The sequence below is a fragment of the Rana temporaria genome, chromosome 1 (assembly GCF_905171775.1).
Source record: "Rana temporaria chromosome 1, aRanTem1.1, whole genome shotgun sequence".
NCBI classification, from domain to species: domain Eukaryota; kingdom Metazoa; phylum Chordata; class Amphibia; order Anura; family Ranidae; genus Rana; species Rana temporaria.
The window spans coordinates 48,734,066-49,022,423 of NC_053489.1; the positions used below are offsets into that span (position 1 = coordinate 48,734,066).

Consider the following 288,358-nt stretch of genomic DNA (forward strand, 5'->3'; position numbering starts at 1 on the left):
GAGAAATTCAAATAAAGAAAAAAAACATTTAGAAGGGAAATGGAAGGAAAAGGTAAGTGAACCAACAATGCACTAGCTTAAAGGAATCAATTTAGAAAATAAAAGATGAACCTTTACAACCCCTTTAAATTATTAACCATTATTATAGTTTCTTTTTTTTTATAGAATTTTTTTTTAATTAATAATAAATAATATTAAAAAATATAATAATAGTTATAAACTATTAAATTATAGGTATTGGAATTTCCTTTCAAATGTGTCTGTCGATACCGAGTATTTGCGGGAGTACTTGTACTCCCGCAAATGCCCCCGATGCCTAAATAGAATACTTAGCCCCCCCCACCCCCCCCGCCGCCACTGACGCTTAGTTAATATGGGCGGGGAACATTACAGCTTTCATTTGAATAGCTGTAGTGTTTCCCGCTGCGCCGCGTATAGACACTCCCCCTTGCTCGGAATTGTCCAATCCCGAGCAAGGGGGAGTGTCTATACGCGGTGCGGCACACTACAGCTATTCAAATGAAAGCTGTAATGTTCCCCGCCCGTATTAACTAAGCGTCAGCGGCGGCAGCAGCGTTGCGGCGGCATCTAGGTATGGGGGACATGGCTGCATCTATGGGGGGGACATGGCTGCATATATGGGGGATATGGGGGACATGGCTGCATATATGGGGGGGACATGGCTGCATCTATGGGGGGGACTTGGCTGCATATATGGGGAATATGGGGGACATGGCTGCATATATGGGGGGGACATGGCTGCATATATGGGGGGGACATGGCTGCAGATATGGGGGACATGGCTGCATATATGGGGGATATGGGGGACATGGCTGCATATATGGGGGGACATGGCTGCATATGTGGGGGGACATGGCTGCAGATATGGGGGGACATGGCTGCATATATGGGGGGGACATGGCTGCAGATATGGGGGACATGGCTGCATATATGGGGGATATGGGGGACATGGCTGCATATATGGGGGGACATGGCTGCATATGTGGGGGGACATGGCTGCATATGTGGGGGACATGGCTGCATATGTGGGGGACATGGCTGCATATGTGGGGGGACATGGCTGCATATGTAGGGGGACAGAGCTGCATATGTGGGGGGACATGGCTGCATATGTGTGGGGACATGGCTGCATATGTGGGTGGACATGGCTGCATATGTGTGGGGACATGGCTGCATATGTGGGGGGACATGGCTGCATATGTGGGGGACATGGCTGCATATGTGGGGGGACATGGCTGCATATGTGGGGGGACATGGCTGCATATGTAGGGGGACAGAGCTGCATATGTGTGGGGACATGGCTGCATATGTGGGGGGACATGGCTGCATATGTGTGGGGACATGGCTGCATATGTGTGGGGACATGGCTGCATTTGTGGGGGGACATGGCTGCATATGTGGGGGACATGGCTGCATTTGGGGACACATTTAAAAAAAAGTATCGGTATTCGGTATCGGCGAGTACTTGAAAAAAAGTATCGGTACTTGTACTCGGTCCTAAAAAAGTGGTATCGGGACAACCCTACTAATTACCTGGACAACAGTTTCCAAGGACACCCTGCAGTAGGCCGCCCAGGAGGTCGCCATTGCCCTTGTGGAATGTGCCTTCAAGCCCTCAGGTATTTGTGTTTGACTCAGTGAGTAAGCCTTTTTGATAGTCTTCACCAACCATGCTGCGATGGTGCGAGAGGTTGCCGCTTGCCCTCTCCTAAAGCCGTGTGGGATAACCAGGAGGTTTTCAGACTTCCTAAGGTCATTGGTTGCCGAGAGGTATGCCAGGATGTTGGTTCTCAAATCCAGCGGATATGGTTTCTCTTGTTCTGTGGAGAGAGCAGGAACGTTAATCTCCTGATTGAAGTGGAAGGAGAATGAAACCTTAGGAATGAAGCGATCAGATGGTCTTAAGACTACTTTGTCTGTGTAGACGATAAGGTTTGGCTCCTTCGCCAATAGAGCTTGCATCTCTGATATTCCCTTGGCCGATGTTATCGCTATTAAGCCTAACGCTCAAGGTGACCTTGAGCGTTAGGTCCCACAATGAGATGTTTTCCAACGGATGGTTCATGGGATAGAACTTCTAGTACAACCAAAAGATCCCAGGTCGGGAAGGAAGGCTTGCTGGGGGCCTTATCTTTAGACAGGCCCTCTGGAACTGAATGACCTGAGGCTCTTGCGCCCATTTGACTCTTGTCATGGCAGATAAGGCCAATGCGTGGACTTTCAGGGTACTTGACCCAAGGCCTTTATCTAAGCCTAACTGGAGAAAATCAAGGATTTGAGCAACTGTTGGAGATGACGGGTTCCAGGCTTGTTGCTGTGCGACTGAGAGAGAATCTTCTCCCAGATTCTCTTGTAGGTACTGTTGGTGGTGTACCTTCTGGCTTGAAGAAGAGTCTCTACCACTTTTTGAGAGCAACCTTGGTCTAGGAACCTAGTCCTTTCAATCTCCAGGCTGTCGGGTGCATTCTTTCCAGGGATGGATGAAGAAGTTGCCCCTGAGTGAGTAGATCCGCTGCTGGTGGAAGCGGTAATGGCATTGCTGTGTTCAGCTGAAGGAGAGCTGTGAATCATGGCCGCCTCGGCCAAAAAGGAAGGACTGCTATAATTGTAGATGCTGACCTCTTGAGCCTGAGCATGATCAGATCACCATGCTGGAAAGCTCTAGCCAGGAAACACAGAGGCCGCATCACTTCCTGCCTCTCAAGCTCAGTGTACTTGCACTGCTGCAGCCATCTTGGTAATGGCAAACGCCCATAACACAGAGAAAGGAAGTAAAAGCATATGGAAAGCAAAAGAAAAGGCTGTCACTTACGTCAAAGCTTGTTTAAAGCTTTCTTTGAAAAGCCTGTACCACCAGAATAGGACTCCAATCATGTAGCTCATTCAGAGGCTGTACAGGAAGGACTTCCACCCAGAGAGGTTGAACCTGGCTGGGGCGACAAACGGTAAGGGATACCTCGCGATTCCAGTCCTGATTAGGTGAAGAAAAAAAGGAGAATACATGGGAGGGGGCCCTCTCTGGGTTTACTAGCTATGCGGTCCTATCAGGTTGTGGAGGCGGAGCCACAACCCAAAGGTGTATGCTGCCATGATGCGACAGGAAAGCTTTTTCATCCAAGACCTTGTGCAGATCATGAGAGATGAACATCACATAAAAAAAATTCCTAGGGCCAGATTCTCAGAAGCGATACGACGGTGTATCTCCAGATACACCGTCGTATCTCTGTTTCTGAGCCCGGGTATCTATGCGAGTGATTCTTAGAATCATTTACGCATAGATACGGCGTAGATCCGACTGGCATAAGTCACTTACACCGTCGGATCTTAGATGTAATTCCCTGCTGGCCGCTAGATGGCGTTTACGTCAATTTCTCATTTGTCTATGCAAATGAGCCTGATACGCCGATTCCCGAACGATTTTGCACCGCCTCGTCGTCGTTTACGTCGTTTCCATAAGCGTAAGGTTACCCCTGCTATATGAGGGGTAACCTTACGTCGGTCCGCCGTATGCCATGTTAAGTATGGCCGTCGGGACAGCGTCTGGTTTTTCCGTTGTTTACGTCGTTTACGTAACTCGCCGTGAATAGGGCTGTGCGTTAATTACGTTCACGTCGCAACCAATGTATTTGTGGCGTACTAAGGAGCATGCGCAGTGGCCTACGTTTAAGGCCGGCGCATGCGCAGTTCGTTTGGCACGGGGGTGCGCTTAATTTAAATACAAGCCGCCCCCATTGATTTACGCGGAGATACGCCGGGCCATTTAGACTACGCCGCCGCAAATTACGGAGCAAGTGCTTGGGGAATACGGCACTTACTCCAGTAAGTTGCGGTGGCGTAGTGTTAATGGCATACGCTCGTAGATACGTGGATCTACAAGAATCTGGCCCCTACTGTTTCTAGCTCCAGAAGAATACAGTGCATATGATGAATGGAGGCTAAAGCATGAAGAAGGAGGGTGGGAATAAATCACAGAGCACCCCCTAGCTACAGAGTGAGTTAGGGGCAAACAAACAACGATGCATGTGTGACATGATAGGTGTCATCATCCAATGTTCCCAGAATTTTGTGTGGACCTTCAAATACAAATCTAACTGTTTGGCCATCTTTACACTTGTTCCTCAATTTGAAGGGTGGTATGTCTAACCATTGGAGTGGAAGGCATGCAGCTTAACAGCCCCGGGGCTGGCCTGAGGCCGATCCTCATTGCAAGCTGTCATTTACATCCATGCGGTGGAGGCTTTACAGGTTCCTCCACAGAGAAAATTCAGTAATAAGTATGTACCGGTAACTAAGGACACAGTATACTAAGTGCTGGGTGCTCTACAGGTAACTGACAACCTGACTAATCCTCTATAATTGTCATACAATTGACACACTTTGATTTGTAGCTTCACAACAGATTGGAAGTCATAGGCTGAATATCCTTTTTCAGAAAAAAAAGAAAAGAAAAATGCCACCATGATAATTTATAAATTAATGTTACCGTATTTATCAGGGTATTGCGCGCTCCGGCGTATAGCACGCACCCCTAAAGTGGACCCGCATTCCTGTGGAAAAAAGATTTTTTGTACTTACAGTTTTGGTGTCTTGTGCGGCGTCCATCGGCGGCCTCGTCGGGTCCGGCGTCCGTCTGCGGCTTCGGGTGTCCTCTTCGTCGGCGTCCTCCCTGCTCGTTTCCCGCGCCGAGTTTGAATATTGCGCCGGAATATACCGAGCGCAGTACACTCGTGTATAGTCGGGCAGGCTCGGCTACTCTCGCGCTCACGTCCTGTACGTCCAGGACGTGAGCGCGAGAGGAGTCGAGACTGCCCGACGATACACGAGTGTACTGCGCTCGGTATATGCCGGCGCAGTATTCAAACTCGGCGCGGGTATCTGCGTATACCGCGCACCCACGATTTTGCCCTGATTTTCAGGGCAAAAAAGTGCACGGTATACGCCGATAAATACGGTAAGTTGGTCTCTCAGGTCGTCACTAATCGGGAGTTATCCTCTTTTTCTTTACTTACCTCAACCTTTAATCTACCCAGCCCCCAATTGTTTAGATATTACCAGCTTTCACATGCCTTCCATGTTCAGTTCCCAAAAGCTAATCTAATGATTAAACAGTCTATTTTGGAAATTATACTTCGGTCTGATTGCTCAGAGAACCCAATTTCCAGATTGTATTCCCATTTTATCACAGTTTCTCTCCCAGTGTTAGAGGGCCTTAGGGCTTGGTAATTGCGGGATATTCCCAATCTAGACAATGGTGACTGGGATGATGTGTGGGACTTTCCCTTTCGATCCTTGCAGTGGTGTCTCCAGCTTTCGTATTTAGGGGGGGGGCACATGGGGGGGCAGGGACAAAAGTAGGGGGGCCAACTATAAAATGCAATTATATATATATATCCTGGGGCCAGTGCCGATCCTGACCTCCCTGGGGCCCTAAGCTAAATGACATGTCACATTAAAGTTGAGAAGCGGGGGGGGGCTACCAAAAATGACATGTCACATTAAAGTTAAAGCGGGGGGGGGGGGGGGGTGTTCTAATGTCATTAAATCTTACATTAAAGTGAGAAGCGGGGGGTTCAGACTTCTTATCTCTTCTCCCATGCAGCCAGCGAGTTGAGAAGGTGGGTGAGGGCGGCCAAAAATTACTTCTCACCAAGCAGGGCCTCTAGTAATTTGGGGGGCCCTCCGCAGCTTTGCGGGGCCCTAAGCGGCTTGCATAGTGAGCCTATAGGGCGGATCGGCCCAGACTGGGGCACTTTACTACGATCCCACAACGGGCCCTTTCGCATGTTCTGCAGTGAGCTCCCTTCCTACTATACTGGGGCCCCCCAGGGTGGCAGAAAACAAGAGATATATGTCACCAGCACACCAAGAAAATATAAGGGTCCAAAGCAGTGGGAGAACTATCAGGGCTGCAAAGTTTGTCTTGCCACCGGGTTCTGGTGTTTTGCCACTGTGGTGTTCCCCAGCTGTCCTGTCCCTGCTATTGACAGCGCTGGTCTGGCATCTGTCTCCTTGGCAGTGGCGGCAGTCTATTAGGACCTAGTGCTGGTGACATTATGGGTGCATGCAGGGCTGGACTGGGACAAAAATTTGGCCCTGGACTTCATCCAGACCGGCCCACTTTAATTCAATAAAATGCTGCCCCCACCCCCCTGAAAAATCACGCCCACCAAAAGGCCCCTACATCCATTATTGTATATCATGAGAGGGTGAGAGAGAGGGAGGGTTGAGGGAAAGGGGGTGAGAGGGGGTGGGTGAGTGTAAGAAAAAGAGAGTGAGTGTAAAAGAGAGGGGGTGAGTGTAGGACCCCTTTTTACACTGAGGCGTTTTTTAGGCGCTTTTGGGCTAAAAATAGCGCCTGTAAAGCGACTGAAAAACGTTTCCGCTGCAGTCCCAGTGTGAAAGTCTGAGTGTTTTCACAATGGGGCGCTGCCAGGGCATTAGAAAAAGTCCTCAAAGCAGCATTTCTGTTTTAAAAAACGGCCCACTGAGCCATCGGCCCACCGGGAAACTCCCTGTAGTCCCTATGGCCAGTCCATCCCTGGGTGCATGCAGGGGAAGGCTGGCACTATTGGTTATAGAGAGCTGAGCCCCCAGCTGGTCACCTAGCAGCAGTAATGCTGTATAACCTTCTCTGTTGACATGCTGATCGGGATGTGATCCAGGTGATGCTCCCAGTCAGATCTAATAAACACAGTGGGGCAGATTCACGTAGAGCCGCGTAAAATTGTCCGGGCGTAATGTATCTGATTTACGTTACGCCTCCGCAACTTACACGGGCAAGTGCTGTATTCTCAAAGCACTTGCTCCGTAAGTTGCGGCGACGTAGCGTAAATCGGCCGGCGTAAGCGCGCCTAATTCAAATTTGGATCAGGGGGGCGTGTTTTATGGAAAACTACTGTGACCCGACGTGATTGACGTTTTTTCGGAACGGCGCATGCGCCGTCGAATTTCCCAGTGTGCATTGCTCCAAAGTACGCCGCAAGGACGTCATTGGTTTCGACGTGAACGTAAATGACATCCAGCCACTTTCACGGACGACTTATGCAAACAACGTAACTTTTTCAAATTCCGACGTGGGAACGACGGCCATACTTAACATTGGCTGCGCCTCATATAGCAGGGGCGAAAAAAAAGCCTAACGTAAATGTCGTAACTTTACTGCGTCGGCCGCGCGTACGTTTGGGAATTCGCGTATCTAGCTAATTTGCATACTCGCCGCGGAATTCGAAGGAAGTGCCACCAAGCGGTCAAAAAAAAAATGCAGTTAAGATCCGACGGCGTAAGAGACTTACACCTGTCGGATCTAATGGATATCTATGCGTAACTGATTCTAAGAATCAGGCGCATAGATACGACGACGCAACTCAGAGATACGATGGCGTATCTGGAGATACGCCGTCGTATCTCGGTTGTGAATCTGGGCCAGTATTTATTAGCATCAAGAGTACAACCACATATATATAATATACCTAGGGTGACCACGTGTCCCGCCCACTGCTTGTGATTGGAGAAATCATAAATCCCGCCTCTTGTGTCCAATCACTGTGCTGTGATTCGTTACAGCACAAGCTGATTTTTGGGGTGTCCCTGAATTGTAGTTTGGAAATGTGGTCACCCTAAATCAACCATATGTTCAGCAGTCATGTGGGCTCTATTAGGTAGATTCAGGTAGGGGCGCGCTAATTTGCGGCGGCGTAGCCTAGCGTGTTTACACTACGCCGCCTTAAGTAAGAGAGGCAAGTACATGATTCTCAAAGCACTTACCTCCTTACTTAGGGCGGCGTAGTGTAAACGCGGCGGGCATAAGGGCGCCTAATTCAAATGGGTTGGAGGGGGGCGTGTTTAACGGTAATGAGGCTTGACCTCACGTTTTTGAAGTTTTTTGGCTACTGCGCATGCGCCGGGCGCCTACATTTCCCAGTGCGCATTGCGGCTAAGTACGCCGTACGGGCCTATTGAGTTCGACGTGGACGTAAACGACGTAAATCCGGATTCGCGGATGACTTACGCAAACGACGTAAAAATTTCGAATTTTGCGGCGGGAACGGCGGCCATACTTCACATTACTATTCCACTAGGGCCTAGCTCTAACTTTACGCGGCCTATCTCTTACGTAAACGGCGTAAAAGTACTGCGTCGGCCTGGCGTACGTTCATGAATCGGCGTATCCCCTCATTTACATATTCTACGCCGACTGCAATGGAAGCGCCACCTAGCGGCCATCCAAAATATTGCAATCTAAGATAGGACGGCGCAAGCCGTCGTATCTTAGATATGTTTAAGCGTATCTCTGTTTGAGCATACGCTTAAACAGAGGTCGGCTTAGATTCTGAGTTAGGTCGGCTTATCTACTGATAAGCCGGGCCTAACTCTTTGTGAATCTACCTATTTGCCTGTAAAGTGTGGGCTTTGATCAATAAAATCTCTGATATTTATGACTAGGATTTGACTAAGAGCATCACCTGGATTGCATCCCGATCAGCATGTCAGAGAAGGCGCCACTGCTGCTAAGCAACCTGCAGGGAGCTCAACTGTCTACAACCAATAGAGATTGGCTCTGGTGTGTTTAACCACTTACCCCCCGGAGCATATTGCTGCCCAAAGACCAGAGTACTTTTTGCGATTCGGGACTGCGTCGTTTTAACAGACAATTGCGCGGTCGTGCGACGTGGCTCCCAAACAAAATTGGCGTCCTTTTTTTCCCACAAATAGAGCTTTCTTTTGGTGGTATTTGATCACCTCTGCGGTTTTTAGTTTTTGCGCTATAAACAAAAATAGAGCGACAATTTTGAAAAAAATGAATATTTTTTACATTTTGCTATAATAAATATCCCCCAAAAATATATAAAAAAACTTTTTTTTTCCTCAGTTTAGGCCGATACGTTTTCTTCTACATATTTTTCGTAAAAAAAAATCGCAATAAGCGTTTATTGATTGGTTTGCGCAAAAGTTATAGCGTTTACAAAATAGGGGGTATTTTTATGTCATTTTTATTATATTTTTTTTACTAGTAATGGCGGCGATCAGCGATTTTTTTTTCGCTACTGCGACATTATGGCGGACACTTCGGACACTTTTGACACATTTTTGGGACCATTGGCATTTTTATAGCGATCAGTGCTATAAAAATGCATTGGATTACTATAAAAATGCCACTCGCAGTGAAGGGGTTAACACTAGGGGGCGGGGAAGGGGTTAAGTATGTCCCTGGGTGTTCTTACTGTGGGGGGGGGGTGGCCTCACTAGGGGAAACACTGATCTTCTGTTCATACATTGTATGAACAGAAGATCAGCATTTCCCCCCCTGACAGGACCGGGAGCTGTGTGTTTACACACACAGCTCCCGGTCCCGCTCTGTACCGAGCGATCGCGTGTGCCCGGCGGCGATCGCGCCCGCCGGGCACACACACGGGAGTCGGGGGCGAGCGGGGGGCGCGCGCGCGCCGCCGGACGTATAACAGCGGTCGGCAAGTGGTTAAAATCCCACATGCCCGATCCCGCCAGGAAGCCGACTTTGTTTGTATTTGCGTTAGTTTTGTTGATTTAAAAATAATAAAAAGATTTCTACGTGAAATAAACCATTTGCATGCACATGTTGAGAAAAACTGAGATAACAAAAAATGTTTAAAAACAGGATTATTCCCAACCTAGACAATGATGACTGGGATGATGGGTCCCTGGCTATCAACATAGGCTGGAGCGAGGCTGCCTTCTCAGGGGGGGCTGGGAACCCAAGCACTGTAACAGAAGAGGGGGCAGGAAAGAGAGCGACGCTGTTTCCTAGCATAGGCCAACAAGGCCCAGGCCTAGGGCAGCACGGAAAGAGTCCCCGTGGGCTTGCACCACTCTTATGGGGCGGACTGGGCTGAGAGGCAAATTAGTCTAGCGCTGCTTCTAATTTTGACTGTCCTATCATCCTGGACCACAAACCTTCCTCACTGTGCTATACGTTTTCTGCTGTACCATTGGCATGGTTATATCTTCTAATTCCTCTCCATAAAATTATCAGAAATTTGTGCTTAAAGTAGAACTATAGGCAACACTTTTTTTTTTCATTTTGGATAGACTAAGGGAGGGTTATAGCCCCTGTCAGTTTATTTTTTACTATCTCTGTCCCATTGCAGAGATTTTCCTTCACTTCCTGCCTATAGCCAAACAGGAAGTGAGTGTAAATCTATGCAAATTAAGGGAATCCATTGCTCCCCTCCCCCAGAACTTAAACAGAAAGGGTGTGACCTTGACAGGAAAGGGTGGGTCATATTTAAATTAGGGGGTGTACAAGTTTAGTCAGGCCAAGGGCAGCACACAACCTAAATACACTACTGGCCAGCAGCACATCTTATTAACCACTTGAGACCCGCGCTATTGACAAAAGACGTCAACAGCGCGGCTCTCAAGTGCCGGGTGGACGTCTTTGGACGTCTTTTTAAAAGCATTACCCGCGCGCGCCACTGGGTGGCGCGCAGCGGGTAAACACTGTCCCGGCGCATCGCTGGGAAGCCGATGCGTGTACCTGGCGGCCGCGATGTCCGCCGGGTACACGTGATCGTCGGGAACACAGCAGGGACGTGGAGCTCTGTGTGTAAACACAGAGCTCCACGTGCTGTCAGGGAGAGAGGAGACCGATCTGTGTCCCTTGTACATAGGGACACAGCATCGGTCACCTCCCCCAGTCACCCCCCTCCCCCCACACAGTTAGAACACACCCAGGATACACATTTAACCCCTTCCTCACCCCGTAGTGTTAACCCCTTCCCTGCCAGTCACATTTATACAGTAATTAGTGCATTTTTATAGCACTGATCGCTGTATAAATGTGAATGGTCCCAAATTTGTGTCAAAAGTGTTCGATACGTCCGCCGCAATATCGCAGTCCCAATAAAAATTGCAGATCGCCACCATTACTAGTAAAAAAATAATAATAAAAAAAAATCATAATTCTGTTCCCCATTTTGTAGGCGCTATAACTTTTGCGCAAACCAGTCACTTATTGCAATTTTTTTTACAAAATTACGTCGAAAAATACGTATCGGCCTTAACTTAGAAAAAAAATAGTTTTAAAAAAAAAAAATAATTGAAATATTTATTATAGCAACAAGTAAAAAATATATATATTTTTTTTAAATTGTCGCTCTTTTTTTGTTTATAGCGCAAAAAATAAAAACTGCAGAGGTGATCAAATACCACCAAAATAAAGCTCTATTTGTGGGGAAAAAAGGACGTCAATTTTGTTTGGGAGCCACGTCGCACGACCGCGCAATTGTCAGTTAAAGTGCCGGAAGCTGAAATTCTGCCAGGGCACGTAGGGGGTTTATGTGCCCAGTAAGCAAGTGGTTAAAAAGAACATTAATACACACAAAAAAATGCACTCACAAACATCCGAGGTGACAGGCATGTGATAGATTGAAGTAGGACCACCAAGGGAGAGTCCAGTCCAGGCTGGTGCAGCTGTATGTAGCCAATGGGACTCTGTAGCCAATGGGGATGCGTTTCGAAGGCCAAAACACATCTCCTTCCTCAGCCATTGAGGAAATGAAATGTGTCCCCATTGGTTACAGATTCCCAGGGTTTGACAGGTCATTTGACAGCTCTTGACCTCTTCCTGTGACTCGTGGCGACTCCTAGGTGATCTGTTCAGAATCCTGTGTCGCTTCCCACAGTGGCTTTGACATCCAGTGTGGACTTGACTCTATAGTATGGTCTCATGTAAATGTATTTTATTTTTCACACACACATATAGTGTATACATATATATATATACACACAAAGTAAAACCTTGGATTGTGAGCATAATTTGTTCCAGAAACATGCTTGTAATCCAAAGCACTTGTATATCAAAGCAAATTTCCCCATAAGAAATAATGGAAACTCAAATGATTCGTTCCACAACCATTTATTCATAGGTCCTTCAGTTTATAGTCCATATAAAAAGATTATAGCAATGTGATCGGTTGTGTAATCATAAAATGTCCAAATGGAAGCCTTCACAAGGGGATTAGAAGCAAAATCCATCAGGAGCTCCAGAGTATAAAAGAGAAGAGAGGCGCCTCTAAGTGTAGCAATATGTTACGGTAATCTATGAAGTTTTAGATATGAATGGCACATGATCGTATGGCGGATTTGGAGTTCCTGTATTATTCTGGGATAGGCAGTGGGGACTTTATCAATGTGATAAGACTTTGGCTCAATAATTAGCCATGAACTGGGAGAGGTTTACCTTCAGGGTAGGGCTTTCAGGGCTATCTGTAAGACTGCAATTGCAAGAATAAAATCTCATGTGAAAATGTATGCAGATGTCGCTGGGACAGATATTTATTAGCAATGAAGGCGATATATTCATTTAAGAAGTTCACTGACTCCAGCTCAGCCACTTATATAACACAGGGATCTCCTCCAGTGGATACTTAGGAAATAATTCAATGCAGATATATATTATATATTTTTTTTAAAACTTAATTTTATATAAAGTTTATTTTTTAGTGTACAATTATTTGTACTTTATTTTTTTTTATCTCTGATGAAGGAGGAGTTTGTGGCCCCCGAAACATGTTGGCTGCCTTTGTGATGCTGCTAAAGAATCATTTAAGCATTCTGGAATCTTGATGGTACCAAGAACTAAGGGCCAGATTCACGTAGAATCACGGCGGCGTAACGTATCGTAGATACGTTACACCGCCGCAAGTTTTCATCGCAAGTGCCTGATTCACAAAGCACTTGCGATGAAAACTACGCCCGCGGCCTCCGGAGCAAGGCGGGCCAATTCAAATGGGCGTGTGCCATTTAAATTAGGCGCGCTCCCGCGCCGGACCTACTGCGCATGCTCCGTTTCCTAACTCCCGCCGTGCTTTGCACGCCGTGACGTCATTTTTTCGAACGGCGACGCGCGTAGCGTACTTCCTTATTCCCGGACGTGTTACGCAAATGACGTTAAATTTTAAATTTTGACGTGGGAACGACGGCCATACTTTAGACAGCAATACGTTTGCTGACTAAAGTTAGGGCACCTAAAACGACGACTAACTTTGCGACGGGAAACTAGACTAGCGGCGACGTAGCGAACGAGAAAATCCGTTGGGGATCCGCCGTAACTACTAATTTGCATACCCGACGCTGGTTTACGTCGCAAACTCCCCCCAGCGGCGGCCGCGGTATTGCATCCTAAGATCCGACAGTGTAAAACAATTACACCTGTCGGATCTTAGGGATATCTATGCGTAACTGATTCTATAAATCAGTCGCATAGATACTCTGAGAGATACGACGGCGTATCAGGAGATACTCCGTCGTATCTCCGCTGTGAATCTGGCCCTAACTTACCAAGAATTAGTGCCTATGATCGCCTCTGCTTTTTTTTTTTTTTTTAAACTCCAATGATCTTCTCTTATTTGCTCCCTTTTTGTCACTTTAAGCACTTAAGCATCGGACCATTTTGCTGGTCAAAGACCAGGTCACTTTTTGCGATTCGGCACTGCGTCGCTTTTACTGACAGTTGCCTCCTTTTTTTCCCCACAAATAGAGCTTTCTTTTGGTGGTATTTGATCTCCTCTGCGTTTTTTAATTTTTTGTGCTATAAACAAAAATAGAGCGACAATTTTGAAAAAAAAAACAATATTTTTTACTTTTTGCTATAATAAATATCCCCCAAAAATATATCTAAAAAAAAATTTCCTCAGTTTAGGCCAATACGTATTCTACTACATATTCTTTGGTAAAAAATCGCAATAAGCGTTCATTGATCGGTTTGCGCAAAAGTTTTGGCGTCTACAAAATAGGAAATAGTTTTATGGCATTTTTATTAATAACTTTTTTTTTACTAGTAATGGCGGTGATCAGATTTTTATTGTGATTGCAACATTATGGCGGACACATCGGACACTTTTGATACATTTTTGGGACCATTGGCATTTTTACAGCGATCAGTGCTATAAAAATGCACTGTTTACTGTGAAAATGACACTTGCAGTGAAGGGGTTAACCACTAGGTGGCGCTGTAGGGACTAAAGGGTCACTAAAGGAAAACATTTTTTTAGCTAAATAGCTTCCTTTACCTTACTGCAGTCCTGGCTTCATGTCCTCATTGTTAGTTTTTGCTTTGATGTTGCTGTAATTCCTCTCTGTTCTGGACACTTCCTGGTTGTCTGTTTCCTGATAACCACAGTACTGGGAGATTTCTCACTGTGGTGACTAATCAAGGAGGTGTGTCTAAAACCCCTCAGCACCAATCCAGTTTTGTTTTGCAAAACCTTCACTGCCCTCTATTGACTCTCTGGCTCTGTACATCAGAGAACCAGGAAACAACAGCAAAAACGAAACTAAACTGCAGGTACATTATATGATTGGTTTTTATCTATTTTTAATCATTTTTAAAAGGAATCAGTTAACTATTATGTCTCTATACCCTGTAAACAGTAATTTCAGCTAAACAATTTTTTCCCTTTAGTGACCCTTTAAGTGTGCCCTAGGGAGTGCTTCTAACTGTAGGGGGATGGGCTGTGTGTGACAGGACAGTGATCACTGCTTCCGATTACAGGAAGCTGTGGTCACTGTCCTGTCACTAGGAAGACTGGGGAAATGCTTGTTTACTTAAGCATTTCCCCCTTCTTCCTCACTTTGACAGTATCGCAGGTATGCCCGCGGACATCGAGTCCGTGGGACCCATAGTAGGAGCCACGGAGCTTGTGGCGCGCGCGCTTGTCTACAATGCCGCTTCTTAAAGGGGACGTATATATATATACACGTCCTTTTGCCTGCCCTTGCCATTCTGCTGACGTATATCTGCGTGTGGTGGTCGGCATGTGGTTAATATGTCATTGGAAGCATTTTGCTATTTCCACAAAGCGCAAAAAAAACACTCTGCTGATCCTATCAGATTCAGAGCTGTCCTGTGTCCTCTGCAGATTTCCTGTGGTATCTTGAAGAACCCTCCTAGTTCTTGTATCTACAAAATAATTAGCTTTTACATTATAGAGATCTAAAAGTTGTGGTTTTGCAAAAGACACTGGGCGGGGCTGACACCACTAAGGCCACACAAATGCAATGTGTGGTCAGCCCACAACAGAAAAAACACTTAAGGAGGATCTTTAGCAGTTTTATTTATTTTCTCTTAACCACTTAACCCCCGGACCATATTGCTGGTCAAAGACCAGAGTACTTTTTGCGATTCGGCACTGCGTCGCTTTAACTGACAATTGCGCGGTCGTGCGACGTGGCTCCCAAACTAAATTGGCGTCCTTTTTTCCCCACAAATAGAGCTTTCTTTTGGTGGTATTTGTTCACCTCTGCGGTTTTTAGTTTTTGCGCTATAAACAAAAATAGAGCGACAATTTTGAAAAAAAATAATATTTTTTTACTTTTTGCTGTAATAAATATCCCCCAAAAATATATAAAAAAACATTTTTTTTCCTCAGTTTAGGCCGATACGTATTCTTCTACATATTTTTCATAAACAAAATCGCAATAAGCGTTTATTGATTGGTTTGCGCAAAAGTTATAGCGTTTACAAATAGGGGGTATTTTTATGGCATTTTTATTAATATTTTTTTTTACTAGTAATGACCACGATTTTTTTCGGTACTGCGACATTATGGCGGACACTTTTGACACATTTTTGGGACCATTGGCATTTTAATAGCGATCAGTGCTATAAAAATGTATTGGATTACTATAAAAATGCCACTGGCAGTGAAGGGGTTAACACTAGGGGGCGGGGAAGGGGTTAAGTATGTCCCTGGGTGTGTTCTTACTGTGGGGGGGGGGGGGGTGGCCTCACTAGGGGAAATCACTGATCTTCTGTTCATACAGCATTTCCCCCCCTGACAGGACCGGGAGCTGTGTGTTTACACACACAGCTCCCGGTCCCCGCTCTGTAACGAGCGATCGCGTGTGCCCGGCGGCGATCACGCCCGCCGGGCACACGCACGGGAGCCGGGGGCACGTGGCGGCGCGCGCGCACCTGGTAGCCTGCGAGAGAGCCGACGTAGTATGGCGGGCTCTCGCACATGAGAGCCGACCTGCCGCCATAGAATGACAGCGGCAGGTCGGCAAGCAGTTAAAGAGGAAGTAAATCCTGATGGGTTTTACTTCCTATTTTTTCGCCTGCAAAGTAAAAGCATAATGGGCTAGTTTGCATCGCATACCAACCCATTATGATGCACTTACCTTCAATCGAAGACCACGATGTCCCCGCTGGTGGCTGCGTCCATGTTTACTTTTCTTCCTTCCGGGACCAGGGCCATCTTAATGCAAGGGCACTCCTGGGCACTGCCAGGTACATGGGGGGCCCCCCCCACAATAATCTTGCATTACATCATACTTGCCAAATGTCCCGGATTTGCTTGGACAGTCATGCTTTTTACTAAACTGTTCCGATATGGTCGTGTCCCATGAAACATCCCAGAAACTATACTATACCCTCCTGACCCCCCCCCCCCTCTGTACTGTGCCCTTTGTCTTGACTAGTCTTTGATTTATGGAATGTTTTCCTTTTGTAAAGACGATTTTATTGCAAGTACTAATGAATATATGTTTAATTCTATTAAACTGGTTATACTTTATTTCTTGAAAGTAGGTGTGTAAATTGGGGCAAGCTGGTGGGGTCCCAGTGCATTACTTTGCCCAGGGGCCCATATTGCTATTAAGATGGCCCTGCCTACAGGTAAGTCTTTATTATAGGCTTACCTTCGGATATTCCATCCGTGTGTATGCCCCATCTTAATTTTTCCAACGGACTAAAATCCATGCATGCTCAGAATCAAGTCGACGCATGCTCAGAAGCATTGAACTTAATTTTTCTCGTAGTGTTGTACGTCACCGTGTCGGAATTTGGTGTGTTTAAGCAAGACAGCTTGAGCAGAATTCCGTCAGAACTGGAGCAGATTCAGGTACCTGCACGCCTAGTTACGGCGGCACAGCGTATTGTATTTACGCTACGCCGACGCAACTTACAGGAGCAAGTGCAGTATTCACAAAGCACTTGCTCCGTAAGTTGCGGCGGCGTAGCGTAAATGGGGCCGACGTGTTTTATGCTAATGTGTGATGACCTGACGTGTTTTACGAACGGCGCATGCGCCGTCCGTGTACATATCACAGTGTGCATTGCTCTCAAGTATGCCGCAACGACGTATTGGTTTTAACGTGAACGTAAATTACGTCCAGCCCTATTCGCGAACGACTTACGCAAACGACGTAAAAAAATAAAATTTCGAAGCGGGAATGACGTCCATACTTAACATTGGCTGCGCCTCCTAATAGCATGAGCAACGTTACGCCGAAAAAAAAGCCTTACGCAAACGACGTAAAAAACTACCGCCGGGCGCACGTATGTTCGTGAATAGACGTAACTTGGTAATTTGCACATTCTACGCCGAAAACAACGGAAGCGCCCCTAGCGGTCAACGTAATATTGCACACAATTATACGCCGCCGCATTCAAGTTATGTTGGCGGAGGAAGCCTATTTTTTAAGCGCATCTGCCTTTGAGAATCGGTGTAACGATACTCCGGCGCAGATTTCAAATTACGGCGGCGTATCTGGAGATACGCCGCCATAAAAGCTACCTGAATCTGCCCCACTGTCGGAACAAAAAGTCTGAGTTTATTCCGACAGGAAAACCGGTCGTGTGTACAAGGCATAAGGGTTTAAAACCACTTTAAGTCAGCAGCTATAAACACTTTTAAAAAAAATCAGGAACTTACCAGTATTTTTAAAGGTGGCGGGAACAGCTATCGGGGAAATTCTAATGTAAATGGCAGATTTTCTTTTTACCTTTAATATTTCTCTGGTATCTGCTTCTCTGAGCTCATGTGCACACATTACAGGGCCCTGACGAAGGGAAGTGTGCTTTGCCTCTAAGGCCTCGTACACACGGACGGACTGTCCAATGAAAACGGTCCGCCGGACCGTTTTCATCGGACATGTCCACTGTCCGGATTTTGGTCTGATGGTTGTACACACCATCAAACCAAAATCCCCGCGTACAGGATACGCGGTGACGTGGCCGCACCGTCGCCGCGGCGACGTGCGCGACCCTGGAAGGTCAATGCTTCCACGCATGCGTCGAATCACTTTGACGCATTCGAGGGCTCTCGGCCGAGCGGACATGTCCGGTAAGTCGTAAAGACGACCGAACATGTCCGACGGACAGGCTTCCAGCGGACATGTTTCTTAGCATGCTAAGAAACATTTGTCAGCTGGAAACCTGTCCGATCCGCCGGAAAATTGTCCGGTCAGACATACAGACGACCGAACATGTCCGCTGAAACTGGTCTGCGAACCAGTTTCAGCAGACATGTTTGGTCGTGTGTACGAGGCCTAAAGCGTGTAGGCTATTTTGTGACCCATCATTACGGTTTTGGGTTTGTTTTATTAATTTAGCGCTCCTTCTGTTGGTTTGCGTTTCTTTTAAAATTGGCTGATTTTGACATCAGTACCTCTCAATCACTGAACCAAGATAAGCATGCAGCAAGTGAAATCAGAACTCTGTATCTGCATATGTGTTCCAAGTCTCTAACATATAGTATTGATCAGCTTTATAGGTGAAACTCAAAAAAAAAAAATTATAGTGCAAAAGTTTATTTATTTTGCTAATGCAACTTAAAAGATGAAACTAATATATGAGACTCATTACATGCAAAAGCAAGATAGGTCAAGCCGCGATTTGTCATAATTGTGATGATTATGGCTTACAGCTCATGAAAACCCCAAATCCACAATCTCAGAAAATTAGAATATTGTAAACAGGTGCAATATTCTAGACTCAAAGTGTCCCACTCTAATCAGCTAACTAAGCCATGACACCTGCAAAGGGTTCCCGAGCCTTTAAATGGTCTCTCAGTCTGGTTCAGTAGGAATCACAATCATGGGAAAGACTGCTGACCTGACAGTTGTGCAGAAAACCATCATTGACACCCTCCATAAGGAGGAAAAGCCTCAAAAGGTAATTGGAAAAGAAGTTGGATGTTCCCAAAGTGCTGTATCAAAGCACATCAATAGAAAGGTATGTGGAAGGGAAAAGTGTGGAAGAAAAAGGTGCACAAGCAGCAGGGATGACCGCAGCCTGGAGAGGATTGTCAGGAAAAGGCCATTCAAAAGTGTTGGGGACTTTCACAAGGAGTGGACTGAGGCTGAAGTCAGTGCATCAAGAGCACCACACACAAGACTGGACATGGGCTTCAAATGTTGTATTCCTCTTGTCAAGCCTCCTGACCAACAAATAACGTCAGAAGCGTCTTACCTGGGCTATAGAAAAACACACCTGGTCTGTTGCTCAGTGGTCCAAAGTCCTCTTTTCTGATGAGGGCATATTTTATATCTCATTTGGAAACCAAGGACCCAGAGTATGGAGGAAGAATGGAGAGGTGCAAGATGCTTGAAGTCCAGTGTTGATTTGGGGAGCCGTGTCATCTGCTGGTGTTGGTCCACTGCGCTTCATTAAGTCCAGGGGCACCGTAGCCGTCTACCAGGAGATTTTGGAGCATATCATGCTTCCTTCTGCAGATAAGCTCTATGGGGATGCTGACTTCATTTTCCAGCAGGACTTGGCACCTGCCCACACTGCCAAAAGCACCAAAACCTGGTTCTATGACCGTGGGATCACTGTGCTTGATTGGCCAGCAAACTCGCCTGACCTGAACCCCATATAGAATCTATGGGGCACTGCCAAGAGAAAGATGAGAGACATGAGACCGAACAATGCAGAAGAGCTGAAGGTCGCCATTGAAGCATCCTGGTCTTCCATAACACCTCAGCAGTGCCACAGGCTGATGGCTTCCATGCCACACCACATTGGGGCAGTAATTGCTGCAAAAGGTGCCCAAACTAAGGCCCAGATTCACATAGAATCGCGGCAACGTAACGTATCGTAGATACGATACACCGCCGCAAGTTTTCATCGCAAGTGCCTGATTTATTCACAAAGCACTTGCGAGAAAACTTCCTCCGGCGTAAGCCTGCGTAATTCAAAGGGGCGTGTGCCATTTCAATTAGGCGCGCTCCCGCGCCGGACCTACTGCGCATGCTCCCTTTTGAATTTCCCGCTGTGTTTTGCGTGAAGTGACGTAATTTTTTCGAACGGCGACGTGCGTTGCGTACTTCCGTATTCCCGGACGTCTTACGCAAGAAGGAAAAAATTTCAAATTTCGACGCGGGAATGACGGCCATACTTTATACAGTACATACGTGTGCTGTGTAAAGTTAGGGCACCAAAAACGACGACTAACTTTGCGACGGGAAACTAGACTAGCAGCGGCGTAGCGAATGTGAAAAACCGTTGTGGATCGCCGTAACTACTAATTTGCATACCCGACTCTGGTTTACGAAGCGAACTCCCCCCAGCGACGGCCGCGGTACTGCATCCTAAGATCCGACAGTGTAAAACAATTACACCTGTCGGATCTTAGGGATATCTATGCGTAACTGATTCTATGAATCAGTGGCATAGATACTCTGAGAGATACTCCGTCGTATCTCGGCTGTGAATCTGGGCCTAAGTACTGAGTACATAAGCATGTTATACTTTCAGAGGTCTGATATTGTTCTATGTATAATCCTTGTTTTATTGATTGCATGTAATATTTTAATTTTCTGAGATTGTGGATTTGGGGTTTTCATGAGCTGTAAGCCATAATCATCACAATTATGACAAATCACGGCTTGGACTATCTTGCTTTGCATGTAATGAGTCTCTCTCATATATTAGTTTCACCTTTTATGTTGCATTAGTGAAATAAATGAACTTTTGCACGATATTCTAATTCTCGAGTTTCACCTGTATAGCCAGGTAGCCGGTATTTCCAGAATAGTTCTATAATGGTAGCTGCCAGTATAGTAGAGGTGTCTTTTGAAGCCAGTGCACTCTGCACACACCCAGCAAAAGACAACGGAGCTGCATTTTTCAGCTTTACTATCATGGGCATGTATGCAGCTGAAAGTCCTGTATTGTAACAAGTCCCTGTCGTCATAGCTCAACTCCTAACAGTACTGGAAAAAATCTCGTCCAACAAGCTTTCAGCCAAGATGTTAAAAGTGGCATAAAATGTTGAAAAATTTAGTTAGCAGAAGAGACAAATGATTTGTTTATTAGCTGTCTCAGAGGAGTTGCTAGGGGGGTGCGGTCTGCACCGGGTGACACCCGCTAGAGGGGTGACACCATCCCGTTTTTTTTTTTTTAGCCGACATGCCCAGCCTGCCCTGTGCAATCCCAGCCTGCCCTGTACCACCCCCCAGCCTGCTCTGTGCCACCCCAGCCTGCCCTGTACCACCCCAAACAGCCCTATACCACCCCAGCCTGCCCTGTACCCCCCCCCCCAGCCTGCTCTGTACCACTCAACCTGCCCTGTGCCACCACAGCCTGCCCTGTACCACCCCAAACTTTCCCATGCCACCCCAACTTGCCCTGTGCCACCCCAACTTGCCATGTGCCACCCTAACTTGCCCTGTACCACCCCAATCTGCCCTATGCCACCATGACTTGCCCCATACCACCCCAACCTGCCCAATGCCACCCTAACTTGCCCTGTACCACCCCAACCTTTCCCATGCCATCCAAACTTGCCCTATGCCACCCTAACTTGCACTATACCACCCCAACCTGCCCTGTACCACCCTAACTTGCCCTATACCACCCCAACCTGCCCTATGCAACCCTAACTTGCCCTATACCACCCCAAACTACCCCATATCACCCCAACATGCCCTATACCACCTTAACCTGTCCTATAACACCCCACTGCACCAACCTGCCACTATACCACTCTATACTACCCTAACCTGCCACTATACTGCCCTATACTATCATTTACAGGGGCTGGTTTGGGGTGCGCCCCGTGCCCGTGCGCTGCCTGCTTGGTGCTGGGCAGCCTAGACAGAGGGGGGGGGGGGGGGGGACACCATGTTTTACTGCACCGGGTGACACCAACCCTAGTGAGCTGTCTACATGACCCAACTTCAGGAAACTTAAAGCTGAACTCTAGGCAAATTAAACACGGTCTAAAGACAAGAGACTTGTACTCAGCTGATCTTTGAATCTTCTAAAATTTTCATTGAACAAATGTCCCACATTCATAAATATTTTGCCTGTACTAAAATCTCTGTGGTTTTCTAAAGTAAATGAACGGAGAGATATGGAGGACCTCACCGCTACCTTACACAAACCGGAGGAGACCTTGGCACCATTTTGGGTGCACTGATGCCCACCTTCGGGAGGTGGCACAATCAGGCTGAGCTCCCACTCTCTGGGCGGAAGGCCCTACCTGTATACTCCCTTTCTATCTCGATCCTGCTTCTTTCACGCTCTGGGGATGCCTGATCCCCCAAACCCTTTCCTCCTTTGACAGTCCCCCCTTCCCGGTATCCCCGGCTCAGTAATAGGCTGTATTATTCAAATATGGTCCATGTCCTTGTTTGCATCTCTCGCCTCATTGGGCCATCGGCAGGGCTCAAGTCCTGCGGGAACGCGTGGGAACGGAGTTCCTGCACTTTTTTCACAGCAGGAACGCAGTTCCCTTTGCAGGACTAGAGCAGCCGAGCCGCCCGAGCCAATCCTTCACTAAGCGGCGATGCCCAGCTCGAGTCACTGTCAGGCGAACCTTAGTAATCCTTTATGTTACTGGCCGCTTCCTGTATATGGATTCATCGGGTAGTGTGTGGGTATTCCGTCACTTCCTCGATGCCGCAATGTCTCCTGGGAGCTTTTGTCATTGTTCTCAGGAGACATTGCGGAGGTCTGCCGTGAGTTATCGCGGGATTTAGAAAGAGCTTGCTTACAGTGGTACAGTGGATCGGAAAAAAAAACATGCGGTTTAGTAATTATGCATATGAGCGTATCATTTTTTTTTTTTTGGTGGGGGAGTGGATCTTGAGTGGGAGTTCCCACACTTTTTTTCCCCAGGACTTGACCCCTGGCCATCGGGATGCAGCGTCTCCCGATATACTGTAAAAGTATTATTTTATTATACAGTTTTACATTTATTAATCTATGTTTTGGGTCTTCCCTGTAACTGCTCGTCTGTCTCCCCAGCTCTACACGCCAAAAACTATCTTCAAAACCGCAATTTTTTTTCATGACCACCCATACTGTGAAGCGCTGGGCTTGTTGTTTTATAAAACTCTGACTGTGTGACCCTTTTTTTGCTGCGTGATTAGGTTATTTGTTACTATTGCATACTTTGGCTGTTAAACGCAAATTTCTTTGGAAAATAAAGGAATAAAAAAATAAAATAAAAATGTTGCCTGTACTTTTTTGTAATAGATTAATTCCTGGGTTGTAATCTCCATCTAGTGGCCAAAATGTGGAATATTTTTCTCATTAAGGGGATGAGTTCGCCATGTTCCGCACGCTATAGACCTGATTCACACCCATGCATTTTTAGTTTTTTTTGCATTTTGCACTACAGAACGTGTTCCATAGGAAACCATTTTAAATGCACTGTATTGCAAATCTGAAAAATGCAAAGAGCACTAAAAATGCATAGGTGCGAATCCAGCCGCGTACACACGGTTGTTTTTTGTGCTGGAAAAAAAAAAAAACATTTTTAAAAACGTCATTTAAAATGACCGTGTGTGGGCAAAACATCGTTTTAGGTCTTTTGAAAAACGACAAAAAAAAAATTGGAACATGCTTCAATTTTTTATGTCGTTTTTCAAAACGTTTTTTTGTCATAAAAAATGATCGTGTGTGGGCTAAAACGACCTTTAAAACAATGTTTTTAAACCCGCGCATGCTCAGGAGCAAGTTATGACGCGAGCTTGAATGGAACAGAGTTCCGTCGTACGTGTTGTACGTAACCGCGTTTTGCTAGAGCATTTTGAAAAAACTATGGTGTGTAGGCAACGTCGTTTTTTAAAATGAAGTTTGAAAAACGTTTTTTTTCATGAGAAAAAACAACGTTTTTTTTACAAGACAAAAAACTACCGTGCGTACGCGGCATAAGGCTGCATTCACACTGTAACGCGGCGTACGTGGCGTATTTTGCCGCGATTTGTTAACTTTTTTTTTTTTTTTACAAATAACTTTCATTGATGTCTATGCCGAACGCCGAAAGCCGCCTGAAAAAAAGGGTCCGGGACTTGTTTTCAGGCGGCAGGCGTACGGCATTTCGGCGTTCGGCATGAGATGTGAACCATCTCATAGACATCAATGGAAATTCTCCTCTCCAGCGGCACGAGCGTCGCGCTTCAGGCGTATATACGCCAAGGTGTGAATGCAGCCTTAGGTTGGAACATATAATAGGTTTCCACTCCTGCAGTCGCTCCCTGCCCCCCAACCCAATGACAGCGAGGCAAGGATCTTCTCCACAAACTCGCTAACACACAAAAAAAAGTGGCCGCGCAGGGCTCCACCCACCTGACCGCATCATTCATTCACAGAGTTGTGTTAAATGGAGAATTACAAGTATCAACAGCCTTTGCGGCTGCCGGCTTGTGGTTCTCAATGAACTACCAGGGCGCTGTTCGACTGCTCTAGGTAGTTCATGGTTTCTTCCTGTTATTTCGTAACCGCCTGTCCATACGAGTTATGGGCAGACAGCTAAACCGACAGTCTGCAGGAGCCCTACATTGCACCCACATATTTCTGAACGTGGGTGCAATGCTTTGCAGGCTCCAAGTAAACAAATAAAAAATGCAATTTTTTTTACCTGGAAAAGGATGTGCATTTACTATTATTTATTTTTTTACAAAGCTGAATGTATCCTTTAAAGCAGGGGTCCCCAACCCCCAGGCCGTGGACAGTACACCGGTCTGTGGCATGTTGACTGCGCAGTGGGAGGTGAGTGGCAACCACGGCCTCAACAGGATTATCAAGAAACACAGTTGCTACTTACCTCATGCTGCAAGGCCATGCCACATAACCTGTGTGTCCGCTCCCGGGTCTCCTACCCCCCCCGACAAGGTCATCCAATCAGCAGGGCCGGAGGCAGGAGTAGCTGGAAATCTGGACAGAGAGTGGTTGTCTTTTCATTTTAACAAGCGTCCAGATCTGCAGCTCCTCCTGCCCCCTGCCCTGCTGATTGGATGACATTGTCAGTGTCGTATGAGACCCTGCAATGACACACAGGCTGATAACTGCTGTGTAGGGGAGGTAGTGATTGGAAGGGGGGTGGGGAGGTTAGAGAGGAAAGGGGGGCCATGACTGCAAGGAGCATTATGATGGGGGGCTGTGATTGCTAGGGGCACTGTGATATAAAGGGAACTGAACTGTAAAGAGAGAATTGCAAACATTACAGTGCCCCTTTAGTAAAGGGGACTGTACTGTAATGGGGCACTATTATGTAAAGGGGGGCTGTCATCTCTGATGTGAAGGTGCTTTAAAGGGGAAACTGTGGAGAAGGAGGGACCGCGCTGTATGACAAATTGGCAGTCACTGTCCCTGGTGCCTTAAAAGTTGGGGACCACCGCTTTAAGGCATTTCAGAAAACGATCCCACATTTTGGCCACTGAATGGAGCCGACGATCATAGGAATTATTCCATTATGGAAATTACAGTCAGAATTCGTGCAACCTGTATGAACATGTGCGATGTTCAATGAATGTTTTAAAATAAGGCCCTTGGTGTTTTTGGTATTCCTTCCAAATTTATGTAGTATTCCAATTTGAAATTTTTTATTTAAACTGTGTTTATTATGCTTCAGTTTGTGAATGAACAGGAAGCCGCTCAGCACAGAGTACTTCCCATTCATTCACTGTGCAGTGCAGAGAAAGAGACTGGGGAATGTCTGTCCTCAGTTCACTTCTCTGTCCCAAATGCGAGACATCAAGGGTCTTTCACCAAAGCCCAGAAAAAAAAGAGAAAAATAGAAAATGGACTTTTATGGTTGACACTATAATCCCACAATTTTTTCTGTGCATATATAACGGATGTGGCGCCACGCTCTGCAGTATATGTCTCAAAACTTTTTTCATTTCACGAAAAGCCCCCCAACTAGGCTCCCAAAGACAAAAAAAAAAAAAAAAAAAATTGATTATATATATATATATATATATATATATATATATATATATATATATATACATACATATACACACACACACACACACACACATAATATATACACACACAAAAAAATTATATTTATATATTTATTTATTATATATATATAAACCCACTTTTTTCACTTTTACCTACAGGTAAGCCTATAATAAGGCTTACCTGTAGGTATAAAGAATATCTCCTAAACCTGTACGGTTTAGGAGATATTCCCCTCGCAATGCGCCGCTGATTGCAGCGGCGCATGCGCAGGGGGTAATCCATGGCGAAAGGACTGGCAGCCGCCGGACCTTGCCGAATTTAAATCTCGCGCGCGCGGGAGTGACGTCATCGCCGCTCTAGCCAATCACAGCGATGGAGCGGCGATACCCGGAAGACAGGCCGGAGCAAGATGACATCTCGCTCGGCGTGGACCAGGTAAGTGTTCTTCACCTCGTTCCGAGGTAAGTATTTCATAATCAGCCAGTATGCGGTGCATACTAGCCGATTATGCCTTTTGCCTTTCAGGTTTGAAAAAAAAAAAAAAAAATGTTTATGCTTTAACCACTTAAAGGGGTTGTAAAGGTAAATGTTTTTTCACCTTAATGCATCCTATGCATTAAGGTGAAAAAACATTTACCTTTACAACCCCTTTAAGTGGTTGTAAAGCTGGTCCACGCTGGCGCTGCTGTCAATCACAGCGGATGACGCGGCGCGCCGGGGGGCAGGGCCGAGTGATACAGTCGGCGGCTATGCCCGCCACTGTATCACGGGAGCACGCTCGCAAAAGCTTTCCACCATGCTCGCTCGCATGAAGGTGGAAAGCTTTTGCGAGGAGGAGCCGAGACAGCCGCCGAGGGACCCCAGAAGACCGGATTCAGGGACACTCTGTGCAAAACGAGCTGCACAGTGGAGGCAAGTATAACATGTTTGTTATTTAAAAAAAAAAAATTCTGCCTTTAGTGTTCCTTTAAGGACCGAACCTCTTTTTGAGATTTGTTGTTCACAAGTTAAAATAATTTTTTGCAAGGAAATTAATTAGAACCCCCAATTATATATATATATTTATTTATTTTAATTTTTTTTTCAGACACCCTAGAGAATAAAATTCCTTGCAATACTTTATGTCACACCATATTAGCGCAGCGGTCTTACAAGCACATTTTTAGGGAAAATCTGCTTGTTTTGAATAAAAATAAATAAAGACACCAGTAAGGTTAGCCCAATTTTTTTTATATTATGAAAGATAATGTTACACCGAGTAAATGTACACCCAACATGTCACGCTTCAAAATTGCGCCCGCTCGTGGAATGGCGACAAACTTTGACTCTTAAAAATCTCCATAGGCGATGTTTAAAAATGTCTACAGGTTACCATTTTAAAGCGGGAGTTCACCCGAAATTTTTTTAACCTTAGATTGAGGCTCATTTTGTCAAGGGGAATCGGGTAGTTTTTCTAAAATCGAAGCAGTACTTACCGTTTTAGAGAGCGATCTTCTCCGCCGCTTCCGGGTATGGGCTGCGGGAGTGGGCGTTCTTATTTGATTGACAGGCTTCCGACGGTCCGACGGTCGCATACATCGAGTAGCCGAAAGAAGCCGAACGTCGGTGCGGCTCTATACGGCGCCTGCGCACCGACGTTCGGCTACTTTTGGAAAATCGTGACGCGATGTATGCGACCGTCGGAAGCCTGTCAATCAAATAGGAACGCTCCCAGTGACGCAGCCCATACCCGGACGCGGCGGAGAAGATCGCTCTCTAAACCGGTAATTACTGCTTCGATTTAAAAAAAAAAACACCCGATTCCCCTTGACAAAATGAGCCTCAATCTAATGTTAAAAATTAACTTTTCGGGTGAACCTCCACTTTGGCTGCATTCACACCTAGGCGTACAAAATCCCGGCGTTTTGTCCCGCGAATTGCGGTGACAAATTGCGGCGTTTTGTACCGCGATTTGCGGCGACAAAACGCCGCGATTGTGAATGCAGCCTCACCCCCTCTATGGAGATGGTTCACATCTCCTATGCCGAACGCCGAAAGCCGCCTGAAAAAAAGGTCCGGGACTTTTTTTCAGGCGGCAGGCGTACGGCGTTCGGCGTGGAGATGTGAACCATCTCCATAGAGGGCAATGTGTTTTCATCCCTCTAGCGTCTCGGGGCTGCTGCGGCGTCACACTACAGGCGGCAAAACGCCTAGGTGTGAATGGGGGCTTAAAGTTGCAGAGGATGTCGTTTTCTAGAATTATTGCTACCGGTTCTGCTGATCTCTGCTGTAATAAATAACATCTGAAGAATCGGACATGTCTGGAAATTTCAGGCCATGTGCGGCTAGAACCACCGGCCCCGGACACAAACTGTCTGCATCCCCGGCTAGGGAGCTTTAAAACCTTTTGATTTAAAATAAAAAAAATAAAAATCGAGCTCAAACATTTACTACAGTTTATTAGCATTAAATAAAGACAATAAGCTAAAAATGTAAACAATTTCACAGATTGCTGTGATCAAAATAAAAGTTCCACAAAAAAAAAAAAACGACAAGTCTGCACTGTACACCTTACTACACAGCCACCAATGTCTTCATAGGATCAAAGTCATTACTAAAGTGTCACTTTCACGTATGATTGGCGCTCCCTACTGGCCACAGAAAAAGATGCAGGCTTAGTTTTCTTTAAAAAAAAAAAAATACAGTCTTGTGTACATGGTCTCCAGAAATCTGCCAGTAGCGTAGAATGTAAGAATAGGATTATCTCTGTATAAAAAAAGCCCTGAGAAGGGGAAGCATTTAAAAAAATAGAATTGTAACTTTCATGTGCATGTATTTGCTTTAAAAAGGCAACGGGACGAACGTCTCTAAATCAGGAAGTTCCTGCCGCGTGGATCATTTCAGCTGCGTTACCGCCTAGCACGGCGTCGAGTGGAGCCCGTTTTTTGGCGCCAATGTTGCGTCCGGTGGAGATGAGGTCAGCGTATCCTCTCTGGTGGGAGAAGGCGTAGGCGGAACGGCGGCCAACGGCACCACGTCTGATTGTACTGGCCCGCGGCCTCCACAGGGCCTCTGCCTTCAGCTTCTTTCTGTTCTTTTGAATCTGGAAAAACAGGAAAATACAACCACTGTGAGAACAGGATATCAAAGATTAACATCTTCCTCAATCCTGAACGAGCTGAATATACATTATGTAACCAAAAGTATTGGGACACCTGCCTTTACACGCACATGAACTTTAATGGCATCCCAGTCTTAGTCTGTACGGTTCAGTATTGAGTTGGCCCACCCTTTGCAGCTGCAACAGCTTCAACTTTTCTGGGAAGGCTGTACACAAGGTTTAGGAGTGTGTCTATGGGAATGTTTGATTTTTCTTCCAGAAGCGCATTTGTGAGGTCAGACACCGATGTTGGATGAGAAGGCCTGGCTCGCAGTCTCCGCTCATCCCAAAGGTGTTTTATTGAGTCAAGGTCAGGCCAGTCAAGTTCCTCCACCCCAAACTCGCTCATTTATGTCCTGCTTTGTGCGCTGGTCCAAATCATTTGGTGGCGGGGGGATTATGATGTGGGGTTGTTTTTCAGGGGGTGGGCTTAGCCCCTTAGTTCCAGTGAAGGGAACTCTTAAAAGGTGTTGTAAGGGTTAACATTTAAAAAAACAACATCCCATACTTTCCTCCATTGTGCAGTTCGTTTTGCACAGAGTGGCCCCCGATCCTTGTCTTCTGGGGTCCCCCGATAGCGGTGTTGGCTCCTCCCCGCAAGAGCTAACCCCCTTCTGGGAAGCGCTTTCCCAAGGGGGTCAGCTTGCAGGTGCGCTCCCGTGTGATACAGAGGCGGACATAGCCACCAAGTGTATCACACGGTCCCGCCCCGGGACCGGGATGTGGGACTTTTGAATTTAGTTCTGAACGTATTCAGTTACATCCATTGTTTAATGTGTTTATTTCATATCACATTAGGGTTAGCGCTACATTTTACTCACCTTACTTTAGAAAATTTGTCACTTTTTTTGTAGCAGCTTTTCACATCTTTTATTACGCATTGTATTTTTTCCGCCCCTTTTTCATTGTTTGCGCAGTCTTTTTCCACCTACTTATCAATCGCCAATAAAGAGCTGCGTCAAGCTGGGAGAAAGCATCGCGGGATCGTGCCCACGGAGTTTCGTGGCTCAGGTAATTAAAAAAGGGGGGCTGGGGGTCCCAAGAGTGCAAGGGGTTTTGTCACCTTAATGCATAGGATGCATTAAGGTGAAAAACCACAAAGCTTTACAACCCCTTTAACCACTTAACCCCCGGACCATATTGCTGGTCAAAGACCAGAGCACTTTTTGCGATTCGGCACTGCGTCGCTTTAACTGACAATGGTCGTGGGACGTGGCTCCCAAACAAAATTGGCGTCCTTTTTTCCCCACATATAGAGCTTTCTTTTGGTGGTTTTTAGTTTTTGCGCTATAAACAAAAATAGAGCGACAATTTTGAAGAAAAAAAATATTTTTAACTTTTTGCTAAAATAAATATCCCCCAAAAATATATATAAAATGTTTTTTTCCTCAGTTTAGGCCGATACGTAAAAAAAAAAAAAAATCGCAATAAGCTATTGATTGGTTTGTGCAAAAGTTATAGCGTTTACAAAATAGGGGGTATTTTTATGGCATTTTTATTAATATTTTTTCTAGTAATGGCGGCGATCAGCGTTTTTTTTTTTTCGGTACTGCGACATTATGGTGGACACTTTTGACACATTTTTGGGACCATTGGCATTTTTATAGCGATCAGTGCTATAAAAATGCATTGGACTACTATAAAAATGCCACTGGCAGTGAAGGGGTTAACACTAGGGGGCGGGGAAGGGGTTCAGTATGTTCCCTGGGTGTGTTCTAACTGTAGGGGGGGGTGGACTGACTAGGAGAAATGACTGATCTTCTGTTCATACATTGTATGAACAGAAGATCCGCATTTCTCTCCCTGACAGGACCAGGAGCTGTGTGTTTACACACACAGCTCCCGGTCCTCGCTCTGTAAGGAGCGATCGCGTGTGCCCAGCGGTGATCCCGCCCGCCGGGCACTTGCGCAAGAGCCGACGTATAGCTACGGGCTCTCGCGCAGGGGAACCGACCTGCCACCGTAAAACGACGGCGGCTGGTCGGCAAGTAGTCAAGGTGTCAGCATACCAAGACATTTTGGACAATTTCATGCTCTCATCTTTGTGGGAACAGTTTGGGGATGGCCCCTTCCTCTTCCAACATGACTGCACACCAGTGCACAAAGCAAGGTCCATAAAGACATGGATGAGTGAGTTTCGGGTGGATGGACTTGACTGGCCTGCACAGAGTCCTGACCTCAACCCCAAAGAGCACCTTTGGGATCAATAAGAGCGGAGACTGCAAACTAGGCCTCAAACCTCAATGCCCGACCTCACAAATGCGTTTCTGGAAGAATGGTCAAACATTTCCATAGACACTCCTAAACCTTGTGGACAGCCTTCCTAGAGGAGCTGAAGCTGTTAAAGCTGCAAAGGGTGGGCAACGCAATATTGAACCCTACGGACTAAGACTGGGATGCGTGTAAAGGCAGGTGTCCCAATACTTTTGGTAATATAATTTATATGAAATGTGAGCTTGCACTATTGAAACGCTGTAAAAAAAAAAAAAAAACAGGCATTTTTAGCAAAGCATTTGAGATTAGTTTGATAAATACGTGAAAACCTGGACTCCTAAAGATAAAATACTCATCTTCACAAATCGGATTTACCTTCAGAAAACAAATATTTTTTGGAAAACATAGTCAAGGGTAGACATGTGCACTGCCAAAAAAATCGTTTATTTCGTTTATGTTGTTATTTTCGTTTTTTTTATTTTTTCGTAAATTCGTAAATTTCGAAAAAAAAAATTGTTTTGCTTTTTTCGTAAATTCGGGAAATTTTCGGATTTCCGAAAAAGCAAAAAACTGAAAAAATGAAAAAAAAACGAATGAAACAAAAAAAAAAAAGAATTTTCGGAAATTTGGAAATTTCAGAATTTTCGAAATTTCGAATTTTTCAATTTTCGAAATTTCGAATTTTTCAATTTTCGAATTTTTCAATTTTCGAAATTTCGAATTTTTCAATTTTCGAAATTTCGAATTTTTCAATTTTCGAAATTTCGAATTTTTCAATTTTCGAAATTTCGAATTTTTCAATTTTCGAAATTTCGAATTTTTCAATTTTCGAATTTTTCAATTTTTGAATTTTTCAAATTGAAAAATTCAAAATTTCGAAAATTGAAAAATTCGAAGTTCGAAAATTTTCGAACTTTCCCCATTTCGAATTTTCGAAATTCGTAAATACGAAAATTCGTAAATACGAAAATTCGTAAATACGAAAATTCGTAAATACGAAAATTCGTAAATACGAAAATTCGTAAATACGAAAATTCGTAAATTCAAAATTCGGAAATTGAAAAATTCGAAATTTGAAACATTTTTCAAAAATTCCAAATTTGAAAAATTCCAAATTTGAAAAATTCGAAACATTCGAAAATGGAAAAAATTCGAAAATGGAAAAATTTGAAATTTCGAAAATTCTAAAATATGAAATTTTTTCGTAAATACAAATTTTCGAAAATACGAAAATTCGTGAATTCGTAAATTCGAATTTTCAGAAATACGAAAATTCGTAAATTCAAATTTTTCGGAAGTCCGAAAATTCGTAAATACAAAAATTTGTAATTAACGAATTTCCGAATTTTCCTAAAAAAACGAATTAGAAACAAAACGGATTGCACATGTCTAGTCAAGGGGTTTTCTCTGTGCAATCCACTTGCTGCATACAAGATCATGTGCATTTCAACACCCTAGAAAATGTCAGATAGAAAAAGTGTTGTGCAAAACAATAATAATTCAAATATTTGAATCATTATTGTGTTGCGACACTTTTTCTATCTGACGTTCAGGGTGTTGAAAAACTGTATCGGTTTAGCTGTGAACATACAACACTGGCCAACAATACAGGAAAAGGGCCGCTTTACCTTGTCGCTCTCTGAGGGCCGCATCGTTTTGGACAGGAATCTCAGGGCCACAACTGGAAGCAGACACACCGCCACCGTCAGGGCTATAGTCAGCCAGAGGTACGGTTGGCGTAAAGCATTTGGCGCCGCTCCTGGAGACAAGAAAATCGCATATTATATAACAGATTTAATATCATAATATTAAAAATAATGATAATAACTAATCGATTATGTAAATTGTTTAACTTTAACCACTTAAAGCGGAGGTTCACCCACAATACACAAATTAGCTTAACCACTTCCCGACGGCCGTACGACTTTGTACGGCCGCAGGGTGGCTCCAAATCTCTGAATGGCCGTCTTTTTACGGCCTCCGCTCCTCCTGGCCAATGGGGTGCGCACGAGCGCGCCGCGTGCCCGCCGCATCACTGAGATGCCGATGTGCGTGCCTGGCGGCCGCGATGTCCACCAGGCACCCGCAATCGGCGGTTTCAGAGACATGGACGTGGATCTGTGTGTGTGAACACACAAATCCACGTCCTGTCAGGGAGAGAGGAGACCGATCTGTGTCTCTTGTACATAGGGACACAGATCGGTCACCTCCCCCAGTCAGTCCCCTTCCCCCACAGTTAGAACACAATTCAGGGTACACATTTAACCCCTTCCTCACCCCCTAGTGTTAACCCCTTCAATGCCAGTCACATTTATACAGTAATTAGTGCATATTTATAGCACTGATCGCAGTATAAATGTGAATGGTGTCAAAAGTGTCCGATGTGTCCGCCATAATGTCGCAGTCCCAATAAAAATCGCAGATCGCCGCCATTACTAGTAAAAAAAATAATAATAAAAAAAAATAATTCTGTCCCCTATTTTGTAGGCGCTATAACTTTTGCGCAAACCAGTCGCTTATTTTGATTTTTTTTTACCAAAAATATGTAGAATACGTATCTGTCTAGACTGAGAAAAAAAAATGTTTTAAAAAATTGGGCTATTTATTATAGCAACAAGTAAAAAATATCATTTTTTTTTTCAAAATGGTCGCTCTTTTTTTGTTTATAGCGCAAAAAATAAAAACCGCAGAGGCGATCAAATACCACCAAAAGAAAACTCTATTTGTGGGAAAAAAAGGACGTCAATTTTGTTTGGGAGCCACGACCGCGCAATTGTCAGTTAAAGCGACGCAGTGCCGGAAACTGACATTTCACCTGGGCAGGAGGGGGGTATATGTGCCCAGTAAGCAAGTGGTTAACAAGATCTTTGGAGCAGATACTTATACATATGGCTGTTTATTTTTTTCGTTTGTATGCAATTACCGTGAATCAGACATTTTAATTGTGAGTTCTGGGTATTCCCCCCGCGGGAGTGGGTGCATCTCTCCCTTTCCCCAGCGCCCCAGTGTGTGCTGGGAGGTATCCGCAATGTCTCCTGGGAGCTCAGTGTAATGATTGACAGGAGACAATGCGGAACACCAACCATCGTAATCTAGCGCTTAATTTCCCCATTGCGCGACTCGTCAAGCCGGTCACATGACGAGGGGGGATCCAATTCCGCCATTTTAAATAAGGGCATCTGAGCCGTCGCTGATGTTTGCATTGTGTCGAAGCCGCTTACAACGGGGCGTGTACTTTGAATGACGACACCCGTTGTGATGGCAACCGGGAAGTGTTGACGGCGCTGCTCGCAGTCAACACAGCTCATGCGCGAGATACAGCAGTGAATGCTGGGAGACTAGCATTCACCGCTTCCCAGAAGTCTGTGCTTGTGGCCTTTACAAACCCAAATAAAACTGATGTCCTTTTTTCCCCACAAATACAGATTTCGTTTGGTGGCATTTGAACACCTCTGCGGTTTTTATTTTTTGCGCTATGAATAAAAAAACACTGACAATTTTGAAAAAAATACATTTTATATAATAATAATATTATTATATAAAAAAATATATATAAAATTTTTTTTTTTTCTTTTTCTTTTTTTTACTACCAGTTTTATTTCTTTTTTGTCTTTAGGAGCCTTGTTGGGGGGCTTTTGGTGAAATGAAAAAAGTTTTGAGATATATATAATTTTTTTTTTTTTTTTTTTTACTTTCTGCTATAGAACACGTCAAATAAAAAAAATTAAATAATAATAATGTATTTCTTCATAAATTTAGGCAAATATGTATTCCGCTACATATTTTTGGTAAACAAAAACCCACAATAATCGTATATTGGTTGGTTTGCGCAAAAGTTATAGCTTCTACAAAACTATGGGATATTTTTATAGAACTTTTATTTATTTTTACTAGTAATGGTGGCAATCAGCCATTTTAGGCGGGACAAAATTGGACACCTAACTGACACTAGACACTTTTTGGGGACCAGTGACACTAACAGACATGTGCAATTAGTTTAGTTCCGAACTTGTTTATGAAATTTTGAAAAAATTCAAAAAGAGCAAAAATCCAAAAAAATAACTAACAAAATAATAACTTGACTATTACTAACTATTAAATTATAGGTATTGGAAATTCCTTTCAAATTTAGAGAACGTAACAAATACGAATTATCCAAAATAATGAATTCCGTATCTAAACGAATAGAACGTAAAGAATAATAAATAACAATAATAATAAAACATATTATTAATTCATTCTGTTCCATTTGTTTAGATGCGGCATTCATTATTTCGGATTATTCGTAACTTCTAATAAATTTGTTACAAATTTGAAAAGAAAATTCCAATACCTAGAATTTAACAGTTATTTAGACATTTTAGAGTTTCATTCTTATTTTCGGATTTTCAAATTTCAGAATTTTCAAATTTTGATCATAACAAATAACCCGAAAACGGAAACCCCCCTCCCCCCCCAAAAAATGAAAACCAACACATTTTTCATCAGTGCACATGTCTACACATTAATACAGTGATCAGTGCTAGATAATATGCACTGTTACTGTACCAAGGACACCGTCAGAGAAGGGATTAACATCAGGGGCGAGCAAAGGGTTAAGTGTGTTCCTAGGGAGTGCTTTCTAACCGTCAGGGGAATGCTGTGACTGGAGGATACACAAGATCTCCATCTTCCTCCTTCACAGAATCGCGGTCTGCCTTGTTTACATAGGCATACCACCGTTCTGCCTTTCATGTCAACGATTGGTGGGTCCTGGTGGCAGCCGGACCCGCCGATTTGATCCCGCTGTGATTGGCTGGGGGCGTATGCGAGTGACCCAGACCCACTGCATGAAATCATGTACCTGTACGTGATTTTACGCAGGCAGCCCGCCCTGCTGTGGTATATCTGCACGGGGCCTTAAGTGGTTAAAGAGGGGCAATTAAACATTAGGAAATCTTTTAAAATGCAAAGTTCCTGTAACCGCTAAATACAATATTTAGAGCCCTTTCACACTGAGCCGGGGGCAGCATTAGCTGTTTTAACGGTGCTTTTCGGACGCTTTTAACCCCCGCTAGAGGCCGAAGGAAGGGTTAAATGCGCCCATGTAGCGCCGCTGCCAAAGCGCTTTGCAGGCGCTTCGGCAGCGGTGCCCATTCATTTCAATGGGCAGGGGCAGTTTAGGAGCGGTGTGTGTAGCGGAGTGTTTTTTTTTTTTAATGTCCTGCCAGCGCAGCGTCCCAGTGTGAAAGCACATTGGAGTGGCAGGGGAGGCGTTTTTCAGGTGCTTTACAGGCGCTATTTTTAACCCGTGTGAAAGGTGTCGAAACAAATCAACCAAATAATTATTTTCTGATATTTGACACCAGCACAGGCTGTTAATCAGGGTGGCAAAGCTTATGCATCAGTAGTGAGAAAATCTCCCATAGAACTGAGGTGGCTGAAGATAAAAGATAATTGCTAAAACAAATGAAAAACCCACACAGAAAGCCACTGCCGACCCAGGTCATTCAAGGGTGTGACGTCAGCACAGAGTCTCCACCCCGACTTGTTTCGTCCAATTGGACGTTCCCAAGTGGACCCCTAATCTGTACTGGTACTGTATTGATGCAGATTATTTTAATAAAAATACTGCACCATTACTGACATCGATTTGGCTCCTGGGTGAGCTTTATTTACTGCAGTTGGGAACGGAACCTGGTGCCATTAAAAAGGAGACGACCTTGAATTTCATGCTGTGGCTGCTGTATTCATTACAGCATATCATTTTGGTGAGTTTTCACTTTATAAGATTGTGGTGCTCTGTGATTTCTTCACACAGGAGGATGAAATCACTTTTGTGCTAGCAGCTACATTTCTATTACAGCGCGGACTCATGAATATTGTGTAATAACACTTGGTGAAGTGAAAATCCCAGCTTGCCCCGGTAGAATCATCTACCTGTGAATATGAATTTGGAAGGAAAGAGGACATGGATCCCAGCACTCTGCAGGTCAAACGTGATTCCAAAGTAGATGGCAATGCTTCCAAATACAGAGAACGCATTCACAAACGTCCAATAGGATGTGTCCAGTCCAATCTGGTATAGCACAGAGAAAGAAAGGTTAATTAAAGAAATACAATTATTTTTCAATTCTGCTGCATTAACTTCCAAAAACAAAATGTCACCAACTTTTTGTAATTTACAATGCAAATATATATATTCCTCCAAAAATGATGGACGTACAAGTACTATTTTTAAAGCACTGCTGTTTTTAAGGCTTTTATTTATTTATAAAAAAAAAAAAAAAAAAAAAAAAAAAATCGGTCTTTCTGCAAGTTCCTAATACTTTTGTACGCTTTTAATAGTGTTATATAGTGTGGACATTGTGTTTATAATATAACTTATAATTAGCTGGATAGAGTGGAAAAAGGTAAGAAGGTCTACCAGGTCCTTGATGTTGTCCCCTTAGGGGAGGTTTCCTCTCACTTCAACCAGGAGGGGCAGCTGGCATGGGCACTGCGGTATCATGTGATGTGAGGTGGGAGGGCTTTGAGGAGATTGGGAGGGAGGGGATTTGTGTTGGAGGGGAGAATATGGGGGGGGGGGGGTGCCAGGGAGTGAGAACTCAGGGAAAATTTTGTGGGTGTGCTAGGAGTGGTGGATTTAGGGGGATCTGTGTTGGAGGGGGGGGGGGGGGTTGTGCTAGAAGAGGTGTTATGGTGGGGGCAATGGCATTGTGCAAGGAAGGGAATTTATTTATTTTGGGGGGAGGGCATTTATGCCAGTAGGGAGGATTAGGGGGTATTTATGCAAGGAGGGGAAATTTGGGAGGTGGAAGGGGTGATTTGTGCTTGAAGAGGGGGGGTGATGTGCGCTGGGAGAGGAGATTTGGAGTGGGGGAAGAGGTGTACTTATACTTAGAGGAAATTTTAGGGGTAGAGGATTTGTGCTAGGAGGGCACAGTATACAAACACATAGTGGGGTTTTAAACACCCCTATAGTGGACAGAAATACAAAGGATAATGTTAAAAATTGGGGATCCGTTTTGAATTAGCATGTATTGATATATCTTGATTGTAGTGCTGGGAAACCATCCTCCACACGTGTTTGGAGTTACGTTCAATGAGTCTGACCATTTAAAAATACCTATTCCCATACCTCCCAACTTTGAGGTGGGAATGATGGACACCTATCAGCAGAAGTATGCAGGATAGGACACACCCCTTGCCACACCCCTTAAAGGAGAATTGTACAAAAAAACAAAGATTTGTGGGTTTAACCAGTGCTTTTTTTACTTTTGCTTTTTTTTTTTTTATACCTACTATTGCTTTATATTGACTTTTAGAAATTACCAATGCAGCTTTTTAGAAATCAGAAGAAAGGTTTGGTGGTGGAAATCACTTTTTGATAGATACAAAGTGCATTTTATATTCAACTCTATAGATCAGAATAAAATGAGGGACAAATGAGGAGAATGAGGGACATTGCTCCGAATCAGGGACAGTCCCTCGAAATCAGGGACAGTTGGGAGCTATGCCTATTCCATATGTGGTGATTTTTGAACCTCTACTTTTTTAGGTAAGCCCCATGCTTCTGGGAAACGGTTCAATTTACGGTTTATCTTACTATAATCCATTGATCATCAAAGAGCTTATTTTTAGCCAGAATTTAACAACCATATTGCAAATACTATTTTCTTTCTATGTCCCCTCCAGTATTGCATCTCATGGTTTGGAAACTCTCCCACGGGCCGGCGAGACTTTATCTACACCGGTCCTATATTCTTGCCAACACTTATTGCTCATGCACCTTGAGAGGGGGGGGGGGGGTAGTTTGGCATGTTCACCCCGGGCTCTAGATTAGGGTGACCAGACATCCCCGGTTTTCAGGGACAGTCCCTGAATTGAGGACACTGTCCCCAGACCAAGTCTGTCCCCAGTTTTGTCCCCAGATTGGATTTGAAAAGGGGCTGGGGCAAATTCAAGGACAGTCAGTGCAGGATTAATTTAAAAAAATCTGAATTACACCCGACCCCCCGCTCCTACTAGCTTAGGGGGGGGGGGCTAATGTTTTCCATTATCTGTGCGCCTTTCATGATGATCATGTGCTGGTCGGAGCGGAGGAAATATTTCTTCAGTTTCGGGTGCATGCCCATTCAGCGTCGCTCGCATGTTCTTCTGCCTTGGCTCAAGTCCCGACCAGCCGCCTGCCTGCTTATCTCCTCACCTTCCCTGGTGGAGTGATCTTCCCCCGCTCCCCACCCAGTAGTAGCCAATACCTGGAGAGTAAGGCTTGACAGGCTGTGAGGCGGGGGGCGGTGGCGACGGGTAGAGAGTCTGATTGCTGCCATTACTAGTAAAAAAAAAATATGTCCCCAGATTTAATTTAAAAAATCTGGTCACCTTACTCTAGATGACCTTGTCCCGGCACTGGTGGTGACATTGTTACAACATTGACAGAAGTAAGGGTGAGCGGCTGATTTAAAAACCCCCAAGAGACATAAGCTCTCCAGTTTTCCGCCATAAAAATTACAATGTCGCAATTATAAAAGAAAGTGCGTTTATATGAGCTCAGCTTGCCTGGAAGTTGACGGTAAAGATGAGTGCGGTGGCCGTAGTCACAGCAAATGACTGGTAATCGGAAGGGGCCTCTCCATCCTGCCCCATGGTTAACAAGAACGCTCCGTAGGGTATGAAAAAGATGATCAAGGAAGTCACCAATCCATGGAACAAACTCAAGAAGAATTTCTTGTAGTTAAACAGCAGATCCTTCTGGCCCGGTATATACAAGCGAGGAAAGCGAAGGCTCAGTTTGTCACTGACATCCTGCAACAAAAATATTTGAAATCAGGGAAAAAAAAATAATAAAAAACACAAATCTGAGCTGTAATGCTGAAACACCAATGTCTTGAATTGATATGTTCTATAAAGACACTGACCTGATCCATAAGGCCAACGAGAAGGACAGGCAAGCTGGAGTACAGGACATTGTACAAGGCAATAAACCAATCTTCATACACCGTCTGAAATGTCAGGATTTTTTTTTAATATTTGGGTTTAATTTTCAGCATGGAAATCAGATTCAGTGAGTAAAACAGTAATTATTGAATAGTCACAGGAACAGGAATAGAGGGGAAATCTTCCAACGGGAAATCCAACAACTAAGAAAATTCCCTCACTTAGACGACATCTCCCCCTACTTCCTGCTATCTGTGTGGCAAGCTGTAAAGAGAAATCTCCCCAATGAGACAGACCGCCAAAACCCCCCCCCCAAAAAAAAACAGGGGTCTTAAAGAATATGGAATCCAGAGATCTCCAAACTTTCTAAACAAATGGCCAGTTTACAGTCCTTCAAAGTTTAGGGGGGCCCGAATAGGACCATCTTTAAGGCAGGGAAAAAGGGGAAGCTGCCCTGGGCCCTGGGCCAAAGCAGCTGCCTCATACTTGACAACTATCCTAGTTTAAATTCCCTTGTCCCTTGAAGTTTTAGTCCTGTGCTGTGTCCTGATATCTCATATCCCCAAGATTTTTTTTGCCCAGGGTCCAATCAACATAAAAGATTTGGAGTAGAAATTGTCCTGTCATCAGTAGGGGTAAACAGTGCATCTTTGGCATTATGGGGAGGAATAGTGCCCCATTATTGGTTTCAGTGGGAGGAATAGTGCCCCATTATTGGTGTCAATGGGAAAAAATGACCCCCCCCATTGTTGATGTCAGTAATAGGAGTAATGCCTCTTTTCTGGTGTCAGTGGCAGGTATAGTGCCCCATCATTGGTGTCAATGGGAGATATAGTTCACCGTTGTTGATGTCAGTAACAGGAATCATGCCCCATTTATGCATCAGTGAGAAGATAAGTGCACAAAGGGCCAGATTGAAGCAAAGGACCACATCTGGCCCCGGGCGACAGTTTGGAGACCACGGATGTAAACCCTCACCTTGTAAAACAACCCATTCAGTTTAAAGTAGAAATGAAAGGCAAAACATTTGTTTATCAAAAAAATAAAAAGAACATTTCAAAATAACTTTTTATAAGTGGTCACATATCCTCTATTCTCATCTGTATAAGGCGCTCAGGAAAGGGAAACAGCAGTACACTGAACTTCCCAGTGAATGGCTGTGCAGGAGTGTCAGCAAAAGTCTGTTCTTTGGAAGAGAGCAGGCTGAGTTCCCAGCACTGCTGGAACACTGCCCACGCTGTGCTCTTTTGCCTAGTGTGGTCAGTTTTAATAGGAAAGCAGAGGAACTGGCAGGAACACCAGCGATTTCACACAAAGGAAGCAATACAAAGAGAACAGGATATATTTTCATATCAGTAAATGGTACAGCAAGCACATCAGGAATGTGACATTAGTGTTGACATATTCTTTAACCATTTCCTAAACTAAAGAAAAAAAAAAACACATCAATACATGTTAAGTAACATTTAAGATTGCTGAATAATGTAGATAGCATGTGGCAAGCATACAGAAATTAATTCAAGCCCACATAAAAAAAAAAAAGATCAATGGTTTCCACTAGGGTTGTCCCGATACCAGTATCGGGACCGATACAGAGTATTTGCGGGAGTACTTGTACTCCCGCAAATGCCCCCGATGCCTCATCCGATACTCGCCCCCACGCTGCGGCTGCCGCAACGAATGCCGCCGCCGTTGCATACCGCAACAACGCCGCCGCCTGGTTAAGCAGCGTGCGGGGAACATTACAGCTTTCATTTGAATAGCTGTAGTGTTTCCCGCCGCGCCGCGTATAGACACTCCCCCTTGCTCGGGATTGGACGGGTGATCTGTCCAATCCCGAGCAAGGGGGAGCGTCTATACGCGGCGCAGCAGGGAACACTACAGCTATTCAAATGAAAGCTGTAATGTTCCCCGCACGCTGATTAACCAGGCGGGGGCGGCGGCATCTAGGTATGGGGGGACATGGCTGGATATATGGGGGGGACATGGCTGGATATATGGGGGGGACATGGCTGGATATATGGGGGACATGGCTGGATATATGGGGGGACATGGCTGGATATATGGGGGGACATGGCTGGATATATGGGGGGACATGGCTGGATATATGGGGGGACATGGCTGGATATATGGGGGGACATGGCTGGATATATGGGGGGACATGGCTGCATATGTGGGGGACATGGCTGCATATGTGGGGGACATGGCTGCATATGTGGGGGACATGGCTGGATATGTGGGGGACATGGCTGGATTTATGGGGGACATGGCTGGATTTATGGGGGACATGGCTGGATTTATGGGGGACATGGCTGGATTTATGGGGGACATGGCTGCATATGTGGGGGGACATTGCTGCATATGTGGGGGGACATGGTTGCATAAGTGGGGGACATAGCTGCATATGTGGGGGGACATGGCTGCATTTGGGGACACATTTAAAAAAAAAAGTATCGGTATTCGGTATCGGCGAGTACTTGGGGAAAAACTATCGGTACTTGTACTCGGTCCTAAAAAAGTGGTATCGGGACAACCCTAGTTTCCACGCAGCTGTAGAAACCAGTAATGGTCCTTTTTAATTTGGTGAAATAGTTCCTAGATCTTCTAGCCATCCTGTTCAATACTGTTAAGGTATTGGTAGCCATTCTAAACCATTAACACAGCTCAACTAAATTGACCATGATGGTATTCCAAGTGTGGTCAACTCCTTCTAGAGCTGCTGCCCAACAAAATAATTATTCAGCCCTGTGTGACCCGGCCCATCAACACTTATACAGGCTGCTCCGCTTACCTGAGCAGAAAATCCATTGAAGAACGAATACCAGAAGTGAACCAACGTGAATGCAAAGTTTTTGTAGAAGAAAAACCCAAGGAACTTGCACATACGGATGTAGGACCAGCGGCCGTGGACCAGGATCAACCTCTGTAGGTATCGGAACTGAGCGAAAGAGTAGTCACTGGACATCACCGCTTGCATACCTTCCTGTCCACTGATGCCAACACCTATATGGGCAGCTGAGAAAGAGATAGAGAACTGTAAGGCGAAAGACCAAACCATCTCCAGAGTTTTCTAAATTCCATATTTCTAGTCCTGACAATTGTCTTTTTGGAGGCAATTTACGAGTTCCAAGACAATATAGCTATGAATAAGCACTAAAGTTTGGTGTGAAGCGCGTCAACTTTTTACCCCGTCTGCTGTGGCATGCTTTTTTGATTTTACAATTGTCCAGAACGTTTATCCTTCATTTTGCATCATTCCAAGACAATATACTCATATTTTATATATATTTACTATCAGGGCCTATCCACCCTATAGGCTCACTATGCAAGCCGCTTAGGGCCCCGCAAAGCTGCAGGGGGCCCCCCAAATTACTAGAGGCCCCGCCTGGTGAGAAGTCATTTTCGGCCCCTCACCCTGCTTCTCAACTCGCTGGCTGCATGGGAAGAAGTCAGCACCCCCGGCTTCTCACTTTAATGTAAGATGTCAGTTCCGATAGCAGAACACCCCCTCCCCCCGCTTTTCAACTGTAATATTTAATGTGACATGTCACTGTCGGCAGCCCCCCACTTCTCAACTTTAATGTGACATGTCATTTTGCTTAGGGACCCAGGAAAGGTCAGGATCGACACTGTTTACTATTGCCGGGACTAAAGTAGATTACCATATATACTCGAGTACAAGCCGACCCGAATATAAGCCGAGGCACCTAATTTTACCACAAAAAACTTGGAAAACGTATAAGCCTAGGGTGGGAACTGCAGCAGCTACTGTAAGTGTAAAAGAGGGTCAACAATGCCCATCTGCTGCCTCACTGTACCCATTCTCAAGCCTCACTGTGTCCATTTGCATACCTGATCTCCCGCTGTAACATGCAGTCAGCCGGCAGCCCTCCAGTATAACAAAGCCCCGCCTCCGCCTCGTCCATGATAGGCGGAACACTCAGTTTCCCAGCAGTGAGCCAGTGTTCCACCTATCACGGACGAGGAGGAGGTGGGGCTTTGTTAAACTGGATGGGCACCGGCTGACTGCGTGAAACAGCGGGAGATCAGGTATGCAGATCGGAGAGACTCGAGTATAAGCCGAGGGGAGCTTTTTCCGCACAAAAACCTCTGCTTATACTCAAGTATATACGGTATTAAAAAAAAATTCTATTGTGCGCAAATACGAAATACTGCAGCTGCTGTTTTATTGCAAGAACATTGGGTGGAACAAACAGGAACAGCCACGAAACGTTCAGAAAATCTCTAAAAGCAATAATGAAAAGTGATGAGAAGGTAAAATTGGTTGCGCCATTTGCAAGTACTGGGTCATGTATGACTGGTTTTAGGTGGAAGTTAATAATTCTTGAATATGGTTGACTGTTGCAAACACAGATCTATATTCAGCTCCAAATTCCATTTCCTTCTTACTTTTAATCATGTTGACATCATTGGCACCGTCTCCAATGGCCAAGGTGATGGCCTTCTTGTACTTCTTCACCAACTCTACCACCATGGCCTTCTGTTTGGGGGTCACTCTGCAGCAGATGACGGAATTGCACTCACACGCCAGGTCCACAAAGTTTTTCTGCCGTTGCTCTTTAAGGGCATATGCTTTCTGTTTATCCACCAGGTCCATCTGCTTCTCTTCAGCGGTTCTGGGAAATTTGAGCTTCAGGCGTTTCTTTTTCTTTTTTTTCTTTTCCAGAAGGATTTCATTCTGTTAAAAGAAAGGCAGACAAAATTAAAGAGAATTGATTTTGATATAGCAGAGTGCAGGGTATTATGTGATAATATTAGGGGGTGTGAAATCCAGTTCAAGAGTAGTCATGTGACCGCTGGGGGACCAACAGCTGCAGCAAACTTCTACTCCATTCCAGAGCTGCCGTCAACCAGGCAAAAGGCGACAATGGCTGGGCAGAGACACATGACATAGCAACGTTGTGCTTTGCCATGTCAGCCTCAGGAAGCGCTCATGCAAGGGTGGCAACACTACTATTACATAGCAAGTAGGGCAGTAACTAGCGTAAGCCTTGTAGTAGAGCTGCATGATTAATCATCGAGAATCGTTATCGCAATTTTTTCCCGTTGTGATCTTGACAGAGTAATTCCCGATCTTTTGTATGAAGAAAATTACCTCTGCTCTCAGCCATCAAAAGAAAGGAAGAAAAAAATCTGGGCAGTCTACCAAGTAGCAGAACATCCTTTATCAGTGGAACATTAAGTCTAAACATTGTAACATCAAAGGAATAGACTTCTGTATGTAAATTAGGAAAGTTTAACCACTTAAACACTAAACCTTTTTTTGACATTTGTTGTTTTCAAGTTAGAATATAATTTTTTTTACTAGAAAATGACTTGGAACCCCCAAACATTATATTATAATTATATATATATATATATATATATATATATATATATATATATATATATATATATATATATATATATATATATATATATATATATATATATATATATATTTTTTGTAGAGACCCTAGAGAATAAAATGGTGATTGTTGCAATATTTTATGTCACGCTGTATTTGCGCAGCGGTCTTTCAAATGCAATTTCTTTTGGAAAAAATAACTTTAATGAATAAAAAAATAAAAATAACCAGTAAAGTTAGCCCAATTTTTTTTATAGAATGCGAAAGGTTTTACGCCACGAGAATCGTGATCTTTATTCTAAGCAAGAAAATCGTGATTCTCATTTTGGCCAGAATCTACCTTGTAGTAATGGACTTGAAGGCTTAAAGCGGGGGTTCACCCTAAAAAAAAAAAAAAAAAAAATTCTCTACCATGCCATCCAGCATACTAGCGTTAGCAACAGTATGCCTTTATTTTTATTTGTATCGCTGTACTCACAGTTTAATCCATTCAGACTCCCGCATGGAGTAGGCGTTCCTATGCAGAGGGGAACATGATTGACGGCCGGCTATGGCGCGTCACGCTTCCCGAAAATAGCCAAAATAGGACTTGGCTCTTCACGGCGCCTGCGCAGTCAGCTCCTAGTCTGTGCGCAGGCGCCGTATAGCGCCGTGAAGAGCCGAGTCCTACTCCGGCTATTTTCCGGAAGCGTGACGCGCCATAGCCGGCCGTCAATCATTTTTCCCTCTGCATAGGAACGCCTACTCCCCGCGGGAGTCAGAAACTAAAGTAAAGGATTAAACGGAGTACAGCACAAAAAAATAAAAAATAAAGGCATACTTTAGTTGACGCTAGTATGCTGGATGGCATGGTAGAAAGTTGATTTTTAGGGTGAACCTCCGCTTTAAAGAGGAAGGAAGATTACTATTCCATCAAGACCTCCTCGGGGACAAGAAAGTATAGGATCTTACAGTTGTGAGACCTACATACCAGCCATGATCCAGTAATGATCAGGGAACATTTTTGGTTAGTCTGGAAGTAGGGTTCCGAGTTATACTGAGCTGCTCCAGGATTGCCTGCTGTTCGGTTTTTCTGATTTTCCATTCTTGTCTGGAGGAGGGCACTAAAGATAAATGAAACCGTAATTTAGAGTGATTTCAGTATGCATGAGATGAAGTTTTGTCCCGACTCCCCACCTCCCTCTGTCAACCACAATTGTGGGAAGTAGAAGCAAGGATACATTTATAAGGATGTCTTAGCAGCTGAAAGTGGGGACCCTTATGCCGCGTACACACGATCATTTTTCAGTATGGAAAAAAAACGTTGTTTTTCCAGCATGTCCAAAAAACGAAGTTTTCCCAACTTCATCATTAAAACGATGTTGCCTACACACCATAGTTTTTAAAAAATGATCTAGCAAAGCACGGAGTTTTTTTGAACGCCCGAAAATCGCATTCAAAGTGCATTTTTTTACGCCAAAAAACGATAAAGGCTCAAAAACGTGGCTCACCAAACTTTTTTGGGGAGTTTTTGATCCATTGAAATGTTTTCTTTAAAGAAAAACACCAAAAAAAGCTAAAAAACGCTATTGCAAAAACATTAAAAAACTTTGAAAGACTCCCTGCAAAGCTACTGGCATTTTTATAACATTATTTTAGCGTCCAGTGTGCATGGAGCCTTATGCCGTGTACACACGATCATTTTTCAGCATAAAAAAAACCCGTTGTTTTTCAGCATGTCGAAAAAACAAAGTTTTCCAAACTTCATCATTAAAATGATGTTGCCTACACACCATCGTTTTAAAAAAATTATCTAGCAAAGCGTGGTGACGTACAACACGTACGACGGCACTTTAAAGGGGAAGTTCCATTCGCCTTTGGGCGGCTTTAGCTGATTCCTTGTTAGTAAAAGACGATTCGCGCTTTTCTGTCTGTTACAGCGAGATGAATGTGCTTACTCCATTATGAATGGTAGTTTTACCAGAACGAGCGCTCCCATCTCATAACTTGCTTCTGAGCATGCGCAGGGTTTTTACGTCGTTTTAGCCCACACACGATCATTTTTTACAACCCGAAAAATGACATTGTTTAAAACGATGTTAAAAAATGCAGCATGTTTCGAAAAAAATAAATTGACGTTTTTCAGAACCTGAAAAATGATGTGTAGCCCACACACCATCATTTTAAATGACGTATTTGAAAAACTATGTTTTTTTCATGCCGAAAAATGATCGTGTGTACGCAGCATTAGTCTGGAAAGATCAATACATTTTAGAATGTAATTATTTTCATGGTTAAGTATGATGTCATAAAGCGAGGGATCAAACAAAACACATCTTATTAAAATCTGATGCATCGTTTTTGCTTACTTGATGTCCTCCCCATAGCAAATCTTGGTGTCATCTGTTAGGAGTTCACAAGCAAAGCCAATGTTCTCTGCAGTTTCTGAGAAAAAAAAAGGAATAAGATATTTCTGTGTGACTACATAGAACCTGGAAATGAAACCTGGTATATACAGTACATGCATTAATCATTTCTGCAAAACGCCACCAATGTAAAAGATTTTTTTCACTCTCACCATTCGCTTGTTTTGTGTTTTTACCCAAGTGTGGTAGCAGCCTCCTCGAGTTTCTAGTGGTTTATTCAGAGATAATGGACTGATAGGGTGAGGGATGCATAGGATGCTAATGGAATTCACATGGAATTTATACATGAGAGATGAATAGGATGCACATATGAGCGAGAAACATGATTTGGCAACGGAGTGTGAATGGGAAGCACACATGAGAGACCCATGGGGATGGCAATGGAGTGCGCATGGGATGCACAAACACGAGACCCATGATTTGGCAATGGAGTAAGCATGGGAAACACACATGAGACCCATGGGATGGCAATGGAGTGTGCATGGGAAGCACACATGAGAGACCCATGGGGATGGCAATGGAGTGTGCATGGGAAGCACACATGAGAGACCCATGGGGATGGCAATGGAGTGTGCATGGGAAGCACACATGAGAGACCCATGGGGATGGCAATGAAGTGTGCATGGGAAGCACACATGAGAGACCCATGGGGATGGCAATGGAGTGCGCATGGGATGCACACACACGAGACCCATGATTTGGCAATGGAGTAAGCATGGGAAACACACATGAGACCCATGGGATGGCAATGGAGTGTGCATGGGAAGCACACGAGAGATCCATGGGATGCCAATAGAATGCACACGGGATGCATACATGAGAGATGCGCAACATGCATGCGTGAAAGATGCATGGAAGGCCAGTGGAATGCACATGGGATGCATACGTGAGCGATACATAAGATACGAATGGACCGCACACATGATGCATACAAGAAATGCATGGGATGTGCAAAAGGTGCACATGTGAGATGCAAGGGGTGAACACAGATTTCCACTTTCTAGCTTTGTAAACAAAGTCAATGCACGGCATGCGCATCCAGCACCAGAGCGGCAGAGGGTGAGCAAATGAAATGAACAGGGACTGCGGCATCCGTAAAACCCAATGACGCATAATTTTTTTTACATAAAACGTGGACTGTAAGTGCTGTTCTTTCTAAAAAAAATAAAAAAAAATTGCCTGACTGATACACCGACGTGTTTCAGGCCATTGCATCAATGTACTGAAGCAACAGGGCTGAAATGACAGCCAGGCAACCATCATTATCCGGTCAGCAATGGCAACTCCATGTTTTTCTCATAATAGAGGTCCTAAAAAGCTATGATATGCAAAGCAAAGCCAAAGGTTTTTCAAGTGCTTGCATGTACTAGGTCTGAGGCACAAAAAAAAAAAAAAGTATTTTACATTGAGGGGTTAAAAATAAAAATGGATAACTGTTCATCCGTCGAAACTGTATGTAAATTTTTTTTTTAGAGAATAGGGCAAAATGTATTATTTTCTGGGTGATATTCTCAGCAAATTGAGATATTCTTGGCAGATGTGAAAATACTGCAATATGGCCACTGGCTGGAATCGATTCAAAATAATGTATTAATCCCAAATGGAAACTATGAGAATCTACTAATTAATGCTGCTCAGCTATATCCAGTAACTACACTTTTTTCTACAATCGAATTGCAGAGAACATAATGCCGCGTACACACGATCATTTTTCGGCATGAAAAAAACGTAGTTTTAAAAAAATGTCATTTAAAATGATCGTGTGTGGGCTTCACATCATTTTTCGGGTTCTGAAAAACGAAATTTTTTTTCCCCCGAACATGCTGCATTTTTTAACGTTGTTTTAAACAATGTCGTTTTTCAGGTTGTAAAAAATGATCGTGTGTGGGCTAAAACTACGTTAAAAACCCACGTATGCTCAGAAGCAAGTTATGAGACGGGAGCGCTCATTCTGGTAAAACTACCGTTCATAATGGAGTAAGCACATTCATCTCGCTGTAACAGACAGAAAAGCACAAATCGTCTTTTACTAACACGGAATCAGCTAAAGCAGCCCAAAGGCGAATGGACCTTCCCCTTTATAGTGCCGTCGTACGTGTTGTACGTCACCGCGCTTTGCTAGATCATTTTTAAAAAACAATGGTGTGTGGGCAACATCGTTTTAACCGCTTAAGGACCCATTCACGCCGATATACGTCGGCAGAATGGCACGGCTGGGCACATCCACGTACATGTAAGTAGCTCTTTAAGCCCTGCCGTGGGGTCGTGCACGCGACCCGGTCCGAAGCTCCGTGACCGCGGGACTCGCGGACCCGATCGCCACTGGAGTCCCACGATCGGTCCCCGGAGCTGAAGAACGGGGAGAGCTGTGTGTAAACAGGGAACCAGGTTATAGGGAACCACAATCGATGACGTCACACCTACAGCCACATTCCCTACAGTTAAAAACACAAATGACACATAACCCCTTCAGCGCCCCCTGTGGTTAACTCCCAAACTGCAACTGTCATTTTCACAGTAAACAATGCATTTTAAATGGATTTTTTGCTGTGAAAATGAAAATGTTGCCAAAAATGTGTCAAAATTGTCCGAAGTATCCGCCATAATGTCGCAGTCACGTAAAAAAAAATCGCTGATCGCTGCCATTAGTAGTAAAAAAAAATTTTTTTATAAAAATGCTATAGAACTATCCCCTTTTTTTGTAAACGCTATGTTTTGCGCAAACCAATCGATAAACGCTTATTGCGATTTTTTTTTTACCAAAAATAGGTAGAAGAATACGTATCGGCCTAAACTGAGGAAAAAAAATAATGTTTTATATATTTTTGGGGGATGTTTATTATAAAAAAAAAAAGTAAAAAATATTGCATTTTTTTCAAAATTGTCGCTCTATTTTTGTTTATAGCGCAAAAAATAAAAACTGCAGAGGTGATCAAATACCACCAAAAGAAAGCTCTATTTGTGGGAAAAAAAGGACGCAATTTTGTTTGGGAGCCATGTCGCACAACCGCGCAATTGTCAGTTAAAGCGACGCAGTGCCGAATCGCAAAAACTGGCCGGGTCCTTTAGCTGCCTAAAGGTCCGGGTCTTAAGTGGTTAATGATGAAGTAAAAATTAAAAAACTAAGTTTTTTTTCCATGGTGAAAAATGATTGTGCGTACGCGGCATAACTGTTGCAGCAGGTCTGCAGTCCTAGGAAGCTAAGCGAGATACCATCACCAGAAGAAGCCACTGGGGGAAGAGTGATTCAACACCTATCAAACTGGGCTATTACTTTTACGTGGTTCCATCTCTCTTCATTAGAAAGCACAGGACCTTCACTTCTTGTACATACCTTTTTTATCCCCAGTCAGCACCCAGATCTTTATATCTGCTTTGGCAAGTTTAGAGATCGTGTAGGGTACGCCATCTTGAAGTTTGTCTTCAATAGCTGTGGCTCCCAGCAGCTAGAGAGAAATAATGGATGTAATTATGTCGATGTAACATGCAGTGATATCAAGGTACCTGTGATTTAACGTGCACACATCCATAGACACATCCATAGACACATCCATAGACACATCCATAGACACATCCAGAGACACATCCAGAGACACATCCAGAGACACATCCAGAGACACATCCAGAGACACATCCAGAGACACATCCAGAGACACATCCAGAGACACATCCAGAGACACATCCAGAGACACATCCAGAGACACATCCAGAGACACATCCAGAGACACATCCAGAGACACATCCATAGACACATCCATAGACACATCCATAGACACATCCATAGACACATCCATAGACACATCCATAGACACATCCATAGACACATCCATAGACACACACACAACAAAGTAGTAGCAATCTTGAGAGCTTGACCAGAAGATACAGACTTTCAATTGCCTAGGTGCAAGCGATACTGTAACAGCAAGACACATTAGTGTCACCCCAAGATCGTAAATTGATATTGGTCCAGTCCAACAAGGCAATGTTGTCATGGCACATAAGGCAAGTTGAGAATGTTGTCCAATGCTACATGACTATCTAAAACAAAATGTCTTGCATTGTCTCAAAGAACCAGCAATGGCTCCAGCCCAGAAAATGGCTTCCTCCACTCAGAAAGGCACTTTCCATTATCTGACCACACACACTCACCACTAGGTTGGTTTCAATCTCTTCATAGACTTTATCCAGAGCTTCATCCCGGTCAACCATGGACACACTGGCAGCCATATACCTCTTACTCCACTTCTCAAATTCTTCTTCACTGATGTCCTTGTAGCAGAGACATAAGGTCCTAAGAGTCTCATTGGCAAACATCTAATGGAGGTAAACCATGAACAATTACAGTATATAATAATAATAATAATAATAATAATAATAATAAAAGAGGACCTCTTAGTTACTTTAAAAGTTGGCATGAATTCCTGACATGGCACAGTATACTTTGCCAAAAACGTTACCCTTCATCAACAAAAAAGCAGTCCTTGAGCTCCAGTCAAGTGACTGACTATGCCTGAGGGAAGCCTCTAGGAAGGATTGGCCACAAGTCAGCTGCAGGCAGATTGAAACATTTGCTTAGTCTCCTCTCTGCCCAGTGATCACCTATGAGAATTTACGCTGAGCAGTGATTTGAAAAACATTTGGGGCCAGATTCACGTAGAATCGCGGCGGCGTAACTTATCCTAGATAAGTTACACCGCCGCAATTTTTCATCGCAAGTGCCTGATTCACCAAGCACTTGCGATGAAAACTACGCCCGCAGCCTCCGGCGCAAGGCGGGCCAATTCAAATGGGCGTGTGCCATTTAAATTAGGCGCGCTTCCGCGCCGGACCTACTGCGCATGCTCCGTTTCCTAACTCCCGCCGTGCTTTGCGCGCCGTGACATCATGTTTTTGAATGGCGACGCGCGTAGCGTACTTCCGTATTCCCGGACGGCTTACGCAAACGACGTTCAATTTTGAATTTCGACGCGGGAACGACGGCCATACTTTAGACAGCAATACACTTGCTGACTAAAGTTAAGGCACCAAAAAAAAAGTGTAACTTTGCGACGGGAAACTAGACTAGCGGCGACGTAGCGAACGCGAAAAACCATTGTGGATCCGCCGTAACTCCTAATTTGCATACCCGACGCTGGTTTACGACGCAAACTCCCCCCAGCGGCGGCCGCGGTACTGCATCCTAAGATCCGACAGTGTAAAACTATTACACCTGTCGGATCTTAGGGATATCTATGCGTAACTGATTCTATGAATTAGTCGCATAGATAGAAACAGGGATACGACGGCGTATCAGGAGAAACGCCGTCGTATCCCTTTTGTGAATCTGGCCCTTAGGGTCCAACTTATATATGGAGAGCAGATATCACCAACTCCTCTCTGTTAAACTCCAAATGGGTTACGCACAGTGCGGCACGGATTTTGCATCCCATTTACAACAGCCTGCGGTGCCCCACTATTCCTCCGATTAGAAAAGAGCTAGCTTTTTTTCATGTAGAAAGAAATTAGAAATTACTTTCAAGGGGAGGAAGACGGAGACAAATCTACAATGTAGTATATTATTATTAGGCACAGAGCTGAATGCACAGAGCTAAAGTATATGGTATGTGCTGAATGGTGCACACCGGGGGCCAGAGACTGGGGGCACAGTCCACAGGTATAGTGCATGGCAGGTTATCTGAACCATATTAGGTGTGTAAAGCCAAGTCTATATAGTACCTCCTGGCATGCTGGTACATTCTATACTCAAGGGTTGAATGGATGGAACACTGCATACAGCCAAGTAATGTAGGTTTTATCATTTACTAGCTGAATACCCGGCGTTGCCCGGTCTTCCTATCTTAACCTTTTGGGGAGGAAAATCATAGTAATATAAATATACCCATCTTTTATATAAGGGTGTAGGTAAGGGTTAATTTAACTGTCATATATTTTTATTTGGCATATAAGTAATATGTGTACCAGGTATTATTGAAATATCTCCAGGCGTACAGAAGTTATGTGGGAACATACATTTCCCATTGATTTGCATGGGACTTTAAACAAAAACCCCGACCCTCACAAATGGGGGTAGTTAAGGGATAAATTAACTATCCTATAGTTTAAGTGGACATATAAGTAACATGTGACCAAGTGTTATCGAAATATGTACAGCCGTTTGGAAGTTATGAAGTAACATGTATTTCCCATAGAGTTGAATGAGACTTTAAAGAAAAACCCCAACCATGGCAAATGGGGGTGGGTAAGGGTTAAACCACCTATCCTATGTTTGTTGCTGACATATAAGCAACATGTGTGTCAAGTTTCATGTTAATATCTTTAGCCGTTTGGACGTGATGCTGGAACATACATACACACATTGAGTTTTATATATATATATAGATAAGAACAGCGCAGTGTATACAACCTGAGTGGAGTATATCATTTACAGCTCATTGAATTTCTGGTAGGAACAGGCATTTTAATGCGTTTGCAGTTTTCATTTTAAAGAAACAAAACATGGATAAATGTATGCATGCAATGCAGAAATGCACTCATTTTATTTTAGTTTTTTAAATCTTGCCCAGACACTATTTAAAAGGGATATTAAAAAGAGAAGTATTTTCTTTTGTAGATTCGTACTTGCCAAGGTGGATGCAGCATTGGTCCGATGCTGCATCTGTCCCCCGTCGCCTCTGGACTGAGAACCGAGCCAAGAACACCGCCGATTTCTCGGTTCTCACCTCCCTGAGCGGAGAGCTGCTGACTGTCAATCAGCATCTCTCCTGCTCTGCTCCTCCACACTCATTGGAGTGCCGAGCTGTGGAGGGGCGGGGAGCGGCTGTCTCAGCGTCTCACTAAGAGGCGGAGACTGCCATCAGTCAAGGCAGCTGGTGGATCCAGACTTCCCAAGTCGTGACGACGCGCTGCCTGAACCGATTCCCTGTGATGTCCGCAGAGAGCGGTCTGAAGTCTGCTCTCTGCTAAAAACTACTTGCACTCCTGTGACCCTTAGGAGAAGCCCAACCAAACAAGCTCAAGCTGGACTTCTCCTTTAAAAGGAAAGTTTTTTTTAAAGAAAACAAAATATTCTATACTTCCCTGCTCTGTGTAATGGTTTTGCACAGAGCAGGCCAGATCCTCTTCTCGGCCCCCCCATTGACACTCCTGACCCCTCCCTCCTGCCGCCAGAGCTTGCTATGGGGGCTCCCGAACCACTGCTCTGCATCTCCATTGAGACACAGAACTGTGGCTCAACTCCACCCCCTCCCTCTGCTCATTAGCTTCTGCTGCTGTCTCAGCCAATGAGGGAGAGTCCCAGGCAAGCCGAGGCTCTTGTGCACATCACTGGATCAGGATAGAGCGCATGTAATTATGGGGGGGGGGGGGCACTGCACACTGAAGGTCATTTACGTGAAGGTAAAAATCCTTTAGCCTTTAGAACCAGCCACTTTAACCACTTCCTGGACGGCCGTATGACTTTATACGGCCGCAGTGTGGATCTTAATTTCTGGGAGGCCGTCTATATACGGCCTCCAGCCACTGGGGGGCGGCGCAGCGTGCCCGTTGCATCACTGAGATGCCGATGCGCGTGCCTGGCAGCCACGATGTCCGCCAGGCACCCGCGATCGGCGGTTACACAGACAAGGACGTCCTGTCAGGGAGAGAGGAGAACGATCTGTGTCCCTTGTACATAGCAGGGCTCAAGTCCTGCGGGAACGCGTGGGAACGGAGTTCCTGCACTTTTCTCACAGCAGGAACGCAGTTCCCTTTGCAGGACTAAAGCAGCCGAGCCAATCCTTTCTGGGATTGGCTCGGCTGCTTTAGAATACGTATTGGCCTTTTTTTTTAAATTGGGCTATTTATTATAGCAACAAGTAAAAAAATATTGCATTTTTTTTCAAAATTTACGCTTTTTTTTGTTTATAGTGCAACAAAAACCGCAGAGGTGATAAAATACCACCAAAAGAAAGCTCTACTTGTAGGGAAAAAAGGACGTCAATTTTGTTTGGGAGCCACGTCGCACGACTGCGCAATTGTCAGTTAAAGCGACGCAGTGCCGGAAGCTGAAATTTCACCTGGGCAGGAGGGGGGTATATGTGCCCAGTAAGCAAGTGGTTAAGCCTCCAAACAAAAAACAAAAGCAGTTTTGGATGTAGGTGCCCTTTAAAAACCAAATCGTGCCACTTTGACACCCACCCATACTCACATCTAGTGCCTCCTGAGTTTCTTCTTTAATGGGGTTGTTTGGATGAAGACGTTCATATATAACGGTGTCTGCCCCCTTGCAATACAGCCTAATGTTACCATTGGGATCACGCACTAAGGAAGCAAAAAAATAAATAAAATTATGGATGGATAGAGATTAATTACATAAATATGTAGTCTGCAAAGTAAATTAACATTGTACGTCTAAATGCACTCACTCCAGCACTAGCTGCACAGCATTGTGGACTAGGTCTGCTCAATGTGTGTTAAAACGACACTTGTAGTCTCTAATAGAGGGTCTGTGTGACAACGTAGGAGCACAACTGACAGACAGGGACAACCTGTTGTCACTTTATAACAGGAAGGATCTTAGCAAGGACATGTGTTGCAGGATCACCAGATATTTTATTAAAGTTACAAATAAAAAAAAGTTATAACAACCTTAATGAAAGCTTATATGGGATTATAGTGATTGGGTTTATGTCTACATACTTTAAATATTGTTTAGTGTATGTGACAATTTATTTGAGCCTGAAAATTAACAATATGTATTTTTTCCTTTTATATTTCAGGAAGACAACCAAGCTGATTTCAGGCACTAATGGTGTGTGGGCACTAAAGTTCAACAAGCCTTGGTAAGCAATGTGTTCCCATAGGATTAAAGCTGCATATCATTAGATAGTTAATATTGCAGTATTTACCTTAATTTTTTATATGACTTGCTGCAGCTCCAGGTCCCCTCCTTAACATAAGCCCAGCCCAGTGGTGCAAGTCACTAATACTGCCCAGCCCTGGGGGGTGTGCAAGGGGGGGTTGGGGTGCAAAGATGAGCAGAGGCATGTGGAGTTAAAAAGAGGAGCTCCAGGCTCCCCCTCAAAAATTTGAAATCAGCATCCACAAATACTGTAGCTGCTGACTTTTAATATTAGGGCATGTACCTGTCCAGGAATCCAGCAGCGTCCTCGCTCGAGCCAGTTCTTCAATCGGCTATCAGGTGCTGGTGCCACCATACTGACTAAGGGAAACCGGCAGTGAAGTCTTGCAGCGTCACAGCTGCTTTCCTACTGTGCATGTGTGAAGCGGGCTGGATCTCAGTATTCTGGGACCTGTGAAACCGCCCCCTCCCTCCTTTGCCACATTTGGCACTTTTTGCAGGGGAGGGGCCAACTGTCGAACTGAGCCAAACGTGGGAGTGGGTATCTGTCAAAACCAGGTACCAACTCCCCCCTCCCCTGCAAAAAGTGCCAAATATGGCGAAGGAGGCAGATAAGCGGAGCTTCTCCTTTTGGATGGAGCTCCGATTCAAGCAGAGATGATGGGGTTTGGGGTTCAGAGGTTAGTAGGGGGATTTAGAATGCACAAATGTACTGAACGGAGGTGGATAAAGATGAAAAGATTAGCAGAGAGGCAGAGAAGGGTCTGTCATAGTAAATACCTGTGTTACATGGTTGGTAAGTGTAAGGCTCCATTCACATCATGCATATGTGACAGATATGAGAGTGCGCACGTTCCATTGCATCGCATGAAGGGCAGCACCTGCCACTCTTACCGTAATGTGGCTCAACCCACAGTTCCTTGTGGATTGCTACGAGCACCACATCACTACCCTACTAAAACTACCCAAAGGCACTCCCTGTCTGTCTCACCCCCAATTTCTCTCCCACCCATTTCTCTCTCACCCCCTCTCTTTCACCTTCTCTCACACCCCATCTCCCTCTCTCACCCCCCTTTCTATGTCATTTTAATTGTTTAAATATTTAATTTGTTTTAACAAAAATGTTTGCATTTTCTTTTTATTTCCATAAAAAAGCCCACTAAAATCCTCAGCACCAGGCCCATTTTGCTCTTAATCCAACCCCGTTTATATATATATATATATATATATATATATATATATATATATATATATATATATATATATTTATTTATTTAATTTATTAACTATAAAGATTTGCAGATCAGCCACTAGATGGAGCCATCAGTATTTTGGTGCATGCACTCTGTGGGGCAGATTCAGATAGATTAGCGGATCTTTAGATCCGCGTAATCTATCTGATTTTCGATCCGCCGGTCCAATTTTGCGAGGCAAGTGCAAGATTCACCAAGCACATACCTCGAAAATTCTCCTCATTTGCATATCCGACGCGTAAAAAACTGCGACGACACCTAGCGGCCGGCGGTAGATTGCAGCCTAAGATACGACTGGTGTAAGGCACTTACACCAGTCGGATCTAAGGGAGATCTATGCGGAACTGATTCTTATGAATCAGCCGCATAGATACGACCGTGGGATCTCAGAGATACGACGGCGGATCAGGAGATCCGCCGTCGTATCCCCTTGATGAATCTGCCCCTGTCTGTTTAAAACTGCTCACATATCAGCCACAAAAAGTGCATTGTTTTCAGGTCGGCCAACTCAAACTAACACTGTGGGTAGGAGGCACACATGTCTGTTTATAGAACATTCCTTGGATGAGTGTCGCAAGCATTAGTCCAGGCTGCACACATTTTCCTATATTTTCTCTAATAATTTGTCTCTTACGATCATTAGCTCCATCCAGCGGCCAAAATCCTGTATATTTTTTTCTCTGAAATACCTCAATAAGAAAATGTACCGCATTTTGTCCACAAGATGGCACTGACAATCATAGGAAGTCATAGTATTAGAGATAATTCTGTGTAAATTTACCTAGCCTTGAGAAAATTGTCCTACAAATGCTTTATATAGACCTCATGGGATTTAAAAGGTCATTAGGGATTATAAAGAAAAGGGTTGTGCTGCGCTGTAAATAGTGAATGGGGTACAAGTGTAGAGGAAGTGTAGCAAATTCTTATATCTAAAAAAGATACAGTCTGACTAATGATCAAAATGACAATGTGAAAAAATATTGACATCAAAATTAACGTGCTACAGTGCAGCTAATCCAGCTGGCAAAAGTAGGATAATAAAACGTGACAGTGCTAGTATCATACAGTGTAATACAATAATAATTGGTGTACTGTTAACCAATGGGGTGTACAGCGTGCATAACACAACACACAACAGGGATTGATAAGATTACAAGCTACTGTAGTCTCTTTTGCATCTAAAAACCCTCCAAACACACAATAATTGGGTAATCTAGTTCTGTTAGAAATGCTCAGAGTGTTTTTAAATGTTGTCTACACAATCCTATAAAGGAGATGTATAGTTTGCACGTAAAAAAATAAAATAATTTTCTTCGTAGTCTAATATTAAAATTCATATTGTGCAATCTTCTACCCAGCCAGTGGATGGAGCTCTAGTATCCTTTTCTCTTATTCAGCCTTTTAGCTAAATATGTTTTTTGAGCAATACCTTATAAAACAGCTTAGTCAGATGTTTCTATCAGCAAGAGAAAGTCTCAAAAGCAAGCTTGGCCTGCTTTGTATACTGTTTAGCTAGACCACAGTGCTTTGAGATTCCATTTTAAATAAATAAATAACAATCATACACAGTATAGTTTCTTTTTATGGTAAAATCTAGGGAAAAGGGAATCCTACAATTTAGGAAGAGCACCTCACCTATTATAGACATACGCTTGCGGTCACTGTTGAAGTCGAGGAGTGCGAGCACTTCGTATGTGGCTTCTTTCTCCAGCTCGCTTATGGTGATGGTGCTCTGAGTTCTTGTTAGAAATACAAAGCCAAAATTCCTTGCCGCTGTCACCAGAGCCCCTTCATCCGGCGATGCCGCTTGGTAGATTAGTTCACAGTCTGTAATGAAATGTAAACTTTAAATCATTTAAGCAGGGACGTATAAAGTTCTCAGTACAAAAGAAGGTTGGTGAATGGGAAATTTCAGCAGCATTAGAATTCTTCTTTCATTAGTTTGCCCATTCTTATCTGCATTGTGATTAGTTAGATTACAGCCCACTACGTGATATAAACTGGCAATCAAATAATATCTATTACCCCATGCTATGCTAAATGGATAGGTGCAAATTTTGACTTTATTCAGGAACGATGGCCCCATCCTTTCCTCCTTTCTTTTGGACATTGAGACTGCCCATTAAATTGCTGGACTAATAGAAAGTTGCAGACAGAGATGAGGAGAAAATGTCTGTCAGTAGCAGGAATTGTGCCCCATCACCAGGGCTGGACTGGGACAAAAATTTGGCCCTGGACTTCATCCAGACTGGCCCACTTTGACAGGTCTCTCCCATGGCGGCCGGACAACTCTCACAACTAACCCCCCACCCCCACCCCCCCGGCCACCGCTCCCCCTTCACTAGCCACTAGCCGTTCTACATTATTAGAGTAGAACGGCTGGTACTGGTAATTTTATAGGCAGTACCAGTGGGGAAGCTAGACATTATTTCACCGGGGGAAAATAATCAGTTTAGTGCCGATTAGGCAGAAGTGAGAAACTCCCAGGCCATAGCTGTTGAGTCAGCTGTCTGTCCCCTTCCCCATGCTCCTCTGTCGTCCCTCCTGCTCCTCTGGTCCTCCCCCTGCTTCTCTATTCCCCCCAGGTGAGCGTTGCGGGGAGAGAGAGGAGGAGAGTGCTGCGAGAAGGGAGAGACAGAGGAGTGGAGGGGGGCGGCGGTCCGCTGTCACTGAAGCCGGCCCACTGAGCTATCGGCCCACCGGGAAACTCCCTGTAGTCCCAATGGCCAGTCCATCCCTGCCCCATCACTGGCGTCAGTGGCAGGAATTGTGCCCCATCACTGGTGTCAGTGGCAGGAATTGTGCCCCATCACTGGCGTCAGTGGCAGGAATTGTGCCCCATCACTGGCGTCAGTGGCAGGAATTGTGCCCCATCACTGGCGTCAGTGGCAGGAATTGTGCCCCATCACTGGCGTCAGTGGCAGGAATTGTGCCCCATCACTGGCGTCAGTGGCAGGACTTGTGCCCCATCACTGGCGTCAGTGGCAGGACTTGTGCCCCATCACTGGCGTCAGTGGCAGGACTTGTGCCCCATCACTGGCGTCAGTGGCAGGACTTGTGCCCCATCACTGGCGTCAGTGGCAGGACTTGTGCCCCATCACTGGCGTCAGTGGCAGGACTTGTGCCCCATCACTGGCGTCAGTGGCAGGACTTGTGCCCCATCACTGGCGTCAGTGGCAGGACTTGTGCCCCATCACTGGCGTCAGTGGCAGGACTTGTGCCCCATCACTGGCGTCAGTGGCAGGAATTATGCCCCAAGTACCAGATAAAGGCAAGTAAAGGGCTTCATCTGGCTTTCGGGCTGCAGTTTGGGGACTATTGACCTAGAAAAACAAACAACCAATACAGAAGGAGCTCATTCATAAAGCAGAGGTACTCCTTGATTCGGCTCCTTCAGGATGTATCGCTGTGCGCCTTAAAAGAAGTACTTTGCTTGTATTGGGACGCTAAACCATGCCAAACCCCACCGATTTGAATGCATGAGATAAAAGGGCACTCCTCTTATCCATTAGCATTCTCTGCAGCCAAATGCACAGGACATCCCAAGGCTTCACACTACGCTCTAAATGTTATAAATGAAAAATGTAGGCACAGTGTGGAACTGAGTGTAAACTGTGCTCTGGTATAAACGAGCCACCAAGTTTTATACCAGTACAAGTACACGTTGAAGAAAAATCTGCACCTTAGATCAGATTGGATACAATTCTAAATTTCTAGGGTACCCCCAAAGCCAACAAAACCAGACTGGTATCATGACAGACCAAGCTGTGCCAAGCCCTGCAAATCTTTGACGAATATTTGCACATACCGAAGTGGTGGTGGGGTGGCAGAACTGCCACTTCCATACTGAAAAGCCAGCCTTTGCATTAAAGGAGTCATATGGCCAAAACTCTTTTGGCCCTTGCACTCTTATGATCCCCAGGAGAAGTAATTCGTTCTGCACTCCTCTTACTTGTTTTAAGCGGACAGTGTGTTAAAACCTGCGGTTGGCCAACATTACTCCTCCAGTCCAGGCTCTGGAGAGAACCTGGACTTTGTCGGGATCCACCCAGATGTCTGACCGGCAGCTGGCTCAGCCTCTCAGTGAGCCCCTGAGAGCCAGAGTGAGCAACTTCCACCCCCACCATAGCCCAGCACTCCAGTGAGTGAGCTTGGAGGGTCAGTGTAGAGAGCCGGTGACTGAAGTTTCCAACTCTGTTCACTGCAAACCGAGAGCTGAGTGATATGTGGTCCTTGATCGCTCAGTTCTCGGTTTTAGAAGTAGGAAGGGACAGATGCAGTATCCATCTAGACCAATATAATATATTATATATATTATATAATATATTTTTTATATATATATATATATATACACATTATATATATATATATATATATATTTTAAGAAACCTCATACTTTTCTTTCAATTTGCACACATCACTATGTAGGTGTAATCTGTTATGGTCTACTGCAGGGGTCTCCATACTGTTAAAGCAAAGGGCCAGTTTACGGTCTTTCCGACTTCAGGGGGGCCGGATTCTGACCAGTTGGGGTAGAAAATGCCCCAGGGCCGAGCATCAGTGAGAATAAACATGGCCCCAGTGTTGGTGGGCAGTAGGAGGAGGAATAGTGCTCCATCATTGCTGATAGTCTAAGAAATTGTGCCCCATTGTTGGTGCCATTGGGAGGAATAGTGCCTCATGTCATTGGGAGCAATACTGCCCCAAGGGCCGGATGAAGGCTAGCAAAGGGCCACATCCGGCCCTTGGGCCGCAGTTTGGAGACCCCTGGTCTACTGTCAGCTGGACAACTATATGTATAGGTCAGGTGTAAATACCAGGGTGTTTCCAATGGGTACTTTTATTTTTATTTATTTTTTGGTTGCCTTTAATTATACATTTCAACTGAACAACTTAATATAGGTTTCCCATGTCCTATATTTGATCATCAATATCACACATTTTAAAAGTACCCCAACAATTGCAGCATAGTGAAGTTAAGCACTTACCATCTGTCTTCTCCACCATGACAGTGTGGCACAGAGCGAGCAGCTTGAAGAAGAGACGGACATCAGGATCTTTTCCTGATCGGATCTGTTCTATTAAGTAATGGTCACCAAATGTAAACTTGGAGTCTGCTAGTGGATTCCAGCCAAAGTCTACCGGCTGCAAATGGAGAGATCAGATAAATACTAAATCCTTGCATTTCCTATAAAGCATCTATATATAGATAGATATATAATGGTGTGTGTGTCTCTATCTATCCATCTATATATACACACACACACACACACACACACACACACACAATTATATATATATATATAAATAAATAAATACACAAATTTTATATACACAAATTTTATATATATATATATATATATATATATATATATATATATATATATATATATATATATATATATATATATATATATATATATATATATATATATATATATTTTACACACTCACACACACATTTTATATTATATATAACACACTCACACACTTTATATATATAATACACACTCACACACATATACATACACACAGACTGGTGACACTCTTTAACCCTGTGGAAACACCTTTGAAACATTTTGGAAGATAACCTTCATATAGACTTTCTCCATTATAATTTGGATGGGACTTTGCACCAGTTTTTCTCCTGTTTTGATTACACATATTTATTTTTTCTTGGGATGAATTTTTCATTTTTTTATTCACTGTTTACTCTATTAACTTATTATCACATGAGTTCAATATTGTAGCGCTGCACCTTATTGAATTATACACACACACACGTCCAAATTTTTCAAAAACAGAATTTGTAACAGAAATCAGCCTTTGGTGACCTTTTTGAAATAACTCAAAATTTAAAATATTTGGCCCATATTGGTGGGGTGGCGGAACTGCAACTCCCAAACTGAAAAGCCAGCCTTTGCTCCAATTTGTACGCACACATCACTATTGAGGTGTTATTAGCTTCTACTGTCAGCTGGATAACTATATCTAATCCTTCTAGGCTGTAAGCTCCAACGGAGCAGGGCCCTCTGATCCCTCCTGTATTGAATTGTATTGTATTGTATTGTATTGTATTGTAAGACTGTACTGTCTTCCTTGATGTAAAGCGCTGCGCAAACTGTTGGCACTATATAAATCCTGTATAATAATAATAATAATAATAATAATACCCAACATTCTCTTATCTGTAGTACTTTACAAGGACTTGGTCTGACTGCAGTTTTATATTTCACCAGCAGGTGGCACAGGCCTCTACAGAGAACCATGGTGGTTATACCATCTCACAGTACCCATGCATAGTGGCTGTTGTAGCTTTGTTGCTCCTCTTTTCATTTCACAGCTCTCTAGCGAAATGTGAGGTTGTGATTTTTGCTTGGATTTCCACTTTTTATATGCATAGGCCATTTTATTTTATAATTTTTTTTAGCTTTATCAGAGAACAACATTACAAAAATCAGACTCACAATCGTATTTTTTTTAACCTTTAGGACAGCTCTCCAAACTATGGCATAGCTCCTAACAGTCCCTGATTTCGAGTGACTGTCCCCGATTTGGAACAAAGTCCCTCTGTCCCTCTTTCCTCCTAGTTTGTCCCTCATTTTTGTCTGATCTATTTAGTTGTGTGTAATGTAATGCACTTTATCTTTCAAAAGGTGTTTCCCAGTCACTTTTGGGCACAGCCAGGAAATAAGGGACATATGTTGGATTGTTTTAGCATGGGACAGTAATCCACAATATATTCCTAAATGTCTAAAATAACTAATTACAACAGGTCAATAGGAGAGTGTCTCCTTCAATGTGGTACATAGACTGTTGAGGTGTTAATTGAGTCTGGCTCCTAAGATATTTCATTGTCTATTGTGCTAATTAAGTCTGCCTCTCAAGAACCTTTCATTATGAATGCTAATGACACTGTACAGTGTGAAAGTTCTATTGATGATAGATATGTGTTGGCAGTCTGAAAGGTCAGATGTCTGACCTTTCAGGTGTAGTGGATTAGCATGTCAATTATGTTAACTAAAGGAATGTGTATTGAGCACCCATTGTGTCATGTTGTGGGTGGAGTTGAGTCATTGTCTATATTTGGCTTCTAACTGTATAAAAACCTGAGAGTTTACCATTAAAGTATTAATTCGTTTGGAACCAGAGAACAGAGCTTGTGTCTCGTTATTCTGGGGAATGGAATGGGTCGTGTCTGCTGGATTGTTGGAGTGTTGGATAAGCTGTCGTGGGTTGGTGGAATGGAATATCGTAAACGGTGTTAACCCCCTGACCGTTACAGTAGTTAAAAAAAAACAAAAAAAACTAATATTTTTTTTTTACTCTCCTTTAAGGTGGTGTGTCCTATGCCTACATCATTTTGCCAATAGGTGTCCCTCTGTCCCATCTCAGAAAGTTGGGAGGTATGCTATGTACCTCCAGTTATTCAGGAACTACAATTCCCGTCATGCCTGGGAATGTCAGAGTTTTACATTACCTCATGGGATGTGTAGTTCCAGCTGGAGGGCCATAGTTTGAAAATCCCTGCTTTAGGAAATCGCTTGTCTAATTGAACGTTTGTCCATAACTGCACAAAAACGGCACATAAATACACACAGGAAAAAGCTACTTACCTCACTATAACCAGACTTCTCCGCAGCATCCTGCCTCTGCTCGCCTGAAAAAAATAGGAATTCATTATTACAGAAATGCCAAGTAGGAAAATCTCTCCAAAAATACAAAATTTAGCAGGTACTACTGAAAATCATCCGGGGGCTAAAAGGTGCAACATCATTTCCAGGCCCCTTCACACCTTTGTAGTGCAATGTGTTGGGGGGAGTGCAAGTGTTTAGCACATGTTATGGGAATTCGCTTGTTGTTACGATATTCTTTGTCAAAGGCACCAGAATGAATTAACCCAACGCACTTTTGATGCACATGTGTTGCAGCACGGCACAACACACAGAAATTAACTGCCATGCATTGCGCGTCAAAAATAGCGGTCTTTTTTTTTTGTTTACTCCATTCTGCTGTGTTGAAAATTAATTGGCGGTCTTAAAAAGCATATGTGAACCCTCAGCTTGTAAAACAAACAGTTTAAAATAGAAATTAAAGAATGAAAGGGGCACAACCTTCTGTGTGTGTGTGTGTGTGTGTGTGTGTGTGTGATTATATATATATATATTTATTTATCACACACACACACACACACACACACACATACATACATATATATACACACACACACACAAAAAAAAGATGATGATATAATAACCACCACCCCCCCTTTTATATTTTTTATAAGTGACCCCATATCCTTTGTTCTCAGCTTCTTTAGGAGCTCAGAGAGCAAGGGGAGGAGAAACAGCAGCACACCAATCCTCCCAGTGAATGCCTGTATGTCGGGTGTCAGGACAAGTTCACTGACCATGCTGTGCGCTCCTGCTTAGTGTGGCCAGTTTTTGATAGGAAAGCAGAGGGACTGATAGGATCACCAGATATTTCAGCCAAAGGAAGCAATACAAAAGAGAAAAAGGATACATATTCATACAAGTACATAGTACTTTAATGCAATGCACATTAATTAAAAACATTTTTTTTTTCTTATTTATTTTTATTTATTTTATTATTTTTTACACTGGAAAAAAAAAATTATCACTTTTATTCCTATTATAAGGAATGTAAACATCCCTTGTAATATAAAAAAGCATGACAGGTCCTCTTAAATATGAGATCTGGGGTCAAAAAGACGTCACATCTCATATTTAGACTAAAATGACAAAAAAAAAAATGTTTCTTTAAGAGGCTGGGCGGGACTGACGTTTTGACGTCACTTCCGCCCAGCAGAGCTATGGGGACGGGTGAAGGAGATTTTTCCTTCAGTCTCGTCCCCAGTCAGGGGGGCCCTCTCCCGCCGCCGATAACGGCGATCTCGCGGCGGAGACCGCCGTTATCGTTAACAGAACCGCTGACACTAAAGATGGATACCTCGGTTGTGGCAGCAGCTGCTGCCGTTACCGAGATATCCATCTTTAAAGTTAGGCCGTATAAAGACGTACGGCGGTTTGGAAGTGGTTAAAGCTTTTTTTTTTTTTTTTAAAGTGTTTTATAAGTGTATAATAATCTTTTTACAGCTTCAGGCATTTTTGTTTAGCCAATATAAAGCACAAGGGGGAGAAGAGGGACAGGAAATTAGAGGTGGAGAGCTGCTATTTGAGCAATTTATGAGCATTTTTCTGCTCAAGTCCGGCGTTTCTATTGAAATCTTTGGAACCAAAAACGCTTGTAATCTGCCAAATAAAAAGCTCATGTACTTTTTTGAGCTTCAGGCGTTTTGCTTCAGTCGACAGAACACTTGGATGTGAACAGGGGCCATTCAAATGATAAAATGAATGGGATTTTGCTTGTTGGGTGTTTTGGAGCTGCGTATTTTACAAGCTAAAAAACGCTCAGGTGTGAACAGAACCTGAGAGATAAGAAACATCGTATCATTTGGTTCTTTTAGATCAAAAGGGAATTATGTCGGTCTGGAAATTAGGGCAGTTTACCCTCTTAAAGTGGAACTTCAGTAATTTTTTTAACTTTCCATCTATTTAATCTTCTGCCCTTGTTGTTTTTACTTTGGATAGTAAAACATGTTTTTTTATGCCAGTAAATACCTTATACAGCCCACTTCCTGTTTGGTAAAAAGGCCTAGGCTTACGACATCATGCACAGCCCTCTCACTTACATGAGAGTTTGCCAGGAAGGGAGGGAGTGAGTCATAAGAGGGCCAAAGAGAGCTTCAGAGCTGGAGGTGTGTGTCTGTGTGAATCCAGAAGTTAACAGGAAGCAGCTTCAGCTGCCCACAGTTAAAATGGCTGCAGGGAGGGTGATTTCTGCAGCATATTCGGCAAGTACAGAATGACAATATATATAAAATAATATGCAAAGTGGTTGGAGGGAAGCTTCAGAATGGCAAAGATGTTTTTATTACAAATTATGTGAGCAGACTGCAGTTCCTATTTAAAGACTTAGTTTTTTTCTGACACTTGTTGTTTACAAGTTAAAATCAGTATATTTTGGTAAAAAATTACTTAGAACCCCCACACACACACACACATATAAAAACATTTATAGGCTCCATTCACATCTATGCGACAACGGCGTACGGCGTATTTTGCCGCGATTGTGAAACTTTTTTTTTTTTTTTCTTGACAAAGCATTCCCATTGCTGTCAATGGGCGAACGCCAATGTCACCTGAAAAAAAGGGTCCGGGACTTTTTTTCAGGCGACAGGCGTTCGGCGTCTATGAGATGTGAACCATCTCCATAGACAGCAATGGGAATTCTCCCCTCTAGCGGCAGAAGCGTCCGGCGTTGGGCGTTTAGTCGCATAGATGTGAATGGAGCCTTAACCACTTGGGACCCGCGCTGTAGACGAAAGACGTCCACAACGCGGCTCTCAAGTGCCGGGTGGACGTCCCTGGACGTCCTGTTTACATTCCCCGTGCGCGCCGCTGGGAAACACTGTGCCCGGTGCATCGCTGAGATGCCGATGCGTGTGCCTGACGGCCGCGATGTCTGCCAGGTACCCGCGATCGGCGGTGACAGCAGGGACATGGAGCTCTGTGTGTAAACACAGAGCTCCACATCCTGTCAGGGAGAGAGGAGACCAATCTGTGTCTCTTGTACATAGGGACACAGCATCGGCCACCTCCCCCAGTCAGTCCCCTCCCCCCACACAGTTAGAACACACCCAGGGAATACATTTAACCCCTTCCTCACCCCCTAGTGTTAACCCCTTCCCTGCCAGTCACATTTATACAGTAATTAGTGCATTTTTATAGCACTGATCGCTGTATAAATGTGAATGGTCCCAAAATTGTGTCAAAAGTGTCCAATATGTCCGTCGCAATATCGCAGGCCTGACAAAAAAAAAAAATCGCAGATCGCCGCCACTACTAGTAAAAAATAAAAAATAAATCATAAATCTATCCCCTATTTTGTAGGCGCTATAACTTTTGCGCAAACCAATCAATATACGCTTATTGCGATTTTTTTTTAAACAAATATGTAAAAGAATACGTATCGGCCTAAACCGAGGAAAAAAAAAATGGGATATTATTATAACAAAAAGTTAAAAATTGTGTTTTTTTTCCAAATTTTCTGTATTTTTTTGTATATATCGCAAAAAATAAAAACCGCAGAGGTGATCAAATACCACCAAAAGAAAGCACTATTTGTGTGAAAAAAACTATAAAAATATAATTTGGGTACAGTGTTGTATGACCATGCAATTGTCATTCCAACAGCGTCAGGGCTGAAAGCTGAAAATTGGTCTGGGCACGAAGGGGGTTTAAGTGCCCAGTAATGAAGTGGTTAAGCAGAGACCCTAGAGAATAAAATGGCGGTTGTTGCAGTATTTTATGTCACACAGCATCTGTACAGCGGTCTTTCAAATGCAATTTATTTTTGAAAAAAATACACTTCAATTAATTCGAAAAACCACTAAAAATAGTAAAGCAATCCAAATTTTTTGGTATAATGTGAAAGATGTTACACCACGAGAATCATGGGGCCAGATTCACAAAGCATGTACGCCGGCGTATCTACTGATACGCCGGTGTACTTTCAAATTTGCCGCGTCGTATCTTTAGTTTGAATCCTCAAACCAAGATACGACGGCTTCTGGCTTCGACCCGACAGGCGTACGGCTTCGTACGCCTTCGGATCGTAGGTGCAATACTTTGGCGCCCGCTAGGTGGAGTTCGCGTCGTTTTCCGCGTCGGGTAAGCTAATTAGCTTTTTCCGTCGATCCACGAACGTACGCGTGCCCGTCGCATTCTCTTACGTCGTCGCTAGTCGGCTTTTCCCGGCGTATAGTTAAAGCTGCTATTTTGTGGCGTATAGATAGACTTGCCATGTTAAAGTATGGCCGTTGTTCCCGCGTCAAATTCTAATTATTTTTTTTTTTTTGCGCAAATCGTCCGTGAATAGGAAAGGACGTAACTCAATAAAGTTGGGCTGTGCCCTAACAAAAAGAAGCTGCACAATAAAGTCCTTTGATACGAATGTGGTTGATGTCAAAGGTTAGGAACTCAGCAAGTAGATTTCATCCAGTACATGAACGGGACGATGGTATATTATGAGCGATGGCACAATCTCTGAACTCACCATAGGTCTCCCCGTTAATGGTGCACTTTTTGAAGGTCATTACGTTCTGTGTCAGAGTGCCGGTCTTGTCCGAGAAGATGTACTGGATTTGTCCCAGTTGCTCATTGAGGGTTGTGGTTCTGGCTTTGGCTGGTGTGTCCTTCTCGGCGTGGTACATCTGCAGATCCCAATTAATAAAGTAGCTCTGACCCAGACGAATCACTTCAACACTAGAAGAGAAGAAATGATCCTGGTAAATCAGTTTCTAATTCTATGGGCACATTCCTGCAATATCAAAGAGCCCGATATTCTGCGGGACATAGAACTATGTGGTGGACATCAATCTACGACTCTTAACAGTAAAAACCCTTTAATAAAAACAACATTTGAAGTGAAATATGTGGAACTGTCCCACTATGTTACATATGTCAGACATAAGGCCAGTGGGCTGAATTCGGCCCGCCAGGCCTTTTTGTGTGGTCCTCACACCCAGTTTTGCAGCTGGAACTCAATTTTGCCACCTTCGACTTTCACCCTTCGCTCCCGCTCCCCACTGTCACTTGTAAACACAAAAGCCTTCTGGGTTTACAAAAGGGACAGCTTTGTTCTCAGCAGTTCCTGGATCTAATAGACACCTGCATGCACTCATGGCAAGGCACAGCAGGGATGGATCCCCAGAATGAAAGAGAGAACGATTTCCCTGCAAGGCGTGGCAGAGTCGCCTACAGGAGGGAGGTACTAGAGCCAGGCCAGGTTAGAGGGAGATGCTAGAAAACTGTACACAGGATACCCCTGAACTCTGCACCTCTGTATGCAACACACGCCTGAACCCTGCACTCTACACACAGCGCACCCCTGAACCCTGCACTCTACACACAGCGCACCCCTGAACCCTGCACTCTGCACACAGTGCACCCCTGAACTCTGCACTTCTGTATGTAACATATGCCTGAACCCTGCACTCTGCACACAGCTCACCCTGCACACAGCTCACCCTGCACACAGCGCACCCCTGAACCCTGCAAATCCTGAATAATAATAATAATAATAATAATAATAATAATAATTAGGGTTGTCCCGATACCGATACTAGTATCGGTATCGGGACCAATTCCGAGTATTTGCGGGAGTACTCGTACTCCCGCAAATACCCCCGATACCAGAATAGAATACTCCCCCCCCCCCCCCGCCGCCGCCAATGCCGTTACGCCGCATCCCCGCTACCGCCGACTGACTGTGTAATACACGTGCCGTTCCATTACAGCTTTAAATAGCTGTAATGATTGGCGCCGCGTATAGACACTCCCCCTTGCTCGGGTGAACTGTCCAATCCCGAGCGAAGGGGAGTGTCTATACGCAGCGCCAATCATTACAGCTATTCAAAGCTGTAATGGAACGGCGCGCGTATTACACTGACTGTCGGCGGTAGCGGGGATGCAGGACAGGTAAGCGGGACATGGCTGGCTACATGGGGGGAGACATGGCTGGCTACATGGGGGGAGACATGGCTACATGGGGGGAGACATGGCTACATGGGGGGGAGACATGGCTACATGGGGGGGAGACATGGCTACATGGGGGGGGGGAGACATGGCTACATGGGGGGGGGGAGACATGGCTACATGGGGGGGGGGGGGAGACATGGCTACATGGGGGGGGGGGAGACATGGCTACATGGGGGGGGAGACATGGCTGCATGGGGGGGAGACATGGCTACATGGGGGGGGGGAGACATGGCTACATGGGGGGAGACATGGCTACATGGGGGAGACATGCTGCATGGGGGGGGGGGGGGGAGACATGGCTACATGGGGGGAGACATGCTGCATGGGGGGGGAGACATGGCTGCATGGGGGGGGAGACATGGCTGCATGGGGGGGGAGACATGGCTGCATGGGGGGGGAGACATGGCTGCATGGGGGGGAGACATGGCTGCATGGGGGGGAGACATGGCTGCATGGGGGGGAGACATGGCTACATGGGGGGAGACATGGCTGCATGGGGGGGAGACATGGCTGCATGGGGGGGGAGACATGCTACATGGGGGGGAGACATGGCTACATGGGGGGGAGACATGGCTACATGGGGGGGAGACATGGCTACATGGGGGGGAGACATGGCTACATGGGGGGGAGACATGGCTACATGGGGGGGAGACATGGCTACATGGGGGGGGAGACATGGCTACATGGGGGGGAGACATGGCTACATGGGGGGAGACATGGCTACATGGGGGGAGACATGGCTACATGGGGGGAGACATGGCTGCATATGGGGGGGACATGGCTGCATATGGGGGGGACATGGCTGCATATGGGGGGGGACATGGCTGCATATGGGGGGGGACATGGCTGCATATGGGGGGGACATGGCTGCATATGGGGGGGACATGGCTGCATATGGGGGGGACATGGCTGCATATGGGGGGGACATGGCTGCATATGGGGGGACATGGCTGCATATGGGGGGGACATGGCTGCATATGGGGGGACATGGCTGCATATGGGGGGGACATGGCTGGATTTGTGGGGAGACATGGCTGCATTTGTGGGGAGACATGGCTGCATTTGTGGGGAGACATGGCTGCATTTGGGGACACATTTAAAAAAAAGTATTGGTATTCGGTATCGACGACTACTTGAAAAAAAGTATCGGTACTCGTACTCAGTCCTAAAAAAGTGGTATCGGGACAACCCTAATAATAATAATACCACGGAAACTTGTTTTCTCCTTCTTAAAGCGGAGCTCCACCCTAAAGTGGAACTTCCGCTCATCAGAATCCTCCCCCCCCTCCGGTGTCACATTTGACACCTTTCAGGGGGGAGGGGGTGCAGATACCTGTCTAAAGACAGGTATTTGCACCCACTTCGGGAGTCCTCACTGCAGGGATTCTGCGGGTATTGCGTCACTTCCCACCCCCGCCCGCTGTGTTCTGGGAAACACTCGGCTCCCAGAACACAACGGGGACCAGTGAGGACGGTGCTGCGTGACTCGCACATGCGCCGTAGGGAACCGGGCAGTGAAGCCGGAGCGCTTCACTTCCCGATTCCCTCACCGAGGATGGCGGGGGGGGCAGCAGATAGACGAGCGATCGCTCATCCTCTGCTGCCGACGTCGCTGGACAGGTAAGTGTCCTAATATTAAAAGTCAGCAGCTGCAGTATTTGTAGCTGCTGGCTTTTAATATTTTTTTTTCCGGCGGAGATCCGCTTTAAAGCATAGCGCAAATAAAAACTGGTTAAAGCGGAGTTCCGGCCACAATTTCACTTTTTAAATATAAATACCCCTGTAATACACAAGCATAATGTATTCTAGTAAAGTTAGTCTGTAAACTAAGGTCCGTTTTGTTAGGTTGTTACAGCATTTAGACACTTTATAAAATAGAAATTGACTGGGGCCATCTTAAGTGTGGGCATCATGAAGCCAGACTGTATGACTTCCTGGATTTCAGCCTTGCAAATCTCGCACATGCTCAGTGCTGCACAAGCAGTGTCAGATCAGGTTTCAGCACCTGTGCTGTCCAAGTCACATGATTCTTTGAGACTGGGGAAGTGCACAGACTCCTGGAAAGTTACACCCACTACATTCCCAGGAGTCTGTGCGGTGTAGGTTAGGAAGCATTAAGCACCTAGGTGCAGGAAGTGGGAAGATTAACTATTCTGCCTAGCAACAACACTTTGAAGGCATCTAAAAAAAAAAATGTTTTCGTAAAGGACTAATGACATTTTTTTAAAACTACTGATGTAATGTTATATTTATGGGTGGAACTCCACTTTAATACTACCAAAAGTCCAGTGAGCACCCAATTTCTTGTAGTGCGCCAACAATGCTTCCTCTTTTGCACTGAAATCCCAGGTAATGTTATAAGTCCTTCCCAGTTCTATTCTGCTGGACTATAACCCCTCATGTTATAGAGATGAGGAGAGGGGGGTGTTCTGTAGTCCAGTAGAGAAATGAGCAGAACTGATAACACTGCTTTGAATTTCAGTACAGAAGAAACCAAGTAGCTCACTTAAGGAAGTTTGGAGCTTTTTTTGGGGGGGGGGGGGGGGGGGTTTTGTTTTAATTTGCCTTGACAAGCACTTAAAAAAAAATGAAATGATAATAAAAAATTAAGAACGCAAATGATTAAAACCTTTACCCAGTATATACATTCTTTAGGTGTCACTCACCTCACATATAGAGAAATGGGCACCATGGTGTTTAGGACAATAATGTACCCCCAAAAAGCTAAAAATCCACGATAAGTAGGAGGATATTCATTCCCATCGTACAGATACCAGGATACATTGGCTTGTCCTAAATTGGCTTCCCAGAACGTCTGACCAATAGCAAGGCCCGCTGATGCCAGGATGAGAAGTACAAATATCTAGGAAGGAAAAAAAAAAGATGTAAACTAAAATAAACCATTGTTTCCAGAGAATGCATAGGGGCTCATACATTTGATTTGTTTTCCAGGCGTGGGGCAACAGGGCAATTTCCCCCCTTCCCCCTTCCTCTCACATTTAGAATCAGCAGCAGGCCAGCAGCGGCACTACCGAGAGGTACCCTCTTGTTGTTGCAGCGCCACCCTCTACTGCCTGCTGCATTAGTTGCCATCGCCTGCCCCCTGGCATCTAGCAACCTAGTGGCATCATGTCCGAGCTGGGGAGGAGGAGAGCGAGGCCTAGGGTGACCACATTTCCAAACTACCATTCAGGGAAACCCTTTCTTCCCAAAAATCAGCTTGTGCTGTAACGAATCACAGCACAGTGATTGGACGCAAGAGGCGGGATTTATGATTTCTCCAATCACAAGCAAGGGGCGGGGATTGTGCTCCTTCAGGCATTCCCGGCCTGGACAAGTACTGTCAGTGAGTAAAGCGGTGATGTGGCGGCCTTTTTTGGGGGCATTAGTTTGGCTTGGGGGGTGGCTGTGCCAGTTTCATTCCAGGACACTGTATTGTCCTGGAATGAATGTGCCCGGGACAGACCTGCAAAATGCGGGACTGTCCCAGGGAATCCAGGACACGTGGTCACCCTAGCGAGGCCCCGGCATTCAAAATTGAGCCTTCTTCCTCCTCCTGGCCTAGTGTGAATGTTGGCTACACCCACCTCCTCCCTCCATCTTCTCCAGGCTCCAGCGTGAAGACAGAATGAAGCTTCTGGCTGGTGTGATGCTGCAATCCTGCTCATCCCTATTGCTCCTCCAGATAGGAGCCCCTCGTATGTATGGCTTAATTCGCATCGCATGCGATCTGCGCATTTTTTTGGCAGTGCCCCTCCCAAGACTAGACTCTGCATCCGCCCCTGGTACCACGTAGCCAAGTATGATTTTTAACCACTTCCAGACCGCCGCACGTCGATATACGTTGGCTGTTTGAAGAGGGATATCTTTGTCATGGCAGCAGCTAGCTACCATAACCCTGGTATGCTCCTCTTCAGCCAGCGGTACGGTTTCCAATAATAGTGGTCTCTGTGGCGGATTCACCACAAGATCACTTTTAACGGCGGAAGGAGAGGCCCCCCCCTCCCTCTGCTCTTCCGTGCCCTCCGCCGCGGCGGAGGCGATCAGATCCTCTTGCAGGCTGGGTATGGTGACGAGGGCAGGGCATAGCTCATAGCTCTTAAAGGGCTATTTTTTTTTTTTGTTTAAATTACAATTTTTTTTCCTATTGCATTTTAGTGTAAATATGAGATCTGAGTTTTTTTTGACCCCCACATCTCATATTTAAAGCGGATGTTCCGCCCAAAAAAAATATTAAAAGCCAGCAGCTACAAATACACTAACCTGTCCTGGAGTCCAGCGGCGTCCGCAGCAGAGGACGAGCGATCGCTCGTCACCCTGCTGCTCCCCCCTCCATCCACACTGAGGGAACCAGGAAGTGAAGCGCTCCGGCTTCACTGCCCGGTTCCCTACGGCGCATGCGCGAGTCGCGCTGTGCCCGCCGATTGGCTCCCGCTGTGTGCTGGGAGCCGAGTGTTCCCAGCACACAACGGGGGGGAGGGGGGGGCGACGGGATGTGACGGAATGCCCGTCTTTTGCCCGTGAATGCCGGGCCGGAAGTGGGTGCAAATACCTGTCTTTAGACAGGCATCTGCACCCCCCTCCCCCTGAAAGGTGTCAAATGTGACACCGGAGGGGGGGAGGGTTCCGATCAGCGCGACTTCACTTTAGGGTGGACAACCGCTTTAAGAGGCCCTGTCATGCTTTTTTTCTATCACAAGGGATGTTTACATTCCTTGTAATAGGAATAAAAGTGACAGAATTTTTTTTTTTATTGAAAGAACAGTGTAAAAAATAAAAAGGTAAAATAAATATAAGCGTGACATGTTGGGTATCAATTTACTCGGTGTAACATTATCTTTCACAATATAAAAAAATTGGGCCAACTTTAAGGTTTTCTAAAAAAATTAACTCAAAATTGTATATTTTGTTCCCAAAAAAGTGCGCTTGTAGGACCGCTGTGCAAATACAGTGTGACAAAGTACTGCAATGACCGTTATTTTATGCTCTAGGGTGTTAGAAAAAAATTAAGGCTGTTACTGATTACAATTTTCGTGTTCGATTAATCGATTTTTTTTTTAATCGACTAATTTCGATTAATTATAATGCACAGTTTTTAAAAAATTGTATTATTAAACTCTCCCCCCCATACTGTAATGTCCACATCTCCCTGCATGCGCCGCTACTAGGCCACCGCCGGGTGTACCAAGATGGCCACGGCTCCGGAGCTAGGCCAAAGCCGCGGCCTTTCCTATGGGCGAAACCGCGGAGCTCAATAATGGCTTTTTATAATGTTAATATAACGTCCAGTGTGCATGAGGCCTTAGAAAAGATGACAGCAGATGATAAAAAGCAGTAATGAAAAGCATTTTTAAGTGTATTCTTTATTACTAGAAGAAATTATTTTACCGTGTACACCATGTAGTTCATCAAGTAATCTATTTTGGTTCTTTTTAATCTGGTTTTCCCACTGTTCCTCATAATTTTAGTGTCAGCACCTGAAATATATAAAAAAAAAAAAAATAAAGGAAGTAAATTTTAGTACACAGAACTATTATCTGCATTGGGGTTTGTGTATCCTCCCTATGTTTGTATGAACTTAGTCCAATATTTGCGCCGCTTGATCGTTCTTATAGGGGGCGGGAGGGGACACCCCCCCTCCCGCTGCCATCCGGTGCTTCTCCGGGCTCTCCCGTGCCATCGGGAGCCCGGAGAAGGAATCGTCTCCATAAAGAGGACCTGTCAGTCACATTTCCTATTACAAGGGATGTTTACATTTCTTGTAATAGGAATAAAAGTGATAAAAAAAAAAAAAATAAAGTGTTAAAACATAAATAAATAAGTAAAAAAAAAAAAAAAAATTAAAACGCCCCTGTCCCCAGTAGCTCGCGCGCAGAAGCGAACGCACACACAAGTCCCGCCGACATATGTAAACGCCGTTTAAACCACATATGTGAGGTATCGCCGCGTGCGTTAGAGTGCCAGCAACAATTCTAGCACTAGATCTCCTCTGTAAATCTAAACTGGTAACCTGTAAAAAATTTCAAAGCGTTGCCTATGGAAATTTTTAAGTACCGAAGTTTGGCGCCATTCCATGAGTGTGCGCAATTTTAAAGCGTGACATGTTAGGTATCCATTTACTCGGTGTAACATAATATTTCATATTTTACAAAAAAATTGGGTTAACTTTACTGTTTTGTTATTTTTTTAATTCATGAAACTATTTTTTTCCCCAAAAAAAGGCGTTTGAAAAATTATTGCGCAAATACCGTGCAAGATAAAACGTTGCAATGACCGTCGTTTTATTCCCTAGGGTGTCTGCTAAAAAAAAAATATATAATGTTTGGGAGTTCTGCGTAATTTTCTAGCAAAAGAATGATGATTTGTACATGTAGGAGAGAAATGCCAGAATAGGCCCGGTATTGAGGTGTGTATAAAAGCCCGGTATTGAAGTGGTTAAGGCCCGGGTTTGCGGGCGCGCGAGTCTGATCGCGGTCCCGATGTCCGCCGGGAGTCCCGCGATCGTCTCACGGAGAGGAAGAACAATGAAATGCCAATATAAACAAGCATTTCCCCGTTCTGCCTAGTGACAGGACACTGATCACAGCTTGGGAGCTGTGATCAGTGTCATGTCACACGTAGCCATCCCCTCTACAGTTAGAAAACATCCCTTGGAAATACTTAACCCATTCCTCGCCCCCTACTGGTTAACCCCTTTACTGCCAGTCACACTTGCACAGTAATCAGTGCATTTTTATAGCACTGATCGCTGTATAAATGCGAATGGTCCCAAAATAACGCCAGAAGTGTCTGATATGTCAGCCATAATGTCGCAGTCACAATAAATATCACTGATAGTCGCCATTACTAGTAAAAAAAAAATGAATAAAAATCTCCCCTATTTTGTAGACGCTATAACGTTTGCGCAAACCAATTGATAAACGATTATTGCGATTTTTTTAACCAAAAATATGTAGAAGAAGAATACGTTTCGGTCTAAACCAAGGGAAAAAAAAATCATTTTTTTTATATATTTTTGGGGAATATCTATTATAGCAAAAAATAAAAAAGCTTTTTTTCAAAATTGTCGATTTATTTTTGTTTATAGCGCAAAAACTAAAAAAGACGCAGAGGTCATCAAATACCACAAAAAGAAAGCTCTATTTGTGGGGAAAAAAAGGACGTAAATTTTATTTGGGAGTCACGTCGCACGACCGCGCAATTGTCAGTTAAAGCGACGCAGTGCCAAATCGCAAAAAGTGCTCTGGTCTTTGGGCAGCCAGTTGGTCCGGGGCTGAAGCGGTTAAATGAACCCCAAAATGTCATCTCTATCTAAATGAATGAGGAATGGGCCCCCACCTTCCCCAGGATTCCGAGACTGTAAAAACAGTCAGGATTTTGCTATAGGGCCCAGAAGAGCCAAGTCAAACCTCAAAGTTCCACCATGGACCAGATACAAGATCTTCCAAGGGCAGACGACGCATCCTACCTGCAAAAAGGACCAGCCCATGGCAGTAGGACGTATTGCGGATGGTACAGCCGCGTAGTAAGATTTTATCGGCATCCAGCGCGTAGCTCATCCCTCTCCAATGCAGCGTCCCAACAAACTTATCCAAGCGATTGTTGGGCTCTTCACATATTACCATTCCTGGAAAGAGAAAAGCATCATTTCACTTTGTTCCTAGCTTGTTAAATACAAACACTTCATCACAATTTTCACAATACTGGAAAAATAAAACCAAATCCCCACTGGCCCATTACCAGTGGCGGCTGGTGCTCAAAATTTTTGGGGGGGCGCAAAAGAAAAAAAAATTGCAGCCTCACTGTGCCCATCAAACGCAGCCACTGTGCCATCAATTGTCACCACTGTGCCATGCCATCAGTACCCAGCTCAGGTTCCTACTATTTTTAAAGGCAAGAGGAACCATTGACTTTTTGGCAGGCTCTCGGTTCTTGTTTTCGGGTTTGCCTCAATAATTATGGGATATGTATGGGGACAAAAGAAGGTTTGCATAGGACAGCACAAGTTCTATTACTGGCCATAAAAAAGGGACGGGTAGAGGAAATTTGCCAGTAGGAACTATAGGAGACTATAAATGTATTTTATTGGTGGCCATTCATAGCGCTGACAATTTTACACAATGGTGTACAGAGGGAGGAGGAGGAAGAAAATTCAAATCAATATTTGGTGTGACCACCCTTTGCCCTCAAACCAGCATCAATTCTTCTAGGTACAGTTTTTGAAGGAACCTAGCAGGTAGGTTGTTCCAAACATCTTGGAGAGCCAAGCACAGAACTTCTGTGGATATCAGCTGCCCTAAATCCTTCATGTAATCCCAGACTCCATGATGTTGAGATCAGGGCTCTGCGGGGGCCAAACGATCACCTCCAGGACTCCTTGTTCTTCATAGTAAGAGTACCGAAGATAGTTCTTAATGACATTGGCTGTATGGTTGGGGTACATGTCCTGCTGCAGAATAAATTTGAGGTCAATCACACTGCTCCCTGATGGTATTATAGGAGGCATAACTATCTGCCTGTATTTCTCAGAATTGAGGACACCATTGATCCTGACCAAATCTCCAACTCCATTTGCGGAAATTAAGCCACAAGCTTACAAATAACCTCCACCATGCTTCACAGTTGCCTGCAGACACTCATTGTACCGCTCTCCAGCCCATCACCAAACAAACTGCCTCCTGCTACAGTTTAAGACATACGGTAGTCACACAAAACATTGATTTGGATTTCTCTTCTGTTCTTTACTTTTTTATATATAAGCCTCGTTCCTGCTCTGCTTTCCTGATTCGACGAGACGTCCCGACCAGGAAGTTGCCGGCGCACACGTGAGTGGAGTTAAACTACACAGCGGAGATACCACAGTCACACCGCCGAGCCCTCCACAGCTTCGGTTCCCCCTTCCCACCGTTACTGCTTGGCCATCCGTCTCCCGTGGACCGGGTAAGACGGTCATAGCAGAGACGTGCTGCCTCTGGGCTCCATACGCCCCCTCCCTCTGCCAGTGGAACCGTGCCTGTGAGTGAGAGGTGCTGTACACTGCAAGGTAGACTGACTGATTGACTGTGTAAATTCCATCACTACACTGATCCTGCTTGTCCGTTACATTATTTACAACACGGAGGATTGCTGGAATTTTTAAGTGTTCATGGCAATAAATATTACTTTGTTTTCACTATTGCATGGACAAAAATGGTATATTGATTTAGCGCTTGATACATGTTTTTTTGTTCTGCTCACCATTTTCACATCACTCCTGATGTGCCACACCATTTAGCTGCTGATCAATGCCTGGCAGAATCTTCTAATTATTGCAGTCAACCATCGATTTATTTTCTCGATTTTTTATTGTATAATTACTTTTCCAGTCTTTGGCGCCAAACTTGTTTTGTTGTTTATACCGTAAATAAATAAGCCCTACCCTGAAAATAAGCCCTAGTGTGTTTTTTGTGACTAAAATATATATAAGACCCGGTCTTATTTTCGGGGAAACACGGTATATACACACACACACACACACACACACACACACTTACATACAGTATTCATTATGCTCATGGCATTTTTCATATAACTATAATATATTGTATATGACTATTCCATATAGTCACAACTTTTCACATCCACACGTTTACCAGGCTAACTTGAATTGCATTGCTGAAGAAGCCTGGTTACAGAGCTGAATAGCTGAAGCTAAATGGGTGAAAGGATTTGCTGCCCCAATCCCCATTATTGCCCTCTGTATAGAGACTTCCAGTTGGAGAGAGACCATTGCCAAGGGCCCCATGCCCCTAGGGGGCCCCATCAGGGTTGCCAGGCTCAGTAAAACCAGAGACAGTATGTAAAAATCTGTGTTTTTTTTACATCTGTCCCTGATATGTCCAAAACAGACATGCTTTTGATGTGAAAATCACAAGATTTTAGCTGCCCCGCCTCTGTACTGCCTCCTGGCTTGGTGGCCATCTGTGAGCCCAGGGGCCCCATAATCTTCTATTGCCCGGGGGCCCCATGAGTTGTCAGTCCGCCCGTGTGTTCCAACTATAGAAACAAAGCATAGGTCACAGGTGCATTCTGTATAAAATGAATGTCAAATAATTATTTTACATTAATTAAAATATAAGGAGATTATCGAAAGTTTAGGCTCCATTTCCAGTGCCACTTCGGAGCATGACCGATGTAAATTCAGATCAAAAATCGCATTCTATGGACCAAATTTGCATCATAAAAAGTAGCACCAAAAGTAGCGCAGGCACCATTTTGAAGTCGTTGCAACTTTAGGTTGCACTGAAATCTAAAAAAAAGGGGTGCATTTTGTCATGTGACTTTGACGTCCAAAGTCACATGACAAATTACACAAGTGTGACTGGAGCCTACGGGTAAGGTTGATTATAGTACAATTTTTCTATTAAAATTTTTTAAATATGAAGTCGTGTCCTGCTGACGTGTTCAAGCTGTACGAGGGGATTAAAATTGGGGGCCCTCAGAGATGCTATATTAAGGGGTAAAAATCATCCAGGCAGGATGGGGTACCTTTTACTTTTCAGCCAACTATAATAGAATCTCTGCCTACAAGGCTTGAAAAACAACCCCACACAGTCACACTGTATTTAAGTCTTTATTTGAATTCCTCCTTCTAAGTGTTTCAGGAACATTTGTCTCGCCTCAATGCTTATCCAGCAGCACAAAGGTAAATGACCGGGACTGGATGATTTACAGGTTACCTTCCAAGCTTTCCTAATGAAGGGGAAAAAACAACTAGATTCCTTTCACCTATACACCGAGCTAAAAGGTTCAACTCGCCAAACTAGAACGTGAGCATTATTTCCAGACACAAGGACCCTAAATTATTCATTTCTATCGTTTTATTTGTCCAGGTTGGGAAAATATCACAAGCAAGCTTTATAGAGCCTACATGAAAATATATAGCCAGATTAATAGAGAATTACGCCGGCGTATCAGTAGATACGCCGACGTAACTCGGAATCTGCGCCGTCGTAAGTTTAAGTGTATGCTCAAACTGAGATACACTTAAACCTATCTAAGATACGACAGCCTGCGCCGTCGTATCTTAGGGTGCAATATTTACACTGGCCGCTAGGTGGTGCTTCTGTTGAGTTTGGCGTAGAATATATAAATGACTAGATACGCCGATTCACGAACGTACGTGCGCCCGGCGCAGTAAAGATACGCCATTTCCCTAAGAGTTACGCCGCGTAAAGATAAAGCTGCCCCCTAGCTGGCCTAGTCAATGTTAAGTATGGCCGTCGTTCCCGTGTCGAAATTTGAAAAACAGCCTGCGCCGTCGTATCTTAGGGTGCAATTTTTACACTGGCCGCTAGGTGGCGCTTCTGTTGAGTTTGGCGTAGAATATATAAAGGACTAGATACGCCGATTCACGAACGTACGTGCGCCCGGCGCAGTAAAGATACGCCATTTCCCTAAGAGTTACGCCGCGTAAAGATAAAGCTTCCCCCTAGCTGGCCTAGTCAATGTTAAGTATGGCCGTCGTTCCCGTGTCGAAATTTGAAAAATGTACGTTGTTTGCGCAAGTCGTCCGTGAATGGGGCTGGACGTCATTTACGTTCACGTCGAAACCAATACGTCCTTGCAGCGTACTTTGGAGCAATGCACACTGGGATATGTACACGGACGGCGCATGCGCCCTTCGTAAAAAAACGTCAATCACGTTGGGTCAATCATTTACATAAAACACGCCCCCCCCATCCTCATTTGAATTAGGCGAGGCTACGCCGCCTTAAGTTAGGAGGCAAGTGCTTTGTGAATACAGTACTTGCCTCTCTGACTTAAGGCGGCATAGCGTAAATACGATACGCAACGCCGCCTTAAAGATGCGGCGTCCTACCTGAATCTGGCTATTACTCTATATTGAATTAGTCTAGAACACGTGTCAAACACTAGGTTGAATCCGGCCAGCTAGGCCATTTCATGTGGCCCTTGCACTTCATCCGCAGCTGCGGCGCCCCTCTCGTCTCCACACCCCCCTTGTCTCAGCAGCCAGGTGCAGAAAGGACGACACAACTCCTTAGTCGGATCCTGCGCTCCTCTGAAGAAGAGGCTCGTCTCTGCACCCCTCCGCCCAGTCAGCATCAGAGAAGATGACAACTCCTCCACCAGATCTTGTGCTTCTCCGTGCAGGCGTGGAAATGCTCGTCTCTGCAACCCTTCCTCCTGCCTCAACAGTAGGCAGCAGAGAGGCGGAACTCCTCCTACAGATCCTGTGCAGATGCAGCATCCCATTGTCTCCGCCTCCCCTGGTCTCAGTATTCAGCAGACTGCGGAAGCCGACTTCAGCCCTCCTCTGGTCCTCCTCCAGAACCTGCACTTGTTGCTTCCCACCTCCGTTCCCAGCTTCTTACCCTGCAGCACAGGGTAAGGGCCCCATGCACTGTGATGTAAGGGAGGGTGAGGGACTCTTGCCTTCTGATGGTGGGCGTATTTTGACATCTGATGTAAGGAGCGGGGGGGGGGGGGGGTGGAGTGCTCTGCACATCTGCTTATAAGCTTATAATTATTAGTAATAATACCATTCTATGCCTATTGAAAAAAAAAGGGGCACACAGCTGGAATTATCCAGAAGAAACATAATAATGATACATTTTATTTATAGGCGCCTTTTAGAACACCAAGGTCACCTTACAAGTGTAGCAACAAAAAAAAATAAACATTATAAATATACATTACATAAACATTAAATGATAAAAACAAGTCAGACCGAATATGCTTGTTTTAAAAAGATATATGTTTTGACATGCGATATGAAGACAGGTAAAAAAAAAAAAATATATTGTGGATGTCAGGAGGCAGGGCATGCCGAAGTCAGGAGGCAGGGCATGCCAAATTCGGGGGGGCAGAGCCGCTAAAGCAGGGGCGTCAAACTCAATTTCATCATGGGCCGCAACAGCATTATGACCAGTTGTATTTGTAAGATTAGATGTCCAGCGCATCCCCCTCCCCTTACATTAGATGTCAAGAGCCACCCCACCATCAGAGGTTGAGTCCCCCACTCTCCCTTACATCAGTGCACCCCCCTTTCATTATGTTGCTGCTGGGAAGAAGCTGGATGCATTGCTTGAAAGCAGAAAGTAAGGGTCTGGAGGACTAGAGGAGGGCTGGAGCTCTCCTGCAGCTGCAGGAGAGGTGCAAGGGCCACATGAAATGGCCTGAAGGGCCGGATTCGGGGGGAAAGATGCACTTCAAAAGAAAAAAAAAAAAGAAACCGTAAAGTTTGCCCATTTTTTTTTTTTTTTGGTTTTAATGTGAAAGATGTTACGCCGCGAGAATCGTGATCCATCTTCCAAGCATAAAAAAATAAAAATCGCAATTCTCATTTTAGCTCATTTGATGAGAAAAGCTTCCCACCGGCGCATGCGGCTGCGTCACGAGTTGCCGAAAGAAGCCGGACTGCCAGTCGGCGCTATACGGCGCCTGCACACCGACGTTCGGCTTCTTTCGGCAACTTGTGACGCGGCTGAATGCGGCGGTGGGAAGCTTTTCTCATCACGTCAATCACTTAGCCTGTGAATAGGAACGCCCACTCCCGCGGGATTAACTACCCGGAAGCAGGGGTGAAAAATATCGGTAAAACGGTATGTACGAAAAAAAAAAAATGATAAGCATACTGTCAGTGTCAGAAGTCAGCTCAATGTAATGTTTAGAATTTTTTTTAGGGTGAACCCCCCGCTTTAAGCCCAGGTTCAGACTGGGCTGCGGGAATGAAGCGAGCGAGTTCAGCTGAACTCGCACAATTTCGTTCCCGCTTGTCAGTCCCGATTTCGGCCGCGATTACAGAGACGGGTTTCTGCACAGATGTCAATGTAAATCACGGGCCAAAAATTGCAAAAAAGTAGTACAGAAACTACTTTTTGAAATCGGTGCGACGCTGCATCTGATTAGGACGGTGCCTTTGCTTGCAAATGTCGCAGATTGCACATCTCAAATCGTGTCAATGTAAACCAGGGCTAAGGGACGGTTCACACTGCAGCGATGCGAGAACCATGCAAGTCCACTGCGGGTTCCCGCATCGCATGTCTCCCGGCGGCAGTTCACACTGCTCTGCTCTATGCGATCTGATGGGAGTGGCATGCGATCCGATTCTGCTGTAGAATTAAAAAAAATAAAAAAAGAAGGAGGTCCTGCGCGTGTTTGGTCCGAATGCGATGCAAAGCAAATTCAGCCATAGAATCTTCTGCAATCACATGCGATTTGCACTGCAGTGTGCTGTGCGAATCACATGCAATCTCGCACCACGCAGCAGTGCGAACCGGCCCTTAGTCTAAAGTTATTACTAAAGCCAATAATAATTGAATGCAGAGGCAATTTAAGATAAAAAGAGTAGATCCTTTTTTTTACTGTATGTTATACAGGATTTATATAACACCAGCGCTTTACAATATTAATATTTCCTAATACATGAATAGAAGAAAGACCATTACATCATTCATAACTATATTAGCATATGAAATATTAGTTTAGTCAAATGATACTAGAGAGTGTATCAAGCTTATAGTTTCACTGTAGAAGGGTGGAACACGAATGACTTTCCCCCTTTGTATTATATTGTTTGTAATCATTTGCTATTGTGTTCTTAAAACACTGGTTCTGTTTTTATACAAGGAAGTTCTAATTTTTTGAGTGCGTCAAGATATGTAAACTCAACATTTGATACTCCTTGTATGTGCCTGCTGCACAATGTACTTGCATGAGAGTCTCCTGTTCTCTTTGTATTACTTCCTTTATGTGAAATCCCTGGTGATCCTGCCAGTCCCTCTGCTCTCCTATTAACAACTGACGGCCTTCCCAGAAGAGTTGAAGCCGTTATAGCTGCAAAGGGTGGGCCAACTCAATATTGAAGCCTACGGACTAATACAGTAGCTGGATTCAAATAGACCGCCGCATCTTTGCGGCGGCATAGCGCATCGTATTTACACTACGCCCGCCGTAAGTTAGCTAGGCAAGTATTGTATTCACAAAGTACTTGCCTGCTAAGTTACGGCGGCGTAGCGTGAATAGGTCGGCGTAAGCGCGCCAAATTCAAATGAGGATGTGGGGGGCGCGTTTTATGTAGATTAACTGTGACCCAACATGATTGACGTTTTTTACGAACGGCGCATGCGCCGTCCATGTACATATCCCAGTGTGCATTGCGGCAAAGTACGCCGCAAGGACGTATTGGTTTCGACGTGGACGTAAATTACGTCCAGCCCTATTCACGGACGACTTATGCAAACAATGTAAAATTTTGAAATTTCGACGCGGGAACGACGGCCATACTTAACATTGACTACGCCTCCTAGGGGGCATCTTTATCTTTAGGCGGCGTATCTTTTACGGAAACGGCGTAGCTTTACTACGTTCATGAATAGGCGTATCTAGCGATTTACATATTCTACGCCGAACGGAATGGAAGCGCCACCTAGCGGCCAGCCTAAATATTGCACCCTAAGATAGGACGGCGCAAGCTGTCGTATCTTAGATAGGTTTAAGTGTATCTCAGTTTGAGAATACACTTAAACTTAGGTCGGCGCAGATTCCGAGTTAGGTCGGCGTATCTACTGATACGCCGGCCTAAATCTTTATGAATCTAGCTCCAAGTCTGGGATGTGATTAAAGTTCAATACTTTGAGAACATAGTGCGTAATGTTATAGAAAAAAATATAATATATCTATAGATATACACACACGCAAAATCTCACGAGTACACCCCTCACATTTTTTTATCATATCTTGCGACCACACTGAAGAAATTACAGTTTGCTACAATGTAAAGTAGTGAGTGTACAGCTTGTAAGTTTGTAAATGTTGCTGCCCCTCAAAATAACTCAACACACAGCCATTAATGTCTAAACCGATGGCAACAAGAGCAAGTACACCCCTAAGTGAAAATTTTCTAATTAAGCCCAACTAGCCATTTTCCCTCCCCGGAGTCATGTGATTAGTTAGTGTTACAAGGTCTCAGGTGTGAATGGGGAGCAGGTGTGTTAAATTTCGCTCTCACTCTCTCATACTGGTCAGTGGAAGTTCAACATGGCACCTCATGGCAAAGAACTCTGAGGATCTGAACAAAAAAAAGAATTGTTGCTCTACATAAAAAAGGTATAAGCTATAAGAAGATTGCCAAGACCCTGAAACTGAGCTGCAGCACGGTGGCCAAGACCATACAGCGGTTTAACAGGACAGGTTCCACTCAGAACAGATCTTGCCATGGTCGACCAAAGAAGTGCACATGCTCAGCATCATATCCAGAGGTTGTCTTTGGGAAATAGCCCTATCAGTGCTGCCAGCATTGCTGAAGAGGTTGAAGGGGTGGGGGGGGGGGGTCAGCCTGTCAGTGCTCAGACCATACACCGCACACTGCATCAAATTGGTCTGCATGGCTGTCATCCCAGAAGGAAGCCTTTTCTAGAGATGAAGCACAAAAAAGCCCACAAACAGTTTGCTGAAGACAAGCAGACTAAGGACATGGATTACTGGAACCATGTCCTGTGGTCTGATGAGACCAAGAAACTTATTTGGTTCAGATGGTGTCAAGCGTGTGTGGGGGCAACCAGGTGAGGAGTACAAAGACAAGTGTGTCTTGCCTACAGTCAAGCATGGTGGTGGGAGTGTCATGGTCTGGGGCTGCACGAGTGCTGTCGGCACTGGGGAACTACAGTTCATTGCGGGAACCATGAATACCAACATGTACTGTGACATACTGAAGCAGGAGCATGATCCCCTCCCTTCGGAGACTGGGCCGCAGGGTAATATTTCAACATGATAACGATCCCAAACACACCTCCAATACGACCACTGCCTTGATGAAGAAGCTGAGGGTAAAGGTGATGGACTGGCCAAGCATGTCTTTAGACCTAAACCCTATTGAGCATCTGTGGGACATCCTCAAACAGAAGGTGGAGGAGTGCAAGGTCTCCAACATCCACCAGCTCTGTGATGTCATCATGGAGGAGTGGAAGAGGACTCCAGTGACAACCTGTGAAGCTCTGTTGAACTCTATGCCCAAGAGGGTTAGGGCAGTGCTGGAAAATAATGGTGGCCACACAAAATATTGAAACGTTGGGCCCAATTTGGACATTTTCACTTAGGGGTGTACTCACTTTTGTTGCCAGCGGTTTAGACATTAATGGCTGTGTGTTGAGTTATTTTGAGAGGACAGCAAATTTACACTGTTATACAAGCTGTACACTCACTACTTTACATTGTAGCAAAGTGTCATTTCTTTAGAGTTGTCACATGAAAAAATAATAAAATAGTTACAAAAATGTATTGTAAGAGCGATTATATATATATAAAATTATTACACACACACACACACACACACACACACACACACACACACACACACACACACACACAGTAGAAATATATTGGGCCAGATTCAAGAAGCAATTGCGCCTGTGTAACCATAGGTTACACAGCGCAATTGCTTACTTGCTCCGGCGTAGCGAATGCTCCTGATTCAGGAACATCGATACGCCGACTGCAGCCTAAAATCTGCAGATTTTAGGCTGCATTCTTGCGTTGGCCGCTAGGGGGCGCTCCCATTGTGATCTGTGTATAGTATGCAAATTGCATACTAACACCGATTCACAACGTTGCGCGAGCCCTACGTACGCAAATTACGTAGTTTGCGTACGTCGGGTTTCGCGTAAGGTTACACATCCTAATAGCAGGCGCAGCCAATGCTATAGGATACCCACGTTCCAGCGTCGCGATATTTAAAATCTACGTCGTTTGCGTAAGTGAATCGTGAATGACGCTGGACGCCATTCACGTTCACTTTGAAGCAAATGACGTCCTTGCGACGTCATTTGCCGCAATGCACGTCGGAAAGTTTCCCGACGGAGCATGCGCTCTAGGCTCGGCGCGGGAGCGCGCCTAATTTAAATGATTCCCCCCCGGGCGGGATCATTTACATTGCGCGCGCTTACGCCGGGCAATTTTGCCGGCGCGCCCTCGCAATTTACGGAGCTACTGCTCCGTGAATCGAGGGCAGCGCAAAATATTTGCGGGGGCGCAGGGCAAAATCGTTGCCCTGTGCCTCCGCAAATAAATCGCAAATGTACCTGAATCTGGGCCAGTTGTTTTTTGTGTCCAGATATCAGCTTTATCTGTTTCAAATGGTATAACACGTTGTGGCAATGTGCTTAGACTGATTAAAACAAGGCATTTCATAAGAGAAAGGTCATGTTTTAGCTGTTCATAGACAGCTGAACTCTCATCTAGGACAAGAGGCAGTGACAGATCTCTGCTGTCATTCTGCTCTCTTTCTGGGGTGACTTTCCTCCCTGACTCAGACTACATTTGGCTGTGGCTCAGCGCTCAGTATTCCTACACGTTATGACCTGGTCAGCAGTCACACTGTTCATACCTCTGCATTCCTTCACACTCAACGGATTAACACATTGTTTCCATGAATACTTATTTCATTTTTAAAGGGAACGCAGGCAAAAAAACAAAACAAAAAATATATATATATTTTTTTTTTACAGTATATTTTATACACCCATTTAGGATTTTTTAACTCGTAAGTTACATAAGTGTCTGCAGTAAAGCCCAATTGACGTCTTACACCCTCTTTCGTCTTATCCCAGTAACCCCATATTGTAGTTTGGGACAGATTTGCACATGTAAAAAAAGGTCTTAAAGTCATGCGAAAGCCTGATTTTTTTTCCTTGCACAGTGCAGCAATCAATTTCTTTATAAAAAAAAAAAAAAAAAGGATATTTTTTCTACTCACCGTAAAATTATTTTCTCTGAGTTCATTGACGGACACAGCCCTCATTATTGACCTTAGGTTATATGGCCACCTTTAGGAGTAGGACTAGGCAGAAAAAACACAGCACAGCAACGCCCAGGGGCGGTCCTTACTGCCAGCAACCCTCCACTCTGCTCCAGGCAGCTCAGATCGTTATAAAGCCGTACAAAAACAGGAGGGGTGGGTGCTGTGTCTGTCAATGAACTCAGAGAAAAAGGATTTTTCTTTTTACTCGCCGCAAAATCTTTTTCTCCGAGTTCATTGACGGGCACAGCCCTCATTCTTGACCTTAGAGACGTCCCACAGCAGTGCCAGAACGGGGGTGGAACACAGAAAAAACAAAATAACCTCCACCCATGATAAAAACCCCCCGTACAGGGACCCAAAACCTCAGACGGCCGCCTGCAAAAAACTTTGCAGCTGAAAGATACCAAAACACCCACCTTGTAAAACTTGGTAAAAGTGTGTATGGACGACCAGGTAGCCGCCCTACACACCTGAGAAACAGATGCTTGATGTCGGAAAGCCCAGGAAGCACTAACCGCCCTGGTAGAATGCGCCGTGACGGGAAATGGGGGCACCTGCCCCCTTATGGCGTAGGCCTGAACAATAGTCTGTCTGATCCAATGAGAAATGGTGGCGAAAGAGGCCGCCAGGCCCTTCCTCATTCACAAACAAGGAATCCGCCTTCCAAAAGGAAGTCGTAACCGACATTTACACATGGAGAGCACGAACCACATCCAAAGAATGCAAGGTGACCTCCTTGGGATGAGACGGTGGAGGACACAAGGAGGTAAGGACAATGTCCTTGTTTAGATGAAAGTCAGATACCATCTTGGGTAGAAGCGTGGCCTGCGTCTGCAGCACCACCTTATCCCTGTGGAGATCAAAATAACGGGACTTGCACGACAAGGCCGCCAGCTCAGAAAATCGACAAGCGGAAGTAATAGCTACGAGAAAGACAACCTTCTGACAATGAGTGAGCAAAGGGATCTCCCCAATGTTCTCGAACGGCGGCTTCTGAAGTACTGAGAGACCTACAGTGCCGCTGCGGAGCTCCTTGCCCCCCCCTCCTGGTGGTTTACATAGGCACGACCACTTCCGGGACAGCAGCAACCGCACTGCGGAGTGAAGGGTCTGAAGTAGGGATGAGCTTCGAGTTCGAGTCGAACTCATGTTCGACTCGAACATTGCCTGTTCGGCGAACAACGAACAATTAGGGGTGTTCGCGGCAAATTCGAAAAGCCGCGGAACACCCTGTTAAAGTCTATGGGAGAAATCTAAAGTGCTAATTTTTAAGGCTAAAATGCAATTTATTGTCCTAAAAAGTGTTTGGGGACCTGGGTCCTGTCCCAGGGGACATGTATCAATGCAAAAACAAGTTTTAAAAACGACCGTTTTTTCGGGAGCAGTGAATTTAATAATGCTAAAAGTGAAATATTACTTTAAATTTCGTACCTGGGGGGGGGGGGTGTAAAGTTAGCATGTGAAATAGCGCTCGTTTCCAGTACATAGAATTGTCCCTGCACAAAGTGTCATTTCTAAAAGGAAAAAAAGTAGAGAGAGAATTCATTAAAAAAAAAAAAAATAGCGTGGGGTCCCCCCAAATTCCATTACCAGGCCCTTCAGGTCTGGTGTGGATTTTAAGGGGAACTCCACCCCAATTTAAAAAAAAAATGGCGTGGAGTTCCCCCAAAAATTCACACCAGACCCCTTATTCCGAGCACATTAACCTGGCCGGCCGCAGAAAAGACGGGGGGACAGAGTGCGCCCCCCCCTCTCCTGAACCGTACCAGGTCACATGCCCTCAACATGGGGAGGATGTCCCCATGTTGATGGGGACAGGGGCCTCATCCCCACAACCCTTGCCCGGTGGTTGTGGGGGTCTGCGGGCGGGGGGCTTATCAGAATCTGGAAGACCCCTTTAACAAAGGGGACCCCCAGATCCTGCCCCCCCCCCCTATGTGAATTGGTAATTAGGTACATTGTACCCCTACCATTTCACGAAGGAAGTGTAAATGGTTGGAAAACACACACACACACACACACACACACACACACACACAGTAGAAAAAAGTCCTTTATTAATAAAAAAAAAAAAAATCCAGTTTCACTGGTCTGTATTGTCGCAAATCGTTTGGAACGCATCGCGCATGCGCAGTGTGAAATTTCTCGCCGCAACATCACTTCCAGAGCATTCTGTGATGTGATGTGGAGCATGTGACGAGACACCATATCCAGAAAAAAAAAAAAGACCCCAAGGCAAAATAGCCGCCGCAGCTACAAGAAAATAGCCGTCGGCCGCAGATAGAGCCAAAAGCCAGGAAAAGACCCCAGACCACGAGACAATGGCTGCGGCGCCCAGCTACAATGCACATGGTGGAGGACGCCAGCCACACACCCCACGCCGGAACAGCCCATAGACCACCCTGATGTTACCCCACAAAGGACAGGTAGGAACCCCATGCAGCGACGCCAGGCTGCACAATGGGGGGGGGCAGGGGAGGGGGAATACCCCAGAACCGCCCACCCCAGGGAGTACCCAGCTGCTCCGAAACAGTGTCCGGACTGGACCAGTGGAGTCAGTACTTACCCGTTCAGCAGGGCCCACGGGTCAAACTCCCAAGACAGAACCATCTCCCACCGAAGCGGCGTGGCTGTAGGCCAGGGTGACACAGACTCAGATGGCAGTAGCCTGGTCACATGTGCCCCTGCAAGGCGTATAAGCCTGCAGGCCGCCCCGGTCCAGCATTGGGCTTTTTGCAGCCGACTCAGCGCGGAGCTCAGGTCTGCACATGCTCGGTGGCCAGGCTGGGGAGACTACCTGGATCTATAGTACCCAGCCTGTCACCCAGCCCAGCAGTTGATTGCAGATCGTAAAAAAACAAAAAGGAACTACAGATCCCAGTAGGGAGCCAGGTCCTTCTCCTAGACTAGGCAAAAAAAAAAAAACTGAGCTCAGGGTGACCACATTTCCAAACTACCATTCAGGAAAAACCTGTATAAACTGGTGCAAAATGAAACTTAATAAAAGAACTAGTGCAAGTCTTAACATCTGCTGAATAAATTGCTAAAAATAAAATAATAAAATGCGGTTTGCAGAGAAATGGTGTGTCTGACCAGGTCCATTACTGAGAGCAGATTACCATAAGCACTGGGTCAAGGTCTGCAATCTATTGCACAGTCATATTTAGACTCCAAGCACAACTGCTGTAACAGGGAAGTGGTGGTAAAACTATGAAAACGGAGGCACATAGTAAAAAGGTCTCTCAGAAAGCATTTCTATTGTATTGGCTGCAGGAAGTTACGGAATCATGCAGGTCATCATTGCCTTGTCTAAGCTCAGAAGACTTACCATCAAAATCCGCCAGCGACTTCTCATCCTGCAGCAGCTTGTCAGTCGCTTCAATAGACATTCTGAACTTCAGATTTGTTTCTCTAAAACACATTAAATGAGAGTTGCCTTATATTACATTGTGATAAATTTATTTACAATCATAAAAAGTGTAAGTGCAAACAGGTTTTTGAAGACACAGTCTAAGGCTGATGCACATGGGCAATAAAGATGGTCAACTGGTTGGTCTGAAGAGAAGACTGGGTGAGGATCATGCCAAAGAGGGCTCCGTATTGGTCACTAAGAAGGGTATTTAACTGTCCAGTCAGAGGCATTCATCTCCACATACTGAGACCAGTCTGAAGGCCTACAGACAACAGGAACATCTCTTATTTCATTGAGAAAAGAAGGGAACCTTTAAAGGGTCACTAAAGGAAATTTTTTTTTTTGCTGAAATGATTGTTTACAGGGTATAGAGACATAAAAGTTAACTGATTCCTTTTAAAAATGGATTACAAATTGAATTCAATCTATCATATAATGTGCCTCTAGTTTCACGTTCAGTTTTAAAGGTACATACATGAAGTTCCGGGTGAGAGGTGAGTCGGGAAGACTCACAGAACAAAAACAACAAATCCAGGGCAGTGTTTTGTTTTTAAAATGAATCTGATTGGTTCTGAGGAGTTTTAGACACACAGTAATGACAGCTTAGACCACCGTGAAAATCTCCCAGTATGATGGTTATAAGGAAACAGGCAACCAGGAAGTGTGGAGATCACAGCAGAATTACAGCTACTTCAAAGCAAAAACGAACAATGAGGACATGAAACCAGTACTGCAATAAGGTAAAGGAAGCTATTTAGCTAAAAAAAAAAATTCCTTTAGTGACCCCCTTTAACTACATGTGTAGGCTACTTTGACCAAGTAACAAGCTACAAAGTGCTGGGTCCTGGTGGATTTGGGAATGAGCAGATGGCTCATCACCCATCAATCTGTAGCAGACCACTGCCAATCTATAACAAAAACTTCCGACACATTGCTTCCAAAGTGCTAAAATGGCTTCCACACTTGAGGTTGCACTAGAATAAAAAAACTATCTCAGGAACTGAATCGGACTTCAGGCCCACCCCCTCTGTCTCCTTATTGGTCCATTACTAGAACCGACAGACTAACAGACCAATGAAAAAAAAAATCAGTTCCTTAAACTGGTAGGTATTTCCATAGTGGGCCACCTTGGCTTAGATGTCACCTAGGGTTCTCTGCAAAGTGTGCTAGGATATGCTGCTGACTATACTTCGTTGACCTCCCTGGCGGTATGATGCCTTCTGGTTTTAGGTGCTGAAAGCGGTACAATTATTTTGCATGGAAATTTGGAGTTTTATATTGCAGGCCTGTAATTCTTAGGAATAACTCACTTAAATCTGTCCAAACAAGAGTCTAGTAGACATCCCGAGTATGATAAAGTTTGAAACACAAAATCATAAATTATAATATAATAAATAACTATAATAACAAATAATAATGTAATTATAATAAAAATTATTCAATAATGTATTCAAATCAAAAACACAGAAATTTGATGACGAATTTCCCCACAAATCACCATCGCTCAATTCTGCAAGCGATTCTACTTTATTATCTCCGTTTTCTAGCTGATCTAAGAGCACTTTTGATGTAAAAGGGACACTTTTTGGTTGCTATGGACAATCTCCAGTTTCCAGGCAGAAAGAACAGTTTTTAGAATATAAAACTGCATGCAGGACACTGGGCAGACCACTAGGGACAAAGGGGGTGTGTCATTATTTGTATTGTGCGTTTCAATTTTCGAATTTGGCGCCGAACTCTGTCCCCGTGCGTCGCAACGTCGCAGGGAATGGACCTCGGCACTGCGAATTGAGTGAGGAGACACAGCGGAGGAGCTCACACATACAGCGGAGACACATTGTAGGATCCAGGGACAAGGTAAGTAACTTCCCCTGTATCCTGCAATGCGATCCAGAGTCTGGCTCGGGGATACCGCTTTCGGTATGAAAAATTCACCCCGACCCTGACTCGGGAATATGGCTAAGGAGGTTAAAAGCCGCACTCCAAAAATGTTCTTTTAATTAAAGTCGATTACAAAATGAACATGCCACAGCAAAAAAGATTGGAACAAAAGCGAACGTTTCGCACTGTAGCTTCAGTGCTTAGTCATAGCTAGTACCTATGTACCCAAGTACTAGCTATGACTAAGCTACAGTGCGAAACGTTAGCTTTTGTTCCAATCTTTTTTGCTGTGGCATGTTCATTTTGTGATCGACTTTAATTAAAAGAACATTTTTGGAGTGCGGCTGTCCAAGTTTCCTTCGTATCTTTGCATCACTATTGCATTGCCGGGACCCATGGTTTGGTTCCAGCGAGGAGGTTCTCTGAAGACTGCTGAGCGGTTATTTCCTCTTTCTAATGAGGTTAAAGGGGTTGTAAAGGTGCAATTTTTTTTTCCAAAATAGCTGCCTTTACCTTAGTGCAGTCCTCCTCCACTTACCTCATCCTTCCATTTTGCTTTTAAATGTCCTTATTTCTTCTGAGAAATCCTCACTTCCTGTTCTGTCTGTAACTACACGCAGTAGTTCGCGCTGGTGTGGAGTGTCCTGCTCGCCCCTGCCCTTGGACTACAGGAGAGTCAGGACGCTCTCTACGTTGCAGATAGAGAAAGGAGCCGTGTGTTAGTGGGCGTCCTGACTCTCCTGTAGTCCAAGGGAGGGGGCGAGCACGACACTCCACACCAGGGAGAAAGCCTTACATTACGGTGTGTAGTTACAGACAGAAGAACAGGAAGTGAGGATTTCTCAGAAGAAATAAGGACATTTAAAAGCGAAATGGAAGGATGAGGTAAGTGAAGGAGGACTGCACTAAGGTAAAGGAAGCTATTTAGGGGGAAAAAATAATAAAATTGTACCTGTACAACCCCTTTAATTAGAAATTTTGACTTTCATAGAATCTGGAAATATGATAGCTGCCAATGTTGACAACCTATTGAAGATGAAATCTCCGGAACGATCATCCAGATCCTTTCTCCGCCACTTGGTAAGCCGCTGACTTGGAAGAAGCATGTGCATAACCATACATTGGCACTTGCACCTTAAAAAAAAACAATTCAGCAGCGGTGGCTTTCATATTTTTATCTTAAGGTTTCTTTTATTGCTGAGATATTATAAGAATGACACCCGACAGAGTAGGTGGGGGGCGCACAGGCAGCGCTGTATCCTGGCCTAGGGTCAAGGGGCGTGACCTTGCCAGGAAGGGGTGTGTCATATTTAAATTAGGGGGTGCGCAAGTTTAGTCAGGCCTCGGGCAGCACAAAACCTAAATACACCTCTGCGCACAGGGAGGAGAGACAAACTATTCACATATCTTCCTATGGAGACATAACATTTGATGGCTCAGATAAAACATTCGTACCCATCCAGTTCTGCCGTCTCTACATAACACAAGCTGTTTGGCTCGGAGCTGGACAGAAGCAGCACATCCGCCTAGGAAGAAGAAAACAAACAGATGGATATTTCATGTTGTTTATCAAGTGATGGTTCAATGCTTAAAAGCGCGTACATTAATCATCTGGGATCACCTTGTGACACCTCTAAACCCATTAAAAGGAACACGACACTGGTCAGACAGGAAGAACAGCCTACCTGCTAAGTGTCTCCAATTACCTTCTACCATTCACATGCTCTGCTCAAGCCCATAGTCTCTAGTTCCGTCTTCTGAACAAATCTGAAACCAGCAGAATTGCTGCGCTCATTCTAAAAACGGATTTTAGCATATTTGAGGCCCTGACCTGACACATGCATGCAGAAGGACCATCTCTCTATGCTTGATCCAGGTCAGTGATAAAAAAGAGAACTGGAGTGATGAGATTATCATGACAGGAATGCAATTCGCGTTTTTAAAATGTGAAATCAGCAATGGCAGCCTCCTGTTCAGCTTAGGACAAGCCTCCTTTAATCACTTAACCCCCGGACCATATTGCTGGTCAAAGACCAGAGCACTTTTTCCGATTCGGCACTGCGTCGTTTTAACTGACAATTGCGCGGAAAAATGGCTCTCAAACTAAATTGGCGTCCTTTTTTTCCCCACAAATAGAGCTTTCTTTTGGTGGTATTTGATCACCTCTGCGGTTTTTAGTTTTTGCGCTATAAACAAAAATAATGAATATTTTTCACTTTTTGCTATAATAAATATCCCCCAAAAAAAAAAAAAAAAATATATATATATATATATATATATACAGGCATAGCCCACTCTTAAGTACACAATGGGGTTTATTTACTAAAGCTGGAAAGAGCAAAATCAGGCTCACTTCTGTATAGAAACCAATGAGCTTCTAACCTCAGCCTGTTCAATTAAGCTTTGGTAATAAAACCTGAAAGCTCATTGGTTTTTATGCAGTTTTATGTGAGCCTGATTTTGCGCTTTCCAGCTTTAGTAAATAAACCCCATTGTGTACTTAAAAGTGGGATATATATATATATATATATATATATATATATATATATATATATATATATATATATATATATATATATATATATATATATAATTTTTTTTCCTCAGTTTAGGCCGATACGTATTCTTCTACATATTTTTCATAAAAATCGCAATAAGCGTTTATTGATTGGTTTGCGCAAAAGTTATAGCGTTTACAAAAAAAGGGGGTATTTTTATGACATTTTTATTAATATTTTTTTTTTACTAGTAATGGCGGCGATCAGCAATTTTTTTTTCGGTACTGCGACATTATGGCGGACACTTTTGACACATTTTTGGGACCATTGGCATTTTTATAGCGATCAGTGCTATAAAAAAGCATTGAATTACTATAAAAATGCCACTGGCAGTGAAGGGGTTAACACTAGGGGGCGGGGTAGGGGTTAAGTATGTTCCCTGGGTGTGTTCTAACTGTAAGGGGGGTGGCCTCACTAGGGGAAATTACTGATCTTCTGTTCATACATTGTATGAACAGAAGATCAGCATTTCTCTCCCTGACGGGACCTGTGTGTTTACAGACACCGCTCCCGGTCCCCGCTCTGTAACGAGCGATCGCGTGTGCCCGGCGGCGATCCCGCCGGGCCTGCGCGAGAGCCGATGTATAGCTACGGGCTCTCGCGCAGGGGAGCCGACCTGCTGCCGTAAAACGACGGCAGCTGGTCGGCAAGTTGTTAAAGCACAAGGCCAAGTGTTCTCTCATCTCCAGTGTCGCTTGCTTACTGCCAGAACTGTACCTTCTTAAGGCCTGTACACAGGGCTTTTTTCTCAAACAATAGGTTCTGGAACTGAAAGGGTCACTAAAGGAAAAAAAATTTTTTAGCTGAAATTACTGTTTACAGGGTATAGAGACATAATAGTTAACCGATTCCTTTTAAAAACTATTAAAAATAGATAAAAACCAATCATATAATGTACCTCCTAGTTTCAGTTTCGTTTTTGCATCTAGCTTAGTTTTTGTATGTTATTTGATGCCTCTGTGCTGGACAGACCCATGGAGCAGTATTGGTTTGGAAAACTAAACTAGAATCTCCCAGTACTGTGGTGATCAGGAAACAGACAACCAGGAAGTGTCAAGAACAGAGCAGAATTACAACAACATCAGAGCAAAAAACGAACAATGAGGACATGAAACCAGCACTGCAGTAAGGTAAAGGAAGCTATTTAGTTAAAAAAAATAAAAAATTCCTTTAGTGACCCAAGGCACCACAAAACCCCTCCCCCACACACACCCTCCAAATCACATTACATCAAATAGTGGGTGTGGTCAGTCAAATTTCACGAAAATAGTAAGAGGGCCTTAAAGGGGCATTAAATACCAGGATTGCATTACATACAGAGTGCAGAGCTGTCTCTTGTAAACGCAGAAACCAGACTTCTGTGTTTACAAGTGATTGTGGTGATCAGGCACCAAAGAGTCTGTGTCAGAGGTGGTGGGACTGAGTTCCACCAAGTTCCCCCTGAAAAAAAGCCCTGCCCGTACATACGATCTGACTTTTTGACCACAACGGACGCGTTTGATCGGAAAATCCGACCGTGTTTGTATGCTCCTTCAGACAATTGTTTTCGTTTTTTCATCGGACAAACGTTCGCTGTGAAAGCTCTCAAACTTTCCGGCAACAAAATGTCCAATGGAGGATAATCCGATCATGTGTATACTAGTCCATCGGACCAAAGTACAAACACACATTCTCAGAACCAATGCTAAAGATCAGCCAACAATAGTAAAAGTTGCCCAAAGGGCGGCGGTAAAGAGCTGAAAAACCATGTGATTTGGTGAAAGTTGGCAGAAAATGTTCATAAGTTCACGGCCAGCGCCCATTCAGACCAAAATCCAAGGAAAAGTCAGATGGAAGACCGATCGTGTGTATGAGGCTTTACACCGACATGATACAAACTTGTTATACATCATGGAACTTTTGACTTCCATGATGTAGTCTGTATGTCGTTGGTTAGCTGGGAAAGGAACATCCATGACATGACACATACCTTTGGCAATCCAAAGATTACCGTATTTATCGGCGTATACCGCGCACTTTTTTGCCCTGAAAATCAGGGCAAAATCGTGGGTGCGCGGTATACGCCGATACCCGCTTTCCCACACAGAGTTTGAATACTGCGCCGACATATACAGAGCGCAGTACACTCTGGTATAGTCGGGCAGTCTCGGCTCCTTCCGTGCTCACGTCCTGGACGAACAGGACGTCAGCGCAAGAGCTGCCGAGTCTGCCCGACAATACACAAGTGTACTGCGCTCTGTATATGTCGGCGCAGTATTCAAACTCTGCGCGGGAAACGAGCGGGGAGGACGCGAGGACGCCGCAGAAGGACGCCGGACCCGACGAAGAGGACACCCGAAGCCGCAGACGGACGCCGGACCCGACGAAGAGGACACCCGAAGCTGCAGACGGACGCCGGACCCGACGAAGAGGACACCCGAAGCCGCAGAAGGACGCCGGACACGACAAAGAGGACACCCGAAGCCGCAGAAGGACGCCGGACACGACAAAGAGGACACCCGAAGCCGCAGACAGACGCCGGACCCGACGAGGACGCCGCGCATGACACCAAAACTAAGTACAAAAAAAAAAATTCCCACAGGATTCGGGGCAACTTTAGGGGTGCGCGGTATACGCCGGAGCGCGTTATACCGCGATAAATACGGTACTCTAAAAATGTACATGTGTTCCATATTTACATTCACTGAGCAACTTAATAGGAACACTACACTAGTACTGGTTGAGAACTCCCTTTTCTGTCAAAACCGGCTTAGTTTGCATGGATCCTACATTCCACAAACATTCCTCTCAGATTTTGTTACATGTTGACATGATTGTATCATGCAAGCTTTGCAGACTGGTCATCTGCACATTCCTATTGTTCCACCACATCTCAAAGGTGTTCTCCTGGATTTAGATCTGATGACTGGCCTACATAGGAGTGCGCAGCCTGTTGCATTAGGGCAGGGATCCTCAAACTACGGCCCTCCAGCTGTTGCGGAACTACAAATCCCATGAGGCATTGCAAAACTCAGACATTCACAGACATGACTAGGCATGATGGGAATTGTAGTTCCTGAACACCTGGAGGGCTGTAGTTTGAAGACCCATGCATTAGGGTGTGCACCTGAAAGCTCAAAAACACGGTACCGATCTCTCATTGTGTTCATTCAGAAAGGGACAGGGCTGGTAAGACATTACCCTTCCCCCCACTCATCCTGAAATATCATCTGTGTGCCCACTGCAGTAGCCAATGGGAGAGGAGGGAAGCCAGCCATTTTGTGGGAGGGGGCAGCAGGGGGAATCTGTGCTGCAGGGAGTGATTAGGGTTTTCCTGGGCACACGCCTATGCTGGCCTACCATCTGTGTACTTCATCAGAAATCCAGATTCACCAGACCAGACCATTCTAGTTTTCTGTCTTCAACTGGCCAAGTGAAGGGAAATCTCTCCAATGGAGCAGAGTAAAAAAAAAAAAAAAATAATAATAATAATAAAATTAATATTATTATTAACCACTTAAGGACCGGACCAATATGCTGCTAAATGACCCAAGGGGTTTTAACAATTCGGCACTGCGTCGTCGCTTTAACAGACAATTGCACGGTCGTGCGACGTGGCTCCAAACAAAATTGGCGTCCTTTTTTCCCACAAATAGAGCTTTCTTTTGGTGGTATTTGATCACCTCTGCGGTTTTTATTTTTTGCGCTATAAACAAAAATAGAGCGACAATTTTGAAAAAAATGCAATATTTTTTACTGTTTGCTATAATAAATATCCCCCAAAAACATATATAAAACATTTTATTTTTTCCTCAGTTTAGGCCGATACGTATTCTTCTACCTATTTTTGGTAAAAAAAAAACGCAATAAGCGTTTATCGATTGGTTTGCGCAGAATTTATAGCGTTTACAAAATAGGGGATAGTTTTATTTATTTTTTATTTTTTACTACCAATGGCGGCAATCAGATTTTTTTCGTGACTGCGACATTATGGCGGACACTTCGGACAATTTTGACACATTTTTGGGACCATTGTCATTTTCACAGCAAAAAATGCATTTAAATTGCATTGTTTATTGTGAAAATGACAGTTGCAGTTTGGGAGTTAACCACAGGGGGCGCTGTAGGAGTTAGGGTTCACCTAGTGTGTGTTTACAACTGTAGGGGGGGTGTGGCTGTAGGTCTTACGTCATCGATCGAGTCTCCCTTATAAAAAGGATCACTCAGCCGCCACAGTGAAGCACGGGGAAGCCGTGTTTACATACGGCTCTCCCCGTTCTTCAGCTCCGGGGAGCGATCGCGAGGGGGCGGCGCCCTCATCCCGGATCGCTCCTGAAGCCACGGGATGAGGGGGGGGGGGGTCCCGATCGGACCCATGTCTAGGCAGGGACGTACAGGTACGCCAATGTGCCTGTCCGTGCCATTCTGCCGACGTATATGTACATGCGGCGGTCCAGAAGTGGTTAATACGCGCTTTGCAACCCTTCCTTTATCAAAAAGTTAAAAAAATTGCTTTAGATATAGGCTATACAGTGGATATAAAAAGTCTACACACCCGTTAAAGTGTCAGGTTTCTGTCATGTAAAAAAATGAGCCAAAGCTACATAATTTCAGAACTTTTTGCACCTTTACTGTGACCTATAAGCTGTACAACTCAATTGAAAAAACAAACTAAAATCTTTAAGGGGGGGGGGGGGGGGGTAGCAAAAATAAAAAATTTAAATAACGTGGTTGCAGAAGTGTGCACACCCTCTTCTAACTGGGGATGAAGAGGGTGTACCCGTGAAGTGAGGTGGTGGCAGCATTAGGTTTTGGGACTGTTTTTCTTCAGCTGGAACAGGGGCCTTAGTCAAGGTAGAGAGAATTATGAACAGTTCCAAATACCAGTCACTATTGGCAAAAAACCTTCAAGGCTTCTGCTAGAAAGCTGAACCTTTAAGAGGAACTTCATCTTTCAGCATGAAAACGACCCAAAGCGAACAGTCAAATCAACAAAGGAATGGCTTCACCAGAAGAAGATTAAAGTTTTGGAATAGCCCAGCCAGAGCCCAGACCTGAATTCCATTGAAAATCTGTGGGGTGATCTGAAGAGGGCTGTGCACAGGAGATGCCCTCGCAAACTGACATATTTGGAGTGTTTTTGCAAAGAGTGGGCAAATATTGCCAAGTCAAGATGTGCCAACTCATTCTCAAAAAGACCGAGTGCTGTAATAAAATCAGAAGGTGCTTCAACAAAGTATTAGTTTAGGGTGTGCACACGTTATTTTAGTTTTTAATTTTTACTTCCCTCCACCTAAAATATTTCAGCTTGTTGTTCAACCGAGTTGTACAATTTATAAGTCACATTAAAAAGGTGGAACAAGTTCTGAAATTACTTATCTTTGTCTCATTTTATTACATCACAGAAACCTGACATTTTAACCACTTCAATACCCGCCCATAGTCATTTGACGTCCACAGATGGGATCTCCCATCCTGGGTGGACGTCATATGACGTCCTGGGCTTTGTGGGGGGAGATCTGAATAATGCCTGCAGCTAGAGGCATCATTCAGATATCATTCGTTAGTGCCGGCGATTCTGTGCAACATAAGAACGATCATAGCGGCAGTGCTTCTCCGGGCTCTCCCGTACCATCGGGGGCCCGGAGAAAGAATCGTCAGGTGCAGGCAGGAAGCAGACCAGTCATCTCTATGACCGTCGGAGGCCCGGGCGCGATGTGATGATGTCACGCCCGGGTACCCATAAGTAAACAAAGCCGCGATTGCGGCTAGTAAGCAACACTAATCATGAGATCGGTGACATTTTTTTCACCGATCTCATGCTTTCCAGCCTGGAGGATAGATGCGGGGTCTTATTGACCCCGCATCTCTCCATAAAGAGGACCTGTCACACACATTTCCTATTACAAGGGATGTTTACATTACTTGTAATAGTAAAAAAAAAAAGAAGAAGAGAAGAATCAAAAAAAATGTAAACGCCCCTGTCCCCGGTAGCTCGCGCGCAGAAGCGAACGCACACGCAAGTCCTGTTTAAACCACATATGTGAGGTATCGCCGCGTGCGTAATGCTGCGTACACACGATCGGTCCATCCGATCGTGTCAGAACGCGGTGACGTAAAACACAACGACGTGCTGAAAAAAAAATGAAGTTCAATGCTTCCAAGCATGCGTCGACTTGATTCTGAGAATGCGTGGATTTTTAACCAATGGTCGTGCCTACTAACAATTGTTTTTTTTCTATCGGTTAGGTATCCATCGGTTAAAACAAGATTGCTTTTTTTTTACCTATGGATAAATAACCGATAGGGCCCACACACGATCGGTTTGGTCCGATGAAAACGGTCCATCAGACCGTTCTCATTGGTTTATCCGATCGTGTGTACGTGGCATTTAAGTGCCAGCAACAATTCTAGCACTAGATCTCCTCTGTAAATCTAAACTGGTAACCTGTAAAAAAAATTCAAAGCGTTGCCTATGGAGATTTTTAAGTACCAAAGTTTGGCGCCATTCCATGAGTGTGCGCAATTTTAAAGTGTGACATGTTAGGTATCCATTTACTCAGTGTAACATAATCTTTCATATTTTACAAAAAAATTGGGCTAACTTTACCGTTTTGTTATTTGTTTAATTCATGAAATAATTTTTTTCCAAAAAAAGGCATTTGAAAAATTATTGCGCAAATACCGTGCAAGGTAAAACGTTGCAATGACCGTCGTTTTATTCCCTATGGTGACTGCTAAAAAAACATACAGGGCCAGATTCACAGACTAAGTACACCGGAGTATCTGCTGATACTCCGGCGTACTTTCAAATTTGCCGCGTCGTATCTTAATTTGTAATTCACAAACAAGATACAACGGCATTTGGCTAAGATCCGACAGGCGTACGCCTTCGGATCTTATGATGCAATACTTCGGCCGCCGCTGGGTGGAGTTTGCGTCGTTTTCCAGCGTCGGGTATGCAAATTAGCTTTTACAGCGATCCACGAAGGTACGCACGTTCGTTACGTCGTCGCTAGTTGGTTTTTCCCGTCGCAAACATAAGCCTGCTTTTTCTTGGCTTACATTTAGACCAGCCATGTTAAAGTATGGCCGTCGTTCCCGCGTCGAATTTCAATTTTTTTTTTTGCGCAAGACGTCTGGGAATACAAAAGTACGTTACGCACGTCGCCGTTCAAAAAACACGTCGAGCGCCGTAATTTCGCGCAAAGCACGGCGGGAAATTTCCTAACGGAGCATGCGCAGATTGTTCGGCGCGGGAACACGCCTAATTTAAATGGTACACGCCCCATTTGAATTAGGCGGGCTTGCGCCGGACGGCTTTACGTTACACCGCCGTAAGTTTACACGCAAGTGCTTGGTGAATCAGGCACTTGCGCTGAAAACTTGCGGCGGTGTAACGTAAAGACGATATGTTACGCCACCGCGGATCTCTATGAATCTGGCCCATAATGTTTGGGGGTTCTGCGTAATTTTCTAGCAAAAGAATGATGATTTGTAGGAGAGAAGTGCCAGAATAGGCCCGGTATTGAGGTGGGTATAAAAGCCTGGTATTGAAGTGGTTTAACGGGTTTGTAGACTTTTTATAGCCACTGTATATTAAGGTCTATTTAAAGCCCAAGGGCTCGTTTTGTCTACGGGTTCAGAGAAAGCTTACTCGGCCAATCCTTCATTCCTTTGGAAAACGGCGCTCCTCCATGGTCCAGCTGTGGACTGTTAATGATCTATAGAGCCTGCTCTAGGCTTGATGACGTCATGAACAGTCCACACTTTAAGACTGCTGGAGCACAGGGGTGCCAGTCTGGGGGGATCAGAGAATTAGGTAAAGATATCTCCTTTCGCCTCTCAACAAAAACTAGCAGTTAACCCGTGCAGCACGGTAACAGCCCCGCTGCTTGGGTAAAAAAAAATTTGCCCAGGTGATGAGCTTTAAACAGCACCTGTATGCAGTGCCGATCCTGACCTCCCTGGGGCCCCAAGCAAAATGACATGGCACATTAAAAATGAGAAGCGGGGGGGGGGGGGGGGGCCCTGACGACAGTGACATGTCACATTAAAGAAAGTTGAGAAGCGGGGGGGGGGGGGGTGTTCTGCTGTCGGAAATGACTCAGCCAGTGAGTTTAGAAGCGGGGTGAGGGGGTGAAAATTACTTCTCACCAGGCGGGCCTCTAGTAATTTGGGGAGCCCTTCGCAGCTTTGCGGGGCCCTAGGCCGCTTGCATAGTGAGCCTATAGCGAGGATCGTCCCTGCCTGTATGGCTTGAACACAGCCATAACACTGCTCTAAAAAGAATACAATCAAGAGAATTCTAACAGGAAACCAAGATCTGGCACATATTTATTAAATGGACTTAAAAAAAAAAAAAAACAGGCTGAATACAGTAAAATTGTAGCATATAGTGCCATCGGTTCTCGGTTATTAAATTACCCCTAAACTAAAAAGTTTTTCTTTAAACACTTCCACAGCCTTGCAGGAACAAAGATCGTCTCTGGACAGCCGCACACGGAACAAAATTGTAGCCTTTATTGAAATAAAATAAAACTCCTGACGCGTTTTGCACTAACACTAGTGCTGTCATAGCTTGACTAAGCACTAGTGTTAGTGCGAAACGTGTCAGTGGTTGGGTTTTATTTTATTTCATATCGCTGTGACTTGTAGTGCTGTCCTTTTTTCAATAAAGGCTACAATGTGTTCAGTGTGCGGCTGTCCAGAGACAATCTTTGTTCCTGCTTTGCTAAGTGCATTGCCTGCACCTGAGTTGTCTGCAACGGTGGATGTTCGTCTGGGTTCCCACCTGGAGCGGCTATTCCCCTTTCCCCTTACTACCACAGCCTTAATACCATAATGGTAACAATAAATACCAACCGGAATAAACTCATTCTTGTTGATTCTTATGATGTCCCCAACTTGTATGCACTTCCACTTTGTTTTCTTAAACCTAAATTAAGACAGCAATAAGATCTTGATCAACTATCAATCACTCAAACAAAACAATCACACAGATTAAGGCATTTCTAAAATGAAGGCCGTCGATTTCGCTAGTCTTCAGGAGGCATGCTACATCTAAAGCAAAACTCCAGACTTAACAGGAACTTTTCTATAGTTTGTATTGGTTGATGTGTTTAAATTCCTAATTATAACACAAGGAGGCCCAATTTCATTTTTTGTGCCACCCTACTTTAAAAACATTGCGGTCGTGTCTGTCCCTGCCATCAACCCTGACAGTAGGGACATAGCACGGCGGAAAGACCAAACAGGTCCTATGCTTTTCATTTCTCCTTTGTTTCTGACCGCTCAAGCTATGGGAACATCCAAAGCAGTTACTGTCTTTTACACATAGGGCCGCCATCAGGAATTATGGGGCCCCTTACACAGGTTCAGGCATGGGCCCCCTGGAGAAGAGAACCGGGGGGGGGGGGCCTGAATTGAGAAGCGGGGAGGCTGCCACGAATTGAGAAGCGGGGGAGGGGGCCTTTACAAAAAATACGAAATAAAGAAGAATATATATATATAAAAGGAAAAAAGGGGGGTAGCCATCTGGGGCCCTGGGGACCTCTGGCTGGCCCTTTAATAAAAAAGAAAAAAATATATACATTTAAATGTATTTATTTTTAAAAAGGAGGGTTGCCATCCGTGACCTCTGGGCCCTTTAATAAAAAATAAATAAATAAAAAAAATATAAAAAAAATAAAAATAAATATTTATAAAAAAAAGGGGGGGTTACCATTCAGGGCCCTGGGGACCTCTGGGCCCTTTAATAATAATAAAAAGTTTATATATATATATATATATATATATATATATATATATATATATATATATATATATATATATATATATATATATATATATATATATATATATATATATATATATATATATATATATATATATATATATATATATATATATATATAGATAGATAGATAGAAAGAAATAAATAAAAAAAAATATAAAAAATAAATTAAAAAAAATTATAAAAAAAGGGGGGTTGCCTGGGCCCTTTATTAATAATATATATATATATATATATATATATATATATATTAAAAAACATATATATTTTTTATAAAAATAGGGGGGTTGTCATACAGGGACCTCCGGACCCCTAAAAAAAAAAAAAAATTGGCCCTTTAATAAAAAATATAAATAAAAAAAACATATTAAATTTTTTTTTTTATAAAAAAATATAAGGGGGGGGGGGGGTTGCCATCTGGGGCCCTGTGGGCCCCCGGGCCCTAGGAACCTCTGGACCCCTAAAAAAAAAAAGGGGGGGGGGTTGCCATCCGGGGACCTCCTGGCCCCTTACAGGTGTACTGCCTGTACCCCCCTGATGGCGGCCCTGTTTACACATAAGATGTTTTTGTTTTACTGAAATTACATTGGGGTTACATAATGGAGAGTTTAGATGCAGAAAGTGATTAGGGGAACTTTAGGTCCAGGGCACAAACAGGGAGATTAACTCTCAGGGGTTCCTTGACCCACCATCTGCTCCAAGCACTATATATGTAGCCCAAAATAATAAAAATGGAACCACTGAAATTCCCCTCACACCTATGTCAGTTGGATCAACATGTAAATAGACTGGGGCAAGACGGACAGGATCAGCTTGTCAGGCTCTAAAAAGTGAATGAGATGGTTAAAGATGGCTTCAGCTCCTGTTCTCTAGCTGTAGAGAGATCTACAGACGCATTTCGCCCTTTTCATGGATTAAGCATAGAGGACTCTACGATCAACCTCCAAAAAGGGCGAAATGCATCTGAGGAATTCTCTACAGCTGGAAAACAGAAGCCATCTTTTAACCATCTCACTCCTATTAATGCAACAGGGAGCCGGTGTTTGTGTGCAGACTGCCATCATTTTGATGAATTCCTCGATCCAATTTTCTTTCTTGGCTTCAGCCAATTCAACTTTCCATTCCTACGATGAAACCGGGTACCAGATTCCTGTCTCCACTTGGCAATGGCATAAGCAAACAAATGCCTTTGAAGCAGGTCAATGTTTAAGCTATAGATTGGCAAGTAGTTCACTAAACAGCTGAAATACTCAATGAGAGATCAAACACACATTGTCAAATATTCACCACAAATTTTCTTAAAATTTCTTATCTGGACTTTTAAAACTGCATTACCTTCCATCCTCTATAACTTCTGAAGGTCGATTATTAATCTCATTATCCATTTTATGACGCGCCTTTGAAAATAAAAACAAATAGGCAATTAAATGCAGAATGAAATGTTTTAAACTATTTACGGCTCATAATAAAAGTCAAAACACTTGTCAAACTAGCAGGCTTGGAAATCCCCAAAGCAATGAGTGCAGTGACATGGTGGAACATTAAAAAGAGGTCCTGTCATAAAGCAGATTAAAGCAGTCAAACCCTTAAGCATATAAATTGTTGCTGCTCTAGAGCTAATAAAGTGGCACACGAGTGAGGGAATGCCTCTTTCCAACAACTCAGTGTTCCGGTTTTATCAGCTCCGAGAGGTCTAATCAATCAGAAAATATAAACAACGTGTTTTTGCTTTAGTTTTTGTGTTGACATTTCAAAAACGTTAAGAGTCGGTTCACACAGCAGTGGCACGACATCGGGGGCGACTCTGCAAGTCGTCCTGAGGACGACTTCAGAGGCGATTTGCAAAACGACTTCTGTATAGAAGTCAATGCAGGTCGCCCCGAGCCGCCCCCAAAGTCGTACAGGAACCTTTTTCTAAGTCGGAGCGACTTGCGTCGCTCCTATTAGAACGGTTCCATTGCATTCAATGGGACGCGACTCGTCAGGCAGCTAATTTCTTGGGGGCTACCCTCGATAGCCTTCTGCTGAAAATGGTGCTGAGCAACTAGCAATTTTAGAAGAAGGCACCAGTAATGAAAGCCCCATTATATATATATATATATATATATATATATATATATATATATATATATATATATATATATATATATATATATATATATATATATATATATATATATATATATATATATATATATATCTCTAGATATAGATCTAAATATTTTTTTATAAACTTTGATTAGTAATGGAAACACAATATATATATATATATATATATATATATATATATATATATATATATATATTTATTGTGACATGAAGTCAGGTAAATCTGTGGGTGTTGTCACAGACGGAACATACCTTTTTGCCTTGTTTAGACAATACAACAATCGTTATTAGGCGTTGCCAGGAAGGCTAAGGGCCGTTGGAAGACTCCAACTATTCTTATAGAGGCCTTAATTGCCTCGCTCTGAAGTCCAAAGGATTACCACTAATGGGCTGCATCACTCCTAAGGCTGTGTGAGTAGGAGAGCAGTGCCAGAAGGTCTTCTGTGGAGGTGAGGAGAGGATTGATTTTTTCTGTGTGAAACAAAAATCAAAAGACCATTGTTTTGTGCTGTATGACCAGCACTGTCTACCCAGCAGTAGGCTGTGTTAGACTTCATAGATAGGTTTGTGTTTGGAAGGTAGACGCCAAAAGTGGCTAGGAGTTATTTTAGGTTTGATTTTGTTTATGCTGTTTGGATGCTTGCAATTGTTTTCCAGCAAGATGGAAAAATAAACCAAAAACTTTGTCTTCAACCGTCTTCGACTGCCAGTCTGTATAAATTCAGTGTGTGGTGAACCCATCCAAGGGGTCACACACCCCGCTACCGAGCTAACCCCTCACAATAAATAAATAAAATTATATATATATATTTTTTTTTTATTTATTTTTTTCTTACTAAACCTTTAAACAGTTTTACCTTTTTTTGGTTACCTTAAAGTAGAACTAAAGACAAAAAACTTTTCCTCATTTTGGATGGAGTAAGGAAGGGTTAGAACCACCTGTTAGTTTTGAGAGAGGAAGTCCCTCTAAAGTGGTGGAATCCCAGGGTGTCAGCAGAACTAGTATAAGGAAAGGGATGGTTGGCACTCAGGGTGACATCCAAAAAAATTGGAAATTCTTTCTCGACATGCACAACACTTTAAAAACAGCCCACACGTTTGGGACATTAGTTCTTAGCCATGGCTCATTAGGGAAGGCTGTAGCGCCTACACACCTGTTCTCCAGAACTAGCGTACCCTTTGGAAGATTTCCATTCTATTACTTTTTGGATTTCAACCCAAAATTTGGGATTTTTTTTTACCATCACTTTTGATAACCGGACAAAAAACAAAAAAAATACATGATCCAAAACATAAATAACGTTTTTGCCTTTAAACTCTAAACTCTTTAGCAAACATCTGACAGCAAAAGATGTTAGCAAAATCCTTTTATTTCTAACTGTGCCCCTCTAGCACCACTCTAAACCCAAGAATAACCCATGCAAATACTGACTTTAAAAGTCAGTCCTTGTATTAACATGTCACTTTCCCAACAAACATGGCAATGCCTTGAGATAGGTCACCATTACTGGACACTGCACTGTGGGATGCAGGTGGAGCCCATCACCTACTATGGGAAAAATAAAGACACTTAGGGGGAAAGGGGTTCAGGCTACACTGGAGGGAGAATATCACAAATAAAAAATGTATATGTGTCAAATTATCACTAATTGATACAGCCTTTAGTGTGTATTAAACTTTAATTACCATCTAAACTGCTCCATAGCACCTTATCAGAATTGAGCTTTCAAGTTTTAATGTTTAAAAGGAAACCTGCAACGAAAGCTTTCTGACCTCCTCTTCTGAAAATGTAATTTCTATGGCTGTCATATTAAGTATGAAACAAACAGTAATATTAAAAAACTCTAAAACGTCCCAGAGTCCAATATAATACTGTAGCAGCGCTACTATCAAACCACTGTTTGAAAGACTTCTATGTGCAATCCACATAAATTGGGTTTGGGTTGTCAGATTAAGTAGCTTCAGTACTTTCCAGGTCACTAAACTGGAACATGTATAAAAGATAAGCAATGCTAACTTCATTGATGCGACTGCTGAATCTTTAAACTGCCAGGTACCTAGCATTTTCTGAAAAAGGTCGGCAATGGTAGACTCCCAAATTTGCCAAAAGTACAGGTTTCCTTTAATGGAGTTAAATTCTGGTCGATAAGATTTTGGAAATGCAGACATGTTAGACAATATACTTTTTTTGTCTAGTCACCTCACCCCATTCCTCCATTAAAATATGTAAACTGTTGCACAACTTACAATATCATCCACAAGATCTTTGATGGCAGTGATTCCCAGTACTAGCAGCAGAGGTATAAGAGTGGTGGACCAAGATACTGTGGATATTTGAGGAATAGTCTGCAAAAAAAAAAAAACACATTACAAATGTATTTTAACAAATATATTATGTAGGCAATTTAACACACAGGTGCGGACTGACCATTCGGGCATGGCCCCATGCCACTAGGGGGCCCCATCAGGGTTCCCAGCCTCCGTAAAACCAGGGACAGTATGTAAAAATTAGTTTTTTTACATCTGTCCCTGAAATGTCCCTTACCAATATCCCTTTGGTCTAAAAATCCCAAGATTATAGCTCCAGTACCTTTTCAGTGTGTGTATGTGTATTCTGTGTGTGTGTGTGTATACTGTTTGTGTATACTGTGTATGCATACTGTATGTGTGTGGGTATACTGTGTGGCCCCATAATCTATTGCCTGGTGGCCCCATTAACTTCTATTGCCCGGGGGCCCCATAATCTCCTATTGCCCGTGGGCCCCATGAGTTGTCAGTCCGCCCCTGATAACACATTATTAAATATTAGCAAGCATTTTGTAGCTTGAAGCCCCGAGGCTGCATTCACACCTGCACAGGTCAAAAAGGTCAAAACCTCGGAAATGCGTGGGAACGTAGTATTTCCGAGCGGCGCCAATCAGCTCCGGCGCCCCACACCTCAGGTAACACGGTACTGCACACCACTTTGGCCTGAATGCTGCTCGCTTTGCAAAACACTCGCAAACCAAGTTAGGATTTTTTTAAATACAGTGTTCGTATTGCGAAACGCTCGCTAACCGCGTAACTCGCAATTCGGACACAGAAACTAGGAGGAAAACTCCAGTCAAGATAAAGGTTCACCCAGTGGCGTCACTAGGGTTGGTGTCGCCTGGTGCGGTAAAACATGGTGTCAACCCCCCTCTGTCTAGGCTGCCTAGCACCAAGCAGGCAGCGCACAGGCACGAGGCGCACCCCAAACCAGCCCCTGTAAATGATAGTATAGGGCAGTATAGTGGCAGGTTAGGGTAGTATTGAGTGGTATAGTGGCAGGTTGGTGTAGTGGGGTGGTATAGGACAGGTTAAGGTGGTGGAGGGCATGTTGGGGTGATATAGGGTAGTTTGGGGTGGTATAGGGCAAGTTAAGGTTGCATAGGGCAGGTTGGGGTGGTATAGGGCAAGTTAGGGTGGCACAGGGCAGGTTGGGATGGTATAGTACAAGTTGGGACGGCATGAGAAAGGTTGGGGTGGTACAGGGCAAGTTAGGGTGGCATTGGGCAGGTTGGGGTGGTAAAGGGCAAGTTATGGTGGCATAGGGCAGATTGGGGTGGTACAGGGCAAGTTGGGGTGGTACAGGGCAGGCTGTGGTGGCACAGGGCAGGCTGGGGTGGTACAAAGCAGGCTGGGGTGGTACAGAGCAGGCTGGGGTGGTACAGAGCAGGCTGGGGTGGCACAGAGCAGGCTGGGGTGGCACAGAGCAGGCTGGGGTGGCACAGAGCAGGCTGGGGTGGCACAGAGCAGGCTGGGGTGGCACAGAGCAGGCTGGGGTGGCACAGAGCAAGCTGAGGTGGCACAGAGCAGGCTGGGGTGGCACAGAGCAGGCTGGGGTGGCACAGAGCAGGCTGGGGTGGTACAGGGCAGGCTGGGATTGCACAGGGCAGGCCCCGGAGTCACCCCTCTGGTGGGTGTCACCTGCTGGGCATGTCAGCAAAAAAAAACCCCGAGATGGTGTCACCCCTCTAGCCAGTGTCACCCAGGTGCAGACCGCACCCCCCTAGCAACGACTCTGGGTTCACCACTTATCATTGATTACATTTTAGTGTAAGTTTGTAGGCATTGTGGCTTTAGACACAAAAAGTTCAATATAGCTACCGTATTATCTGCATTATAAACAGTATTTTGTAGTCCCATAAAAGCAGAACTTGTTTTTTTTTTTTTTTGTCCTTTTAATGCGATAGTCTCGCTTGCCACTAGGTTTGGGCCAAGTTTTGATTTTTACAACAAAAGTCAAGATTTGCCTAGTATTCAGTGGTCTGTATCTTGCAATGAAACAAAGATGTAAATAATAAAAATCCCTGTGTAACTGCATCATTTATTTATATATATTAGGGCTGCTACTGATCAAAATTTTTCTGTTCGATTAATCGTTTATTTTTTAAATCGATTAATCGACTAATTTCGATTATAACGCACATACAGATCCAACTACTTTTAGCTGATCTCCTTGCAGGCTGATTCATAGTGCAGCTACCAACCACTGGAAAAATGGATAGCAGGATACAAAAAACACACAAAGGCAGCGCTCGATGGGAATAGCATTAAAACTTTTATAGTCTTCAAGTAGGCAACAAAATAAATATTGCACTGTAGATAAAATCGATGTAGCTACATAAACTGTAGAAATGGTGCGAGTAATACCAAACGGTACCAAAAGCAGTCATATAAACATGTAGCTAAGTATGATACTGGTATAAAAATGTGTACAACTATACCACTGCTGAATCCAGATGAGGAGAGGTTAACATCAGTCCGTCGGCATTTAGATGTCCCATGAAGGGAACTATCACAACTCCCAGTGGATGGCTGTAGAATCCCAGGTTCATAGAGGGAAGTGATAGAGAGAAGTGTAACAGCCCTTGCGTGTGGCAGATAGTGAGGTCCCGCCGGCATGCAGATATGAAGGCACAGCAAAGGAGCCCTTCAGATGGACACGGAACTCCCTGAAGGCCCAGAAGCCGGCGGAGAGGTGAGTACCAATCAAAAGAATTTTAAATCGATCAAAAAGATTTTGATCCATCAAAAAAAATTAAAAGATTAATCGATTAATTAAAAGTTAATTTGCACAGCCCTAATATATATATATATATATATATATATATATATATATATATATATATATATATATATATATATATATATATATATAATTAGGGCTGTGCAAATTAACTTTTAATTAATGTCGAATATATGATAATAAATTTCTTCAGCCAAACACTAACCATGAGTAAAAGAAAAGGCTTTGTGTCATTCATATTCTCTGAAAAATGGCCAAGAAATAATAAATTCTGCCAGGGTGTGTAAACTTATGAGCAATTAATGTTACACACACACACACACACACACACACACACACATACACACAGTGCCTTGCGAAAGTATTCGGCCCCCTTGAACTTTGCAACCTTGTGCCACATTTCAGGCTTCAAACAAAGATATAAAACTAATTTTTTTGGAAGAATCAACAAGTGGGACACAATCATGAAGTGGAACGAAATTTATTGGATATTTCAAACTTTTTTTAACAAATAGAAAACTGAAAAATTGGGCGTGCAAAATTATTCAGCCCCCTTAAGTTAATACTTTGTAGCGCCACCTATTGCTGCGATTACAGCTGTAAGTCGCTTGGGGTATGTCTCTATCAGTTTTGCACATTGAGAGACTGAAATTTTTGCCCATTCCTCCTTGCAAAACCGCTCGAGCTCAGTGAGGTTGGATGGAGAGCGTTTGTGAACAGCAGTTTTCAGTTCTTTCCACAGATTCTCAATTGGATTCAGGTCTGGACTTTGACTTGGCCATTCTAATACCTGGATATGTTTATTTGTGAACCATTTCATTGTAGATTTTGCTTTATGTTTTGGATCATTGTCTTGTTGGAAGACAAATCTCCGTCCCAGTCTCAGGTCTTTTGCAGACTCCATCAGGTTTTCTTCCAGAATGGTCCTGTATTTGGCTCCATCCATCTTCCCATCAATTTTAACCATCTTCCCTGTCCCTGCTGAAGAAAAGCAGGCCCAAACCATGATGCTGCCACCACCATGTTTCACAGTGGGGATGGTGTGTTCAGGGTGATGAGCTGTGTTGCTTTTACGCCAAATATAACGTTTTGCATTGTTGCCAAAAAGTTCGATTTTGGTTTCATCTGACCAGAGCACCTTCTTCCACATGTTTGGTGTGTCTCCCAGGTGGCTTGTGGCAAACTTTAAACAACACTTTTTATGGATATCTTTAAAGAAATGGCTTTCTTCTTGCCACTCTTCCATAAAGGCCAGATTTGTGCAGTATACGACTGATTGTTGTCCTATGGACAGAGTCTCCCACCTCAGTTGTAGATCTCTGCAGTTCATCCAGAGTGATTGCAGCATCCCACTCAGGACATGTGGGAATTGCAAAAGTATTACTTCTTTGCCATTGCTATATTGCATGTCATTTTGCATTGCTATACCTGTGGTATCCCTGTTCATAGGCTGGTCAAGTGTGCTTCATACTTCCCACCACAAGATGGGGATAGCAACACTCTGGGATATCTATCCCAGCTCAGGTTATCTGTGGTCAGTTGTTCAGATCAGGAAGAGAGTGTGCGGAGAGAAAGCAGAATGTCAAGGTGAGAGAGAAGGTCAGTCCAGAGAAGGGACAAATTGGAACTGCTCAAATCAAAGGGTAACAGCCACCAAAAAGGCAGCAAAGACCTTTGAGCATAAAGGTGACGGATTTCTTAGCCACCGGCAACCTCACCAATGTCACTGGATTCAAAAGGGAACAGAAAAACAAGTAAGCATTATACTGAACCACAGCCTGAGTCCAGGCCTACTAAAGCCTATTAGCAGTGGATCAGCAGAATTCCTCTATTTACCCGGGGACTGTATTCTAACTGGATGTTTGTACTGCAACCAAAACCAATCGCAGTAAAAGTTGTGAGTTGTATCCTACCACTGTCTACCTCATTCTTCAACATTGCTACTACAACTGGTTGTACCATCAAAATACCATCAAGGGACCTACCTGCCACAAGCACTCTAAACACCCCTGTTATCACGGGCACCTCAACCACCATCTTGGCTGGCGTTTCCCTATCACAGAGCATGCCCCGGAGGATCCTGTGCTGTCTTCCCTTTCACTGTGCGACCGACCCAGGGAGGCTTTCTGCTAACCGTGAGTAAACCGATGAACTGTATTATTGCGGTCTCTCATTGGCCCACCGTGCACCTCACGTGTCTCCCCTGCGGTTCTGGCACGTCACATGATCATGGGCCTCTTGGCTGCATCTCTGATCAGTCTTCTTGTATGAGCTGAAAGTTTAGAGGGACGGCCAGGTCTTCGTAGATTTGCAGTGGTCTGATATTCCTTCCATTTCAATATTATCGCTTGCACAGTGCTCCTTGGGATGTTTAAAGCTTGGGAAATCTTTTTGTATCCAAATCCGGCTTTAACCACTTCGTTACTAAGCCTGTTTTTCAGATTCAGTGTTTACGAGACAAACAGTTTTTTTTGCTAGAATATTACTTAAAACCCCCAAACATTATATATATTTTTTTTCTAACACCCTAGAGAATAAAATGGCAGTCATTGCAATACTTTTTGTCACACCGTATTTGCGCAGCGGTCTTACAAGCGCACTTTTTTTTGGAAAAAATTCACTTTTTTAAATTAAAAAATATTGTGAAAGATAATGTTACGCCGAGTAAAATGATACCCAACATGTCACGCTTAAAAATTGCGGCCGCTCGTGGCATGGCGTCAAACTTTTACCCTTAAAAATCTTGATAGGCGATGTTTAAAAAATTTCTACAGGTTGCATTTTTTGAGTTACGGAGTAGGCCTAAGGCTAAAACGATTGCTCTCGCTCTAACGATCGCAGGGATACCTCACTTGTGTGGTTTGAATACCGTTTTCATATGTCGGCGCTACTCGCGTATACGTTCGCTTCTACGCGCGAGCTCGTCGGGGCGCTTTAAAAATTTTTTTTTTGCTTTTCGCATTTATTTTTACTTATTTTACAATTTTTAACACTGAAATAAAAAAAATTATCACTTTTATTCCTATTACAAGGAATGTAAACATCCCTTGTAATAGAAAAAAGCATGACAGGTCCTCTTAAATATGAGATCTGGGGTCAAAAAGACCTCAGATCTCATATTTGGGCTTAAATGCAAAAAAAAAATAAAAAATTTGGAAATGTCATTTTTTCAAATGACAAAAAAAAAAAAATAATGTCTCTTTAAGAGGCTGGGCGGGACTGACGTTTTGACGTCACTTCCGCCCAGCAGAGCTATGGGGGACGGGCGAAGGAGATTTTTCCTTCAGTCTCGTCCCCGCTCAGCTGCCGGATGGTCGCGATCCCCTCCGCCGCTACCGACGGCTCCGGTAAGCGGCGGAGGGCGCGGGACAGTGGCGGGAGGGGGGGGGCCCTCTCCCGCCACCGATAACGGTGATCTCGCGGCAGGGGCCGCCGTTATCGTGTACAGGACCGTCGGCACTAAAGATGGATACCTCAGTTGTGACAGCAGCTGCTGCCGTTACTGAGATATCCATCTTTAAAAACAGGACGTATTTTGACAATGGGCTGGAAAGCAAGTGGTTAAACTTCTCCACAACAGTATTTCGGACCTGCCTGGTGTGTTCCTTGTTCTTCATGATGCTCTCTGCGCTTTAAACGGACCTCTGAGACTATCACAGTGCAGGTGCATTTATACAGAGACTTGATTACAGACAGGTGGATTCTATTTATCATTAGTCATTTAGGTCAACATTGGATCATTCAGAGATCCTCACTGAACTTCTGGAGAGAGCGTGCTGCACTCAAAGTAACGGGGCTGAATTATTTTGCACGCCCAATTTTTCAGTTTTTTATTTGTTAAAAAAGTTTGAAATATCCAATAAATTTCGTTCCACTTCATGATTGTGTCCCACTTGTTGATTTTTCAAAAAAAAATTACAGTTCTATATCTATATCTATATATACACACACACACACATACATAGGGACATAGATCGGTCACCTCCCCCAGTGACCCCCCCTCCACCTACAGTTAGAACACAATTTAGGGTACACATTTAACCCCTCCCTCACCCCCTAGTGTTAACCCCTTCAATGCCAGTCACATTTATACAGTAATTAGTGCATATTTATAGCACTGATCGCTGTATAAATGTGAATGGCGCCAAAAATGTGTCAAAAGTGTCCGATGTCTCCGCCATAATGTCGCAGTCACGAAAAAAATGCTGATCGCCGCCAAAAAATAATAAAAAATAATAATTCTATCCCCTATTTTGTAAGCGCAATAACTTTTGCGCAAACCAGACGCTTCTTGCGATTTTTTCCCCAAAAATATGTAGAAGAATACGTATCGCCTAGACTGAGAAAAAAAATGTTTTTTAAAAAAAATTGGGCTATTTATTATAGCAACAAGCAAAAAATGTTGTTTTTTTTACAAAATTGTCGCTGTATTTTTGTTTATAGCGCAAAAAATAAAAACCGCAGAGGCAATCAAATACCACCAAAAGAAAGGTCTATTTGTGGGAAAAAAAGGACGTCAATTTTGTTTGGGAGCCACGTCGCACGACTGCGCAATTGTCAGTTAAAGTGACGCAGTGCCACAAGTTGAAATTTCACCTGGTCAGGAAGGGGTATATGTGCCCAGTAAGGAAGTGGTTAAAATAAATCAAAATTACTTGAAACCGTCAAAAGTCAACAAAAATCAGTGAATGCCTTATTTATCCACCAATTACATCAAATTGGGGAATTAACACCATATGTTTCAAGACTTAACAGTGACAAATGAGCCGACATAAAGCCTTCCAAATATTTGATGGCATCCCATACTCGGAGTGGGTTAAGGATAGGGCCATCTATTTCTGTCTCACATTTATTGGTTGCCAAGTGTAGTAATATATCGTGACAAGATCGCAGTCTATTGTATCTAAAAGAACCCAAATAGGAGCCTCTGGGCATGCGTGAAGGAGAGTCAGTAGGCTATAATAGTTTGCTAGTAAGGAGATACCCAGGCCTTCTTTCTATTTGTGTCGAGGTCCAGAGCACTTTTAAAGACAAACAATAGACTTCTATAATAATAGATACTGAGACAAAGGAAAGAAGTTCTACAATGTTTTGCAAACAGTTCACACTTGAAAACAAGAAAGATGATAGAGATGATAGAGATGGATGGATATATATGTATTATATTTGTCTGTTTACCGGAACTGGAATACTTGGAGTACATTGTCAACGTGTGAAATAATTTGTATGTTCTGTCATATGTGGATTAGGTTCCTCATACATTACGGATGAGAGCCGATGATGATTCACACAAAAAAAACAAACACACAACATAATAAAAATATCTACCAATGAGTTACCTGTAGGATGAGAAGGACCAGGAAATAGGCATTGGCTGCTCTTTTAAATTGTTCAAACAAGTTTAATGGCAGGAAGGTGACTGGGTTGTACTTGTAAGTCTTGATTGCATTCCCCTAGTAAAACAGAAGGTTGTATCAGTTAGGCTGCAATGACTACGGCTTAACTACTACTTACAATGCCCTGAAAAAGTACTCATACCCCTTAAAAATTTTCACATTTTAAAATGTTACAACCAAAAACATATAAACGTATTCTATTGGGATTTTATGTGATAGACCAACACAAAGTGGGAGAGGGAGGGGACAGGACGGTGTAGGCACTAGAAGCATCATGAGGACGATAAGCTGTGGATATACGGACAGACCTCCAGCTTCTCACAGGGTTACATACAGATTTGCTTGAATAGATTAGGTGCTTATTGCAGGGGTTCACCCTAAAAAAAAATTCTAACATTAAATATGCATACTAACAACATGAAAAGTATGCTGGTATTTTTTTTCTCCGTACATACCGTTTAATTGTTATTTTCGCCCAGGCTTCCGGGTTCTGATTCCCGCGGGACTGGGCGTTCCTATTGAAAGCTTAGCTGATTGACGTCTGGTGAAAATCTTCCCATGGTGCATAAAGCGCGTCACCAGTTTTCCGTAAATCTAGCTAACAAAATTTCATTCAAGTTTCTTAGTTACACAAAATGATACTTGGCTCTGTATTCTCTAAAAGAGGCGCTACTGGGAGATGGGTATGGGGTAGAACGAAGTGACGGTGGGTAGGGGGCAGAGGCAAGGGGCGACTCCGAAGGGGAGGGGGGATTCCTGCACCTCTGAGAAAAAAAAAGCCCTGCCTATTACAATTTACATATTGACCCATATTCACCAAACCTTCAGGTATTCCACTTTATTTTCTTAATTCAAACAAACTGGCATATTTACAGTTTTTTAGAGTTTGGCAGTTTCTAGATAAAAGCATAACGCAAGAGCTTTAAAGTTCTATGTAATGAACTATGTAGCATACATAGGAGTACATTTTACAACATTTAACAATTAAAAAAATAAAAAATACTCACCGAATATTTGCTCTTCTTAAAGCAGCAGTATGTCTTTTGCTGGAATTCTGGCTGGTCATAGAAATTTCGGTCATTTGCCTTCACTCGCCAATTGCATTCTAAAACGAGATGAAGACAGATATAAAATACATTGAATATCAGTACCAGACAAAAAAAACAAAAACAAACGCACACTATGATTTATATATTACTTTTCACTAAAGAATGCCATTACCATGCACAAAGCAATGGGAAAATTCAATTTTTTGTTTTGTTTTTAATTTAACTAAAGGTGTATCTTTTTACTCAAAAAGATTGCATCTGATTGTGAATAGTCTCTTTGTTTTAAAATACTTTTTGTGACCGATTATGTATATGTAGCACAGACCCCAGACCAGGCTGGCAGTTTTGTCCCAGGTTCCATTCCCTGTGAGGCACATGGCAGCCAGGCACACAGTAGTCCACAGTCTCACAACTCAAGATACAGGCCATGCATGCTTTTTTGTAGTCCAATGCTGGTTGAACTTTGTTAGTGTGCCGGGTAAGCCTTGGGATACTCCAAATTTAGTGCACAGTATAATAGAGAACACACTGGCTGTGGCCGATTCTTCAGGGTGAAACTCCTCTAGAGACAAGCACCAAGTATACTACAGCTCAGTGGACTCCAATGCAAGCCAAAAAAACAGTCTATCAAGGGTTAACAAGAACAGTCTCTAGGATCTTTCCCAGGCCAGTACTCACTATGTCCTGCAGTACCAGCCAGCTTCTGTATTGTGAATCTCCAAACCAGATCCTGTGTAGAATTTCTCCAGACTGCTCTTAGCAAATTTAGACACTTGGGGCCAGATTCAGGTACATTTACGGGGGTGTAACGCATCGCATTTACGTTACACATGCTTGATTCACAAAGCACTTGCCTGTAAAGTTGCGGCGGCGTAGCGTAAATCCCTCCGGCGCAAGCCCGCCTAATTCAAATGATCCGGGTAGGGGGCGTGGATCATTTAAATTAGGCGCGTTCCCGCGACAAACGTACTGCGCATGCTCCGTTTTGAAATTTCCCGCCGTGCTTTGCGCGAAATGACGTCGCACCGACGTCATTTTTTGAACGTCGACGTGAGTTACGTCCTTTCCTATTCACGGACGACTTACGCAAAAAAATTAATTAATTAAAATTCGAAGCGGGAACGACAGCCATACTTTAACATGGCAAGTCTAAATATAGGCCACAAAATAGCAGCTTTAACTATACGCCGGGAAAAGCCGACTAGCGACGACGTAAGAGAATGCGACGGCCGCGCGTACCTTCGTGAATCGCCGGAAAAAGCCAATTAGCAAACCCGACGCGGAAAACGACGCAAACTCCACCCAGCGGGCGCCAAAGTATTACACCTACGATCCGAAGGCGTACGAAGCCGTACGCCTGTCGGATCGAAGCCAAAAGCCGTCGTATCTTGGTTTGAGGATTCAAACTAAAGATACGACATGGCAAATTTGAAAGTACGCCGGAGTATCAGTAGATACTCCGGCGTACTTCTTCTGTGAATCTGGCCCTTGGTCTTTCACCTCTCCCACAGCTGAGACCCCAATGGCCTACTGCAAACTTTAGCCAAGTGACCCAGAGGGCCACAGCCATCAGGCTGGGTCTGCTCTCACAAGGCAAAATAAACCTGGCTGTTCCAAGCTCCACCCCATTTATACACAACTCAGCCCCCTACTGGTCTCACTTCCAGGGATTGGCTGAGGCTGTATGAATATGCAGGTTCAGTGTCGGTCTCTCAACCCAGTAAATTCTAGAACTAACTAGAAGCCAAAATAAAGCAGTTGAGCCTGTATCCAGCAGAACCCAGAGTGTCAGAGAGGGGTAGTGGACACTGAGCGATTTTTAAAGGTGGATGAGCCTGGCATCAGCATTCATGAGGGAATGAATGGGGGGGGGGGGGGATAGCCTATTCAAAAGGTAAGCCAATGAGGAGGGAGTTGCAATAGTCGAGGCGAGAGATGACCAAGGTGTGTATTAGAAGCTTTGTAGTGACATTGGTTAGAAAGGGGCATATCTTGGAGACGTTGTTAATGTTGATGCGGCAAGCTATGGGCAGTGATTGGACGTGGTGTCAAAAGTATAGTTCAGAGTCCAGGATTACACCTGGGACCTTGGCATGGGGGGGGGGGGGGGGGGGGTTGATAGTTGAGCCACTGATTTTGACAGAGAAAACTGGGGAAGGAAACATGTGGAGGAGGAAATATGAGCTTGGTTTTGAATTTTAGGAAGTGATGCGACATCCAGACTGATATGTCCGTAAGTTGGTGATGCGTGAGGAGACTGATGGAGTGAGCTGACGGGTAGAGGGTTAGGTTTGGGTGTCATCCTCATAGAAATCGTATTGAAAGCCATGGGAGGCAATCAACTTTATTTGCCAAGGAGCAGACCACATATACAGACAACAGATATGGTTATTTTTTTGTTAAATGTGGGTAATCCCCTTTAAAACGGTTTAGCAAGGTTTCGCAGGGTTAATAAAAGCAGTAAAAAAAGGGAGGGGGGGAACTCCAGTGCTAGTTTCTTTTGAAATATTCCTGTTTTTAATAGCTGTGTTTTGGCGCAACACATTACCACTGAGTTAAAGTAATCCAACAACAAGTACTTTATACTTAAACAACGTCCTGTATCCAAAATAGAATAAATAAGGATTGCTGCTTTTAAGGAGAGTAACCTGGGAGGGGTTGTTTTTTCATTTGCAATACAATAGTGTAAGAACTCATGAAGAAGGACTTCCTACTATAATCTGCTCTATAAAAAGTAATGCAATACTCCACCACCAGCCAATGGCTTTTCAGTGGCCAGATACAGAATCGACGGAGCTCAAAAAACTTGGATAGAACTTAGTTGTTATAGGGGAGTAGAGAAAGGCAGGCCAGTGGAGAAGCCAAGAGGGCCGTGCATGTGCAAAATTGGCTTTTCACCTAGGGTGCCAAATTACTTTTTCCCTGTGCTGGACTGGAGCATAGAGCTTAAAGGGGTTGTAAATACAAAAATATTTTCCTCTTAAATTAAAGTCTGACAGTAGCTGATAAAGTAAAAAGTCATGTTTTGCATTATAACTAGTTTGATACCTGTTGAAATCGAGCTGTTTTATTCACCTCCGTCACTCCTGAATCATTATTTTCACTGACTTCCTGGTTTGCGGTGCGCATTCATTCTTGCTACATCACGGCCTAATGGGAACTATAGTTCCCATTAGGCTTAGCCTCCATGCCTGTGAGGGATAAGAGAGCATCTTTACGCAGGGCTGTAGTCATAGGGATGGGGTGAGCACATTCTGCTTTCCACCATGCAAAACGGCTCAGATGCTGGTGGAAAGCAAGAAGAGGAGAGACAGGAAATGGCATTTTCAAACCTAGATTACTGTTATTTGGAGGTCAAAAGGAAAAACGAGGTAAGTGATATTTAAATGCTCTAGCTTACAGCAATCAATTGATCTAATAAAAAACGAACCTTTAGTGTTCCTTTAAACATCACTTTTCCAAAACAACGTAATGCTCTTTTGGTTAAATAACAATTTAATGTTGGCGAGAGGAGTGTAGTGTTCCTCTCCTCATTCACACAAGCTGCCAGTATGCAGGTATCAATGTGAATTATTCAGGACGAACCTGCAGGATTTGTCGAGCTGTCAACATACAGTTTAGAGATAAAGGCTGGCATGTGTAAGCCATTGTAGTTCATAACTAACAATAGTCACATGCTGTAACTGAGCCATGGCCAAGTCACCTTTTTTTTACCATTTAGCTATATTCATAATAATATTTCCACAAAGTATCGTTTCCATTGGCAAAATGGCCATAACCCCAATACAGTTCAAAATGACGGCCTTAGGAGGCGCATGCGCGGCAGCTCCCAAGATGGCCGCCGGCTGTTAGAGCTCCGCTCCACCACGGCCCTGTGATAGCCACCGGAGCTCTCAGGGCGCCCCCCCAGCACTCTATCCGGGATCTTCGGGTAGGGGAAGTATCCGGGAACCAGCCCAAGACAATTGCGCCGGCCCGGCGGGACTAGTCACGGCGGATGGCGGCATCTCCCGGCCCCCTCAGCTATGCCAAAATGGCGGCGGCGCGGCCAGACATACCTCCGGAGGGAGACACAGGAGGATCCATAGCTGACCAGGACCTTGATCTTCCGCGTTCCCCAGGTACGGACTACCCCCCACTGGCACAGGCAGCATCCCCAGCATCCACAGAGTCCTTGCTGGGAAGGATGAGCTATGGCCCCCCCCTCTACCCCCAGGCTGGATCCACACACGGGCCTACTGCTGGAGGTCAGTGATGCTGCTGACTCTGCTCCCATCCCCACTGACTTTCCATCTATGATGGAGGCTTTTGCACAAATGCTCGCTAAAGGCTTAGCCCAAAATGCTGCCCAGATTACCTCATCCATCCACGCTGATCTGCAGCAAATAGGGATGAGGATGGACATGATTGAAAAAAAGGCTGATCAGTCTGTGGCTCGGATCAATCAGAACACAGCACGGCTGCAGGAGGTTCAGGATCAATTAGAAACAGCTTTTGCAAAAATCGATGACCTCGAGAACAGATCGAGACGCTATAACTTTAGGGTCAGGGGGCTCCCCGAGTCGGTGAAAGAGGTGCAGGGTGCTGTGAAATCCCTTATAAAAAACCTTATTCCAGATATCGCTGATCATCGTCTGGAGCTGGACAGAGCCCATAGGGCGCTACAGCCCCCCCGTTCAGATGGTCTCCCCAGAGACATCATAGTAAAGCCTCACTTTTATTCGGTCAAGGAGGAGGTGATGAGGAAGGCGAGATACGCGGACAACCTGACGCTGCATGGACACAAGATACAGATATTTGCCGACCTTTCCCCATACACAGTACAGAAGAGAAGATCGCTTAAACCGCTGCTGCAGCTTCTACTGGAAAAGGAAATCACCTATAGATGGTCCTTCCCTCTTCGCCTGAACTTTTCCTTCAAGAACAAAAGCTTCGGCTTCTCCTCCTTGGCTGAGGGGGAGCACCTCCTGACTCATCTGGGGATCCTCTCACAGGACCCCGTGGCCATGCAGACAGGCAGGGGCACCGCCGCTTCTACCAAGAGACCCTCACCAGCGAGCCCGTTGCAGCACACCTGGCTGAAACAAGGCCACAAGCGCTCCAAGGAAAACTTCCCGCCATGAGGGCCTTCTCACCTTTCTTTGGATCAGAGAGCGGATCGGAGAGCTGTTCTCGCATCGACTACGTCATGACTTGCCTTTTCCCCCTCCCACCCACCCCTTTTTTTTTGTTTCCTTTAGGAACTCTGCGGGCGCGGAAGCCCTGTCTACAACGACTTTCTTACGGTGCTATTTAACCGCATTCCTCTTGCAGGTTGCCTGGTTGGACCTTCACTGCTGAACTGGGGGGGGGGGGTGGGCGGTATTCGCCCTTTCATTGACGGGGAAGATTACTCGGGCACCGGTTAGCCTGTGGTGGTCGTTCCCCTCTTGCACTCTGCGGATGCCCTGTGGGGTGTCTCTGGTCCCTTAAATGCCTGTGGGTTATTTGTTGTTTTCCTTTTTTTGTTTTTTTTGGGCAGTATATGCTTATCTAACATACGATAGCTGTTTGGTTGTTGAACTGGCGCTTCTGATAGGATCCTCTGGGTGATGGGGGGCGGCGGCGCCTCCTGTGGCCCAGGGGATGGTTTCTAAGATACACCCGGGCTCTGCCCTATTTGGGTAGATAGGGGCCCCCAGGGGTCAGGGCGGAGTTCGGGGAAATGACCGGGTAACTATTGTTTTAGTTTATTACTATGCATTCGTAGTTGGGGCGCCCTGATATGTTGATCAGATTGGGCTCAGATCGGAGCCTTTAGTTTCGTTAGTTTTTGGGTGGTTGGGCTGTGGTGGACCCAGTGCACCTCACTTAAGGACCGGGAGTGCTTATTGTGCTCCATTAGTCCTTTTACGGTCTTCCCGGTTCCAGGGAATTCCGGGCCTCTCAGGTTGAAGGGTGGGGGATGGACAGTCCATCCCAACCCCTGGGTGGGTGGGGGTCAGGGGACCCCCGGGTTTATTGTTCTGATACTGATACTGTAGTTGTTCAGTCCATTTTCTTGTTCTACAAGTATGTAACCTGCCTTTCTTCTTTCCTCCCTTTTTTTCTTCTTCTTCCTGAAACGGTACATCTGAGCTCCCACGGTTGTCATGGCCGTCACCGGCTTCACGTCCCAGAGCCCGGGCCTCCGCCTTCTCTTCATCTCAGGATCTCCGGTGAGCGCTGCTCTCTAGATCAAGGTAGGCTCAAAGGTTTTGCTGTAGTGCCTCCCGCTCTGATACATGCCTAATTCACATCCGTCTATACCCTCCCTCAAGATTATCTCACATAATACGCAGGGCCTTAACTCTCCCGTAAAACGTAGGAAACTTTTCCAGCAATACACCTCCATGCATGCAGACGTCCTCCTGTTACAGGAGACTCACTTCCCGGCCACGTTTAAACCCACCTTCCTTCACCAGCGCTACCCTCAATTTTTCTTAGCATCGGCGGACAATAAAACAAAGGGGGTGGCAATCTGCTTTGCCAAACATATCAATCTCTCACAACCGGAGGTAGTCACTGATCCGCTAGGGCGCTACATTATGGTATCCGGTCACATTGACGGAGAACTGTATTCCTTTGTATCATATTACACCCCCAATACAAATCAGAAATCATTTTTTGACTCCCTACTTCACAAACTGCTGCCTCATCTCAAAGGGACGGTTTTTATTGGCGGCGATTCCAACACCGCCTTTGACTTCTCACTTGATAAATCAAGGGTGGGGAAACCAATGCCCAGACGTCCCACTAAACAAAGTGTTAAAATCGCTAAACTACTGAACTCGGCGGGGCTGATTGACATTTGGAGGGAGGTGAACCCCCGTGCAAAGGAGTACACCCATTTTTCTGCCCCGCACAACTCATTTGCCAGGATAGACCACATTTTCACACGCGCTTCCACAATACCTCAGATTAGGACCTCCAAGATAATTGACACCCCCCTCTCAGATCACTCGATGGTCACTTTGACAGCATGGCGATCCTCTGGAGGGAGAGGTCCCCCGCGTTGGCGTTTGCAGGAGTCCCTTCTGAGTGACCCAATCCAGTGTTCACTTCTGGAAGAGGCTATTAAGGATTATTTTCTTGTTAATGCGACCAGCGAAGTCGCAGCTGCCACTGTCTGGGCTGCGCACAAAGCGGTTATTAGGGGCAGACTCATTCAGATGAGATCAAAACTTAAAGCAGAACACAGAGCGGACATACTGAAACTTACGGAGGACTTTCGTACTCTTGCTAAGGCGCACAAACGACGCCCCACGGCAGAGTCTCTGGAGAAATTAGACAGGGCACGAGCCCTACTTAACTTGAAACTGACAACAGACGCTGAAAGGCACCTTAGATGGACGGGGGCAAAATTTTATTCACAGAAGGACAGGATTGGATCTAGGTTGGCGATTAAGCTGAGTCCCAAACAACGCACTTTGTCCTTCCCTAAAATTCGGGCGACCTCAGGGGACCTGACACAAAACCCAACCAAGATCATGGATGCGTTTTTGCAGTTCTATTCGGATTTATACAAGCCTTCCCAATCTCCCCGGGGCCCTCTGACGAACAAATTTTTAGATGACCTCCCGCTGCCCACTCTGTCTATAGAGCATAGAACTCTCCTTGAGAACCCGTTCACCTCAGAGGAAATTTTAGACACTATTAAATCCCTTAAGTTGGGTTCTTCGCCTGGGCCGGATGGATTCTCCACCGGATACTACAAGAAATTTGGACCCTGTCTGGCACCGCATCTGGCTCGGTGGTTCAACTCTCTCAGGGAGGGAGGTCACCTGGATAGGGACCTGAACTCAGCGTTTATCTCAGTGATTCCCAAACCTGACAAGGACGTTAGCGAGGTGGGTAACTACCGCCCGATCTCACTGATTAATAATGACGTTAAAATTATGACCAAAATTTTGGCCAATAGGGTTTCGGGCTTTATAGCTGCATACATCCATAAAGACCAGGTGGGCTTCATCCCTGGGAGGCAGGGCCCAGATCAGATTCGACGGGCCATTGATGTCATTTCGCTGCTCAAGTCACGGTGGGATGGGGGTCCCCAACAAAAAGGCTTTTTGCTATCCATAGACCTGCACAAGGCCTTCGACTCCATAGATTGGGCCTACCTGTCGGATATCTTGGGGAGGTGGGGCTTCGGCCCATATTTCTTAAATCTTATACGGGCGCTGTACTCAAACCCCACGGCGCAGGTACGCCTATTGGGCCAGTACTCGGATTCTTTCACCATAGGAAGGGGTACCAGACAGGGCTGCCCGCTCTCTCCCCTCCTTTTTGCTATGGCCATAGAAACATTGGCCATAGCGATTAGATCTAACCCTGACATTAGGGGTGTGAAGTGCGGGCTAGGGGAACACAAGTGCGCGCTATACGCGGATGACCTTCTCCTCTTTATTACCTCTCCTCTGACCTCCACTCCTGTAATTCTTAAGACGCTGCGGGCTTTTAGTGAGGTTTCGGGACTGAGAGTTAATATGAATAAATCAACAGCGTTAAACATTACAGTCCCCCCGGACCTTCTCAATCAGCTCTCTAATAATTTCGAGTTCTGCTGGGCCCCCGGTGCTATCTCATACCTAGGCATTAAACTGACGTCAAACGTTGATGGTCTTTTTAAAGCCAACTATCCCCCTATGATACTGAAATGTAGAGGCGACTTGGACGCGTGGTCGAGGTGTGGTCTGTCCTGGTTAGGTAGGGTCCACGCAGTGAAAATGACCCTTCTCCCTCGTCTGTTGTACTTGTTCCGCTCCCTCCCTGTGCCAGTTGCAAAACGCTTCCTCAGTACACTGCAATCACAAATAGTTCGCTTTGTGTGGGGTAATAAGGGGTATAGGTGCCCCTCGGGAATTCTTTTCCGCCTGAAATCGCAGGGCGGTCTGGGTCTCCCAAACCTCTGGGGTTATTATCAGGCAGCTCAACTTACACAAATCTCAACGGCTTTTTTTAGGGGGCCAAAGCCAGACTGGCTTTCTATGGAAAGAATGGCTACCCCTTTGCATACCATTGATTACCTTTTGTGTTGTGACCCCGGGGTTAGGCCTGCAATACTGTCCCCCACTCTCTCACACTCGGTAGCCTTAAGCACAAAGCTCTTTGGATACCCTGCTCTGACATCCTCCCTTAGACCCCTGGCTCATTTATTTCATAATGCGGATTTCCCCCCGGGTTTGAACATTGAGGCCTTTAGGTGGTGGACTGATAAGGGGCTATACCGCATTGGACACTTTCTCTCTTCGGCGGGCCCGATTTCCCTGCCCCATTGTAGGAAGAAACTGGAGATGCCCGACTCGGAGCTCTTCAGATTTGCCCAAATTTACCATTTCATACGCTCTATTTGGACCGACAACAAGGTTCCCCTCACGGTAACGCCTTATGAACATTGGTGCTCTTCTTCAGAAGAGCAGAGGGGAGGCATTTCCTTGATCTACACAGCACTCGCTTCTAAGGTGGACAAGCCAACTTATGCCCGGGCCTGGGAGGAGGACGTGGACGGGTCATGGGATACCGAGGTCTGGTTCCAAGCGGCACAGAGGTCGTATAAAGGTATCCTTAACATTTCACTCATAGAGGCTAGCATAAAAGTTTTGGTAAGATGGTACTATGTTCCTTCCAGGTTGGCAAGGATATTTCCAGGGTCCTCGCCAGTGTGCTTTAGGGGGTGTGAACTGGAGGGCTCCATGCTCCACATTTGGTGGTCGTGCCCCCGTATTAGAGCCTTTTGGCAAAAGGTGTTCCGCACCATTAGCGCCTTAACCGGAGTGGGGGTGGCTCCCCATCCTAGCGTGGCCCTTCTGAATCAGTATATCCCTAACCTACCCAAAAGCTCCCAGACCTTGTCGCTTTTCATTCTCCTGGGCGCCAAAATGTCCATTGCCAAAGCCTGGAAGAAGCCTAGGGTCCCCTTCCAGGGGTTCAGGAGGAAAGTTTCCTGGATTATGATGCAAGAACAAATTGTTGCTAAACTCCATGACAAAACTGAGAAATTCATGGCGATTTGGGAACCGTGGGCTGACTTCTGTAATATTTCTCTGAGGCCGGGTGTGCGACTTGGACACTTAACCGCTGGTGCTACCCCCTGAGGGAGGTAGCTTGTTTCTCTCCTACACTTTTCTCTCTTTCTTTCTGTCGCCTCCCTTGGCCCCTCTACTGCAGGTTATGTTACCAAGTATGACCTCCCCCTGTCATACCATACATGGCTGCGTTTAAGCCATTTAAATGATTACCTTCTTCTCTCGTCTCTACAGTTATAATTAGGCTTGGAGCCTGGTGTGGGGGGGGGGCGATTGCACCCCCTGAGAGGCAGTTTGACCCCATAGGGGCCTCTCGGGAGGGTGGGGTCGCCGGGCCCTGCCCGCTGGGAAGTTCCCCCGACATGTCTTTAGGGGGGCTCATTGCCCCAGGGCTGGTCAAACAGCCCTGCCGGAGGATGGAGAGGGTTGATTTTCTTGCCCCTCTTTTTTGGATACTCCATAGAGTTATTGGGGGTAGGATTTAGAGGATCTTGCTTCAGGACTTGGAATGTAATGTTATTGTCACTAAAGTTGTCTCACTGTTGATGACACTCTCTTTTGATTGCTTGTTATCATTTTTAAAAAATCTCTCAATAAAAACTATTGAAATTAAAATGACGGCCTTAAGCAAATGTACTTGATTTAAGATGTTCGTCCACCTGAAACTCAATGGAGGCTTAGAGTGTGTCCAAAGCCAATTTATTTATTTTAAAACAAAATATAGTGCAGCGCAACCAAAAAGCAATACTTTAAGTTCACATATTATAAAATTCCACCGTTTTGAAACTTTCAGTGACAGTTCTCAATATCCTCTAAAGGTTGACCTCACTACAGAGTCATACACGCCTGGTATTATCTCTCTCAGTATACCTTGGGAAAACAAATCCACGTCCTAGTGCCCCAGGGCAGCTCAGACCTTCTCCCGAAGGCTGAAGAAGCTCATCAGAGAGTGCAACACGTACAGATGTGAGGTGCCGCCATTCAGGAAGTTTTTCTCAGTTTACATTAAAGTTGATGATATGCATGTTTTACACATTTCTATGTGCATATTTTAATCCCAGAGTTAAGTTTTAAATAAACGTTATTAGCAGAGAGCACTATGGTTTGCATTTGTCATTATATGACCACACATGACAGAATGAGATCCAGGGAAGAAGTCTGGGCTGCCCAGGGGCACTAGTGTGATGGACGTGAAAATAAAATGAATATTTTACTAGTGTTAGAATCACTTAAATGTTGCTTTTCTTATATTCTTATATATTGTTTTTATATTCCTTATACTGTTTATTTGTTTCATACGCATTATGCATATGTATGTATGGGAATGATCAATACTGCTTATTTTCCTTGATAAGATTTATCAGATATTGTTTTAAAGTTATGAACCCAGCATTGAAAATATGAAGAAGCAGATATTACATTGTAAAAGTTACCACTTGAAATGGAGTAACAAAAAGGACATGTTATTAAGAGCAGATGTCGTCCCCCCACTCTCCACTCTAAGCTCTCACTCCCAAGCCACCCCTCCCTTCTAGATTCCTCAGTTGTGACAGGAAAAGCCTTCCCCTCCCCCTTCTTTTCACTGATCTCATGAAAGCTTGTGTGACGCTTGGAAGGAAACGTGCAGAGCTGAATTAACTTTTTTTTTTTTTGTAAAATCCTTTTTTTGATTTTGACAATATACACAACAAAACAACAAAAAAGAAAAAGAAAAAGGCAGTCGACCCAGCAAAATACTGGGCCGGTGAGAGGCCAACATGGCCTAATTGCACAACCCGTAATTAAAATAAACAACCTAACCCTCCCCCCTCCCACCCCTTTGCTCAGCTCCCTCCCATGAAACCACCGGAAAATCGCCAGATGCCCCGCCTCCCATTCCTCCCCAGGATTCAAACACGTCACCCCACATCAACCGACCCTACCCATTATCTGAAGTTATGAGGAGCCCCATCCGCCATCAGGCCTTATCCAACAGTCAGGTCAGAGTTATACCAAGCCTGCCATACCTTGTCAAATTTTTTTCCACAACCCCTGGAAAGGTATCTGAATTAACTTTTTTACATTGGATGATGTGGGCAGCATGCCCAAACATGGACTTCCATCTCCTTGCTCCCATGGCCCCTGCCATCGTCTGAAATCAAGATGGCTCCTGGACTTTAGCAATATGTGCCATGTGTTACAGAATCACAGAGGGGGTGGGTGAGTGGGAGGGTAATAAGGAGCTGGAATGTATAATGTGAACCTATCAAATGTGCTTGTGTGTGTGATGTCATATTGTTTATAAAAAGACCAATAAATGGGTTTGGCCTCTCTGTTGGAACCGAGCTAAGGAGGTGAGCACGTGAATCTTTTTTGTCTGTAGATTGCATTGTCTCACCCATAGTAATTTGAAATCAGCCGCAGAAATGGGTAACCCTGAGATTGTATCAGGAAATCAATTAATTAATGAGTCCTCATCACTAGGAGGAGGATTTGTGTTCCCGAGAAATACAACACCAGGCGTGTGTGACTCTGTAGAAGGTCAACTTTTGTAGGCGAGCAGGCATTCCAGCTAGAGGTGGTAGTCACTGGATATTAAAGTGGTTGTAAACTGTTTAAAAACAAGTTTATGCTACAGGTAAGCCTATATTAAGGCTGTAACTACCCATGATATCTCCTAAACCTGCACGGTTTAGGAGATATCCCCTGCATGTGCCGTTGTAATCGCGGGAGTGACATCATTGCGGCTCCGGTCAATCACAGTGCTGGAGCAGCGATACCTGGAAGTAAGCCCCAGACGACAGGCGCCCAGAGGTGGAGAAGAGAACCGCTGCGGGGGCTTCAATCTGATGCAAGCGATACATAATGAGCTAGTATGCTATGCATATTAGCTCATTATGCCTGTGTCTTTTTTATTTTTCCCCATTTGGGTTTACTTCCTCTTTAAGAACTGTCACTGAAAGTTGCACAACGGTGGAATTTTATAATGTGTGGACTTGATTTATTGCTTTTTGGTTGCGCTACACTATATTTTGTTTGCAAATATTTTATTGGAGAGTCACATGTGGATACACAGAGGTGTTGTCAGCAATTACGTTAAGCCCATTAGTAGGCCAATTACACTGAATACTTATTTTATTGATTCACATTTTTATATTGCGCTGATTATATATTTTTCCTAATTTAATTTTGTTTTTAGAAAATCTTTACAAATCTTCACTCAAATACCAGTTGCAATAACTACATAGCTGGTGCAACAAAAAGGTCCCCTTTCTTAGGTTGACACCTTGATAAACGGGAACATAGGGTCTGTAAAATGTCAGTGTTTTACACTTTGTTGCACAAATACATGCCATCTTTTGGATTTTTACAGCATCTCTGTTGGCCATGCACTGTCATCAAAGCCGGAGATAGCTCCTTGCTCAGGTTTTTTATTTATTTAATTTTTTTCTCAAACAAAGGTTTTTATTGAGCATATGTAAAAAACAAGTTTTTTTATTTCTGGCTGTCTGTTTTATATTTTACTGATCAGAAGACTCAACCTTTCTATTTGACAGGTAACCTCTGTCATCGAAAATGAGGGAAAATCCAAAGTTGCATGGTCCCCAGAACAGGAAAAGAGGGGACATTTGTTCCAACGGCAGATAGATAGACAAAACGTGAGACAGTGAAAGTATGTCCCACACTAAGAGGGACATAAAAAAACTGGATTCTAAAACACTCATCCCCCATTAGCCTTTTGTTTTAGGACTTAACCCCCCCCCCCCTCATGCCCCCAGAAGCTGACCTAGAGCTTTCACCGGCATTACCACCCATACCATCTCAGTTTCTTTCTTTGGCAATGCTATGATATATTTGGTCCTACCAATAAAGCTTATTCAAACTAAAATTTAATAAAGCAGTGATGGCGACCCTTGGCACCCCAGATGTTTTGGAACTACATTTCCAATGATACTCATGCACTCTGCAGTGTAGTGGCGCATCATGGGGAATGTAGTTCCAAAACATCTGGGGTGCCAAGTTCACCATCACTGGAATAGAGCAACAGAGAAAGAAAGAAAAAAACATAAGAGAAATGAAGACCTTCCTAATGGGACATAGAAGCCTTCCAATCATCTATAGTAGTCTCCAAACTGCGGCCCTTTGCTTATTTTTATACGGGCCTTGGGGTGCCATTTTATTTACGGACATCAATGAAAAGCACAATTCCTTCCGATGACACCAATGATGGGGGATGGTTTACTCCCACTGATGCTGGGACATTTTGTACTCCCAATGGCCACAGTCCGGTCCCCTAAAGTTTGAAGGACAGTAAACTGGCCCTTTGTTTAGAAAGTTTTAAAATGCTCTAATCTGATTTTTGTTTTCTTCGCTTGAAGATTTGGATACATATAAAAGCACAAAATTAAATCCCAACTACAAGCATTCCATACCTTGACTTATTCTACTTTTAAACCGGTATTTATAACCATTTTACACAAACAATACATGGGACTTATTTATGGAAGCTGTTGCCCTCAGTGAGCTGTTTTTTTTAGGCCAGTGTGCTTTAAAGCGGCGTTCCAGCTGTAAAAAATTTTATATATATATATATATATATATATATATATATATATATATATATATATATATATATATATATATATATATATATATATATATATATTTTTTTTTTAAGTCAGCAGCTACAAACACTGTAGCTGCTGACTTTTAATAATCACACTTACCTGTCCAGGGTGCCCGCGATGTCTACCGCCTGAGGCCGAACCGTCCATCGGATTGGGTCCCATCACCGCCATTCAAAGTAAGGAAGGCAGTGGAGCCTTGCGGCTTCACTGCCTGTTTCCCACTGTGCATGCACAAGTCGCGTGGCGCTTTGTGAATGGCCAGCTGTCTTCTAAGAGAGACACAGGTCCCAGAAGACAGCGCGAGGAAGAGAAGACTGAAGATTACCGCGGAATAGGAAGTGGCAGACTAGGATGATCTGCCTAGCAACAGCCGTTTCTGGTAAGTATAAAAATGTTTTTTATTTTTATTTCATTTTTTTATTTTATTTTTAACCTTTTTGTCCAATTTTTTTTTTTTTTTTTTTTTTTTTTTTAGGGTGGACCTCCGCTTTAAATCTCTCCAAGATGGCGAAGGCACAATCTATCTTTTCCCATGGCTTTGGGGTTTTCCCTGCTTTACCTTTACCAACTGCCTTCTCTCTCCAAAACATAGATCAAGCACTACAATATGCCAGATACAAGAGATTAGTTCATCCCCTCTGGCTTAAATCAAAAACTGCAATAATTTTTTGATAGTCTAACTATTTTAATAATCCAAATCTCTGCTTGCTATAGTAAGGATCTTCATGACTGCTCCCCCTTGTACCTATTAAGAACATGCAGGTCTCCAAAACCATCCAGTCATAGACAAATCTTGGGCTGTGCCAATATGTCCTACCAAAGCTTGCGCGCCGTTTCCTGCCAGTTCCTATTAGGAACTGATACTTCCCATAATAATGACTTTGCTCATCAGAACGGCCTAGGTTTTGACCACAACAGCAATGTTGGTCTTTTAAGAAGTTTAAGTGGTCCTTTATTGGGGCTTACTAACTTTTTAGGATTACCTGCATGGTTGTCTAAATCTTGCACTTTCATGGGCAGTGGATAAAAACCTGAGGTCAACTAAGGCTGCACATGAAATAGATAAAAAATATAAATAAATAAAAAGAAAAAAAAAACATTCTGGGAAAAAGTTGTGACTGAGCCAGTAGTAATAAAAACAGGATATCTGCTGCCAGAGCTGAATAGAGCCGAGCTTATGCTGCATACAGTATGTGTGTCAGGGGGTAGACACTAACAGTTCTCACTTTTTAAGCCTCCCATGCCCTAGCTAAGCATAAGTAGAGAGGGAAACGTAGCATTAAAAAAAAAAAATAAAAAAAAAAAACACAACAACACACAGTACTCCTGGGACCCACTCCAGTGTGTTAGTTTTTACAGCTAGTAAATGGTTCATTGAGCTCTTCTGATGTGGTCTATTAAAAAGCAGTAAAATAAAATATTGCAGCAAAGGGAAACCGCTTAACCGTTTTCACCAAACTTTCATTCCATCACCTCAGCTCTGATGACCTTTTACTTTGCTACAACCCTTTGATGCGTGTTGCCCAATAGTATCACACAATTTGATAGCTGTGAAAACTACATTCGGCAGCCTTGGAACCAGTGGTGGTGCGTCCATAGAGGGCGCAGGAGCGCCGCCCCCTCTCTCTTCTGCACCACCACTGAAATACAATACATAGATTCATGCATTGCATGAATCTATGTATTGTTGCTGCCGGCCATCTGAATAACGGCAGCTGGTTGGCTTAGGAAGTGCCTGAGGGCTGTAATCTGCTTTCTAATAGTTAACCAGGGGGCGCACAGGGGGTGCGTTCCCTGGCTAACACTGACAGGCGTCTTAGCCAATCAGGTTACCGGTAACCTGATTGGCTGAAGCGTCATCAAGGACGGGAGAAGACATCGAGGAACGGTGGAAGGAGGATGGCTGACCCCTGAAAGGTAAGTGCCGGGCAGGGGGGGGGGGGGGGCAATGTGGCAGAATTTTACAGGGCACAGTGGCTGCTTGGAACTCAAATCCCCAGCAACACTATCCTAGGCCTTTTAAACCTACTCCAAATTTAGTGTGGTCAGATCCGGATTTACTGCCAGTCTTTCGTGGCACGCTTATGGCCATTGCCAGTGTCTTGCGGTGCGCTTATAGCCACTGCCAGTCTCTCATAGTGCACAGATGAACTCTAGCATTCTCTCACAGCATACCAATGGCATCTAGCAATCTTACAGTGTACAGATGTCAGAGATAGCAGCCTCTTCACAGTACACCAATGACCCGTAGCAGTCTCTCACAGCTGGCCAATACCCTATAGCAGTCTCTCAACATGCAGATGGCCTCAGCAGTCACTCTCAGTGCATAGACTATAGATGGCCACTAGAAGTATCTCAGTGTGTCAAACGCAAATTTTATCAGTAAAACATTTCTCTATATCAGTATATTTTTTGAGCAGTAGGAGATTGTGCCATTAAGTATAGCCAGTCAGCTCTGACATTCCCCAGAGTCAATCCTCACCTTTCGGGGCTTGCTCACGGTTCTGTTCTGCTTGTTTATTGATTCGGTTTTGTTCTGGTTCAGGAGAATCTGGAGTTTCTAACTCATCATCGGTTTCATCATCACTGTATGGGACAACTTCATCATTTGGGGCCTGTGAATCCTCTTCACACGTTGTATCATCATAATCTGTGTCCATGATGTCTGCAACCTGTTAAGAAAAGAACAGTGTTGAGCCAACATAAAACATTTAAAGCCCAAATCCTGAAAATTTTAAATTAAATGCAAGGGCAGATTTTTGTGTGTTCCTGGACCAACTGTGTGTCTGGAATGGCTGGTTTAAAGCACAGATCCAGCCATTTACTCCAAACTTTGATGTACCAGTAGCATGTATGTGTTGTCCATTTAGCCATTGTCAGAGAAGTACATGGAAAACTGTGCTTCTATCAGGTTAATGGTGGATCCAGCAGACGCATGGTTGGCTTAGGGGCATTAATGAACGATCTGTAGGTCCAGCCATTCTTCTTACATAAGATACATAAACTACTCAGCCATAACATTATGACCACCCACCAGAATACCCAATATTGTGTAGGTCCCCCTTTTGCCACCAAGACAGCCCTGACCCATAAAAGGCATGGACTCCAGTAGACCTCTAAAAAGGTATGTTGTGGTATCTGGCACTAAGCTGTCAGTAGCAGATCATTTAATTCAAACTGCCTTCTCCGGCTTTCCTTCTTCCTATAGTGCATTGTCTTCCCCTGCAACAAGCACCCAACCAATCACATGTGCAGGTCAGCATGACCAGTCTGTTACTGCATAGATATACAACATGCATGCACTGTTTGGAAACCTTTCTGTAAGAACCAGCCTCAACTTTTTCAGCAATTTGAGCTACAGTAGCTCTTCCATTGGATCAGACTACATGGGCCAGCCTTCAATCTCCCCATGAACCAATGAGCCTTGGCCGTCCATGACCGTGTAGTCAGTTCACCGGTTTTCCTTTCTTTGATCACTTTTGCTTGGTCTTGACTACTGCAGACCAGAAACATCCCACAAGAGCTGCAGTTTTAGAGTTGCTCTGACCTAGTTGTATAGCCATTACAACCAGGCCCTTGTCAAAGTTGCTCAAAGCACTATACTTGAAAGACACCATTTAAAAGTGTGAACCAAAAACGGTCAGAGTTCCAAACTACAGAACCACACTTCTCATGGCTGCCTTGCCGTGGCAATGTATGCAACATAATCCTCTGTTTTTGATGGTACAACCGTTTAAATGGGTTTTAGTTACAACTAGCTTAAGAGTGTGCTAGGGGAGATCTGTAATGCTTTGCAATGCACTCTCAACCAATGGCAGAGAGCGTTGATCGGAGTGTTCTGGCAGGGGGACCGTCCCCCTGTCAGAACACAACAGCTCAGTGGGGGATATCACTGAACTAACCTTGCATGGTTAACAGAAGCTCAGACCAGAGCTGACAGTTTTTGTCCCCCCCCCCCCCCATTCAACCCGCGTGTGCTACCTGCTTTAGACATTTAGCTCCCTAGCTCTTGTTGTCTCCTCCCACACTCGCCTCCAGGGCTTTTCCAGAACCTCTCCCATCCTCAAACTCATTACCACAGTAGGTCTGGTCAGCTCCTAACCGGCTTTAGGTGATGCTAGAAAACCTATTTATTCAGGGAGGCTCCACCTAGAACTGTACTTGAGTCACCTCCATCAGATCAGACCTCCCTTTAGATTGAAAACTCCATAAGCTGGGTACTCCTATTCCTTCTGTATTAACCTATATTGTAATTGCACTAACCCACCTTATATTGTAAAGTGCTGCTTAAACTGTTGGTGCTATATAAATCCATAATAATAATAATAATAATAATAATAATAAATGGACAAGCTTTAAAAAGGACATATGTACTAAAGTTGGCCATATACCAGCAGAAAAAAAAAATGATATTATATATACCGTATTTTTCGCTCTGGCATATAAGACGCACCCAGTTTTAAAGGAGGAAAATCTAGAAAAAAAAAAGATTCTGAACCAAATACTGTAGTAAAATATTTGCCCCCCACTGGTCATCACCATCACACCACCCCAACATTAGCCCAGTAACATTAGCCCAGTAACATTAGCCCAGTAACATTAGCCCAGTAACATTAGCTTAGCCCAGTAACATTAGCCCAGTAACATTAGCCCAGCCCCCTAATAGCCAGTCCAAGACACCTCACTGTTCCTCCGATGCGCGCTCTGTTAGGATCCGTGCGCAGAGGGGTGATGACGTCAGTGCGCACCGCCGCCGGGTGTACCAAGATGGAGGACGGGCTCCGGAGCTAGGCCAAAGCCGCGGTCTTTCCTAAGGCCGCGGCGGCGTTCTGTTCCCGTTCGGATCGCCGATCGGACAGGTAAACTTGTCTATTCGCCATATAAGACGCACCAACTTTTCCCCCCCAGTTCTGGGGAAGAAAAAGTGCGTCTTATACGGCAAAAAATACGGTAGCTTTTGAAATGGTTGTTCAATTATTTTATTTAAAAAGGGTCCAATTGGCAATAATTTTGGAATGTAGTGTAGAGGTAAACCAGTGGAGAAGGATGCAGTGAAGAATGTAATTACTGCAATATAATTTAAGATTTTCATACAAAATTCCATGATCATGTGAAATGCTCCAATGAAAGATTTTCTTCTTTTTTCATTTCTATTTGAACCAATTTCTACCCACGTTTGTGATCGCATAACATAATCCCAAAGGCAAACATCTAGGGCCATTTTCAGATCCATCCAGAAACATATATGGAAAAAAGGAGGAGATCTATTTGAACACTACAGTGGAAAAATAAGAAAGGGAAAAAAGCTTTGTTTGGTTGAACAATGGACACTTGCACACTCCCTGAGCAATTGTAAAGGAGGACTTTTCATAAAATGAAAAGAGTAGAGCCTTGAGTAAATAATTTAGCAGATTAAATATTAACTTGAGTCATATACTCTATTGTACAAGGCTCTTTAAACCAGCAATCTGGAGATACTATGCACAGACAATCGGTACTGAATGAAAAAATAATCAGTCTCCACAGACCCAGTCAAAACAAGAGCCACACTACAATGCTGGACGCACAAAGGCTTGCGCTATGACAAAAAGGGGGCAAAATCATTTCAAGGGTGGGGGAAGGGATGGCAAAGGACCCATGACGTCTCCACTCCTAAGAACAAGAAATTCAAGACCAAGTCAGCACAATAGTGATTATACTTCATTCTAAGCAACTTTGACAGCGCACACAATTCCCTACAGATTACATTACAAACCTGAAATCTCAGTATTGGGAACATTTGTTTTTATAGTCTGGTCAAACATGAACTTTAAGGCCTCATGCACAATTCAGCCATAAAAAAAAGTCCTGTTTTACTGGTATTTGAGTTTTTTTTTTGGAATCTAAACGCCCCTCCATGTTAACCTTCGTGTTCATGCACACAGAGGGCTAGATTCAGATAGAATGGTCCATCTTTCCGCCCGGCGTAACGTATCTCAGATACATTACGCCGCCGTAATTTAGGGCACAAGTTCTGTATTCAGAAACAACTTGCACTCTTAGTTACGGCGGCGTAACGTATCTGTGTCGGCGTAAGCCCGCCTAATTCAAATGTGGATGATGTGGGCGTGTTTTATGTATATTAACTGTGACCCCGCATATTTGACGTTTTTTACAAATGGTGAATGCGCCGTTCGTGAAAAAATCCCAGTGTGCATGCTCGAAATTCCGCCGCAAATCGTCATTGCTTTCGACGTGAACGTAAATTACGTCCAGCCCTATTCGCGAACGACTTACGCAAACGGCGTAAAATTTTCAAAACTCGACGCGAGAACGACGGCCATACTTAACATAGGCTACGCCTCATATAGCAGGGGTAACTATACGCCAAAAAAAGGCCAACGTAAAAAAAATGCGCCGGACGTACGTTTCTGAATCGGCGTATCTAGCTCATTTGCATATTCCTTGCGTAAATATACGGAAGCGCTACCTAGCGGCCAGCGTAAATATGCAGCCTAAGATACGACGGTGTAAGACACTTACGCCGGTCGGATCTTAGGGAAATCTATGAGTAACTGATTCTAGTGAATCAGGCGCATAGATACGACGGCCCGCACTCAGAGATACGATGGCGTATCCGGAGATACGCCGTTGTATCTCCTTTCTGAATCCGGGCCAGAGTTTGGAGCATTTAGAGGCAAAAAAACAAACAAACATGGGTTATATGAACGTGTGATGCAACTCCAATCAAGTTCAAAAGCACCCAAACTTAGCCAGAGCACCACTTTAGGTGGGAGTATTGGTGCACTAAAGAATCATCAGCACATTGTGATGCCTTGGCTGGAGCTGGGCAAATCAATGATCCTATCCATCCTATAATTCCTCTTAGGGATGAAAAACAAAAATTTGTAGTTCAAATCTTAATCTTAGAACAAAATCTTAATTTTAGAAGCTCCTTATGGATTGGGGCTGGAAACTTGAAGACTCCAAAGAGCATTGGGTAGGATGGAGTCTTCATTCTTGTGCCCAGGTTTTCCAAAAATTCTGTAGGTTGTGTGTGTCCAGGTGCACACACTCATTATAAAGTCAGAGCTGAGCATAGCTCAGGGGAGGTGGAGTAGGAGTTGGAGCAGGTGCTGCAGCCAAGGAAGGAAGGAAGTGTGCTCCTGTTTAGGAACCAAGGCATTACCCTTGAGATGGCACTCCATGTGGTACAGGTTCCAGCTCTGTGGATAGCAGTGTTAATTTTGGCAGCAAATTTCGATTTGGTTTTAGTCTTATGCTGCGTACACATGCTCGGAATTTCCGACAACAAATGTTCAATGGGAGCTTGTCGTCGGAAATTCCGACCGTGTGTAGGCTCCATCGGACATCTTCTGACGGAATTTAAGACAACAAAAATTTGAGAGCTGGTTCTCAAATTTTCCGACAACAAAATCCGTGTGTAGCCAATTCTGATGCACAAAATTCCACGCATGCTCTGAATCAAGTACGAGACCGGAGCGCCCGGTCTGGTAAAACTAGCATTCGTAATGGAGATAGCACATTCGTCACGCTGTAACGGACTGAAAAGCACGAGGCTGAAAAGCGCGAATAGTCTCTCGCCAAACCTCTACCAACATGACTGGTATTGAACTTCCCTTTAATAGTGCCGTCATACGTGTTGTACGTGACTGCGTTCTTGCCATTTGGAATTTCCGACAACATTTGTGCGACCGTGTGTATGCAAGACAAGACAAGTTTGAGCCAACATCCGTCGGGAAAAAATACATGGTTTTGTTGTCGGAATGTCCGATCGTCTGTACGCGGCATTAGTCTTAGGACTAAAATGGCATTTTAGTTTTAGTCCCATTTTAGTCTTCTGCAATTGTTTTAGTCGTATTTAGTAGACATACCACTAGATTCAGAAAGAGTTAGGCCGGCGTATCAGTAGATATGCCGACCTAACTCAGAATCTACGCTGTCCTAAGTTTAAGTGTATTCTCAAACTGAGATACACTTAAACCTAGCTAAGATACGACGGCCTGCGGCGTCGTGTCTTAGGGTGCAATATTTAGGCTGGCCGCTAGGTGGCGCTTCCATTGAGTTCGGCGTAGAATATGTAAATCACTAGATAAGCCCATTCACGAACGTACGTCCGCCCGTCGCAGTAAAGATACGCCGTTTACGTAAGGCATTTTCAGGTGTAAAGTTATTCCATCAAATAGCTAGTCAATGTTAAGTATGGCCGTCGTTCCCGCGTTGAAATTTGAAAATTTTACGTTGTTTGCGTAAGTCGTCCGTGAATAGGGCTGGACGTAATTTACGTCCACGTCGAAACCAATACGTCCTTGCGGCGTACTTTGGCGCAATGCACACTGGGATATGTACACGGACGGCGCAAAAACGTCAATCACGTCGGGTCACGAGTAATTAACATAAAACACGCCCCACCATCCTCATTTGAATTAGGCGCGCTTACGCCGGCCACATTTACTCTACGCCGCCATAAGTTAGGAGGCAAGTACTTTGTGAATACTGTACTTATCTAACTTACGGCGGCGTAGCGTAAATACGATACGCTATGCCGCCTTAAAGATGCGGCGCTCATACTGAATCTAGCTATAAAGCATCAGTACATTTTAGTCGACTAAAACGAATTTTAGTCCTCTAAAATTTAATGGGTGTAATTAAATTGTAATGCATTAGTGAACATTTCTCTACAATTTCCAAACTCATTATTTACTGCTGGAGTGAAAAATCTCATATATTATTATTTATGGTATTGAGGTATGAACATGCACTATAGACCAGTGTTCATTTTGAAGTCAAATTTCAATTTAGTTTTAGTCTTCGTCTTTTGACTAAAGTGGTATTTTAGTTGCATTTTAGTCATCTCAATTGTTTTAGTCGTATTTTAGTCTACTAAAATAATATTCATTTAGTCGACGAAATTAACACTGGAGGACAGAGAGTCGGGCCAGCTGAGAGAGTCCTAGGGACCAGAAGGTGTGAAAAAGCCTGAAGTTTCAGGAGAAGCCCTTCCTAGAGGCCAGGAGTGCAGCATGGTACTGAGTGAGCCTTGAGAGCCAGGTGGCTCGGCAGAACACAACATACAGGGATATGGGAAATAATTATAGACACTGACACATGTGCACCTACACAGGTTGAACTAAATGCACCATTGTCTTTATTCAACCTTACCTACTAACTATTTGTATTTCTGCTGGAGAACACCTGTATGGGAAATCCATGTGAGTGTACGAACTTTCATTTTGTTATTTTTAACCACTTCCATACAGGGCACTTATACACCTTCCCGCCCAGACCAATTTTTAGCTTTCAGCACTGTTGCACTTTGAATGACAATTGCGCGGTCATGCTACACTGTACCCAAACAAAATTTTTTTCATTTTGTACCCACAAATAGAGCTTTATTTTGGTGGTATTTGATCACCTCTGGGATATTAATTTTCTGCAAAATGTTAGAAAACATAAATGTTAGAAAACATTGTAAATAAGTACGTTTTCTCCTTCACTGATGGGCACTGATGGTACTGCACTGACAAGTCGGCACTGATGGGCACCGATGTGGTGGCATTGATGGGCACTAATATGCGGCACTGATGGGCGGCACGGATGGGCACTGATAGGTGGCACGGATGGGCACTATTGTATGTGTTGTACCAATGGATGCCAATCAGTGCCAAACAATGCCTGCCAATCAGTGATGCCTATTGTGGGCACTGATTGGCATCCATTTTTTGTGTCCTTCTCATCCCTGGTGGTCTAGGGTGGCATCTTTTTTTTATCCCTGGTGGTCTATATGGCCATCCCTGGTGGTCCAGTGGGCATCCCTGGTGGTCCAGTGGGCATCCTCGGGGGGGGGGGGGGGCTGTGCTGATAATCAATCAGCACAAACCCCCCCTGTCACCCCTACCGGCTTTTCCCATTTACATCGTGATCAGCCGTGATTGGACACGGCTGATCACGTGGTAAAGAGTCTCCGTGAGAGACTCTTTACCTTGATCGGTGTTGCGGGGTGTCAGACTGACACCCTGCAACAACGATCGCCGCGATGCGCGCCCCCGGGGGCGCGCAGTGGCTCAGAATCCTGAGGACGTCATATGACGTCCAGTCAGGATTCTACAACCACTTTGCTGACGTCAATATGTCATTGGTGGGTGGCAAGTGGTTAATAAAAGTAGGCTACCACACCCCAAGGCCCTTTTCACGCGGGGCACATCCGCTCAGCAGTCTCCACTAGCTCAGCTGGCATTGCTCCGTTGATCCCCATTGAGAAGGCAAATGACAGGTCCATCTCTGCTCACTGTGCAGGGACGGACATGTCAGATACTCGCTGTTCTCTATGGGAGTATCGGATGAAAACGGACAGCATGTCCATCTGATCTGATCCGCTGGACAGATGGTAAACGTATTGCCATCTGTTTTGAGCGATACTTGTCGGATCGGATGGCAGGCGGGTGTCAGCGGACACATCTCAGCTGACATCCACCTGCCCATAAATAGGTGGCCTGCTCAGATCCGCCTGAAAAACAGACAGGTCAATCTTTGCAGGCCGATCGTGTGAAAGGGGTCTAAAACTGAAGTTCCTGTTTGTTGGTACCTCAGTTAAAAAAATTGCATCCCCCCATATTACAGGATTGAATAATAATAAATTAGAACATTTTTGTGGGGTTTCAATATTGTTAGAGCACTTTTTAAATTTGTTACCACTGTTTGTGATGATTTGATTTAATATTTCTCTACAGAAGTGTTACATTATTGTATCAAGAGGGCTTGAACACTTTAGTGTAGCAATGAATTTGAGGGTTTGTCATTTATGTACAGTTTTAAGGATTAAGCACAGAATATTTAAAATGTTATTGACATACAAATATGCGTAATCTACCAGGGATGGATTGTAGGTTTACATAGAAAGCACTGGTGGGCTGAGTCATGGTAAAATTATTTCTCTGGCAAACAGGAACGCATACATTCCCAGGACCTGTCTCACAAGAACATAATGAGCGGACTAAAAAAAAGAATTGTACAAGAAAGAAAAAAAGAAAAAACACCCAACACCTCCACCTCAATCATTATAGTATTACAAACATAAAGCCCCTATAATTGCTAATTGCAGGTCGCACATGGCTTCATGAATATACTGAAAACATTTTATAAACCTTCAAGAAGAAAAAAAAAAGAAAAAAAAAAACTACTTCCGTTTATTGTACAGTTCTTCCAGAAAGGTCATCATCATAAAAAAAAAAAAAAATATATATATAATAATAATAATATAATAATAATAATAATATATATATATTTATTATTATATATTATTATTATATTATTATTATTGTCAAGATTAGGATGACAGGTGTGTTTAAAGTGGTTCTAGCAAATTTAGAAGTTCATGCCAAGTGCATACAAGATGTTGGCTCACTGATCACGAGGAGACTATTAACATCTCTGGGCAAAAGTTACCCAACTGTAGCTAAAAAATAAATAAAAAATCAGTCTTTATTACAAAAGAGCTGTACTGTTGATGTAGACTATGACATCTCAGGAATGTATTTACTATAAAAAAAAAAAAAAACACATAAACATCTTATCTAGCGCAAGGCAAACAAAGCATTTGCCTTGGGCGGCATTTTTTTGGAGGGGGCGGCGCCTGTACCAGGATGATAACTGCAGGCATCACCCCGGTATATTTTTTTTTTTTTAGAGCCGTCGGTCGGCTCTCTTGTAATAAAAATCAAGTGGCTAGTAAGCCGCTCCTCCTCTTGCGGCTCTCCCATTTCACCGGGAGACCCGAGCGACCAGTCGTCACGTCGGCCGCCTGGCTTGATAACCACACAAAGCTGGGATCAGCTCCGATCGGCTGTTCGTAACAGTAAACCGGAAGTGATGACGTGACATTAATTTCCGGTTTACTCGGAAACCGCCGGCACCAGTTTAAGAACACCAATCTTGGCATTTTGAATGTTTTTATGTGCAGAGGAGGGATTTAAGATCTTTTAGACCCCAGATCTCGCCATAAAGAGTATCTGTCACATGGACGTTTACATTTCTTGTGACAGCAATAAAAGTGATAATAAATAATATTATTATAATAATAATATTAAATTATAATAATAATAATAATAATAATAATAATATAATAATAAAGTGCCCCATTCCTCCTATGCTTGCACGCAAAATGCGAAAGCGCGTGTCAGTCTCGCATGCACACAGCGATCGTCCCACACATCAGGTATCACTGCGAACGTCAGGTCATGGGCAGCTTTTCTAACCCAAAACCGCCTCCGGAAATCTAAAGTGGTAACCTGTAAGTGTTTTTAAAGCGTGCCTATGGATAGTAAAACGTTAGTCGTTTGTGGTCGTTGCACAGGCGTGTGCAATTTTAAAGAGGCTGAGGCGGGACAAATTTAGATGGGGTGCACAATTTTAGTCTTGCCTAGGGCAGCACAAAACTAAAATGCACACACACACCCCCCAACATTAGCTTGGGGATGGATGTACAAAAAGCTGTAAACATCCAAGCAGCTCACCAAGTTCAGAGAGAAATAAATATGTAGCAAGAAAACGGCTTGTTTTACATTTCCGACCCACAATGTTAACATTCCTAATAAGACTTTATTGTCATATAAAAACAATGAACTTGCAATTTGCATTCCATGAATGGTGCATTACATAATTAACACAACAAACAATACATGTGACTACTAAAAAAATAAATAAAATAAAAAAAAAACACAAGAAGTCTGTGCTTCATTCAAATAACCATGATTATATTTATATATACACCGTATTTATCAGTGTATACCGCACACTTTTTTGCCCTGAATATCAGGTCAAAATCGTGGGTGCGCGATATACGCCAATACCCGCGCCGAGTTTGAACCACTGGCCGGCATATACCGAGCGCAGTACACTCGGGTATAGTCGGGCAGGCTCGGCTCCTCTCGGGGTCATGTCCTGGACGTACAGGACGTGACCACGATCGAGCGGGGATGACACCGCAGAAGGACGCCGGACCTGACGAGGAGGACACCACCGAAGCCGCAGACGGAGCCGACGAGGCCGCCGATGGACGCCGCGCAAGACACCAAAACTGTAAGTAATAAAATGTTTGTTTTTTTTACAGTTATGCGGGTCCACTTTAGGGGTGCGCGCTATACGCCGGCGGGTGCAATACCCCGATAAACACGGTAGTTATCGATTCCTACTTGGCATCCAGTATGTTGAGCTGTGTTGATCTCAAACACAATGTACGGACACAGCCAATACTATTGCTGTCTATGTGGCCAGTTGGGGTGCATTGGGGTGCAGTGGGGGAAAATGTAGAAACGCTGTGTTTTTTGGGGGGGGTTTTTTGCGGCACAGTGAATAATAGTACTTGGTGTAAATCAGCCTAAACTGTAGGATTAGCGCTACAACTTCAGCTTTCATTTACCTACCCCGTGATCTGCATCATATTTATAGAATACAGGATTTATATAGCAGCATAAATTTGCGTAGCGCAGGGCTTAACAAAACCCAGGCGCCAGGTTGTCATGGTGACAAGGAGTTTCTTCCTGGCGCCTCGGCTACCCCACGAATGCTCAACCACCCCACTATGTATTCCGGGCTCTGCTTGCCCATCTGCAGGCCGGGTACTTGCATAGCAGGTGCCACCGGGTAGAGGGGAGGGAGGAGAGCCGACACACTCCTACTCTCCTCCCCTTCTAGTTGTTGACCCAGAAGTGAATTGTGATGTCACCCCTGGGTCCCTGTTGACAGTTTCCCCGACCATTGACACTGGGAAAGAACATAATGCAGTGCAATGCGCATTGCATTACATTAAATGGAGAACAGGGGAGACCCTGGGTGTCTCATTAAAGAAAACCTGTCACCAAAAAAAATCATCACAGGACATTTATGTAAAGAATTTTTTTTATTTGATTTTTTTAATTGTACTTGCACCCAAGCACATAAAATCGCCCACCAAAAATTTAGGCCCCCCACATATACACCCAAACGCATCCGGTGGGCCGCCTATGCCTGAAAATGTTGATTGCGATACACCTTAAATATTGCTGTGAGAGCAATCATTCCAGCACTCCTTCGCAACACTTAACTGAAGACCTATAGGGGCCTATTAAAGCATTGCCTATGGAAAATATAGGGTACTGACATGTTGGGTATCCATTTATTCAGTGCAAAAATCGGGCTCTTATATTTTACCCAAAAATATTGGGTAATTGATTTAGCCTTTGTGCCCCTAAATTAAACTTTGAATGGGTTTTTTTTTTTTTTTTTAAACTGAACTTTTGTGTTTCCTAGACCTTGGCGGAAATATCATGACACATAAAAATTGTAACTACCAACATTTTATTCTCTAGGGTGTCTGCTTTTAGAAAATATATGTTTGGGGGTTTTATGCAAAAAAAAAAAAAAACACTTTAAATAAGTAACAAGCTCCTGGGAGCTTTTGTCATTGCGGAGGTCTGATGCGAGTTATCACGGGATTTAGAAAGAACTTGCTTAAATCCTAAATCCTGCGATAACTCGCGGCAGAGTTATCGCAGGCAGAAGCAGCCAGTAACATAAAGCAGGGCCGATCAGAGGGTCACGGGCGCCTGGGTGCAGAAATATTTCTGGCGCCCCCACATGGGCGTCGTCATTTTACTAACTCCTCCCCTTTACAAATGTTTCTATGGCAATGACTCAACCACAGAGATGCTCCCCCCACAAAGTCTTCATTAATCTGGGATCCTTACATGATCTCTTAACAATAAACAAAATACAGGAAGAGAAGCAGAGTACTTTATTGGGACCTGGACGGGGGCCTCTGTGATGGACACACAGAGGGCTTCTGTTAGAGTCTGTTAAATGTTCGGCGCCCCCACCTCTGCAGGCGCCTGGGTGCAATGCACCCTGCCTAGGATCGGCCCTGAAATAAAGGATTACTAAGGTACAGTGGATCAAAAAAAAAAAAACAACAACATGCGTTTTAGTAATTATGCATATGAGAGAGTATCACTTTTTTTTGGTGGGGGAGTGGATATTGGGTGGGGAGTTCCCAAACTTTTTTCCCCTAGGACTTGACCCCTGGTCACAATCATACTATGGTCATTACCATTAGTTGGCTTTTATATGGCAGTCTCTTTGGTGATCTTCTGGTACCCCAGAGACAGAACAGTTTTTGGAGCAGGTCATCCTCCTGGCACACACGCCTTTACACCGTTTCCTTTCTAAGGTGCCATTATGGAAGGTGGTAAATCACAGTTGTGCAAGACTTAATGAAAGCCTCTGGGACTGGCCACTGCTCAAGTAACGTTGCGTTTTATACAGTAGCATACCCCCCTGAGAACAGAGTTCTAATCACTTCCATCACTGCTCTCTTTAATGAAGACCCTAGGGACCTTGCAGGTAAATGTGACTCAGGGCTAGACCAGAGGGCAACCTATTTTTTTTTCCCTTCCTCATCTATGCAGCCACTTCCCTCTACATGCATTTTAGCAATGTCTGCACAAAGAGGTGAGATTGCTGCACAAAAAGATTTAAGATGTGAAAAGTTACATCAAACAAATGGTATACGTGGTGACGTTTCGGGCTGGTACAGATAACGCCCTTCTTCAAAACCACATACCTACAAAATGACCACATACATAGGCCAATATATAGCTCATCAATACTTTAAATCATTAAGACCAGCTGGAATCAATTGGCAATAGAGTATACAACATTCCTTATCATTATATGTCAATCAATTCAAAAGGCTGGAATGACTTTAGGCAACAGGTACATTGTATCACTAGGTAAAGATATGATCGATCAGATAGTTCATCTAAAGAGCAAAATATATATATATATATATATATATATATATATATATATATATATATATATATATATATATATATATATATATATATATATATATATATATATATATATATATATATATATAATAAAAGGGCTGTGGAAATTAAAAGATTAATTCCCTGATTAATTGTTAATTTTTTTTTGATCGGTACTAGTGGTGCAACGGATCGTAAATGATCCGTGATCCGAATAGGTCACCATATGCTGATCGGCACACCACGTGATCCGTGGAGCTCCCCTGCTGCCTCGGCCATAGGAAAGACCACGGCTTCGGCCTAGCTCCCGGAGCGGCGGCCATCTTGGTCCACCCGGCAGCGGCCTAGAGCCGCGCGCTGACGTCATCACCCGGCCTCAACTGCTCATGTTCGGCCGGCTTCTCGGGTAAAACTAAGCACTAATCTTCCTATACAGTGGGGGGAGAGGTCTGTGGATATTACAGTAGGGACTATATACGGTGGTGATCCAAAAAAAAAAAAAAAAAAAAAGTGCGTTATAATTAATCAAAATTGGTCGATTAAAAAAAAAAAAAAAATTATTAAATCTTACACGAAAATTTTAATCAGTAACAGCCCAAATAAATATACACACACACACACACACACACACACACACACACACACACACACACACACACACACACACAGTGTGCGAATAGCTTGTGCGAGATTAGTTGGACCTAATCCAATTTTTATGGGTGGATAGGAGCGAGAACCTGTTTATTTCCTTTTCATTTATTTTCATTTTATTTTATTTGAGCACATGCACACTGTAAAAATTTCAAAAAGGCAATTCAAAAGTACCAAACATTTGACGCCTACATGTCTCCTGATAGAACTCGTACAACCCAGGCTGACAGGAGGTCAATGTCGGAAATGTGTGTGCGCGCATTCCCTTTCTGCTCTCATTTTTACTTTTCCAAGTGGTCATACATGGATCAAAATTTGTCTAATTCAGCAGGGACTGCCTGAATTTTGATCCATATATGGGCATGCTGGTTGTACACAAGTTGATCTGATGTTTTTTTTCCTGAATGATCAGTGCCGCCAGCAACACCAATAATTATATTCTGCCGAAGTGGGAAGCTCCCACAAGTTGAATGAAAAAAAAAAATAATAATAAAGGACTAGCAGTCCTTAAAGGGGACATTCACTCAACAGATCGTCTGAAGTTCTGTGCACGACAACCCTCCTTCACAATATAAACCGACACTTTTTTTTTTAGTCTCAGCCCCACCAACCCACCCTTATTCTCGCCTAGACAAAAATGACAAGTTCTTGCTGTCTCAGCCCTCTTGGGATTCCACATCACCTATCCCAGTAGGCAGCAGGCGTAGAGAGTAACAGTGACTGGTGGGTGGAGCTGTGGTCATCATCGGTGGTCAGCTGCCTGAACCCGACAGCCTGAGGCAAGCAGCTTCTGATGATTGAGGCTGGTTTCACACTGTTACGCCTGAGTCTGCTATCTCTTCTCCTCATACATCATTACTCTCTACCTCAAGTTTTACCGTTTTACCTTGTTGGGTAAATAAAGCACAAGAAAAGACACCTGCTGTGTGGACATTCCATTGCTTGACTCTCATCAACTACCCTAGACGGCGGAGTCACAGAGGTAACATGCCACCCAATCTATAACCAGCGGCTCCTTCTGGGGGGAAGGGGTACATGACATTAGTACCTTAGACTGCAGGAACATGGGGGAGAAGGTACTGCAGGGACCTGTCTAACAGCGTAAAGGAGCGGGCAAGTAGATCTTCTTTGCTATGCCCCATTGCAAGGGATAATTTTTGAGTTTCCCCAGAATTGTACTTTAAAGCGGTGGTTCACCCTAAAAATCAAGTTTCTACCATGAAATCCAGCATACTAGCGCGACCTACAGTATGCCTTCATTTATTTATTTTTGCGCCGTACTCACAGTTTAATCCCGTAGTTAAGTTTCAGACTCCCCGCGGGGAATGGGCGTTCCTATGCAGAGGGGAACATGATTGATGGCCGGCTATGGCGCGTCACACTTCCCGAAAATAGATGGAGTAGGACTCGGCTCTTCACTGCGCTATACGGCGCCTGCGCACAGACTAGGAGCTGACTGCGCAGGCGCCGTGAAGAACCAAGTCCTATTTCGGCCATTTTCGGGAAGAGTGACGCGCCATAGCCGGCCGTCAACCATGTTCCCCTCTGCATAGGAACGCCTACTCCTCGCGGGGAGTCTGAAACTTAACTACGGGATTAAACTGTGAGTATGGCACAAAAAAATAAAATAAAGGCATACTGTAGCTCGCGCTAGTATGCTGGATGGCTTTAAGTAGATATTTCCTAGCATCCAATGTCCCAACGACTCATTGAATTACTGGGACAAAAGTGTGATGGGAAATGCGCTCAATAGACAACTTGGACCCCCCCGCCCATTCTGGGCAAAATCATCACCCCTAGCGCCAAAGTCAAAAGTCTCGGGGTCATCTTTGACTCTCACATGACATTGGACGCACAAATAGGGTCAGTAGTCAGCGGATCTCACCATCTGCTGCGCCTACTACGCAGACTTACTCCTTTTATTCCCAAGGAAGACATAGCGGTCGTGGTGGGAGCTATTGTAAACTCAAGATTGGACTATGCAAATGCCCTTTACCTCGGACTCCCAAAATACCAAATCGCTCGTCTACAAGTCGTTCAAAATACGGCCGCTAGACTTGTGACTGGGAAAAAACCTTGGGAATCAATCTCACCTTCACTGAGAACCCTTCACCAAGCACTCTGTCTAACGCATAGATGTATCTATGGGAACGCTCCCCATTATCTATGCGAAAAAATAAAAGCTCATAATCCCAATCGCGTTCTGCGATCCACCAATCAAAATCTCCTCCAGATACCTAAAGCCAGATACAAGTCCAAAGGAGAAAGGAGATTCGCGGTCCAAGGGCCTAGACTATGGAACGCTTTACCAACCAGCATTCGGTTGGAGGAGAACCACTTGACGTTCAGGAGAAAGATCAAGACTCATCTCTTTTGATACCAAAGGAGACAGGAACAACAAGCGCCCAGAGGCGATTAAGTTCGCATGTGCTGCGCTATATAAGTTTACATTCATTCATTCATTCAGACCACAGCAAAATAAACAGACAAAAGTTCCTTCTCTTACCCACTCCATCCACAGAATAAAAAAAGTTTTGGTTGGAGTTCCATTCTACAGTATCCTTTGTTATCGAGGTATACTTGATCAGAACACTGTGTAAAATATTTACTTTGCCTCTTTTTGTCAGTGTGAATATATCCGTGAATCGGTGTAGCCATGTGTTATTCCTTGGGCCTACCACTGCTTATTAATCATTCAGCAGATGTAGTTGTGCGTTCACATCTTCAATTATTTATATATGGTTCAAACTGTTGGGTTAATTCTTTGGAAGCGCTGACCAGGAAAAACCCACTACAGCTTCATAAATGAGAGCAGCATGGCATTGGGTACAGCTGCTGGTCATCTTTAAAAAATTTATAAACCTGTTCTCACCTGAACTGTGCAGACTCTTCAGTACTGAATGCAAATACTAGAATATATATATCTGCACTTCACAAGAAAACACCACAGACATCAAGCGACCTTGTTTACCACTACAGCTCTTTCTCCTTGTAACATTCACGCTCTACCACTCCTTTTGACAGCTCTGTTCTCCATCCTTAAAGGGGTTGTAAAGGTTTGTGTTTTTTCACCTTAGCCCCCAGCTATATCACTAGGCTAGTCTCTAAATACCAACCTACTTGTTTTCTGTGTTCAAGACCTCCTGCTCTCTAGCTCCCTCATCACCTCCTCACCTCCAGGACTTTTCCAGAGCCTCTCCAATCCTATGGAATGCCTTACCCCAATCTATCTGATCATCTCTTACTATTGGCTTTTAGACAATCCCTGAAAACCTTCCTCTTGAGAGAAGCCTATCCTACCCACACCAAATAACTGTATTTTCATTTTCTCCATCAGCTTATTCTCCACAGTTCTTACCTTTTGTTCCACTTGCCCCTCCATTCTAGATTGTAAGCTCTAACGAGCAGGGCTCTCCAATTCCTCCTGTATTGATTTGTATCGTAAATTGTACGGTCTGCCCTCATGTTGTAAAGCACTGCGCAAACTGTTGGCGCTACATAAATCCTGAATAATAATAATAATTTTAGCACTACCCCCAGAGGAGCTGCTGGTTTGTTTTGGGCGGCATGTTACCTCTATTTCCTTGTCGTCTAGGGTATCAGATGAGAGTTGAGAAAAAGTTCAATGCCCACACTTTAGACTTTTTTCTTTGCTTTATTTGCCGAACTTGGTAAAAGAATAAAATAAGTAGTTGAAGAGGTGAAAAGGGTAATAGGTAAAAGGTTCAGGTGTATAACTTCTGTACGGAAACACGCTTCCAGCAACGTAGCTCTCGTCGCCACTCTAGCCAGAACGGGCATTGCGCACCTGGATAGGCCTCTCTCACTAACCTAGCAGCCAGGATGTCACACGGAAACTTGGTAAAGTCTCTGCCACAGACCTTCCCAAAGATGGAGGTATATTCGGTCCAAAATCCTCTCAGCACAGGATTAAGCACCCGGATCTCTCCCAAATATGGATTCTGTGCCTCTCCGCTCTTCCTCCACACTCTGGGATCTTGATTTCCAAATGAAATGCAAAATAAACTTTCGTCCAAAAAGAGGACTTTGGACCACTGAGCAACAGTCCAGTCCTTTTTCTCCGCTTCTGACAAATTATCTGGTTCAAGAGTGGCTTAACACAAGGAATGCAACAGTTGTAGCCCATGTCCTGGGTACGTCTGTGTGTGGTGGCTCTTAAAGCACTGACACCAGCCGTAGTCAAATCCTCTCGAGGCTGCGGTTTTTCCTGTTGCTTGTGCACCTTATTTTACCAGACTATTTCCTTCCACTCAACTTTCCATTAATATGCTTGGATACAGCACTCTGAACAAACAGCTTTTTTAGCAATGACCTTTTGTAACTTACCCTCCTTGTGGAGGGTGTCAATGACTGTCTTCTGGACAACTGTCAAGTCAGCAGTCTTTGCCATGATTGTGTAACCTACTGAACCAGACCATTTATAGTCTGGAAATTTTTACAGATGTTTCGGAGTTAGCCGATTAGAGTGCGACAACATGAAGGATACTGAATTTCGGGTTTTTACTAGCTGTAAGCCATAATCATTGAAAAAAAAAAATAAAAAAAAATAATGCTTGGAATATATCACTCTGTGTGTAAAGAACCTACAATATATGGAGGTTCACTTTTTGAACTGAATTAGTAAAATAAAATTAACTTTATGATATCTTATCTTTTTATTTATATTTATCTGCTCAAAAAAGATTAAAAGGAACACTTTGAAAACATATCAGATCTCAATGGGCAAAAATCTCATGCTGGATATCTACGGATATGGACTGGGTAATATATGTTAGAAATGAAAGGATGACACATAATTTGATGGAAAAGAAAAAAATTATCCACCTGCAGAGGGCTGAATTCAAAGACACCCCGAAAATCAAAATGAAAGCAGCAAGCTAGTCCATTTTGCTGAAATTTCATTGCAACAATCTGGTGGCACCAGATAGACCGAAACAATGTCCCAGAGGTGTTCTTTTGGATTCAATGGTATCAATTTCTTCATCCTCCAGGAACTGGCTGCATGCTCTCACCACATGAGACCAGGCATTGTCGTGCACCAGGAGGAACCCAGGACCTACTGCACCAGCGTAGGGTCCGACAATGGGTCCAAGGATTTCATCCCGATACCTAATAGCAGTCAGGGTGCCATTGTGTAGCCTGTAGAGGTCTGTGCGTCCCTCCATGGATATGCCTCCCCAGACCATCACTGACCCACCACCAAACTGGTCATGCTGAACGATGTTACAGGCAGCATAAAGTTCTCCGCGGCTTCTCCAGACCATTTCCTGTCTGTCACATATGCTCAGGGTGAACCTGCTCTCATCTGTGAAAAGCATGGGGCACCAGTGGCGGACCTGCCAATTCTGGGGTTCAATAGAAAATGCCAATCGAGCTCCACAGTGTCCGGCAGTGAGCAGAGCACACTAGAGGACGTCGTGCCCTCAGGCCACCCCAATGAAGTCTGTTTCTGATTGTTTGGCCAGAGACATTCACACCAGTGGCCTGCTGGAGGTCATTTTGTAGGGCTCTGGCAGTGCTCATCCTGTTCCTCCTTGCACAAAGGAGCAGATACCGGTTCTGCCGATGGGTTAAGGACCTTCTACGGCTCTGTCCAGCTCTCCTAGAGACTCCTGGAATCTCCTCCATGCTCTTGAGACTGTGCTGGGAGACACGGCAAACCTTCTGGTAATGACAGGTATCGATGTGCCACCCTGGAGGAGTTGAACCGCCTGTGCAACCTTTATATGGTCCAAGTATCGCCTTGTGCTACCAATAGTGATGCTGACCCTAGCCAAATGCAAAACTAGTGAAAAACAAACAGTCGGAAAAGATGAGTAGGGAAAAAAAATGTCAGACACCTCCACCTGAAAAATCATTCCTGTTTTGGAGATGCATGTGTAAGTTTTATTTTTTATACAATAATTACCTTTATTTTAAAATCCTAGAAAATGGTAAAGAAGTCAGGAAACTCTCAGTGAGTGCATTATATATTTTTATTATAAAAAAAAAAAAAAAAAAAAAAACCATATACCTTACATTTTTTATTTGCTCCTCCGTATTTTGTATTCTTTTTTTTTTTTTTTTTTTTTAAAGCCTATGGCGTGTGAACACACCCAAAAAACTCCACCCGGTGCAGAAAAAATGTGCACACACAAAGAGTGTTCACAAAAATGTGCAGACGGGTGCAACGTCAAGTGGTCCTCCTGTGAAGAAAGGACCCATAACCCTGATCCCCCGGGGCGTTAGGCTCCAGACGGGGACTGAGGTACTGTGGTCTGAGCAACCGAAGCCGACACGGACCCAACTTCCTCGGAGGGACTGCCGAAACAGAACCCTCCCCGTACTAGGTGGGGCTCCCCCGAAGGGAGACCCCATGAGAGCAGGCGAACTAAGCCAGAAGGCCATGTCCACCTACTCCCAAGACGTTCAGGGCTGGCCCGAGGACCGGCACCCTACTGATCACACAGTGTCACAAAACGTGCACAACAAAAAAAGACAAAAAGTGACAAACACAGGCTTAAATAAAATAAAGTGGTGGAAGGAATAGTGGAGAGGAGAGTGAAAGAAGTGGCCATTGTGGTTAAACAATGACCAGGCCCTCCGGCCAGGAATAAAAAATTCCTCCGGTCCTAGCCAAAAGGCCCGGCCCAGGAGGCAGGTGCTAAAAAAAGCGTATTTTGGATAATTACTGCAGGATTTGTAAATGCTTCCTCTATTGGTTATCTGTATACCATATAATTTTTTTGTTAAGTTTTGGATAGAGTGGTTTAGGGTTAAGTGAGGTAATACCACCAACGACAGAGCAATAATTCTAGCGCCAGACAATCAGTGTAAATCTAAAGTGGTTACCTGTAAAGGCTTCCAAGCATTGCATAAGGATACATGTACTGTGGATTGTCGCTGTTCATTAGAAAACATACCAGTGTACGGCCAGCGTTAGTTATTCAGTGCAAAGGACAGTCTCAAAAAGAGGCAGATTTGCATGTTACAACTGCACGGGTTTTATTGTTGGATATGCAGTAAACCCATAAATGTATATATACAAATCTGCAGATCACAACACGTCATAAGCCAATGTCCCCTTTAAACAAAGCCAACTGCTTTCACTTTAAAGTACATTCCCCAGTGTCTTATTTACAGTTAACCGTTTACACTGCCCTGACCTGTGGTGCCTCGGGGTAGAATTACAGCTGCCCCACCTTCTTCTCCGCATAGAAATGAACTCTCAGCATGCATACAAATTACTGCCAGACCTAGGAGTGTGTACACATCACCGAAGTCTGGGAACAAGCAGTTTACTTTAGCAAAGACAAGAACCTATCGCAAAGCACGGCAGCTCAGACAGCCAATTAAAAATCGCTCTCTGGGATTTGGCAACAAACTAAAATCTGCGTTTCTACAATTAGATTTCCCTAGCTTTGCTCTTTGCACCAACTTCTTAACCACTTAAGACCCGGACCTTTAGGCAGCTAAAGGACCTGGCCAGTTTTTGCAATTTGGCACTGCGTCGCTTTAACTGACAATTGTGCGGTCGTGCGACGTGGCTCCCAAACAAAATTGGCGTCCTTTTTTCCCACAAATAGAGCTTTCTTTTGGTGGTATTTGATCACCTCTGCGGTTTTTATTTTTTGCGCTATAAACAAAAATAGAGCGACAATTTTGAAAAAAAAAAATGCAATATTTTTTACTTTTTGCTATAATAAATATCTCCTCAGTTTAGGCCGATACGTATTCTTCTACCTATTTTTGTTAAAGAAATAAAAATAAAATCGCAATAAGCGTTTATCGGTTTGCACAAAATTTATAGCGTTTACAAAATAGGGGATAGTTTTATTGCATGTTTATTAATTATTTATTTTTTTACTACCAATGGCGGTGATTAGCAATTTTTTTCGTGACCGCGACATTATGGCGGACACTTCAGACAATTTTGACACATTTTTGGGACCATTGTCATTTTCTTTTTTTTTTTTTTTTTTACCACCTCAGCTTTTGTCATATTCTAGAGACCAGTTCATAATTTGATGCTTCTTACGTCTCTGATTGCGGTTTGCATCATATGTGGTGTTTTTTTTTTTTTTTTTTTTTATGTATACATATGGCAAAAATTTGTATGTGTCGCCTTCCCACTAGGGTACTAAGAGCTTGTCCACACACCTTTATATTCTTCACCCAGCAAGGGAGGCTGAAACATGCTTTCCCGTAATACATTCACCCCCCGGCCCCCCCCCCAACCCCCCCCCCACCCGCCCCGTGGCTCCCAGAGGTCTAATGCTTATCCAAGGAAAGGAAAAATATAGAGATTCACCAAAATAAATAAAATTTTGCAAAAAGCGGTCGGGGAATCAAACTTGAACCGGGTCAGCATATAAGTACTGTGTTATCCGGAATATATAAATTAAGGGCCTCTTAATCTCTCTGCATAGCTCCATGTTTTTTTGTATTCCTTCCACTTTTCCCATTTGGCCTTAATGTCACTATTTGTCTCCAAGAGGCTGTCCTTTAGCTCTTCTAACCTATAGGTTTCCTCCACTGCGTCCACCCAGTTCCACAAATGTGGACTTTCCATTTCGTGCCACCTTTTTGGGATCAGTCTCTTGGCTGCGTTCAGAAGATGAGGAATTAGGGATTGCTTGTATTTTTTTATACCCTCTTGACACCCATGGAAGAGCACTACCCATGGGTCTTTCTTTAACTCCTTGCCTGTGATCTCCTTTATTTGCTTTAAGATTGTGTCCCAGAAAATTTGTATTTTAGGGCATGTCCACCATAAATGGGCCATAGTTCCCCTTTCAGGGCATCCACGCCAGCACTCCGCGGGCTGGGCGGCATTAATTTTGTTAGCTTTATCGGGTGTGATATACCACCCTGAAATGCACTTATAGTTTGCCTCGGCAGTTTGTATGTCTATTGCTGAGGAATGTACTAGTTGCATAGTCCTCTGAAAAGTGTTAGTCCCTCTCGTGATTTTTAACTCCTTTTCCCATTTTTCCAGAAACGGTGCCTCCCCCCGTGACCCTATCTTAACCAGTATCCCATATAATTTCGTGATCGTGCCCTTAGAAATCTTAGATTTACATATTTTCTCCAATTGTGTCAGCTCCGCCACCGTCCGCAGAGGGCAGGGGAGGCTTCGTGTAAAGTGAAACAGCTGGGAGTAATGCCACCTGTCAAGATCCCAAAAATCTGTTCTAGACTTGAGATCTTCATAGGTCATCATCTCCCCGTCTTTTATAATATCGCCTAAGTGAACCGTGTCCTTTCTAATCCAGTTCCCTCCTATTTTTATTTCCCCAGGTGCAAAGTAAGCGTTTTCTTTCAAATTCATTAGTGGAGAATTGAATTTCCTTTCAAGTAGTGACTGGGTCCTATCCCACATACGTAAAGTGTCCCGTGTTATGTCAAATGCTTTGTGATCCAGTGCTCTGTATTGTGCAGGAATCCAGATAGAGTTGCTCAATTGTGTGTTAGCTTGTGCGTTTTCAATTTGCACCCATCTTTTTTCTTTCCTATCGCGCGCCCATTCCACCGTTCGAGACAGAACCGCCGCCTTATGATAGCTTTTTATGTCCGGCAGTGCCAGCCCTCCCTGAAGCTTACCCTGTTTTAGGATAGATAGAGATATTCTGTGCTTTTTCTTTTTCCATACATAGTTTAATAAGAGGGAATTAAGAATTCTCAAAAATTGCTGAGGCAGGGCAATTGGAATTAAAATAAATTTATATAGTATTTTTGGAACTATGACCATCTTCAGCATATTTATGCGTCCGATCCATGATATAGGTTTATTTTCCGTTCTTTTTAATTCATTTTTAATCTCATTTAATAGTGGCACATAATTTATTTTATATATCTTCTGAACTGTATTAGCAAGTTTAATACCAAGGTATTTTAATTCTTTTTTCCATGGATAAATACAAATTGCTTTGACACAAGCTTCTTCGCTTTTACTTAAGTTTATATTTAAGATTTCAGATTTTGTGGAATTAACTTTGAAGTTGGAGATATCGCCATATTGTTGTAATATCATAGAGAGCTTGGGAATAGATTTAACCGGATTGGTTAAATAAAATAAAATATCGTCGGCGAATGCCGAGAGCTTGTGTTCCTCCTCTTTTATTCTAACCCCATTGATTTCTGGGTCGTTTCGAATGGTGGCCAGGAGGGGCTCCAAAGACAAAATAAACAAAAGAGGGGACAAAGGGCAACCCTGTCTTGTCCCATTTTTCATCTCGAAGGAATCTGATAGCGAGCCGTTTATTTTAATTTTGGCAGAGGGATGGTAATATAGTGTGTTGATCCAGCGGATCATCCTATTCCCTATTCCCATAGCTGTAAGAGTCTCCATCATAAGCCCCCAGTCTACCCTGTCGAATGCTTTTTCAGCATCAACTGACAGGAATAGACCTGGGGGCGCATTCTGCCTTATATTCTGGAGCAGGAGAATCGCTCTTATACTATTGTCTTTGCCCTCTCTGTTGGGGATAAAACCTACCTGATCGGGGTGCACCAAAAAGTGCATCACCCCTTTCAGGCGTTCTGCAAGGATTTTGGCAAAGAGCTTGGTGTCTGCATTGAGCAACGAGATCGGTCTATATCCCGAACAGAGCGAGCTATCTTTCCCCTCCTTCAGGATTATTGCCACCGTGGCCGCTATTGCTTCCCTGCTGGCTTCGAATTCGGACCCTAGACCATTAAAATACTTACACATCCTCGGTATTAAGATGTTACTAAATCTCTTGTAGTATAGGGCCGAAAATCCGTCCGGGCCGGGACTTTTCCCGCACGTCGTGTTTTTTAGAGCAATTTTAATTTCTTCTTCAGTTATTGGAAGGCACATATTTAAACTTTCTGCCCTCTCCAATCTAGGAAGACCCGCTTTCTGCAGAAAATCATGAGTTTTAGCCTCTTTTTCACCAACCTGCCACCCTGACTGTTTTATTGTGTATAATTCCTCATAGAAGTTTTTAAAGGTATCTGCAATTTCTCTAGTTGTATGTACCAATTTCCCATCTTTCCTTTTAATTTTTTCGATGTAATTTCTGGTTTTCTTTTTTTGGGCCATTTTGGCTAAGTGCTTACTGGGTTTGTTACCCCATAGATACCTCTCTCTGGCAATGCAGTTCAGTTTGTTCCTTGCTTCCTGTTCCATAATCTCCTTGAGCGCATCTCTTTTCACAATTAGATTATGGTAATTCTCTTTTTGCGCGTGCTCCTTGTGTTTACTTTCTAATATCACTATCTCTTTGATCAGGGTATCAGATTGACGTTTTCTCTCTTTTTTTTCCCTGGCGCCCTCAGCGATTAGTATCCCTCTAATATATGCTTTGTGTGTCTCCCACAGGGTTGCGCTTGAAATCCCTTCAGTGTCATTGAAAAGGAAGAATTGTTTTAGTTCCGCCTCCACCCTACTTGCCCTTTCTTCATCGCGAATCAGACTATCATTAAGGTGCCATACCGGCCGTTGGCTCTTTTGTATGGAGAGTTTAATTTTCATGGTCACTGGCGCATGGTCTGAGACAGTCATAATTCCAATGTCTGTCTCAGTGATCAAGTCAAGCAGCCTGTGATCTGCCAAAATGTAGTCTATTCTAGTGTACGTTCCGTGGGGAGGGGAAAAGAACGTGTAATCCTTTGTATTTGGATGGAATATCCTCCAAGCATCCACTAATTGACTGTCATGGATCTTGTGCTTAATTTTCTGTAACTGCACGTTCGTTGTCTCCCTCCCCCGGGACGTACTATCTTCTTTCGGATTCATGGCGAAATTAAGATCCCCCATCATGATAGTATACCCCTCTGCGAAATTTTTCAATTTGCCCAGGATTCTGCTTAGAAAATGGGTTGGATGTACATTCGGGGCATAGATGTTTGCTAGAGTGTAGGCGGTATCACCAAATCTTCCTTTTAAGAATAGAAATCTCCCTTCCGGGTCTGTCAACCTTGCCTCCAAAATAAACGCAGTCTCTTTTGCGAAACCAATTGCTACGCCCCTAGAACGCTTAGAGATGGAATCACTGTAGAACCATGAAGGATACCTAGGTGAATATAACCTTACGTTTGAATTTATCGACAGGTGAGATTCCTGGAGAAAAACTACGTCCGCTCTGTATGATTCAATCTCTGCTAGCACCTTCAATCTTTTAATAGGGGAGTTCAATCCCTTCACATTGTAAGATAAAAATTTTATTTCTGTCATTCCCTACCATTGAAACCTTTCCCTATATTTTCCAAAAGATCTACTGGGAGCCACTTTCCCTGTCTCAACCCCTTTATGAAAAGGGAGAGTACCCTCTCTCCTTCCACTCCCCCACCCTCCCCTCCCCCCTCCCCAACCCTCCCTTCTCCCCTCCCCCCCCTGCCCAGGCCTAAACATGGCCCCTGAACCGTAGAGGTTTTCACACCCCACTACTCGTCGGTTCTTCAAGAATGAGGTGAGGCCTCCCAACACCCAACCCTCCCATTCTCCCCCTTGGGAAAATCCCTTGGGGTTGTTCTTATCTGGGTGGGGTTGCGGACCTGCTCTCCTAGCCCTCCTCTCTGGTCCCCCTCCCTCTAACCTCCCCCACCTCCCACAGATCCCACCTCTCCTACCCACCCCTCATGAGAACTGGAAGGAAAGAAAAAAAGAAAAATGGAGAAAAAATGAGAAACAAAAAAAAAACACTACAAATCAGTGGATGGCAAATAGGGGAAGGATAGCCGAAGCAATCCGAGGCTATTCCACCCAACCGGGTAATTCCATAGCTGGCATATCAAATTTGCGGCAGAAAGCTAGCATGTCCTCTGGGAATATTATTTTTGCTGATACCCCATCTTTATAGCCTATCAGACATGCCGGGAACCCCCATTGATAATTGATATTAAGCTGGCGCATCTGTTCCAGTAGGGGTTTCAGATGTCTTCTTCTGGCTAAAGTTTCCCAGGCTAGATCAGCAAAAATCTGGATCTCCGCTCCATCATAGCTCAGTGGTGGCTTCCTTCTCAGTTTTGACCATACCACAGCTTTATCTTCAAAATATCTGAACCTTACGATAATATCCCTAGGCCAATTCCCTCCCCCCTCTCTGATTCTTCCTATGCGGTGGACCCGTTCAATTTTTAGGGGTTCCTCCGCACCGTTTTCCAGCAAGGGGAGAAACAGATTGTTAAGAATTTTTCTAAGATCTTCCCCTTTCTCCTCCTTGATAGATCGTATTCTTAAATTTTTCCTTCTATTTCGGTTCTCTTGGTCTTCTAATCGGTATTGTAGTTGCCTCTGATTTTGTTTCAGTGTATGAAACTGATTTTTTAATTCATTTAATTCTGAGTCCTGTTGTTCAATTTTTGCCTCGGCTTTCTCAACTCTCTCCAACATATAAGTTATGTCCGTTCTTAGTGCACTAACTTCTTCTCGTATTACATTTTCCAGTCTCTTTAACATCCCCTCCAATTCTACCTTTGTGGGGATATGGGTGTCTGTGCGGGGGTCCTCAATTTGGCTGACTTCCTGTTCACCCTCCGTTGACGTGTCTGCTGTTGGAGGGAACCCCCCTCCCGCTCCCTTTTTAGTTCCGCTCGTTTTTTCTACTTTTTTTCCCAATACTGGGCTTTTAGAGCTCCCCTCCGATGTCATGTAGTGTCTAATAGTGGAAGTAGGAGGATTGTCTTTGGGAATTTTCGGGGCATTTCCCCTTGTTGACTTATTCATGTTGTATTTTTTTGTTATTCTAATCCGTTTCCCCAGTTTGAACGGCGGGTATTACCCCTTTTGGTTTTTAATGTCCAACAGTAACTCACTGTATTAAGTATAATGGGGAATAATTTTTGAAGGTCCAGTGATTGTGTTGTATCATTTAGGATGGTGGATGTTTTGTGAGTAATTACCCTCCGCTAATTTCTCTGCCGGGGCACCGCCACCATCTCACGAATTAACCTCCCTTGCTGCGTTCTGTGTGCCGTGCTCACTTATCACCCCAAGTACGGTTATCGTGTTACAATGGATTTGCCCAAAAGTACAGGCCCAGCCCGACCACTCGCGATGATCAAGGGAGGTTTAAAGGAAGGTATAGTACCTCTGTTAAAGTCTGGAATTGCCCCTTATGAACCAAGCCTCCCCCGACCAACGCCCTCCGTGAGCACCGGACAACAACCCCCGGGCAACAATAGGCCAACACCACCAGAGAGCATGAAAGGGTAGAATCAATTTTATGCCTTTGCCTTTACCTTTGCTTGGGGGCTTATCATCTGTGCCGGTTTATTGGTGTTCTCTGATATTCTAGTATGTTTATATTCCTATTGAAATTATACTTGCAATATATCGCTGAGTTTATTGCGGGGTTGGGATGCTTACCCTCTTGCCGTACACCCGAAATCTAGACTCAAAACAATAGCAGTAAACCAGTTGCTGAGTACTGTTCAGGGACCGGGGTGGCCGGGGGGAGCGTTGCGTTGCGTTCTGCCTGGGTAGGCACAATACAAAAATAAGAGGTCATAGGACAAGTCCCGCTATATATTCCATCCATCAGTTGCTCCCTTCACACTGTTAACCCGTCATCACTATATCAGTGTATCACAGTCCCAATTCCAATACCCACTCTGTGATGTATTTCAATTCAAAAAGAGTTTAGGAGGAGCAGTATACAATCGGTGACTTATACAAGAGAAAGAGTTCTTACCAGTCCCATGTTTTACCTTGTTATTCACTCTTGATAAGCACCTTCCCCGTAGCTGGAGCTGATAAAGCGAGTATATTACCTTACTGAGGCTGTGCTTCCTGATAGCAGAGGGGGGGTGTCGGCATCCACAGGGGAGCGAGTAACAGGGAAGCCTCCAGCACCTCCGTACTGAGCGGCACTTCCTAACTACGGCTTCCCGATCAGCTGGTGAGCGGGGATGAGAGAGAGCGGGGGGGGGGCCTCGTCTGGGCGGCACAAGGAGGACAGGAGAGAGGGACGCGTGTGGTGTACCATCAGCAAGCTAGCGGCTCAGCAGTCTCACACCCTGCTTCGTAGCCGCCGCTGCTGAGACATCCATACATCCTCCGGCGTCCTCCATCTCCCGTCAGCAGGCTAGGTCCGTGGCGTGGGCTGCTCCTCCCTCAGCATGCGGACCTCACGTACGCCGCGTCATGACGCTCCATTGTCATTTTCACAGCAAAAAAGGCATTAAAAATGCATGGTTTACTGTGAAAATGCAATTGTAGTTTGGGAGTTAACCACAAGGGGGCGCTGAAGGGGTTAAGTGTGACCTCATTTGTGTTTCTAACTGTAGGGGGGTGTGGCTGTAGGTGTGACGTCATTGATTGTGTTTCCCTATAAAAGGGAACACGCGATCAATGACGGCGCCACAGTGAAGAACGGGGAAGGTGCGTTTACACACAGCTCTCCCCGTTCTTCAGCTCCGGAGACCGATCGCGGGACTCCAATGGCGATCGGGTCTGCAGGTCCCGCGGTCACGTAGCTTCGGACCGGGCACTTAAAGAAGACGTACCTGTACGTGCTTGTGCCCAGCCGTGCCATTCTGCCGACATATATGTGCAGGAGGCGGTCCTTAAGTGGTTAAATAAGCCAAAAAGACCACTATACCCTGTCCACACACCTTCGATAATTCTGCAACTTCTAACACAAATTTTTTATCTTTTTTGAGGGCTGTAGCAAAAGTAATTCAAAGTGGACATAAAACTTTATTAACTTTCATAGGTTGCTCAAATTTCACATGTTGGTAGAGAAACGTTTCCTTTAATGGAACTTGTCTTTTTCTTTGCAGGTGTAGCACTACCCCCGAAAGAGCTGCTGGTTTGTTTTGGGTGGCATGTTACCTCGTGGCTCCTCCTGCTGCGGGTGTATGGTAAAAGTAGTAGTAGTAACAGAATTTCCACGACATGTGTCTTTTTCTGTGCTCTTTATTACCCAGCCGGGTAAAAACAATACAACTTGTGGCAAAGAGTAGAGATTCAGCAGAAGGAGAAATAGCAGATTCAGGCGTAGCAATAGGGAAACAGTCCTGCTCCCAACAACACTTTCCTCCTCGCCACTATAGCCAGAGTGAGTGTACCCAGACAGGCCTCTCTCACTGACCTGGCAGCCAGAGTATCACTCGGAACGTAGGGAAAAGTCTCTGCCACAGACCCTCCTTAGAATTGAGATAGCGGAGATAATACATAAACCCCCTATGTTCCCAGGCGAAATTTCAGCTTCCGGCACTGCGTCGCTTTAACTGACATTTGCGCGGTCGTGCGACGTGGCTCCCAAACAAAATTGACGTCCTTTTTTCCCCACAAATAGAGCTTTATTTTGGTGGTATTTGATCACCTCTGCGGTTTTTATTTTTTGCGCTATAAACAAAAATAGAGCGACAATTTAAAAAATATATATATTTTTTTTACTTGTTGCTATAATAAATATCCCAATTTAAAAAAAAAAAAAAAAAAAAAAAAAAAAAAAAAAAATTCTCAGTTAAGGCCGATACGTATTTTTCAACGTATTTTTGTAAAAAAAAATTAAAAAAACGCAATAAGCGACTGGTTTGCGCAAAAGTTAGAGCGCCTACAAAATGGGGAACAGAATTGTGATTTTTTTTCATTATTTTTTGGCGGCGATCTGCGATTTTTATTGGGACTGCGATATTGCGACGGACGTATCGGACACTTTTGACACAATTTTGGGACCATTCACATTTATACAGCGATCAGTGCTATAAAAATGCACTAATTACTGTATAAATGGCAGTGAAGGGGTTAACACTAGGGGGTGAGGAAGGGGTTAAATGTGTAGCCTGGGTGTGTTCTAACTGTGTGGGGGGAGGGGGTGACTGGGGGAGGTGACCGATGCTGTGTCCCTATGTACAAGGGACACAGATCGGTCTCCTCTAACAGCACGTGGAGCTCTGTGTTTACACACAGAGCTCCACGTCCCTGCTGTTACCGGGTGTGTCACCGACTATCGCGTGTACCCGGCGGACATCGCGGCCGCCAGGTACACGCATCGGGTCCCCAGCCATGCGGCAGCACAGTGGTTACCCGCCGCGCGCCCCCCAGTGGCGCGCGCGCGGGTAATGCTTTCAAATGACGTCCAAAGACGTCCACTTGGCACCTGAGAACCGCGCTGTTGACGTCTTTTGTCAATAGCGCGGGTCTCAAGTGGTTAATAGACTTTACACCTGGATCTCCTTCAGGTAGTTTGCAATTAAATTACCAACTGATCGGGTACTGAGAGGCTGGACGTTGGTCACCTGTTACCTTGATCCCCGGTGGATGGTCGAGACCCTATTGGATTGCCAGCCTCTCCTCAAGCGGACTCCCCACCGAACAGCTTCCTCTCAAAGGAACAACGCTTGGGATCTTCTTAGGAGTAGGGACCCAGTCGATCACTGGGGCCCACATCACAGCTCAGAGGTTCCGGACCAACATGGTCCCGAAACCAGGGGCATGAGATAAAATGAAAGCAAGGGGATTCACTACTAGTGGACATACACTAGAAGAGTGAAAGATTTGAGGCAACCTTGGACTTTCACGGTACGGTATAGACTCACAATGCTCAGAAGCGATAAAAAATGTAATTTTAATTAAAAAAAATTATCAAGAAAGTACCCACAAGGGCAGACCTATCAACACATTGAAGCAATTAAATTACTAAGAACGAAGATCCAAGGTACACTACATATATATATATATATATATATATATATATATATATATATATATATATATATATATTTTAGAATATAGTAGCGACCAATATTGTTTGATACACTGGTAGAATTTTATTAGAAAAGGTTTGTTTTAAGAACATTTGTTCATTTTCTAATTGTTAGTTGGGTCAAAGTGACATTAACTTTTCACAATGAGAACATTTGAAGGATCAGGATGAAACCATTTTTTTCTGGAACAATGCAGGAGGGCGGTTTCTGAATTTTTATTACCCTTTGTTAGGACAGACAGTGATCACTGTACAGCTGATAATGAAGAGCTGCAAGTAGTATTAACAGGCATAATTATGTTCAACATTACTCCGCAGCGCTATCCTAAATATCACAGCACCTAAAAAAGGTAAAAATCTGTTTTTAAAATCTTTATTAAAAAGGGGTTGTAAAGTCAATTTTTTTCCCCTTAAAAAACAAATATGTTATGGTTACCTGCTCTGTTGCAGTGGTTTTGTACAGAGCAGCCCAGGTTCCTCCTCTTCTCAGGTCCCTCTTCTGTGCAGCTTGCTATGGGGGCACCGAGCTGAGTTTCAGCTCTGTCTGGACAGTCCCGCCCCCCTTCTTTGATTGGCTGACTGACTTTGATTGACAGCAGCAGGAGCCAACGGAGTCACACTGCTGTCTCAGCCAACAAGAAGGGAAGTGCCAGCCAGCCGAGGGTCTCGTGCAACGTTGCTGGAACTAGAGAAGACTCAGGTAAGTGTAACAGGGGGCTGCTGCACACAAAAGGCTTTTTATCTTAATGCCTAAAGAAAAAAAAAAAAAAAAAGCCTTTACAAATGCAGCAATTATACCCACTTCAGTTCCAGACTGAATTTATATAAAATGTGTTTTTTTTTTTGTTTTGTTTTGTTTTTACACAGAGCTTTCTTTTGGTGGTCTTTGATCACAGAGTTTTTTTTTTTTTCAAATAAAAAAAAGACAAAACAAGCCACACAAACACGAAAATTCACCATAAAAATTTGCCAAAAATTATTCTGCTACGGCTTTGGTAAAAAAAAAAAAAAAGTCTATATTGATTGTAAATACTAAAACTTTCATGCAAACCAAACTATAGTATATACAGTATATTGCCATTTAAAAAATAAATACAAAATATATGATACATCTATGGCCGTGATCAGCAACTTATAATGGGACTGCGAGGGGCAATCTGAGACTGACCTTGAGGGGCAGTGATAATACTATACACCGTCACAGACACTGGCTCGGAAGGGGTTAACATCTAGGGCGATCAAGCGGTTAAATGTGTGCATTATGTTGCTTTTTACTAAAAATCTTTGTTTCTCATCTCTAAGAAAAAGGAAACAGAGATTGTTCCCTCTGTACAAAGCTCTGTGTTGATTGTCAACACAGGGCTCTTGGCTGTGATTGGATGCAGCCAAACAGCAGGTCCGACCATGAATCATTGGCCGAGATCTGCTGACAGACTCCCACTGTGTACAATCATTGGGGGGGGGGGGGGCATGCAGGCAGCGATATACCAGTCCATTACTTTGCCAGCACAATCTGCAAATGGATAAAATGGGTGTTATGCCAATAATAAAAAAAATAAATCAGCTGGTATAGTCTTCATTTACACGAGCCGCTCTCAGCTCTCCTATAGTGGAAATACTGTACAAGTCCTGCAAATGTGTTATTTACACATTTAAATTGCCTAGTGTGCATATTTACATGAATTGCACAAGCTTAATATGGAAACCAGTCTGAGAGGTATGCTAATCACTCACACTGCAAATACATCAATAGAATGTTCCTCAGCAGGGTTTGTGAAATTAAAGGGCAAGAACACTTCAAAAACTTTCCTGCCTCTAAACGTTGTTCTCAAAAATATGCCTGTGTATGGACACATAGGATAACATTGAGCTGCTTCTACAGGCAGAACACAAAACTCCTGTAGAAGCAACGTTTTTTATGCCAGTGTGCATGGAGCCCAAGAGGCTTCACACCTGAGTGTACTGGAATGGAAAGCATTTTTCAATAAGGCCCCTTTCACGCGGGGCGGATCAATAATGATCCGCCCCGTGAACCTCCGCGGATGACAGGGCGGTCCCCGCACACTGTGCAGGGACCGCCCTGTCCTTTCTCTGCTTTCCCCTATGGTGGGATCGGATGAACACCGACTGTCTGTCCGTATTCACCCGATCTGATCCGCCAGACGGATGGAAAAGAAGGTTTTTGCTCCGTCACACTTTGGCGGGTCGGATGTCAGCGGGCATGTCACCACTGACATCCGTGGCTCCATAGAGGAGCACGGAGCGCCCGTTCAGGTCCACCTACAAGACTGGCAGGCGGATCTGAACGGTGTGAAAGAGCCCTAAGAAGCCAGCAAAATCAGCACCTGGATGTCTCCAAACAAAGATTTTCCTTTTTCGGAATTTGCCATCTTCACAACTCGTGTGGCTTTTAATTGTTTTTTAGTCGTTTTTTTCTTCCCCCCCTTCAGTGAACAGACACAGGTTATACAAGTACACCTGAGAGCCGGTTCACACTGGGGCGATTTGTGATCCGACTTGAAATCGCCTCAAGTCGTCCCAAGTCGTGCTGTCAAGAAAAACAATGCAAGTGAATGGGACTGGTGTTAATACACACTACTCAAGGCGATCCGACTTCAAAAGAAGTTCCTGTACGACTTCAATCCGACTTGTAGGCGATTCCTACCCATTGATTTCAATGGAAGTAGCTTTCAAGTCTGATCACTGTTCATAGTGAGGCGATTTTGCCAGAAGCAGAGAGGAATTTACCCAGAAGCCACCAGGTACTCCCCTGTCCCCAGGCAGCCCCCACCTTCTTCCCACCCTCTTGGCACGGATTACTTTCACTTTCTTAGTACGTTGTCTCTGTTTGCAGCATGGCTGCCAGAGTTAGGAAAGAGGCCGTGGATAATGAGTCCCTTATAAGGCTGGTAAAAGAGAGACCATGCCTCTACGACAAGAGGGACCCCTTTTACAAGGACCAAATGAAGAGGGACAATGCCTGGCTGGACATTTCTCGCCTGACCTTTGAGGATTGGGGCATATTGTCTGAGACCGACCGCACTGCCAAATGTAAGTGTAACCTTTTTATTATATGTCTATTTTCCTTGCCTAGGCATGCTGGTTGTAGTTCCATACATGCCACTTGTTTGCACAGAGAATGGCGGCATGAACTCCCTCTTGAAGACAGCAACAATAGAGCACACCGGCATCAATAGATCCCCTGGCAGGAACAGTATATCCCATGCTGGCAATAGTAGATGCAGACAGGAACCATAGATTCCCCAAAAAAGTAGATCCCTAACAGGAACACTACTACAAATGACAAGAACAACAATAGATCCCTGATCGGAACACTAGTCCACATGATAACAACAATAGATCCTTGACAACACTAGATCCCTGGCAGAAACAATTAGGTCCCCCAAAAACAATAGATCCCTGATCGGAAAACAAGTTCACATGAGAACAACAATAGATCCTTGACAACACTAGATCCCTGGCAGGAACAACAGATCCCCCAACAACAATAGATCCCTGATGGGAACACAAGTTCACATGAGAACAACAATAGATCATTGACAACATTAGCTCAATAGCATGAACAAAAGATCCCCCAACAACAATAGATCCCTGAAAGGAACACAAGTTCACATGAGAACAACAATAGATCCTTGACAAAACTAGATCCCTGGCAGGAACAACAGATCCCTCAACAACAATAGATCCCTGATCGGAACACAAGTTCACATGAGAACAACAATAGATCTTTGACAAAACTAGATCCCTGGCAGGAACAACAGATCCCCCAACAACAATAGATCCCTGATCAGAACACAAGTTCACATGAGAACAACAATAGATCCTTGACAACACTAGATCCCTGGCAGGAACAACAGATCCCTCAACAACAATAGATCCCTGATCGGAACACAAGTTCACATGAGAACAACAATAGATCTTTGACAAAACTAGATCCCTGGCAGGAACAACAGATCCCCCAACAACAATAGATCCCTGATGGGAACACAAGTTCACATGAGAACAACAATAGATCCTTGACAAAACTAGATCCCTGGCAGGAACAACAGATCCCCCAACAACAATAGATCCCTGATCGGAACACAAGTTCACATGAGAACAACAATAGATCCTTGACAACACTAGATCCCTGGCAGGAACAACAGATCCCCCAACAACAATAGATCCCTGATCGGAACACAAGTTCACATGAGAACAACAATAGATCCTTGACAACACTAGATCCCTGGCAGGAACAACAGATCCCCCAACAACAATAGATCCCTGATCGGAACACAAGTTCACATGAGAACAACAATAGATCTTTGACAAAACTAGATCCCTGGCAGGAACAACAGATCCCCCAACAACAATAGATCCCTGATCAGAACACAAGTTCACATGAGAACAACAATAGATCCTTGACAACACTAGATCCCTGGCAGGAACAACAGATCCCTCAACAACAATAGATCCCTGATCGGAACACAAGTTCACATGAGAACAACAATAGATCTTTGACAAAACTAGATCCCTGGCAGGAACAACAGATCCCCCAACAACAATAGATCCCTGATGGGAACACAAGTTCACATGAGAACAACAATAGATCCTTGACAAAACTAGATCCCTGGCAGGAACAACAGATCCCTCAACAACAATAGATCCCTGATCGGAACACAAGTTCACATGAGAACAACAATCGATCCTTGACAACACTAGATCCCTGATCGGAACACAAGTTCACATGAGAACAACAATAGATCTTTGACAAAACTAGATCCCTGGCAGGAACAACAGATCCCCCAACAACAATAGATCCCTGATCGGAACACAAGTTCACATGAGAACAACAATAGATCCTTGACAAAACTAGATCCCTGGCAGGAACAACAGATCCCCCAACAACAATAGATCCCTGATCTATTGTAACGCACAGAGAGCATTTTAGACACAGGAAAACAGGGAACAGGGAAGAAGAAATCAAACAGGAAGAAGAATGATGTCAGAAGAGCTTAGTAGCTCTGATTCAGTGGCGGAACTACCGCCATAGCGACCCACGCGGGCGCTATGGGGCCCGCAGCTGAGTGAGGATCAGGGGGGCCCGGTAAGGATAAGAGCATCGCCGGCATGCAGGCCGCCGGCGCCGACTCACTGGCTGCCGAGTGCGCTCCTGGCTCCCTTTCCTCTGTCCTCAGTGTCCTGTGCTTTTCCTCGCGCCCCCCCCCCCCATCATGGAGGAGAGTTGGTTCATTCCCCTGCGTGTGACGTCACGCCGGCGGCCGGTCTCCTGTTTACATAATCGCATCACTCCCCCCTTCCCCCCCCTCCCCACACCTTATTCATAGCTTCACACAAGCCTGCCTGTCAGCGCTGCAGGTCCGGGCAAAGTTTGTGACTTGTCAAGTTACAAAGCAGGTGATTGGTTGCTAGAGACAATGGGGCAGTCCCAGCAACCTTTAACTTGAAAAGTCACGCCCTTTGTCTGGACCTGCCATGCGGTGCTTCCTGGCTGTGAATAAGGTAGGACAGTGTGGAGAGGGGGAGGAAGGGGGGAATGCTGCGTTAATGAAAGGGACAGGCTGACTCCGCAAAGGACTGTGATGGATGGAGTCTGTAATGGGGGGGGGATGTCTGAGATGGAGTGGGATCTGTGGTGGAGTGGGGTCTGATAGGGGGATCTGTAATGGAGTGGGGTCTAATGGGGGGGGTCTGATGGGGAAGATCTGTGGTGAAGGGGGGTCTGATGGGAGGGAGCTGTGGTAAAGCGGGGTCTGTAATGGGGTGGATATTTGATGGAGTGGGGTCTTATGGGGGGGATCTGTGGTCGAGTGGGGTCCGTAATGGGGGTGGATCTGTGATGGAGTAGTGTCTGATGGGGGGGGGATCTGTGGTGGAGTGGGGGTCTGTGATGGAGTGGGGTCTGATGGGGGGAATCTGTGGTGGAGTGGGGTCTGTAATGGGGATGGATCTGTGATGGAGTGGGGTCTGTAATGGGGATGGATCTGTGGTGGAGTGGGGTCTGTAATGGGGATGGATCTGTGATGGAGTGGGGTCTGTAATGGGGATGGATCTGTGGTGGAGTGGGGTCTGTAATGGGGATGGATCTGTGGTGGAGTGGGGTCTGTAATGGGGATGGATCTGTGGTGGAGTGGGGTCTGTAATGGGGATGGATCTGTGGTGGTGTGGGGTCTGTAATGGGGATGGATCTGTGGTGGAGTGGGGTCTGATGGGGGGGGGGGGCAGTCTGTATTGCACAGGCAGGCCAGGCTGTATTGGGCACGGGCAACGCTGTATGGGGCACAGGTCACGCTGCATGGGGAACCGGTCACGCTGCATTGACACTAGGGCGGCTCTGGGGGGCCCCATACAACATTTTGCTATGGGGCCCTGTGATTTCTAGTTACGCCCCTGCTCTGATTGGCCATTTCTGACATTCCCTGTCCTGGAGGCGATTTATAAATCGCCCCAGGTCGCCCTGTGGTTCACATTCAAGTCGTGTCGGAATCGCCTCTGGAAGTCGCGCTGGAAGTCGGATCGCCCCAGTGTGAACCGGCTCAAATGTCTTCTGGTCACTGATCTCCCAGTACAAGGAATGGGAATTCTATAGAATGGCAGGCTCAGACTTGCAACAAACAAAACCAAATTCAAACGAAAGAAAGCGGTCACATTTCCACATTACAGCCGGCAAAACACCCCGCTACACGTCAGCGAGGATCAGCACAACTGGACTACAAGCCATTGTGTCAAAATAGTCCCATCAGGGATTTCATTTTAAAAAGTAACCTGGTGATGATTGCCGACACTTGCTTCATTCAGCAATTTTCATTAGATCAGAAAATATATATCTCCCCAAAAGATTAAAGTGGAAGTATACATTTTCTTTGGTTACAATCCCCCCCCCCTTATCAATATGCCAATAACATGAAAAATATAAATAAATTCTGGCTTCATTTCATCCTCATCACATCAAGAGTCACGAATAGCTGCAGACAGCCTTAGCTAGATTCAGGATGGCGAGTGCATACTTGCGACGGCATAGCTTAAGGCATTTAGGCTACGCCGCCGTAAGTTAGCGAGGCAAGTACATGATTCACAATGTACTTGCCTGCCAAGTTACGGCGGCGTAGCCTAAAGCGGGCGGGCGTAAGGGCGCCTAATTCAAATTTGGCTGAGGGGGCATGTTTTATAATAATTAGGCTTGACCCGACGTGATTGAGTTTTTTTTGCAACTGCGCATGCGCCTACATTTCCCAGTGTGCATTGCGGCCAAGTCCTCCGCACGGGCCTATTGATTTCGACGTGGACGTAAATCCCTATTCACGGACGACTTACGCCAACAACGTAAAGTTTTCGAATTTCGAAGCGGGAACGTCGGCCAGACTTTAACATTGGCTACGCCACCTAGGGGAATGACTATCTTTAGGCAGCCTATCTCTTACGGAAACGGCGTATCTGTACTGCCGGGCGTACGTTCGTGAATAGGCATATCTACTGATTTACAAATTCTACGCCGACCGCAATGGAAGCGCCACCTAGAGGCCAGCCTAAATATTGCAACCTAATATAGGACGGCGCAAGCCGTCGTATCTTAGATATGTTTAAGCGCATCTCTGATTGAGAATACACTTAAACATAGGTCGGCACAGATTCTGAGTTAGGTCGGCGTATCTACTGATACGCCGACCTAACTCTACCTAAATCTAGCTACCTGTCATTACACTGTACGGGCTCAGCTGTCAGTTAGCCGCACACAGCTGCCAATTCCACGCTTCTTTTGGTTGTATTTGATTACCTCTGGGATTTTTATTTTCTGCAAAAAAAAAAAAAAAAATTACCAAAAAAGGTATTTTTCTTTGTTTCCCTTATAAAACATTGTAAATAAGTACGTTTTCTCCTTCACTGATGGGCACTGACGGGAACTGATAAGGCGGCACTGATGTGGTGGCATTGAGGGGCACTGATGGGCACCGATGAGGTGGCACTGACATGGTGGCATTGAGGGGCACTGATAGGCGGCGCGGATGGGCACTGATAGGCGGCGCGGATGGTACTCTTTACCTAGATCAGTGTTGTGGGGTCTCAGACTAACTCCCTGCAACAACGATCGCCGCAATGCGCACCCCCGGGGGCGCGCAGCGGCTCAATATCCTGAGGACGTCATATGACGTCCACTCAGGATATTGAAACCACTTTGCCGACCTCTTTTTGCATAAGGCGGGCGGTAAGTGGTTAAACACAATTTCCAAAATTTTAACATTTATAGAACATTTGTTTAGCTCAGGGATATGCAATTAGCGGACCTACAGCTGTTACAAAACTACAAGTCCCATCATGCCTCTGGGTGTCATGCTTGTGGCTGTCAGAGTCTTGCTATGCCTCATGGGAATTGTAGTTCTGCAACAGCTGGAGGTCCGCTAATTGCATATCCCTGGACTTTAGCTCATTACATGAAAGTAATCTTAGTAATATAAAAAATAAAAAAACTTAGAATACAAAATCTTCAGGTTTTACTCAAATTAGTTGATGCAAAAAATGAATACACCCCACAACAAAAACGACTCCATCTAGTATTTTGTATGACCTCCATGATTTGCAAGGACAGCACCAAGTCTTCCAAGCATGGAATGAAGAAGTTGGCGACATATTGCAACAGCTATCATTTCCCATTCTTCAAGAACGACCTCTTTTAGAGGCTGGATGGAGAGTGAGGCTGGGTTCACACTACAGTAAAACCTTGGTTTGAGAGCATTTTGCAAGACAAGCAACATTTTTTAATGCATTTTGACTTGATATACAAGCGATGTCTTGATATAAAAGAGTAGCAGCATGTCACAACGGAGTATAAAAGATAAGAAAAGCGCCTCCAAGTGTAGCAAATACAATATGGTTACATTTACAGTAATGAAGATACAACATTTAGCAACTCACATGGTTGACGTTTAAAACTGGCAGGCATCCGGGGTAAAGCTGTCCACATAGACCATCCTCTGCACCACCATCATCCCTTCCACACTGCGCTCCATGAGCGCTTCAAGCCTCGCTTTACTTAGTGTCTGTTTTAATCATCAACCATGCGAGTTGCTAAATGTTGTACCCAGGGGAGGGCTGGCAGGGGGGACAGGGTGGAAATCTCCCCCCGGGCTGGTGACACTATGCACAGCCACCGGCCGCCACTACCAAATGCTGTTTTTGCAGAGCAGGAATATGCCTGCTGGAGCTCTGTTAACACAGGTCACGGCCGCTGCTCACCTCCCACTGTGCAGCCGTGCCTGTATCAGCTCCTAGGTAGATGGCTGCAGAGCTGAGCTATGTCTCGTCTCACACATAGCTCAGCCTCAGCGCACACCAGCGCTGACAACCCCTCCTCTCTCTGCACAGACACGAGGACTCTGATGTAAGGGGGGCCTCTGTGCAGACTCTGATGTAAGGGGGGGCCTCTTGTGATCATGAAAAATCTTAGACTGTGTTTCCTCGATCAATCACTTGTCCATGCTCTATGGGCCACTTGACTGGACTTGCCCCCAGGCCTAAGGCTGCCAGCCCTCCCCTGGTTGTACCTTTATTAAATGTAACCATATTGCTACACTTACAGGCGCCTCTCTTCTCTTTTATACTCCGTAGCTCCTGCTGGATTTTTCTTCAAATCCCCTTGTAGAGGCCGCCATCACATTTCTATAATGTTTTTATATGGACAATAAACTGAAGAACTTATGAATAAATGGTTGTGGAACGAATCAGAGTTTCCATTATTTCCTATGGGGAAATTTGCTTTAATATAGAAATGCTTTGGATTACAAGCATGCTTCCGGAACGAATTCTGCTCACAATCCAAGGTTTTAATGTATTGTGAACTGGAAGCGGGTTTCTCTGCATCCAATTCAGATAGCAGGAGATTGTGACTGGCTCTATGGAGACGGTTCACACATCTCTGCAGTGGCTCCGGTGTGAATTGTACACGAGTCCTGTGCCAAATTTGGGCTGAAATCGGACTTTAAACAGTGAATGGAGACGCACCGGTCTCCTGCTGTTAGCTGCTGCGTTCTCCAGTGTGAACCCGGCCTGATGCTAGACTTGTCTCTTCAGAATTTTCCATAGGTGTTCGATTGGGTTCAGATCAGGAGACATACTTGGCCACTGAATCCTTTTCACCCGGTTCTTCTTCAGAAACGCAACAGGAGCCTTAGATGTGCGTTTTGGATCATTATGTTGGAAAAGTGCACAAGGACAAACTTCAAACATGTCTTGTTACTCATAGCCATTACATGGTGGATTAATGAGGACGAGTAGTTTCAAGAAGCTAGAGAAGGGACAAGGACACTACATTTCTGGCAGGATCATCAGGTTCTAGATCAGGGGTCTTTTTTCAGGGGATTTTAGAAATTTTTTCTCCTGACATTACACATTTAAGTTTCAACACATATTTAGTATAGTGCCTCCCTAGCATACATATTAACTTCACTTGTAACACACAAAGATAATGTTCTTGCCTATATTAACAGAACCTGGGAGGTACTTAAGAGGAGGTCCAGCCTGGGTGAAAAAAAAAAAAAAGTCAGCAGCTACAAACTTTTAATATTAGAACACTTACCTGTCCAGGGAGCCCGCAATGTCGACTTACCAGCCAATCTTTGGATTGACTCCTGGGTGCTGCCGCTGCCATTCCTGGTAAGGGAACCAGGCAGTGAAGCCTTGCAGCTTTACGAGTGGTTCCCTACTGCGCATGCACCCTTTCTAATTGGCCCGGCGGCAGGGGGGCTGAACTTCTGGGACACGGCTCTGTCTGTTAGTGGGGGGGGGAAGGGGACCTGTCAAAAAACAGGTCCCCGTTCCACCCCCCTCCCCCCTGAAATGTGCCAAATGCGGCACCGGAGGAGGGGGGGGGGGGAGGAAGTGTATAAAACACTAATTTCTTTTCACCCTCTCCCCTTTAATCAGGTTGGTTTTTGGTATATCATTTTTTTTACCATAACCATAAGCCATGATCTCTTGTGCCACCCCATTGGTTTTCCCATTGGGTGTTTTGGACCTCTCCATTACTACCGTGTCAGACACTGAGCAGCGGTCACCATTTGGAGGAGCTAGGTTTTATTAAGTTCCAAGCTGGTTTAGAAGTCCCGTTTTAGAACATCAATATGTAGGGTGGTGGCACCCCGCCTTTCTAGGGAGTGCTTTAATATAATTTATGTATTTGTTTTTTTTTTGTATAGAATTCTGTTGGAGGCATCTGCTCCTGAAGAAGTGAAAGTATTCACGAAACACGTCAAGTTACAAGATGCATCTCTCTCTCCCATACTGCAATCATATTGGTAATGTAAAGCTTGATATAAATTATATATTGTTACGTGTATCACATTGGGTTGATACGTGTACTTTATACATAAAATCCCTGTACAATAAATGGATATTTTATGACTTTTGTATTATGCTCCATTTAAAGTCCTATGGATGAATATTGGTTGTGTGTGTTATGTATGTGTCACGTCCCTGGCGGTAGAGCCTGCTGTGCGGAGGACGGCCTCTCTTACAGCTCTGACTCCTAGCTCCTCCTCAAGAGTACAAAGTCGCACAAGTGCCTGGCAGGATCACTGATGAGTCGCAGGAGGACACTGGTGCAGGAGAGGCCCAGGAGCAGCTGTCAGCAGGTAGCGGAAGTAGGCAAGCCGGGTCATACACCATCAGGCACGTCAGGAACAAAAGCAGAGGTAGGAGCGAAGTCAAGGTGCAGGCCGGGTCGGTATTGGGCTGGCAGCGAGGTAGCAGAAGCAGCAGGCGGGAACAGGGTCAAAACAAGCCGGGTCAGGTGCATGCAGAGAGCAGGAGCGTCAGACAAGCCGGGTCGGATAAACGGAACAGGAATCAGGATACAGGATAACAGGATCAGGTACGCTAAACGTTAAAACGCCTGTTTGGCGCCAAAACACTCAAGGAGTGCACGCTGCGGCGCGCGCACAGGCGCACGCATGCGCGCCAATTGAGCGCTCGCAGAAACAGCCGCCATTTTGGGCACTGGCATGCCCTTCCTGACAGTATGGGGATGAAGGCATGATACCTTGGGCACCTCGTCTTTTCTACAATTAAACTGAAAAAATAAACTAATTCCGCTAACACACCTATGGAAAAGGTTAATTGCTGTATATTAAAAAAAATAATAATAATCTTGTGTTTAGTAATTGAGTCCCAGACTGTCTTGGCCTAATAAACAAAATCTATGACTCCAACCTTACTTTGTGTCGACATTAGTATTTATTGATATACAGTTTTGTTCTCAACACAAAGCAATACGTTTGCTGAAGCAATTATAAAACCAGAATTACAACATCACCGTTAAGATGAAGAGATTGGCTGTTGGCAGAGCTGGCACTCTTCTTTCTCAAAACACCCCTAGACCACACCTTCTGCCTTTCAGCTGCTATTACACAAATGCCTCTGGGGATGGGAGAGAGGTGTAGGAATTTCCCTTAATCATAAAGATAAGGTAACAGGTTTGGTGCAGGTCTCATCCATTGGCGCCAAGCAACTGAAACATACTACAGTATAAGTTGTACTCTAGATCAGGGGTCTCCAAACTTTCTAAACAAAGAGCCAGTTTATTGTTCTTCGGACTTTAGGTGGGCCGGACTGTGGCCAGCGGGAGTTGAAATTTGACTTGTATCAGTGGGAGTAAACATCAACACATTTGGTATTAGTTGGGGGGGGGGATAGTGCCCCATTGTTGGCATCATTGGGAGGAATAGTTCCCTATTGTTGTCAGTTGACAGAATAATGTCCATCAGTGGGAGAATAGTGCCCCAAGGGCCAAATAACAGCAGGCAAAGTGCCACATCCAGCCCCCGGGCCACACAGTTTTGAGACCACTGCTTAAGATCAATGGGTCCCAAAACACCTGGCATGGTCAATGCCTGGTCATGATTTTCCACCTACAGCCAGCTGAAGATCCCCTAAACTACTACAGTGCCTTCCAGCTCCCATAATGCACCCATCCTCACAGTGCCCACAGCCAACTCCTCCACCGCTGCAGAGCTTCTAGTCCCCTCATTGTGCCCCCAACCTTCAACAGTATCTCTTAGTGGGTCCTAACCTCCCACAGTACTCCCTTGTCCATTTGCCTCTAAAGTGACCTCCAGTGTCTCCCAGTGTGCCCCCCAAATTCAACAGTATCCCACAGTACCCCCTTGCCCCTGAAGTTTCTTCCAGTCTCCCACAGCATGCCCCCCCTTTGCACAGTGTCCCACATTGCTGTCTAACCTACCACAGTACTTCTTTGCCCCTTTGTCTCTAAAGTGCCCTCAGGTCTCCCTAAGTGTACACTCCCACTTGTGTCCTCCAGGTCTCACAGTGCCCCTGCAAAGCCTCCATTTCCCCAGCCTTTCCAGAAACCTCATCCCCTAAAGGGCTGCCAATCCAGCTGCCGCTTTCCCCATACTAAACTTTTTATACTGCGGGGCATGGATGGTTTTGGAAGAATTCCCAGAGCCCTGGTCTCAATAGGGGACCCTGCTATAATGTTAGGGAGGGTTAGACCAACTAAATTAGGCAATACACTATTCAAATTTTGTCTAGTGCCTGGGGAACTGGCCAAAATATGTTCAGTGGATGGGCCACTCCATTTGATAACAGTCAATGCATGAAAAGCAAAAGGGAAAGCACAGTAAAGCAAAAGGTTAAACGCCACAAACGCTCTGCACTTGATTGCGCACGTTTTTGTCTGAAAAAAATGGAGTTAAAACAGTTGGTGAGGAGGCATATTATTGCTTCCCCACCACCTGCCAGTTGTTTTAGAAGCGCGATCCGAACCTGGCTCAGGCTTCAGAGGAAAAGGGAGATTTAGACATGCCTAAATGTACCTTAGATGCTATGCACATCAGTTCCCAATATAATGTGTGCGCCCATGCACTGTAAAGATGTAAAAAAGGCCCTAAAATCATAGGCCCAGATTCTCGTATATGGGCGTAAAACTGTGCGGGCGTAATGTATCTGCTTTACGTTACGCCGCCCCAAGTTTTACAGGCAAGTGCTTTATTCACAAAGAACTTGCCTGTAAAGTTGCGGCGGCGTAGCGTAAATCACCTGGCGCAAGCCCGCCTAATTCAAATTAGCCGGGTAGGGGGCGTGGAGCATTTTAATTAAGCGCGTTCCCGCGCCGAACGTAATGCGCATGCGCCGCCCGAAAAAAAATTCAGGGTGCATTGCTCCAAATGACGTCGCAAGGACGTCATTGCTTTTAACGTGATTGTAAATGGCGTCCAGCCCCATTCACGGACGACTTACGCAAACGACGTAAATTTTAAAATTTTGACGAGGGAACGACGGTCATACTCAACATTGGTTGCCCCCCATATAGCAGGGGCAACTTTACGCGGCGCAAATCTAACGTAAACGTCGTAACTTCACTGCGTCGACCACGCGTACGTTCAGGAATTCGCATATTTTGCAAATTTGCATACTCGACGGGGAAAACGACGGAGGCAACACCTAGCGGCAAAAAAAAAATTGCATTCAAGATCCGACAGCATAAGAGCCTTACGCCTGTCGGATCTAATGGATATCTATGCGTAACTGATTCTAAGAATCAGTCGCATAGATACGACGGCCCAGATTAGGACTTACGATGGCGTACATTGCGTTGCGCCGTCGTAAGCCCTTTGAGAATCTGGGCCATAGTACCACTGGTAGGCACACAGTCAACCATAGAAATTAATTGATGTATGCATGAAAATGCCAATGGTTCTATTCTGCCCATACACTTTTCCCAAACGAGAAACTTTGACGTTTGGGAAAATACACCATACAAGCATGAGTGGGTAAATGTCAAACGCTTTGGAAGAGTTGTAGGCCAGATCACCAATATCGGTTAGGAGGGTCTGTTGCACTAAATGTTCCTTAGGGGGGTCATCGCCACACAAGGAAAGGAAAATTCCTCATCGGCCATCATTCTTGGTGATAAATATGCTCTCCTACGGGAATAGAGTCGCCAACAGTACTATATCAGGGGCTGTAGAAAAAAAAAAATCATTAAAAATACACGCCGATGTCTGTGTATACGACATCCCAGAATGCCAGCAATACTGACCCCCAGGCCTCAGTCTCTGGTTCTGGGGATTTTAACCACTTCCATACAGGGCACGTATACACCTTCCCGCCCAAGCCAATTTTCAGCTTTCAGCACTGTCGCACTTTGAATGGCAATTGCGCGGTCGTGCTACACTGTACCCAAACAAAATTGGCGTCCTTTTTTCCCCACAAATAGAGCTTTCTTTTGGTGGTATTTAATCACCTCTGCGATTTTTTTTTTTTGCGCAACAACTAAAAAAAGACTGGAAATTTTGAAAAAAAATTACGTTTTTATTTTTTTCTGGAAATTTTTTTGTAAATAAGTAAGTTTTCTCTTTCAATTATGGGCACTGATATGGCGGCACTGATGGGCACAGATGAGATGGCACTGATGGACATCGATGAGGTAGTACTGACGGGCACAGATGAGGTGGTACTGATTGGCGGCGCTGGTATGCGGCACTGATGGGCGCTGAAATGCGGCACTGATGGGCACACACGGGCGGCACTGATGGGCACTCATGGGCGGCACTGATGGGCACTCATGGGCGGCACTGATGGGCACTCATGGGCGGCACTGATGGGCACTCATGGGCGGCACTGTTTTCCTTTTGTTGCCAGTCAGTGCCCATTTGTGGGCACTGATTGGCATCTTTATTTTTTTTTCCAGACTTATTTTTTTTTTTTTTCAAACTTTTTTTTTTTAGACTTTTTTTTGCCCCGTTTTTTTTTTCTTCCTGCCCTTCCCTGGTGGTCCAGGGTGGGCTTCCCTGGTGGTCCATGTGGCGATCCGAGGGGGGGCTGCGCTGATAAACAATCAGCGCGAACCCCCCCTGTCAGGAGAGCCGCCGATCGGCTCTCCTCTACTCGCGTCTGTCAGACGCGAGTGAGGAAGAGCCATCGACGGCTCTTCCTGTTTACATCGTGATCAGCCGTCATTGGACACGGCTGATCACGTGGTAAAGAGCCTCCGTGAGAGACTCTTTACCGAGATCGGTGTTGCGGGGTGTCAGACTGACACCCCGCAACAACGATCGCCGCGATGCGCGCCCCTGGGGGCGCGCAGCGGCATAGAATCCTGAGGACGTCATATGACGTCCAGTCAGGATTCTACAACCACTTTGCCGACGTCAATTTGTCATTGGCGGGCGGCAAGTGGTTAAGTTTGGCTTTGTCATCACCTGGTGAAGGATTCCAAGATTTGATTATCTGGATTTTCTACTTAAGATTTGGACTTTATCACTTAATTGTATACTTTATTGATTTATATTTATACTCATTTCACATAATATATGTTGTTCAATTGAATATGTTCTTATTGGTTTTGCGCTGCACTGCTTTCCTTTGTAGTTTTGTCACTTATGGATTTTTGTGAATATCCTGTTTTAGTGTTCAGGCAGCATTACTGGTGAATTTAATCTTTATGGTATTTCACTTTATTTTAGCACTTGCTTTAACCTAGTTTATCATTTTGCACTGATTGCACCCCTATTTTTCCATGTATATTGTGGTTAGTTTCAAGTTACAAATTACCCCGGGCTTTGTGCCTCTATGCTGCGTGAACTGGATCTAACAATTATGGGATCGTAATGACTGTTGTCTCCAGTGTTACACTACCACCTTCTACATGGGTATGTCACGAGGTGTAATTCCAGTCAATGGGTGTTTTATTAACTCCTAGGCCACCTTCACCTGGGGCCCATAATTGGCCAATTGTTTATGCAGATTAAGGCACCAGGTGCTGCGTTTCCAGTTATTTAGGTCTATGGGGATCATTGCACAGACAGAGCAAAATTATCCTACCGTGACATGCACGTGGGTGCATGCAAGCAGCCCGATACACTTTTTTTTGTACCCCTGTCCAATTAAGACATCTGTGCCTGTGCAACCATTGTGTCCCCATAGATCTACGTCTGCACGGAGCTTGGTGGCTCAAGCTGCATAAACAAAACAGTCCATTCACAGGGTACAGGTCTCAGTAGTGGCCTCATGCACACGAGAAGCAAATGCAAACACATGTAAACGCAAGTTTTCAAAGGCAAAAACCGGCTTTTAAAAAACGCCCGTTGTCGCGAATTTCGCTGCGTTTTGCGGCCATCAGCTTTTACAACAAAGACATTGTAGACCCTCCCAAAACTTTGAAACGCAAAAACTTTTGCGTCTGAACCCAAAATTTTGCTTCTGAAAAAGCGAGCCTAAACCCAACTGCTTTAAAACGCAAAAAAACGTGAATGTGTGCATGGACACATAGGATAACATTAAATGTGTTCAGGGGCAGTTGAAAAAAATGCCCAAATGCCTCTGAACTCGAGTTTACCAGCGTCTCGTGTGCATGGGGAGTTAGGCCCCATGCACACGAGACGCTATTACAAACGCCTCTAATCTCAGCTTTTCAAAGGCAAAAACCGGCATTTAAAACGCCTGTTTTTGCCGCGAATTGCGCAGCGTTTTACCGCGATTTGCGGCTGTCAGCGTTTATCCCCAAAACACTGTAGACCCTCCCCAAGCTTAGAATCAAACTATTTGTGCCGCGTTTTGCGTCTAAAACGCAAAAGCTGAAAGCTTCTGAACCCAAAATTTTGGGTTTGGAAAAACGGCCCTAAACCCAACTGCTTTGAAACGCCAAAAAACGTGATCGTGTGCATGGACACATAGGATAACATTAAATGTGTTCAGGGGCAGTTGAAAAAAATGCCCAAATGCCTCTGAACTCGAGTTTACCAGCGTCTCGTGTGCATGGGGAGTTAGGCTCTATTCACACTTGACATTTCCAAAACGTGCCACAAAGTGCACAGAAAACATGTAGTGCACCTCACGCAGGAGCCGCAAATAGTACTGGGATCGCCCACCTTGCACACCGAATTTCCACAGTCCACTACTTTGTTTTGTATTTATCGAGGGATTTGAACTTGGATGGGGATAGGGGTATTACGGTATGCCCATTTGACTTCCGAACTCTTCAGGGACAACCATTTTTTATGTACACTCCTCTTCTGCCTCCAGCACTCACTTGCTTGCAAAAGGAACAGACTCAGCTGGGGCACCTTCAGTGGATCTTGCAAAGCACTCAGCCAGATCAAAACAAGAGCCCTTTACAAGCAGGGACCCGGGACCCTTTAGTTGTGTGGCAAAGTCCAGTGTCCAGCTTACATCCCTGTGGCCCATTCAGGCACTGCCTTCCTGCAGCTGCCCCTTTCACCAGCCCACCCAGTTGACTTCTCCTGGAGAACTCCTGGACATGCTGACTCTCTCACGCTGTCCTCTCACTTGAAGGATATCCTCTGTGTGTTGTATCTACTGTGGATAGGCTGGGGTCACCATTAATACTCCAGGCAGCTTCTCTTAAAATCAACCCTCCACTTCTGGAAGCTTCTCCAAGGTTCTAGAGAGCAGGAGGAGTTACCAGAGATGCTGCCTGCTGAGTCACTCAACCCTGACCCAGATTTGGCAGCCAAGCCAAAATTTACCTACTTTAAACAACTATGTACACTAGCTAGAGGGTGCTACACATGCATTTTTCCCCATGCTGAAATCCATGTCACATTTGCAGTGCCATTAATTGTTAAAGACACCCCATCACACGCAACAGGAGCATGTTTGCAGTGCATTTTGTCACGTTACAAATGCACCAAAACATGTGGTGAAAAAAGGAAATTGCATAATCTATAGCTTGCTTTAGTTTTTATAGCTTCCGGTTACTGGTTATGTTAAAGGGCAGTTTATAGTTCAAATAATTTTGGGCAAAAGTCAGTTTCACCCTCACTATAAGAGCCCTTATACACCGACAGCGCCCAGGCGCTTTACCATCGTTTTTGTGGTGCTTTTAAACCACTCTAGCGGCTGAAGAGTTAAAAGTGCCCACAACATGCCGCTGTGGAGGCGCTTTGGCGGTGCTGCCCACTGATTTAAATGGGCAGGGGAGCTTTAGGAGCAGTGTATTCACCCCTCCTAAAGTGCTGCAAAGAATCTGCTTGTAGCACTTTTAAAGTCCTGCCAGCGCAGCGTCCCAGTGTGAAAGCCCTCGGGCGTTCACAATGGGATTGCAGATGAGGCTTTTTTCAGACGCTATTTTTTAGCGCATGAAAAAACGCCTCCAGTGTGAAAGGGGTCTTACAGTTATGTAGTCAGGCTGTATGTACAGTAATATAGGGCTTTTTTTTACCTCGTCTTATGACTGCAGCAGCAAAAGGTTAAAAAAAAAATTGTGCTGCCAGCACATAGGAGAGTCAGACTGTGTTTTGCTCAAGCATTGGCCTGACTATTCAGTCACTAAGCCGCCCTCCGCCTTTGTTAATGTTAACAGAATGAAAGCACTGGCCCGGATTCAAAGACATTTGCGCTTTATTTGCGGAGGCGCAGGGCAACGATTTTTCCCTGCGCCCCCGCAAATTTGCTCCGCTGCCCTCGATTCACGGAGCAGTAGCTCAGTAAATTGCGAGGGCGCGCCGGCAAAATTGCCCGGCGCTAGAGCACGCAATTTAAATGATCCCGTAGGGGGCGGGAATCATTTAAATTAGGCGCGCTCCCGCGCCGAGCGTAGAGCGCATGCTCCGTCGGGAAACTTTCCCGACGTGCATTGCGGCAAATGACGTCGCAAGGACGTCATTTGCTTCAGAGTGAACGTGAACGGCGTCCAGCGCCACTCACGAATCACTTACGCAAACGACGTAGATTTCAAATATCGTGACGCGGGAACGACGGGTATCCTTTAGCATTGGCTGCCCCTACTATTAGAAGGGGCAGCCTTACGCTAAACACGCCGTACAGAAACGACGTAACTTGCGTACGCAGGGCTCGCGCAACATTGTGAATCGGTGTTAGTATGCAATTTGCATACTATACACTGAGCACAATGGGAGCGCCCCCTAGCGGTCATCGCAAGAATGCAGCCTAAAATATGCGTGGCATAAGAGCCTTATGCCACGCAAATTTTAGGCTGCAGTCGGTGTTACGATGTTCCTGAATCAGGAGCATTCGTAACGCCGGAGCAAGTAAGCAATTGCGCTGTGTAACCTATGGTTACACAGGCGCAATTGCTACTTGAATCTGGGCCACTGTTGATTAGAGTAGGGTCCAGGGAAGGGGAGGAAAGGGCTCAGGCCACTGGCGCCGAGTGTAAAAACTGCTGTCTGACTCTATGTGCTGCCAGAACAGGGCATTTTTAATTCGCTGCAGTCATCACCATCCATTTCGCCACATGGGAAAAGCCATGTATTATTTTTTCCCCCCTTTAATACAAGCGTTCTCTGATTTTCCAATGCGAATGACATCACGATCTCTGACCTCGGCCAATTGCAGAACACCTCACACTTACTAAAATAGATCCGAGGCTTCTCTTGAGCAGTGGAGGTGCAGAGGCTCCATGTTTAGTGCACAAAGAGGAAGTCGCCTGAGCAAACGCCAGAATGGGAGCCGCTTACTGTATGTAGCGTAGGCTACAACAGTGAATTACAGATTGACCATAGGCCACACAAAGGTGGCACCTGGAGAATTTATTTCAGCCCAAGCTCCAATTTTCCCAAGTTTGGCTTAAATTTGTACCCAAAGAAGGGAAGCAGGAAGAACTAGATAGGCAGTTCATTTACCTCCAGTCATAAAAAAAGTCACAGAGTCCTGGCCTAGCCTCCCCGGTACCCTGGTTGTCATCGGAAGGTTCAAAGTTGCCATTTTGCCTCGGAACCACCTGGCTTCATGCCCAACAAAAACAAATCAGGTCACAAAATGGCCGAATAATGTTTGTACAGGTGACAAACAAACTTGAATAGTGCAGTTTGTGTGATTCACCTAAGTAGAAACTTGTCAGACAGAATTCCAGGCCCGTGACACGGGAGTCAATAGGCAGATGCCTCTCATCTCAGCTGTGATCTTCAGGCTGGCACATGTCAGGTCACGTCCAGATAAACATCCTGAGCCCGGCTATGCAGAAACTCAACGTCTACGTCCTGAGAGAAGAGCAGGAAACGATGGGCGATGACAACATGAAACTAAACCAGCGCAACAAGGATTGTATAGAATACACGCCTTGCACATAAGGCCTATGGCTCTTCCTGTATAAGCAGAGCACTGCGACATCAGGACCTGCTGTTTATATAATCTGAACGATAGCAATCTGCCAACACCATCTAATCCCCACTCACATTCACTAGAGCTTCAGATAAAAGTTGCTGGCACATTTTGCCGGTGGGCGTAGCATTTTGTGGCACCCGTTGAACCATATTTTACCTCATAAATCACATGGTACTTCCTCCAATGAACGTAGTTCACCACCTGACCTCTCAGTGTATGTCAGACTGTGTATGTGGTATTTACTGAAGGCAAAGCTTGAGTTGTCCACTTTGGGCTAGATTCAGATAGCCCTGCGTAATTTAGTGCGGGCGTAACGTATCTCCGATATTGCCGTTCGTGTAAGAATCCCAGTGCGCATGCTCGAAATTCCACCGCAAATAGTCATTGCTTTCGACGTGAACGTAAATTACGCCCAGCCCTATTCGCGAACGACTTACGCAAACGACGTAAAAATTCAAAATTCAACGCGGGAACGACGTCCATACTTAACATTGCGTACGCCTCATAGAAGCAGGAGCAACGTTACGCCGGAAAAAGCCTTCCACAAACGACGTAAAAAATTTGGCCGGGCGCACGTACGTTTGTGAATCGGCGTATCTAGGTCATTTGCATATTCTACACCGAAAACGACGGAAGCACCACCTAGCGGCCAGCGTAAATATGCACCCTAAGATACGACGGTGTAAGAGACTTACGCCAGTCGGATCTTAGCCTAATTTCGGCGTATCTTGCCTTCTGAATACAGAAAGAAGATACGCCGGCGCAGCTTTGAATTTACGCTGCGTATCTATAGATACGCTGGCGTAAATTCTTGCTGAATCTAGCCCTTTGATTTTTTTTCTTGTGCTCAAAGTAACTTTATAGAATTTTTTGGATTACAGCATGTTAATTTAAAGTATTTTTTTTTAATTCTAATTAATTCTTTGTTTTTTTTGTTTTAACAGGTAGCAAGTTTTATTGTCATTTTAAGTAGTAACAAAAAAATACTTGCAGAATGCATTCATTTTAATTGTGGATCTCAGAGTTCAATCATGATAAAAAAATAAAAAAGTAAAAAAAAGGGATTGGTTTTTGGCTTTGTGTTTGTGGGGCACCTGAAGTTTTACATAGGTCACTCCCAATACTGTTTTGGAGTCGGGGTAGTCCCCAATTTTTGGTGATCTTTTCCCCCACCCCTTGTTTTTGTCAGGAATGTTTTGGGTTTGGGACTGGTTTTCCCAGTGGAGCTGTTTGCATCCTGAGTTACAGCATTTAACAAAAAAAAAGCTGAATAATTTCTATGCAAAAAAAATAAATAAAAAAAATGTATATAGACACAAACGTTAATGGCATCCCAGTCTTAGTCCGTAGGGCTCAATATTGAGTTGGCCCACCCTTTGCAGCTTTAACAGCTTCAACTCTTCTGGGAAGGCCGTCCACAAGGTTTAGGAGTGTCTATGGGAATGTTTGACTATTCTTCCAGAAGCGCATTTATGAGGTCAGGCATGGGATGGGAAGGCCTGGCTCACAGTCTGCGCTCAAATTCATCCAAAAGGTGTTCTATCAGGTTGAGGTCAGGACTCTGTGCAAGCTGGTCATGTTCCTCCACCCCAAACTCCCTCATCCATGTCTTTATGGACCTTGCTTTGTGCACTGGGCCAAATCATTTGGTGGAGGAGTGGGGTTGTTTTCCAGGGGTTGGGCTTGGCCCCTTAGTTCCAGTGAAGGGATCTCTTAAGGCATCCGCATACCACGACATTTTGGACCATTTCATGTGGGAAGAGTTTGGGGATGGCCCCTTCCTGTTCCAACATGACTGTGCACCAGTGCACAAAGCAAGGTCCATAAAGACATGGATGAGCGAGTTTGGGGTGAAGGAACTTGACCGGCCTGCACAGTCCTGACCTCAACCAGAGAGAACACCTCTGGGATGGATTAAAGCAGAGACTGTGAGCCAGGCCTCCAACATCAGTGCCTGACCTCATAAATGCACTTCTGGAAGAATGGTCAAACATTCCCATAGACACTCCTAAACCTTGTGGACAGTCTTCCCAGAAAAGTTGAAGTTGTTATAGCTGAAAGGGGTGGGCCAACTCAATATTGAACCCTACGGACTAAGACTGGGATGTCATTAAAAGTGGTTGTAAACCCTCTCTGACTACTTTTACCTACAGGTAAGCCTAAATTAAGGCTTACCTGTAGATATTTGCCAAAGAGAATGCACCGCTGTCTATGGTGCATGCGCCCCGTAGACAACGGCACAGGTGCACTGGGCGTGCCGGGTCTTGAATGGGATCTGCCGGTCCCGCGCGGGAGGGACATCATAGCCGCTCCAGCCAGTCACAGTGCTGGAGCGGCGAAACCGGGAAGGCACTCGGAGGAGACATAGCGGTGGCCGAGGAGCGCTTCGATCTCAGGTAAGTCATTCATAATGAGCTAGTATGCTATGCATACTAGCTCATTATGCCTTTCTCTTGCAGGTTTTTTTTTTGGAAAATGTCTAGAGGGTTTACTTCTTCAACCACTTAAGGACCGCCGCACAACAATATACGTCGACAGAATGGCACGGCTGGGCACAAGGGCGTGCATGTACGTCCCCTTTAAGAACTCAGCCGTGGGTCGGGAGGGCGCCGCACTCGCGACCTGGTCCGAAGCTCCGTGACCGCAATCGGGTCACAGGAGCTAAAGAACGGGGGCGAGTGGAAACAAACCTTCCCCGTTCTTCTCTGTGGCAGTATCTGTTTCCTGTCATAGGGAACAATGATCAGTGACGTCACACGTCCAGCCATGGCCCTCTACAGTAAGAAACACTCCCTTAGGGCACACTTAACCCCTTTAGTGCCCCCTACAGGTTAACCCATTCACTGCCAGTGTCATTTCCACAGTAATCAGTGCATTTTTATAGCACTTTCCGCTGTGAAAAATGACAATGGTCCCAAAAATGTGTCCGATGTGTCTGCCATAATGTCGCAGTCACGAAAAAAAAAAAAAATCATCACCGATCGCCGCCATTACTAGTATACAAATTTTTTTTTAATAAAAATACCATGAAACTACCCCCTATTTTGTAAACGCTATAGCTTTTGCACAAACCAATCAATAAGCGCTTATTGAGATTTTTCACCCAAAATATGTAAAAGAATACGTATCGGCCTAAACTGAGGGAAAGAAAAAAAATTCTATATTTTTTGGGGATATTTATTATAGCAAAAAATATAGCATTTATTTTAAATTGTCGCTCTATTTTTGTTTATAGCGCAAAAAAATAAAAACCACAGAGGTGATCAAATACCACCAAAAGAAAGCTCTATTTGTGGGAAAAAGGACGTCAATTTTGTTTGGGAGCCACGTCGCACGTGCGCGCAATTGTCAGTGCCGAAATGCAAAAAGGGGCCAGGTCCTTTACCTGCATAATGGTCCCGGGCTTAAGCGGTTAAAGTCAATGTGCGTGTAAAGCAGGGGTCTGCAAACTTTTCAAACAAAGGACCACTTGATTGTCCTTCAGACTTAAGGAGGGCCGGATTGTGGCCAGCGGGGGGCAGAAAATGTCCCGGACCCAGCTCCGGTGAGAATAAATGTGGCCTCAGGGTTGGTGGTCACTAGGAGGAGGAGGAGTAGGGCCCCTATCAGTAGGAGAAATAGAATCCCATCATTGATATTAGTAGAAGAAATGGTGCTCCCTTGTTGGTATCAGTGGAAGGAATAGTGCCCCAAGGGCCGCATAAAGGCTAGCAAAGGGCCCTCGGGCCGCAGTTTGGAGTCCCCTGGTGTAAAGGAAGGTGTCCCGATACTTTTGATAATAGTGTGCGTTTATAGATTTTATAATGTGAGATATATATATATATATATATATCACTCACACACAGTGAAAGATAAAACACAAACATGTCAGCAAAAACAACTCAAAGACAGAATCACTGAGTTGGGAAAAGGATCACCCCCCATGTGTCAGTATTTTCTTGACCCACCTTTTGCTTTAAATGACAGTCTTTAGTCTGTTGGGATATGTCTCTACTAACTTTGCACATCTAGACTTTGCAATATTATATTTGCTCACTCTTCTTTACAGAATTGCTCAAGTTCAGTTCAATTTGAAGGGGATCGTTTGTGGACTGCAGACTTCATTCCACAGATTTTCAATGGGGTCTGAGCTCTGACTGGGCTATGTAAGGACATTCTCCTTCAACCACTGTGTGCTCATTTTTTCTGTGTGCTTTGAGTCACTGTCACGGTGGAAGGCAAACCTTCTTGCAATCGACAACTTTCTGGCAAAGGGCAGCAAATTTTCTTCCTTAAGAATTTGATGGTATTTTGCCCCATCCATTTTTCCTTCTATCCAGATAAGTGCTCCGGTCGCTGCTGCAGAGAAATACCCCATAACAGGATATTATCACCTCCATGCTTTACTGGAGGAATGGTGTTATTTGGATGGTTAGCTGTATTGGATTTCCACCAGACAAATGGTTTGGTATTAAGGCCAAATACATTATTTTTCCTCATCTGACTATCTTAAAAAATGGACCCTGAAGGAGATTTTGAGGCCACATGGAAAAAGAAAGAAAAAGAACTGCGTTAGTGCGCGCGCACACACACAGACACACACTAAAACTATGAAATAAAAAACCTGCAGTCTCCAACCATCTCCTGTCTGCTAGAGGTGCACCAAATGGAAATTTTGATAATGCTACTAGCAGTGTGTTTAAGAGGAGACTGTGGACATGACGCAGGAGATGGTCAGAGACTGTGGACATGACGCAGGAGATGGTCAGAGACTGTGGACATGACGCAGGAGATGGTCAGAGACTGTGGACATGACGCAGGAGATGGTCAGAGACTGTGGACATGACGCAGGAGATGGTCAGAGACTGTGGACATGACGCAGGAGATGGTCAGAGACTGTGGACATGACGCAGGAGATGGTCAGAGACTGTGGACATGACGCAGGAGATGGTCAGAGACTGTGGACATGACGCAGGAGATGGTCAGAGACTGTGGACATGAAGCAGGAGATGGTCAGAGACTGTGGACATGAAGCAGGAGATGGTCAGACCATCAGAGACTGCATTTTTCCTTGGGCTTTTCTTGCACTAAAAAAAAAAAAAAAAAAAAAAAAAAAAACAAAGTGCCAATAATGGCCAACAATAAATTCACATTAATTTAAAAGTTGAACATAATACAATTATATATAAAAAATGAAAATATTTTTTTTTTTTAAAACAAATTTTTTCGGCAAAGTGCATCCTGCATTTTCGGTACCAAAATTTCCATTTGATGCACCCCTAAAAAAGCATTTATAATATTTTTTTCTTTTATGTAAACATAAAATGTTTTGCCTTTCATTTATATTTAAACTGAATGGGTCGTTTTACAGGACGAGGGTTCACATATATTTTAAGACTGTTGTGCACACAGCAGGGCTGCAGCAGTGTAAATGCAGCTATAAACAGCTGTACAGAGCTAGGTTACAGTGGTTCTTAAGGCAGATTGGTTCTGTGCCCATCTCAATCCAGCAATGTGCACAAGAGCCACAAAGTACAGGGACGCTCTCCTCATTGGCTGAGACAGCAGCGGGTGCCATTGGCTCCCGTTACTGTCAAGTCAAAGCCAGTGAGCAAATGAGAGAGGGGGCGGGGCTGAGCCACGGCTTCATGTCTGAATGAACACACAGAACAGCGGCTTGGTTTAGGTGCACCCATAGCAAGCAGGAAGGGGCCAGGAGCACCGAAGAGGGGCCCAAGAAGAGGAGGATTGGGGCTGCTCTTTGCAAAACCACTGCACAGAGCAGGTTTATTATTATTTTTTTGTTTTAAAACACAAGACTTTAATATAACTTTAAGTTGGTATGAGTAGATAGATTTGTACATTCTGTGCCTTCGTTGCGGCCGCTGATTGCACATCAAATCAATGTTTACATCTCCCCCGAGAGTGAATCAGTCATGCGGTGGTGGCGCAGGCACAGAATGACTTCGGAGTGAGAATGACTGAAGATTGAGGTCGTTCTGCTCCTGCGCTCCCACTTTCACATTGTTGAGATCTACAAGTAAGCTCTGAATCTGCTAGGTAGAAGCACCTAGGGCCTGTGTTAGACGTGTGTGTGGGACGGGAATAGAAATGCGGACAGATTTTTCATTATTCGGAAATTTGGATGTATGAGAATTACAATAGCAACGAATAAGAAAATAACAAATCAAAATTTCTGGTGAAAATTTAATCTAATTTAAATACCCAAAGGGAATAAAATCGAATACAATAGAAGATAAAATAAAAAGGGAGAAGGAATAAAACTAAGGAGACGGGGGAAGGGAGTGGGGAAGAGAAGGAATATCAGGAAGATTGTTAAAAAAATTATATATCAAACATTTTTACATCTATTTTGTGCAGAGCTTTTTTTCTCAGAAAATAGGTGCAGGAACTCAACCACGACCCCATTCAGAAAACAGTAGAAGGGCCTTAAATACCAGGAGTGCATTGCATACAGAGTGCAGAGTTCAGGGGGGTTACACACAGAGTGCAGAGCTGTCACTTGTAAACACAGAAACCAGACTTCTGTGTTTACAAGTGATTGTGGTGAGCAGGCACCAAAGGGTCTGAGCCAGAGGTGGTGGAACTGAGTTCCCCCTGAAAAAAAAAAACCTGATTGTGTGTACATTATATATAAAAAAAAAAAAAAAAAAAAAAAAAAAAGAAGAAAGAAAAAAAAAAGATGAATAGATTAGAAAGAATTAGAGGTGCATCAAACCAGACTATGCAGGATGCACTTGCCCGAAAACTACTATATTAGAGATTGAAATGTATTCTATTGGAAATTCGAATTTCAGAAGAAGGTTAAAGTCAGGATGCAGGATGCACTTGGCCGAAAACCAAATACATTATATATATATATATATATATATATATATATATATATAATATTTGGTTTTCGGCCAAGTGCATCCTGCATTGTCCGGATAGATATATATATATATATATATATATATATATATATATATATATATATATATATATATATATACACACATACACACACACACACACATACATATATACACACACACACACACACAGTATTATATGCGACTTTTTAAATAATATCATTAATTTAAATAAATATGAATCTATTGTTGGCTATTATTGCCACCTTTAGTGCAGGAAAAGCTTTAGGAAAAAAAAGGTATCCCTTTAAATTCTATGTATGTTTTCACACTGGTCCATTGCGCTTCTGGTGTGGTGTTAAAAATCCTGCTTGCTGCATTTTTGATCTAAGAAAAAAATAAATAAAAAAAAAGCGCTTTGAAACCGCAAGACCCCATGTTACATTTTTGAGTCACACGATCTATGAAAAAAAATCCACCATAAGCACAGTAGAGAAAAAAAAAAAAAGAGAAATCGCAATAAAATTCCTAACAAAATTGCGGTAAAATCACGTGCCGTTATCAGCTTTTTTTTTTTCTTCTTATTGGCCGAATGCCAATAACACAATTTTCAGCTGAACCGTTTTGGCGGCCGACTTTTCAGTGCATCTCTAGAAAGACTTTAACCTTCTTCTGAAATTCGAATTTCCAATAGAATACATTTCAATAGAAAAAAATAAAAGAATAAAAAAAATGGAAAGAAACAGTTTTCCGGAATTCAAAAATACAATATAATAGAAGAAAGCATAGAATAGAAAAAATAAAATGAAAATTAGAATAGAATAGAAAAAACCCCACAATAGAATGGAATGAAAATTAAAGAATATACCCATTTTCCAAAAATGTTATTTCAAATAGAATTTGATTCAAACTAAATAAAATAGAAAAAAAATAATAATAAAAAAAAAAAATCGATTTGAATGAATTCATTTAACTAAACGAATGTATGTAAATAGCAAATCAAAACAAATGTTTTTGTTCTGCACATGTCTGTTTATGATGTACGCATGTAAACATTAGTGCAAAGGTTGTTTACAGTCATGTAAAATAAGGTCCAAATCAGACCTAAAAACACACATTTTTTTGTTTTTAAAGTTGAATTGGAGCAGTGTGAAGGGGCGCATAGCATACAATACTGCTGTGTTCCGATCTGTATACATTACGGATCTGAACGCAGCTTATTGTACACCTGTGTATATGAGCCATTAGGCTTCATTCACACGGGCATATATCCATTTGCCACACAGAACACAGGTTCTTGCTGACAGAGCTAGCATAAGACCCGACATAAAATACGTGCCGAAAGTGCGTCTTCTGCTCAGATCTGTATCCACCACACACACACATATATATCACATACACACCATTATTATTATGAAACACCTAATATTGAGTAGGTCCTCTTTTTGCAGTCAAAAAGGTATGCCGTTGTATCTGGAACCAAGCCATCAGTAACAGCTCCTTTAACCGTGTTACGGCGGCAGGTCGGCTCAATTGCGCAAAATCACGTAATATAACATGATTTTGCTTTGCGGCCACTAGGGGCACGCACGCCCCCTGCTCACCCCTGGTGCTGATGCAAGTGCCCGGCGGGCCCGATCACCCGCGATCGCTCGTGACAGAGCGAGAACCGGGAGCTGTGTGTGCCTTTCAGGGGGAGAAATTACTGATCGTTGTTCATAAAATGCTTCTACATCATGGCGGCTTCCACCGTGCGTCTCCTCCAAGGCGTCCAATAAGATCACCGGTTCTTTGTATGAACAGCGGTCTGTCATTTCCCCTAGCCAGTCCCACCCCCCACAGTTAGAACACACTTTAGGGAACACAATTAACCCCTTGATCGCCTCCTAGTGTAAACCCCTTCCTTGTCAGTGACATTCTTACAGTAATCAATGCATTTTTATAGCACTGATCGGTATAAAAATGATAATGATCCTAAAAATGTGTCAAAAGTGTCCGCCATAAGATCGCAGTACCGATTTAAAAAAAAAAAAAAAAAAAAAAAAAAAAAAACGCAGATCGTCACCATTACTAGTAAAAAAAAAAAAAATATTTTTAGAAAAATGCCATAAAACTATCCCCTATTTTGTTGACGCTATAACTTTTGCGGAAATCAATAAACACTTGAGATTTTTTTTTTTTTTTTTTTAAGAAGAATACGTATCGGCCTAAACTGAGGAAAACCTTTTTTTTATATATATATTTTTGTGGATATAGCAAAAATTAAAAAAAAATAAATAAATAAAAAAAAACGTTTTTTTTTTTCAAAATTGTTGCTCTATTTTTGTTTATAGCGCAAAAAATAAAAAAACGCAGGAGGTGATCAAATACCACCAAAAGAAAGCTCTATTTGTGGGAAAAAAAGGACGCCAATTTTGTTTGGGAGCCACGTCGCACGACCGCGCAATTGTCAGTTAAAGCGACGCAGTGCCGAATCGCAAAAAGTGGCCTGGTCATTGACCAGCAAAATTGGTCCGGGGCTTAAGTGGTTAAGCCCTGTAAGTTGTGAGGTGGGGTCTCCATGGATCAAACTTGTATTTCCAGCTCATCTCACAGATGCTCGATTAAACCGAGAACTGGAGAATGGAGGCTAAAGCCTGGTACACAATCAGATTATCAGACACATTGTCAGTTTTTTTGTTGCATGTTTGTCCGATATCGAAAGTGAAGAGGTTACTGGACATACGGAAAAAAAAAAAAATTCGTCTGACCAAATTTAACTTCAGAAGTGTTGTAACGTGAATAGTTTTGTATATGTTCTTTTGTTTCTGAGCATGCGTGGTCTTGCTCTTACGTTTCTTTCCCGGACGAAAACTGTACTAATTAAAAACGAAAATCAGACGCGTTCACATCGACAACATTTTTATAGCCTGCACATCCAGTTTTTGTCATCCGAAAATTAGGAATCGGCTGTTGAAAGCACCATAATAATGACCTGAAAAATCGTCCGGTCTTTTAGACCCACGATCCCTCCATAAAGAGTACCTGTCACCACCTATTACTGTCACAAGGGATGTTTACATTCCTTGTGACAGCAATAAAAGTGATCAAAATGTAAAAAAAAAAAAAAAAAAAAAAAAAAAAAAAAAAAATTATGAAAACAAAAAAGAAAATAAGATTTTTTTTTTTAAATCGCCCCCCTCCCCGCGAGCTTGCGCAACAAAGAAAAGCATACGAAAGTTGCGCCCGCATATGAAAACGGTGTTCAAATCATACATGTAAGGTATCGCCACAATCGTCAGAGCGAGAGCAACAATTCTAGACCTAGACCTCCTCTGTAAAAGTTTAAAGCCTCGCCTATGGAGATTTTTTTTTTTTTTTAGGTACCGTAGTTTGTCGCCATTCCACGAGTGCGTGCAATTATAAAGCATGACATGCTTGGTATCTATTTACTCGGCGTAACATCATCTTTCACATTATGCAAAAGAATTGGGCTAACTTTACTTTTTCATATTTTTTTAAATTCATGAAAGTACATTTTTCCCAAAAAGTTGCGTTTGAAACACCGCCGCACAAATACCGTGTGACATAAAATATTGCAACAATCGCCATTTTATTCTCTGCTAAAAAAAAAAGTTATGACATTAGGTGTTTACAAGTTAAAATCCGTATTTTTTGCTAGAATTTTACTTAGAACCCCCAAACACATATACATATATATATATATATATATATACACACATACATATGAAAGGGTTAAACGCCATGTCCTACCTGAGTATTGTTGCTGATCATGTTCATCCCTTTATGACTACAGTGTCCCCATCTTCTGATGGCTCCTTCCAGCAGGATAATGCATCATGTCACAAAGATCCAATCATCTCACCACTGGACAATGAGGTCACTGTACTCCAATGGCCTCCACACTCACCACATCTCATCCAATAGAGCACCTTTTGGATGTGGGGGAATGGGAGATTTTCATCATGGATGTGCAGCCGACAAATCTGCAGCAACTGTGTGATGCCATCATATCACTATGGAGCAAAATCTCTGAGGAATGTTTCTGTAACGGAACCCCAAATGGGACAGGGGTTAAATCCGTTCACGATATTCCATTCCATCCAAGACAACTTATCGACACTCCAACCAACAGGACCTGATCCATTCCATTTCCCCAGAATCAAGACGAGACACACAGCTCTGTACTTGTTCCAAAATGAATGAATGCTTTAATGGTTTCTTCTCAGCTTTTTATGCAGTACAAGCATGTGACAGAAATTACAGGAACAATCAGACTGTCCACCCCCACCCTGGGGGGGCTTCAATACACCTTCAGATGGCCAATTGCTAAACATTCTAGACATCTCGGCGCCGGGCTATAAATTATCATGACCTAATCACTGCACATTCCTTCATTAACAGAACTCAACCAAAACACCATCACACAATGCATTCCCCTCAAACCATATCTTTAGTCAGACGTTCTGTCTCCGCATACAGCTTGAAAAGTTCCATTCCACACACAAAAAAGAATTTAGCATACATAATTAGAGGTCTGGGAGCAGACCTGGATTAACACCTTTACACAATGGACAATGAAATGTCTAGGAGTAGATGCAATTAACACCTTTCAAAAGAATGTGTCCCCACATTGAATAGCCAACAACTTGTGATATCTCAAAACATCCTGCAAACATGAATTATTATTAATGTCCCATCTCATGTAATACATGAATTATGATTTATTAGCCACCCTATGCCCAAAAGGGGCACAGGGTGAACTTAGACCCAAGAGTTCTTAGGGCCGCTGGCACAGGAGTATCCCCCATCCCTCAAAAGTCTCTGGGTGTCACGGGTCATCCTGTTACAGTTTCCAACACCTTGTTGAATCTCTGCCATGAAGAATGAAGGCAGTTCTGAGGGCAAAAGGGGGTCCAACCTGGTACTAGCAAGGTGCACCCAATAAAGTGTCCGGTGAGTGTACATCGGAAGCGCAGTCATTACTCAAACACAAATCTCTGCACAATTATATAAACCCATGCAACTTGTTTTACAGAATGTATACAAATGTGTCAGATGACAATGAAACAATGTTTCCAGGAAGGGCACAGGAGTATGGAATGAGTTTGTTCCATCATCTTCAGAAGAGATACAAACGTGCACAATAATTAAATCTTTATTTAGATCTAAAAAATAAATAAATCATGAGTTACAATTAATTGCATTTATTATTAAACACAACTAGAGTAACAAAGTAAACTTCACTAGGCGTCATACTCCTGGGCAGTACTTGTGGGCCAATCAGGTGTGCCGTTTCTACACGAGCATCCAGGAACAGTTATCAAAAAGATGACCTCATCAGTCTACTTCTGCTCCTTCACTGTACAATCACTGACCGGGCTTTGAAAACTTCAGGACTGGATGGACAGAAATACAAATCCTTTGGCAGGTAAAACGGTTTCTATATATGCATTTCATTTGTGTATTTTGCCAGTTCAACCACTTGCCGACCGCGTCACGCACTATGTTGGCAGAATGGCTCCTGTGGGCAAAGCAACGTACCTGCCGCGAGCTCCCCGACTGTGCCGGGAGACCCGCAGACTCGATGCCCGCCGATGTCCCGTGATCGGGTCACGGAGCTGCAGAACGGGGATATGCCTATGTAAACAAGGCATCTCCCTGCCTAGTGACAGGACACTGATCTACTGCTCCCTGTGATCGGGAGCAGTGATCAATGTCATGTCACTGGTAGCCCAGCCGCCCCACAGTTAGAATCACTCCCTAGGACACACTTAACCCCTTCATCACCCCCTAGTGTTTAACCCCTTCCCTGCCAGTGTCATTTACACAGTAAATCAGTGCATTTTTATAGCACTGATCGCTGTATAAATCAGGGGCCATCAACCCCCGGGCCGTGGCCTTACTACAGACGGGCCGCGGGTGGCTGGCATGACAGACAGGCGGCTGTGATATAAGCACCGGGTGGAAGAGATAAGGCGAGCGAACGGGCGGGCAAGCAGAGATGACAACATCTCTCTCCGCGCATCGCATCGCTGCTCTTCCGCCCTTTCAGCCTCAAGGTCGGAAGTGCACGGGGATCAGGGAGGTGACATCTCTCATCCGCCCCCCCCCCCCCCGCAACACCGCTCTTCTGCCTTCACTCGGCACCCACCACATTGACTAGTGCTGCCACCAATGCAGTGACAATTTGCATCTGGTGGCAAGTGACATTCCGCATCTGGTGACAGGCAACGTGGCAGGTGACATTCCACATCTTGTGGCAGGTGACATTCCGCATCTGGTGACAGGCAACGTGGCGTTCTGCATCTGGTGGCAGGTGACGTGGCTTTTGACAATTCACATCTGGTGACAGGCAACGTGGCAGGTGATGTGGCAAGTTATATTTCGCATCATGAGGCAGGCAGCGTGGCAGGTGACATTCTGCATCTAGCGACAGGCAGCGTGGCAGGTGATGTGGCAAGTGACATTCCGCATCTGGTGACAGGCAACGTGGCAAGTGACATTCTGCATCTGGTGGCAGGTGACGTGGCAATTGACATCTGGTGACAGGCAACGTGGCAAGTTTTATTTCGCATCTTGAGGCAAGCAGCGTGGCAGGTGACATTTCGCATCTAGCGACAGGCAGCGTGGCAGGTGATGTGGCAAGTTATATTTCGCATCTTGAGGCAGGCAGCGTGGCAGGTGACATTCCGCATCTAGCGACAGGCAGCGTGGCAGGTGATGTGGCAAGTGACATTCCGCATCTGGTGACAGGCAACGTGGCAAGTGACATTCTGCATCTGGTGGCAGGTGACGTGGCAATTGACATCTGGTGACAGGCAACGTGGCAAGTTATATTTCGCATCTTGAGGCAGGCAGCGTGGCAGGTGACATTCCGCATCTAGTGACAGGCAGCGTGGCAGGTGATGTGGCAAGTGACATTCCGCATCTAGCGATAGGCAGCGTGGCAGGTGATGTGGCAAGTGACATTCCGCAACTGGTGACAGGCAACGTGGCAGGTGACGTGGCAAGTGACATTCTGCATCTGGTGGCAATTGACAATTCACATCTGGTGACAGGCAACGTGGCAGGTGATGTGGCAAGTTAGATTTCGCATCTTGAGGCAGGCAGCGTGGCAGGTGACATTCCGCATCTAGCGACAGGCAGCGTGGCAGGTGATGTGGTAAGTGACATTCCGCATCTGGCGACAGGCAATGTGGCAAGTGACACGCTCAGGGCTTCCATGGATTCTGCATTATGGTGAGTTGAACTATTTAATTTATTACTACAATGTAATAATAGAAATAATGCGCTGACAAATTGCCCACGAAAAATCGCTTACCTATTTTGTAGACGCTATAACTTTTGCGCAAACCAATCAATATACGCTTATTGCGATTCTTTTTACCAAGAATATGTAGATGAATACGTATCGGACTAAACTGAGGAAAAAAAATGTTTTTTATATATTTTTGGGGGATATTTATTATTCCAAAGAATATTGCTTTTTTTCAAAATTGTTGCTCTTTTTTTTTTTTTTTTGATTATAGCGCAAAAAATAAAAACCGCAGAGGTGATCAAATACCACCAAAAGAAAGCTCTATTTGTGGGAAAAAAAGGACGTCAATTTTGTTTGGGTTCCACATCGTACGACCGCGCAATTGTCAGTTAAAGCGACGCAGTGTCAAATCGCAAAAAGTGCTCTGGTCAGGAAGGGGGTACATTTTTTCAGGGCTGAAGTGGTTAAAGGAAAATAGCTGAACTATTTCAGCAACACAGATTGGTCTGTCTGGAAGTATCTGCTGCAGGCCCGGAACACATCAGCGCGTTTCCGAAAGCATGCATTATCACACTTGCGGTGCTGATAATTGTTACTGGCACTCTTAAGCCCCATACACACCATTCGATTTTCGATTTTCCAAAACCATATAATATGAGGTCAAACCTCAAAGGGGTTGTAAAGGTAATTTTTTTTTTCCCTAAATAGCTTCCTTCACCTTAGTGCAGTCCTCCTTCACTCACCTCATCCTTCCATTTTGCTTTTAAATGTCCTTATTTCTTCTGAGAAATCCTCACTTCCTGTTCTTCTGTCTGTTAGGGCCCTTTCACACTGGGGCATTTTTCAGGCGCTTTAGCGTTAAAAAAAGCGCCTGTAAAACGCCTGAAAGAAGCTGCATCTGCAATCCCAATGTGAAAGCCTGAGTGCTTTCACACTGAGGCGCTGAGCTGGCAGGGCGTCAAAAAAAGTCCTGCATGCAGCTTCTTTGCAGCGCTTTAGGAGCGGTTAATACACCGCTCCTAAGACCCCTTTCACACTGGGGCGTTTTTCGGGCGTTTTTTAGGCGCTTTGGCGTTTAAAAAAAGCCTGTAAAGCGCCTGAAAGAAGCCTCATCTGCAATCCCAATGTGAAAGCCCAAGTGCTTTCAGAGCCATTTCACACTGCCAGCGCCCGAAAAACGCTGGTAAAGTGCTGCTGAGACCCCTTTCACACTGAGGCGCTTTTCAGGCGCTTTGGCGTTAAAAAAAGCTTCCTCAATGGGAAGGGGGCTTTAGGAGCGGTGTATTAACCGCTCCTAAAGCGCTGCAAAGAAGCTGCATGCAGGACTTTTTTTAACGCCCTGCCAGCTCAGCGCCTCAGTGTGAAAGCACTCAGGCTTTCACATTGGGATTGCAGATGCAGCTTCTTTCAGGCGCTTTTTTTAACGCTAAGACCACTTTCACACTGGGGTGTTTTTCAGGCGCTTTAGTGTGAAAGCACTCGAGCTTTCACATTGGGATTGCAGATGCAGCTTCTTTCAGGCATTTTACAGGCGCTTTTTTTAACGCTAAAGCGCTTGAAAAATGCCCCAGTGTGAAAGGGCCCTTAAGCCCCCTTCCCATTGAGGAAGCTTTTTTTAACGCCAAAGCGCCTGAAAAGCGCCTCAGTATGAAAGGGGTCTTAGCAGCGCTTTACCAGCGTTTTTCGGGCGCTGGCAGTGTGAAAGGCCTCTGAAAGCACTTGGGCTTTCACATTGGGATTGCAGATGAGGCTTCTTTCAGGCGCTTTACAGGCTTTTTTTAAACGCCAAAGCGCCTAAAAAACGCCCGAAAAACGCCCCAGTGTGAAAGGGGTCTAACTCCACACAGTAATGAGAGGCTTTCTCCCTGGTGTGGAGAAAGCATCTTGTGGGGGGAGGGGGCGAGCAGGAGTGTCAGGACACTCTACTTTGTAGATAGAGAAAGGAGCTGTGTGTTAGTGGGCACCCTGACACTCCTGCTCACCCCCCTCAAGAGGCTTTCTCCACACCAGGGAGAAAGCCTTGCATTACTGTGTGGAGTTACAGACAGAAGAACGGGAAGTGAGGATTTCTCAGAAGAAATAAGGACATTTAAAAGCAAAATGGAAGGATGAGGTAAGTGAAGGAGGACTGCACTAAGGTAAATGAAGCTATTTAGGGAAAAAAATTACCTTTACAACCCCTTTAAGAATTTCAATTTGTATGCAATCAGGCAGGCCCTTGTATTACATGGTTTTGGTAAATCTGAAGACAAAAATCTGCAGAAAATCGAACAGTGTGTATGGGGCTTAAAGCGGGAGTTCACCCTAAAACGACTTTCTATTATTACAATGTCCCGACACATTACAATACATTTATGCCTATTTTTTTTTTTTATGCTGTACATACCTCGGTACAGCAAGTTCACCCGCAGCTTCCGGGTTGCGAATCTCGCGGGAGTGGGCATTCCTAACTTGCTGGTGATTGACGTGATGACCAAAAACGAGCTCCCCCCCCCCCCGTCGCGTAACCTGCGTTGCGATTGCCGAAAGGAGCCGAACGGCGGTGCTCAGGCGCAGTATAGCACCGACTCGCCGTTCGGCTTCTTTCGCCAATCGTGACGCAGCTTACGCGATGGGGGAGCTCGTTTTTGGTCATCACGTCAATTACCAGCAATTTAGGAACGCCCACTCCCGCGGGATTCGCAACCCGGAAGCCGCGGGTGAACTAGCTGTACCGAGGCATGTACAGCATAAAAAAAAAAAAAATAGGCATAATTGTATTGTAATGTGTCGGGACATTGTAATACTAGAAAGTAGTTTTAGGGTGAACGCCCGCTTTAAGCATGGGCACATTTTTGCCGCATGGCAAATACACCAAAATGCTCAGTATAAACACTCCGCGCCAAAAATAAATAAATACAGTTTACAGCCTCTTTGGGGCGCTTGTGTGTAGGGCGGTCCATTCAAATGAATGGGTTGCTCTAAGTGCAAAGAGTAACATGCCCAAAAAAATAAATAAAAACGCATGCAGGAATGCAAGTTCCCACTACCCTTGGGTGTGAAAGGGGCCCAAGTACTCGCTTTACTGCAGATTCATATGACCTTTCTTATGTAAATCAACAATACTGTGAAATTTCTACAGAGTGATGTTTTATATCCACCAATAGTCCAAGTCAGGAGAGAAATACCTCTCAGATTATGATCAGTACACAGCGGGGAGCGCAGCACAACTCAAGCTGGATCAGAAGCCAGAGCTCACAAGAGTATGTTGGCTGCACACCAAACACTACATATGTCAGCAACATTTAAGGGAGCTTTATTGTGGTCATCACAGAATGGTATACAGTTACAGAATCATGCAAAGTCCCCTTTATTAGGGAACAGTGACAGCCCCCAGATTTGCCTTCACCAGCTCAAGATGCCACTCAGCACCTCCGTCAGTTTAGGACAGGGATATGCAATTAGCGGACCTCCAGCTGTTTCAAAACTACAAGTCCCATCATGCCTCTGGATGTCATGCTTGTGGCTGTCAGAGTCTTGCTATGTCTCATGGGAATTGTAGTTCTGCAACAGCTGGAGGTCCACTAATTGCATATCCCTGGTTTAGGACATCACCCAGCATCTCAGGACACCACCAAATCTCCACCAAACCAAACAACACCTCCCCAAAAAAAACAAAAAAAAAAACACACTCAAAAACCCTCAGCTGTCTAAGAACCCTTTCCTTTTTAAATCGGGTCATAACCTTTGCCTGTCTCAGCCATATCAGAACACACTCGTGCCCCTCCCAGATCAGAACACATCCCTGTCTCAGCTTAATCAGAACCTTGGCCTTCCTCCCCAGATCAGAACCTTGGCCTTCCTCCCCAGATCAGAACCTTGGCCTTCCTCCCCAGATCAGAACCTTGGCCTTCCTCCCCAGATCAGAACCTTGGCCTTCCTCCCCAGATCAGAATCTACCCAATTCTCCACCAGATCTGAGCATCCCAACCTCCCGAACCGTGACCAGATCAAAACTATCGCCTTACTCCACCAGCGTAGAAAGTCTCCAAACCTCCTCAGCCAGGTGGGAACCCTTGCCTTCTTCCACAAGATCAAAATGTTTGCCTGTCTCGGCCATACCAGAACATTTTCAAGCATCTTTCAGATCAGAACACTGGGATGGACTGGCCATTGGGACTACAGGGAGTTTCCCGGTGGGCCGATGGCTCAGTGGGCCTTCTTCAGTGACAGCGCCCCCCTCCGCTCCTCTATCTCTCCCTTCCCGCTGCGCTCACCTCCTCTCCCTCCCCGCAGCACTCACCTAGGGGGAACAGAGAAGCAAGAGGAGGACCAGAGGAACAGGGGGGGGGGACGACGACGACAGAGCAGCATGGGGGAGGGGACAGACAGCTGACTCAACAGCTATGGCCTGGGAGTTTCTCACTTCTGCCTAATCTTGTCCCATAAGGGGGGGCACCGAACTGAAAGTACTCAAATAATGTCTAGCTTCCCCTCTGGTACTGCCTATAAGAGTTCCAGTACCAGCCATTCTACTCTAATAAAGTAGAATGGCTAGTGAAGGGGGAGAGGGGGCTTGGGTGGCTGGGGGGGGGGGCGGGAGTTGTCCGGCCGAAAGGGAGAGACCTGTCAAAGTGGGCCAGTCTGGATGAAGTCCTGGGCCAAATTTTTGTCCCAGTCCAGCCCTGAACACATCTGTCTCAGCTAGATCAGAACACCTATCTTCCTCCCCTAGATCAGAACCTACTAAAGGCTAATCCACCTCCTCAAGCCTCCACCAGATCAAAACATTCCCAACCTCCAAAACCTTGACCAGATCAGAACTCTTGCCATAATCCACCAGCTCAGTAAGGGCTCTTTCACACGGAGCGGACCGTTTCTGGGTCCGCTCCGTGTGTCCGCCAGAGCTCAGCGGGGATCCCCGCTGAGCTGTCGGCGGATAGGGCGGTCCCCGCACACAGTGCATGGACCGCCCTGTCTCTGCTCCGCTGTCCCCTACGGGGGACCGGATGCAGACGGGCCGTCTGTCCGTCTGCATCCGGTCCGTCCCGCCGAACGGAAGAAAAAATAGGGTTTCTTCCGTTCGGGAAAGCGGATCCCGACTGACGCGGACGCTAGCGGATGCTCCGTCCGCTAACGGACGCGATCCCATAGGGATTCATTACAAGTCCATTAACGGACTTGTAATGAGCGGACGAACGGTCCACTAGTGTGAAAGGACCCTAAGTCTCCAAACCTCAGCCAGCTGAAAGACTTGCATTTCTCCCCCAGATCAGAAGCTACGCAAGCCTTCACCAACTCCTCAAGCCTCCATCAGATCAGAAGGTTTCCAACCTCTTAAACCTCCACCAGATCAGAACTATCGCCATACTCCACCGGCTCAGAAAGTACTCAAACCTCAGCCAGCTCATAACTGTGGCCTTCTTCTACCAGGTCAGAACCTTTTTCCTGTCTACATGAAATCAGAACATACCCAAGCCTCCACCAGACCAGGGCTTTTCTTCCAACCTTCCACCAGATCAGAACGTCCAAACCTCACCAGATCAGGACTTTTGCCTTATCCACCAGCTCAGGAAGTCCCCAAATCTCAGGCAGCAAATGCCTGGTACACACGATCAGAAAATTGGACGAAAAAAAAAAAAAAAATTTGGAGCAATCGTAAAATAATTTGATCGTTAGTACAGAGCTGATCAGGACAGTTCATCTGATATTATTTGATCGGAAACGCACAATTTTTTTTTCACAAACGATACCAGATAGTACAGCTGTCATTCGAAAATGCATTACAACACATCACTTCCGAATTTTTATTCTGTCGTAAGCAAATTTTCGTGACTTTAGTAAACTCATCAGATTCGATCCGAGATTAGCATGCAAATAAATTTTATAAAAACGGACGATTACTAATCCAATAATCTCACTGTGTGTACTGGGCTTGAGAACACCTTGCCTTTTTCCACCAGATCAGAACCTCTGCCTGTCTACACCAAATCAGAACCTACCCAGGAACTCCACCATATCCTCAAGACTCCCCGAAACCAGGACTTGGCTTTATAATGTTCAGAATATTCCCAGACCAGATCTCTTGTCATACGGTTACCCCACCAGCTCAGAAAGTCCCCAAACCTCAGCCAGCAACCTTCCACCAGATCAGAACCTTTGCCTGCCTACATTGGATCAGAACCTACCCAAGCCTCCACCACCTACTGAAGCTTTTATCAGACCAGGGCTTTGCTCCCACCAGAAAGCCTCCAGACCACAGGCAGTTCATAACCCCTGCCTTCTAACACCACCACCAGATCAGAACCTACCCAGGAACCCCACCATGTCCTCCAACCTACCCAGCAACCCCACCATGTCCTCCAGCCTCCCCCAGACCAGGACTTTGCTTCCACCAGATCCGAAACCTACCCAGGAACCCCACCATGTCCTTCAGCCTCCCCCAGACCAGGACTTTGCTTCCACCAGATCCGAAATCTACCCAGGAACCCCACCATGTCCATCAGCCTCCCCCAGACGAGGGCTTTGCTCCCACCAGATCAGAAAGTCCCCAAACTTCAGGCAGCTCATAACCCCTGCCTTCTTCCACCGCCAGATCAGAACCTACTCAGGAACCCCACCATGTCCTCCAGCCTCCCCCAGATCAGGACTTTGCTTCCACCAGATCAGAACCTACCCAGGAACCCCAACATGTCCTCCAGCCTCCCCCAGACCAGGACTTTGCTTCCACCATATCAGAACCCCACCATGTCCTTCAGCCTCTACCAGACCAGGACTTTGCTTCCACCAGATCAGAACCTACCCAGGAACCTCACCATGTCCTTCAGCCTCTACCAGCACTTTGCTTCCACCAGATCAGAACCTACATGGAACCCCACCATGTCCTCCAGACCAGGACTTTGCTTCCACCAGATCAGAACCTACCCCATCCCGATCCTGAGTCCCTCTCCCGGTGGAATCTCTCCATCAGGAGGACCCATAGCCCAGTGCACCCCGGAGGGTCCCCAGATCCACCTTACCTGGCTGAGCCCCGGCTGCTCTCCAGCCGATCTCCTCCTCTGGCGGTTCCGATCCAGTCGTCAATCCCAGCTGTGCTCTGTCAGTCCATACTCACAATGGCTCCTTCCCTCCCTCCCCGCCGAGTCACACCCGACCAACCCGTCTGACAACTTTTCTCTGTCTCTCCGATGCCGGCCCGGGGACGTCTCACCTGGAGGGGGGGGACTGGCTGCGGCAAGCAGAGGGGTCACGTGACCTCAGGTAAGGGCAGGGACCGATCGGGGGCTTTAGTGATGGTAATTACCTTCCTCTTCCTCCTCCTCCTGCTCAGCCTCCCCTCCTCCTTCTCCTGGTATTTGAATGTGCTCAGGTTACTCAGTCAAATAAAAGGAGAAGAATAAGTATTGTAGGCAAATGTCGGCTGCCTGTGAATCAATAGGATCTACACGCCAGGTGTGTGAATGTGGGGCCCCTGGGTGTGCTGGATGGGGCCCCTTGCCACCTGCCTGGCTCAGATTTGCAAAGGCTCTGATAATGGATATTAGGTGACCAATTAGAGTAGGACAACCCAAGGTGACCCAAAAAAACAAACAAATGGGAGTCCATTTACATTCTTGCGGTGCGTAAACACGCGTTATGTTGTGTATTCATCTGCCGGGCACATTAACGCCCCCCCCCCCCCCAAAAATAGGACAAGCTACATCATTTTTAACGCAACTTACTATGTTGCGTTGCAGCATGCTGCGACACATGTGCGTTGCCTTAGTTCGTTCAAAATGTACGACCCACACTGCGGAAACGTATGGAAATATGCCAAAATACATATGGCGACAGTTTTTTTAGTTTTGGATAGAAGAGGTAAAGCCCAAGTCCAGGCGCACTCAGGGCTGGTGCAAGGATTTTTGACACCCTGGGTGAAACCCATAGGTGTGCGCACAGGGTGTGCCAGGTGTGCCCAGGCACACCCTATTCACCCTGTGCAGCACAGATTTCCCCTACTGCCCTGGTCCCCCCCATAGGCGTGCACACAGGGTGTGCCAGATGTGCCCAGGCACACCCTATTCACCCTGTGCGGCACACCCCCTGCTAACCTGGCTCCCCCTCCTTCCCCCCACAGCACTGCCAGCTTCCCTCCTCTCCCACCGGTTGTTGCTGTGGATGTTTTAGGATGAGTGGGGGAAGGGGCCAGTAAATATGCCATTTACCGGCCACTTCCCTTTCTGAATGAACATCGTGAGTGATTGATTTGTGAAATTTAGTGGAAAAGAAATTGTCAAATGTCTTAAGACATCATGAGTGATTGGTAGAGTGGGTTTGAGCTTTGGGGTGCACACCCTAATGCCAAAGGCTGCGCACACCTATGGTCCCCCCCCTGTTTTAGGATGAGTGGGGGAAGAAGCCGGTAAATATGTGACTTACCGGCCCCTTCCTTTTCATTGTGAGTGATCGGTACTATATGTTTGATCTTGGTGCACACCCTATGGTGAAACCTCATTTTGCCACACCCCCTTTGCCCTGCCCACGTAGCACCCATCAAATGCGGCATCCCTAGCACCCATCAATGCAGCCTACCAGCACCCACCAAATGCAGCCTTACCAGTGTCCATCAATGCAGCCTCATCAGCACTAAGGATGAGCTCTGGCGTGTTCGCATAGAACAGGTGCAGAGCCCGCCAGGAAGTGTGCATGGCGCTGCGCTAATAACAGCCAGGGAGACATTTCACGATCCCTGCAGCCGAGCATCGGGACAATGTCTCCCTGGCTGTGATTAGCGCAGCGCCGTGCACACTTCCTGGCGGGCTCTGCACGTGTTCTATGCGAACACGCCAGAGCTCATCCTTAATCAGCGCCCATCAATGCAGCCTAACAAGGGGGGCAGGGAAAGGGGGGACCCAACACCTCGGTACATGGACAAGATTAGTCTTTATACACCAAATACATTTACGTGCAAATCTGCGGTAATGCAATCTTAGACGGTGACAGTATTTCACTCACAAGGTCTGGGGCTCTGCAGACTGCTCTGCATCCATCCGACAACGTGTCCCTGCCAAGCGTGTGCGAGGAACAATTTTAAACTCTGCCTGCCTCGATGCCTGACCTGGCACCAAGCCCGAAGCACTTGAGTTACGCTCCCGGCGTTGTTCCGGACAGGCCAGGAGGGAGAGGGCCCTCTATGACAGGGGGCGGGGTCAGAGGACACAGGAATCACGTGTGGGCAGAGAGGCAGAGCTGGCTGTGGTCACGCCACGGACAGCAATCACAGGTCATTGATGATTGATCAGAGGCGCGCAGCAGGGGATGTTTGCTTCCATGTATCGGGAGTCAGGGCACAGTCCTCCGCCACCGCTGCGCCTCTGACACTATGTGCGGCCGGAGCGGCGGCTGCCTGCTGATGCTGAGACTTAGTTGATTGCTGCAGAGAAAGGAGAGTAGGAACACCAGCAGTCGGGCACCCTAGGCTGCCTAGTGGTAGTACCGCCCTGGCAGTGGGCCACCCCCATACTACAAGGGCTAAATGCTCCTAGAGGCTGGGTACACAACTCGGACGGATGCAGCTCGCAGCAGGGGTCTCATGCGTCCCTGTTCTCCGTTTCAGGGCCGAATGTTTGCCTGAATTTGGCCCTGAAATGAAGCCAAAGACGCACAGCCGCTCTGGAGCTGCAACAGAGATATGTGAACCGGCTCCATAGAGCCGGTAACAGGGCTGGACTGGGACAAAAATTTGGCCCTGGACTTCATCCAGACTGGCCCACTTTGACAGGTCTCTCCCATGGTGGCCGGACAACTCAAGCACCCCCCGCCACCCACGCCCCCTCTCCCCCTTCACTAGCCACTAGCCGTTCTACTTTATTAGAGTAGAACGGCTGGTACTGGTCCTCTTATAGGCAGTACCAGTGGGGAAGCCAGGGATGGACTGGCCATTGGGACTACAGGGAGTTTCCCGGTAGGCCGATGGCTCAGTGGGCCGGCTTCAGTGACAGCGGACCGCTGCCCCCCTCCGCTCCTCTGTCTCTCCCTCCCCGCAGAGCTTACCTCCTCTCCCTCCCCGCAGCGCTCACCTGGGGGGGAACAGAGAAGCAGGGGAAGGACCAGAGGAGCAGGGGGGACGACAGGGGAGCATGGGGGGGACCAGAGGAGCGGGGGGGACAGAGTAGCATGGGGGAGGGGACAGACAGCTGACTCAACAACTATGGCCTGGGAGTTTCTTACTTCTGCCTAATCTTGTCCCATGGGGGGGGGGGGGCACCAAACTGATTCTTTTCCCCGGCTGAAATAATGTCTAGCTTCCCCTCTGGTACTGCCTATAAGAGGACCAGTACCAGCCGTTCTACTCTAATAAAGTAGAATGGCTAGTGAAGGGGGAGAGGGGGATTGGGTGGCCGGGGGGTTGCGGGAGTTGTCCGGCCGCCATGGGAGAGACCTGTCAAAGTGGGCCAATCTGGATGAAGTCCAGGGCCAAATTTTTGTCCCAGTCCAGCCCTGGGGGAAGCTAGACATTATTTCACCCGGGGAAAAGAATCAGTTCGGTGCCCCCCCCCCATGGGACAAGATTAGGCAGAAGTGAGAAACTCCCAGGCCAAAGCTGTTGAGTCAGCTGTCTGTCCCCTCCCCCATGCTCCTCTGTCCCCCCCGCTCCTCTGGTCCTCCCCCTGCTTCTCTCTTGTCCCCCCTGCTCCTCTGGTCCTTCCCCTGCTTCTCTGTTCCCCCCCAGGTGAGCGCTGCGGGGAGGGAGAGGAGGTGAGCTCTGCGGGGAGGGAGAGACAGAGGAGCGGAGGGGGGCAGCGGTCCGCTGTCACTGAAGCCGGCCCACTGAGCCATCGGCCTACCGGGAAACTCCCTGTAGTCCCAATGGCCAGTCCATCCCTGCCTCTCTCCCTGACAGGACGTGGAGCTCTGTGTTTACACACAGAGCTCCACGTCCCTGCTGTCTTACCGACGATCGCGTGTACCCGGCGGACATCGCGGCCGCCAGGTACACGCATCGGCTTCCCAGCGATGTGCCGGGACAGTGTTTACCCGCTGCGCGCCCCCCAGAGGCGTGTGCGGGTAATGCACTTGAAATGACGTCCAAAGACGTCCAGTTGGCACCTGAGAGCCGCGCTGTTGACATCTTTTGTCAATAGCGCGGGTCTCAAGTGGTTAAGAAAGGCCTGGATACTTTCTTAAATGTACAGAATATAACTGAGTACTAAGATGTGTAGGTAAAGTTGATCTAGGGAATATCCGATTGCCTCTCGGGGGATCAGGAAGAAAAGTTTTCCCCTGCTGTAGCAAATTGGATCATGCTCTGCTGGGGTTTTTTGCCTTCCTCTGGATCAACTGTGGGTATGGAGTTGGGTGTATAGGATTTTACTGTGTTTTTTATTTTGTTTGTTAATTTTTTTGTGGTTGAACTGAATGGACTTGTGTCTTTTTTCAACCTGACTGACTATGTAAGATGAAATTTTTACCTTTATTTTTATATATATTTCGGAACTCCCCTGCCTGGATACCGAGACGTATATTTAAAATAATTGATCAGCTTATTACGAATTTCCTGTGGCAGGGGCGACACCCCAGAATTAAACTCTGGGTGTTACAACTGCCATGGAAACAGAGGGGATTGGCAGTCCCTGACTTCCACCGGTATTTCCTGGCCGGTCAGCTGGTATTCATCCACAGGTGGTTCACTCTACCTGAGGATGACACTGCTAATATGTTGGAGGCGGCTGTTGTTGGCTCTTATGAAGCCTTGACACATCAGGGCTCCGTATAGGCTCACACAATCTCGGCGGGCGGCCTGTAGGGCATGGGTGGCAGTAGCCGGGACAGAAGGCGCCTCTGAGATTTCTCCCCACACACTGCTTTGGAGGATTCCCAAGTTGGTGCACTTCAGTGAGATACCTGATCCGATTATCTGGACTAAGTTTGGTATTAAGACTATGAAAGAAATAGTGGGTGGTGGGAAACTGCTGCAGTTTGACGCCCTGAAAACGAAGTTTAATTTGCCCAACACTCACTTATTTCGTTATCTTCAGCTAAGGAATGCGTACACAATGCCCAATTTGGGGTGGTAGTATTACTCCTGAAGAGTAGTGATCTGGGGCCATATTCACGTAGGGGGGCGTATCTTTGTGCGGGCGTAGCGTATCCTATTTACGCTACGCCGCCGCCACTTAGACAGGCAAGTGCAGTATTCTCAAAGCACTTGCTCCGTAAGTTGCTGCTGCGTAGCGTAAATGGGCCAGCGTAAGCCAGCGTATTTCAAAGTAGGCTAGTAGGGGGCGTGTTGTATGGAAATGAATCGTGACCCCACGTAAACGAACGGCGCATGCGCGCGCATGCTCAGTATCACGTCAAATTTTCTCCCTAACTTACGCCGGCATAAATGTTTAGTCGACGTGAACGTAACCTACGCCCATCCCCATTCACGGACGACTTACGCAAACAACGTAAAATACGACGCTGTTCCGACGTCCATACCTTAACATGACTTACCCTGCTTTATGAGGGGTAAAGTTGCGCCGGTCGTATGCCTTACGTAAACAGCGTATTTTAATACGCCGGGCGCAAGTACGTTCGTGAATTGGCGTATCTAGCTCATTTGCATATTCAACGCGGAAATATACGGAAGCGCCCCTAGCGGCCAGCGGAAATATGCACCCCAAGATACGACGGCGTAAGAGACTTACGTCAATTGTATCTTGGCAACACAGTGAGGCGTATCTGATTCTATGAATCAGGCGCATAGATGCGACGCCTCACATTCGGACTTACGACGGCGTATCAGGAGATACGCCGTCGTAAGTCCTTTGTGAATCTGGCCCCTGGAGTCTTTACTGAGAGAGGACACTTTGGACAAGGCCCTGTCTAACATTTATAACCAGTTGTTCGGGGGGAGGGGAGATCTCCTCGTGAAGTGTAGGGCGGCGTGGGGTGAGGTGTTTCCCCAGATGGACGGGGATGACTGGGATGATATTTGGGACATTCATTTTTCCAGATTGGTCTCTGCCAGGTACCATCTTATTCAATTAACATTTTTACATCGTGTATATCTTACTCCAGTTAGGCTGGCTAAGATGTTCCCTACCCAGTCGCCTGGTTGCTGGTGGTGCAGTTGCCCCACGGCCGATTTCATGCATATCTTTTGGAATTGCTCGGCCGTTCAAGTATTCTGGAAGAGAGTTACAGATTGTATAGCGGAAGTAACCGCTATTCCCATACAGCCCATGATAGAGGTGTGCCTTTTGGGTTTGGTGGATAATCTAGCCCAGAGGAGAGTGACTCGTACTATGCTGACCATTCTAATCTATTACGCCAAGAAAATTATAGTGTTATCATTGAAAAAGCCTAATCCTCCTTCTGTATCAGCGTGTGTAAGAGAACTGTCAGAGCTGTTCCCGCGAATTCGCTGCAACGTGCGCGCAAATTCGCATCAATGTGCGCGCACGTGCACTGGAGCGCGCCTGCGCGTCCTTGGTGCCAAACGGCCTATTTAAAGGGTGCACTGACCCCAGTCTAATGCTGACGGATCTCAGCGGTTCCGGTTCCTGTTTCCTGTGCCTGTTCCTGTGCTCCTGATTTCCAGTTACTGAACCTCGGCTTCCTTGACCTCGCTTTGGACTCGCTTCATCTCTGACTCTTGGTTTCTGATCTGAGCTTCCCATGTGACCCTGCTTCCTGCCTGATGACTTTGTGCCTTGCTGCCCGCTCGCTGCTGAACCCGGCTTCCCATGTGACCACGCTCCTGTCTCCTGTTTTGCTCCGCTCAACTTCCCGGGTACCTGCGACTTTGTCCCTGCAACCTGCTGCGACTTCGTCCCTGCAACCTGCTGTGACTTCGTCCCTGCAAACTGCAGCGACTTCGTTCCTGCAACCTGCTGCGACTTCCTGCTTCTCAAGATTCGCATCACCTGCTGCGGGCTTCTGGAGTTACATCTGCGGGCACTCGTGTCTCCCCTGGCCCTTGGTTTCCCCTGTCTCCACTCTCAGTGGGACCAGGGCCGGAGATTCAAGAGAGGCTGACCTCGTCACTTCAGACTTCACCCAGGTACGTGACAGCGTGGAAGGGCATGGTTAATAGGGCTGCACCTCTTTACAAAGCTAGGGAAAGAGAAATTACCGCTCAAGGTGGGTCTGCTGGACAATCAGTAGCTGCTCAGGAGGCCAGGAGTGCCGGCAATGCACAAGGCAAAATGTAGAAGTTGAAAGGATGGACAGCCGCACCTCCAAAAAAAAAACCTTGGGTTGTCTTTATTTAAAAAATAGGTGGAAAATGCACTACAAATAACAGCAAAGGGTGGAATACAGCCTATACAGCCTACGCGTTTCGCACTGCGATCAGTGCTTAGTCATGGCTCATGACTAAGCACTGATGGCAGTGCGAAACGCGTAGGCTGTATTCCAATCTTTGCTGTTATTTGTAGTGCATTTTTCACCTATTTTTTAAATAAAGACAGACAACCCAAGTTTTTTTTGGAGGTGCGGCTGTCCATCCTTTCAACTTCTACATCTTTACAAAGCTATATACATTAGCAGGGGTATACCTCAGAAATTTGATAAGGTATGGGGCAGCTGGATGAACAGTGAGCTTACAGGGGCGGACTGAGGGGCGCCAAATAGAGTGCACCTGTAACAGGAGTTATTATGTGTGTAATATGTCTATAACTGCTTGACGTGTCTGTTTGGAATATTGATTATAACTGAGAGTTGTTGGCCTTTCTAATTGTATTGTCCCGATCACTGTGTGAGGTCTGGTGGGTGGGGGCAGGAGTCAATGCTGAAGAATTGTATATAGTTTCTTTGTGTGTACGGCCCGTTGGGCCTTGTTTGTGTTTGTACTTGTTATGACAAAATCAATAAACACAACTTTTCAAAAAACAACAAAAAAAAAGTAATTTTTTACAACCCGAAAAACGGTCATGTGTACGCGGCATCAGAATTGAGTTTGTTCAGGAAAAGATCTCCCATCCTGCTGCTTCTAATTTTCTCATCACTGCATCAATAACGAACGTCCATTTGACCCCACTAATGATTAGAAAAACAAACAAACTTTCTTAGAACATTCTTTTGCTAAGAATTTCCATTCAAAATTCTAACTATCTATGGCCAGCTTAACCACTTAAGGACCGCCTCCTGCACATATACGTCGGCAGAATGGCACGGCTGGGCACATGTACATACAGGTACGTCCTCTTTAAGTGCCCAGCCGTGGGTCGCGGGCGCGCGCCTGCGACCCAGTCCGAAGCTCCGTGACCGCGGGACCTGCGGACCCGATCGCCGCTGAAGTTCCGCGATTGGTCCCTGGAGCTGAAGAACGGGGAGAGCTGTGTGTAAACGCAGCTTCCCCATTCTTCACTGTGGCGCCGTCATTGATCGTGTGTACCCTTATAGGGAAACACAATCAATGACGTCACACCTACAGCCACACCCCCCTACAGTTAGAAACACAAATGAGGTCACACTTAACCCCTTCAGTGCCCCCTTGTGGTTAACTCCCAAACTGCAATTGTCATTTTCACAGTAAACAACACATTTTTTGCTGTGAAAATGACAATGGTCCCAAAAATGTGTCAAAATTGTCTGAAGTGTCCGCCATAATGTCGCAGTCACGAAAAAAAAACGCTGATCGCCGCCATTAGTAGTAAAAAAAAATAATTAATAAAAATGCAATAAAACTTTCCCCTATTTTGTAAATGCTATAAATTTTGCGCAAACCAATCGATAAACGCTTATTGCGTTTTTTTTACCAAAAATATGTAGAAGAATATGTGTCGGCCTAAACTGAGGAAACTAATTTTTTTTTTTATATATTTTTGGGGGATATTTATTATAGCAAAAAGTAAAAAATATAGGCCCGGATTCACATACATCTTACGCCGACGTATCTGTTGATACGCCGCGTAAGTTGTAGGATGCGCCGTCGTATCTCTGTGCCGTATTCTCGAAACCAGATACGCCTGAATTTGGGCTTGACCCGACCGACGTAAGTCTCCTTACGCCGTCGTATCTTGGGTGCATATTTACGCTGGCTGCTAGGGGCGCTTCCGTAGATTTACGCGTCGAATATGTAAATGAGCTAGATACGCCAATTCACGAACGCACTTGCGCCCGTCGCAGTAAGCTACGCCGTTTATGTAAGGCGTATGTCCGGCGTAAGTTTACCCCTCATAAAGCAGGGGTAAGTCATGTTAAGGTATGGACGTCGGAACAGCCGTCGTATTTTACGTTGTTTACGTAAGTCGTACATGAATGGGGCTGGGCGTAGGTTACGTTCACTTTGCATGAATGGACCCGGCGTATCTTAGGGAGTAAATTCAACGTGATTCTGAGCATGCGCGCGCATGCGCCGTTCGTTCGGCCATGCATATACATGGGGTCACGCTTCATTATAATACAACACGCCCACTACCAGCCTACTTTGAATTAGGCGGGCTTACGCCGGCCATTTTACGTTACGCCGGCGTAAGAAAGGGAGCAAGTGCTTTGTGAATACAGTACGAACCACTCAAGGTTACGTTGTAGCGCATATCAGATGCGCTACGCCGCTCTAAAGAAACGCCAATCTTTCTGAATCCCGGCCATAGTTTTTTTTTCAAAATTGTCGCTCTATTTTTGTTTATAGCGCGAAAAATAAAAACCGCAGAGGTGATCAAATACCACCAAAAGAAAGCTCTATTTGTGGGAAAAAAATTACGCCAATTTTGTTTGGGAGCCATGTCGCACAACCGCGCAATTGTCAGTTAAAACGACGCAGTGCCGAATCGCAAACACTGGCCAGGTCCTTTAGCTGCCTAACGTTGCAGGCAATCGTAATGGTTGTTTTTTGTTTTTCCACTTGTTTGTTTAAAAAGAAGAAGAAGAAGCTCCATTTGTTTGGTAATGCACACAATATAGAGTGGAAAATGATGTGGAAATGTTTTTAGGTGCAGCACGAGCACAACAGATACAGATACTTATGTATAGTTTTTAACATAAATGAAGGCAAACATCTGAGACAAAAAATGGGAAGACAGGTGCAGTGAGAAAACAATGATGAACAAAAGGAGTTCCAGGTGAGAGTCCTAGTAGAGGGACATCGGACCATATGGCCTAGTCCTACAGGTTAGGCAACAATGGTAAGCGCTCAAGACAATTTATAATCGAACAAAATGAAAAGTGCACATGGGCAGGACAAACTACAGAATAATACAAATTTCCCTAGCACTCATTTTAGTTCATCAGCACAAGAAGCCTATTTGAACTTTTTCAGAATTTTAGGTTAAAAACAGAGATTTTTTTGTTAAAAACAATAAAACAATTACATTTTTTTATTTAAGAAAGTAAGACAGGCAGCTTACAAATATACATACACATACAAACTAGGAAATATACAAGTTATACAATGACATTTACCACTTCCATACCGGGCCTATTTTGGCACTTCTCTCCTACATGCATAAATCATAATTTTTTTGTTAGAAAATTACTCAGAACCCCCAAACACTATATATGTTTTTTTAGCAGACACCCTAGGGAATAAAATGCCGGCCATTGCAACTTTTTATCTCGCACAGTATTTGCGCAATAATTTTTCAAACCCCTTTTTTTGGGGAAAAAAACAGTTTTGTGAATTAAAAAATAACAGAACAGTAAAGTTAGCCCAATTTTTTTGTATAATGTGAAATATGAAGTTACGCCGAGTAAATAGATACCTAACATGTCACGCTTTAAAATTGCGCACACTCATGGAATGGCGCCAAACGTCATTACTTAAAAATCTCCATAGGCGTCGCTTATTTTTTTTTTACAAGTTACAAATTTAAAGTTACAGAGTAGGTCTAGTGCTAGAATTGTTGCTGGCGCTCTAACGCACGCGGCGATACCTCACATGTGTGGTTTGAACGGCGTTTACATATGTGGACGGGACTTACGTGTTTGTTCGCTTCTAAACGCGAGCTACCGGGGATAGGGGCGTTTAAAAAAAAAAAAAGGTTATAATTTTTTTTTTTTTACTCGATTTCTTTTATTTTCACACTTTTTTTGTCTTTTTTTTTTTTTGATCACTTTTATTCCTATTACAAGGAATGTAAACATCCCTTGTAATAGGAAATGTGTGTGACAGGTACTCTTTATGGAGAGATGCGGGGTCAATAAGACCCCACATCTCTCCTCCAGGCTGAAAAGCATTAGATCGTGAAAAAAAATTCACTGATCTAATGCTTTCAGCCGCGATTGCGGCTGTGTTTACATTCCAGGACCCGGGCGTGACGTCATAACATCGCGCCCGGGCCTCCGACGATCATAGAGATGACTGGTGACCAATTGGTCACCAGTCTACTCTATGGTTTCCATCGGACGCCGGCGGATCGTTTCTCCGGGTCTCCGATGGCAAAGGAGAGCCCGGAGAAGCACCGAAAGAACGATCGAGCGCAGGACCGCCGCTATGATCGTTCTTATGGTGCAGGGATTCGCTGGCTGAAGAGATGGATATCTGAATGATGCCTGTAGCTGCAGGCATCATTCAGATATCCCCACTGAAAGTCCAGGACGTCATATGACGTCCTTGGGCGGGAAGTGGTTAAGTTACAATTACAAGTTGTGTCAAAAAGGTAATGTAGCGCCCCAGGCCAAGGGTGGCAGCAGCAAGGTCAGGGTGTATTGGGTGTTCCCCTCAGCAGCGAATCAGTGGGAGTGGTCGCCCGCTGTGCATGCTGGGGAGGGATACTTAAGGGACAGACGCCATTGGCGGGGGTCCGTTGTTCGTGCCTCGTGGCCCGCCTGGCCTGAGGTGTGTGTCCTGAATCCTGACTCCGAGACCATGTTGGTCTGGGGTCGCGGCTTCGCCTGGTAGGCCCAGTAGTCAGACTGGGGACTGCTTTTTGTGCTGTCCGTCCTGTGGGAGGAGGCCACTTGATGAAGGAAGCCAGGGGAGCACCTATCCTGGAAGGGGCTATGTAAGAGGCTGGTACCTTGGGAGTAGGCCTGAAAACTTAATTGAAGGATGCACCGTACACTGAGAGGCTTGAAGGTGTCACCTGTCAGGACTAAAGTTCTACAAAAGTTAATCTGGAGAGATCCGGGTGCTGAATCCTGTGGCAGAGGATTCCGGATCAAAAGTGTCTCCTCATAAAGGAAGGTCTGTAGCAGAGACTGTACTTTATTCTGTGCGCCATCCCGGCTGCTAGGTCAGTGAGAGGGACCTATCCGGGTGAGCAATACCCACTCTGGCTAGAGTGACAACGAGAACTGTTTGCTGGAAGCAGGAGTGTTTCCTATTTGTGATTATACACAGGGCTCAAGTCCTGAGGGAACGCATGGGAACGGAGTTCCTGCACTTTTTTCACAGCAGGTACTCAGTTCCCTTTGCAGGTCTAGAGCAGCCGAGCCGCCAGAGCCAATCCTGCGATAACTCGCGGGAGACCTCTGCAATGTCTCCTGGGAACAATAACAAAAGCTCCCAGGAGACATTGCGGCATCGAGGAAGTGACGGAATACCCGCACACTACCCGATGAATCCATATACAGGAAGTGGCCAGTAACATAAAGAATTACTAAGGTACAGTAGATCGAAAAAAAAAAACATGCGGTTTAGTACCGTATTTATCGGGGTATTGCGCGCTCCGGCCTATAGCGCGCACCCCTAAAGTGGACCCGACATTCCTGTAAAAAAAAGATTTTAGTACTTACAGTTTTGGTGTCTTGCGCGGCGTCCATCGGCGGCCTCGTCGGGTCCGACGTCCGTCTGCGGCTTCGGGTGTCCTCTTCGTCAGGTCCGGCGTCTTTCTGCGGCGTCCTCCCCGCTCGATCCTCGCTTTCCCGCGCCGAGTTTGAATACTGCGCCGGCATATACCGAGCGCAGTACACTCGTGTATAGTCGGGCATGGATCGGCTCCTCCCGCGCTCACGTTCTGTACGTCCAGGACGTGAGCGCGGGAGGAGCCGAGCCTGCCCGACTATACACGAGTGTACTGCGCTCGGTATATGCCGGCGCAGTATTCAAACTCGGCGCGGGAAAGCAGGTATCGGCGTATATCGCGCACCCACGATTTTGCCCTGATTTTCAGGGCAAAAAAGTGCGCGGTATACGCCAATAAATACGGTAATTATCCGTATGAGCGTATAATTATTTATTTTTTGGTGGGGGAGTGGATCTTGGGTGGGAGTTCCCACACTTTTTTCCTCAGGACTTGACCCCTGATTATACACCTGAATCTACCTACCTATTTACCCTTCCACCCCTTTACTTCTTTTCAACTAAAGTTCTGCAAATAAATTCCAGAAAAAGAAGTGTATCGTGTGGACATTGAAATTCTTTGGACTCTCTTTTCACCCTGAACAGCGAGAAGATAGAGGTAACATGCCACCCAAAATTACTCAGCAGCTCCTCTGGGGGTAGTGCTACAGTAATATAAGAGGACAGCAGTCACTCAACAAAAAGAAGAGGTCCTGACACTAATCAACCGTAATATTAACCGGTACCAAGAAAAGAAAACATCTCATTATGTTAACAGACTAGTCATGTTATAATATAATTTTAGGGCTTGATCCCGAAACAGAAAAGCATCCGAGACTGCTCTATAGGTGGAAGAAAACTGCCTAATTTTAACAGAATGATGTAAATATAGCTAGAAAAATATCAAAAAAAGGAAAGAGAGACCAAGCACGAGAGAGAAAAAAGAGAGGAGCAAAAGGGGGGGGGGGGGGAATTAGAGTGGCAAAGTAGACTATTGCCGCGCACACACGATCGGACTTTCCGACAACAAAATCGTGGATTTTTTTTCCGACGCAATGATGGCTCAAACTTGTGTTGCATACACACGGTCACACAAATATTGTCGGAAATTCCGAACGGCAAGAACACGGTCATGTACAACACTACGACGAGTCGATAACAATTAAGTTCAACGATTCCGAGCATACGTAGGATTTTTGTGCGTGGAATTGCATACAGACGATCGGAATTTCCGACAAGAACTTTTGTTGTCGGAAAATTTGAGAACCAGCTCTCAAACATTTGTTGTCGGAAATTCCGACAGCAAATGTCCGATGGAGCGTACACACACACAGTTGGAATATCCGACAAAAAGCTCACATCGAATATATGTTGTCGGAAATTCCGATCATGTGTACGCGGCATCTGAGTTAGACGATCTGTTAAGAGAAGTGAGAACACCTCAATCAGAAGTAGGCACCTTAATGAAAGCCTTCCCTTCCTCAGAATAGATAAACACGTTCAGAAATGTCCAAGTGTGCGTGTAAACCTCTAGTTTATGCCGGGAGGTCAAAACCAGGTCCTCCATCTGCCGCAGCCCAATTGTTAGAGGCTGTGGGTCAGGAGATACACCGTCGTATCTCTGATTTACTTCGGTCGTAACTATGCGGCTGATTCATAGAATCAGTTACGCATAGATATGCCTAAGATCCGACAGGTGTAACTGTGTTACACCGTCGGATCTTAGGCTGCAATTCCAGGCCGGCCGCTAGGTGGCGTTTCGGTTTATTTACGCGACGATTATGCAAATGAGGAGATACGCCGATTCCGAAACGAACGACCGCTCGGCGCTTTTTTTTTATGTCGTTTGCGTTCGGCTTTTTCCAGCATATAGTTACCCCTGCTTCTATGAGGCGCAGCCAATGTTAAGTATGGCCGTCGTTCCCGCTTCGAATTTGGAAATTTTACGTCGTTTGCGTACGTCGATTCACAAAAGCGCTGGACGCAAGTTACGCTCACGCCGAAACCAATGTCCTAGCGACGTCATTGGGAGCAATGCACGTCGGGAAAATTCGCGGACGGCGCATGCGCAGTTAAATCGGCGCGGGGACGCGCCTGATTCAAATACTACACTCCCCCTAGCCGCGGAATTTGAATTCCGCCGGGGGATTTAAGATACGCCGCCGCAAGTTTTGAGGTAAGTGCTTTGTGAATTAGCATTTGCTTTAAAAAATTGCAGCGGCGGATCTTAAATCACATAGGTTACGTGGATCTAAAGATCCGCTAACCTATGTGAATCTGGCCCTGTGTCTCTTTCCAGGTAAGGGGGATCTGAAGGTGTCGGATAATAGATACCTGCCCATGATCTAACATTCATGGTGATCAGAGGCGTATCTAGTGAAAATGGCGCCCATGGCAAGCACTGAAACTGCGCCCCTGTCAAAACATTTGAAACCTTTCAGATAACCAGGGACAGGGAGGGACACAGTGCGACGAGCGCAAACCAACTGAAAAAAAAAATCAATTGCAGCCACTGTGTCCATCAAAAGCAGCCACTGTGCCATCAATGGCCAGTCATAGGCCGTCATGGGGGCACCTGTCACTCCCCTTCTCAGGCCAAGTAGAAATATTAGCAATTGCTGTGCCGGCACCGCGCTTCAGCAGGCCGGCTGCGATGCCGGGAGCTACATTAGTACGGGTGGCGGCCGCAGGAGGACGGGTTGGGGTTTTTCCATGCAGGGGGTAGCTTTTTGCCGCCCCCCTCCCCATGGCGCCTATGGCAATTGCCATGGCTGCCATACCCTAAATACGCCACTGATGGTGATACCTCACGTGTGGAAAGATCGCTGTTTGCTTGCATGTGGGATCACCACGCGCATTCGCCTTTACATGCGAGCATGAGAGGACGGAGGCACTTACATTTTTATTTTATTTTTTTATAAGTATTTATTTGATTTTTTTTTTAATTCACACTTGCTGCCATTCAAATTTTTCTTTTTTCTTTTACTTTTATTGCTGTCATAAGGAATGTAAACATCCTTGTGACAGCAATAGGCAATGACAGGTACTCTTTTGGGAAATCTGGGACCTATAAGACCCCAAATCTCTCCTCTGCCCTTAAAAGCATTCAAAACACCAAGATCTGTGTTTTTGAATGCTTTCGATTTTTAAAAACTGGTGCCAATTGTTTCCCGGAAGTGATGTGGATCCCGGCTTTATTTTTCTGTTCAGCCGGGCGGCAGACACGCCGGTTGGTCGTCCGGGTCTCCCGGTGGGACAGGAGAGCCCAAAAGAGCCACGGAAAGGCGGCAGGGGGGTATCCCTTCCCGCTGTGTGTAATAGCAATCAAGCGGCTACTATTACAAGAGAGCTGACCACAGGCTCTAAAAAACGATACTAGGGCGCCGCCTGCAGCTGCACCCATCATCCCCATACAAACGCCACCCCCCTGAAAAATGCCGCCCCAGGCAAATGCTGGTCAGTAGAATGAATAGTTCCCCATTGTTGGTTTCAGTGACAGAAATTATGTAGATGTAAGGTTGCTGATGCGTTATATAGCAACACTGGAAGATGACCCTAAGACCCCTTAGAGCCTTAAAATTAGCGCCTGCAAACCGACCTGAAACAGCAGCTGCTGTTTCTCCAGTGTGAAAGCCCCGAGGGCTTTCACACTGGAGCGGTGCGCTAGCCTGACCTCTCCAAAAGTCCTTGGAATGGTGAAGGAGCGGTGTGTTTACCGCTCCTCCACTGCTCCTTCCCATTGGAAGCAATGGGAAACCACGGCTATACCGCCAGCTATGTGCAGAGGCGCATTGCTGGCAGTATAATCCCTTTTTTGGCACGGGGAGTCTTTCCGCCTGGCAGAACACAATGATTACTGCTAGCAGCTATATCCGCCAGCTGTAATTACATGTAAAAAATCTGTCAGGCTGGTTGTACCCAAGTCAATTTATGGGTGGATTTGGGTACAATCAGTTTGCCCGTAGATGGATCGAATCTTGACTGGTCTCTGCTGTACTGGCGGCATTTCAAACCATGTATGGCCGGCTTACTAAAAAGACTGCGCCAAATATCCATGTCTGGTCTATCTCAGAAAAAGTACCAATTTGTTGTACTGATAATGTTGTCTGACGTTGTTATTATCCTGGCTGAGCTCCCATTCTCGGTGCATTAACATAAACATCACGCCCAGATAATCCAAGAATATCTTTGGACAATCAGATTGCTCACACTTATCTACCCAACCACACCTTTGCTGTATTCATGACCTGATAATAGAAGCACTAAATCTGGTGAATAGCTTGATAGGATATCTAATGTTTAGTTTACATTCTATGCTTTTCAAAAGTCTTTTCCCTGGCCTTATTACATTGTATCTTGGAAGCATATTTACATGTGACATTTGCTACATGTGACAGGCAGTGTTCATTTTGTCGACTAAAATATATTTGTCTACTCAATTAATACTATTTTAGTTGACTAAAACAATTTAGATAACTAAAAAACGACTAAAACTAAAATGGCATTTCAGTCAAAAGACTATTAGCCAGATTCAGAGAGAGCGCCGCCGTATTTACGCTACGCCGCCTTAAGTCAGAGAGGCAAGTACTGTATTCACAAAGCACTTGCCTCCTAACTTATGGCGGCGTAGCGTAAATGGGGCCGGTGTAAGCGCGTCTAATTCAAATGGGGGGTGTGTTTTATGTAAATTACTTGTGACCCGACGTGATTGACGTTTTTTACGAACGGCGCATGCTCCATCCCTGTACATATCCCTGTGTGCATTGCTCCAAAGTACGCCGCAAGGACTTATTGGTTTTAACGTGAATGTAAATTACGTCCAGCCCCATTCACGGACGACCTACGCAAAAGACGTAACATTTTCAAATTTCGACGCGGGAACGACGGCCATACTTAACATTGGCTACGCCACCTAGGGGGCAGCTTTATCTTTAAGCGGCGTATCTCTTAGGGAAACGGCGACGGGCGCACGTACGTTCGTGAATCGGCGTAGCTAGTCATTTACATATTCTACACCGAACTCAACGGAAGCGCCACCTAGCGGCCAGCATAAAAATTACACTTTAAGATACGACGGCGTAGGAGACTTACGCCACTCGTATCTTAGCCTAATTTAAGCGTATCTGGTTTCCAGAATACGCTTAAATTTAGGACGGCGTAGATTCAGAGTTACGTCGGCGTATCTACTGATACGCCGGCGTAAATCTTTCTGAATCCAGCTATATAACTAAAACGAAATCGAAATTTGATGTCAAAATTAACACTGGTGACAGGGTCATGGGGAATCATATTCAGTTACATTGAACGGTAACTCTCAATACCTTGTTTATATGCAGAATTAGTGTACAAAAACAAAAATAATAACTAAAATAATAATATACTATATTACCAAAAGTATTGGGACACCTGTTTGACCATTGTTCAAGAAGCGCATTTGTGAGGTCAGGCACTGATGTGGATGAGAAGGTTTAGCTAACAGTCTCCATTCTAATTAATCCCAAAGGTGTTCTATTGGGTTGAGGTCAGGACTCTGTCCAGGCCAGTCAAGTTCCTCCACTCCAAACTCACTAATCCATGTCTTTATGGACCCTGCTTTGTGCACTTGTCCAAATCATTTGGTGGAGGGGGATTATGGTGTGGGGTTGTTTTTCAGGGGTTGGGCTTGGCCCCTTAGTTCCAGTGAAGGGAACGCTTAAGGCGTCAGCATACCAAGACATTTTGGACAATTTCATGCTCCCAACTTTGTGGGAACAGTTTGGGGATGGCCCCTTCCTGTTCCAATATGATTGCACACCAGTGCACAAAGCAAGGTCCATAAAGACATGGATGAGCGAGTTTGGGGGGGAGGAGCTTGACTGGCCTGCACAGAGTCCTAACCTAAACCCGATATAACACCCTTGGGTATGAATTAGAGCAGAGACTGCAAGCCAGGTCTTCTTGTCCACATAAGTGCCTGACCTCACAAATGCACTACAACACCCTGCTACAGCAATCATAAAAGTATGATTACTAATTTATCACACTAATTTAATTATGTTTGCCTGAAGTTTCCATTCTGGGCTATCTACAGATTTCTGGGTATTTCATGTATTTGTGTTACTAAAGCTGGACATAGACTAAATAAAATTCGGCCAGTCCAGCAGGAACCAGTTGTTTTGATCCATCTATGGGCAGGCTGGTTGTACTAAAGTCTTTTTTTTTGCCCAGTCACTGCCAGCTGCTATAGCTGCCAGCAGTGATCATTGTATTCTTCCAGTAGGGAAGGCTCTCCACTGGCAGAACACAGATCAGGGGGGGTTTTATGTAAATCTACTGTGACCCGACGTGATTGACGTTTTTCCCAAACGGCGCATGCGCCGTCCGTGGAATTTCCCAGTGTGCATTGCTCCAAAGTACGCGGCAAGGACGTCATTGGTTTCGACGTGAACGTAAATGACGTCCAGCCCCATTCACGCAAACGACAAAACTTTTTCAAATTTTGACGCGGGAACGACGGCCATACTTAACATTGCTACGCCGCACTTATGCCACCATATAGCAGGGGCAACATTACGCCGGGAAAAGCCTAACGTAAACGGCGTATCTTTACTGCATCGGCCGCGCGTACGTTCGGGAATTCGCGTATCTAGCTAATTTGCATACTCAACGCGGAATTCGACGGAAGCGCCACCTAGCGGCCAGCAAAAATATGCAGTTAAGATCCGACGGCGTAAGAGACTTACGCCTGTCGGATCTAATGGATATCTATGCGTAACTGATTCTAAGAATCAGGCGCATAGATACAACGGCTCGGATTCGGACTTACGACGGCGTACATGGCGCTGCGCCGTCGTAAGTCCTTTCAGAATCTGGCCCACAGTTTGTATGCTTCAGTTATGAATGATCACTGTGTTCATTTAGAAATGGAGGGGGCAGGTAAATGACATATATTTTCTAGCCCCCTTCCCCCACTCTCCATTCTGAAACATCCCCCACAGCAGCCAGGGGTGAGGAGAGGAGGGAAGTCGGCATCACTGCTGGGGGAAAAGGTGCAATACGGGGGGGGGGCCTGGGCAGTAGGGGTAATCCGCACGTAGTGATTAGGGTGTGTCCAGGCACATCCGGCACACCCCCTGTGCACGCCTATGCTGAAAAGCTACGTTGCATAATGTATGGTCAGCCTAAAGCCTGGTACACACTATTCGTTGTTGTTTTTTTTCATTCAACCAAGGGGGCTTGCGAGGAGCCACTGTACTAACTATACAATGTTAGTACATCAATTTCCCCTGCTGAGCTATTGTGTTTTGACTTCCTCGCCAAAACATCCCAGTCAGCCCTCTTGGCCATTGGCTGAGAGCGCTGTTCGGATGCTGATTGGCAGACCTTTTTCGGTCATGCCCCTTCAACAGAAGCCGAACGACTGGCCTCCGTCAGACCGGCTGCAGTAAACACAGGTCGAATGTTGCCCAACTTTTGTAAATGTGAGGATGAGGGAGACTGCCAGGAAGAAGGTCTTTTCTTGCTTCTCATATGACTTCATCATATGCTCCACCTGAAAAACAAATAAAAAGATGGTTTAACCACTTAAGCCCCGGATCATTTCGCTGGCCAAAGACCAGGCTACTTTTTGCGATTCGGCACTGCGTCGCTTTAACTGACAATTGCGCGGTCGTGCGACGTGGCTCCCAAACAAAATTGACGTCATTTTTTTTCCCACAAATAAAGCTTTCTTTTAGTGGTTTTTGATCACCTCTGCGGTTTTTATTTTTTGCGCTATAAACAAAAAAAGAGCGACAATTAAAAATAAATAAATAAATAAATACATTTTTGCTGTAATAAATTTCCCCAAGAAAGATATACAAAAACATGTTTTTTTTCCTCAGTTTAGACCGATATGTATTCTACATATTTTTGGTAAAAAAATCGCAATAAGCGTTTATTGATCGGTTTGCGCAAAAGTTATAGGCCCAGATTCACAAAGGGCTTATGATGGTGCAACGCCATGTACGCCATTGTAAGTCCTGATCTGGGCCGTCGTATCTATGCGACTGATTCTTAGAATCAGTTACGCATAGATATCCATTAGATCCGACAGGCGTAAGGCTCTTACGCTGTCGGATCTTAAATGCAATTTTTTTTTTCGCCGCTAGGTGTCGCCTCCGTCGTTTTCCCCGTCGAGTATGCAAATTAGCTAGATACGCGAATTCCCGAACGTACGCGCGGTCGACGCAGTGAAGTTACGACGTTTACGAAAGGTTTGCGCGGCGTAAGGTTGCCCCTGTTATATGAGGGGCAACCAATGTTAAGTATGGCCGTCGTTCCCGCGGCGAAATTTAAAAAATTACGTTGTTTGCGTAAGTCATCCGTGAATGGGGCTGGACGCCATTTACGTTCACGTCAAAACCAATGACGTCCTTGCGACGTCATTTGGAGCAATGCACCCTGGAATATTTTCCGGACGGCGCATGCGCAGTACGTTCGGCGCGGGAACGCGCTTAATTTAAATGCTCCACGCCCCCTACCCGGCTAATTTGAATTAGGCGGGCTTGCGCCGGGTGATTCACGCTAAGCCGCCGCAACTTTACAGGTAAGTTCTTTGTGAATCAAGCACTTGCCTGTAAAACTTGCGGCGGCGTAACGTAAATGACATACGTTACGCCGCCGCAGAGATACGCGGATCTCTGTGAATCTGCCCCATAGCGTCTACAAAATAGGGGATAGTTTTTATGGCCTTTTTATTAATAATTACATTTTTTACTAGTAATGGCGGCGATCAGCGATTTTTTTTTTTATCGTGACCACGACATTACGTCGGACACTTTTGACACCATTTTGGGACCATTGTCATTTTTAATGCGATCAGTGCTATAAAAATGCACTGATTACTGTAAAAATTACTCTGGCAGTGAAGGGGTTAACATGTAGGGTGCACTGAAGGGGTTAAGTGTGACCTAGGGAGTGCTTCTAACTGTTAGGGGGCGTGGCTTGCCCTGACACGTCACTGATCGCTGTTCCCGATGACAGGGAACAGACAATCATCACACCTCCCAACATTTTGAGATGGAAATGAGGGACACCTATTAACAAATGTATGTAGGCATAGGACACGCCCCCTGCCACACCCCCTTAATGGAAAATTAACCCAAAAAAAGGTTTATTAAATCCACAAGGACTTTTTTTTACCACTACTATTACTTTGTATTGGCTTTTAAAATGTACAAATGGAGCAATTTAGAATTTGCATGAAAGGTTTAGCACTGAGAAACACTTTTTGATAGATAAAAAGTGCATTTTATATACAACTAAATAAATCAGACCAAAATGAGGGAGAAATGAGGAGGAAAGAGGGACAGAGGGACATTGCTCCAAATCAGGGACAGTCCCTCTAAATCAGGGACAGTTGGGAGCTATGGATCAGTGACATGTCAGGGGAAGGACAGGGAGATGTTTTGTTTACAATGACTTCTCCCCGTTCTTCAGCTCTGTGACCCAATCGCGGGACACCGGCAGACATCGAGGCACGGTCACGGAGCTTGCGCAACCACACGGCTCGCAAATTAAATGGGACGTATATATGCGCAGGCGTGCCATTCTGTCGACGTAAAAGTGCGTGCGGCTATCGGGAAGCAGTTAAAAGCCATGCCATGTGTACAGTTCAGCCATGGGGAATTGTTCATTCTCAACAAACCTGGAGATTTATTTAAAATATATCTGAAGCCATAACATCTCTCTCCATATACACACTATTTGTCCATGTGGTAATTATTTTCAGGACAACAAATAGTGGGAAATCTAACATTTTTGGAGGGAAAATCTTCCAATGGGGGCACATGGTCAGGTGTCAACTGTCTAGAAGGGAATTTCCCTCAGTTTGGAGAAATTTCCTCTCATTTCATGTTATGTCTACAGAGCAGCGAAGGGAAATCTCTTGAAAGGGGTAAATGGCAAAAACCTGACAGAGGTTTTAACCGTTGTAGGGTTCCTCCAGAGGTTGCTAGGGGTTCCTTGAGCAATGAGGAATTTCTGCCTCTCAGATAAAGGGGGAAAATTCTTCCCAATGACCACAAGTGTAAGGAGTAGGAATGAGCTTCGTGTTCGAGTCGAACCTGTGTTTGACTCGAACATCGTATGTTCGATCGTTCGTCGAAATACGTTGGTTACAGGCCGTTCGCGCCAAATTCGAGTGGCGCGTCACGGCCCATAATTCACTGCGGCATTGCTGGCTGATGATTGGCCAAGCATGCACTCACCATAACACAACATTGGCAGAAATTGCCCAAAGGGTGGCACTAAAGAGCTAAATAACCACGTAGGTTTGTGTTTGTTGGCCAAAAATTCTTTGCTGTTTGTATGCAATACAAGTTTCTGGCCAACGCCCTTTGGACAAAATTCCGAGGCTTTTTCCGTGGAAAATCCAAAACGTGTGTACGAGGCTTTAGACTTAGACCTGTAAAGAAGAAATCACTATACATACCTTTTCTGCTGCTCCGGTCCGGTGCCAGTAAGGGCCGGTTCACACTGGTCCCACATACGCTCTGACTTTGAGAGCTCAAGTCGCAAGACTTGTCAAAATGAATGGTTCCCTGTGAGAGCCGTCTTTACTGGTCTGACTTGTGTCGGACCGACCTTGAAAAAGGTTTTTGCACTACCTGGGTCTGACTTGGGCATGATAATCAGCTGGCCAGCAGAGGAATGTCATGTGACTGCTGTGAGAAAAGGAATTTAGGATTAGACCCCTTTCACACTGAGGCATTTTACAGGCGCTAAAGAGCTAAAAATAGCGCCTGTAAAGCACCTCTCCTGTCACTGACATGCGTCCCAGCCAATCAAGTTCACCGGGTCTGGTTACCGGTCACCTGATTGGCTGAAGCGACTTCGAGGGCGGGGGAAGACAACGAGGGAGCGTGGAGGAGGATGGCTGACCAGAGAAAGGTATGTCCCTGGCGGGCAAACTGGTGGCGGCCTTTTTTACGGGCAAACTGGTGGCATTTTACAGGGCAAACTGGCAGTATTTGAGGGGGCAAACTGGAGGCAATTGATGGGCACAGTGGTGACAATTGATGGCACAGTGGCTGCGTTTGATGGCACAGTGGCGACAATTGATGGGCACAGTAGCAACAATTGATGGGCACAGTGGCTGCGTTTGATGGCACAGTGGCGACAATTGATGGCACAATGGCTGCGTTTGATGGCACAGTGGTGACAATTGATGGGCACAGTGGTGACAATTGATGGGCACAGTGGTGACAATTGATGGCACAGTGGCTGCGTTTGATGGCACAGTGGCGACAATTTATGGGCACAGTGGCGACAAGTGATGGGCACAGTGGCTGCGTTTGATGGCACAGTGGCAACAATTGATGGCACAGTGGCAACAATTGATGGCACAGTGGCGACAATTGATGGGCACAGTAGCGACAATTGATGGGCACAGTGGCTGCGTTTGATGGCACAGTGGCGACAATTGATGGGCACAGTGGCGACAATTGATGGCACAATGGCTGCGTTTGATGGCACAGTGGCAACAATTGATGGGCACAGTAGCGACAATTGATGGGCACAGTGGCTGCGTTTGATGGCACAGTGGCGACAATTGATGGCACAATGGCTGCGTTTGATGGCACAGTGGCGACAATTGATGGCACAGTGGCGACAATTGATGGCACAGTGGCGACAATTGATGGGAACAGTGGCTGCGTTTGATGGCACAGTGGCGACAATTGATGGGCACAGTGGCTGCGTTTGATGGCACAGTGGGGACAATTGATGGGCACAGTGGCTGCGTTTGATGGCACAGTGGGGACAATTGATGGGCACAGTGTGGCTGCAATTGATGTTTTTTTTCCGTTTGTTTGCGCCCCCCCACCAAAAAAAATTTGAGCACCAGCCGCCACTGCTTGTAACACCAGCTGAGTACAATTTTAATTGGTTAGTTCACCTGTAACCTAATGATGACACATTCGAGCAGTATACAGGTGATTGTGGTGACTAGTTCCAATAGGTAATGACTAAGCACTAACATTTACACGAAACGCGTCTACTTCTTTGTCCCCTGCTCCATCTGTCAACCACTTGTCATATTAAGCTTCAATAAAAGGATTTTTTTTAAATGCAGCTGTCCGGAATCATTTCCTTATAGTAGTTAAGATCTTGATAAAACAGAGAGGATGCAAGTTGTTTTTCAAAGGTAATTCGAGTGACAGGGAAGAGCATTAGGGGGGAGGGGCTGGAGGAGATCGCTCTCACACACAGGCATCGGAACTGACAGGCAGGGAGGGGGGGGGGGAGGAGAGAGCAGACAGCGTGATGACAGAGGCACGTAATCTGACCACAGGATCCTGGATCAGGAGGCCTGATTAACCTGGTCAGCAAAGACAGGAGGACACAAGAACAAGCAGGATCAGACAGGTATTTCACATCATACAAAGGGACAAATGACATGGCACAAGCACTGTGCTATTTAACAATTTAACATGCTTTAAAGCAAGGGTCTCCAAACTGCGGCCCGAGGGCCAGATGTGGCCCTTTGCTAGCCTTTATGCGGCCCTTGGGGCACTATTCCTCCAAATGATATGAGGCACTATTCCTTCCACTGACACCAACAAGGGGGCACTATTTGTTCTACTGATATCAATGATGGGATACTATTCCTCCTACTGATAGGGGCACTACTCCTCCTCCCACTGACCACCAACCCTGAGGCCATATTTATTCTCACTGGTGCCGGGCCTGGGACATTTTCTGCCCCTGCTGGCCACAATCCGGCCCTCATAAAGTCTGAAGGACAATAAACTTGCCCTTTGTTTGAAAAGTCTGGAGACCCCTGCTTTAAAAGGAACAGGATATATATATATATATATATAATTTTTTTTTTTGGGGGGGGGGTTACAAACGCTGGATTTAGAGAAGATCTGTAAAGATGAATGGACCAAAATCTCTCCTGAGATTTGTGGAAACCTGGTCACCAACTACAAGAAGCGTCTTACCTCTATGCTGGCCATCAAGGGTTTCCAAGTCATGGTTTGCTTGGGGATCAAATACTTATTTTACTCACTGAACTGCAACTTCATTTATAACATTTGTATCATGTTTTTCTTTCTGATTTTTTTTAAATCTTTGTATTGAGTATAAAGACTCATACACACGGTCAGACATCCAACAAAATTCCCCTTGGATTTTTTTCCTAATTGATTTGTTCGGTCACACCCATAGCATACACACAGTCAGACTTTTCTGCAAACTTTTCTAAAACTTTCCTAACATCACATGTTTTTTTTGCTCTTTTCTGCTCTTTACCGCCACCATTTGGTTAACTTCTGCTATTGTTTATTGCTTTTAACATTGGTTCTGAGCATGCGTATTTGCACTTTGTCCAAAAGTTGGTTGGATTGCTGTACACACAGTCAGACAAGGCACCATCGGACTTTTGTTGCCGAAAAGTTGGTCCGTTTGCAGACCCAACTTTTTGTCGGATGAAACCCGAAAAAGTTGGTCCGATGGAGCGTACACACGGTCGGACAAATTCGAAAAGTTGCAGATTTTGAAGTTGGTTGGCCAAAAGTCCGACCGTGTGTATGGGGCTTAAGACATACAAACAAACAAACAACAGTAAACCTGCCACAGCATTGGGACTAGACCCACACAGAAGTCAGTGCCAGCCGGCAATTGGGCTGCTTCCATCATTGGTAACATACAGCTGTAGCACGTCTACAAGAAAAGAACAAACAACCTAGTGCTGTATTGGCTCCTGCTCAATTGAAATGTCTAAGGATAAAATCTTTCAGTTGAGACCCAAGGGACAATAATAGATATCCAATAAACCCATAATAGAGATTACGATAAAAAAAAGTCACCCAATGTATCAAAATCACATTCACCCGTAGAGTGGTTTTATGTACATGCTCAATCAGTCTGCAGTTGCCATGGAGGCCTCCACTAGCCATTTGGCCCACATTCTATCATATTTTTTGGGGCATCCTCTATTTGGTAGGTTTCCTTATAGAGTGGTAGTACGGCGGGGCACATTTTTTCCAGCAGAGAGTGATCATTTTCCTGGCATAGAATATCAGCAGTCCTATCAGAGTTCTCTCTGCCACCCTGGGGGCTAATTCTTCTACTACGCCTAGAAGGCATATCTGTGGGCTTGGGGCTATATCTATTCCCACCACCTCCTGTATTACAGGGTGAGGGCTGCTTGATGCCAACTAACCCATCAATAGTCACAGGTCAGGGGGTGTTTACTAGGATTTTATAGGCACTGATAACACAACCATATAATAATATAAAAATATATTTATTAACATTAAAGACTGTCATATATCTGTTAAAGCGGAGCTCCACCTTAAAGTGCAACTCCCACTGATCGGAACCCTCCCCCCCCTACGGTGTCACATTTGACACCTTTCAGGGGGAGGGGGGTGCAGATACCTGTCTAAAGACAGGTATTTGCACCCACTTCCGGCCACACAGTCTCGGGCAGACTGCGGGCATGACGTCACCTCCCGTCCCCTCCCCCCGTTGTGCTCTGGGAACACTCGGCTCCCGGTACACAGCGGGAGCCAATCGGCAGGCGTAGCGCGCCGTAGGGAACTGGGCAGTGAAGCCGGAGAGCTTCACTTTCTGGTCCCCCCACTGAGGATGGCGGGGGGGGGGGGCAGCAGAATGACGAGCGATCGCTTGTCCTCTGCTGCGGACGGCGCTGGACTCCAGGACAGGTCAGTGTCCTAATATTAAAAGTCAGCAGCTGCTGGCTTTTAATATTTTTTTTTTCAGCGGAGCTCCGCTTTAAGGTGGAGCAAGCCTGAGGTTGTGGCTTGCTCCACCTTAACAGATATATGACGGTCTGCGGGACTTTCCCGCACAGACAGCTTCTTCCCGCAGTCCCACGAAAGGGTTAATTTTCCCGCACTGCAAGAGGAGGCAGCACGGAAGCAGGAGGAACCGGAGCGGTGTATGGAGGACTGTGGCTGCTGAAGGGAAGAAAGCCGACAGCCGGGCTAATGACAGTCTGTGGCCCCGGCTGTCGGCACAGGTGAGAGGCCCTCCCCCCCCCCCCGCTCAACAACTGCAAAACCCCCAGGAGGAACCGGAGCGGTGTGTGGATGTCTGCTGAAGGGAAGAGAGCCGACACATTCCGTGCACAGGTGAGAGGCAACCCCCCCCGCTCAACAACTTTAATGCGCAACCCCCCCTCAACAACTATGATCCCCCCCTTGCTCAACATCTTCGATCCCCCCCCAATTCTCAGGTCCAGGGGGCCCCTTCAACACTCAAGCCCAGGGGCCCCCACCACCCACCACCCTAAGTCCTGTCCTGCTTGCGACCAGTAGTTTTGTATTGCCGGGAAGGACCAGAAGATGTGTATAAAGTCGCCCGGATCCCCAGTACACCTCCAACACTCCGAGGACAAGGAGGTTCTCATCTTATGCAATCTATACGGGGTAATATATGCCTGGTGTAGTATTTCGTATTGTATGAGACGGTCTCGAAGTGAGACCAGGATTTTGAAGGGGAAGTCCCACATGTCCTCCCAATCCTCGAAGTCCAGTCCCGGGATGTCCTGTGTCCATCGCTGACGGAGCTTTGACAGATCTGGAGAGGAAACTCTAAGGAGATGTGCATAGAGGACCGAGGTCTGCTTCCTGGTGCATTCATATCTAATGACCCTCTCTCAATCGGATTGCACAATTTGCGTGTCGTTATTATTTGGGCTTTAAACGCATAAGACAGTTGCATATAGTGAAATAGATGCGAGGAAGGTACATTGTTGTGGGCAGGGCCGGCCGTATGATGGGACCGGGTGATACCATGGGTACCAGGCAGCACTTTTAGGGGGGCAGCATATTTTTTGTGCTATAAATATATATATTTTTTAACTTTTTGCTATAATAAATATCCCCAAAATTTAGAAAAATAAACTATTTTCTTCAGTTTAGGCCAATATGTATTCTACATATTTTTGGTGCCAAAAAAAACAAAAAAACACAATTAGCGTACATTGATTAGTTTGCGCAAAAGACATTGTGGCCGCCGGCAATTCACAGGTCCCTTTATACTCCTGGATACATGTATAGAGCCATGGCAGGTCCTTTTATACGCCTATATGCATGTATAGAGCCATGACAGGCCCTCTTTATACATCTATAGAGCCATGACAGGCCCTCGTTATACTCCTTTATACATGTATAGAGCCATGACAGGTCCTCTTTATACTCCTATATACATTTATAGAGCCATGGCAGGTCCTCTTTATATTCCTTTACATGTGAAGAGTCTCGACAGGTCCTCTATATACATGTATAGAGCCATGACAGGTCCTCTTTATACATGTATAGAGCCATGACAGGTCCTCTTTATACATCTATAGAGCCATGACAGGCCCTCGTTATACTCCTTTATACATGTATAGAGCCATGACAAGTACTCTTTATACTCCTATATACATTTATAGAGCCATGACAGGTCCTCTTGATATTCCTTTACATGTAAAGAGTAATGACAGGTCCTCTTTATACTCCTTTATACATGTATAGAGCCATGACGGGTCCCCTTTAGTTATCATGATATAAAATAATGAATGTGGGGGCCTTTTGGTTGGCGTGATTTTATTCTGGGGGGGGGGCAGCATTTCATTATTGGTCCCAGGCAGCACAATGTCTTGGGCCGGCACTGGTTGTGGGATACTAGATGGTTGAAGGGGTGTATAGCTGTGCCAGTGGTGAGGTCAGATAACAGGTTAATAGCACATTTGGCCCATAATTTGGGGTCTGGTAGCGAGTAAATATGGGATAAGGTATGGTTGTTCCATAGGGGGGAGTGTGGGGAGACTGCATTCCGTGGGAACCTCTCAAGTCCCAGTCCCGCCCTCCAGGCCCTCAGAGTCGTGTGCATGGAGGCGGTCAAATCGTATGGAGCTTTGGGACCTCGAAGGTGTAAATGTGTTAGGGCCTCTACGCCGCCGGGTTGGACGCGTCCGGTACCAGCCACCAAAAAGCCGTGACCAGCTGGGCTGCCAGAAAATATTTCCGGCAGTCTGGAAACGCCGTTTTCTGAATTTTGTGGTTGATATTCTGTCTCTATCATTTAAGATACACCTATGAAAAAAATGATAGACCCTTCATTTCTTTGTAAGTGGGCAAACATACAAAATCTGACGGGGATCAAATCATTTTTTTTTCTCACTGTATACACACACCGGCCACTTTATTAGGTAAACATGTTCAATTGCTTGGTAACACAAACCAGCCAATCACATGGCAGCAACTAAATGCATGTAGGCATCTAGATGTGGTGAAGATGACTTGCTGAAGTTTAAACTGAGCATCATAATGGGGAAGAAAGGGAATTTAAGTGACTTTGAATGTGGCATGGTTGTTGGTGCCAGATGGGCAACAACTGCTGATCTATTTAGATCTTCACGCACAACTATCTCTCGGGTTTACAGAGAATGGTCAGAAAGACAGAAAATATGAACGGCAGTTGTGTGGATGAAAATGCCTTGTTGATGTCAGAGGAGAATGGGCAGACTGGTTTGAGATGATAGAAAGGCAACAGTAATTCAAATAACCACTCGTTACAACCAAGGTATGCAAAATACCATCTTTGAACGCACAACACATGAAACTAAGAAGCAGATGGGCTACACTAGCAGAAGACCACACCGGGTGCCACTCCTGTCAGCTAAGAACAGGAAACTGAGGCTACAATTTGCACAGGCTCAACAAAGTTGTACAATAGAAGATTGGAAAAACATTGCCTGGTCTGGTGAGTCTCGATTTCAGCTGTGACATTCAGATGGTAGAGTCAGAATTTGGGGTAAACATGAAAACATGAATCCATTCTGCCCATCCGCCAATCCTAGTGCAATATGCACCAATGTAATCTTGATGGCAGCTGGTATCTATCTATTTAATCATTTATTGATCGATCTGTTTATTTATTGATTTAATTTTGATTCACTGGGCGGAGCGAGTTCACGCAGATGGGCCTGACCTATTTTGGTGAGTGTCACCTGGGGCGTAGACACATGGATACATATAGGGGTAATTTGGAGAGATGAGCTATTGACCATCTAGGCTCTGAGGAAAAGGGTATGCCCTTGAAACACGTCAGCCATTTGGGGTGCCATCTGATCCCCTCTATATCAGGTCCTGGTTTTTTAACAGAGATGGACAAGCCTTTTTACATGCTCGTTTCTGAGTATAAATATTACTTTCATGCTTTTCATAAAATATTTTACCATTGGTAATGCACAAGGTCGGTGTGCCCTCCTTCTTTCCTTTTTTTACTCACCTCATAGGCATATAACATGCCATGCATAACGCTCCTTGCTTGGTAATGCAGAACAATTTTTGAAATGCTAATCTATAGGGCTCATTAGACATGTGCAATTTGTTTCGTTTCTAATTTTTTTTTTTTTACGAATTTTGAGAAATTCATTAATTCTGAATTTTCGTACTTCTGAATTTTTCAATTTACGAATTTGGGGATTTCCGAAATTTCGAATTTTCGTATTTCCAAATTTCCAAATGTTCGTATCTCCGAATTTCTGTAATTCGGAATTTCGCAAATTCGGATTTCCAAATTTCGGAAATTCAGAATTTCGAAAATTCGAAATTGCAAATTAAAAAATCTAAAATTCGAAAATGGGAAATTTCCGAATTCTGAATTTTTAGAATTTCCTAAAATTAGTTTTTTCGTTTGGTTTCATTCGTTTTTTTTGCTTTTTTCGGAAATTCGGAAATTCAGAATTCAAAATTTTCGAATTTTCTGAATATCCAAGCAGAAAAACGAATAAAACTATTTTTTGTTTTTCGAATTTCTAAAAAAAGCAAAACAAATAAAACGAAAACCAAAATTTTTTTTTTTTCGGCAGTGCACATGTCTAGGACTCATGGAAGACAATTGCTCTTAAAATTAAAGCTGGCTATAGATGGATAGGATTTTGAATACAAATTCTTAGGACAAATTCTCAGAACATTCAATTGTCTTTCTAAAGATTTAATTTTCTTTTAACACTTGATTTTGAAATAATTGGACTTTATCAAACAAAAACCACATATATAAATTCTTTCATTTGAGAAAAAAAAAATTGCCATTCTGCTCCTTCAAATTTTCTCGTCACTGAAAACAAATGTCGAGTTGATCCCACTAATGATTTGAAAAACAAATTAACTTTCTTAGAAAATTCTACTCATCTATGACCAGCTTACCTGATTTTATCTCAACAGTCATTAGGTAGGATTGCTAAATGTGCATTGCTTGCTATGAAGGAAACCATTAGAAGGAGAACCTGCAAATCTCCTTGTGTAGTATAATCCTCACAACCTGGAAGAGCAGGTATGTAAATGTTGTATCAAATATGACATTCGGAAAGAAACCACACTGATTACGTACGTTGAAAAGAAATTAGACTCCCATTGTTGTGCAATGTTGGTTTGTTACTAGATAATGAGATCACTCAGACTGTTCAAGGTAGGAGATGATTGTGCAATGTCCTGCATACAGGAATAAAAATATTGTGGCCAAGCCCAAATACAAGTGACATCTTACCACGATGAGTGAGATGTGTCCGTGATGTTTGAACATTTAAACCAGTTGTCTCCAAACTGTATAGGCCAAGTCATACACAGGAACACAGCAGGAACACACTGGAGGTGTTGACCACACGAGGGCAAGGAGGGAATGAGCAAAGCTGTTCAAATAGCCAAAAGGGAATGGCTGCAGGTTGGACTAATGAGGCAGGTAATGGTAACCAGGTGGAATCAATGAATGGCTGGTTATGAAAAAAAGAGCTGCTAGTAAATAGCAGGAGCCCAGCCGACACTTTTAGAACAAAGTAAGACCTCACAGCTTAAGGTCATGAAGCAAGGTTCCGGTTAACTTGCGTCTATGCACAACTACTAGTAGCCAATACGATTTCCAGAACACTGCACAGTTAGGCCTCGTACACACGACCAAACATGTCTGCTGAAACTGGTCCGCGGACATGTCCGACCGTGTGTACGGCCTAGCGGACCGGTTTCCTGGCCTAGCGGACAGGTTTCCAGCGGACAAAAGTTTCTTAGCATGCTAAGAAACTTGTTCGCTGGAACCATGTCCGCCGGACATGTCCGATGGTTAGTACAACTCATCGGACATGTCCGCTGGTTGACGTATAACCAGCGGCCCGAAATCCCGCGCATGCGTCGAATTGATTCGACGCATGCGTGGAAGCATTGAACTTCCGTGTCAGAGAACGTCGGTGTCTTCTATGTCACCGCGTTCTCTGTCCGCTGGGATTTTGGTCTGATGGTGTGTACACACATCAGACCAAAACCTCCCAGCAGGCATGTCCGATGAAAACGGTCCGCGGACCGTTTTCATCGGACATGTTCGGTCGTCTGTACAAGGCCTTACAGGGATTTATTTCGAGTCTTTACACCTCCCAGCTTCCTTTGGACACAGTCCAGTGAGGGAGACAGTCCTTCTCCAGACCAGATACCTTGTGGTGAGGTCCTGCAATCAGCTTCTATGCAGATCCAGCCAGGCCCTCAGCCCTGACAGCTGCACAGTCCATGGGCTGTCTAAAGGCAGAAGACCCTCTCTGGAGCTCTTCTGGGGAGGGAGAACCTTCAGACTATTTATCACTTTCTAGCCCCCTTCTGGACACTCCTCTTCAGGGACTGCCTGGAGCATGATAAATATTGAGGCTGGTCATTTACATCTCCCTCTCTAAGCTCTGGAAGCTTCTCCCAGAGGCATGGCAAAGCAATCAAACTCCCAGCCTGTGAACCCCAGAACAGACCAGGACATACGATCACTGCTCCCTTGATTATAGAAGGTGCTACATATGTATGTAATTAGGATCACACGTGGAGTCCAGCTTTAGGTGTAGATCAGGGGTGGCCAAACTTTTTTCAAAGAGGGCCAGATTTGATGAAGTGAAAATGCGTGAGGGCCGAACATTTTGCTGACATTCTTTAAACCATTAAAATTTGGTCTAAGTGTGTTTGCCCGAGCACTAATACACTGCCCACCAATAATTCTCTTGCCTTTTATGGCTGTGTGTGGTGTAGAGATGAGCTCAGGCGTATTATTTGGATACACCGTATTTATTGGCGTATAACACGCACCTTAACGTTAGGAGGGAAGTTTCAGGAAAAACATGTAAATAAAGAACTGTGAAGCAAAATAAGGGTCATTGCCCATCAATGCAGCCTTGCCATTGCCATGAATGCAGCCTTGCCATTGCCATGAATGCAGCCTTGCCATTGCCATGAATGCAGCCTGATCGATGCCCATCTACAGCCTCGGAGGGGAGGCGGGACGAGCGCCAACAGATTACATACAGGAGAATCTCCTGTTTACACAGGAGCCTCTTTAATACAATGTCCCGCCTCCTATGATAGACAGAGGAGTTGTCCAATGGCAGCCCAGGAGACAAGACTTCCTATTACAGATGCCGCAAAGTAAACAGGACATTCTCCTGTATGTAATTTGACAGCACTCATTCCCCACCCCCTTCCTGTCCCCTCCGAAGCAGCACCGATAAATACAGTATATATCCAAATTACCAAGGGGGCCACATTAAACTGGAACGGGGGCCGCAATTGGCCCCCGGGTCGGACTTTGGACATGCCTGGTGTAGATCATATCACCTAACACTGAACCATATCCCAGAACTAGTAATTCACACAATGATTTTTTTTTTTTACAGAGGTTTATTATAGGAAACTAGACTTTAATTTCCGAAATGTTACGGGATCATAGAATCTGACACCTAGAGTGAATTACCCAACACAGCACATCACCTTTGAAAGATATATCTGTCTGAAAAATAGCTATATGAGAGATCAAAGTGTATGGGATGCAATACCACCAGGCATTCGGTCTGGCCCTTAATCCCACTCACACACCTGTAATAATCCCTGCTAGGAATGTGCTGTAGTGCAAGTTATACAGTAACTGTGGCCTATGTTATTTAGGCAATAAACAGTCTCAAGCAAACAATATTCACAACAGCAGTTTAAGCAATATACATGACGGTAGTTCAAACAACGTTCACATTCAAACTTACACAACGTTTTTACGGGTTCCACATAATAAATCTCATAAAATGTTGTACAAGTTATGACTTAACCCATGAGTGGTTCAGTGGATACGCAGTTAGCTACGGAATAGAAACCAAAGATTGGTTATAAATGAAGTTCCTTAGGCACAGAGACCAGTCATTAGTGGCATACCACAAGGCTCTGTACTAGATCCTGTTCAATTTAATCTGTTGGTAAGGTATGAAACTGAAGGTTTGGTGGGTAGGCTTACTGGTGACACAAACGTCTAGGGCCGAAACAACGAATCGATTATGAAATACAATTTTCATAATCGATTAATCGGCCAGTAACATAATGGGGTTAAAAAACTAAAATGAGCCCTTTATAGTACAAAAAAGCAAATCGCTACTGTAAATATTACCTTCACTGTCCCACAGTAAAAAAATGAACGCTTACAGTAGCGATTATTTGCTCTTTCTGTACTTATTTTTGTTTTTTTTTAACCTAATTATGTTACTAAACATCTCAGGTCTGGGTTCACAGAAACACACTACAGTTCATTTACATGTTTTCCTATGGGACACGTTCACATCCATGATTTTTTTTTTTTTAGCTGCTGCTTATTTGGAAAGGGCAAGAACTTTTTAACGCAAAACTGTGCTATTTTGTTTTTTTTTGGTTCAATATACTTCAATGGAAAAGCTGCAGAAAAGCATGTAATGTGTTTTTGCGGCAATTTGTGTTTTGTAATCTGGCCAACAACAAATTGTCCCAAAAAAAAGTAAAAATGCTATTCTTTTTTTTTTTTTTAAGGCTATTATCTGATTAATCGAAACAGTCTGGCATGTAATGGGGCACAGTCTGGCATGTAATGGGGCACAGTCTGGCATGTAATGGGGCACAGTCTGGCATGTAATGGGGCACAGTCTGGCATGTAATGGGGCACAGTCTTGCATGTAATGGGGTGTTGTGTCAATATATTTCAATCTGGTAGGTTGGCAACACTGCTACCAGGGGTATTATTAGCAGATACAATGATATGTGACACCATTAAACAGTTTGGATTCCTATAGCCTGAAATCCCTGATAAAACCCTCTTTTGAGCAGGCCCCCTCATAGTCCCAGGTTTTGTTATGGCTACCCCTGCTCTGTTTAGGCTGTTACCTCACTTTAGCTTGCTCTAATTGAGGCCTTTCCTTCCGAGTCATATATAATGGCTTTGTATAACTATAAAACTGTAACCTGTTATGTTTTTATGGTTTATGATCTGCTCATGACGTACACTTGAACTGTTCATATATTTTCGACTAATGCCACGTACACACAATCGGAATTTCCGATGGAAAAAGTCAGACGGAAATTTTTCATCGGATATTCCGATCGTGTGTGTGCCCCATCTGAGTTTTTCCTTCGGAAATTCCGACGAACTCTTTTTTTTCCAACGTAAGTTCCGTTCGTCTGTATGGAACTTCAACTGAGAAAAAAAAACACGCATGCTCAGAATCAAGTGGACGCATTTTTCAAAGCTTGTCGTAGTGTTGTACGTCACCGCGTTCTTGACGGTCGGAATTTGGTGTGACAGTGTGTATACAAGACAGTTTGAATGGAATTCCGTCGGAAAAATCTGTCGGAGTTTATTCTGACGGAAAATCTGATCATGTGTACGCAGCCTAATACTCCAGTATCGTATATCGTTATGCCTCAATAAAATCTTTGAACAAGGAAATAAATACTCAATGGTTGGACATGTTATCTTCCCCTCATGGCAAAGTTTGTTCCCAGATGGGATGTCTGGGGGTGCTAGACAACTCTCTGCGCTATACATTCAACCTCCGAAATGGTTTACCATGTTCACAGAAGCTTTTTTGTGTAGCAGCCTGATGTTTAGGCAGGGCTGCTATTAAATTTAGTTGCCAGGCGATAGTGGCCTTGGCCAATTGTTAGATCAATTGATTTCCCCCTAACTCTGGAATTGCTGCACTTCTCTCTTTTGTCACTAGGTGGCAGGGTGTCTGATGAAATTGGATAAGACAAGGACATGGTAAGGGCAGATTATGAATGAATGGGGTGTCTCAGCCAATGGGCAGGGATTTTCTCCCTGCTGGGAGATCCTATTTATTTAGGTGGAGTCAGGTGATCAGGGTTCTGTGCCACCTGGACAGCTGTCTGGGTGGATGTGTGTTATGTTGCCCCGGGCTGCTAGGCCGTAAGCCATAGGCCTATCCCAGGGACCTCTGTCTGCTAGGCTGTCTGAGAGCCTATCCAGAAGCAGGAGAGCAGCGTAGGGTTGGGCCTGCAGGCTTGTAGTCCAACTAGAAGCAACGGTTCCGCCGGCCGAGGGAACCAGTTGGGGACGGAGGTAGAGGGAAAGCCGTCGCCAATAAGGGACTATCCACCTTGCTACCGGAGACCACAGTGAGTGAGCTGAGGCCAGTACCAGAGCAGACTTCTCGCCAGCTGGGGGATGGTGAAGAAGTGGGAAAACTTCAGCTAAGCCAGGGACCCAGTGGGACAGCAAGGGTGATGCTTGTGGAGCACCAGTGAGTGCCAAGCCAGAGACCTAATGTGTCTGCAGGGGTGAAGCTTGAGGAGTATCTGTAAGTGCCAAGCCCGGGACCCAGCAAGGAAGAGGGGGTGACGCTTGAGGAAGATACTGAGTGCTAAAGTGGGAGAGCTCTGGGGATTCAGTGGCTAGTCTATCTAAAGTCTAGTGAGAGAGAGACTGGGAGCTCGGTGAGTGAAAACCCATAGTGAGTGAGTGTGGGGTAAGGAGAACTGTTTGTGTTACAAATAGTTGAACACCATTACCGTTAGTGACGGTTACAAGATTGTTGCCATAGGAGACAGCGGTCCTACCTATACAGAAGTGGTGTCTGGCTGGAGGCCTTCACCTCTATAGCTGTCCACCTATAGAAGTCTTTGAGTCTGCCAATTAACATTGCATCCACCTAAGGGTGTCCAGGCCGTAACCCTCTCTCCTGCAGTTCTGTTTAAGAGACAATAAATCTCTTTGCATTCAAAAAGTGTCTGGCGCCCACTTGTTCATCTTGCGTTACACCCACCATGCTTGGTAACCCAATCCTCACTGAAGGATGTCAGCTCTCCATAACTCTGGAGGTAACCATTAGGCCTACAGAGGCTCGGGAGTGACTTTGCTACATTTGTATAGATCTGTTATATGTACCTTCTCATGTGATACTATTTACTTGCTTGTATTGTTTTGCAAATAACGGTCATTCTTTCTGTTCGCCTTGCTAAACCTTAAAGTGGAGGTTCACCCTATAAAGAATTTCTAACACTACATCCAGCCCAGTCCTGCATATAAAATGACACTGACCTCTTTCTTTGCCGTAGATAGCGTTTAGCCGTGGAATTCACCGTGGCTTCCGGGTGGGGAATCCCGCAGGGGTGGGCGTTCCTATTGTCATGCCAATTGATTGACATTCTAAATGAGGTTGCGCAGGCGCCGAATAGAGCCGAGCCGACCCGAGCTTCCTTCGTGAAGTCGTGACGCGCTGTGTGCGCCGTCGTTTAGCATGTCAATCAATTGGCATGACAATAGGAACGGCCACTCCCGCGGGATTCCCTACCCGGAAGCCGCGGTGAATTCCACGGCTAAACGCTATCTACGGCAAAGAAAAAAAAAGGTCAGTGTCATTTTATATGCAGAACTGGGCTGGATGTAGTGTTAGACATTTTTTATAGGGTGAATCTCCACTTTAATAAAAAAATACTGAACAAGAGAAACACTTGCTCACCCTTTGGCCAGTGCCAGGATTGCTCAATTACCACTCCAGGCTGGACATCCAGCCAACAGGCCACACACATTCATTCTAAATATTTCTCCCATTTCAACCTAACTGAATCTCAGCTGATTTGTTAGAAGCTGTTTTAACAAAAATCTTTTTTAGGCACTGCTAGAGTACCACCTGGTGAGCAAGATCAGAATTGCCATTGAAGCTACAATAATAAACAGCAATGTTTTTTATCACAGCTCATAAATTTGCATTTCCTAGGTTTTCACATTCAGGTTTTGTTTAAAAATAAATAAAAATCGTATGTGTTTTTTGAAGACTGTAGGAATTTGGAAACATCCCCAAAAACATGGAAGTGCATACCAGCTCCTTTCATAGTTTCAGTGATACTGAGCAAATGGGCCTGAGCAAGCTAGGCTTTAGGCAGCTAGGTACTGCCTGGGGGGCCCCTGCACTTTCCCCAAAGCAGCTGGTCCTTGAGCCCACACTGCCCTCAAATTGGGGGCCCCATGATGGCACTGAGAGTGATAGATGCAAAGGGGAGGCAGTATGCCTCCTACCTAATTAGGCCCAGATTCTCAAAGGGCTTACGACGGCGCAACGCAATGTACGCCGTCGTAAGTCCTAATCTGGGCCGTCGTATCTATGCGACTGATTCTTAGAATCAGTTACGCATAGATATCCATTAGATCTGACAGGCGTAAGGCTCTTACGCTGTCGGATCTTAAATGCAATTTTTTTTTTGCCGCTAGGTGTCGCCTCCGTAGTTTTCCCCGTTGAGTATGCAAATTAGCTAAATACGCGAATTCCCGTACGTACGCGTGGTCGACGCAGTGAAGTTACGACGTTTACGTTAGGTTTGCGTGGCGTAAAGTTGCCCCTGCTATATGAGGGGCAACCAATGTTAAGTATGGCCGTCGTTCCCGCGTTGAAATTTTAAAATTTACGTTGTTTGCGTAAGTTGTCCATGAATGGGGCTGGACGCCATTTAAGTTCACGTCGAAACCAATGACGTCCTTGCGACGTTATTTGGAGCAATGCACCCTGGGATATTTTCCGGACGGCGCATGCGCAGTACGTTCGGCGCGGGAACGCGCTTAATTTAAATGCTCCACGCCCCCTACCCGGCTAATTTGAATTAGGCGGGCTTGCGCCGGGTGATTTACGCTACGCCGCCGCAACTTTACAGGCAAGTTCTTTGTGAATAAAGCACTTGCCTGTAAAACCTGCGGCGGCGTAACGTAAATCAGATATGTTACGCCCGCACAGTTTTACGCCCATCTACGAGAATCTGGGCCTTAATGTCTGTTTGCCTGCACTGTCATCATTGTAGGGGCCCCAGAGCATTACTTTGCATAGGGGACCATGATGCTATTAAGACGGCCCTGTGTAGAGTTCTCCCTTAAAGCCGTGTTCAACCCAAAAGCAAACATTTATTATATTGCAGCTTACAAGTACTTATACAGTATCTCACAAAAGTAACGCTGAGCACATGCACTCAACTTCTTTGGTTGACCATGGCAAAGCCTGTTCTGATTGGAACCTGTCCTGTTAAACCGCTGCCTGGTCTTGGCCACCGTGCTGTACCTCAGTTTCAGGGTCTTGGCAATCTTCTTATAGCCTAGGCCATCTTTATGTAGAGCAACAATTCTTTTTTTCAGATCCTCAGAGAGTTCTTTGCCATGAGGTGCCATGTTGAACTTCCATTGACCAGTATGAGAGAGTGAATGGCCCCATATAATGTTGTTTCTAAATGTAATTTTTCTGTCTATAGTAAATACCCTGTACAATAATTTAAAAGTCTCCTGAAGAAGCCATCTCTTGGCGAAACATGTTGAGCAAAAATCACTCTACTGTATACCCGAATCACATGTGATCTATATTTAAACATTTTAAGACAAAACTTTAAAATGTATTTTTAATGTACCTAATAAAATTTGATATGGATTTTAAAGTATGATGTAGTAAATTGCATTTGTCTGGCACCTTCAAAATCCCTATGTTCAGTTCTGTGTGTTAAAATAAACAATAGTGTTTAACTATACCAACCGTTCACCATGCCCACCAATAAATGTAGCACATGCATAGGAAACCTTTCTATCTTGAAAAGGCCAGTTTGGTGTGTTTGCCTCCCAGGAGAAATGTTCCCAGTCCTCTACTGGGTACTGTTGTAGAGGGAATGATGCACTTGGAAGCTTCCCGTTTAGTGGGTAGTCTGACCAAGTAGGGAAATACTTACTGTATGTCATGGACAGGGTTCTGTATCCACAGGGAGATAAAGAGTCCAAGAGATATAGGAGTGGACCTGAGGCTGTGTGGAGTTAAAGGGGTCATGGAATAATACAGAAACCTATGGAGTCAACTTGTTAAGGAGTGAAACAGGTTCAAGGTGCTCTGGAGTCACAGGAGTCACAAGGAGAGCCAGGGTGCTCAGAAGTCACTGGATAACACAGGAGACACATAAGTCATCGTAGATACAGGAGTTGCTGGAGACACAGGAGATGTTGGAGACTCAAAGGTCACTGGAGACACAGAGGTTCCTGGGGACGCATAGGTTCCTAGAGTCACAGGGGTCAAGGGATGCACAGGGGGTAACAGAGTCATTGGACTACACAGGGTCTCAGAGTTTCTGAGGGCATAGAAGCACTGGGGTCACTGGCGTGCACAGAGGTGCTGGTATCTGTCAAGACAGGCAGCGATTGGAAGCATGGAGAATGCTGGGATTCCAGGTTGAGCATACTGAAATGTAGATGAGCAACCTGCTACTTATCCTTTATGGAGGTGCCTGACTGCTGATTGGCTGCGGTGTTGGTACTATGGATGGAAACCAGAAGTGCCGACAACTGCGTGCCGCAGAGAAGACGTGTGCTGAATCAGGGATGAAATAAGTTTGACAGCTTTCCCAATCATTCTTTGCAGTTAGTTACCAGAAAATACACCCCACAACATATAGCACTGATCGCTATAAAAATGCCAATGGTCCCAAAAATGTGTCAAAAGTGTCCGAAGTGTCCGCCATAATGTTGCAGTACCAAAAAAAAAATCGCTGATCGCCGCCATTACTAGTAAAAAATATATATGAATAAAAATGCCATAAAAATACCCCCTATTTTGTAAACGCTATAACTTTTGCGCAAACCAATCAATAAACGCTTATTGCGATTTTTTTTTACGAAAAATATGTAGAAGAATACGTATCGGCCTAAACTGAGGAAAAAAAATGTTTTTTTATATATTTTTGGGGGATATTTATTACAGCAAAAAGTAAAAAATATTCATTTTTTTTCAAAATTGTCGCTCTATTTTTGTTTATAGCGCAAAAAATAAAAACCGCAGAGGTGATCAAATACCACCAAAAGAAAGCTCTATTTGTGGGAAAAAAAGGACGCCAATTTTGTTTGGGAGCCACGTCGCACGACCGCGCAATTGTCAGTTAAAGCGACGCAGTCCCAAATAGCAAAAAGTGCTCTGGTCTTTGACCAGCAATATGGTCCGGGGGTTAAGTGGTTAAGAACATTTGACCATGAGACGTAAAGAACATCGGCCAAATAGAGAAAACAGTAAAGGCTCGTAGACACGATAAGAAGATTGGAAGAAAGATTCTCTATGACGAGCAATTGGCCGATTATTTGATCGTTAGTACAGTATAGTGCTTTCGACAGCCGACTTTTACTTTTCGGACGACAAAAACTGCAGGTGCAGGCTAAAGAATTTTTATCGGAAGATAACACAACGCCTGAGATTTATATAATTGGTACAGTGTTCATCCAAAAAAAAATCAGAAGACCAAGACTAGGGAGCTGCGGTGGCTCAACGTGATTGGCACTGCGCTGACAAGTCATTCACCTCTGCAGCCAGGGGTTCGGATCCTGGTCTCGGCTACATGTGAATTGAGTTTGGTGGTCTCAGCCCGGCTCCCGATGGGTGTGCTCGAAATTGAGTTAACATGCACGCACTTTGACCACGCGGTCTCTAAAAAAGAGAGGCGAAGGACTAACGGGGCTGATTGAGCGGGCTTGATCCTCTCACTCCCTTGTAGGGAGTCCCTCTGCCCCGTTGGGCTTCAAAGCGGAGCAGGTAGGGCGGGCTGTGTGGGAGGACCCCCTCACACACCCGCCATTGCCACCCTGGGCATGGAGAAAGGTGGCAGATTGCCTCTGGGGGAGGCCTGCCTACTCCCAACTCCTGCAGTCTGGCTCCTCTCTCGAGTACACGCACAAAATACACTTTAAAAAAAAAAAAAAAAAGAAGAAGACCAAGACTATGCATGTTAGGAAACTAATAAATACATTACAATACAATTGAAGACATTACATCACTTTCAAAGTTGTATTATGTCATACGAGAATTTTTGTATGAGACAAAATGCAACAAAAAATGGACGATCATTTGTCTAAAAGTCTCATCGTGAGTAATAGGCTTTACACTTTAAGCCAGCCTTTCTCAACCTTCTTCACATGGAGGAACCCTTGAAATGACTTTAAAGGGGTTTTCCACCCATTTTTTAAGTTTATTAAAAGTCAGCAGCTACAAAAAGTGTAGCTTTTGGCTTTTAATAAACTGCGTTCCAGCGACGCGACGGCCGGGGGGCCGCTCCTCTCCCCCCCTCCCCGGCCGGCGTCTTCATTGTCACTGTGGGCACCCGGCCATGACAGCTTTCTGCTTCACGGCGGGGCACCCACTGCGCATGCGCGCGTGGCACGGCCCGGCGCTGCGCTGTTTAACTGGACAGGCGATCGCCTGGGACCTGTCACGTGTCCCAGGCGATCGCCTACAGGGAGGGGCTGCCAAAAGGCGATATGATGTATCGCCTTTGCAGCCCCTCAGCGGAAGGAGGAAAATTACATGCCAAATGTGGCATGTAAGGGGGAGAGGAGTGGGTTAAGAGGAAGTTCCATTTTTGGGTGGAACTCCTCTTTAAGGTCTTAGGGAACCCCTAACAATAATTACTATATCCCCAGCTCCCGTTACATGAGTGTGGTGGTCAGTGGGAAGAATGCTCCTTACATTGGTGATCAGTGGGAAGAATGCTCCTTACATTGGTGATCAGTGGGAAGAATGCTCCTTACATTGGTGATCAGTGGGAAGAATGCTCCTTACATTGGTGATCAGTGGGAAGAATGTCCCTTACATTAGTGATCAGTGGAAAGAATGGTCCTTACATTGGTGATCAGTGAGAAGAATAATCCTTACATTGGTGATCAGTGGGAAGAATGTTCCTTACATTGGTGATCAGTGGGAAGAATAATCCTTACATTGGTGATCAGTGGGAAGAATGTTCCTTACATTGGTGATCAGTGGAAAGAATGGTCCTTACATTGGTGATCAGTGAGAAGAATAATCCTTACATTGGTGATCAGTGGGAAGAATGTTCCTTACATTGGTGATCAGTGGGAAGAATAATCCTTACATTGGTGATCAGTGGGAAGAATGCTCCTTACATTGGTGATCAGTGGGAAGAATGTTCCTTACATTGGTGATCAGTGAGAAGAATGTTCCTTACATTGGTGATCAGTGGGAAGAATGTTCCTTACATTGGTGATCAGTGAGAAGAATGTTCCTTACATTGGTGATCAGTGAGAAGAATAATCCTTACATTGGTGATCAGTGGGAAGAATGTTCCTTACATTGGTGATCAGTGAGAAGAATAATCCTTACATTGGCGATCAGTGGGAAGAATGCTCCCTACATTGGTGATCAGTGGGAAGAATAATCCTTACATTGGTGATCAGTGGGAAGAATAATCCTTACATTGGCGATCAGTGGGAAGAATGCTCCTTACATTGGTGATCAGTGAGTAGAATGTTCCTTACATTTTTAGCACTGATCACTTTATTAGTGTCCCTGGTTCCAATAAAGTGTGAGGCCCCGTACACACGACCGAGGAACTCGACGTGCCAAACACATCGAGTTCCTCGGCGAGTTCAGTGTGGAAGCCGCCGAGGAGCTCGGCGGGCCGACTTTCCTCATTGAACAACGAGGAAATAGAGAACATGTTCTCTTTTCGGCCCAACGAGTTCCTCGACGGGTTCCTCGCTGAAAAGTGTACACACGACCGAGTTTCTCGGCAGAATCCAGCTCCGACCGAGTTTCTGGCTGAATTCTGCCGAGAAACCCGGTCGTGTGTACGGGGCCTCAGACTTCCGCCACCATTATAAGTATGAAATAAATAAATAAATACAAATTCCAGTATACAGTATATCCCATAGTTTGTAGATGCTATAACATTCACGTAAACCAATCATTATACACTTAATGGGATTTTTTTTACCAAAATATGTAGCAAAATATGGCCAAAATTTTTTAAGAAATTAGAATTTTACATTTTTTTTATTGGTTATGTTTTATAGCAGAAAGTAAAAAATGTTTTTTTTTTTTTAAATCAGTCTTTTGTCCTTTATAGCACAAATTATTATTTTTTTTTTTCTGAGAGAAAAATGATATGAACTAAACAAACTGTAGCAAAAGCGTGGAAATCGAACTCTGTCTCCATAGAGTCATATGACACGCTAAAACTGAAGCTATACTACTAGATAACGTTTCTAATTTTGAATCCTTATGGAGACCTTGGATCAAACACTATTTACCCCCTGGTTTGGACTGTTCACTAATTTCTCCCTGAGAGATTATAATATCCACCCCGCTACTATGATTACCTTCACCTGATTCTCTAACCAGTGGTCCCCCTGGACATTTCTTTCTCTCTCCCCTCTGTGCCCTATCTCCTCTACTAGGTTTATTCTTGTTAATTATCTGATATACCAACTGTAATAGAAGATGCTTTGAATGGTTGGGATTTTTGACCTTCACACCAGATAAAACCAAGCCAAGAGATGGAACTTGGCCCTGGTTTAGCCTAATTTATTCCCCCAGCTATTCTACAGCAAATTAACTTTATATTTCTTTATACGTTCATTCTATTCTATTCTCTTTATAGATAACATAATTATATTATATTATTTAAACTTAATTTCTCAATTGTCATCAAATAGCTGCCATGAAGCTATGATTATGACATTACATGTTACATAATCTTATCCTACAATCCGCTAGGTTATTTATTTTCATTTATATTTATAAGAGTTACTTTCCTGAATGATTACGCCCTTTTCTATTATACTATTGTACATGTTCTGTTAATGGAATATCTATTTCTATTATAATATTGTACATGCTCTGTTAATGGAATTTTGTTGATAAGTATAAAAATTCTATAAAATATTTGAAACAGGAAACAAATTATATACATTTAGTTTGTGTACAGCGTTGCATGACCGCGCAATTGTCAGTTAAAGTAAAGCAGTGAAAAGAGCAAAAAATGGCCTGGTCATGAAGGGGGATAAATCTTCTGGAGGTAAAGTGCTTAAATTGCACAGGATACTGCATTCAGTGTAAACGATTACTGAAACATGAATGTCAAATGTTATTGTCTTTTGCCACCGGAACAGATAAAATGGCTCCAGGAATAGACCGAGAGCCACAATCTTTCACCACCAGTGGGGTGGATTTACTAAAGGCAAATAGACTGTGCACTCTGCAAGTGCAGTTGCACTCATTTTCCACAGAAGTTACTAAATGTGGCAAAGCTCTGCTGATTTCCATCAACCAATCATGTGGTAGAAAACTGCTGCTTTTTTTTTATTTTCCCTGCACCTGATTGGGTATTCTTTACAAAGTGAAGCTACACTACATCTATATTTTCTAAGCAAAATGAGTGCAACTGCACTTGCAAAGTGCATAGTCTATTAGTCTTTAGTAAATCCACTCCAGTGTGTTGCTGAGTGTGTTGATGGTGCAGTCAATGCATGTTAGATTTAATTTCCCTTAGAAATTCTTGATTAATATTATCTGATTACATCTAAAACATTGCTGTTGTTTCTGAAACCCTTTTAATAAACTCCTCAATTCAGTCAACTCCAAATGTCTTTGGTGTCTTACTGAAGCTGTACCTATTAAAGACCAGAAGATGGCACTGTACTACTAAAAAAAAAAAATTGTTTACTGACTGAGTTCACTTTTTATTCTTGAGCCAAGCACGTCTGGATGTTTACGTTCTCCGTTTTTTTTTTTTTTTTTGTATTTAGTACACTTTTTAAGCTTCAATGTATTACCAAGGTATGACCAATTTGGCTCTGTTTTGGACACTTTTACAAGACAAAAATCAGTTTCAAATATTTGAAAAAAAAAAGTAATAATATTATATATAATAATATTATATATTACTAGAAGATGCATTTCCTGCAGAAAATGCGTGGGAATGCTGAATTGCTAAAGCTAACTGGATGAATAGCTTAAATCCGTAAGAAAAAGTTGAAGAAGTGAGAATAGTTGGAAAAATATGTGGTTATAAAATGTCCGATGGACATTTTTCATCGGAAAAAACGATTGTGTGTTTGCCCCATCAGACTTTTTTTCCATCGGTGTAAAAAAAATAGAACATGTTTTAAAAAAAAAAACGATAGGAAATTCCGATCGTCTGTGTGCAACTCCATCGGAGAAAAATCCACGCATGCTCAGAATCAAGTCGACACATGCTTAGAAGCATTGAACTTAATCTTTCTCGGCTCGTAGTAGTGTTTTACGTCACCACGTTTTGGACGGTCGTATTTTAGTCTGATAGTGTGTAGGCAAGACTGATGAAAGTCAGCTTCATAGAATTCCGACGAAAAATTCCATCGGATTTTATTCCATTAAAAATCCGATCGTGTGTACGCGGCATAAGTCTCTTATATGTATTTGAATCTGAGAAAAGGCGCTGCGCCTCAGCCAGATAATCATATCCATTTTGGAGTATAATACCACCCCCTTTGTCTGTGGGCTTTAGGATAATGTTGGTGTTATTGGGTTTATCACTCAGTATCAGGCTACTCACCGTAAAATCGAAAGTATTATCAAGAAGCATTGGTCTATTCTCACCCAGGATCCCCATATAACATCTTCCATTTTGTACCCAAATTTTCTTATAAGAAGGCATCTAACGTTAAAAGCAAGTTAAAATCTCTTACAAAACTTAAAATTACCAAACAACTCACCCTTATTCCACTGGCGGGTATGTTTTGTTGCAATAAATCGTTCTGCCTGACTTGCCCACATGTCCCTCATAGATAGAAAACATTTACAAAATGTATTAGGGAAAACTTTTACCATTAATTCCTTTTATAATTGCTCCACCACATTTGTTGTGTATTGCCTCTCCTGTCCGTGTGGCATGTTCTATGTTGGCCGAACAATTAGAACATTGAGGGCGAGATTCAGTGAACATCAACGGTCTGTTCAGGAGGGTAATCCTAAACTCAGTGTCTCACGTCATTTTGCTGAATATCATCCAGAATCCACCAGTGAACTTCAGGTGTGGGTCATTGAGTCCATACCTGAGAAATATTCTCCAGATGAATGTTTCCAAAGGTTATGTTAACAAGAAACCTTTTGGATTTATATTCTAAATACTTTGGCGCCTCTAGGCCTCAATGAGGAACTTGAGATACACACAGTCATCTCAATGGCTCACACATCCAACCACGTGCTTTTTGTAACTCTCTCATTTACTTTATTTTATTTATTGTTGTTATTTCATTTATTCAATTCATTTTTTATTGCTATAATTATACATTTTCCAGGTTTTGGGGTACACATCATATGTGACTCACCACCTACAATCTGTAGGGTGGTAAGTAATTAGCACATAAGGATAAATTAGCTGCTAATAGAAAATGTTTGACCCCTTTTATGTCTACCTTACATATATTTGCCCAAATATAACAGTCCTTCTTATGCCTAATAAAGTATCAGTGCCCCCTATCTTTTTTTCTTTCTTGTACACTAATTTTGATAATTGACATCCAGATTCTTTCCCCCTTTTATTCCTTTCTTTTCTCATTTTTGAATTTATTTTTTACTTTTATCTATATTTTATAATTGTATTTTTTATATTATATTTATTTTTTATTCCTTTTATATCAATTTTCTTCCTATTTTTTCGTCTTTATTTGTTCTTCTTTTTATTTGTTATTGTTCTACTTCTTTTACAAGTGCCTTTATTGCTATTATTAAATATACATCTTCTGCTGATTTTTAATCAATATTTTACTAAGAACTGTATGTAGCCCCCATGTACTTTATAGTACTGGTGCTAGTCAAATTTAAGTATAGATCAGAGTGTAGTTAAACTCTGATCCAGATTGTTGGTAGCAAATTGCGGTCTCTGTCTCAGCTTGGCTGTGCTGTTAGCCCATTCTGCTGTGCTGGGGTGTTCTTCCAACCCCAGTACTGCAGGTGGCAGCAGTGGAGTCGAGGTTGGGGTGCTCTTCCCAGCAGCCAATCACAAGGGTTTGTCCTCGCTGTGCATGCTGGGGAGGGGTATTTATTGGACAGACGCCATTGGTTCTGGGTCTTCTTCGTCGAGTGTGGCACCCACCTTTAGGGTGGCCTAATCACGGTGCCCCAGCGTTATGGCCTACCTGGCTGGGGCGTGCCTGCCACGTGGTGTTCCTGGTTCCGGGGCCATGTTGGCCCGGAGCATCTGAACCAGCGATAAGGATCCAGTGAGCGACTGGGTTCCCTCTTTTGAAGATCCCAAGCTGAGTGCTGTTCGATGGGGAGTCGGTCTGAGGAGCACCATTGAGAGGCTGGCGGTCCAATAGGGCTTGGAAGAAACCACCGGGGATCACAGGTAGCCGGACACTGCAGGACTGATCACCTGTCAGTCGGTACCTGGGCGACAAGTTGAAGGAGATCCAGACGTAACCCAAGTAAGGAGGCATATCTCCAACAATCCAACCCAGAGGGGACCTGTGGCAGAGGTATCTTCTGAGGCTCATTGAGAGGGGTCTGTGGCAGAGACTTTCTCCCAAGTTCAAGTTCACCAAGGAAGGTCTGTGGCAGAGACTTATTCTTATCATTGTCCGAGTGATGCTCCGGCTGCCAGGTCAGTGAGAGAGGCCTGTCTAGGTACACTAAACCCACTCTGGCTTGAGTGGTGAAGAGAAGTGTTACGTTTGGGAGCAGGACTGTTTCCTATCATTATGCCTGAATCTGATATTCTTCCTCCTTTCAACTTTACTTTCCTCACCACAAGTTTATTGTTTTTACCCGGCTGGGTAATAAAGAGCACAGCAAAGAGCACCTGTCTGCACATTCCTTTACTTCTGTTTATGCACATACGCATCATTCACCCCTAGAGAATTCGGAGGAGCCACGAGGTAAGACGCCGCCCAATGGGGGTAATGCTACATGTATATCTGGTTATTGTATGGCCCCCACAGTTATAGATTAGCTTTATATTAGGTTGCTGTATGACCCATCTTATGAATTTATTTTTTTGTTATGGTCTTTAATTATGGGCTGTCACTTCCCCTGTGACGTCCTGGCCCGCCTGTGGAAAAAGCAGTTACTTTGAAATACGTCACTTGATTCATCTCAACGCCCTGACGTCACATCCGGTTCAGCTCCGAGTACTCTGAGTGCGTTCCATGCTGGTTCCATCCACTGCTAGGCAGAGACCTGGCCAGCTGTCACATCTATCGTGCCGATGCCGTATATCCAGCGACTTACTACAGAGCTCCCACAGTGGCCCAGGACCCATATAATCATGCTCTTTATTTCTTATGTTATGTGAGTACCCATTTAGCCGTTTGCTTATTAAACCTCCCTATGGCTTAACTTCTACACTTAGTTTGGCACACCTTGTTTTTTCCTTTGCTTCCATTTCAGAGAATTGCTTCACTTACAGGGGAGCTGCCACAAGTTTCTTTTAACTTCCAGGACATTGTGAATTTACTAATGGGCTTTGTTCTCATGATAGTACACTGTTTTCATTAATAGATCCTAAACTGCCTATGGCAATTTTTCTTGCGCCATTCTTTTCTGTTTGTCTGTCCATTATATACCTATAGCTTGAATATGTTTTGGTAAATACTTGAAAAAATGAATTGTGAAAAGAAAATTGTGCCTTTGTCTAAATAAATATGAATCCTACTGTATATAGAATTAGCTATCTTTATTTTCACCTGGTGATCCTGCCTGTGAAAGGTGCAAGAACAATTTTTTACATTGCGCCGCACACTAACATATGGTACCACAGTATTATGTGTTTTGGTGGGCGCAAACACATGCTAATTTCCTATATGCATGGGGGTACCTTTAAGAATAAATGTGCAACCATATGCATCTGCAAAAGGAAGCATGTTTTTGTGGGATGCTGGAAAATGCAGGATTTTTCAGTCCCCCATTTGTGGTGGACATGCAGCAAAGTGAGGCAGTTTTGGATCCGCACATATAATGTTATCTACTCCCTTCCCCCAGTGAATCTACCCAAGATCCCGCAGCAGGCCCTTCTAGGGAAGCCGAGACACGTGAGACGCCTGATTGCAATCATATTCACCGCACCTAAGATTTCTGTTTCCCGTTCCTGGAAGTCCCCCATGACTCCCTTTGACCTTTTTAAAAGGCCAAATTGATGTGGATCGTGATCATTGAAAAAATGGCGGCTATTCTCCTGGATAAGCTGGCCTACTTTGAGAAAAGTTAGGATGCCTGGATAAAATACCTTTTGGGATCCTCCTGATCCGGACGGAAGGATGTCTGTACAACAGGCAGAGGGTGCACGTCTTGTACTTAGTCTTTTTCACCTTTCGCTTTGTTCTTTCTTCCTCTTAGCTAAACTCTTATTCTCTCTCAATTTCTTTTCAAGTATTTTTTCCTTTCTCCTCCTCTATCCTTTTTATTTCATATAACATCTCGGCAATTGTTGGTCTGGTAAGACTTCTTTACCAGTTAAATAGGTTAAGGGTTTGAAGCATAGGCGTCGTTAAGGGGGGGCTATTGAGGCTGGAGCCCCAAATGTGGGCTCAATATCCCCGAGTGTCTAAGCGGGTTCAGCTGTCCAACCTACTGTGCAGCAGTGGCAGTAGCCGCATTTTACCTTCTGTGTACCGATCTGAACCCGAGCGCCCACTAGTGACATAGCAGGTCCCGCCTTCTGAAGCCTGCATCGCTTATGATGGATGTCCCACTGGTCCGATGCTGGGACCGTGGGACATGTGACGTCCATCATAGGTGCTGCAGGCCCCAGAAGGCGGGAATTACAATGCGCCCGCCGCATCACATCCCCGCTCGGCGCTTGGGCAGGCGGCTCTCCTCTCCTCCTCCACTGGCTGCTTGCTGTGATGATGGGCATTGGGCGTGCCGCACACCACAGCTGAGCTGAGCTGCTGCAGGACACATGAAGAAGTCTGTCTCCTCCTGGTCAGGTAGGTCAGTGTATGTAGGTCAGGTAGGTCAGTGTATGTATGTCACTACCGTCAGTGTATGTATATCAGGTAGGTCAGTGTATGTATGTCACTACCGTCAGTGTATGTATATCAGGTAGGTCAGTGTATGCATGTCAGGTAGGTAGGTCAGTGTGTCAGGCAGGTGAGTTTAGTGGTCAGCAATAATGGGCACTGGTCAGCCAGACAACAACCAGCAAGTGAGCTTACCCCCTGCCACACAACCCCACCGCCTAGCCAAAAAAAAAAGCTTGCGCCACATACACACACCGGGCCAGATCCACGAAGCGTGGCGCTTCTTTCCAGCCGGCGTAGTGTATCTCAGATACACTGCGCCGCCGTAACTTACAGCGTATTTCCAGTATTCTCAAAGAATTTGCGGCGTAGTGTATCTGTGTCGGCGTAAGGGCGCGCAATTCAAATGGGTGAGATGGGGGCGTGTTTTATGTTATTACGTCTTGACCCGACGTAAATTACGTTTTTTATGAACGGCGCATGCGCCGTCCGTGGGGGTATCCCAGTGCGCATGCTCGAAATTAACCCGCAACAAGCCAATGCTTACGACGTGAACGTCATTCTACGCAAAGCCCTATTCGCGAACGACTTACACAAACTACGTAAAATTTTCAAAATTCGACGCGGGAACGACGGCCATACTTAACATAGGATACGCCTCATATAGCAGGGGTAACTATATACCGAAAAAAGCCTTACGGAAACAACGTAAAAAAATGCGCCGGCCGGACGTACGTTCGTGGATCACCATATCTAGCTAATTTGCATACTCGATGCGGAATTTGACGAAACACCACCTAGCGCCCAGCGTAAATATGCAACTTAGATCCGACGGCGTACTAAGACGTACGCCAGTCGGATCTAGCCCAGCTTCAGGCGTATCTTGTTTTGTGGATACAAAACAAAGATACGCCGGAGAAAACTAGCAGTTACGCGGCATATCAATAGATACGCCAGTGTAACTGCTTCGTGGATCTGGCCCACCAACTTTAATAAAAATTATTGTAAAGAGAACTCAGACTTCTGAAAATCAGGAGATATTGGCCTTAACTGTGATTGACTGCAGTCCTTCATTTGGTGCACATTGCTGTACATGTGTAATAAGCAAAGTAGGTCAAGTGTTATGAATATTGCTATATAACCATGTATAGTGGCTTATATAATGTTCACAGAGCAGATTGGTTTAATCAGGAATAGACATTTAGGCACGAAAAATACCGTACATCTGGCGTAGCAAAATGTTTAATTTCCCCAAACTAATTAATTGTCGCATAATACCACATAACATAACAGTTTATTTTGATGCTGGAAGGAATTTGAACAAAATCATTACAGTAATTACACTTATTCGCTAAAATATTTTAAGTGGATCTATCACAATTTATACTGAGCACAGAATAAAATAAAGTACATAAGAATGTGTTCCTTACTTGAAAATTGCATGTCAAAATGATCAGTATTTTAGAGATATAGGAAGCTGAAGTTATATGCAAATTTTGACGTTTGTAAATGTCAAGCCTTTCAAGCTTGCCTATTAGTCTACAAAATGTATAATTACCAAAAAGGATGTAGAAGGGGGTGAGGACAAGTCCATTACATAGATACAGGTAACGTTAGTTATGTGACAATTGCGATTTTCTCTACAAAAGTCAAACTTGTCTACCCCCTTCGCATTCTCATTGGTCATTTAAGACAAGAGCTTCCAAAACTACAGCCCATGGGCCACATGTAGCCCACAGGTAGATTTTATCTAGACAGCTAGTGTCAGTGACGTATCCACATTGTGCACATATTAGGGTTGTAAAGGACATTTTTTTGCTGAAATGACTGTTTACAGGGTATAGAGACATAATAGTTAACTGATTCCTTTTAAAAATGATTAAAAATAGATAAAAATCAATCATATAATGTACATATAGTTTTAGTTTCGTTTTTGCATGCTGTTTCCTGCTTCTGTGATTTACAGAAACACAGAGCCAATACAGGGCAGTGATGGTTTGTAAAACGAAACTGATTGGTGTTGAGGGGTTTAAGACACACATAGGTAGATTCAGAAAGAGTTAGGCCGGCTTATCAGTAGATAAGCCGACCTAACTCCGAATCTACGCCGCCGTATGTTTAAGCATATGCTTAAACAGAGATACGCTTAAACATATCTAAGATAGGCCGGCTTGCGCCGGCTTGCGCCGGCCTATTCGGCATTGCGTTCGGCATTGCGTCGCTTTTACTGACAATTGTGCGGTCGTGTGACGTGGCTCCCAAGCAAATTGGGCGTCCTTTTTTTCCCACACATAGAGCTGTGTTTTGGTGGTATTCGATCACCTCTGCGGTTTTTATTTTGTGCGCTATAAACAAAAATAGAGCGACAATTTAAAAAAAAATTCAATATTTTTTACTTTTTGCTGTAATAAATATCCCCAAAAAATATATAAAAAACATTTTTTTCCTCAGTTTAGGCCGATACGTATTCTTCTACATATTTTTGGTAAAAAAAATCGCAATACGCGTTTTTTGATTGGTTTGCGCAAAATTTATAGCATTTACAAAATAGGGGATAGTTTTATGGCATTTTTATTAATAATTGTTCTTTTTACTACTAATGGTGGCGATCAGTATTTTTTTTTTCGTGACTGCGACATTATGGCGGACACATCGGACACTTTTGACACATTTTTGGGACCATTGTCATTTTCACAGCGAAAAGTGCTATAAAAATGCCCTGTTTACTGTGAAAATTACACTGGCAGTGAAGGGGTTAACCAGGAGGGGGCGCTGTAGGGGTTAAGTGTGTTCTAAGGGAGTGTTCTTACTGTGGGGGGGGCGTGGCTGTGTGTGTGACATCATTGATTGTCGTTCCCTAGCACAGGGAACAAACGATCACTGACAGCCACACTAGGAAGAAGGGGGAAGGTTTGTTTACACTCACCTCTCCCCGTTCTTCCTCTCTGTGACCCTATCGCGGGACACCGGCGGCGATCGGGTCCGCGGGTCCCACGGGCGCAGTCACTGAGGACAGGACCGGGTCGCGAGCGCACCGTTGACGGCACGCTCGCGACCCACGGCTAGGCATCTTAAAGGGGACATACCGGTACGTCCATGTGCCCAGCCGTGCCATTCTGCCGACATAAATAGTCGTGCGGCGGTCCTTAAGCGGTTAATGTGTGTTAAAGCCGAAGCAAGTGTAAATTAGCCCTTATACTTACTTCAGGCTCATTTATACTTGCTTCTGCTGCAGCACACATTAAAGCGCCTACCGCTTCAACATGCTTTTATGATGTGTTTTTGATGTTTCGATGGCAAGCTTTGGAGGCTTTGAAGATTCTTTGAAGCACCACTGATGGGGACCCTGATTGTAAGAGGGGGATTCAGGTGGGGACCTTTATATAAGAGGGGATGAAGATGGGGGCCCTGATGTAAGAGGGACACTGATGGGAACCCTGATGTAAGGGGGGACTCTGATAGGGACCTTGATGTAAGAGGGGATGAAGATGGGGACCCTATTAAAGTGAAAACAGTTATATATCCTGCGCTACCATCTAACCAAAAATGCTATTTTGGTGCGGGTGGCTGCAAACAGTATAATGTGTTCCCACATCAATAAATGAAATCAATAAAAATAACACTGTTGTGCCTCCCAAAACAGGTATAAATAATCACCCTAAAAAGGAACACTCACGCTCCTCATTAATCATGAATATGTACAAAGCGCAACAAAAATAAAGTGCATAACCATGTGCAAAAAATGCAAATATTAATACCTATCTCATACCATACATAAAACAATTCATATGTAGCACTACCCCAGAAGGAGCTGCTGGTTTGTTTTGAGCCTACGCTCTGGCTGTCAACCCCTGAAACTGTCTCAAACCCTCCCTTGGCACAACTGGTATCAGTAAGAATTGTGGACCCCACTGACTGCTGGGGAGCACAATATTTTATCACCCCACAGTAAATAGGCAAATACATGGCTGCCTTGTGTTGTACTGGTCTCACAGGATAATAGATAGACTGCACACAAATTTGCACTTAACCAAGGAAGCTTTACTTGGTAAAACACAAACGTAAGTAAAACAAAGGTAAAACAGATAGTGGACTACTTACAGGGCCCTGCAAGAGTCAGTAATAGCAACAAGTAAATACAGGTTAGATTATGGTAATTAAACAGACCTGTGTACTCCGCCAGGGATCCTCTCTTTCCCAATGGACGATCCACACAGGCGTGGATAGGCCTCGAGACTCCGACCTAAGCTATCGTCGAGGCGCCTCACACAGGCGCCCTCCTTGGTTGAAGAGGCGGTCCAGAGAGAGCGCACCAAAAACCTTCTTCCCCTTAAATTCCTTCCCCAATTAACCAGGGCAATGGAGTCTTTATCTCCCTGTACTTCGATTCCCACAATTCCTCTCTGCACCAGTGTAAAACCAAATAGAAGGTGGCTATCCAATAATTGGCCACTGGAGGGAGCTGAGTTCCTTCTATATCTGTAAATGGTAGTCTTCTAACCATATAGAAAGTGATACCTTGCTACATACACAATCTTTTAAAGGGTCATACACCCTCCATATGTTACCCTCTCAGAGTAACAGAAAGAGAAGATTCACAAGAAGCACCTATACGGAGCAGGATACAAGGAAGCCCCTGCCTAAGGGGAAGGGGATATTAGACCTGCCATTTAGCAGGTCCATCCTTTGAGGTGAGAGCATAGGTGAAAGGTGGTGGGAATCAATTGCACCTATATATGGAAGATTGCACTGGAAGAAATATTTCATCACTGGATTTGTATTTTGCAAAAGACCTTTATTTACTTCATACTAAAGAGACTTTTATGCATCACCCCTTGCACTGTGTGTATATATATATATATATATATATATATATACTGTATATTCGTGTAGCCGGCAGCTGTTTTTCTCTGCTGGCCCTGCTTTAAATTTAGAGGGTAGTCAGAGGATTAGTTACCTCTGACCTATTTGTTTTCAAATTTGGGTGTCTGTTCCAGCCATGGCTGTACTGCAGGTGACCACTATTGTTGTCTGGTGTGTCGGTACCACTCCAGGCCGAGGGTGAGGTCAAGGTGTGTTGGGTATTCTTTCTCAGCGGGCAATCAGTGAGGGTTTTTTTTGCCTCGCTGTGCATGCTGGGGGAGAGTATTTAAGGGACAGACGTGACAGGTTCTGGGTCGTCGTCGTCCACCCTGGGCAGTCGTTCCACCACCCCTGTGTGTGGCTCTCCTGGCCGGGGGTGAGTGTTCAGAGTTCCTGGCTCCGGACCACGTTGGTCTGGAGTCGTGATTTGCCAGGCAGGCCCAGTGGTCAGACTGGGTCTGCATTGACGAAGTGGTCCTGCGCTATCCGTCCTAGAGGGAGGAAGCCACCGAATGAAGTAACTGTTCTGGAGAGTACCGAGCACGAGGCTGGTGCACTCAGAGAGGCCTGAACTTTATTGAAGGACACTACTACTACTACTGAAAGGCTGAGCAGTGGTCGCCCGTTAGTTTTCCTGATTTCATAAGTAATTACTTTAAGAAGAGATCCGGGTGCTTAATCCTAAAGTGAGAGGATTCTGGACCGAACGTGTCTCCACCTTTGGGAAGGTCAGTGGCAGAGACTGTACCAAAGTTCTGTGTGGCGCCCTGGCTGCTAGGACTAGTGAGAGAGGCTTATCCAGGGGCACAATATCCACTCTGGCTAGAGTGGCGACGAAAGTTTATGTCTGGAAGCAGGAGTGCTTCTGATCAAGTTCTACACCTGAACCCACTACCTATACCCTATTTCACCTCTTCAATCTATTGTTCGTTCTTTTACTACGTTCGGTAAATGGAAAAAGGAACGCAACGTGTGGACATTTGTTTCAGCTCTCATCCAGTACCCTAGACGGCGGAGAAATAGAGGTAACATGCCGCCCAAAATAAACGAGCAGCTCCTTCGGGGGTAGTGCTGCACGTATATGCCCTGCAATGGACTCAGATAACAGAGGGGGAAATGCAGTATGCTTAAACAAATGGGTTTTATTATTAAAATAACACTTACAAGAAAAACAAAAGTATCAGCCTGTGTTTAAAAACAGTGGGTCTGTGGCGTGGCTACGCATGGCATGCAGTAGGACGTGCTGGAGCTAGCTCCGCTGGAATCATGCATAATCCTGCTTAAAGCACCACCATCCTTCCCTGTGCTGACCCGGGACACCTCACATCCGCTACCGCAGCTGCTTTTCTACACCCAGCTGGGTATATTGGCACGCTGCCATGGCTAAACGAGGGACAGGACCCAAGATTTCACCCGACACCCCTGGCCATGATGGCGGCCTTCCGCCCTGCTCGGCTAAGGAGGCAGCTCAACAGCTGTTCTCCAAAAATCTCTCCCCGAAAGACCTGTCATCACACCGGCTTCTTGATCCTGGAGAAGGGTTCCTGGAAGTAATGTGCATGTGATGGGCATCCCTGAATGGGCAGAGGGCAAAAATCCAGTGGCCTTCATTGAAGCATGGCTAATTGACACATTTGGCCGAGATGCATTTTCGCCCATGTTCACGGTAGAGAGGGCGCACAGGATCCTAGCAAGGCTGCAGCAACAGCGTGCCCCACTACGCCCCATGCAATACTGAATAAAGCTAGAGCGGCTGGACAACGCCAACGTTTCCCTATTTCTGGATTTTTCCGTGGAGGTACAGCGGTAAAGATCCAAATTCATGGATATAAAGAAAAGGCTGTGTGCCCTCAACGTTCAATACTTCATGCTCTATCCTGCAAATCTGAAGGTCAGTGCCAATGGCACTTCACACTTCTTTGAAAATCCTGTGGCTGCAGTGCACTGGCTCGACAGAGAGGAACAGCACCTGGCACAACACCCTTCTTAGGAACAGCGAGATGTCTCCGTTACTCTTCTTCTGTTTCAAGGGTGCTTTGATGTTAATTAGCAACCCGGCGGGGACAGCTCTAGCATTTTGGTTTCCCTACATTTCACAAAGTAACTGTTCTTTTACCTTAGTTCTGGTTCTGTAGCACAAACTGGTTCCTTGCCCCAGGGCTACATTCGTGCCCCCCCAGGATGGTCCTGCGCGGACTCTTTCTCCAATATGTTTGGGGAATGTTTTTGTTTTTCTAGGGCTCAGTTGGCCGAAAACTGTATTAACTCTGACCTCATACACGTGATTCTCCCTTTCTCTCTCCTCTTAACCCTATTCTCTTCACAGGTGGGACTTTTAAAGATCTTAACATCACTATGTTCCAGGCATTCACTAGGTAGCGTAAGAATCTCATTATTGATCTCTTGATGAGATTGGTATGTTTAGGTTCGAGTACACACGATCGGAAATTCCGACAAGAAAAGTCTGATGTGAGCTTGTGGTCGGAAATTCCGTGTGTAGGCTCCAATGGAATTTTTCTGTCGGAATTTCCACCAAGAAACATTTGAGAGCTGGTTCTCAAATTTTCAGACGGAAAAAGTTCTTGTCGGAAATTCCGATCATCTGTATGCAATTCTGATGGAGAAAAATCCTACGCATGCTCGGAATCAAGTCGACGCATGCTCGAAAGCACTGAACTTAATTTTTCTTGGCTCGTCACAGTGTTGTACGTCACCGCGTTCTTGACGGTCGGAATTTGATGTGACCGTGTGTATGCAACACAGGTTTGAGACAAAATTCAGTCGAAAAAAATCCACGGTTTTCTTGTCGGAAAATTTCTGATCGTGTGTACGCAGCATAAGGCTTGAATTGGGTACTGGGGCAGTTATATCCCTTAGGGGATCCCTTAGGCTTTTTCTCCCTTTTCAAAAGTGTCCAGGATGGCACATATCACTGCCACGGGTTTGTTTTTTATGTCATTGGATATAAGAGGCATGGGGGTCAAAATTAAAAGGGGGCACAATTTTTTTTATATTTCAGTAGATTACAGCCTCATTTGATCTGTCTCCAGGAGACGCATCTGCAACCTGACTCTGTCCATCTGCTGCATTCCCGCAAATTCCCAACACAATTCCATTCCACGCACTCATCTTACTCCAGAGAAATCAGTGTGTTGATATCTGCCAATGTTTAATTTGAATCTATCCAGCAGCGGATTGACAGAGAGGGCAGATTTGTCTTTTTATTACATGATCACCAGACTGCTGTATCTGGCTAGAAAACTCATAGCTCGATACTGGATGGCATCTACGGTCCCCACTGGGAAACAATGGATCAATTATGTCAACAACATTCTTCTCAAGGAACAACGGGTATACTATCGCAAGAATGCTGTGTGAAAGTTTGACCTTATTTGGCAACCTTGGCTGAATGACCCCAGCTTTTCCCCACCGCAGTTGGTTATGGATAGGCTCCTACGGTAGTAAACCACCAAGAATACAGTGGGGGGAGGTAGAGAGGAAAAGAGGTAGGAAACACGTTATGTTATGTTCTACTGTAGAGCACTAGACACCGCAGAATCCGTTGGCTGACAAAGTGTTTAATACTGATGTTTTACATCTGGTCTCGAGTGCTAGTTGTTGGTTTAGTTGGAAAAAAAATATCACAATATCTGTAATGTCTCCTGTTATTGCTCACTCCTTATTTATATTTATGTATGTATTGAAAGAGCAACTTAACAATAAAAAAAGTTTTGATAAAAAAAAAAACAGTGGGGCCACGGCTCTTGCGTTACTTCTGGTTTCGGCAGGCACCTAGTTACCCGCTCCACCCAATGCGTGTCGTCATGTCACGTGACTTTCTCGGGGGTACCCTGATGTAAGAGGGGCTCTGATTGGGACTTTAATGTAAGAGGGGACACAGATGTGGATCCTGACATAAGGAGGGGCTCTGATGGGGACACCAATGTTAAGGGTGGAAATGGATGGGTACCCCAATCTAAGTAGGACCCCGATGTAATGGAGAACTTTGATGGGGACCCTGATGTAAGGAGGGACTCTGATGGGCAAACCTAACATGAGGAGAGACTCTGATGAGGAGTGTGATATTTGGGCCCACAAATATTTGTAAAATATATGAACTGGTCCTCATACTGAAAAGTTTAGAGAACGCTGCTTTAAGGTGATGGATGGAGGCTTAGATGGCAGGACAGGGTAAAGCCAAGTTTAACTCTCTTGACCATGTCTTATAAGTGTGGGAGGAAGCCTGTGCAAGCACAGGGAGAAGTGACAATCACTAGCCTGCTTTGCTGCCCTTTCTTAGGGCCAAAAAAACTGAAGCCACTGGACCATCATGACAAACTGAGAATGGTAGCAGCAATGTCAGCCTACAGGGATGGACTGGCCATTGGGACTACCGGGTGTTTACCGGTGGGCCGATGGCTCAGTGGGCCGGCTTCAGTGACAGCGGACCACTGCCCCCCTCCACTCCTCTGTCTCTCCCTCCCCGCAGCATTCACCTCCCCTCCCCGCAGCGTTCACCTCCTTTCCCTGGCTAGCTAACTTCAGTGTGACTGAATACAGACATGTTCCTCGGGAGTCGCACTGAGAAGCTCATCATACAATCCGGAAGGACGGCGGCCACCCACAGCTGTGACATAAGCTTCCTTAGCACTCGTACTGCTGGTCTTTCCTTCCCCCGCTCTCCAACCTGTCTTCTGCCGCATGGGGGACCAGTGCAGCATGGGGGGGGTAGAGGCGCATGGGGGACCAGAGCATCATGGGGGGGATAGAGTCGCACGGGGGACCAGAGCATCATTGGGGGATAGAGGGGCACGGGGGACCAGAGCATCATGAGGGGGAATAGAGGCACATGGGGGACCAGAGCAGCACATGAGGGACCAGTGCAGCACCTGGAAGGCCCGGTGCAGCATGGGGGAAAACTAGCGGAGAACGGGTACCAGAGCAGCATGGGGGGAATAAAGGAGCATGGGGGGGACCAGCAAAGCATGGGGGGACCAGAGAAGCACGGGGGGGGCAGAGCGGCAGGGGGAATAGGAAAGCATGGGGGGATCAGAGGAGCACAGGGGGACCAGAGAAGCATGAGGGGACCAGAGGAGCACAAGGCGACCAGAGGAGCAGGGGGGGCCAGATGAGCATGGGGGAAACAGAAGATCAGAAGAGGAATGCAGAAGCATGTGGGGGACCAGAGAGGCAGAGGGGGTACCAGTGGAGCACAGGGGGGGACCAGAGAAGCACGAGGGTACAGAGGAGCATGGGGGAACAGAGGAGAAGAGAGAAATGCAGAAGCATGTGGGGGACCAGAGAAGCAGAGGGGGTACCAGTGGAGCACAGGGGGGGACCAGAGAAGCATGAGGGTACAGAGGAGCATGGGGGAATTGAGAAGAAGAGAGGAACAGAGAAGCATGTGGGGGACCAGAGAAGCACAAGGGTACAGAGGAGCACAGGGGGGGGGGGAGACCAGAGAAGCACGAGGGTACAGAGGAGCATTGGGGGAACAGAGAAGCATGTGGGGGAACAGAGAAGCAGGGGAGGACCAGAGGAGCATGGGGGGGACCAGAAGGAGTATGGGGAAGGGACAGACAGCTGACTCAACAGCTATGGCCTGGGAGTTTCTCACTTCTGCCTAATCTTGTCCCGTTAGGGGGGGCACCAAACTGATTCTTTTCCCTGGGTGAAATAATGTCTAGCTTCCCCACTGGTACTGCCTATAACAGTACCAGTCGTTCTACTCTAATAAAGTAGAATGGCTAATGACTAGTGAAGGGGGAGGGGGGCTTGGGTGGCCATTGGGGTTGGCCGGCCAGGGGGGAGCGGGTTTGTTCCGGCCGCCATGGGAGAGACCTGTCAAAGTGGGCCAGTCTGGATGAAGTCCAGGGCCAAATTTTTGCCCCAGTCCAGCCCTGTGTACAGATGTCCTTTATCCAAACCTCTCTACTACTTAAACATATCACTGTGTGTTTTTGTGTAAGCTGAGCTGCCAATCAATGAATTAGCGTAGGAGGTGGGCACGCAGATCATTTTTTTGGGAGGCAGTTCTTGAGTAATAATTGAGCTATTTCCAGAGATTAAATGTGGCAATTGGTTATAATCTGTGGTTTTAACAGCTCCTCATTTAAAAGCAACATCCTGGTTTTTCACTTAGAGCAGAGATCTCCTTCTAAACACCCATTAGGATGCCAATGAAATGGGATATATATGTCATTCAGAGAAGACTCCTATTCCTGGGGGATTCTCTTATTTCTCTTACTGTCTCAGATCAGCTCAGCTAAAGTCACACATTTCATCAGCAGCAGTTCTTGTGTTTGCTCTGCGCCATTCGTTAGAGAACTTGCATTACTGATAGAGCATCCTGTGTCAACACTTTGACATGGGGCAACTGGGCTAGAACAGTCTTTGTGCCCCCAGACTGTACACACCCCAAAAATGTATTACCCTCCTAACCCAACTCCAAATAAACACATTAGGGCCGGATTCAGAAAGCCCAGCTTAAATTTGTGCGGGCGTAGCGTATCAGGTTCTGTATTCAGAAAGAACCTGCGCCCTAAGTTAAGGCGGCATAGCGTATGTGGTCTGGCGTAAGCCCGCGGAATACAACTTTTCCATGCAGTGGGCGTGTTGTATGGTAATGAAGGCTGACCCCACGTAAATGACGTTTTTGACTAACGGCGCATGCGCCGTCCATTAACGCATCCCAGTGCGCATGCTCCCAATTACGCCGCAAATAGTCAATGCTTTCGACGTGAACGTAACTTACGTACAGCCCCATTCACGGACGACTTACGCAAACAACGTAAAATACGACGCTGTTCGTACGTTTCCGACGTCCATACCTAACATGACTTACCCCTGCTTTATGAGGGGTAACTTTACGCCGGAAAAAGCCTTTTGTAAACGAAGTAAAAAAATGCGCTGGGCGTACGTACGTTTGTGAATCGGCGTATCTACCTAATTTGCATATTCCTCGCGTAAATCTATGGAAGCGCCATCTAGCGGCCAGCGTAAATATGCAACTAAGATACGACGGCGTAAGAGGCTTGCGCCAGTCGGATCTTAGCAAAATTCCGGCGTATCTTGTTTTCTGAATACAGAAAAAATATACGCCGGCGCATCCTAGAAGTTACGCGGCGTATCAATAGATACGCCAGCGTAACTTCTTTCTGAATCCGGGCCATTAGAGTTTAACTAAACTGTTAAAAGCTGAGCTCAGGACAAATAGCTTGAATTGCATTTATAGTCTTTTTTTTTTTTTGCATAGTTAGTCCAGCTTGGACCAATGTAAGCATGTGTAGCCCCCTTGTCCAAAACAGGGGCTACTATGCATGGGCGTCCGCTCCATAGGGCAAGGGGGGGCAATTGACCCCCCCTGGAAAAATCGAGAAGGGCCGGATTCCGGGCCTGATGTCACACAGGCACAGCAAGCAAGGTGAAGCCGCCTCCCCCACCTGCTGTGCCGCGCTGATGGCTGATCTGAGGTACTGAATGAGATGGGGGAGGGGGGTCCGTCTGTGCTCAAGTGGGGGTTTGTGCTGAATGGGGGGGTCCATCTGTGCTGAAGGGGGGTCTGTACTGAAGGGAGGTATGTGCTGAAGGGGGGGTCCATCTGTGCTGAAGGGGGGGGTCTGTGCTTAAAGGGGGTCCATCTGTGCTGAAGGGGGGTCTGTGCTGAAAGAGGGGTCTGTGTGGAATGGGGGGGTCTGTGCTGAAGGAGGGGTCTATCTGTGCTGAATGGGGGGTCCATCTGTGCTGAATGGACAGGTCTGTGCTGAAGGGGGGGTCCATCTGTTCTGAAGGGGGGTCTGTAAATTCTCTAGGCTATATTTATATGGGCATGGAGTGAAGCTGAATTATCTCAAGAGCTATTTCACATTGCCGCGTTATCGGTAAAGCGCCGCTAAAAAGCGGCGCTTTACCATCGTTTTAGCTACGCTATTTGACCGCTAGCGAAGCGCCCCCCCCCCTGAAAAAATTTCAGTGGACGCCCATGCTACTATGTCAATTTCGTTTTTGGCTGAGCTGTAGTAGTTATTGCAGACTGATTGTATAGTTTTTCACCTGGCTTTTCCCTAAGTTGAAGTTGGGTTGTGACTTCTCACTGTCGCCAGTAGCCGTCACTGGTATCACTGGTCATAGTATAAGATTTTACAAACAAAACTAAGGCCTCGTACACACCACCGGATCTATCCGCTGGGATTTATCCGCAGATCATTTCCAGCGGATAGATCCTGTGGTGTGTACAGCCCAGCGGATATTTTTCGGGCCGATGGATTTCCAGCGGATATAAATTTCTTATCATGCTAAGAAATCTATCCGCTGGAATCCTGTCCAGCGGATTGATCCGATGGTCTGTACAGACTCACCGGATCAATCCGTCCGCTCCTCTCCCTCGCATGCGTCGTAATGATTCGACGCATGCGTGGAAGTCTTTATCTTCCAGCGTCGCGCACGTCGCTGCGTCATCATCGAAATCCGCCAGAGGATTTATCCGCGGGAACGGTCCGGAGGACCGTTTCCAGCGGATAATCCTCTCGTGTGTACGGGGCCTAAGTTGACGGCTCTCTAAGCTGAAACGCGTCGGGTTCCGCTTTACAGCATCCCATACTGCTTTTATTACTGTTTACGTGATCACTTTTTATTCGTGTTCTTTTTTTCATACATTTTTAAATAAAACCTGTCACGGTTTATTTTTGACCTGCACCATTTGGAGCACCTCTTTCTGTTTACTCTTTGCATTTGCTCTGTGAGTCCACTGGAGTTTTCCATATATATTCTGCATTGGAAGTTGCATCCGTCCAGTTCCTGTGACCTGTGGTATCCATCTCATCTGATTCGAATAACCACCACCGCCTGGGGAGATTCTCTGTGCAGAGATCCAGGTCTGCCGAGACCACTAAGCTTACGAGACTCATGCCGCGTACACACGATCGGTTTGTCTGATGAGAACGGTCTGATGGACTGTTTTCATCAGACCAAACCGATCCTGTGTGGGCCCCATCGGTTATTTATCCATCGGTTAAAATAAAATGAAAATGCTTTAAAATTATCTGATTGATACCTAACCGATAGATAAAAACTGATCGTCTGTAGGCACGTCCATCGGTTAAAAATCCACGCATGCTCAGACTAAATTAGGGGACGGGAGCGCTCGTTCTGGTAAAACTAGCGTTCGTTATGGAGATAGCACATTCATCACGCTGTAACAGACAGAAAAGCGCAAATCGTCTTTTACTAACACAAAATCAGCTAAAGCAGCCCCAAGGGTGGAGCCATTGGATTTGAACTTCCCCTTTATAGTGCCGTCGTACGAGGTTTACGTGACCGTGTTCTGACACGATCGGTTTTTTAACCGATGGTGCTTAGGCACGACTGACCATCAGTCAGCTTCATCGGATAACTGATGGAAAAATCCATCAGACCGTTTTCATCGGATTGACCGATCGTGTGTACAGGGCATTACTGTTGCAAAACAGTTGAGTCCACACCCTCTGGTAAGAGTACCCCATTATACTTACATCTATGCTGTGATGCCTTGGTGATCTCTTCAGACAACTATATATTCAACATCCACGTCAATCACCTTTTCTATGGATTAATATTTCACACACTAGTTTGTGTGACCAACTCACTGATCTTAGTGTCACATTCATTGTGATACATGGTCCCGACACAGTCTTTTTCACATATAATTTGTTTGCAACTTTATATCATTTTTGATTTTGTGTCACTATAACCATTGTGCACGATACATTTTAGCACTGCACTATTGTTTTATCAAGTTATGAACCTGGGCTAAGCCCTAGGGAGGTGCTGCTGGATGGAGCTCTGCTGTTAGGCCCAATAGCCTGTTTTGGGAACTACTGTTTGCTGGGAGCTGTCCTGTCTGATCTGGAGGAAGCTGTGCCAAGGAGAAGACCCAAAGGAGGTCCCTTGATGGAGAGATCCAAGAAGAAGGCTGGTCTCTCAGAAAGGGGCTGGTGACTCACTTGGAGGGCGCACTGAAATTTGGGAAAGTGTTTCCGCTTAGCTTAAAGGGTCACTAAAGGAATTTTTTTTTTAATCTAAATAGCTTCCTTTACCTTACTGCAGTCCTGGTTTCATGTCCTCAATGTTCGTTTTTGCTTTCATGTTACTGTAAATCCTCTCTGTTCTGGACACTTCCTGGTTGCCTGTTTCCTGATAACCACAGTACTGGGAGATTTCTCACGGTGGTCACTAATCAAGGAGGTGTGATTACTGTGTGTAAAACGAAACTGGATTGGTGCTGAGGAGTTTTAGACAAAGTATCACTTTGTATGATTGTTTTTTATCAATTTTTTAACATTTTTAAAAGGAATCAGTTAACTATTATGTCTCTATGCCCTGTAAACAGTCATTTCAGCTAAAAAAAAAAATTCCTTTAGTGACCCTTTAAAGGCTCTGAAACTGTGAAGCTGGACAATGATTTGCATCAGGTGAGTCTGTAAGTGATCTGTTATGGTATCTGGGACCCCTAACCCTTAACCAGATTCCGACCATCACACATACATTTACTGTGGCAGGTCCTCCGCTTTGGGCAGAATTAAGTATACTCAAGTTGAGTAAGTAGTTTGTAGGAAAGAGATAGGACATGTCTGATTGGGGAAGAGGAAGCACGCCATTTTTGGAAACTGGTAAGGGCGGAAGTGGGATGTTGTTTTGCCCACACTTGTAAGAAAATTACGTAATTGTAGCTCTCCCCACTATGGCAGTGGTGGCTCAGTCATGCATTGGAGGTCCACTAAGGGGGTAAGGAAGGCATCCTGGCGGGTCTTATTCTCCTGAACAAGAGATTTAACAGACCAATCTAGAATACCAGGAAAGAAATTAGGCCCCGTACACACGGTCGGTTTGGTTCGATGAGAATGAACCGAAGTTCATTTTCATCGGACCAAACCGACCGTGTGTATAGGCTATCGGTCTGGTTTCCTTCGGTCCAAAATTTCTAAACATGCTTCAAAATCGAACCGATGGACCGCTGCCCCATCGGACCAAACCGATGGTTGGTACAGAAAAGCATCGGTTCAAAACCCGCGCATGCTCAGAATCAAGTCGACGCATGCTTGGAAGCATTGAACTTCGTTTTTTTCAGCACGTTGTGTGTTTTACGTCACCGCGTTCTGACCCGATCGGATTTTGAACTGATGGTGTGTACACACATCAGACCATCAGGCCACTTCAGCGGTGAACCGATGAAAACGGTCCGTCAGACCATTCTCAGCGGTTTTGTCCGACCGTGTGTACGGGGCCTTAGAGTGACCAATGACCAGGTCATCTGACAGGGAGATCGAACTGAAAGTATATCTCCCCTTTCGGTGCAAAGAAGTTGGGCAGTGTAGCTTATCTTGATAGAGGAGGGCAAGTCTGTCTGAAGCCAGGGCACTCCACATAGTGGAAGCTCAGACTGGGCTTGCTCTAGTTGAATCCATAGTTTATTGCACAGATCTTTTTATACAGGCAGCACCAGGACAGGTGTGTTCAGTGCCCCGGGGCAAGGATGCGGAACTGCACCCCCTCTCACGTTCCTAATATATGCAGTAGAATGTACCAACCTGTGCCCATTCTTAGCCCTCTTTGCACCAGCTGTCCATGGTTGCCGTTGCATGCTGACTACGTGTTTGACTACATGGTGTAAAAAGTTTGAAATATCCAATAAATTTCGTTCCACTTCATGATTGTGTCCCACTTGTTGTTGATTCTTCAAAAAAAATTACAGTTTTATATCTTTATGTTTGAAGCCTGAAATGTGGCAAAAGGTCGCAAAGTTCAAGGGGGCCGAATACTTTCGCAAGGCACTGTATGTACTGTTAGCTCTCCAAAAGACTTTATTTGTAGGCATTAGCTCATTGTTCCTCACACCATGATATTACAAAAACTCTGCCGTCACGCGGATGTAATAGAACTGTCTTAACATTATACTAGACTAGAACATAATGTCATAAGGGTGTCTGGGCCCTGTAATCCTGATTATTATTTTATGTGATCCTGAATTACTTTTTATCCTGTTAGACTGCAAAGTGATGGTAACACAGCTCAGTATTCTGTAACGTCTCCTTTCCGTGTAAGCCGCCTCACCCCAAATTAACCTTTCTACACAGTAAATATTCTCTGCTAATGAAAAGGTTTATGCAGAAAGAAGTCTTTGAAAACAGTGTAGTGAGAAATCCGCTTAAAATAAGGAGGACATACTGATAAAAGGATGAATGCCTTTAATAAGCAGATTTAGCTGCTATCACAAGCAAATAAAGGAGACGCTAGGAATAAAAAAATGAAAATATGGGCTTAAGTGGTTTTGAGTGCGGCTTATTGTCTATCAGTAAAATCTTCTCTAGTTCTCGGTTCAGACCTCCATCATAGTAATGAATAATTACCTGCCCTTCACATCCCACACAGCGTCCATTCCTCTTCTTCCTTTAACCACTTGCTTACTGGGCACATATACCCCCCTCCTGCCCAGGTGAAATTTCAGCTTTCGGCACTGCGTTGCTTTAACTAACAATTGCGCGGTCGTGCGACGTGGCTCCCAAACAAAATTGACGTCCTTTTTTCCCCACAAGTAGAGCTTTCTTTTGGTGGTATTTTATCGCCTGTGCGGTTTTTATTTTTTGCGCTATAAACAAAAAAGTGCGACAATTTTGAAAAAAATACAATATTTTTTACTTCTTGCTATAATAAATATCCCAATTTTTTTAAAAAAAAAGGATTTTTGTACTCACCGTAAAATCCATTTCTCTGAGTTCATAGACGGACACAGCCTTCATTGACCTTAGGGTTATGCTTCTTCCTACCAGGAGATTTAGGCAGAATTCTTCAGCACTTAAGGTGTTAAAAACTTTCCTTCATGCTGCTCCTCCCAGGGGGCGTGGCTCCCCCAGGCATAACCCACACCCTGCTTTAGCAGCCTCAGTTCGTAACAAGCAGTACAAACAAAGGAGGGGTGGGTGCTGTGTCCGTCTATGAACTCAGAGAAATGGATTTTACGGTGAGTACAAAAATCCTTTTTTCTCTTTCGTTCATAGACGGACACAGCCTTCATTGACCTTAGGGACGTCCCCAAGCAGTGTCAAAAAAAATTCGAGGGGTGGGAAAAATAACACAGCAAAAACAGGTTACACCCCAAACAAAAACCGGAGTTACTCAACGGAGGAACTCCAACCTTAAACTGCCGCCTGTAACACCCTGCGGCCAATGGAGGCATCCGAAGATGCACTCACATCCACCATATAAAACTTGAAAAAGCGTGGACCGACGACCAGGTCGCAGCCTTACACACCAGTAACACAGAGGCTTGGTGTCGGAAAGCCCAAGAGGCCCCGATCGCCCTGGTCGAATGCGCCATGACCCGAAAGGGGGGCGCCCGCCCTTCAGGGCATAGGCCTGAAGCACAATCCGTCGGATCCACCTGGAAATGGTGGCCGACGAAACTGCCAGGCCCTTACTGGGACCGGACACAGACACGAACAGCGAGTCCGACATCCGGAACGGAGCTGTCGCCGACAAGTAAACTCGAAGGGCCCGAACCACATCCAAAGAATGTAAAGTGGCCTCCTTCGGGTTCTTCGGCTGAGGACACAAGGATGGAAGAACAATGTCCACATCCAAGTGAAAAGCCAAAACGACCTTAGGGAGAAAAACGGCTGCGGCCGCAGCACCACCTCATCCTTACGGATGACCAAGCAGGGAGCCTTGCAAGACAAGGCCACCAGAACAGACAGACACCCGTCTGATCGAGGTAATTGCTACCAGAAATAAAATCACCTTTTGTGACAATAAAACAAAAAACCTCCCGAATGTCCTCAAAGGGAGCATCCCGAAGCACTGAAAGGACTAAATTCAAGTCCCATGGGGGTAATGGAGGGCGCACCGGAGGGGCCACCTGCCAGACCCCCTGACCCAACGCACGCACCCAGGAGTGCTATGCCAAGGGTCGCTGCAAGTAAAAAACAGCCAGAGCAGAAATCTGGCTCCTAACCGTACGTAAGGCGAGAGCCTGAACCACTCCCTGCTGCAAAGACAGCAGAATCCTGTACACAACGCATGTACGAGAGTGCCAGTTCATCTCCCCACACACAGAGAAGTAGGCCTTCCATGCATGAGGAAAAAACCTACGTGAGGTAGACCTCCGTGCAGGCAGCACGGTAGAGACCACCGAGCCCAATAGGCCTCGGTCCTTAAGCCCCTGGCTCTCAACAGCCACGCCGCTAAGGCCGGTGGCTGTGAAACAGGGTGGAAGATTGGACCCTGTAACAGAAAATCAATTCCCAGGGGAAGACGCTAGGGGGCGTCTGCCAGCAGACGCACCTGGTCCGCGTACCAGAAGCGACGCGGCCAATCTGGGGCAATCAGGACCGATAGAATCCCTACAGCTTCTACTCTGCGCAGCAGGCGAGGAAGAAGCTTCCGAGGAGGGAAGGTGTAAAGTAGGCGACAGCGACCCCAAGGAGCCACCAACGCGCCTGACGCGTCCGCCCACGGGTCCTTAAACCTGGCCACGAACCGTGGCACCTACCGATATAGAGACGGGACGCTAGAAGGTCCACGTCCGGAGTGCCCCACTTTCGGCACAGACCCCGAAACACCTGCGGGTGGAGAGACCACTCTCCTTGGCCCAGTGCAGTGCGACTTAGGTAGTCGGCTAGCCAATTCCGTATTCCCGGAATGTACCCGGCCGATAGAGCCGGAACGGACCCTTCGGCCCACCGAAAGGATGCGCGCGACCCCCGTCGCTGCAACAGAACTCCGTGTGCCTCCCTGATGATCAACCTACGCCACGGACGTGGTGTTATCGGACAGGATCCTGACCGGTCGGCCCTGTAGATCCAGGGACCACCTGGTAAGGCAAAGCTTGATTGCTCGGAGCTCCAGAACGTTGATCAGTAGGCAGGACTCCACCTGAGTCCAGTGCCCCTGGGCTGACTGGGTGCCCCAAGCGCCCCTCCCCAACCGGAGAGGCTGGCATCCGTCGTGACCACTGTCCAGTGGCCTGCAGAAAAATGACTTTCCGGCCCGAAGCACCGGAAACGCCAGCCACCATACCAGGGGAGACATGAACAGCTGACTCAACTGAATCTGGTAATCCAGAGATGACGGAAGCTAGTCCCATCGTGACAGCAGTTCCCTCCGTAGTACCCTGGCGTGGAATTGGGCATACGGAACCGCCTCGAAAGAGGCTACCAACTGACCCAGAACCTTCCTGCAGAATCGCAGAGATGACCGCTTCTGGGTCGGCAACTGCTGCACAGCAGATAGCAGAGTCTGAAGTTTTTCCGCTAGGAGAAAAACACTCCCGCCCCGGAGGAATCCAGGACCAGTCTCAGGTATCCCTGAGACGGAATCAACCCTGATTTCAGGACAATCCAGAAACCAGCCGAACACTCGGAGAGCCTGACATGTGATAGACACGGCTCCACCAATGCAGAGCTCGAAGAAGCTCGTAGGAGAATGTCGTCCAGACATCCCATGATAACAAACCCCCGCTGTCACAGCCGGGCCAGTATCGGTACGAGCACCTTGGCGAAAACCCGCCGAATGGGAAGGACACCATTGAAAATGGTCCCCCCCGACCGCAAAGCACAGAATCTCTGGTGGTTTGAGGATATGCAGGTACACGTTCATGACATCCAAGGATGCCAGAAAAACCTGACAAAACAAAACGAGGGACTTGAGGCCCAGGATCGACCGGGCCCCATCCTCCATGGGGACACAAACAGAATGGAGTAAAACCCCGAGACCGTTCCAACGAGGGAACTGGCACAATCACTCCCCTGACCAGAAGATCCTGGACAGCCCCTGACGGAGTCAACCAGGCCAGAAGCCGGAGGGAAAAAACATGTTTGGCAGACAAGAGAGAAACTCAATCTTGTACCCCAAGGAAAACACTTCGCAATGCGAAGCCAGTCTCCCACCCGAGACACGGGCGGGAGCAGACCTTCAGGCGGAAGCAGGTATGTCCGCAGACTTGTTAGGCATGCGGTATCCGGTGCGCTGCTACCCCGCAGCGGGGATTCAAGCACCATGTAGACCTACCCCCACCGCACAGGGCGAGCGAAAAAAACGCTCGGAGGTAGGCAAGGAGGGTCCTTGCACAGGGCGAGGTCCCTAGCCCTTCCCAAACCGTGGGAACAGCATGCGCTTACCACCTGTGGCATCCTCAATGATGCCAGTCAGGGAAGACCCAAAAGGACCGTTCACCCTTAACGGTGATCACCAAGGCCACCTTAGAGGTCCTTCTTCCAGCTCCTGCAGCAGGAGCTTCGCCCTTTTAGTCGGGGCCTGCCAGGGCCCCGGCCAGAGCCGGCCTCACCGCCGAACCCACCACCGTGAATAGGGAGCGGGCCACGGCCTCCACTCTCCTATCAGCGGGATCCTGAAATGCAGGAGCCCCTTCCACAGGCAATGTGGTGGCCTTGCGCAGTCTGGACACAGGGGGGTCCACTGGCGGAGGAGAGACCTACTTTTTTTTTTTTTTTTTTTAAAAGCCCCCCTCAAGGGGGTAACGGGTTGCAAAGTTTTTTGACAAACTTTTTGCGGTGCATCCCATTCCTTGTATAACATATAGTCCAAATAAGGAACACAAGGAAACACTTCAGCGATGCGTGGTAGTCTGCTGGTACTGACACGGAGGTGTCTCCGCCACATCCTCAATTTTTAGAGCCTCACGCACCGCAGAAACAAGAGCTCCAACAAATTCTTGCCAGCAACTGACTGCAGCAGAGTCATCCTCACTATCCATAAGGGTTAAAACCCGCAGCCTCTGACATAACAGAACCAGAAAAAAACAGCGATTCTGTGTCATCCCCAGAAGCAGGCTTCAGGGAGGGGGCGCTTTTTTACCCCCCATCCGGGCACTAGCTGCTTCAAACCTGGCAAGAAACCCAGGACAGCCAACATAACAGATGTGGCAGGGGGAGGGGCGTTAAGGGTTAACTCAGGCATAGCTTGAGTTCCATAGTGTCAGCGCTGAGTCACCCACCCTGCAAGGCAGGACAAAAAAACCCCACTGGTCACCTCCTTGCTGCTATTGCAGAGCATGGGGGCCCCCGGTATTCACCACCCCACCCAGCTGCAGAGGGAGCTGAAAAACCTCAGGTGTGCTCTGATGTGCTGACTGTGATGTGTATTCACCTCATGGAAGATTCACAGCACTAAAACTGTAACAGCACTAAAACTGACCAGAGGCTGTGCCGAGTCATCTCAGGGAAGAATCACATCGTTACCAAGGAGATTTCCAAGACGGCCGCTGTCTGAAGTAAAAATTACCTCATAGAACACAGCAGCACTGACTGCTTTGTTACCTCAGAAAAGAATCACAGCGTTACCAAGGAGATTTCCAAGACGGCCGCTGTCTGAGGTAAAAATTACCTCATAGAACACAGCAGCACTGACTGCTTTGTCTGTTACCTCAGAAAAGAATCACAGCGTTACCAAGGAGATTTCCAAGACGGCCGCTGTCTGAGGTAAAAATTACCTCATAGAACACAGCAGCCCTGACTGCTTTGTCTGTTACCTCAGAAAAGAATCACAGCGTTACCAAGGAGATTTCCAAGACGGCCGCTGTCTGAGGTAAAAATTACCTCATAGAACACAGCAGCACACAGCAGCACCCCCCAGAGTAACAACACAGTCCCCCTAACAACACACGGGCCCCGGTGGTAACAAAGAAAACCCAGGAGGCCCCCCTTCACAGCCACTACCCAGTCAGGGGAAGGAGGGAGAGGAAGGGGAGAGAGGAAAGCAGGGCGGACCCTCAGTCGACCTCCCCAGGGAAACCACCAGCCAGACCACTTACCTGAGTAAGGGGCCACTACTTACCTGTCCTGCGACTACCCGGCTGGAGGTATCCCAGACAGAACCAACGTCCGTAAACGGCATGGCTGTCGGCCAGACACACTGTGACAAAGCCATAGAGACCGGTCATATGTGTGCCCTAGAACCAAAGTTCCCCGGCCGCCCCTGGAGCAATGGGGCCTGTCGTGGACGTCCCAAAGCTGAGCTGAGGGCCGGCACACGCTCGAAGGCCGAACATGGGGGGACTACAAGGGCTGAGGACCCAGCCTGTCACCCAGTCGGCTGTTGATAGAAGAATCGCAGGATTCAAAAATGCAGGAACAAAATAATAAAAAAAAGCGAGAAAAATCGCCAGAAAAAAACTCCAGAGTCCAGGAACTCCAGAGATAGCCTTGACCTCCTGTCGTTAGGCAGAAAACAAACTGAGGCTGCTAAAGCAGGGTGTGGGTTATGCCTGGGGGAGCCACGCCCCTTGGGAGGAGCAGCATGAAGGAAAGTTTTTAACACCTTAAGTGCTGTAGAATTCTGCCTAAATCTCCTGGTAGGAAGAAGCATAACCCTAAGGTCAATGAAGGCTGTGTCCGTCTATGAACGAAAGAGAAAATCAATTTTTTTTCTCAGTTTAGGCCGATACGTATTCTTCTACATATTTTTGGTAAAAAAAAAAAAAATCGCAATAAGCGACTGGTTTGCGCAAAAGTTATAGCGCTTACAAAATAGGGGACAGAATTATTATTATTTTTTTTTTTTTTACTAGAAATGGCGGCGATCTGCGATTTTTATTGGGACTGCGACGTTATGGTGGACACATCGGACACATTTTTAGCGCCATTCACATTTATACTGCGATCAGTGCTATAAATATGCACTAATTACAGTATAAATGTGACTGACATTGAAGGGGTTAACACTAGGGGGTGAGGAAGGGGTTAAATATGTTTCCTATAAAGTGTTCTAACTGTAGGTGGAGGGGGGGTGACTGGGGGGGGGTGACCGATCTGTGTCCCTATGTACAAGAGACACAGATCGGTCTCCTCTCCAGAGACAGCACCGCTGTCTCTGTGTGAGCCGGCAATGACAGATGATCTCATATGTTTACATATGAGATCATCTCTCATTGGCCGCACAGATCGCATCGCAAACGGCCACTCTGATTGGCCGTTCGCGGCGATCTGTAATTGGCTGTG

The 288,358-nt window shown here is 45.0% G+C and overlaps 1 protein-coding gene across 1 annotated transcript; it reads right to left on the reverse strand.

The window, feature by feature from the left end:
• Nucleotides 1-28,396: 28,396 nt before the first annotated feature.
• LOC120927100 (phospholipid-transporting ATPase IC-like) lies at nt 28,397-213,035 on the reverse strand. The gene is made up of 28 exons (XM_040337538.1): nt 212,791-213,035; nt 138,905-139,094; nt 121,731-121,828; nt 120,667-120,780; nt 112,525-112,623; nt 109,504-109,565; nt 107,238-107,310; nt 97,291-97,361; nt 93,871-93,953; nt 79,212-79,370; nt 77,132-77,220; nt 74,410-74,606; nt 70,260-70,468; nt 65,738-65,781; nt 63,110-63,266; nt 59,757-59,948; nt 56,215-56,327; nt 52,179-52,343; nt 51,364-51,475; nt 47,973-48,048; nt 46,595-46,727; nt 44,667-44,955; nt 43,048-43,271; nt 40,238-40,321; nt 39,879-40,124; nt 37,257-37,395; nt 32,966-33,096; nt 28,397-29,066 (listed from the first exon to the last, which is right to left on the reverse strand). Exons 2-28 carry the CDS (start codon nt 139,080-139,082, stop codon nt 28,836-28,838), a joined length of 3,768 nt encoding a protein of 1,255 aa, XP_040193472.1. The 5' UTR covers nt 139,083-139,094; nt 212,791-213,035; the 3' UTR covers nt 28,397-28,835.
• Between the last annotated feature and the right edge of the window lie 75,323 nt (nt 213,036-288,358).

Coding starts and splice junctions, on each gene's coding strand:
- LOC120927100 (XM_040337538.1), bottom strand. CDS start 139,082: ATGGACACAGATTATGATGATACAACGTGTGAAGAGGATTCACAGGCC. Junction 107,311..109,503: donor GAAGTTATAGAGGATGGAAG/GTAATGCAGTTT, acceptor GTCTTAATTTAG/GTTTAAGAAAACAAAGTGGA. Junction 40,322..43,047: donor TCAATGGATTTTCTGCTCAG/GTAAGCGGAGCA, acceptor CTGACATTTCAG/ACGGTGTATGAAGATTGGTT.